Source organism: Schistocerca piceifrons, chromosome 10, assembly GCF_021461385.2.
Source record: "Schistocerca piceifrons isolate TAMUIC-IGC-003096 chromosome 10, iqSchPice1.1, whole genome shotgun sequence".
Taxonomy (NCBI): Eukaryota; Metazoa; Arthropoda; class Insecta; order Orthoptera; family Acrididae; genus Schistocerca; species Schistocerca piceifrons.
In genome coordinates, this window is record NC_060147.1 from 135,154,098 (window position 1) to 135,442,455 (window position 288,358).

A 288,358-nucleotide genomic window follows, 5' to 3' on the forward strand; every position below is an offset into this window, starting at 1 on the left:
TCAAATGTCGTCCAATATTTGATCAAATCTAGGGCCTCGCTGTATATTTGATCAAAGAAACCGCTTGTCATCTGTTCACTACAATGTGACATGTTACCACATGGAGTGCTAGCATCGCTGCAGCATTCTGTCGTCTGTAGTGTTTTTATAAACACTGCGGCTAAATACAATTGGTGTGTTCCGACAACTACAAAATTAATAGAGACGTATGAAGCTGATAGGCGCTTTACAACGTGAAGCACACTGAATACAAAAATAGGTTACGAAGATTGGAGACCGGACCTGACCTAACCTAACCTAAGCTAACCCACTCCCGTACCAAGGAATCGGAGTGTTATAGTGAGCCTGTCTTCTGAAGATGTAGCAGTTCTTAGAATATTGTGCTTTGTGATATGAGGATACACTTCATTGAGCGCATACAGAAATGTATGCTCATCCATTCTTAAGTAATTGATGTACGACTTGACGTCTTCCACTGTAAGCTCACGTAACAAGTTTTGTTGAATGCTTTTATCGTGTCGTCGTAAAACCCACGGCTTCACCCAGATTAGTTTTTTCGTTCCATAGATCCTGATGAGGAGATCCTCGTGGATGTGGAACATGTCAGATTTTTTTAAAGCTGAAATACCAATACTAATAGTATGAATAAATACAATACATCATTTGTTTCTATTAAAAATTTCGCCAATGGAGTAGAAGGAGTTGGCCAGTAGTATGTCTTTCAGGCTCCTTTTAAACTGATCTTTATTTCTAACTAAATTTTTTATGTTTGCTGGCAAATTATTGAAGATGAGTGTTCCTGAGTAGTGGACCCCTTTTTGAACTAAAGTAAGCGCTTTTAAGTCCTTGTGCAGATCATTTTTGTTCCTGGTATTGTATGTATGAACTGAGTTGTTTGTTGGAAAAAGAGATATATTATTTACGACAAATTTCATTAAGAAGTAAATATACTGAGAGGCAGTAGTTAGTATACCCAGTTCTTTGAAGAGGTTTCTGCAGGAGGTCCGTGAATTTACTCCACAAATAATACGTATTACACGCTTTTGGACCTTGCAAACTTTTGTTTGATTTCCAGATTTACCACCAAAATATTATCCCTTATGACATTATGGAATGAAAGTATGCAAGCTTTTTCATTTTTATGTTGCCTATGTCTGCTAGCACTCGAATTGCAAATACAGATTTGTTAAGGCCTTTCTGCAGTTCTGTGGTGTGCTCCTCCCAACTGAATTTATTATCAAGTTGTAATCCCAGGACTTTTAAGGCTGTCAACCTCGTATGTATGGTTCCATTTTCCCCCCCACTTCTTTTCCGCATGTGCACACAATACAATTGGAGTACGTAGAACTGCTGCGGTTAAATAACAAGTTGTTATCAGCCGTCTTGAACTTTGACGAAAAATTTGATGACAGTGTAATACCCCTTGTAGCGCTACGTCAAAGATCTTTGTCAAATATATTGGACGGAATATTGGATCACATCTTTGATCAAATCTTTGACAAAGAAATTTGATAGTGTAATACCGGCCTAATAACCGCCAAGCGTCGGTCGATCATTCCAAAGATATTCCATAGACAAAATGTCAACACATATGGTCGAAGGTCGATATAGAATCAGTTGTCTACTGTCGACGAAAGAATCGTGAAAGTGCGTGCAAAATTTAAATGATTGAAAGATATTTTTGCATACCGTTACGTGATAAGAAAAATATAGTTAAAAACGGGAGATGAACGGCCACTGAGCCTGAAAATGCGTGAGCCGGGAGAGTATGAAAAAAACATACGGAAGATCCCGGGAAATACGGGAGAGTTGGTCACCCTAGTGGAAGGTGCAGTTTTAGCCAATATGTACCTAGAAAAACAAACAAATATGGATTTAAAATATATGCTTTTGTGGATTCTTAAGTATTTTCCCTGTCCAATATGGAAATATACACTGTGTTGCAACCAGGATTGTGCCATCTGAGCAATAAACATTTCGATTATACTGTGTAAACCTATATATCAGTCAGGTTCAAATGTGAAAGCAGACAACGGTTTACTGGCATTGGATTGATAATGGAGTTATGAGGGGAGAATTTTTGTTCTGTTGGCACGATGAAGAAATAAGTGTGATATTTCTCTAGAGTTTGCTGTCAGTAAAGGAAGGGCTTCCTACAGTTCCTTTATTGGCTTCCACAAGACTGAACTCTAGTTTCCTCTGTACCTAAAATGGGGAAGTGTGTGATCCTGGCATCACATTTGTATGAAGATAATTCGATAGCTGCTGACACTGGAGATAAATAGAAGCCATCCATTGGAAATTTCACAATAGCGTCAAGTGTGGTATCTTCACAACGGATTAATTGAATGCTTTGTACTGCGCTGCAAGAAATGTGCGCCGTTGGTCCATGGTTATATTTTTGTAATGATCAGTATGGCTAGAATCTATGCACAATTGATTTATTGTGGCAACAGTAGGGATAGTATCAGAAGAAGGAAAGGGTTCCCGAAGCAGCTATCTTACACATTGTTGTTTTCTTTGCTATATTCTGCAGAACTATTCAAATTTTGTTCAAAGAACTCTAGAGCTACATCATATCTATTTCTGAAAAAAGGATGCTAAATTCACAGTAAGTGAAAAGATTTTCTCCGTAGATTGCAGTTATCTCGTAAACTATTAGCTGCACAAAAAAATGTTATATGGATTTTCGATAGAACTCTTGGTGTTCTGCTCTGAAATGTCCTCAGAACTGTTGTACGAATTTACTTTTTGCGGAAATTGACAAAGAATGTTTTCGATACGAAAATTTTTTCGAGTATTGTTGTTCTCGTCGTTAAATTCTGCAGAACTATTCAAATTTTGTACAAAGAACTCCGGAACTATAGCACATCTGTCAAGAACTATGAAAAAATGTATATTTCTCGGAAAAAGGGGTGCTAACTTCACACGACTAGCGGTCAGATGCAAACGCGGCGCGGCGCCGGCCCGCGGGAACAGGCGAGCGACACATTGCGAAACGGGTCGGTCGTTCTGTCCTACGTGAGCTGCCAGCTGCGCGGCGGATGAGAACAGTCCACGAGATACGTTTTTCCGATTTTCTTGCAGTAAAAAATTCGGTGTGTTACTGAAGCAATGCTACATCAACTTCTAGAGTTAGTTTTTCGGTTGAGATTCTCCTTCCCCTTTAAAAAAAATTAAAAACCGCTTCTTTCGGTTTGGGAAGTTTCCTTCACTATATAATATTTCGCATTCGATTTAATATAATCCATTATGGAGTCGAGGTAGCAGTTGTCGTTATACTGGTTATCACTTTTAGCGCTCAACCGCGATTCCTATACATATATTTTAACAACGCGTTTCAAGAGACAATGCTCTCATCATCAGGTTGTAAAGCCTATGTCATGAAATTAAACGGACTAAAAAGACAAAATACCATCAGAAATAGTTGAGAAGTCCATAGAGTAAAACAATTAAAAGTATATTGGACTGTGGGTCCTCGTCTTACATTGAAGTTGCTGACACAAGCCGATGGCCGTCCCATAGCTAACAAGTATGCTGTCGCACTGTGCCGGCTCGGGAGCTGTTGTTGACTGACGTGCCTAGGTGTTGTGGCGTGGTTACAGCCGTGTGCTTGACGGTAACGCTATGCTATTGGGCGCCTTATTTCCTTATTGCATTGGTCTGCCATCGTTAGCCTCTCGCAACTCCGTCAGTGACATGCTACAAGTTTAAAGTCGCATACCTACCCTAAAATAATTCGAAAAACCCGCTAAAAAATCTCATTTCTTTCAAATTATCTTGTGCATTGAGAATATGTCTTTGTTTCTTTTCATGGATAGCTATCTCGAATTCCTCTAGTAAATAAAGTTTCCTCCCTTTCTTTTCTACATGCTATTTTTTTACGTTATCTTCTATCCTATTAAGGGTATGGCCTGTTTCATACGAGGGGCGTTCAGAAAGTAAGCTCCGATCGGTCGCGAAATGGAAACGACTATGAAAATCCGATAAAGCTTTGCACAGATGTGTTGGGTAGTGTCTCTAGTATAACCCCAGTTAGCATCACGTCGCTCTTCTCATTTCTGAGCTCGCAGTGAGTGCGTAAAGATGTCTAGAAAATAGTGTCTGCCGCCGAGTACGAGGGCCTGGTGAGAAATTTCGCCTGAAGTTATGCAGCTAACATTACATAACTGTCGTGCTGTTTCGTCTTCACGACAATTCTCAGCCGCATTCTGCAGGGGCAATGAAGATGCTCCTGCATCGTTTTCAAATGGAAATGTTAGATTACCCACAATACAGTCCGCAATTGTCTCCCCCTGAGTTTCATCTCTGGTCACATGAACCGCTGTCTTTGAAGACAACATTTTGACACAGACAACGAGGTGTAGGCCAGCGTGGAGAATTGGCGGAAAGCACTGGCGGCTGCCTTCTATGATGAGGCTATTGAAAAGTTGGTACAACGCTATGACAAAAGTCTAAGTCAGAACGGCGACTACGTAGAGAAGTAGCTGAAAGGTGTAGCTAATTGTTACAAGTAAAACATTTCTGATGTTCACTGTGGTTTCAATTTGGCAATCAATCGGAGCTTACTTTCTGAACAGGCCTCGTATATATGGTTCGCAACAGCTGATTTGTCGTAATTTCGTAACCTGAACGCATCTTTATGTTCTTTATACCGGATCGCGAATGATTCGGTATAAAGAACATAAAGATGCGGTATAAAGAACATAAAGATGCGTTCAGGTTAGGAAATTATGACAAATCAGCTGTTGCGAACCATATATATGAAACAGGCCATCCCCTTAATAGGATAGAAGATAACGTTGAAAAATAGCATGTAGAAAAGAAAGGGAGGAAACTTGATTTACTAGAGGAATTCGAGATAGCTATCCATGAAAAGAAACAAAGACATATTCTCAATGCACAAGATAATTTGAAAGAAATGAGATTTTTTAGCGGGTTTTTCGAATTATTTTAGGGTAGGTATGCGACTTTAAACTTGTTGCATGTCACTGACGGAGTTGCGAGAGGCTAACGATGGCAGACCAATGCAATAAGGAAATAAGGCGCCCAATAGCATAGCGTTACCGTCAAGCACACGGCTGTAACCACGCCACAACACCTAGGCACGTCAGTCAACAACAGCTCCCGAGCCGGCACAGTGCGACAGCATACTTGTTAGCTATGGGACGGCCATCGACTTGTCAACAACTTCAATGTAAGACGAGGACCCACAGTCCAATATACTTTTAATTGTTTTACTCTATGGACTTCCCAACTATTTCTGATGGTATTTTGTCTTTTTAGTCAGTTTAATTTCATGACATAGGCTTTACAACCTGATGATGAGAGCATTGTCTCTTGAAACGCGTTGTTAAAATATATGTGTAAGAATCGCGGTTGAACGCTAACAGTGATAACCTTCTCATTCGATTATAAGAAAACTAATTGTTGCAAAGAACTGATTTTTCCGTATCTTACAGTATCATATTGCAGCTTGATATGAAGTGTAAATTTTTTCGATATTTGTCGTAGTCATTGTGATAATCAATTTCTAAGTAAGCTATCGCATCAAATTTGGTGTTTACTGTGGCTACTTTACGTTTGCTTGATTTTAGGTGATATGTTCTTGCGTATTAAATGTAGCTGACCCAACTAAATTGTTGTTAAAGCTGAAGCACAAGCCATCTGTGTCTGCAGAATGGAGAACGGTGCTGAAGCCGTTTTGAGGGCGCAGGTGCCGAGCGCGCCGCCTGCAGCTCAGCCTTGAATAGCTGTGCAAGCAGACGCACCCTTTCAGTACACTGCATTCATTATGGACAGAAGGGATGGAAAACTCGTATCTTAAGTATCAAATACTGAAGAAACATTGTCTACAACAAATGAGTGAAACTAATATGTATTTAGAAAGGCATATTCATGGAGAATTTCACCATTTGTATCAAGAATTGAAATGCCAACATGTGCTGTTCAAGGAGTATGCTCGAATGTTACCTACAATGTTTGATTATATCGTGGACGCTATAAAACCTGTTCTGCCACTGAATTCAACTAATTTTTAGCGACCTATTTCTGTTGCACGGCTGATGGTGACTTTAAGAACACACAAACACATAATAAATCCGCCCTTTTACTTCTTTATTCATATAACTGTATGTACTTAATCTGTTACATTTGTCAAACATTAGTAAGATCTGAATGATCAACTTGTGGCACCTGTGACGTATTTAGCTTCGACAATTCCTTTAATAACAACTCCTGCATTTGTGTTCTAAAATGTAATTTATTTAATGATGGCAACTGTTTCATAAATTTTTTCACGTAAATGATAACATTCAAACAGTTGCAGGATAAAGATTTATTGAGATCCTTGACCACGGTTTCAGTATATCTAAGTATACCTTCATCAGAAGCAAAAATAACTAAAATCACATCCTGCAGTGGAGATGCAAAAACAATCGTGCCAAACACGTCGTCAGCAGTTAAAATATCACCTCCATCTGTACAGCATAATTATGATAAGAGTACGGCATTTCGTAAATGACAATATTGTCTTGAACCACAGGTGCTTTTCATTATTGTTGTCTCCTGGTCCTGAGGCATTATTCTCTCTCTCTCTCTCTCTCTCTCTCTCTCTCTCTCTCTCTCTCTCTGTCTCGTTGCAACCGGTGGATTTATCGAGCCTGAAGGGATGCTTCCATTGCGGGTAGTTTCTGTTGCTTGGGAAATCAGCAGCAATGGCTGCTCTGGCTGTTCAACTACAGAAACCTGAAGTCCACGCTCCTCGTTGTCGTCAACACTGCTGTCATTGAGTCCCATAACTGATACTGACAGTACTTTCAAAGGCATTTCCTGTGCCCCTCACACCCATTTCGTCTTCACAATTAGTAGCACCTGTAGAGTCCAAAAAATCCGAAGACGTTCTCGCTGCTGAGTGTTCTGGCTGAATGTTCCCTTGTGTTTCCCGTTGTCAAAATACCTTTTAAAAATAGCATGGACTCAAAATATGGCCAAGTGCCTCTACATACCTTTTCACTGTCTGCGTCAGCTCCAGAACGAGGCTCTTTTGCAAACGTGTCCCTTATATTTTTCCATTTTTTCTGTGCCGCATCACCTGAAGTAAAAATTTAAAAAGAAAAAGACTTTAAAGCATAACTGTATTAATGTTGTTACCTTGTCTCTTTAATAATTACCGTTTCCGTGGGGAACACTACGAATTGTTGACTTGATTGTTTAGAATTAACGGCGAGCGGTATATTCGCGCTCAGTGAAACTGGAACTTTCCTTACGCCATATGAACTGAGCGAACATTAGGCAAATTTAGTGTCAAACTCTTCATACTACTGATTCATCCTGGTCCATAGAAGCGTAGGAAATTAATGCGATTGTTTAACGACATGACTGATGAGATGGTGCAGACATTTACTCCACAGTTAACCGTGTTCTTCTCGCAAATTTGACCTAAGTGATATATAATTCCTTTTCCACTGAATCGCTCTATGTCATAACAACTGTCTGCTTGTTGGCGATCTATTTCAAAAGTTGTTAAAGGTATATAATGGCAGGATAACACTGAATACTAGAGTGTCTCCCGAGCTCGTTAGCGTGTAAACAGAGACTAGTTCACAATTCTGCTGTCAGCAACTGTGACAGGGACAGGTTATACAAATAAGTATTTGTTAACGTTCGATATATCGCATTACATATGCAAAAAGGAAAAAAATGCTATTGTTTAATTTACAACCTACCCCATTCTTAAACCAATTTAAGAGAGATAAGAAATTAACACAGATTTTTCATAATTCCAGGTTTAGCCACGGGCATATCGTTCCGCCAACTCGCTTTTTCATTCAATTTCTAAATCGGCTGTTTCCACAATCGTTGCAGGGATTTTTAAAGCTATCTGGACAACACTTAATTAAGCATACGCCAGAGCCAACAGAAGATGACTTTAAAAAAATAGCACAATGTTTTTGGGACAGATGGCAATTCCTTGGAAGTATAGATGCGAAACACATTCGTATTTAAGAACCCAGTAAATCTGATTCCATGTATTACTGTTACAAATCCTTCTTTGCCATTGGGTTATTAGCCGTCATCGACGCAAATTGTAGGTTTGTCATGGTGAATGTAGGCTCCTACGGCAAAGGCAATGACGCAGGTGTGTTTGATGAATGCCCCTCCCCACATGCAATAGAAAAGGGAAGATTAAAACTACCTGAAGAATTTTTTCCAGGATCCAGTATCAAGTGTCTGTATGTTTTTCTAAGTGATGCAGCATTTCCACTAAAGGAATATTTGATGAGGCCTTTTCCAGAAAGGACGACGACTGCAGGAGACGGTAAAGAGAAGAGGTATACAACTATCGGTTATCTCGCTCAAGAATGGTGGTAGAATGTTGATTTGGTTCTATATCATCTAAATTTAGAATTTTGTGTAAACCTGTCGAAACTAGTGGGGGAAATGGAGTACATATTGTTAAAGCTACAACTTTATTACACATCATCATCCGTGATCCTGATTCAGTAAATGAGGCAGAAGTGGCATTTTTCCAAGATGTATACCGAAATATACCAAGTACAGCACAAGACAATTTACAAAAAAGATACAATGCATTATCACGAGCAGCTGTGCAAGTGAGGGATAATTTTAAATTGTATTTTGAATAAAATCCTGTACAAAGAATGTAGAATTGTGACGTATAATTTTATATATATATATATATATATATATATTCGGTGCCTACAGTGTCCGTCTTTCAGTGTCACACAAATGTTTATTTTTAAAGGGATCACTTAAGACTGTTTCCATGGGTTCGCCCCTCAAATTTCTCCCTCATGTCACAAAATTGTCGTCTGATGTAAATACTGAAAAAATAAATTCCTTTTAAAGCACAGTTTCGTATACAATTTACATTCAAAACCTTACACCTGTGTCACAGAACAAATCCTACATCGAGATTACTTTACACAACTTTAAGGGAAGAACTGCTTCCGATAATTATTATCATAGTATTTAAAGAACATCAAAATATGAACAGGCTGAAATGAACAAACAGTACAGTACATGAGACTATGTTAATCAATTCAACTGTAAAAAAGCTAAAGAGCAAATTATTAGCAAAATGAGAAATTGCAAAAGTGAAATAATGCCAAAATGAGCACTTCTCAATTGGGAGTAAATCAAAACAACCAGAAAGGCGACCACGTGCTGTGGACTCTTTATACAGGGTGAACATATAGTCCAGGAACACTTTCAGTTATTTATTGCACAAGAACTAAACATACATATTGCATTTTGAAGAGAGACTCTGAAAGTATATTTTTTTTTTTTCCTCCTCTCTCTTCCAAACATTCGATATACGAACCATGATGACCCGACAGGCGTCAATACGGTAATCGAATTCTTCCCATACCCGTCCCAGCATGGCATCGTCGACCGTGGCAGTCGCTTCCCGTATTCTCTCCCAGAGCTCTGCTACATCACGTGGTAGAGGCGGTACTTACACCAGATTTTTAATGTGTCCCCACAGAAAAAAGTCACACGAAGTGAGATCTGGTGATCGGGGAGGCCATTTCGTGAAACAGCTGCCCCTTCTGTAGCACGGCCGATCCATCGATGCGGCAGCTCCGTGTTCACGAACTTCGCGAGGAAAATGGGGTGGAGGCCCAGCCTGCTGAAAGATGAACGGAGAGTCCGACTGCATTTGAGGCCTCAGCCGTGCTGCAACATGCCCAAGTAGGAATATCCAGTGACTGTGCTCTCGGCGAAGAAGAATGGCCCGTACAGTTTTCGACGTGACAAGGCATAAAAAACATTGACCTTTGGGGAATCACGCTCAAATTCAGTGCATTCGTGTGGATGCTTTGTACCCCAGTTTCGACAATATGCCTGTTCACTTTCCCATTAGTGTGAAAAGTGGCTTCGTCGCTAAAAATTAAGCGATCAACAATGTCAACGCCATCCTCATTCAATTGTTGCAGCTGCGAACAAAACTCAAAACGCTTGTCTTCGACGTCGTCATTGAGCGTCTGCACAAGCTGCAATTTGAATGGTTTCCTAGATAGCTGCTGTCGCAGGACTTTCCACACTGTCATTGGACCCATTTAGATTTCACGGGATGCACGACGCACCGATTTCTTTGGACTCCTTACGAATGTCTCTCGTACGCGCTCCACATTCACTTCACTCACACTGGGACGTCTGCTTCTATTTGCCGGGCACAAGCGACCCGTCGTAACGAATTTGTTGTGCCAGTGGTAAATGGCCTTCCTTGTTGGTGGCTTCTTACCGTACGTGATTCTAATCATCCGTTGAACCACTGTAGCACACTTGTTTTTGTCTAACTCCAACACACAGGCGTGCGGTCTAAGGCGTCTTCCCGTGGTCCGCGCGGCTGCCCCCGTCGGAGGTTCGAGTCCTCCCTCGGACATGGGTGTGTGTTTTGTCCTTATTGTAAGTTAGGTTTAGATTAAGTAGTGTGTAAGATTAGGGACTGATGACCTCAGGAGTTTGATCCCGTAATACCTTACCACAAATTTCCAACACGCAGAAAGGTCGCTCCGCACCTGAACTCGCCATGTTTGCGACTAGCGCTATCGGCAAATTACCAAACTATTCTGTGGTGGTATACATGAAGAAGAAAAAAACTTTCAGGGTTTCTCTTCAAAATGACATATGTACAATGTTTGGTTATTGTGCAATAAATAATTGAAAGTGTTCCTGGACTTCATGTACACCCTGTACATTGTTCGTTATACTTCGTTGATATCCGGGGTTCATCATTTCATGAAGCAGTGGAAAACTTGTAGGTCAGACAGTTACTCTATTTGAAGCAGTTGATTGTGTTAGTGAGTTGAAAACTTCGAGGGTCACTCCAAAAGAAATGGACACTTTTTTTTTAATCCATCTTTTATTCTACATGTTTGAAAGTTTTACAGTGTGTAGATACATCCTTTAGGAACAATATTTTCATTTCTCCACATAATTTCCATCCCCCTCAACTGCCTTACCCCATCTTGGAACCAGCGCCTGTATACCCGCACGGTAAAATTCTGGACCAACGTACTGGAGCCACTGTTTGGCAGCGTGCACAAGGGAAATCATCATCTTCAAACCTTGTTCCACGAAGAGAGTCTTTCAGTTTCCCAAAAAGATGATAGTCACATGGAGCCAGGTCAGGACTGTATGGCGGATGTTTCAGTGTTGTCCATCCGAGTTTTGTGATCGCTTCCACGGTTTTTTGACTGACATGTGGCCAAGCATTGTCGTGCAACAGCAAAACATCCAGCTTTTTCCGATGTGGTCGAACACTTCTCAGTCGAACTTGAAGTTTCTTCAGTGTCGTCACATATGCATCAGAATTTATGGTGGTTCCACTTGGCACGATGTCCACAAGCAAGAGTCCTTCGGAATCGAAAAACACTGAGCCATAACTTTTCCAGCAGAAGGTGTGGTTTTGAATTTTTTTCCTTGGGTGAATTTGGATGATGCCACTCCATTGATTGCCTCTTCGTCTGTGGTGAAAAATGATGGAGCCATGTTTCATCACCTGTCACAATTCTCACAAGAAATTCATCTCCACCGTTCTCGTACTGTTCCAAAAGTTCGCTGCATACCGTTTTTCTTGTTTCTTCGTGAGCCACTGTCAACATCCTGGGAACCCACCTGGCACAAACCTTTTTTAACGCCAACGCTTTCAGTATTCTGCAAACACTTCCTTCCCCTATCCCAATGTAGCATGATAATTCGTTCACTGTGATGCATCTGTCAGCAGTCACCAATTCGTTAACTCTCTGCACATTGTCTGGAGTGCGTGCAGTACGAGGTGTGCCGCTGCGACGACAATTCTCAATATTGCCGTGCCCGCTTTTATCACGTAACCTGCTTGCCCACTGACTAACTGCACTGCGATCGACAGCAGCATAGACCTTTTTCAACCTCTTGTGGACGTTTCCCACTGTCTCGTTTTCACAGCACAGGAATTCTATGACAGCACGTTGCTTCTGACGAACGTCAAGTGTAGCAGCCATCTTGAAGACATGCTATGATGGCGCCACTCACGGGAACAGGTTGAACTAAGTTTGAAAACAAGCGGGAAGGATGTATCTACACACTGTAAAACTTTCACACATGCAAAATGAAAACTGTATTTTTTTCAAAAATAGTGTGCATTTCTGTTGGAGTGACCCTCGTAACTTGGAGTCGAAAATTAGAAATTTCATGTTGGAGATGTTAACACAGTTCTTGAGAAGCTTGAAACTGGGGAAGGCCTGCTTCTGGCATTTCTAACAACACTTCGCCATCTCAAATCTTAAAACGGCTCGAGCACGTGTGGGATGCATTGGGGTGACATACTGCATCACGTCTACATAGACCAATGACCACACAGCAGTTGTGGACCACTCTGGTGGAAGAATGCAACGTCCTACCACAAGAACGCCATACCAAACCTTTGGCCAGCATGGGAGAACATAGCAGAGCAAGCACAATCGTCCGTGGTGATCACACACAATACTACGAGCCGTGTCCCACCTACTGTAATGTCCAGGAGACTGCCCTGTATCGCGGTGACTTCAGAGTAATTATTGTCGTTAATAGAAGTGCGATTCCTGTTCGTCTCATTGCGTATTTCATTCAGTTACCTTGTGTACTATACTGTAGTAGTTCTTTCTGTGTGGGGTCCAAATATCATCGAGCTTTGTTACTTGTTCGTCAAACATCAGGTGAAACTCAGTTCCGTCCTTAAGTTTTGGACACCAATATACAACATTTGAAAGGCATTTGTGAGAGGCTTTGTTTTAATGCTACCTATGTACATTTGGAAATTGATATATGTAAAAATCGGTATGCTTATAGCAAAATGTTCTTTGTGAGGGTTGGGTCACGACCCCCAGCCCTATCAATTAGTCTTTAGAGCTGCTTCATTTTCCAGGCGCTAAAACTAAGAAGGGTGTTTGTAGGATGAATAAATTGCAGAAACACAACGTAATAATGATTGTTGTTGTTGTTGTTGTTGTCTTCTTTTATGTTACTGCAAACCGACGCTATGAGGTTTTTCGTAAGCTATTGAGCTCTGTGATTGCCAATTGTTTGTTTAATGAGGCACTCCGTTTCGGAATTCTGTCGAAATAGCTGCTGTGAGATGAGTTTGGCAAATTACACTGTGACAAAGGAAGTACAAACCAGTCACCAAGAGAAATGGGGCCGTTACTCACAAACGGCGATGCTTCTTCGAATGGGGAGGGGTTAACAGCTCACACAAAAACAGATTGCCAGTTCTGTTGGAATGTTGGTGGAATCCCCGTAAGCCATCGTATTTTGAACACTGAGCGACTGGAATGGAAACTTACTAAAGGATTTTATTCCTTCTCTTAATATGAGCAGTATTAAAATAATGACGAGCGTTCCTTCAGGCGGAATGATAGGCACATGCCAGATACTGGTTACTCACCTACGGCTTGCCAAACTTAACAATGTGTGATCGTGAATAAAATAGTTATTGGGAAAAATAAAAATTGATCTGCCGCACAACACAATGGTCAGTGTATTGTCAGCATTATCCTCATGCGCGCGACAGGAATGCACAAGCTTGCCATGTGTGCCTTGTGAGTTGAAGTTTGAAAAACATTGTCATGAAAGTAGATCTGCCTTTGTCAGCAGTACATTCAACAAATTAAATATATCTAATCATAACACTCTTTTAGGATATTCCTACATTCGTAATAATATTGACCATTTCCTTCATTTGTGTAGCCTGTTGTATAATTAGTGTATTAATGCTGATAATGTGCATGCAACAATTGTAATGCTTTTTCTCATCACGGCGAACCAATTAAAACGTTGACATCTCGTGGAAATCGGGTTTTCTGCCGGATATCAGCGTCTTCCAAACACGATATTTTAACGTCATTACTTGACGTCTTCATCAGGTGTGACCTGAGACTGGCTACTTGCTTTTTTTTTTCTTTTTTAACCTTTTCATTCCCACACCTGAGTGGTAGTGGGCGGGCCACTGGAGAGCTTCTTGCTCTATTTGACCTTAGTTTAATGGAATGCTGTTTTGGCTCTGTTAATTTTTGGTTTGGGGTATAAGGGGGGTCTTGTATCTCCCAGTTGGGAATTTATTTGCAGGAACTTTTGGAGACAGCTCCGATATTCACCTTACAGCCTAAGGAAAACCTGCTATACGCGTCTCAATTTGCGCCAAGCTACGTTGTGCAAGGCGCGACAGTTGGCTGCGACTACGACGCTGCCCCTCCCCCTCCCCCCCCCCCTCTTTTCTAACCCTGGCAGACGGCGATAAGGCCGCAACAAGACAGGAGTCGTCGCTGTTCCCCAAGCTCTGGTCGGCGGCGGCGTATTCAAATACATAAGAAAAATAAGAATTCCGATTTTCTTGCTGTAAAAAAATACTGTGTTGGTGGAACAAAGTTACATCGGCTCCCAGAGTTAGTTTTGCGATAGAGATTCTCCTTTTACTTTAAAAAATTGAAAAGCATCTCTTCCGGTTTTGCGTGTTTTTTTTTCACTGTATATTACTTGTCTATCGATTGTGAGGAAAGTAAAAGGCACAAAAAATGTTTGCGTATCTTACAGTTTCACATCACAGCTTGATAATGAGGTGTCTATTTTTCCGATATTCGTCACAGTTATTCCGCTACTTAATTTACAAGTAACCTACTGCATAAAATTTGAATTGTGTACAGTGAAAAATGTGGTCGCTGGCTACTTTGCGTATGGTTCACGTTAGGTCATACATCGTTGCCGATGAAAAGAAGCCAACATATCGAAATTATTTTTAAAGCTGAGATCAGAATGATATCGATCTCCGTTTCCGAGATTTGGGCTCATATATCTCCGGGAGCGTCGCGACCAGCCGTCAGTTCTGTCGACGCGCAACGTGAATCATGTGGTTATCACACGATAGACAATGCATTTTTGTTTTGTTTCGCTGACACATTTGGACCTAATGAAACCATTTTATGTCATATATCTCTCCGGTATGAGTTACTAATATTTCTCCATATGCTCTTGACAATTTCATTTAAAATGCCACGAAATGTAGGTTTGTTAAAAGTAAAGACATGATGCTGCCTTCAATATATTTTCTTCTCATTCTTGGGAAGAGGATAAATTACTCACCTCTTGTATTTTCTTCTGAACCTGGACGAGGATACCCAAGTAGAAGTAGACGTCCTAACAAAACCAACAAATGTTAAAAATTTACGTTTTTCAACAGAGCGAAAAAACGTTCAAATTAGTTTAATATCGACTTGCCATCAATAAAATTTTTTATATGATGTCGTAAGTAAATCATAGCGTCACTGGGTTTGAGTATTACTTCCCGTGAGTATCGCATTGTCGCTTCACAGTACATCATGCGGAAAGTATGGATGGGAGTGCCATCTGTCGCTCAGCTGTATTTGACCTTCACTTGTCAGTAGCGGCGCGTGTTTCCCGAGCTGCGGTCTGTCATTGACGTGATGGAGAGAAGTAGAGCCACATTCGATTTCACTTTAAAGTACTTGGATATTTTACAGCAAGAAGACGACGATGACACAGTTACGTTGTGGCTCCACAACAAAAGGAAAAAGAAGGTTCATTGTCTTCTTGCGACACGTGGCGATGAAGACTGTTACAACATTTTGATTAACAGGCACCTTTTAAATGACGATACGAAATTCAGACGTTATTTCAGATTAAGTGTCAGCGAGTTTGCTCATGCTTTGGAACTTACAGAAAGTGGCATACAGAGAAAATCGTGCAACCGGGTCAAGAAACCTATCAGTGCAGCTGAAAAACTCGCAGTGACGCTAAGGTACGTGTAGTTTTATTATCTTATGTACATTTGCGGCGCTGGGATCAGAACAATTGTTTGTTCATCTGAAACTTTTGATGCAGCTTGTATTTCTTTCGTCTCAGGCTTTTATCAGATTTATTGATATGGATTCAACTTTCATATTGTCTTTGAAATCAGTTCCAGTGATGGAAACCGTATTGTCCATCATTTCATTCAACTGAGAGAGCAAAATATTGCAGACATATCTGGAACAAAGCCTCTCTTGTTATAGCTCGTTAAATGAATCAACAAAAGTTGTAAAGAAATGCATGAGAATGTGTCCTATAATATTTACATTTACGTAAATTCATCAGATTCGGTCATAAACAGTATTCCAGGGAATATGGAAAACAGTACTCTTTTACTTATCACACATGTCATCTATATCATACATGAGACAGATGAATCTACAAGGAGCATCACAACATTTACCTTCGTTCATATGACCTAAGCTAATTTTTATGGTGCACCCAAAACCGACTGAATTGGTATGAATGAAATTATTTCAGCAAACACTGTTATGCTTTTCATTACACATGTACATGGTCATCTTAACAAAAAATTATCAACCACAGGCTTCAATTATTGTCACCAACACCACATTAGCAAAAAACTGGTCCTTTTCCAAGCTTTATTTCTCTTCTATTTCTCCACGCAAGTCCCAAAAATGTTCCGTCTGTTCTTGCATATTTCACTAGTATCCCATGGAAGCTAAGTATATTCAAAATAGTAGCTTAATGGGTTCTCTTATTTTCAGGTTCTTGGCAACAGGCGAATCTTTCGCATCCTTAGCATTCTCCTTCCGAATCTCCACAGGATACATCAGTAGACTAGTGGGAGAAGTACTCCCCACACTTGTCAACAGACTTTCTCCACTTTACCTGCCAGTACATTCAAAAGAGAAACTTTTGGAAAATGCAAGGGAATTTTGTAACAAATCGCAGTTTCCAAACTGTGTCGGTGCTATAGATGCAAGCACATTAGAATGATTTGCCCACCTAATTCTGGATCCCTTTATTACAATCACCATGAAAGTTTGTAACGATAGACGTTGGATCATATGGAAAAGGAGACAGCGGAATCTTCCATAAATCAAACATAGGGACCTTGCTTAGCCGAATGGAGTTTTATCCTCCGGCAACTGCTCTTCCAGATTCTGATACTGTGACACCATACATCATTGTAGGTGATGAAGCATTCCGTCTTGCAAAACACATCATGAAACCACATACAAGAAGTGAAGCATGCCAGGATGAACAAAAGAGAATTTTCAATTACAGATTGTGTCGGACCAGAAGAGTCTTAGAAAACAATTTTGCACTCCTGGCCAAAGTTTTTAGAGTATTCTAGCAACCAATTGCTGTTAAAGTGACTACGTGTGACAAAATAGTTACTGCAGTATGTTGTTTGCATAATCTATTGAGAGATGCCTACCTCGAAAGAAATGGGGGAATCCTACTACACCGAGGATAAAACGCTGCAGCAACCAACGCAAAACTTTGTTGCCATCACACCTCATGGCGGTTTCTCTGAAATGAAAGGTTTCCAGGTTAGAAGGCAGTTTACAGATTATTTCGCAAATGAAGGTTCTGTACCTTGCCGAAACAGATATTGAACCCCAGGCAAGAACAACAAATGATTATTACTGTTATGAAGGACAGCCATATTTTCTATTAATATAGTTAATTTTATAATGTACTTGCCTTTTCAGTTTGTAGTGCCACAAATAAAAAAATAATTTTCAACACTATAAGCAAGTTTATTTTCATGATTGTAACTGATTTAAAATGACAAAAAAATTCGTGAAACTGAATGAAACATGCATTTTAAAACGAACTGTACACTTTTATAAATGAAGCAACATTTTTACAAAAGAGAATATATACAGTACATGTCGCTTACGGTAGAATCGCCTCAGATAGTTTTAGGCTGTTCTGCCGTAGTCTAAAACTCTTCATTTTTAAGTTGCATGTCCATCACTAGAATGCAATTTTTTTGTCTCTGCCAAAGTAGTAGGATGGAATGATTTTGTCAGGCCCATGCTGCGTAAGAACAAATCGACATCATCTTCCTTTGCACTTGTCTCCAGGCATTTTTTTTTATTTCTTCAAATGCCGTTTCCCGCTCACTCTGTCGTTTTTCGAGCAGATCAAATATTCTGTCCTCAGAATTCAACTTCTTCCTTTTACGTAAGTATGTGCCGCTGAAACGAAGTTCTTGATTCAACTGCTTGGAAGTTGTACCTAGATCTACTGTGCATTCCACCTCTGTCATTTCAGACGTTTCTGGCTGAGGAGATTAAACGTCTGTATTCTCCTCGAAATCAGTTATGTCAGAAACTATACTGTCAGACATTTCTTCCGATAGAGAAATATTGGAGATAGATCTGGAACGAAGTATTTTTGGTTGTAGCTCGTTAAATATATTAATATGAGGTAAAAATTATTATTTACAGTAGCACAGAAACGAAACAGATGTGCAGATGAAAGCAGTGTGCTTAAAATCAACAAATGAACGTACTGCCTCTCCGTTGATCTGTCTCCAGGAAAGCCAAGTGATCAAGCAGACCCCATTTTCTTCGTTTTGCTGAGGCATGTGAACCTGTTCCAAGCTTGCTTTCTCGTTTAATTCTCTGATAAGAGTCCCGAATATTCCTCCATCTGTTTTTGCACATTTCACCTAAAATTCCAGTGAAAGATAAGTTTATTAACAATAAGCACACGCTAGCGTCATTGCATTGTATCAAGTCCTTCACAACAAGATAGGGTTACACCTTACACATCTCTAGAATTTTCATTCTGAACGTCTACAGTAAACACTGGCAGAAATGTGGAAGGAATAATGTCCGTGCTTGTTCACAAAATTTCCCCAAATTATACTTGTCAGTTTCTCCCATGCAGAAACTTTTGGAACAAGCTAAGGCAACTTTCATAGCCGACTGACTCTTTATTCACATCCAGATGACCTTCCATGTTCTTATATTCTAACAGCATACATCGTTATGGATGACATGAACATTTAATCTTGCCAAGCTGCACTCAAAAGATGACTCCAGGATTTACAAGTTTTGAGCACCATCTTCTGCCAATGAATTGAAGTGAGTGTGAAATTAGTGATTGCAGCATACTGTTTGCGCAATCTGTTGACAAACGTCTTCCTCAAAAACGAACACCTATTGATTACAGAAAGCTGTACAACAATCTGGTGGTGGTTTTTCGCAACTGGAAGGTATCATCAAGACACCAATCAACCGTGTACTTTCAAAGTGAAGGTATAGTAAAATGTAACTTTTTAGTTGTACTTTAGATTGTTCATTTTACAATGTACTTGCCGTTTTCAATTTTTATCGTCACAAAAAAAGAGTAATGCGAAAATTGACCTGCAAGTTCAATTTCATCATTCTAATTCTACATCTACATGGATTATACTAACTTTCGTAACAGGACTGAATAATTTACATTAATGGGAGAATAATATACATTTCACTCACCTGCCAGTTTCAACTATGCACCAATTTCTTCCCAAATTCTGTCTCTCGACAAAGTGTCACTATATTTAGGGTTCTTCAAATCGTAAAGGCAAGGATGTTGCGAGACCAGCTCACAGAGCATCACATCCTGTGAGTGGCTCATTTCAGTTTTCCTTGACTGGCTCGACATCTTTCTGGCAGCCGTACGTCTTTGTGTCGTCCGACTTCCGTGGCAACACTACTCACTGGTGCAGTGCTGCAGCAGCTGCCGCCACACATCCCAAACTCGAACTGGGCATGCGCCAGCAGGCGACTTGTGACGTCACTTAGCGAGCCGTCGCAGTCGCTAGTGTGCGTCGCGTCTTGGACAACGTATTCCAGCCGTCTTTATTCCAGAGGAATAACACATACATAAATATACATGGCACATTACGTAAATCGGTGTTTTGTACCTCGCCATGTGCACCACAAGAGTGGGGACTTAAAGGGCGAAACACCATGATAAAATATGTATTTATAAAGGAAGAAAACACATGTGAAAGACAAAGAAGAATAAAGACGGTATTGCTCCTCCTGATAGGCCCCAGGAGTCAGGGCAGAAGAATAACCAGCATCCTACCCGACGCCGGCTCGTGCCATCAGCCTGTGCGCCGTCATCCACTCGTAGATGCGGCAACTGGTGCAGCAGCTCTGCAGTACCCTGGTGCTGAGTACCGCCAGTTCTCGGGGACGGAAGCCTAAGTCGAAAAGGTCCCTCGCCGACGCAGGAGACCATGTGCCCCTCCAATTCAGCGTTGCGGTGGACACAGTCACCACCTCGACGTCACGATGCAGGTTGGGGATGGCACGCCGGATGGACGGCGTGTCGTAATAGGTCGCCTTCTGGGAGTGACACCAGTCGAGTCGAAGATGGTCTCCGACTACCTGGGCGTCGATCACGCGGGCGATGCCGTCTTTAACCGCCACCACGTCAGGCCTGCGGATTCCCTCAGGTGTTCGGAGGTGGGGCTCCACTGAGACGTTGAAGCCCCTCTGCACGAGTCCACGAGCGACATAGCGCACGATTGACTCGGGACCCGTGCGTCCTGAAGCAAGCCTGTAGTACATGGTTGACGGTCTCGACGGCTTGCCAGCCCGCGCGACATCTGGTGTCCGCCCCCGACTGCGCCGTGCCCTCGTCGGGAAGGCGTTGATGCGGGCGCGGAGAGCGTCGATGTAGTCACGCCCACATAGCAGCCGACTGGTGTCGGCGACCCATTGATGCTGCCCTCGGACTGCGGCGGAAGACGAAAGCGCCGCACCGTCGATGGCGATGTGCAGGCGCGCAGCCAACACCTCTCCAACCTGCGTTGACGACTTGAGGAGGAGGCCCTCCCCACGTAAGGTGGCGCTCCAGCCTCTCAATTTCACGCTGTACCTCGTCCAGGCATGCACCGTCGAAGGCTGGCCCTATCTTCTTTAGCGCCAGGAGACGGGACTGGCGGAGGGTTGGCCCCATCCAACGGCACGATGGGATGCCGAGGCCCCACTGGGCAACAGGAGCGTGTAAGTAGCCCAGGGGAGTGCCCGCCGGGAGGCGCAACCATCTCCTGACGGCTACCCTGATGGTGACGTCCGCTGACTTCAGGGCACCTACTCGGGTGCGGCTGAGGGCCAGCCTGTGGTACAGGCCAGGGAGAAGCACGTTGGTGAGTGCGTGGAGGCGCTGTTGCGGCTTGAGCGGAGCTCGGGAGATGACGTCGAGTTGCTCCACCAGGTGGCGTCGGGGGTTAAAGACGAAGCGACCCGAGGTAGAAAATTGCAGCCCCAGGTACCGGAAGGTTTCACCGACACACAGGGCAGGCACGGTGGTGTTGCCTGCCTCGAAGGTGACGTCGCCGTCCACCTTCGCCATCTTTTCGCGTCCAGACGCGACCCACGCGAGGGTGAAACACTTCCGGGCGTTGATCTACAGCCCCAGATGTGCGAGGGCTGCGACAGCCCCTCGGGGTCGACACGAGCAGCGGGACGTCATCTGCAAAGGCCGCAGCGTTGACTCTGCGACCGAGTATCCGAGCTCCGATGTGGGAGGGAAGTTGACCTAAAACATAGTCCACCGCAAAGTTGAAGAGGAGGAGGGGGGGGGGGGGGAGGATCGCCCTGACGGACGCCCCATGACGGCTGCACAGACACGCCCACGCCGGCGCCGCCCGCTATCACTGTCGTGCTGCCCTCGTAGCACCGCTCGACGTATTCAATAAAGCAGGCCGTGAGCCCTCAGCACTGGGCGAAAGGCAGCACGATCCACCGAATCAAATGCTTTAGAAACGTCGATCGACGCCACAAAGACAGAGCGGCAGGAGCGGATTGCGTCGGTGAGAGCAGAGTTCAGGATGAAGGTGTTCTCCAACATCCCATCCCGCCGGGGGACGAATGCCCGCTGACGTTCGTCCACAGCACATGCGCGCATCAGGCGCGACGCGAGAACCTTGTGGAAGGTCCGCGCCAGCACCGAGCAGACCGTAATGGGGCGAAAGTCAGCGGGGGATGTTGGTGCAGCTGTTTTGGGGAGAAGGGACGTGCGCGCGCGAAGCAGAGGCTCGGGAAGGGCTCGGGCCAGAAGGAAGAGGTTCATAAGCTTGACGAGTACTTCGTGCGGCAGGCGCCGCAGCTCGGCAGGAGTAAAGGCCTGGCCAGACGGAATGCGGCCTGGCCGTCCGGCCTGTGGCCTTGAGCCGCAGCCGGCATGCCACACTGTAGAATCGCTCGTTACTGTGTGGCGGCAGTCACACAGAGTGCGGCTCTGACGCAACGGTATTCGGCCTGCCGCACCGGCCGACGCCGGGTTGTCACAGATTACAGATTCGCCGCAAGCTGGAGCGGCTGCTTGCCTCTGTTGGAGCATTCAACTGCTCTGCTGTCACACTAGAAGCAGCGGCTTGAGGCGGTTTTTGTCTTGCAGCTCGTAGTGCATGCACACAGAAAGACTTGCACATGAGGTGAGAGAATACAACTTTTTGTATGATACACGCGATCCTGATTTGCAGGTAGAATACATTTATCTTCGATATACTCTTGATAGAAAGCTAAATAATGTTGTCACGGTGACGTCCATAACTTCCAATATCAACTACTGTAAACTCGGTAGTATGGATCAACGATCGCCAGGAGAAGTAGTGGAAAGAACTGTTTATAACAGAACAACTGGGATCCACTATCGTTCGGGCATTTTAACCTGATAGCCTTTCCGTCTATGCTTCCAAGGCAGTTCGGAAACCCCCAGCTCTATAAATCCTCCTTCAGGTTTCTTCCACATTTCTGTTGTAGTAGTAAAATACTTCGGCTGTAGAACAGTCCATATTGCCTGGCACACTTGTTTCACAATATCTGAGACTGTTGAACGTCCTAACCGAAAAGAAAAAGCTATGCTCTGGTGACTGACGCCTGTAGTCAAGTATCTGGAAAAGATTAAAATAAATTATGCCGATAGAGCGAATAGATAAGTTAACGACCGAAGATATGTTTGTTTAAATTCAATGACAATGTTATGAATAAAATGAAACAAAATGATCTATTGCGTAGAAAGTTCTCTCTAGCGGGACATACGGAACTAGATGTTACTATCGTTTGCTACATTCGTAAACACTGCAGATAAATTTATCACTCCACTCGTAACTACGTTGTGGGATAGCACTTTCTTCCGCCGAACCTTTCATATGATGCAGCAAAACTGAAATGGAATAATTTATATGACTTCTATGTCAAGCACAAAGAGGCCACAAACGGTAAAACTTACCTCAAACAAACGGCTTGTCTGTGCCTTGTATCAATTGGCTTTCTCCAGTTCGTTGTGCACTTCTCGGTGCTACCTTTTTATCGGGCGATGCATTTCCTCGAAACATTCTCGCGACATACGAAAATGTTTGAAGAACCTATCTTCGTCAGACTCTAGATCAATACACAGACGATGGTATTCTCCTAAGCTTTCTCTCTTGCTATCAATGGAACGTGCACAAAGATAACGTGTCCCGCGTGAAGATTCCAAATCGTCTAACTCAAGACAATCGCGCTACGCATGCAAGCTTAATAATGGGGTTCGGCCCTTTCCACAGTGTAACAGCTGACGCATCAAGAGTCGCTGCGGCCGGCCGGCCGTTGCCTGTGTGGCGTCCCTGGCCCGTCGAAGCGGCAGGCCGGATTCTGTCTGGCCACGCCTTAAGGCCGTCCGGACCGGCCGCTGATCCCCTGGGCGGCAAGGCGGCCGCGACCTCCTCGTGTGTGACCGGCCACCACAGGCACTCGAGAGCGACAGGCTCCGAGTGCGGCAGGAGGCGGTCACGGATGAAGCCCGCGGTGGAGATGGGCTTCTTCGTGAAGAGGTCCGCCCAGAAGTCCAGCAGACCGGGGATGTCGGGTGGCGGCTGCAACAGGGTGCCATCCGAGAGGCCACGCACGCAACGCGCGCGCGACCTTCGGAAGGCATCCTGCGTCTTCGCGTCTCCCATCGGCGCCGTTTGCGCCTCTGCTGCGGCGGTCCTGCAGGCGGCCGCTTCGGTGGTTGGCGCGGCCTCTGCGCCCTCGTGCTCGACCTCTCCCCTCTGGACCCGACCGACGCGAGGGCATCCGGAAGCATGCCCAGGATGACTTCGGGCGGCGTACCCGGCCCCAGACCGATAACTCGGTCGAGGGCAGAGAAACGCTGAGCGGAAGCGGGCAGCCCCGCCAGATGCTCCCAGATGGCGGCCTCAGTCGGCCCCTCCGGCGGTGTCGGCCGCGAAGTCCTCAGCTGCGTCATCGAGTGGCGCAGCGCCATCGCCCGCGTCAGGCAGCGGCGGGACGCCGGCTCTTCCCCCCGACCGATCTCGAGTGCCTCCATAACTCGCGGACAAGCTGCTTGTCGGCAGCCTTCCGCCGCTGGCACTTGATCGCCTCAAGTGTTCGGTCGGGGAACATCCGAGTCAGTTCTTGATTGACAAAGAAGAACCGTGCGTCCCTCTCGAGAAACAGTTCGGCCTCCGCTTTGGCCAGCGACAGGACCTCTTCTTCTGTCCACCCCGCGCGATGCCTGTCCGTCACGATCTCCGCGTTGGCGGCGGCGGTGGACCCCGAGACCGTTCTCGGTGGTAAAGCTGCGGTGGCACTCACTGCAGGCGTAAATTGCTGCATCCGTTACCACATCTGCGGCACGGCCGGTTGGCCGGGCAGGTGCTTGTACTTTCTTTTGTGCTGCCCCCCCCCCCCCCCCCGAGCCCCTGGTGCGGTCTTCCACTCTGGGAAATCAGCGGGCCCACGTGAAGGGGAGAAGACCGCAGGAGAGGATAGGCTAAGAGGGCTAGGCCCATGTATTGCGCGTCACTCTCCCTACGCTTACACTGCCTGTGATGCGACGCGACGCGAGGCATAATGGCCCAAGCGTTCACACTGCACACGATACAGCGCGCGCCCGCGATCTGGCCAGCAGTTCTTGAGCAGTCTCGGCACGATGTCGTTTTTCCTCGACCCAGTAAATTCTTTTTTATTAGAAAACAGTGCTCTGAGAATTCAACGCAGTCGCGAATGGGTGCACGAAATCAACAAGGGGAGGGGGGCTTTAGGAGAATTTCATTATGTGTACAGTGACTTGAGAAAAATTGAGGATAAATTTTGGAATTATTTCAGAATGAGTACAAAGACATTTGGTTATATAGTGTCGTCTGTTTCAAATAGATTACAGAAGCAAAACACAAATTTCAGAATGGCTATTACCCCTGAAGAGAAAGTTATTGTCACCATCAGGTAACTACACAATATTAAGTTTACAGCAGTCATTTTATTATGAAAAATTTACAAATTGTGATAGGTTCAAACTCTCTTTTAATAAAGTTTGACGTAGTTGACAATGAGAAGTAAAATACATCACAGTTCACTCACTTAAGTATGAAAGTTTTCATAATCGTGGTGGCTTGAAATAACAATGTCATCAGGTTGAATTTCAGATATGACTATTTCATTTTGCGGATTTCCAGCAATTACGATTTCAACTGGGTTTTCAGGTGCATAGGGTGACATCAACGAATGTGCAGTGGAAGTGGTTGATTGTTCCAATTCTTCCAAAACAACCTGCTGAATTTTTATCCTGGCTCTCAGCTGAGCTGCTGATGATAGTTTTCGCATTGCTGGCAGCAAACTCACTACAAAATGATAGCTGTCATCTTGCATTTCTGATTTCGACATTTGTTGCTCAATTAGCTTCAAGTTTTGCTTCTCTATATTTAGCAACTCAGAGTTTGTCCATTTCTTGGATCTCTTGTTTCGGTTTGTGTGTAGGGTGGGTGAGGGAGGAGGCATAGAAACGCTACCCTCTAAACTTACAGTCTTGAAGAGCTGGCTTGGTTGGTTTCATCAGGTGAAACACTCTCTCCCTCTGTAAGAGCTGGGGAGAATGATCCGTCGTCGTGTTGCGATGTTGTTCTTTTACTGTGATGAACATTAGTCTTCGTCTTCCGTGGCGTCTTTGTCAGTCAGGAAGGTCATTAGCTTGTATCACGGCCAATTGGATTGCAAGGGCGGCATGCCACCTTCTTTTCCTGAACGTTCATCACTAGTTTTTTTGAGTTCAGAGGGGAAAATGTCACGTAGGTTCTTCCATTTATTCCTTAGTACCTCGCCTGAAAATATAGACGTGAAAATATGCGTAAATAATTAAGTACACTGTATTCTAATACATTTTTTGTCCTTGGCACATGAAATGCAAATCCTACGAACATCCTTCAATTACGCTCATTTCATTTTTTTTCAGATATTTGTCGGTTGGGATGTCTTTCCATGCATTGTCACAGTTGTTTCGGATGGGTCCAACCGCAGTCGCACAATGTGTGCATGAAACGTGGGCCACAGTATGTGAAATTCTGAGCCCTGTACACCTGCCTTCTCCTACTATACCACTGTTTCAAACCGCTGCAAAATACATGTGTGCCAACTGGAATTGTGTGAGGGCCATTGATGGTAAGAATGTTCGGGTTAAATGTCCCCCTCATTCTGGAACAATGTACTACAATTACAACAAATATTTTTCGCTTGCTTTACTAGCTGTAGCCGATGCTAACTGCAGATCAATAGCAGTTGACATTGGAGGCTATGGCAAGCAATCAGATGGTGGCACATTTAGAGCAAGTAACTAGTACAATAAAATTTTGGACGAAACTGAAAACTGGCCTCCACCGAAAGAACTACCAGGTACTTCAGTAAAAGCCCCATTAGTGTTGGTTGGAGATAAAGCCTTTCCACTAATGGAAAACTTAATGCGCCCTTTCCCTGGACTGTCACTGACTGAGGAAGAGAGGTTATTTAACAGGAGGCTGTCGAGGGCTAGAACGGTGGTGGAACGCACTTTTGGAATTATGGCCAGCAAGTGGCATCTTCTCCGAAAGGAAATTGAAACTTCTGTAGAACATGCAGACATTATTATTCAGTGCATCTGCGTCTTGCACAATATAATAATCGATAAAGATGGGCCTGACATTTCCCTTCAATTGTCTATTGACCAGGACATAACAGAACATAGTGCTTTAGCAGCATGCTTCCAAAATGACAGAGCAAACAGTAGTGCTTCAAGAAGAGCGAGGAGTGTCAGAGAGGCCTTCAAAAACTATCAACATTCATTAATGCAAATATATCTTATGTCGAAATTATCAAATGCTGTAACTATCGTGAACGTCATTTCATTATCAAAATACTGTAATAGTATCTATACACAATTAAAATTAGAAAATAAACGAAGTTGTTTATGTTACTTATTTCTTGGAGTCTTGTAGCTATTTATTTTACTTTTTTGTACTTACTGTCTGTTCCACAATCTTCAGCTATTTCATTCCATGCTTGACGAACAAAATCCCTATTGTGGTAATATTTATTTTTCTGGTCCCACAACACGGGACGTTCACCCACATTGTTAATTAGTCTTTCGACGTCCATCGCAAACAAGCAATCGCTCCAAACACCCGCATCGCACCGCATCACATCGCTCGGCCCAGCCTAGAAAATGTAACAGACCTACTAAGGGGACTGCCTACGCTACGCTTGTCCGTACTCTTTTAGAATACTGCTGTGTGGTGTGAGATCCTTACCAGATAGGACTGTCGAAGTACATCGAAAAAGTTCAAAGAAAGGCAGTTGTTGTTGTTGTTAGTCCTGAGACTGGTTTGATGCAGCTCTCCATGCTACTCTATCCTGTGCAAGGTTCTTCATCTCCCAGTACCTACTGCAACCTACATCCTTCTGAATCTGTTTAGTGTATTCCTCTCTTGGTCTCCCTCTACGATTTTTACCCTCCACGCTGCGCTCCAATGCTAAATTTGTTATCCCTTGATGCCTCAGAACATGTCCTACCAACCGGTCCCTTCTTCTTGTCAAGTTGTGCCCCAATTTTATTCAATACCTCCTCATTAGTTATATGATCTACCCATCTAATCTTCAGCATTCTTCTGTAGCACCATATTTCGAAAGCTTCTATTCTCTTCTTGTCCAGACTATTTATCGTCCACGTTTTACTTCCACACATGGCTACACTCCATACAAATACTTTCAGAAACGACTTCCTGACACTTAAATCTATACTCGATGTTAACAAATTTCTCTTCTTCAGAAACGCTTTCCTTGCCATTGCCAGTCTACATTTTATATCCTGTCTACTTCGACCATCATCAGTTATTTTGCTCCCCAAATAGCAAAACTCCTTTAATACTTTAAGTGTCTCATTTCCTGATCTAATTCCCTCGGTATCACCCAATTTAATTCGACTACATTCCATTATCCTCATTTTGCTTTTATTGATGTTCATCTTATACCCTCCTTTCATGATACTGTCCATTCCGTTCAGCTGCTCTTCAAAGTCCTTTGCTGTCTCTGACAGAAGTACTATGTTATCGGCGAACCTCAGTTTTTATTTCTTGTCCATGGATTTTAATACCTACTCCGAATTTTTCTTTTGTTTCCTTTACTGCTTGCTCAATATAGAGATTGAATAACATCGGGGACAGGCTACAACCCTGTCTCACTCCCTTCCCAACCGCTGCTTCCCTTTCATGCCCCTCGACTCTTATAACTGCCATCTGGTTTCTGTACAAATTGTAAATAGCCTTTCGCTCCCTGTATTTTACCCCTGCCACCTTTAGAATTTGAAAGAGAATATTCCAGTCAACATTGTTAAAAGATTTCTCTAAGTCTACAAATGCTAGAAACGTAGGTTTGCCTTTGCTTAATCTATCTTCTAAGATAAGTCGTAGGGTCAGTATTGCCTCACGTGTTCCAGCATTTCTACGGAATCCAAACTTACCTTCGCCGAGGTCGGCTTCTACAAGTTTTTCCATTCGTTTGTAAAGAATTCACGTTAGTATTTTGCAGCTGTGACTTATTAAACTGATAGTTCGGTAATTTTCACATCTGTCAACACCTGCTTTCTTTGGGATTGGAATTATTATATTCTTCTTGAAGTCTGGGGGTATTTCGCCTGTCTCATACATCTTGCTCACCAGATGGTAGAGTTTTGTCAGGACTGGCTCTCCCAAGGCTGTCAGTAGTTCTAATGGAATGTTGTCTACTCCCGGAGTCTTGTTTCGACTCAGGTCTTTCAGTGCTCTGTCAAACTCTTCACGCAGTATCGTATCTCCCATTTCATCTTCATCTACATCATCTTCCATTTCCATAATATTTTCCTCAAGTACATCGCCCTTGCATATACCCTATATATACTCCTTCCACCTTTCCACTTTCCCTTCTTTGCTTAGAACTGGGTTTCCATCTGAGCTCTTGATATTTATACAAGTGGCTCTCTTTTCTCCAAAGGTCTCTTTCATTTTCCTGCAGGCAGTATCTATCTGACCCCTAGGGAGATAAGCCTCTATGTCCTTACATTTGTCCTCTAGCCATCCCTGCTTAGCCATTTTGCACTTCCTGTCGATCTCATTTTTGAGACGTTTCTATTCCCTTTTGCCTGCTTCATTTACTGCGTTTTTATATATTCTCCTTGCATCAATTAAATTCAATATTTCTTCTGTTACCCAAGGATTTCTACTAGCCCTCGTCTTTTTACCTACTTGATCCTCTGCTGCCTTCACTACTTCCTCCCTCGGAGCTACCCATTCTTCTTCTATTGTATTTCTTTCCCCCATTCCGGTCAATTGTTCCCTTATGCTCTCCCTGAAACTCTGTACAACCTCTAGTTTAGTCAGTTTATCCAGGTCCCATCTCCATAAATTCCCACCTTTTTGCAGTTTCTTCAGTTTTAATCTACAGTTCATAACCAATAGATTGTGGTCAGAGTCCACATCTGACCCTGGAAATGTCTTACAATTTAAAACCTGGTTCCTAAATCTGTCTTACCATTATATAATCTATCTGATACCTTCTAGTATCTCCAGGATTGTTCCATGTATACAACCTTCTTTTATGATTCTTGAACCAAGTGTTAGCTATGATTAAGTTATGCTCTGTGCAAAATTCTACCAGATGGTTTCCTCTTTCATTTCTCTCCCCCAATCCATATTCAGCCACTATGTTTCCTTCTCTCCCTTTTCGTACTCTTGCATTCCAGTCACACATGACTACTAAATTTTCGTCTCCCTTCACTACCTGAATAGTTTCTTTTATCTCATCATACATTTCATCAATTTCTTCATCATCTGCAGAGCTAGCTGACATATAAACTTGTACTACTGTAGTAGGCATGGGCTTCTTGTCTATCTTGGCCACCATAATGCGTTCACTATGCTGTTGGTAGTAGCTTACCTGCACTCCTATTTTTTTATTCATTATTAAACCTACTCCTGCATTACCCCTATTTGATTTTGTATTTATAACCCTGTATTCACCTGACCAAAAGTCTTGTTCCTCCTGCCACCGAAGTTCACTAATTCCCACTACATCTAACTTCAACCTATCCATTTCCCTTTTTAAATTTTCTAACCTACCTGCCGGATTAAGGGATCTGACATTCCGCACTCCGATCCGTAGAACGCCAGTTTTCTTTCTCCTGATAACGACGTCCTCTTGAGTAGTCCCCACCTGGAGATCCGAATGGGGGACTATTTTACCTCCGGAATATTTTACCCAAGAAGATGCCATCATCATTTAACCATACAGTAAAGCTGCATGCCCTCGGGAAAAATTACGGCTGTTGTTTCCCCTCGCTTTCAGCCGTTCGTAGTACCAGCACAGCAAGGCCGTTTTGGTTAGTGTTGCAAGGCCAGATCAGTCAATCATGCAGACTGTTGCCCCTGCAACTACTGAAAAGGCTGCTGCCCCTCTTCAGGAACCACACGTTTGTCTGGCCTCTCAACAGATACCCCTCCGTTGTGGTTGCACCTACGGTACGGCCATCTGTATCGCTGAGGCACGCAAGCTAGAGGTGTACAAATTCCTCTTGCAGCCTGCTTACCCCTAGCCCCTCTGCAACCATTGATGCAGGTCAGCCTGCCGCGACGTAAACACAAGGTGTACTGAGGCATAGTGGGTAATGCGGCCGACTTGGGCTTCCGCAAGTCCGGGCTACCTGGGTTCCCGCAGGCCTGCCAAGCTTCACGGGACCCGTCCAGCTTGCTGCGCCTGACAACAGGTTGCGTTGTCAAGCTACCGTGATTAGAGTTGCCAGGTAGTTAGACCGCAGTTCATTTATCGCAACGGTGGGGGCAGCACAATGAATAGGTCGAACTTTAGTGAGATTCAAAAAAAATTGATAACTGGCGAATACATGCTGATAACGAAACAGAGTACAAGTGCCGCATGGGAAACGTTTTCGTGTGCTTATGAGGCCGCTTCAAATTAATCGGTAGCTGTGTCTCAATGCAAACTATGTAAAAAGGTCTTAAGTACTTAGTCGGGAACGTCGAGTATGTTACGACATGTGTGCAAATTTTGTTTCATAAAAACCTTGTCCTGAGAATTACGAACACAGAAAAAAAACAGCGGAATTGGTCCAGCCGTTCTCGAGTTTTACGTTTATCAACACATTTGGCAATTCATTTTTATTTATATAGATAATAAGCCCGAAATATACGCGAAAAAGAAGAATGTACAAATAAAACCCCATATTTTTTGACCTGAAATTAATAAATATATATAATGTTAGGGTTTGTCTTTTGGTGCTCAGGTAAAATAAAAACTTTTAATAAATGTTCACAATATGACAATGACGCGCGCAGAGTAAACGGCTGCGTAGCACGACTCATCAGTAATATGGGCAGGCAAGCAAGTTTCCCGCAGCCTGCCCGGGTTGGGTTCTGCTTGGCTTGGCTGGGAGTGGAGCAGCCTGCCCGTTCTGTTGACAACGCGCGGCGGCCTGCCCGCTGGCCACCGGGCAAGCATGGGCGGGTTAAAAGCGGAACATGTACACCTCTAACGCAAGCCTCCCCACCAACGGCAAGGTTCATGGGGGTAGGAGGAAGGCAGTACGTTTTGTATTATCACGAAGTATGGGAGAGAGTGTGACTGAAATGATACAGAAGTTGGGATGGACATCATTAAAAGAAGCGCGTTTTCCGTTGCGACGGAATCTTCTCACGAAATTCCAATCACCAACTTTCTACTCCGAATGCGAAAATATTTTGTTGACACCGACCTGCATAGGGAGGAGCGATCACCACGATAAAATGAGGAATATCAGAGCTCGTACAGAAAGATATAGGTGTTCATTCTTCCGCGCGCTATACGAGAGTGGAATAATAGAGAATTGTGAAGCTGGTTCGATGAACCCCTTGCCAGGCACTTGAATATGATTTGCAGAGTATCCATGTAGATGAACAGTTTTTGACGTGACAAGGCACAAAAAACCTTGACCTTTGGGGAATCACGCTCAAATTCAGTGCATTCGTGTGGATGCTTTGTACCCCAGTTTTTACAATCATGCCTGTTCACTTTCCCATTAGTGTGAAAAGTGGCTTCGTCGCTAAAAATTAAGCAATCAACAATGCCATCGCCATCCTCATTCAATTGTTGCAGCTGCGAACTAAACTTAAAACGCTTGTCGTCATTGAGCTTCTGCACTAGCTCCAATTTGAATGGTTTCATAGACAGCTTCTGCCGCAGGACTTTTCAAGTTCACGGGATGCACGACGCACCGATTTCTTTGGACTCCTCACGAATGTCTCTCGTACGCGCTCCACATTCACTTCACTCACACTGGGACGTCCGCTTGTCTTTGCCAGGCACAAGCGACCCGTCGTAACGAATTTATTGTGCCAGTGGTAAATGGCCTTCCTTGTTGGCGGCTTCTTACGGTACGTGGTTCTAAACATCCGTAGAACCTCTGCAGCACAATTGTCGAACTCTCAACACGCAGCTGCGCAGTCTGAGGCGTCTTCCCACGGTCCGCGCGGTCCCACCCCCCCTCCCCCCCGTTCGGAGGTTCGAGTCCTCCCTCGAACGTGGGAGTGTGTTTTGTCCTTATGTTAAGTTAGGTTTAGATTAAGTAGTGCGTAAGCTTAGGGACTGATGACCTCAGCAGTTTGATCCCATAAGACCTTACCAGAAATTTCCAACACACAGAAAGCTCGCTCCGCACCTGAACTGTGCCCGGCGCAGGGTGTCGCGGATTTGCTGTTGCTCTTCCGCCAGGTCGTCCATGTGCAGTTGCCGTCTCCACGCTGATGTGTCGCGTGATGGGGTGCGGCATCGATGATCCACATTCCTTTGGCCGACGGTTCTTCCGGTGAAGATGTGGCACCTGGGGTCGCGGAAGGTGGGGACACTCTCCGTGGATTCTGGCCTAACCCCTAACATTGTTTGCCTACACGACGCGGGCTTGTCCCACCGCAACTGGCGCCCTCGCCTGAATTTGCCATATGCTAACCAATCTACTTCAAGCTATTCCTGAACACACTCTCCCTATTTCGTCCTACGCTCAGCGCACGACAATTTTGCTTTTTATGCGCGTCTAGCGCGCGGATTAATCGTAGCAAGTTTCTGAGAGTAACGCAGTGCTGTCGCTACGGCTCCTTAGCTCGAAGTGGTCGACGCCGGTGGGGGGGGGGGGGGATGGGGGGGGGGAAGGTGGTCTGATGGGTATTGAACCCCTGTGTCCGATGGATCGGATCTGGTGTGATCCCTGCCTTCTTCTTGATTATGGTATCGAAGTAATGTGATGGAAATGGCGTGATTGTGCATATATTTAATGTTGGTGTGTGTTATGGAGTTTGTGTTAGTCGTGTGATGTTTGTCATGGTATGTTAAAGTTTCTGGTAGTGGTCATGATGGAGAATTTTGTTCTGGGCTTGGGTGGATTTAGCCGAGTAGGAATCAGAGGTTTGGTCAAAGTGTTTTATGGATTTCTTTTGAATGATTTCCGGAATTTTAAGTATGTTATGATTTGTGTAGATGTCTCTGTTTGATGGGTACCAGCTAGCATCAGATGCAGTTCTGAAGAATTTGTTTTGTACTCTTTGTACCTCTGCTATATTAGTGTCAGCGGCCATTGACCAAATTTCAGACCCATAGGCGATGGCTGGTTCTATGATGATTTTAAAAATCTCTTTTAGCTCGCATGTTTATTCTGTTGCCTTTTATGATGATGAGGTAGAGTCTGAATATTGTTATGTAACAGTGTTGCAGATGTCAGTGACATGGTCTCGAAATGTCAACCTCTTGTCTAGTTTGATGCCAAGGTACTTGACCATGTCTGACCATGGAAGATTATCACTGGACCTGACGTGAAGGTTAGGAGGTATCCTTTTGTATGTGAAGAGTATGGCCTGCATCTTCTCCGCATTGATGGTTATCTTCCACTGGTTTTCCCAGTGCTGAATGTTCTCAAGGTCTTGTTCTATTTTTCTAGTCATGTATTGCAGATTGGAACTACTGCAGTACACCGAAATGTTATCTGCAAATACAGGGTGGGTCAGAAAAAGTATACAGACTTTGAAGCGCCATAGAAAATTTATTTCCCGTTCTACAATGTTAAATTTTTGGAAATGGAAAGCTTAAAGTCCAATTGGAAAAATAGATGTACTTTGCAAATGTGATTAATGTTCAAACTGGTGGCCTTCAGCATGAATACATTTCTGAGTACGAGTCATCACTGATTCCGTACATCGTACCAAAGTATCCAATGAGATTTCTGTGCACACCACTTGAATCTCATTCCAAAGTGTGTCCAGGTTACGTGGTTTACGATTGTACACTTCTTCTTTTACTGTGCCCCATAAGAAGAAATCCCATCGACATCTTTCAAGTGGTGATCCTCCCCCACTCTGTCCCCACTGCTCTCAGCTGTGGACGGTAAGACACCTTTTACTCGAGTGCCCTTGTTTTACTCCGTTACGCGTCCGTCTACAGCTGTCGCCTGATATATCTTCCATTTTAGCAGATGACACGCGCTCAGCCGATCGCGTTCTCGAGTTTATTAGTGCCAGTGAGATGACGTCAGTCATTTGAAGCTCCTTTTGGGGACAACCAACCCCCTTCTATAGTGGTTTTTTAAGCTTTCCTTCTCTTTTTAGTTTCTCCAATTTTTTGAGTTTCGTTCCCATTTCTGCCTTTTCGTAAGTCACAGACTGGGCGCTAATGACCGTAGCAGTTTTGCGCCCTAAAACCATAACAAAAAGAAGAAGAAATCCAGGGGCGTGAGGTCTGGAGAGCGTGCAGGAAACTCGATTGGTCCCCTGCGTCCTATTCACTGGCCTGGCACATTGTGATCCAGGTATCCTATGATAGAGCGGCGGGGCGCCATCTATTTAGAAATAAAACCCATCATTACCGCATAATGCACGAATGGCAGGGAATATGGAGTCAGCAAGCATTGTTAGGTACGTTTCTCCAGTAACAGTACCTTCAGAGCGGAAAGGCCCAATGAGTCCCCTTGCAGACAAACCACATCGCACATTTACACCAGGTACATTCACAGCCTTTTCAACTGTAATGTGAGGATTATCTTCAGCCCAGTACACACAGTTGTGCCTATTGACAGTTCGATTGAGTTTGAATTGGGCTTCATCCGACCAAATTATGCTACCCATAAATCCCGGTTAATGTCTCACCATCTCCTGAACCCATTCACAAAATTCTAACCTTCGATCTGGATCGTCGTCACTTAGCTGTTGCACCAGCCTTGGAATGTACACACGAAATTTGCCTTTCTTCAGAATGCGTAGCGCACTACTAGCACTTAACATTACTCTCACGTGCCACTTGTGTTGAAGATTTTCGAGGCGAATGCTGAAACAGTTCCAAGACCGCAGTTGTGGAATCATCACTTGTAGCTGCTGTACGAGGTCACCCTGATGCACCTTTATGCACATCACACACTGTTCCATGAATTTCGAATTTGTCGCGTACACGTGTAATTGTTAACCTTGAAGGTGGTTCTGTATCATACTCACTTCTCCACTGTCTTCAAACCGCAGCTACATTCTTAAACTTCCAGTACCAATTAATTATCTGCTTGCGTGCGTCAAAGCTCAAACGCACGTCCGCCATGTTGCAGTTACTTCCTTGCCACAGGTATTCAACCTTGTAGAACGGGAAATAAATTGTCTGACAGTTCAAAGTGTGTGTACATTTTTTTGACGCACCCTGTAGACACAAGTGACCTAGTTGCTTAGGGATATCATTTGTGTAGATCGAATAGCGAATGGGTCCCAAAAACAAGCCTTGTGGGACTCCAGCCTCTATTGATTTAGTATTACTTGTAGCTTCTGTGATATAAACATAGCATGTCCTGTTGCGGAGGAATGAAGCTATAGTATGGATGATGTGATTGGGGCAGTTGTACTGATGCAGCTTGAAGATGAGGCCAAAATGCCACACCCTGTCGAACGCTTTTTCAGCGTCAAGCACGACCGGACCAGCGCTGTGTTTTGTCTTCCTGGCTTGACATACGTGCTCGATGAGTCTGCTCACCTGCTCAATTGTGCTGTGTTTCTCGCGGAATTCGAATTGTTCTGGAATTGCAATTTCGTTGTGCTTGAGAAATTTTTTTCAGTTCGGCTTGTAAAAAAAAATACGAACGAATGAGGGATTAAAATGTTTCATTTAATGGAAAGTTAATCTATATTTCGTATATTTTGACGAGTACGTTCCGACGGATGATACTTGTTATAAAAAAAATCAAAACATTTGTGCTTTTGACACTACGATCAGTGTACGAATGCACATTCATTTTCGTCGCAATCGCATCTGTATATTTTCTCAAGTCCGCAGGAAACGCCACTGCTTTGACGTTAAGGAATACTTTTTACGATGGATCTAGCTTCGCGGCTTGCCAGGCATATCTGTAACAATATTAACTATGAACTTGTAGTATATCTGCAAATCCAAGCAAGCTATCCGAAAATTGAAAATAATGCTTTATTCACGTACATTATCATATTTTTATATATCGAAGCCTGCAGTTGGTCATGTAGCAGCGAATGGATTTTTAACAAGTTCACCCTGGATGTCACTTCTACATTGTGTTGCAATAGGTACCGAGCGTTTGGGAAGTGGCGAATGTAATTCTTTACTTGACGATAAAAATATACATCGCAAGGCTGACAAAACGGTGTACATCGCGGTGGTATCACTGATAGAGCACAAGTGGGTAGGCCATCTTCATCGTTGAATTTCATTTGATCGCGAGTCAACGATGTAGAGGAACTGATTATTTTCCACGTGTGTTTGAATTACTTCATCCAAAAACTCTTCCTACGTTTGTTTATGCAGCTTTCCGGACTTCGTCGATGTGATGTGAACATTGTGGTATTTCTCCGTATATCCGTCGATGTCTTTTAGAACTCGGGGGCCGAAGTTCCAGTCACTTCTTGCAGGCAAACAAACACTTTAGGCAGCAGTTTTCCAGACAATGTGGTTGTATGAGTGGGTCAGTTTAGTTATTTGTTCCCCAGCAATTTCGGTGACTTTTTCACCTTAGTGGGACAAGTGCGCCTGCTGCTTATTTTGTATTCACATCCTGTTTGATCTGTGTTTATGATATAATCAGGGTTGAATCTCGTGATTATATTGCTTGTTTACCGTTGATATTTCGTAGCGATTTGCAGAAGCTCGTCTAAAGTTCTCTTGTCTTTCTCGCTGACATATTTTGTTACGTGTCGCTGTGATATCCGATGCATCGATTTGAAGCGACGAGCCCAAGATTGCGACGCTTTGAAGTTAAAATTTCCGTCCAGAAATTGAAAAGCAGCAGCCATTGCCCACTGTTGGAGCATCCGTGTTACGAGGCCTGCACTCTGGTCTCTCGCCTCGATAAACTTGTCGTAAACATAATAATTGATTACTTCCAGTTTATAATTTCGCGTCCCTCCTATTGCGATTTGGAATCTCGACTTTGACAACTGGGTTTTGCTTTTCAATATTCTCGTTGAATGTTTTTATAACGTTTTCAATGACCACGTTGGATGAAGTTCTGCCATCTGCACGGGCTTGACCTTTCACTGCATATGGGATTCTGGTCCGCTCGTCTCCATCATCATCATCTTCTTCTTTAGAATCCGTAGAAATAGGTGTTATTTCTATTTTTCCGTGCGTCACTTTCGTCGTGGCTTGCTTCGGAAGGACTCACAACCTCTTCATTGTCGGAAAATAACACTTTTTGGTCCGTGAATGTCACGTTTAGAAATCGTTTGAACGTTTCTCTGCCGATTAATGAAGATCGTTCGCTGATGTTTGAGCTCACTGATTCCAGTATAAAGTTGTTTTTGATAAGTAACTGCCGTAGACAATGCATTGCGTCTGTTAACTCCTGCCGTTCTTCATTGTTAGGTGGAGCCCACAAAAGACCTCCTTGGTCTTCCACCAAATGTTCAATATTGTCAAAATTGCACTCACTGACAACTCGTGAACAAGTTGCACTTTGCTCCTTTTTAAAGGATAAAAGTATGCACACCTCAAAGCCAAGCTTTCAACTGACGAGAAACGTTCATTCGGCAGTTACAACCGTCGCTGCTTGCGTCCACAGACAGTGGAGTCCCTTTGTTCGTGGAGCGGCGGGTACAAATAAGGAACGCCAACGGTCACAGATCATAAACAAGATTAGGCTCGACGACTCGTCAACGATCTGACAGGTATAATATTTTCTAGGACCCTGTCCCAACTTTTGTATGACGGGTTTATGACTATATTCGAAGAAATATTTTAACAGCTTCTCTCAATTTTCCGGTAAATAGGCAAATTTATGTATGCCAATGTTTTCATTACGGTTAATTTCCTGTTAAAATAAAAAAAACGCAAAAGATTGAAACAAAATGTGACATTCAATTTGTAATTTTGATTTAAAGAGGCTTGTAATTCTTTTTAATCAATTCCTTGCAAAATTTTCGTGAGTAATTCTAAATTAAAACAAGCATTTGAAAAAAAAAGCAAACAAAAGTAGCGTAGACGGGTCTCGAACCAGGGTCGCCTGGATGGGAGTCTCGCTCGGTTGCCACTCGGCTACTTGCTCACTTGCCTCAATAGGGAAACTTTTCTGTAAATAAAGAGCTGCCCAAACTTTAACAGGCAATATTTCAAAAACGAGGCCGCATTGACGCCTATAATTTTAGGGTGTGATAGCTGCCTACCCACACTATAAGCAGGCGAAGTGGGTGCTCAAAGCTCGATGCACATCCCAGAAGGTCCCCTCGTAAGACTACTTTCTGTTTCCTATCTGTCAGGTATGTCTGAAGCCAGTTAATTGCTACATCACTTATTCCTAGATGGTCTGCCTTCAGTAATAGTATTTGGTGGTTCACGGTGTCAAAGGCTTTAGATAAATCACAAAATAACCTTATTGTCACCATTTTCAAATTTAGAGATTTCAAAACCTTATCTATAAAGGCATATATCGCTTGTTCCGTTGACAGACCTTTCCGGAAACCAAACTAATGTCTGCTAAGAATACTGAATTTATGTAGGTGTTCTAAAATTCTAGAATACATAAGCTGTTTAGTATCTTTGAAAACACGGTTAGGAGAGATATTGGTCTGAAATTTGTAACATCAGTTTTCTCCCCTTTCAGAAAGAGAGGCTTCGCGATTGCATACTTTAGTCTAGCAGGAACAATTCCTTGTTGCAAAGAGGAATTGAAAATATGACACAGTATACCTCGTACAGAAGTATAACATTGTTTTAACAATTTGCTAGAAATATTGTATACTCCATAGGAGTTCTTGGTTTCCACGGAGGCAATTGCTCTCTCAATTTCTGGTAATGTAATAGGTCTAATATGCATTTGAATTATTTTATTAGGGACAGCATTTTGCAAAAAGGTCAAGGCATCATTCACAGAACCCTTGTAGACTATTCGCTCAGACACTGACAGGAAGTGTTTATTAAAGATTTCAGCTGTGATCTCAGGATTTTGCACAACATTCCCTTCGTGTTTGATTTTGAAATTTTCAACGTGTCCCTTTTTATTGTTCCCTGTCGCATTGCTGGCTATTTGCCAGACAGTCTTCATTTTATTATTGTAGTTATCAATTTCTTTTACATAATATAGTGCTTTTGATGTCTGAATAACTTTCTTTAGGATTTTACAACACATTTTATAATGGCTGATTAATTCTCTGTTCCTGGACCTTCTGGTTGCAATATAAAGTTTCCTCTTACATTTACATGACACTCTAATACCCTTTGTAATCCATGGCTTCTTTAAGGGTGAGGAAATACTGTTCGTAACAAACTTTTTAGGAAAAGCTTTTTCAAAGCGGGATAGGAATTCATTTATGAATATGTTAAACTTCGTATCAACGTCATCTGTGCACTGAATTCCCCACAGTTCGCGCATTTTGCTACCTCAGGTGAGGTCCGGCGCATTTGGTGCGTTTTAGTTGTTTGTTGCAGACGTCTGTGGGGTGATCAGCCTAGTAGCAACGAGTGCATTGGGTGGGTTGGGCTTTTGTCGGCCTTGACGGTTCTACTCTATATTCGTTATTCTGTCTCACTGTTTAGAGGCTGAAAACGCGTGAGTGTTTTCAGCTCATTACTAAATGCAAATAAGTAGGAGGCCGAGTTGATAGGAGCTGAAGGAGTCCAGGTTGCAATAATATGCGGTACGGCACACTGTTGGAGAGGAGGATTATTATTCAAGAAACACATAGTACAATGAAATTACTTATCTTCAGTAGTTGGTAGGTCTGCAGCTGCGGCTATAAACTGGCAATCTTGTAACATGGAATACCATGAACTAATACAACATATTCTCAGGGACTACGACTTATGGGCCCTCCTCAGAGAATCAATGCAAACATTACAGAACTGGCTGAGGGCCGATTATGAAAGTGCGTCTGCCTAGGTTGAAATCTAGCTAACAAGGGAACCTCCCCATCGCACCCCCGTCAGATTTAGTTATAAGTTGGCACAGTGGATAGCCTCGAAAAACTGAACAAAGATCAATCGAGAAAACAGGAAGAAGTTGTGTAGAACTATGAAAAAATAAGCAAAATATACAAACTGAGTAGTCCATGGGCAACATAGGCAACATCAAGGTTAATGAGCGCACAGCAGCGCCGTGGTCCCGTGGTTAGCGTGAGCAGCTGTGGAGCGAGAGGTCCTGGGTTCAAGTCTACGATCGAGCAAAAAGTTTACTTCATTTTTGCAAAGTTATGATCTGTCCGTTCGTTCATTGACGTCTCTGTTCACTGTAATAAGTTTAGTGTCTGTGTTTTGCGACCGCACCGAAAAACCGTGCGATTAGTAGACGAAAGGACGTGCCTCTCCAATGGGAACCGGAAACATTTGATCCAGGAAAACACGTCTAATATATTCCATACGACACTGGTGACGGCATGTGCGTCACATGACAGGAATATGTTGTCGACCCACCTAACTTGCACACTTGGCGAATCGGTAAAAAGATTCTTCTACCTTGCCCGATTTAGGTTTTCTTGTGGATGTGATAATCACTCCCAAAAAAGTGATGAAAACATGAGAGTGTGTCACATAAACTGCAACAAATGAATGCAACAGTTTCACAGTCGCGCAGTTTTCTCTGTGCTCTGTCAAAACATATGTTTTTAACGTTTTCAAATTTTTCCGTGTGTAGACAGTCAAATCCTGCATATGTCCAAGCAAATCTGAACATGTCCTGGAATTTTCGAGAGCGAAATTGATTACGTGTGAGTGCCTGAACTCTGATAATTGTCTGAAAATAAAAATTTTAACTTTTTTCTGGAGGGAAGACTTGAACCAAGGACCTCTTGCACCGGAGCTGCCCACGCTAACCACGGGACCACGGCGCTCCTGTGCACTGAGCACCCTTGATGTTGCCTATGAACAACTCAGTTTGTAAATTTTGCTTATTTTTTCATAGTTCCACACAACTTCTTCCTGTTTTCTGGATTGATCTGTGTTCAGTTTTTCAAGGCCTATCCACTGTGCCAAATTATAACTAAATCTGAGGGGGGTGCGATGGGGAGGTTCCCTTGTAAGAAGTGAACGAGGCACACTCCAGTTCCGTCGAGCTGCACAGCCCACTAGAGTGCGCTGTGCTCGGTAGATGACGGGCTGCCAACCTTGTGTTGGCGCGGCGTTGTAGTAGTATCTGTGGCAATGATACTACATACGTAGTAGTTAACTCTGAAGTGGTGGAGTAGATCGTCATGGGCGTATTGATCGTGTGTGAATACTCGGATCATACTTGTGGGCTCGTCGTCACTTCGGCCAATGACACTGGTCGCTTTGATGACTGAGTAGCCTTGGAGTTTCAACTCTTCTGCGACATCGGCGCCAGAGACGACGTCTTCGACATTTTCTATTACAGTTGTTAGGATTGGAGACCTCGGTTCCCTAGGTGGTCTGCGCTGGTTGGGTCTACGTGGTGACAGCAGTCGCATGAGTCCCTGGAACGTGGCTCTAGGTATTCCTTGAAGTCAGTGAGAGTGCCTTTTTTGATTGCCTCGCCTTTTCGCGTCGTGACGTCGGTGAATTCTCCACCCAAAGCTGTCTTTTCCAGCTCGGAAGTTACTTTGGCTTAAGCTGGATGGGAGAGATTTTGTTGGGCTCGGGTTATTTTCTGTCATGCAGCTTTTGTATGTGTCTGCATATTGTTTCTGTTGTGATGGGTTGGAACTGTGTTGCTACAGGGGCCCTTAGGATTCTGGTTATGCTTCGGATGATGCGCTCTTCGTGGTCATCAGCCTCCTGGTCGTCTGCATCGGGGGCTGTGAACTGAAGCCCTAGGGTGTCTGCCATTGCGTCAGCCTTGCTTTGCGGATCGTACACAAGACCATTTAGGCCATGCAGTGGTTGAGTTGGAGCGGATTGGCTTTTTCTACGTATCTCGATCTTTCAGACTTTTTTGGGGTTGATTTCAGTTTCCTGTATGGTGTTCTCCCAGTATGTTGCGATGTTGTTGCAGCTCAGCTCTAACTCGTCTTCCAAGCTGGTCGGCGCGTCTGCGGTCCGCTGGATCCCGGTATGTTTGCCAGCGTCGGCGGTAGTGGTTTTTCTCAGCTATGAGGTTTTGTAATTTATGCGGGAGGGATGAGCGATTGGTATGGTGGGTAATTGTGATGGTGGCCTTTTTGCTGTCTTCGGTGATGAGTTCTGTAAAGGTCTGTTTGGCCTGATTAATTGCTGCTTTAATAGTTAGGTTTGGGAATTCTGAGGGGTGTGACGTGGTACAGGTGTTGAATCGGTCCCAGTTGGTGCGGGAGGACTTGATGGTACGCCATTCTCGCGAAAGGTGACTGGTGTTTCCCAGCGTGAGTAGTACAGTGTTATGGTCTGAATCGAGGTCGTTGATTACAGACAGGTTAGCATTGTGGCGAATATTCTTGAAGAGGAAAATATCGAGGATGTCTGGACGATTTCTAGGATTGTAGTGGAAGTGGGTGGGAGTGTCGGGGGCCGCAACAATTACGTTCCTCTTGGTCCTCGCGTAGTCTTGTAGAATTTTGCCATTTTGGTTGCCTGCTCAGCAATTCCAGGCGTGGTGCTTGGAGTCTGGCGGTGACGTTTTTTCCTTCTCTGTCGGAGAAGGGTGGGCTCTTCTAGGGCGTGCGTTATGCCCTTTATCAGCCATAGGGTATAGTTTTATTCTGTTTTGGCACTATTTATTTTACTCGCTGGGGGTCCATGGGGGGCTTTTTCCCCAATTGGGAATTTATATTTGCAGGAGTATATTGGGGATAGTTTCGGTACTCACCTTAGCGGCCAAGGAAAACCTGCATAACCCGGCCAGAACTGCTTGTGTTTGTCTTCTCTTATTTGCTGTCCTGTCAGCGTTGGCGCTGGCGCTGGCGTTGGCGTTCACGGCGGGCAAGGGTGGCTTAATGCCTTCTCTTGCGGTCCTCCTCTTGCCTTCTTTCTCGCTCTTCTCGTTCTCTTATGAATTGCTCTTCACGGGCTTCCGCCTTTCTTCTTATGAGCTCCCGACTTTACAGGAAGTTCATTTGGTGCTCATCACGCTCCGCCACGTTCGGGATCGCGTCGTCTGGGATCTCGCTGTTTACCAGGCAGTCTCTGTAATTGACGAATTCTTCGGTTTGGGACCTTTGCGTCCATACGCGTTGCCGGCGCTGTGTTGGCTGCTGCCGCGGCCTGCGCGGCTCGGCTTATTGTCATCCTTTTGGGCCAAGCCGTTTGGGTGGCTCGGTCACGACCTGGGTGGGCTTCTTCCGTGGCAGGCCCGTCGTCCTTGCGCTGCTCGCAGGTCTGCACCGCCTGCGTCTCCTGTGTGGATTGCGGCGGAGGGCTTCTCGGAGAGTGAAGGTGCGATTCCGAACACGACCGCAGACTGCACCGACCTGCTGCAGGCGGCACCACCCGTTTCCATTGTTTGCAATGTGAGGCGTGCTGAACGCGGCGGCAGCGTCGTCTGCTTCGGCGGCAGACCCACCGCACATCCGTTCAGGGACCAGTAGTGCCGCTGCCGCCGAACCGCACAGCGACCGGAGACTGCTTCTACTGGCCGAACATGCCCAAATTTGTGCCTGGCAAACATTTTGGTGGGAGTATATTAATCTCCTTTGCGGCTATTTTCTTGCCCAGAGCCGATTTCTGAACTATAGCGTTATCAGGCTCTCTTTCCGTAAGCGCCGACATCAGCGCTAATGAATTTACATTTTGCGTCCACAATAGCCAGCAGAACAATTGAAAAAAAAAATCTTTGTAATTAAGAAACAGAGATCAGCTTTTCTCTGGTGACCTTATGCGAACATGTTTTCCATTTATAGCGCCTACACAATTAGGTATACTGCATTTAATTTTGGTAAACATTTTTGGAAAACAGTGATCAATTAATTATTATATTTTGACTAAAGTTCAGTCTTGATCACACCATTTATGTTTTAATGATATAGGTAACCGGTTTCGGTTCTTTTTACAAAACCATCATCAGACCCATGGCTCCCTTAGGATGGTAGGCGGAGCTCTCCTCGCTGCTACGCAGTCAACTGATCAAATGTTTTTCGTGGACTCCATCTGAACTTCACATGTGATGTACAAGCAGTGTTTGGAGGTAGTACTTGGCTGACACTTGCTGTTGTATGGGGCAATCAAGCAGATTATGGTGGCCTTGCTGTTGTATGGGGCAATCAAGCAGATTATGGTGGCCTTGAAGCATTTCCAGATGCTATAACATTTTGGCTTGGAAGACATGGAGTATAGCTGAGACTACAGGACTCTTGGCTAAACAACCATATGGAACACTTGTTCCAAGCATGCCATTTGTTTTGACAACGAGAAGGAAGAAGAAATTAAATGCAGATGAGTACCTCCAATCAATTGCTGTTTATTAAACTGTCCTGCCAAGTCAATATCAATCGCCTTCAAACTGCGATACACAGGTACACTGCGCCGCCAGCGACGTCGCCATGCAGTTGACTGCGTAGCAGCGAGGAGAGCTCCGCCTACCATCCTAAGGGAGCCATGGGCCTGATGATGGTTTTGTAAAAAGAACCGAAACCGGTTACCTACATCATTAAAACATAAATGGTGTGATCAAGACTGAACTTTAGTGAAAATATAATATTGAATTTTAGCCAAAATTCTTCTTCAATACGTCTGAAATCTGATTCAGTAGAACGTGGCATCAACATGGGCAGCAGCCTTATTCTTAATATCTTCAAAACATTTTTAACAACTCTTGATACGTAAGGTGGTGATATACGATAGGCAAATGATAAAGACCGGTAACTTTCGCCTGTGGCCAAGAATCTGAAACAAACGAAAACATACAGCTAATATAATTTCCATTTACAGGTGATGACTGTCAGAAGTAGTGGAAATTTTTAGGGGACGGTTACCAGAGGTTCAAGAAGAAAAGCAAATTAGGAACGGGCTCTGCTGCCTCGAAAAATTCAAAAACAAAAAGACAGAAACACCTATCGTTCCTTGACAGTGTTGCACAACACAAATCTGGAGGAACAAATATTACATTGACATCATCACAGACAATACAAGAAAGCTAAGAAGGCAGTGGAGATCGAACTCGTCAACTGGGCCTTTCGGCATCACAGGAAGAAGATACGGCAGAAACACATACAATAGGAAATAGTGGTGAAACCTCTGTGGTAACAAACGATGAACGTTCTGTGCCATCACGGAAAAGAAAACGCAGTAAAGTTCGTAGTAATGATGATACAATATTACAAATGTGGAAAGAAAGGGACGAAATTTGGCAAAATTTACTAAAAACGTTTATGGAACACAAAGATGATGATATTGACTTACTTTTCCGTCACATCAGCACAGTTGTAAGGAGTTTATCTCCAGTTTATAAGGCAGAAGCCAAAAGAAAAGAAAAATTGGTACGATCGTTTCTGATTATGAAATAATTGGCTGCACAGTGCAGCACACATCAGCCAAGTGATAACAGCAGCCCTTCAACCTCCACAACTCTCTCACAAAGTCTTGGAACTGCAGCACAATCTAATAATGTATAACATTTTGTGGGCTTACCTCAGCGTCAAATATAATTTTTCTTCTGCACTTATTGCGTTTCTTAGGCACTTTGGCATTATGTCATCTTCAATACAACTGAGCACGAAATTAAACTGTCTTTTATTTAAACGACAGTAGCTCCTGAAGATATTTTCATCACCTAACAAATGTCTTTTTATCAATGCTATGTAACCACCTTCTGCAGTTCTACTTTTATATAAAGGCATTGCTAGCTTTCTTTTCCTGGAATGCAACAATAAAATGTCATCTCTTCCTCTTCCAACAACAGTGCAACAAATGCGGTGGTGTTAACAGACATCTCGCCTCGCGCAGTTGTTCCCGGCAACTGCATAGCACGTGTGTCGCTGCGCTCTGCAACGCACCGACTGCAGGCGGCAGCGTCGCCGTCTGTGTTCAGCAGCCGCGGCCGGTCGCTGTCGCCGTGTTCGGAATCGCACCTTAAAATAGAGGCAGACGGCCTCCGTCTCCGTATGGACAACCATGCGGAATCTGGTTTCCGCCTCCCTGAGGGCTGAGTCGACCTCGGTACCACCTGCCGCCGTCTACTTTAATACTTTTCTTGATAATTGTCTTTAAAGGAATGCCACATTTGCACACATCACTGAGGTTACTAACGGAATTCTGGTTCATATGTGCTGCTAATCAGAACTTGAAAAAGTTTATATATATTACAACACAAGGAAATCATTATAGAAGGACACTTCAATCCCCCACGATTCAGTTGGTTGAAATAGGAAAGCAGTTCTATGGTTTCACACTGCAACAAAATTTCATCCATTGTCTGCAACATTTCTTCACAGCCTGAACACTTTCCACCTTTTTGCAGCTTCTCAAGCACTGTTTTGCTGGTGTAGCTAGCAATACAAACCAAGACTTTCAAGTCTTCATCCATCATGGGAATGTTTGCTAGTTCTTCTAGAGTAGGTTCTAATTTATCTAAATTTTCATACGTTTGGTGTTTTATGCTGTAATTTACTTTTGTTGCAAAATCATTTAATGTAAATTCACCATGTTTAGTAGATCTGAGCTTTAGTAGACTTATTACTTTCAGTTTCCTCTCAGATTCCAAGATTTGCTCAACTGAAACATTATATGTGCAGCCACTTAGCCTTCTATAAGGTCCAAATCTTGCTTCCAAAGCATCAGTTTGTAATTTTGCTGTAAGAATATAGGACCAGTTGCAAGTGTTAAAAATGTATCTGCATAACTGAACTGTTGTTGCAAGTGTGTGAGAGAAAGCAGTATATGTTTCATTGGTTAATTTTCCATGAGTAGGCAATGCATACGAGATATCAAGAAATGTTTTCAAATTTTCAAGAAACACAAGTTTGGAGTCAGTAGGTCCAGTGATTGGGCTAGAATTATCATCTGATGTGTATTTGCCTTTCATGGGATGCTGTACATTAGAAACTGTCCGCCATTTAATGATTAATTTCAAAAGCTGAATAGTGCCATCAGAAATCTCAATCCCCTGACTTTTCAAAATTTCTAGTGCTGCCACATTTTTAGAATCAAAAACACTGAGAGCAAGGGTAACATTCTGTCTCTCAATAGAAGTTGGATATACTGCCTTTCTCACTAGCTTTGGGGCAAGTTTCAACAGTTTATTTTTCTCAGAATGAAACAAGTTCCTCAAATCTGAAAACTTTGCTTCACTGACAGTATATTCACATGCAGCATTCCCTTCATCACTGTGTAGAAAGGTATTGATGAAAGCAAATGTATCCTCAATATTTGGCATTATGAAGGATTCATTTTTTCCATTCAACCAGTTATTTCTGATACACTTAAGCAAGTGCACATTGTCAAACAGAAGAAAGAGAAATTTGGATGGAGTGACTGGATTTGTAATACACGGCTGTAAAGTGTCACCACACATAAGCTGATACATTTTTCTATTAGTGCTGTGGTTATCTGTTACCAGCCATATAACATCATACTGAAGCTCATGTATAACTTTAATACATCAATTGTCATTTTCAGTAGAGTATCAGAATTAACATTTTTTACAGGAAAGAGAGCTATCACTTCTTTATAATCAAAATGTAAAGATGATGCCATGAAAACCTGCATTGTACCTGCTGTTGTAGTATCTGAAGTATTCTCAGCCACACCAAGTATCTTTCCTGCATTATAAGAGAATTTTGAATTAACATAAACATCATCTAGCACCACAGAAATTACCTTGTCACTTCCCTGAAGAAATTCCCCCCCCCCCCCCCCCTCCATCAAAAAAGCTACCTGTGATGGACCAATACAAGGTTTACTTGGACCCATTTTGCATAGAAACTGCCTTAAATAGACAGGATGAGGTAATGTTAACACATTTGTTTTTCTCAAGTGATGGTAGGCACCAGGAAATGAAAAGCAAATGGTTGCTCCCCATATCAAAAGCTCAGGAGAATATCTACTTTGCTTTGTTATTGCGAGTTATAATTGCTCCAAAACAAAATTCTATTTTAGGTGCTATTTCAGCATCAAAATCACTACCAGCTTTTAGAGCTTGTTTGAGAACATTGACTAAAATTATAATCTTGTCAATGGTGCCAATAGAGTTATCTGTGAAACCATTTAGGTGACTCACCAGATTATCAAATTTCGTCCTCTTGTCACATTTCAAGTTCTCTTCCTCCCCAGACTGTAGTATCCATTTCAAGGTCTCCGTAGGCAAACACACATTTTTGTGAAACACTTTTACTTCCAAGGAACTTGATATCTTGAAGCACACTGAAACTAATGGCACATCACTGACTGAATCATCCTTTAATTTAATGAAAGATACGTAATCATCCTTTACTAAAATTGTAAATGGACAAACATTCCTTTTCTGCACTTCGCTTTTAAAATGCTGAAAGTCAGGTATATTATCATTTTCGCACCACTTACTGAAACTACATTTATCACATTCCAGTAGCTGTCGAACACGATCTTCAGGATTCTTCCTTTGCTTAGGAACTGGTACTGTGTGATACGAAGGTTGATTAGGAAAGATGGTTGGAATTGCATCATTTGTTAGTTTTTGGTATTTTTCGTGGCACACGTATTGGTTCACTATTTTCCACAGGAAAAATGTCTTCCCTAACCACAAACTTAGGTTCAAAATGCTTAATGCATACCACAGCTTTATCGTTCACTTCAAAATTATCTATATGAATTAGTATAATCCATTTGTTCCTCAATGCTGTTTCCTTCGGAAACTTAAATGGTGAGGTATCGAATGTTTTGCCGTAGTTGGATTTACATTCTGGTGAACAACAGCTACGACCCATCGCAAGAACAGTTTACACTTTAAATTATGCCGAACTTACTACAGAATCTAGGAAATAAATACTAGCGTAGCACTTTTGACGACATTCACAGCTAGTAATACATGCTTTCGCTTCTCTTGAACGTCACGTATACAATGTTACACACACGCGTTATGGAAACACAATCACGCTGGTTTGTTTCCCCCACGATTGCCGCCAAATTGTCAACTATCGATATCTGTCTTAAGGTCTGATTTATTGTAGGTGGTCTTGCCTCTGCCCTCCCGTTGTTTTTTATTTATTTATTTATTTATTTCTTACACCATGGATCCAACTGTGACAATTTCACATGGATGTAGTGTGTGTCAATTTTTACATTGTCAATGACAAGTACTTGTACACTATGTTTACAGGTAAAGAATATAAAGTTACTTAACCACTACAATGATCCATAACACAATATAATGGAATGAGAATCCTTAGACCTACAGATTACAGGTATAAAACAAAGTAAATTAAACCTGAAAAGGTCATATAACCCAGACTGTTAAATATAAGCAGTTAACACTAAAAGAGTTACATATGTGACAAGAATGTTCAGCTTAATGTTCAATTTATATGATAATACATCTTATTTTAAGGCCGTTTCTCACTGTGTTTCATAAACTCTTCCAAACTGTAAAATGACATGGCTAAAAGAAATTGCCTCAGAAGCTCTTTAAATGTAGATTTGTTGGCAATTTCACATTTGATTTCTGGAGGAAGAGCATTAAATATCTTTATACCAGAGGACTGTACACCCTTCTGCACAATCTTCAAATTTTTACCTTCAGTGTGGAAATCATGTTTCCTCCTTGTGTTATACTGATGGTATTCACTGTTACATTTGTATAAATCAGTGTTTTTACTTATGAAACACATAAGTGAGTATATATATTGAGAAGTAGTTGTAAGAATTCCCAGATTCCGGAATAGGCTTCTGCAGCTGCATCTAGGATCTGCACCAGACATCACTCTTACAACACGCTTCTGAGCAATGAATATTTTCTTTGCAAGAGGTTGATTTCCCCAGAAAATAATTCCATATGCCATCAAAGAATGGAAGTAACCATAGTATGCAGCTTTTTTAATGCTTAAGTTTGCACAGACACAGATGATTCGCATTGCAAAAACTGAAGAGCTGAGTCTCTTGTAAAGATCTAAAATGTGATGGGACCAGTTTACTCTACAGTCAATCTTCACGCCTAGAAACTTTGTTACTTCCACTATTTCTATGACCTGTGTGGCATATTTAACAGTCATTTCTTCCTCAGTTTTGGCAGTTGGGGTGAACTGAATATAATTAGTCTTACTCAGGTTAAGTGAAAGACCATTTGCAGTAAACCATTTCATTAAATCTATAAGAATAGTATTAACAGACTCTTGAACATTTTCACATTTAAGACCATTAACCATTATGTTAGTATCATCTGCAAAGATGGTAAAATTGCACTGAATCATTGAAGAATAAGGTAAATCATTTATAAATAACAGGAACAGTAAAGGACCAAGAATAGAGCCCTGTGGAACTCCACAATTTATGTCTCTCCATTCTGATGAAATCATTCCACCACACAAATTGTCTGACTTATCTAAGACTACTTTCTGTTTCCTCTCTGTCAGGTATGACTGAAGCCAGTTATTTGCTACACCACTTATTCCTAGATGGTCTGCCTTCAGTAACAGTATTTGGTGGTTCACAGTGTCAAAGGCTTTACATAAATCACAAAATAACCCTGTTGTCACCATTTTCTCATTTAGAGATTCCAAAACCTTATCTATAAAAGCATATATTGCTTGTTCAGTTGACAGACCTTTCCGGAAACCAAACTGATGTTTGCTGAGAATATTGAATTTATGTAGGTGTTCTAAAATTCTAGAATACATGAGCTTTTCTAGTACCTTTGAAAACACAGTCAGGAGAGATATTGGTCTGAAATTTTTAACATCAGTTTTCTCCCCTTTCTTAAAGAGAGGCTTCACGATAGCATACTTTAGTCTATCAGGGACAATTCCTTGCTGCAAAGAGGCATTGAAAATATGACACAGTATATTGCTTACAGAAGTACAGCACTGCTTTAACAATTTGCTAGAAATATTGTCTACTCCACAGGAGTTCTTGGTTTTCATGGAGGCAATTGTTCTTTCAATTTCTGATACTGTAACAGGTCTAATATGCATTTGGATGATTTTGTTAGGGAAAGCATTTCGCAAAAAGGTCAGGGCATCATTCACAGAACCCTTGCAGCCTATTTGCTCAGACACTGACAGGAAGTGTTTATTAAAGATTTCAGCTATGATCTCAGGATTTTGCACAAGATTCCCTTCATGTTTGGTTATGAAGTTTTCTACAGCTCTTTTTTTATTGTTCCCTGTCTCCTTGTTAACTATTTGCCAGACAGTCTTCATTTTATTATTGGAGTTATCAATTTCTTTTACGTAATACAGTGCTTTTGATGTCTGAATAACTTTCTTTAGGATTTTACAATACATGTTATAATGGCTGATTAATTCTCTGTCCCTTGACCCTCTGGTTGCAACATAAAGTTCTCTCTTATATTTACATGACACTCGAATACCCTTTGTGATCCATGGCTTCTTTAAGGATGAGGAAATATTGTTCCTAACAAACTTTTTAGGAAAAGCTTCTTCAAAGTGGGATAGGAATTCATTTATGAATATGTTGAACTTTGTATCAACATCATCTACTCTGCGAACTGAATTCCAATCTTCATGCTGCAGCTTATGGTTAAAAAATTCCAGGGTCTCTTTGTTCATAAGTCTGATTGCCTTCCAGGATGGGACTGCTTTCTTGACAGGTCTGTAGTCATGTAGAGTGAGGAGCTGTCCATCATGGTCTGATATGCCATTTACTATTGCAGTGACAGTGAAGTTCTGGTATAAATTTACATCTAAAAATATATTGTCTATCAGAGATTGACAGTCAGGTGTGATCCTAGTAGGAAAGTCAACCACTGATGTAAGATTGTAGGAACTCAGCAAATTCTGGAGCTCTACTTTGTTGTTGCATTCCATTGCGAAGTTGACATTAAAGTCCCCAAGTAAGATAATGTCATTATTTTTAGAAAATAAGGTTGATAGTAACAATTCTAACTGAACCATAAAGACTGTGAAATTGGTTCCTGGTGCCCTGTACACTGTAACTACTATTAATTTGGAACTGTTTAATGTCACTTCTATTGCACACACTTCAAACTGTTGGTCACTGCAATATTTCCTTACATCTACAGATCTAAAAGTTAAATTATTCTTAATGAAAATTACTACTCCACCTTTTCTCATGCTATCTCTACAGTAGTAGGTGGCAAGGCTATAACTGTCTATATGTAACATTTCAATTCCTTCTGTAATATGGTGTTCTGAGAAACATAAGATCTGAGCATTGTTCATAAAGTTTTTGTTATTTATGTTAACTTCTAATTGATCTAGTTTGCTTCTTATTCCCCTTATGTTTTGATGAAAAATGGAGAAGTTGTTTGGATTATTACCTATTTTGGTGGTTTCTTCTTTCTCGTGCCTGTGGTTAAAAAATCCTTCAGATGAGGAGGACACACAACTTTACGTTTACCTCCTGTTCTCTGTGATGATGTCGATTTTTCTTCAGTAGATGCTTCCTTCTTTACTGAAGATGATGAAACTGATGACTTGCTTGTTGATTTACCTTGAGCTGATGCTGTCAATTCCCTTGGAGATGATGAAGCTATTGACTTGCTTGCAGGTGGGGATAAGATTGCTGTTGCTGTAGGCTCCAGGGGTTGTACTGCTGTTGCAGCTGGTGTTTCTGCTGGCAGTGATATTTTTGACGAACTGCATGTAGGCAGGTGCACAAGTGGTGTTGCTGTAGGTTCACAGAGTGGAAATGCTGCCTTTTCTTCTTCTGCAGTACATGTAACCATTGAGTTATCTCTGTTTGCGGCGGCGTGGTGTTGCCATCTTCTCCTTCTTCTACGGCGTCTCGTCTTGCCCTGGGACGCCGTTTTCGGTGCTTTGGCGTGATTTTGGCCACTGAAGGCCTGGCATCCACATCAGTTGGCGACGTGCTCTCCGCCGCGGCGGGCGCAGGTCGGTTGGTCGTCTCTGGTGCTGGCACATTTGCGGCTGTCGTGTTGGCCTCCGCACTTGACGCACCCCGCGGCGTTTCGCCCGTGCTTCGCCACGTGCCCTTCTTCCTGGCGCTTGAAGCATAACTGTGACATGAAATGGCTGGGTCTATACCCATGATGCGTGTGAAGAGCCAGCGTCCTTGAAAAACGCTCTGTCTTTCGAAATGATCCTTGTTGGTGCGGATTAGGGGGTTACGCGGTGTTGGCTGGGGGGTCGGTTTTCCCTTGGGTAGATGTTAGTGGAGGCGGCGGCTATGATGATGTAATTCTATGTTTGCTTCTGAGTACTTATGACTAGCGCTTGAATTGGCGATGTATGGTAGTGACTGGTGCTCTCTGGTCAGGGTTGTCATCCCTTCCCAGAGAGTTGATGAGTTGGTGTGGTGATGCGTTGGATGATTCATAGAATTTTAATGATTTCTATTTTATGAGGTGATAGAGCAATGCTAGGACAGCCCTCATTCTAATCTCCTCATTGCTCGAGAACCACGGAGCATCCGCAACGATTCGGAAGGTTTTGTTTTGAATAATTTCCAACTGTTTGGGGTTGGTGTCTGCTGCCATGCTCCACGCTTCCGATCCATAGAGTATGGCTGTCAGGATGATGGTTTTCCAGATTTTGAGTTTGGCAGGCACTGTAAGTTCCCTGCCTTTTAGGAGTGGATGTAACTGAAAGAGCCGGGCAGAGCCCTTGTTTCTAGCCTCCCTGATGTGATGGGTGAATGTCAGATTTTATCGAGTTTAAGCCCTAGGTAGGTAACGAATTCTTTCCAGGGTAGTACCTGGTCGTTGTGTGTGATGTTCACAATGGGGCGTTTGATTTTGTGACTGAATAGGATAGTCTGGCATTTGTCTGCATTTATGTTTATTTTCCACAGATTGCACCACTTTGTCTAGGTGGCGTTGTAGGCTGTAGGCTAGATAGTTTGTTTCTACCACTGTGGTACAGTGCAGTGTCATCTGCATACAGGACAATGTTATCACCCGTCTCCTTCGGCTGATCGTTGGTGTATAGGAGATATAGGAGGGGGCCAAGCACAGATCCCTGTGGGACACCCGCTTCTATTTGTTTTAGGTCCCTGTTTGCGTTATCTACTGTAGAGTAGAATTTCCTTTCTGCTAGGAACGAGTGGACTAATTTTAGCAGGTGAAGTGGGCAGTTCATCTTCGACAGTTTGTATGCAGGCCGCCATCCCAAACCCAGTCGAACGCTTTTTTAAAGTCCAGGAAAATGGCAGCTGTGCTATTACCCCGGCTCTTCTCTGTGCAGATGTGCTCAACCAGACGAATGACTTGTTGTGTTGTGCTATGCCCAGCACGAAATCCGAATTGTTCAGGGATAAGGATATTGTTGGCAGATAGGAATTGTAGTAGGGAGGTTTGGATGAGTATTTCAAGTAACTTGGACAGGTGATTGAGCAGAGAAATAGGATGGTAGTTTTAAGGGAATATATGGTCTTTATTTGGTTTTGGGATTGTGATTACTTTTGCAACCTTCCAGGTTGAAGGGAAATACTGTGCAGTAAGACAATTATTTAGGATGGCTATGAGAGATTGCTGGTTGGGGGAGGGCCCTAAGGAAGGGTGGTTTGATGTTGTTGGGACCAGGGGCTTTTGCAGTGCCGATTCGCCTTATGATAGCTGCAACTACACGTTCGCTGGTCAGTTCGAAAGTCGTCTCAGACCTGGCGCGAAGTCTGTGATGGAGGTGTCGTTCTACTCGATGTTCCAGGGCATCTGCTTCGTCCTCGTCGTCTTCTATAAGATTTTACTGGAGCTGGAGCTCGAGCATGTTTGACATGGCAATCGCTTTGTCTGCCGGTGTGTATACCAAACCATTCTACCCGTGTAGTGGTCTGTTGGGTTGCCGCCTGGCTTTTATAATCCCCCAGAACTTTTCAGGGTTACTTTCGGCTGCCTGATGACTTTGTTCCCATCTGGAACATCTCAGGAGTTCCAGCCTAGTTCGTGTTCCATGGGCCATTTGGTTCATGCGTCTCCTATTGTGGGGGTCTCGGTAGGTCTGCCATCTTTTGTGTGTGCGATTTTTATATGAAATTAGTTGTGCTAGATCTGGGGAAGGTTGGATCGTCCATTGTTGTGTGTAATTTTGGTGGTGGCAGCCTTTCCACACACTTAAATGATTTTTGTAAATTGCTCTATTGCTTGATCTATTTCCACGTGTGTTGGCATGTCTGGTACATGGTCTGGGATGTGTAATGCGACCAGCTCCTTGTATCTTTCCCAGTCAGTGTATAGCGTTGTGTGTACTCTGTTGTTAGGTACGTCCTGGTCTCCCTCAAATCTGAGTACCACAGGGCTGTGATCGGAATTTGAACTGTAGATCGCTTCTGTAGTGGTTACAAGGTTTATATTTTTTAGGGGAAATATGTCAAGTATGTCTGGTCGACACCTTGAATCGTAAGGGAAATGAGTGGGTTCGTCTGGAGAGACGACCTGTACTGCCGGATGGTTGTCGAGATACCTTAATAGCTGATTTCTACTGGTGTTAAAAGTGCGGCAACCCCATGCCCTGTGCTTGGCGTTCAGGTCCCCTCCTACTATTGTGTTCTGACTGCCGTTCAGAAGACCACCCAGGTTGTGGGGAAAAAGTCTTGTGCTTGGTGGATGGTATACTGCCACCAGGTGTGTGGGACGATTATTGAGATCAACTTCTACTACTGTTGCCTCCGTGTTGATAAGTCTCGGTACAGGTATCTGGCGATGGCATATGAGCCGTCTTATTAGGATACCTGTACCAGCGCCTTGTCTGTTAGGGCAGTCCGTCCTAATAAGCTAATAATTGTGGACCTGAAAGATATCTTCTGGGGGTGAGATGTGTCTCGTTGAGGAGAACTACGTCGATTCCGTGGTCATCTAGGAACATCTCAAGTTCAAATCTATCATGATACATGCCATCTGCATTCCAGATGGCGATGGTAATATGCTGCTTCTCATCTTCATTTGCCATTGGAGAGCAGTGGTAAGATGTTAGTGGCGAGTATCGTGATTTTAGTGAGTAGGTCTGGGGCTGTTGCTATTTTGGAGAATAATTGGGTTATTCATTCGAGGAAGGCAGGTGAAATGAGGGATTTTACGAATGTCCAAATCTTTGAGAGTAACTGGAGTGGCTGTTCCTGTTCGAGTCGAACGGAACTTTCTTGCGCAGTGGTCTGGCCACTGAAGATGTTGGTGGTGGTGTTGTTAGCTGCTGGTGCAGCTGTGGCTTGGGCTGGAATGTCCATTGGTGGATGTACATCTGTGGCCTTTGATGTTGAAGGCAGTGGTATTTTGTCAGCCCTCTCTGTTTTGGGTTGGCGTGGGGAGGGGTGTGGTTTGTGGGGGAGAGACGACCTGTGGGGGAGGAGTTCTTTTTGTGGGCGGAGTTGCCTTGAGGGGCAGTCTTTGGGTCTTTGGTTTAGGGGTATTTGGGGGGGGGGGGTGGGGGAGTGCGCCCAGTTTTGACGACCTCGGCTAATGTTCTGTTGCCAGTAGGACTTTCTTCCTGATGTGATTATTGTTGTTACTGCAGCTGTTGTGGAGTGGGTGGTTGTGTACTCCGCTGGGGTTGGGGGAGAGTTGGGAGGGCTTGTTGTCTCTGCTCCAGTGGTTGTTGGGGGTGGGGGGAAGTTTACTTGTTCCATGGGTGGTGCTGGAGGGGGTTGGAGTTTCTCAGTGGCGCTTTAGGTGATGGTTCCTGCCTTTTGGAAGCTGGTTCTCGCTGACGCTCCCACGCCTGGACGATCTTCAATCGTTCTGGGCAGCCCCTGAAGCAGGCTGGATGGTTGCCCCTGCAGTTGGCACATATGGCCGGTTCTCCCCTCTTCTTTGTGCAGGCGCCAGAGAGGTGTGGTCCTGCACATTTCACCCACCTAGGGGCGAGATCGCATTGTGTTGCCCCATGCCGGAATCTTTGACGTATGTAACACTGTGTGGGCCCATTAGGTTTTTGACATAGTTCTATTGACACCGTCATGTGTAGTAGCCTGTCGACTTTGAAAATCTTTCTTGCCTCCACCGTGTTTAGCATATTCACCTGAAAATTGGGGCCGACACTGTGTTTCCAGAGTCGTCTATTTCTGTTTGCAGCTTCGACATTTGGAACACATCCTGAACCGGAAAGCCCTTCTCGACGAGTGCATTTTAGACGTCCTCTGGGTCCCAGTATGGCGTCGGTCTTTTATCGACGACCTTCAGCGTACTTTTCGTGTCGTCGTTATAAGTGAAGAATTCCAGGTTACGTTTTCTGAATTCCTACTTTAGGTATTGGAAATCCTCCGGGTTTGTGGCCTGATAATGCTATCGCCCTTGTTGGTGGTGCTGAGGGCGTCCGTTAGCTTTCCTTGGATCTGCCCTATCAGGGTCGTGTACCCTTTAGTCTCGAATACAGTGATGGGTGGAACCGTTCGTCCTCTGGTTTGTCTTTGATTTTTGTTTTGTGTGGAGCCGCCTTGCGTCTGGGGAGTGACTAGACTTGCTTTGTCTTGTCCCTCGTTGCCGCTCTCTGTCGTCATTCGGGTGGCATTCGGTGCTACACTGACATCTATTATTGGTTTTTGGGGGCGGTCGGATTTCGGGATTTCCTTTCCCACGCCCCGGTGCTGTTGTGGCAGATCAGGAAGTTCCTTTTCTGTTTCGATGTGAGTTCTTTGTTAAGCCAAGTGGCATCTTCATTTGATTTTCTTCCGCAATTGCGTGTTGCAGGGGCTGCCCAGATTTTCTTGCTTTTGGATCAGCCTCCCGCTTCGCCGCACACGTCCCTCACTCAATGAGGAGATAGAGCTAGTGTCACTATCGGTGGCAATGACAAGGTTGCCAGAGTCAGAACTAGCGGTTGGTGTTGGTGAGAGAGGTGGATGATCCATTGATGGAGAGTGAGATGTCGATGGTGGGTCCACACTGTCGCCGTCTGGGTTACGATCTTGTGGGTGCCCCACAGCAGGGCATCCACGAAATGAAACGATTTAGTGGATTTGCCCTATGTTTCGACAATTTCGGTGCCGATACCACTCGCCCTACACCTAGCAGGCGTGGGATACCACCATAGGCCTCCCAGTCAGGCTGTTTGACTACGTGGCTCGGCGTGTCTCTGGACTGCGGCTGCCCTATCACCTATGGCACTGAAATTGTCGAATAGTAATGGCGATTTATAGCCACCTTCTTGCGGCGCGATGTTCGTCTCCTCTTCTTTCTTCTCTTCTATGCCATCTGTTACAACGAGTGCTCCAGTAATCTAGAGTTCCGTCCCAGGTCGTGCGTGCAACGACGACTTTTGCTTTTCTTGATTTGACAATGTTGCCTTTCTAGATAGCACACACTCGACCGCGTCCGGAAATCCAGAAAACGACGCGGCCCGCTGTCCCTATCGATCTGACAAAGCACGCCGCAACAGCGCGAGCACACGAGGCGGCGGCCAAGCACACGAAATCCAAGCAGCGAGGCGAACTCTAGACAAAGGCGGCGAGAGCGCGCGGTGGGAATTTCCAAGGATAGAATCAGAATAGCGGCGCGGAGCACAGGTAGACGCACGTCCGTCCACTTTGCAGTCCTACCCGGGAATGGCCTGGCCTGGCTCCACAACGGTGACTCGCCTCGCCTCCCTATTTACCTAACGAACCTGCCCTGGTTCGTTGTGGATGCAGGCTAAGCACTTGGTGCTACTCCTGCAGGTACTTTGAATTTGGAATTTTTTTGCCTGATTTGTGATCTGTCTGTGCTGGACGCTTCTGGCGTCCTATGTGTGTGCCTATGTGGTACTCATGCAACAGATCAGGCCAGCGAGTAGTTGGCCTGAGATGTATTTGTTGGCCCAGATCCTTTATGAGCCGGTTATGCGAGGTTTCGGCCTTCACATAGAACAGCCTGGCTGACTGTTTGAACCTGTTTCTGAGGGGCGGAGTGCCTGTTTGCTCATGTAGTTAAGCTGTGAAGTACTGCCTAGGTAGGCGCAGAGAGAGCTTCAGTTCCCTATTCTGCACCCTCTGTAGTGTGCCGATGTGTTCGTCTTCTGCATTTCCCCACACCACCGCCATGTACTCCAGCACTGGTCGTATGAGTACCAGGTAGAGTGTGATGCCATGGTGTGGGGGAAGAGTCGATGTGGGGTTTAACAGAGGTTACAGGACTCTTAGTCGCCCTATAGCTCTGTCCTGGACGTGTGGTCGCCAGGTAAGCCTTTGATCAAGAGTGACCCCGAGGTATTTTCCAGTCTTGCTCCATGGGATGGGGCCTCCCATGATGCTGACCGGTTGGAGATTGGGAGGCAGTGCTCTTTTCGTGAAGATCACTGCCTGGCTCTTTGCGGCATTGTACTTGAGCCGCCACTTTGTCGACCATGCGCCCAGGACGTCACAGCCTAGCTGAAGTTGTCTCCTGGTCTCCGCTGCATTATACTCCGCACGAACAGCGCGGTATCGTCGACGTATAGTGCCATCTTTACTCGCGCTGTCTGCGGGGCGTCCGCAATGTAGGCTGTGTACAATAGGGGGCCTAAAACCGATCCCTGTGGTACTCCTGCTCGGATTTGCCGATGTGTTGACGTTCCGTTGTCTAACCTGACGTGGAAGATCCTTGCGTCTAGGTACGATTTGATAAGCACTCTGTGGGACGTCGGTACCCCGTGTACAAAGAGCTTGTACACGAGTCGAATGCTCTGGTGACATCTAGGAATACCACCCCTAGGTATTTCCTCGTCTCCAGCGCTCGCATGGCTTCCTCGACCAGTCTCATGAGCTGGTGTGTTGTGGAGTGGCCGCTGTGGAAGCCAAATTGCCCATTAGGGATGACTCCTTCCACCGTGAGGTGTTGTAGGAGCCGTTTGGCGTACAGACGCTCAAACACCTTCGAGAGTGACGGAAGTAGACTGGTCGGTCTGTAGGTGGCGGCGTGTCGTGGGTCCTTCTTTGCTTTGGGGAAGGCTACCACTTCTGCGTGTTTCTACTCAGAAGGGTAGTTCCCTGAGCGAAGGACCCAGTTGAATAGCGCCGCTAGTGGCTGGTGAGCCCCTGCAGGTAGGTTCTTAAGTAACAGGTTGTCTACTCCGTCACTGCCTCCTGCTTTTCTGGTGTTGAGCGCCTGTAGTTCCGCCGCCACTTCCTCTTCCGTGATTGGCTCTATTTCATCGCCCTCCTCTCGCCCCGTCAGGAAAGCAGGCAATTGCCCCTCTACTCTGCGGATGTGTTCTACATCGAGGTGGTCTTCTACAGGCGTGAGAGACGCCTCAAAGTGGTCGGCCAGGGTGCTTGCTTTCGCGTCGGGGCTGCAGATGATTTCCTGGCCGACATGTAGCGGGGGGACCCGTTGTCGTCGGCGCAGGAAGGACTTCACCGTGCGCCAAGCGCTGCCGTCCTCTGGGTTTAGTATTTCCACTAGGTCAGCTCAGTTTCGGTATCTATATGGGGGTCTCGGCTGCTGCAGGTGTTGTAGTCGCGTTTGCTACCTGCCGGATTTGTTGCGTTGCCTTGGTTCCCCTGGTGGCGGAGGCAAAGCTGATACCTTGCTGCACCTTTTCCCGTGTTCCGTTTGAAAGCAGGGCAGCCCCTGTAGCTAGCCACGTGGGGCTCGCTGCAGTTGCAGCACTGCGGTTTCTCCTCCAGTGGCTTTTTGCAGTCTCGGCTCTGGTGTGCTCCCGCGCATTTTACGCAGTGGGGCGGCATGGAGCAGATACGAGACACATGGTCCATGCTTTGGCATGAAAAGCATTGCACTCTTGTGCCTTTTGCCCTGAGTGGTTCCACCTGTACCCCCACTCGAGCAACCTCCTTTAGCTGGAAGATTTTTCTTGCCTCGATGTGTTCAGACAGTACAACCAGGAATAGCGGCATGTCTTTCCTGGTCCTAGGTGATTTCATGAGGGTGACTGGCTGAGCACTGTAGCCCAGCGTCTGCAGTTCCTCTTTGAGCTGGTCTGGCTCCATCCTAATAGGAAGGTGCGTGAAAACCACCTTTAGGAGTTTTATGGGTTCTGTGTTATGGGTGTAGCATAATAAACCGTCTTCCTGAATTATGAGCATGGCCTTCCTGTAGTCGGCCATATTCGAGAGCGAGATCCTGTAGAGCTCGTTCCCTTGGCATCTTATTTTTGAGGAGGATATCACCTCTTTGAATTTTTCTAGCAAGGACCTGTAGGTGTCCTTCCAGAGTATGGCGATCGGCAGGGGAACAGGTGACTTCTTGGCTTGTGGTGCTTGCTGCTCCGCTTCCACGGTCTCTTCTTCGGGTGGATCTGAAAGAGAGTTTTGTGTCCCTATTGGCTGCACCGGGTCGAGCTTTTTTGACCGAGCCATGTGCCGCCGTTTTGAGACGACAAATCCCTCTGCATCTTCGTGGGCGGCCTCGTTGTCGTCTGTGGTGCCCTCTGGCGCATGCGGCTTCTTCTTCTGTTGTAGCCTGTTGACAGAAGATGCTCCTGCGTCGTCAACTGCCTCTGCAGGTCTCTTTCGAGACGGTAGCGTGCATTCCATGGCCTCTCCTTCCAGGATCAATTGTTCCAGGTTGGCCTCTGGAATGACCTCACTTGGTTGAGGCGCAGCTGGCAGAACAGCAGCCTCTTGATTGGCCTGTACCGTTGGGGTGGCCAACAGGACATTTGCTGTTTGAGAAGCCAAGCCTGGTGATGCTGCTCCCTTCGGGGCCACCTCCAGCAGTACAGTGTCCTCTTGGGTGGACACGATTGGCGCGGCTCCTGGCGGTACCTCGGCCTCTTCTCTGGCTGTGCCTGGCACTGTGGCGGCTAGTTCATACATCGTGAACCACTGGTAAGCCTTCTCGGCGGCCTCTCGTTCGGACGCCGAGACGGCTTTTGCCATCCAGTTCATGATGGCGAAGAGTTCCACCCCTGTTAGAGGGCTATAGCCCTGGGGGGAGGGGGGGGGGGGCGCGGAGTTATAGACTTTGGTCGTGGCCTGGTTTGCCGCGAGTTGGGGGACGGATGCTGCCGCCGTCAGAGCGCGCTCTGTCGGGACAGTATCCTCCGCGACCATCTGGTCGCTATTTTGTACGTCCATCGGGCAGCTGTGTAGTGACCGCGGACTTGTCCCATGTGAAGGGGGTCCTGGATCACGGCGTGTCCTAACGGTCCCCAGGTGCGGCACAAATCGATTTCTGAATTGATTTGTTTCGCAGCCGATAGCGTGGTGTGCACGACAAAGCACTCGCAAGCGACTAGTCAGCAGTGAAGAATCGCAGCAGCTTCCGTAACACACTCGCTGGTGACCACGTGCCTTGATAAAGGCACGCAGACAAAGACGCGCGGGAACAAAAGCGCCAGCGAGACAAAGCGGAGCGGTGAGCCAGGGCGTCCTCTCGCTACGGCGGCTCAGCGCGGTCTCCCACAACGGTGCCGCAGGTTTTTTTTTTTTTCCAGAGGTGGAAGGACGCGCTGTTTTTGGGCGTGCATTTTGCCCTTTTCGGCCATTGGGTGTAGTTTAATACTGTTGTGACACAATTTATTTTGCTCGCTGGTGGTGCAAAAAGGGGGGGGGGGTTCTCCTAATTGGGAATTTATTTGCAGTAGTATGCTGGGGACAGTTCCGGTATTTACCTTAGCGGCCAAGGAAAACCTGCAAAACTCGGCCAGAACTGTTTGTCTTGTCTTGTCTTCTCTTACTTTATATGCCGTTCTGCCAGCTTTGGCGCTGGCGTACACGGCGGGCGAGAGCGGCTTTGCGCCTTCTGTTGCGGTCCGCCTCTTTGCCTTCTTTCACGTCCTTCTGTTTCTTTTCTGAATTTCTGTTCACGGGCTTCCGCCTCCTATCTTACGAGCTCCCGACTTTGCATGAAATCCATTTGGTGGTCGTCACACTCGGCCACGTTCGGGATCGCGTCGTCCAGGATTTCGCTATTTACCAGGCAATCCTGGAAATTAACGAATTCCGGTGGTTCGGACCTCCGCGTCCTTCCGCAATGCCGGCGCTGTGTCTGTTAGTGCCACGGCCTGCGTGGCTCGGCTTATCGTCATCCTTTTGGGCCAAGCCGTTGGGGTGGCTCGGTCACGACCGGGGTGGGCTGCTTTCGTAGCAAGCCCATTGACCCTGCGCTGGTCACAGGTCTGCACGCCTGCGTGTCCTTGGATGGAATGTGGCGGAGGGATTCTCGGAGTGTGAGGCAGGCGGCCTCCATCTCCGCATGGAAACCAGATTCTGCATGGTTCTCCGCCTCCCTGAGGGCTGAGTCGACGTCAGGACCAGCTGCCGCCCCGCCGTCTGCCCCCACGCTGCGCCGCGCCCCCCCCCCCCCTCCGCCGCCGCCTTTGCCACTGGCAGGCCACATGTGAGCGGAAGCCGTCGTCGTCTCTCCTCCAGGTGCCGCCATTGTTTCCGCGGTGTTGCCTCTCTCTTTTGTGGTCGCCTCTGCCTTCCCGTTGTTTGCAGCGGCGATGGGGTGCTGCCGCCTTCTTCTTCTTCTTCGGCGTCTCCTCTAGTCCTGGGACGCCGTTTTCGGTGCTTTGGCGGGATTTTGGCCATTGAAGGCCTGGGATGCGCGTCAGTTGGGATGTGCTCTCCACCACAGCGGGTGCAGGCCGGTTGGTGGTCTGTGGTGCTGGTACATGTGCGGCTGTCATGTTGACCTCCGCACTTGACGCACCTGGCGGCGTTGCGGCAGTGCTCTGCCACGTGCCCTTCCTCCTGGCACTTGAAGCACTGTGGCTTCGTGTCCAGATGGGGGGGGGGGGGGGGGAGTTTCCGGCTTCACATGAAAGCCTAAGACCTTTCGGACGCCGAATATGTCGCCGCGGTTGTCTGCTGCTGGTGTGGTGGCGATGAACAGCGGAGGTTTCTTCTTATTGCTGTTGTTGTGCAACCTGACGGTTGCATCTACAAACCCTTGGCGGCGCAGCCCTTCTTTGACTGCTTGCTCCGTAAGCCAAGGCAGCAAGGCAGTCCCCTCAGGAGCGCCTTGGTGACTTGTTTGCGACGAATCTTGCGATCCATCGCACTTCTTTACGGGGCGTCCACTAAATGAGCGGCCACAAGGTCCTTCAGGTCCCTGTAGGCGTTCCAGTTCGCGGCCTGGAGCTTCATGGTGGCGACTCAACGACAACCTCCTTTACGCAGCTCTGCCCCATCTCGTCAAAGAATTCCGACCACTCGACCTCCCTGCACTTGATGTGCAGGGTGGGAGCGGGGGAAACTACTCGTACTTCTTCTGCCACCGAGCTGCCGCCTCTCGTGGCATCGCACCCTATACTGCTCATTTTCACCATACCGCGCGCCGGGGTTACGACAATTTGCTCCCTTGCTTTTACGACAGCACGCGAAAATTTGCCACTGCGCGCACAGTGCGGTCTCCACAGTCAACTCTCTCACAGAGGCAAGGCGCCGCGTGCTACGCTGACCCGTGCGCTACGGCTGCCACAACTCGAGTGCAGTAGGGGTCAGCAGCCCACTACTTATAGCCGCCCGTTGAGTCACTGGTGGCGGTTCAGTATTCAGGTGGAGCGCTGCGTAGAGGGAGGGGTGCTGGGGGGGGGGGGGGGGGAGCAGCTATTCAGTGGCAGCACTACTCATAAACTGAGGGGAGTGGAGCGGCGAGTCTGGACGTCCACAGCTCAGAGAGACCGCGACGCTGGCTGGTGAGCATAATCTTCAGGGGTCGGCCATTCACCCCCTGGTTGTGGTAGAGTATCAGCATACGGGGCTGCTCTGTCTCCCCGATACTTCAGTTTGAAATCTTGTGATAGTCTTCTTTCATCTGGTGCCATCTCGGTTGCCCTTTCCAGAAATTTAACTTCTAGGCTGACTGTGTGAGTCAGCTGGTGCGGGCCTTCTGCTGCTGCTGCTGTAGAACACTGGCAACGTCTGCCAGGTGTTGGGGCAGGGTAAGCAGCATAGCTGCTGGTCCTGCGTAGACCTCTGAGTTGTTTTGTTTCCCTAACTCCTTGGATTGCCCTCAGGGAGCGCCTCTGGCTAGGGAGGCGCTCTATGTGGCGTCATCGACTCCGTGGGAGTTTGTCTACTCCCGCAGGAGGTCGGGCCAACGTGTAGTCGGCCTGTGGTGGGCCTGGCGACCCAGCCCGCGAATCAGGCGGCTGCCAGAGTGTTCTGCAGCGTTGTAGAACACTCTGGCGATGTGCCGGAAGCGGTCCCGCGGTAGGGGGACGCCTGCTTCCTCGTGCAGTAGCCTCGTTGGGTAGCGGGGCGGCTTACGGAGGGCAAGGCGCAGCGCCCTGTTTTGGACGCGCTGAAGCACCGCGATGTGAGTTGCGGCGGCGTTGCCCCACGCCACAGCAGCATACTGTAGTATCGTCCGTACCAGGGCCAGATACAGAGTGAGGCCGTGTCGTGGCGGGAGTGTGGAGGAAGGGTTGAGCAGTGGGTACAGCGCACGAAGACGCCCCACTACTCGCCCCCTGACGTCACGGACGTGGGGGGCCACGTCAGGTGCCGATCGAGCGCCACCCCGAGGTATTTGCCTGTTCGCGACCATGGGATGGGGTCTCCCATGATCGTGACTGGCTGTAGGTTCGGAGGCAGCTTTTTCCTGGTAAAGACAATGGCCTGACTCTTTGCGGCGTTAAATTTTAGTCTCCATTTGGTGGACCGTGCACCCAGGACGTCACATCCGAGCTGGAGGCGACGGCGCATCTCGGCCGAGTTCGTGCTGCGGGTGAACAGCGCTGTGTCGTCAGCATAAAGTGCTAACTCCACGCGTGCCACCCGCGGAGCGTCGACTGTGTAGAGGGAGTACAGCAGGGGGCCGAGTACCGACCCCTGTGGCACTCCCGCGCGGACCTGTCTATCTGTGGAGATGCCTCCGTCTGCTCGGACGTGGAACGTTCTTCCCGAGAGATAGGAGCGCAGCAGGACCGGGTGTGACGTCGGTACCCCGTGTGCAAAGAGTTTGTACACGAGGCCGTCGTGCCACACGCAGTCGAAGGCCTTGGAGACGTCGAGAAGCACCGCCCCGAGGTACTCCCGCGTCTCCAGCGCTCGCATCGCCTGTTCCACCAGGCGCAGCAGCTGTTGGCTGGTATAATGGCCGCTCCGAAACCCAAATTGCTCCTCCGGGATGAGTTGCTGCTCGGTGGCGTGGCGGAGCAGCCGCCCCACGTACAGCCGCTCAAATACTTTTGAGAGGGACGGGAGCAAGCTGATCGGCCGGTAGTTCGCTGCCTGGCGGGGTCCTTCCCGCTCTTTGGTATGGCAATCACTTCCGCGTGTTTCCACGCGGAAGGGAAGGTACCAGTGCGGAGAATGCTGTTGAACATGTCCGTCAGTGTATGGTGTACCTCCGGTGGCAGCATCTTCAGCAGACAGTTTGTGACGCCGTCCGAGCCACCCGCCTTCTTGGGATTGAGGCGACGGAGCTGCAGGTCGACTTCCTCCGCCGATATCTCCTCGATCTCGTCGTCGTCGGTCCGCGCGGCGAGGAAGACCGGCACGCGGTCCTCCACCATGCGGACGTGGTCGACGTCGACGACGCCCTCGGCGGGTTTGAAATTTTCTGCGAATGTGTCAGCGAGGACACCCGCCTTTGCATCTGGCTCGCAGACGACGTTTCCACCCACTTGGAGGGGCGGAACGCGCTGGTGTCTCCGAAGGAAGCGCTTGGCGGTCCGCCATGCGCTGCCGTCCGTTGTCGTGAGGGTGGCTACAAGGCCCGCCCAGTCGCGGTTTCTGTGTTCTTCCATGGCTGCCCGAATCTCGCGCCGCGCCCTGTTGAGGCGGCGTTTCGTTTCCGGCAGCCGCGTGAGCTGCCACTCCCGAAAGAGGCGATTCTTGTCAGTGATCGCCTCCAGGATGTGCGGCGGGAGTTGGCGCGACATCTCGCGCGCCCGTCCTGGCCGCCTGGGGGTGGCCACCTCTGCGGCCGCGAGTGTGTGGCGCGTGAAGAAGTTCAGTGCCCCGTGGGCACCTTCCACGTACGGGTCAGGCGCTCCCTCGAGGCGGTCTAAGACTTCCGCTCGGAAGCGCGCCTCGTCGATGCCGCGGAAGTTGCGGCGGGCGGCCGGCAAGGACGCGCCGATGACGTCCATGTCGAAGACTACCGGGAGGTGGTCGGACGACAGGGTGCTACGGACGGTGGCAGATGTGAGGTGCCCAACACCTTTCAGTACCGCGATGTCGAGCACGTCAGACTGGCCTCGGTGGGGAAATACGGTATGATCGTAGGGCCCCAGCACGATCGCGCCATGCCGTTGTGTGGCGCGGAGGAGGCGGTGGCCACTGGTGTTGGTGATGCGGGAGTTCCATTGCGTGTGCTTGGCGTTAAGGTCGCCCACAATGAAAATCTTCCCGCGCAACGCCAGTAGGACATTGAAGTCAGCCTCCTGGAGCAGTCCTCTCGGCGGCCTGTAGGCCGCAACGAAGGTGATGACCCCTGCCGTAGTGGTAACAGCCACCCCAGTGGCTTCCACCGCGGCGAGGGGCGGAAGCTGGACTTCATGGAGTTTTAGGGAGGCCTCGATGTAGATGGCCGTCCCTCCGCCATGGGTCAGCCTGTCGGTGCGGTAGCACCGATAGTTGGCCACCTTTACATGCACCACAGGCTTCAGGAAGGTCTCGTACACGAGGCAAACATCTATTGTCTCGTCGCGCAAGAACTCCCTGAATTCCCCTTGCTGTGGGAGCAAACTGTTCGCGTTAAACGCGCAGACGGTGAGGCCGTGGACGTGGAGATTATCCATGGCGGTGTTGGGGGACTACGCCGACCCAGAGGGCCGTCGTGACCGCGATGACGAGCACCGGGAGTTGCTCTAGCACCTGGCGCAACGACCGCAGAAGCGATCGGAGCTCAGCTACTTCTGGTGCAGTGGAGACGTCGGGGTCCGCTGGGGCGACCTCCGCCACAGGGGCGGCTGACGTGGTGCGACAGTATCCGGCTGCAGCCGTGGCGCTGCGGCACGGGGCGCGCCGGCGACGCCTGCGCGGGCGGGCAACCCGCGCGTCAGGCGGGTCCACGGGGTCTGCCGCCCTCTCGGGCGAAGCCGTGGGCGGCGCAGTCGGCTACTGACTCACTCCGACGTGATGGTCGGAGCGCTGAGGAGGCAGGTAGCCCGCTCTTGGTGGCGGCAGCGAAACTGGTGGTAGGGTCCACCTTTCGAGAAGGAGCACCTTTGCCTCGGTGCTGGTTCCGGCCCCTGTGGAAGGCCGTGCAGCCTCTGTAGCAGGCGACGTGCTGCCCGTCGCAGCTGCAGCAGGACAGTTTGTCCTCGCGGGGGAGGCCGCAAGATCGACTCTCGTGCTGTCCCGCGCACATGACGCAGCGGGGGGGGGGGGGGGGGGGGGGCATGGAGCAGTATCTTGAGACGTGGTCCAGCCGCTGGCATGGGAAACACTGGGCCCTTTTGCCTTTGGCACTGACCGGTTCGACCTCGACCTTGACACGGCCAACCCGCTGTACCTGAAAGATATTCAGATTTTCCAGGTTGTCGACAAGGACAACCTGGTACAACGGCATGTCTCGGTGGGTCCTGGGAGACTTCATCAGGCCCGTGGACCTGACGCCGAAACCCATGTCTTCTAGCTCCTCACGGAGGTAGTCCGCACCAAACTTGAGGGGAAGGTGGCGGAATACCGCCTTCAGGAGCGGCTCAGAGGGGTGAGTGTAGCAATGGAGGCCGTCCTTGCAGATGGCGTCCATAACCGCACGATATTCCTCATGCGTCGCGCCTGTGACCTTGTAGAGGTCGCGGCCGGCAGCCTTGAGGGTGGTTGACGCGGCCACCCAGACGAGCTTTTGCTCGAAATCTTTGTACGCGCCGTCCCATTGGACGACGATAGGCGGTGGGGGCGGCGGCTTCCTCTGTGGCGGCACCAGAGGCGCATCGTCGTCCTCCATCTCGTCAGCGTTCGCCCCTGCGAACGCGTTTGTGGTCGGCAGCGGCTGCGGTGGCTGCAGTGCGGCAGCCTTGGCGGTGTGCCTCCTACGTGGGGCAACAAAGCCGTCCCCATCAGGCTGCCTGGAGGCAGCATCTGTCGCAGTGGGCTGCTGTGTCCTCTTCGGGTGTAGTGCCTTGGCGGCACTCTGTGGAGTACTAGCTCCAGCCCTCCCAACCGCTACAGCGGCAGCGCGGGAGGCTCTGGGTGCCTTCTTCCTCAGCCTTGCGGAGTCAGAGGTCGAGGAGTGCGTGTCCGAGTCGTCTTGTGTCGTAGCCCGGCGCTTCCTGGGCGCGCGGGCGTCGTCATAGTCTGCATCGCGACTCTCTGCCTCGGCGATTGCCTCGGCAAGGTTCGCGTCCGGGAGGTCGATGGCCTCTATCTCGGTAGCCTCGTGTGCTGTCTTTGCGCTCGTCCAGACCGCAGGGGTGTCCCCAGCGCAGGACGGCGCGTCTAGTAGCGAGACAAGGGGTTCTTCTTGTGACATCGGGGCCAGTGGGGCAACCGGGGGAGCATCGACCTCTTGGGTGGTCGAGTCCAGCGGCGCAACTCCCTTCGAGGCCGCCGTCGCCGGGACCGCAAATTCTTGCAGTGCGACCGGCGAGGCTCTCGGTGGCTCGCCCGATTCTTGCTGCCCTGAGCTCGGTAGTGCAGCGGCCTTCCGGATGTTACAGAAGGTCATTATGGCCGCCTCGTCGTCGTCTCGACCGCGGTAAGAGCCCCCGTGAGCGAGCTTGTTCATGAGAATGAACGCTCAGTCACAGTGGTTCGAGTCAGCGGTGGGCAGGTATGCCTGGTCAGCGTCACTGGTCGTTAGTCGGTCCATCGGGCAGCTGTGTGGCACGTAGGGAAGAATGGTCGTCTCTACTCTAGTGACCGCGGACTTGTCCCACGTGAAGGGGCTCCTGGATCACGTCGTGCCCTAACGGTCCCTAGGCGCGGCACAAATCGATTACTGAATCGATTTGATTCGCAGCCTATAACGAGGTGTGCACGACAATTTCGCCGCTGGCGCCCTCGCAAGCGAGTAGTCAGCAGTGGAGGTTCGCGGCAGCTTCCGTAACGCACTCGCCAGTGACTGCGTGCCTTAACAAAGGCGCGCGGACAAAGACGCGCGGGAACAAAAGCGCCGGCGAGACAAAGCGGAGCGGTGAGCCAGAGCTACTCGTACCTCTCGCTACGGCGGCTCAGCGCGGTCTCGCGTGCGTGCGTGCGTGCGTGCTTCGCTTCGCTTCGCTTCGCTTCTTCCTTACGAGCTGTCCTTTGCTCGCGTAGGTGCAGGGTAAAGAATGTTTTGTTGTTCCTGCTATTCCTGTGGTTTTGGTTATGGATCCTGACTTATTGGTTCGGCCTATGGGGATGCAGTTGCATCCTGCCTGCTGAGGGTTGTTAGTCCCTCAGTAGGTCAGGCCAACGTGTGGTTGGCCTGTGGTGTATGTTTTGACCCAGGTCCTGTATGAGCTGGTTTTCTGAATTCTCGGCCTTCCTGTAGAACAGTCGTGCAGACTGACTGAAGCGGTTCCGCAATTGCAGGATGCCGGTCTGTTCATGTAGCAGAGTGGAGGAGTATCTTCTTGGAAGGCGCAGGGCGAGCTTTAGGGCTCTGTTCTGCACCCTCTGCAGCGTGCCTATATGAGTGTCGGCTGCCATGCCCCACACCATGGCTGCATACTCTAGCACTGGTCTGACCAGCGCTAGGTACAGGGTGATGCCGTGCTGGGGGGCCAACGTCGACGTGGGGTTAAGCAGGGGGTACAGGGTGTGAAGTCGCCCTATAGCCCTGCTCCTAACGTCTCCAGGTAAGCCTCTGGTCGAGTGTGACCCCGAGGTATTTGCCGGTTTTACTCCACGGCACGGGGCTTCCCGTGATAGTAACTGGCGGTAAATCAGGAGGCAGAAGTCTTCTAGTGAATACTACTGCCTGGCTCTTTGCGGCGTTCGGCTTGAGCCACCACTTGGTTGACCATGCGCCCAGGGTGTCGCAGCCAATTAGGAGGAGGCGTCGCATTTCCCTCACGTTCATGCTCCGCACGAATAGCGCGGTGTCGTCAGCGTAGAGCGCTAACTTCACTGGCGCCACTCGTGGGGCATCTGCGGTGAAAATGGAGTACAGCAGGGGGCCAAGGACGGACTCCTGTGGTACTCCTGCTCGTATCGGCCTGTGGGTCGAGGTGCCATCATCTAGTCAGACGTGGAAGGTCCGGTCGGCCAGGTAGGAGCGGATGAGGACTCCATGTGATGTCGGTACCCTGTGCACAAAGAGTTTGTACATGAGGCCGTTGTGCCACACAGAGTCGAAGGCTCTGGAGACGTCAAGGAACACCGCCCCAAGGTATTCCCTGGTCTCCAGGGCGCGCATGACTTCTTCCACCAGCCGCAGAAGCTGGTGGGTGGTGGAATGACCACTCCTGAATCCGAACTGTTCATCCGGGATGATACCCTCGACCGTCACATGTCAGAGCAGCCTCTTGGCGTACAGACGCTCGAACGCCTTGGAGAGGGACGGGAGAAGGCTGATTGGCCTGTAGTTTTCAGCCTGCCGGGCGTCCTTATTCGCTTTGGGTATGGGTACCACCTCCGCGTGTTCCACTCGGAGGGGTAGATCCCAGAGCGGAGGACCTGGTTGAAGATGCCTGTAAGGAGCTGGTAGGCCCCTTCCGGCAAATTCTTCAGCAGGTGGTTGTTGACGCCGTCGGCGCCTCCCGCCCTTTTGGCGTTGAGCGTCTGTATCTGTTCTGCCACTTCCTCCTCTGAGATGGGGTCGATCCTGTCCCCTTCTTCTCTCGCTGCTAGGAAGATGGGGAGCTCTTCCTCCACTCTGCCAATGTGGGCCACATCGAGATTGTCATCCACTGGGGTGAACGACGACTCGAAGTGGTCGGCCATCAATCCTGCTTCCCCATCTGGACTGCAGACGACCATCTGCCCAGCCTGCAGCGGTGGGACTCGCTGCCGCCGGCGCAGGAAGGACTTGACGACTCGCCAAGCACTGCCGGCCTGCGTGTTGAGGGTGGCGACTAGGTCGGCCCAGTCGCGGTTTCTATGTTCCTCAGCCGCCGCCTTGATCTCCCTCCTCATCCTGTTTAGGAGGCGTTTGGTGGCAGGTTGTCGCGTGAGTTGCCATTCACGGAACACTCTGTTCTTTTCCCGTATAGTCTCTCGTATGTGCAACGGGAGGCTATGGGCGAAATCCTTTGGCTGGCGCGGGGGAGGAGGTGATGCTTCTTCAGCTGCAAGTAGCAGCTGGCGGGTACCGTAGTACGTTGTCTACCCCCACTTCCGTGGGGTCTGGAACATCCAAAAGAAGTTCCAGGACGTTCTCCTGAAACCTCTCGCTGTCCGTTCGGTGGTAGTTCCTATGGTGGGGTGGGAGGGTGGCCCCCCTTACGTCGATGTCGTAGACCACTGGTAGGTGGTCTGACGACAGTGCACACCGGGTGGTCACAGTCATGTGGTTCCCAATGCCCTTAATAAGGGCGATATCGAGAACATCTGACTGCCCTCGGTGTGGATAGATGGTGTGGTCCTGGGGTCCGAGCGCGATGGCGCCGTTGCTGAGGGCGGCACGGAGGAGTCGACGACCACTGACGTTGGTAAGACGGGAATTCCACTTCGTGTGCTTAGCGTTAAAGTCGCCAGCCAGGAAAACCCGTCCCCCAATCGTCAGTAGCGTGTCAAAGTCTGCCTCCAAGAGATTACCGCGTGGCGGCCTGTAGACAGCCACGAAGGTGATCTGTCCCACCGTGGAGGAGACATTGACCCCTGTGGCTTCAAGGGTTGCCAGGGCTGGGAGATGGACCTGGTGGTGTCGTAGGGAGGTCCTGATACAGATGGCAGTTCCTCCTCCGGCGGTTGGTCTGTCGTGGCGGTAGCAGGCATAGTTCGCTACCTTTACATGGACTCCTGGTTTCAGGTGAGTCTCGCACACTAGACACAGGTCGACTGCCTCGTCGTGTATAAATTGGCGAAACTCACCTGCTGTTTTACCAGTCCGTTTGCGTTGAATACGCATACTGATAGACCATGGATCTATTGTCTATCCTTAGTGAGCTGCTGAGGGAACAGTGATGGCCTGGAGAGCCCCCGTCACTGCCGTGACGAGCACTGGCAGTTGGGTCAGTAGAGTGTTCAGTGAGCGTAGTAGCTCACCCAAACTGATTGCATCGGTACCTGGAGAAGTGGCGGCTGCATGGGCGGGCGCCGAGGCGGCGGCTACGGTTTGCGGCTGCGACGCCGCTACCGGTCGCCGCATGGGGCGTTCCGCACTTTGCAGTGGGTTGCTGGTGGTGGGGGGGCACTTGGGGGTGTCCACACACTGAGTTGTTGGACAAGGGTAAGTCCAGCGTTCCTGAGTCTTCTGTGGCTGTGAGGTTGGTCTCCGCATTTTGGTGTTGGGGTGGAGACTTCTGTGCTTGCTGTCGCGATGGGGTGGCAGTGGTCCCCCTGGCAGCGGCAGCATAGTTTGTGCCTGGCTGTACTTCGCGCGAGGGGGGCTTTTTGCCTTGGGGTCTGCTTGTGTGCTTAAATATGGTGCAGCCCCTGTTGCTCGCCACATGTGGCTCGCCGCAGTTGCAGCACTGCAGGGGTTCTTCCCTCTTTTTTGCGCAGTCCCGGCTTTGGTGTTCTCCCGCGCACTTAACGCAGCGGAATGGCATGCTGCAATAGTATGCGACATGATCCAGGCCCTGGCATGAGTAGCACTGGGCCCTTCTTCGTTTTGCGCGTAGTGGCTCGACCGCCACTGTCACCCGCACTACCCTCTCTACCTGGAATATTTTCCTGTTGTCCAGGTTGTCAGGGAGGATAGCCAGGAACAACGGCATGTCGCGCTTGGTCCGCGGTGACTTCATCAGTCACTGAGCTGACTGGGTAGCCCATTGCTACTAGTTCTTCTTTGAGGTGATCTGTCGCCATCTTCATTGGCAGATGGCGAAGGACCACCTTTAGTTGTTTCTGGGGGTCGGCATTGTGGGTAAAGCATTTCAGCTTCTCCTGCTCGACGACTTTCATGGCTTGACGGTAGTCGTCTATCGAGCGGACAGTTATTTTCAACAGATCACGTCCCTGGGTCTTAACTGCTACTGAGGGGACGTCTTTAAACAGCTGTAGAAAGGAGTTGTAGTCCTCCTCCCACTGGATAGTGATCGGAGGCGGTGCAGGCGCACGTTTTATGGGCGCCTGCCCCGTCTCCATGTCCTCGTTGTTGTCTTGGACGGCAGCGAAGGAGTTAGTCGTCTGCAGCGGCGCCACGGTTTCGAGCATCTTTGCCCGAGCCGTGTGCCTCCGCTTGGGGACGACAAACTCCCCCTCTTCTTCTTGGGCGGCCTCCTCACCTGTGGCGCCCTCTGGCGCGTGTTGTTTCTTCTTCTGGGACAGCCTGTGGAGAGAAGAAGGCGCGCTAGCTGGTGGTTCGTCCTCGTCTGTCGTCGCTGGCCTCTTGCGAGACGGCAGCGCGACGTCCATTGCTTCTTCATGTAGAAGAAGCTGTTCCAGGTTCGCTTCTGGAATTGTTGTACCCTTTTGTGCTGCAGACGGCAGGTCAGCAGCCTCTTGATTGGTCTGGACCTGAGGGGCGGCCAGCAGAACATTGGTTGCTTGGGAAACCAAGCCTGGTGGCACTGCTCCCTTCAGGGCCGCCTCCGGCAGGGCAGTGTCCACTTGTTTGGACACGCCTGGCGGGGCTCCTGTCGGTACACAGACCTCTTCTCTAGGCTGCGCCTGGCGAAGCAGCGGCAAGTTCGAATTTTAGGAACAGTTCGTAAGCCTTCTCTGCAGCCTCCCTTTCAGAGGCTGTGGTGGCTTTGGCCATACGGTTCATTATGGCAAACAGTTGTAACCCGGTTAACGGGATATATCCTGGAGGCGCAACGGAGGGCACGACTGTGGTTGTGGCCTCGGTTGCCACAAGTGGTGGTGCGGGTGCTGCCGCCGCCTGAGTGTGCTCAGACAGGGCGGCAGCCGGCGCGTCAGTTGTTTCTGTTTCCATGATGAGGAAGGCAGAAGAGGAAGAGACAGAGTCTAGACGAGTGACCGCAGACTGGTCCCACATGAAGGGGGTCCTGGCTCACAGCGTGCCCTATCGGTCCCTAAGCGCAATACAAATTGATGCTGATCAATTTGTATCGCAGCTGAAATAACGTAGAACACGTCAATATTGCTGCTAGCGCACTCGCGAGCGAGTCGTTAGCTGTAGCAGTTCGCTGATGCTTCCGTCATGTGGCCGCCGTCGACCAGCGTGCCTTCACAAAGGCGCACGAGACAATGCGCAGCGGCGAGCCCGAGCGATCTGACGCTACGGCGGCTCAGCGCAGACTCGTGCGTGCGTGCCGTACCGTGTGACTCACATGCAATTCCCTGCACGATTTAAAGCAGGTTAAGCAGGTCAACTGCTGTTCCTGCGTCTTGGATTCTCTAGATAGATGTGGTCCTTACTTTGTTGTAGGTCTTCTCGTATTCACAAATGTTGGTCGTCCCCTCTGGCTGCATGGAATTATTCCAGCAACCGGTCCGGCCATCTGGTCGCTGGACGCCAGTGGCGTTGGTTTCCCAGTCCACTGACCAGCGGGTTCCTGGACGTCCTCGCCGACTCGTAGAAGTTCCGTGCGAGCGCGCGGAAGCGGCGCTTCAGCATCGGAACTCCCGCGATGTCGTGAAGCATACGGGTGTCGTAGTCCCTTGGTAGGTGGAGCGCCAGCCGAAGGGCTTTGTTCTGCACCCGTTGCAGCGTCTGGATGTGTGTGTCGGCGGCATTTCCCCACACCACGGTCGCGTACTCCAGCACTGGCCTGATTAGTGCTAGGTAGAGCGTGAGGCCGCAGTGGGGGGCCAGTGTCGTCGTGGGGTTGAGGAGGGGGTAGAGCGAGCGCATCCGTCCAAGCGCCCGGCCCCTCAGCTCCATGATGTGTGGACCCCAGGTCAGGCGTCGATCCAAAGTGACGCCGAGGTACTTTCCAGTACGCGACCATGGGATGGGGCCTCCCATGATCCGTACTTGCGGCAGCGCGTCGGGTATGCGGCGCCGCGTAAACACCACCGCCTGGCTCTTCCCGGCGTTGAATTTGAGCCGCCATTTGGTGGCCCAGGCTCCAATCTCGTTGCAGGCGAGCTGCAGGCGGCGGCGCATCAGCTGCGCGCTCATGCTGCGCGTGTACAGCGCGGTGTCATCGGCGTAGAGCGCCAGATGAACCCTCGGCGTCGTCTTCGGGACGTCGGTGGTGAAGATAGAGTACAGCAGGGGGCCAAGGACGGACCCCTGCGGCACTCCAGCACGTATGTGGCGCGCCGTTGACACACCACCGTCTGCAGGCACATGGAACGTGCGCCCTCGCAGGTAGGACTGGAGAAGGCAGACGTGCGACACGGACGCCCCCTGTACCAGCAGCTTATACAGGAGGCCGTCGTGCCACACGCTATCGAAGGCCTTGGAGACGACGAGGAGTACCGCCCCAAGGTACTCGCGACGCTCCGGGGCCCCCATCGCCTGCTCCACCAGTCGCAGTAGTTGGTGCTGCGTTGAATGTCCACTGCGAAAGCCAAACTGCTCGTCAGGAAGCAGGCCTCCTTCTCTGACATGGCGCTGTAGCCGTTTGGCGAGTATCCTCTCGAAGGTCTTCGAGAGGGAGGGCAGTAGGCTTATTGGGCGATAGTTCTGCGCCAGCCTGGGGTCCTTGCCAGCCTTCGGAATGGCGACCACCTCAGCGTGTTTCCACCCATCGGGGTAGGCGCGTGTGCGAAGGATGGCGTTGAAGATTGCTGTGACGATACGCACTGCTTCCGGTGGCAGCTTCTTCAGCAGTGCGTTGTCGATCTTGTCGCAACCCCCTGCCTTCCTGGGCTGTGGGAAGTCGAGGTGGTGTTGCACTTCCTCTGCAGTGGTTGGTTCGATGACGTCGTCCGCCTGCTGATGGGTCAGGTACAGCGGAAGACGCTCTTGCACCTCCTGGATGGTCTCTTCGTCGACCACATCGTCCACAGTGGAGAAGTTCTCGGCGAAGATGTCCGCGAGCACGCTGGCCTTCGTGTCCGGCTCTGCGGCGACTTCGCGGCCAAGTTGAAGCGGCGGGATGCGCTGCCCCTTGCGCAGAAAGCTCCTGGTCGTTGCCCAGGCGCTTCCGTCATCGATCCTGAGCGTGGATATTTTGCCAGCCCAGTCCCGATTACGGTGGTGGCCGACGGCCGCCGAAATCTCCCGGCGCAGGCGGTTTAGCAGCCGCTTGGTGGCGGGGTTTCTCGTGATCTGCCACTCACGAAAAACCCGGTCCTCCTCTCTGATCAGCGCCAAGATGTCCGGCGGAAGCTGTTTGGAGTTGTCCTTCGGCTTCCGCGGTCCTCGCGGCGCTGCTGCATCTGCCGCCGCAAGTGTGTAGTGGGTGAATGCTGCTAGTGCTGCATCCACCCCCTCCTCGTCAGGGTCAGGTGTGGTTGCGACCGTCTCCGCCAGGTGCTGCTGGAAGTGCGCCCAGTCGGTGTTGAGGCGGGCGCTGCGGTGCTCAGGAGGCGCCGTACCGTCTGTGTCCAGGTCGAAGATCACTGGCAGGTGATCGGAGGATAGCGCACAGCGAGTGCTCGCTATCGCGTTGTGTGCTGCCCCTTTCACAATCGCGATGTCGAGCACGTCGGGACGGCCGCGCGTCGGGTAGTGCGTCGGGTCGAAGGGACCCAGCACCACGGCGTCATGGTCGTTAACGACCCTGAGAAGCCGTCTGCCGCTGATGGTGGTGACCCTGGAGTTCCACTCCGGGTGTTTAGCATTGAGATCGCCGCCGATGAACAGGTTCCCGCGCATCGACAGCAGCGTCTCGATGTCCCCGGAGTGGAGGTGTCCTGACGACTTCCGGTAGGCCGCCACGAATGTTACGTGGCTCACGGAGGTGGTGCGTGCGTGCCGCTGCAGCATCTTAATCGAGGTTCTTGGGCACCTCGGTGTTTGAGAAGTGTTTGTATTGCTGCATTTCCTTCTGACATTGTTGCTGGGTTGAGAGATTCAGTGGTAGTGTGGTCGATTTTGGTGTATTTGCTGCTGCTTTTATATCTACATTTACTGCAAGTGGCAGCGGTCTGTTTGGAATCATTGATTGCTGAAGTGCGTTTTTTTTAATTTTTTTTATTAATATATAAAGATGGAGCAGTCGGAGTATATTTGATAGATAGATTGGGATAGTTAGAGATATGCATACATTTATATGTAGTTATATTAGGTGTGAGCTATTGGGATGAAACTTAAGAGCCAGTGATGATGATGACGCTTGTCCTAACGACAATTTTGCGCTGTGGAAGGCTGGTGGACACAGACAGCCTGGTGTTGATGGGGATGAGTTATCGATATGTTGATGGTGCATGACAACTTACATACTATGGTGCTATGGGAGTGTTCTTAATTCTAGTGATGATGGGGAGGAGTGGTGCCCTTTACAATTTTGCTTCTGAGACAGACGTGTGGGCGTTCGACCGTCCGGTTTGTGGGGCCTGGATTTTACTATTTGCATGTGCGTTCTTATTTACTAAGTTGGTATGGGTGCGTCCTTAAATCTAGGGATGTGATTTTGGGGGGGGGGGGGGGGGTGGTTGCTTAGATGCTAGTCTGTGGGGCCTGGGTCTTATCGCTAGTGGAGGGAACTGGGTTGGTGGCTTGTTACACTGGGGGGTGAGCAGCTATGTTGATCGGCTGCATGGTAGCTAATCCTAAGGGAGGGGTGTTGTTGGTATCTGACGTGATTCCAGGGCTTATGAGTTGGTGGAGGAATTTGTGGTGTGATCGGATGCGTTTGTGGGTGGGCAGCCGGTTGGCTGGCTGCTTAGTATTTAATTCTAAAGGGGGGTTGGTTGTTTGGACAGGGTTGAGCTAGTTGAGTCTGGGTTATCTGTATTACCACATTCATACACTCATTCATACGGTGACTTGATGCCTCGTTTTTCATTCACGCAGGAGGTCCGGCCATCTGGTTGTGGCCAGTCTGTGGACCCGCTGTCCTAGTTGCTGGATGAGCGGGTGTGGCCTCCGTTCCTGGGTCTGGGACCGTACTTAGTCTCTTCCAGGGTCTCTCGGTATGTTTGCCAGTTAATCCCGCTGATGTTTATACCCCTGTGCTGCTTTTCTGTTCCGTGCAGGTCAATGTCAAACACGACAGGAACATGGTCGGAGGACAGTGCGCAGAGTGGAGTGGTTGATGCATCTAACTGTAGACCCTTCACTACAGCGAAGTCTAAGACGTCTGGTTGCCCTCTGTTTCTTGGGTAGATAGTGGGCTCAAAGGGGGCGATCACGTTGGCGTTGTTTCGGATCACAGTTCTGTGGAGTCTTCTTCCACTCACGTTTGTTAGGCGACTGTTCCAGCTGACGTGCTTCGCGGTAAAATCTCCCGCGAGGAACACATTTCCCGGGATCGTGAGGAGCTCGTCGAAGTCCTGCGGGTCAAGGTTTCCTGTGGGTGGTCTATATAGCGATATAAAGTTTATTGTCCCTCGAGTTGTCTTGACAGCTACTCCGGTGGCTTCTGTTGTTGTCAGTTGCGGAAGGTTGATGGGGTGTTGTTGTAGTGATGTTCTCACGTACACTGCAGTTCCCCCTCCAGCAGTCTGCCTGTCGGTGCGATAGCAATTGAAGTTTGCCGCCCTAACGTTGATTCCAGGTTTCAGGCTGGTTTCCTTCACTAGGCAGATGTTCACTCTCTCCTCGTGCAGGAATTGCCTGAATTCCCCCTGCTGGTCAAACAGCTTGCGCCCAGCATTCCAGGCGACGACGGTTAGTCCTTGACGTTGTGCAGCCATTATATTCTGCTGGGAGCATTGGTCATTGCCCCTAGGGCGGCTTGAACTGCGGTGTTCACCTGGCTGGCTATGTTCCTGGTCATAACCTCCATGGCGGATGCAACTGCGGCTGCGACTGCTTCTTTGAGCATGCGCATGGTGACTGGGCTGTTGTCTTTTGACGGTGTCGGTTGAACTGTTGTCTGCATTTGGGTTGGCTTAGTTGTCGTCAGGGGAGGTGGCGCAGGTCGGTGCGGGATGTTTCGTTGCCGGGTGTCTCTCGTTGCTGCGTTGGCGTATGTGACTCCTGGTCGCCGGTTTGCTGGTGGGCGCCGTTGCCTGGCAATGTGAGCCTTTACGACTTCACACCCCATGTAGTTTGCGGGGTGTTGCTTGTGACAGCGGGCACATGTGGGCGGCGCGTCTTTTTCCTTTTGGCATTCTGTGGCTGGGTGGTTTCCTGCACACTTGGGGCATTTTACCTGCATTGTGCAGTGCCTGGCTATATGGTCCAGGCCTTGGCATCTGTAGCACCTGCGCGGACCCTTCCGTCTTCTTGGTTTCTCCATGGTGACGCCAGTATTGGCAAGAGAGGTGAGGTTTCGTAGACGTCTGTTGTCAGGAGTGTCACCTGCCACAATCTCCAGTAGTGGCGTATCTTCCCCAGTCTTGGGTGACTTGACTCGCGTGATGGAGCGAGTAGTGATCTGAATCTTCTCCAGTTCTGCTTTAACCTTAGCGATAGATGTTCGGACTGGTAGGCCCCCCATGACAAGGTTTATGGGGCTGTCTTTGACTGTGGAATACGTGTAGTAGCCCCAGTTCCTTTTCTTCAGTTCTTTGGTCGTCTTTTCGAAGTCTTCGAGTGTCTGGATGTGTAGTCGGTATACGTCCTTCCCAGCTGTTTTAAACTGGAAGGGCGATGTTGCGACTGCTCTGATGGCTTCTAACAGTTCATCATACATCTCTTCGCATTGTATGATGATTGGAGGGAGTTTCGTGCTTGGCCTCGGGGCTGGGACCGGTTGGTCTCTTCCGTCGACGGTTTCTAGTGCCTGGAATGCATTTGCTGTGGCTGCCGGTGCGGCGGTTTGCAGGTGTCTAGGTGGCACTGTGCGGGTGGCCCTTATGAAGCCGTCTTCATCTGTGGTGCCTCTTGCACGTTTGTCCCTAGTTGTGGGGGCGGTGGAGGTGGAGGCGGTTGGAGAGTCGGCCTTCATCCTCTTCCTTGACTCCTCCTCGAAGTCCATCTGCTGCTGGGGTTCTGGATCTTCGGGCGCTGATGCTGCATCGGTTGTCCTTGCGGTAGCAGGCGCTGCTGCAGGCGTGAGGTCGGCTGCTGTGGTTTAGCGGCATGTCTCTTGGTCTGCCGCGGCTGGTAGACCTCCTGCTTGCTGTTGTGGATGCTGCGTCTCTCGGCGCCACCTGGAATTCCGCCTGGTCTTCCAGGTAGTCGCGGGAAGAAGGTGGCGGTGGCCCTTGGCGGGAATTTGGCGTTGGTGTTCGTGTGTCCCTACTCATTTTCGGGGCGTGTCAGGAGAAAGATGACAGATTGCTAAACGAGTAAGCGCGGACTTGTCCCACACGAAGGGGGCCCTGACTCACGAAATGGCCTAGCGGTCCCTAGGCGCAATAGCGATTGATTCTGATCAATCCCTATTGCAGGCCGGAAGAGAGTTTGTGTGCAGGCACACAGGAGCTGCGAGTCTGTTGACTCTTGTACGACAATTTTGCTTTTTCGTCTCCGCTGTAGCGGGTAGACGGTGTCTTCTGTTCGCCTGCTCTCGAAGTTCTCGGCGATCTTCGAGTCTTCTGGCGGCGAGCGTCTCGAAGTCGACCTTCGAGTATCCCGGCGGGAGATTCTTCTGCCTGCTAGGCCTGGAAGCTGCTAGTGAGCAGCAGTCACCGAAGTGACCGCTACCGCTGCTGGCTTGCTTCTGGTTTGCAGCAGCAGCACACTCTAATTTCTGCCTCTGTCTTTAGAGGTTGTTTTCTGCGAAGGTTTTTGTCCCATTGGGACATTTCCTTCAATTTTTTGGTGAGTTTTTGGATGTGCTTGTCTTTCGATTTTTCTATTCTTTAGAGTATCGTGTGTTTCTTTTCTGTCACTTCAGTAGTGACGGTTTTTTTACGCGACGAGTAATGCTTTTGGTCTTTTGTATCGGTCTGGTACGTTGTTGTACCGACCAAGTGAGTTTATTAGATCGTTTGGCGATCTTTCCGCGTTGGCGTAAAACTGCTCCGCCAGGGTACGGAATCGCGTGTTTAATTTTACAATGTCTGCCGCTATGTGGAGGTCTTCCGTCGGGAAGCGCGGCGGTGTGTGTAGGGCTCTTCTGAGCGCTCTGTTTTGAATTTTTTGTAGCCGTTCTACCGTCGATCTAGCAGCGTAACCCCAGCGCCTGGCGGCGGGGTACTTACACCCGCGTCTCGGCGCAGCGTCGGCGGCGGGGCGATGAGTGCCTCAGTGGTGGGGGGCGCGGCAGCCAATCAGCGCGCGGCGCTGGACCCCTACTGCGGCGTGGTGCGGAGCGTCGGCGCTTCGGATGCTGCGACTGGCGGTCGGCAGCGGAGACGTCCTCTCAGCACAACACCGTCGTGTGTCGTCGTCGTCGTGTGCGTGCGTGCTTTTTATTTTTTTTTTTAACTTTTCATTCCCACACCTGAGAGGTAGTGGGCGGGCTACTGCAGAGCTTCTAGCTCTATTTAGCCTTAGTCTATGTAATTCTGTTTTGGCTCAATTTATTTTATTTTTGATCTAGGGTATAAGGGGGGGCTTGTATCTCCCAGTTGGGAATTTATTTGCAGGAACTTTTGGGGACAGCTCCGGTATTCACCTTACAGCCTAAGGAAAACCTGCAAAACCCGGCTGGAGCTGCTGGTTGTTTGCAACCTTCTGCCTTGATTTGGTTGAACCTATCTAGGCTTCCATTGCTTGATATACTCGTACTCCCTCGAATATGGAGGTCGTCTCAGTGGCACGGCCGGCGTTGTACTGGGGCCGCGTTCTTGTGCGTCGCCTAGTATTCGTCGTATTCCGAGGTCTTCTACCTCTGGAGAGGGAGACCTCGGAATGAGAGGTTTGCTGCTCGTTGTGATCTTATGCATCTTCCATGGAGACCTAGTGGGCTCCATAGCTGCCATTTCGGTTTGCGTGCCGATGGACTCCGCATCCGCCGTCTCGGTTTGGGTGCCTCGATGGCGCTTGTACCGCTTGGACGACGTCTGGGTGCCCTCTTCGACACGCACGCAGGCTTCCGTGGGGATGGTTGGTGCGCCGTCTGTGGTCTGGCTGGCGCGGTTGATCACCATCCTCCTCTTCTTCTTCTTGGTGTTGTCCTCCTTTTGCGTGGCCGCGGACGCGCTGCTATGTGCCGTCGGCACGTCACATTGCGTGCGGAGAGCCCATGCTTCCCTTAGCAGGAGGCAGGCAGCTTCCATCTCCGCGTGGAGGGCCATCCTGCAGCGTGACTCGGCTTCCTCCATCCACGCGTCGATGTTGCTCTCTCCGCTGCTACGTGCGGATAGGCGTCCCTCCTGCTCGCGCGAGCCCCCCCCCCCCCCCCCCACCACCTCTGCCACTGGCGGGTGGAGGGGCCGGCCGCGCGTTGTGGCGGGGCGGGGCGCTGCTGCTTTGTTCGCCTGCACTGGGGCTTCAGCGCTGGCGCGCTTCCACCTCCTCCTCCCCCTCCTTTCCTTCGTGGCCGTCAGCTTCTCGTTGCGGCAGTCTTCTGTGTGGGCGGTAAATGCCCGGCATCCTCGCCAGCTGGCAACACGGTCGCCGCCACAGCGTGCACATGTTGGCTTGTCGTCTCCACACAAAGTGCACTCGCGGGTGTCGTGACCGCCACCGCATTTGGCGCACTTTGCTTCGAAGCGGCAGTGCTTTGCCACGTGACCCTCCCTCTGACACTTGAAACACTGAGGTTTCGTGTCGAGGTCAGGCGGAAGTGGCTCGATCGAAACCTGCCAGGGTTGTTAACCCGCAGATTCCGACGTCTTTGCTGCCTTCTTGGCTGGAGTCAACTTGAGGCGACTCGACAGCCAGGATGAACAGTGGCGGCCTCTTCTTGTTCGTCCTGTTGTGCAGCTTAACTATGGCATCATAGTTATGGTGCAACAGGGCTTTGCGCACCGCGTCGGTCGTCATGACCCATGGTAGCCCCCTTAGTAGGACTTTCAGCAGCGGTTTCTTCTTGTAAGTAGTGGGTGGCTCCGTCAGGTACGGTTTCAGTCTATCGCAGAGAATCTTTCGATCCTCGTGCGAGCGTGGCTGGATGGACAGTGCTGCTTCATTGTCCAACATCTGCACTTTTGGTTGGTAGCGCAGATCCATTGTCACCTCGTCGTATGTCTCCACCCAGTCTCGACCCGTGTAGCGTATGCACACAGGGAGAACTTGGGCGGTGGGTCGACAAGATGATGGTGCTACCAACTCCTCTTCTGCGCGGGTAGACGGTGCTACGGAGCAGCTGCGTCGGTCTGAAGAGACGCTGCGCTCGCTGCCGTCCGACCGGAGAAAGTCTGCGCGAGTTAGCATCTTAGCGGGTGAGTTGCGTTTCCCTTTGCCCATCGCGAGTGCGGCGTCTCTTCACGACAATTTGCTTTGGAGCAACACGACAATATTGCCGAGACGCGCGCACTCACCACGGAACCGCCCTCTCTTACTCTTCACGCGGCAGTTGCAGAGCGCCCGACAACACACACCCGCTCGCCACCGCTGACTAACTCGGAATGCTTGCGTGCGACGACGACGCACATGATGGAGGGCTGAACCCTCAGCTGGGAACGAAGTTCTAGCGCTTTTAATGCGCTTCTCCTTCTTAATTGGTGTGGTGAGAATGTGGGTGGGACATGACGGGTGTTGTTGTCCTTGACTGTTGTGCTGTTTTTTTTTTTTTTTAAATAACAGAAAGATTAAAGGATAGTGAGAGGGACAGTGAGAGAAATGGAAAACGAACGGCCTAAGTGACTGGCCGGTGGTAATAGTAATAGTAAAAGTGTCTGCTACGCCTGGTAATTGCCTAGCGTGTGTTCATTACTGAACTTGGCCCTGTAATTGCCCTTTCTGTCTAAGTTCTTCTCTGGCAAATATTTCATCGGGAAGCTTCTTCCTTCTCCTACCCGACCGGAACTCTTCCCACACCCACGATTCTGTAACGTCGACCAGGTTGTCCCATTGGGAGGGCGTGAATATAGGGTAAGAGTTGATGATGGCTAACTCTTTGTCCGTGGCTGCTTCTGCTAATATGGTACGCCATCTATATGTCCGTAGGTCGAGCAGTTGATGGGCGAGGGGAGGCTTTGGCTGGCCGGGTGGGGTGAAGGGGTATGGGAGATCTGAATGGGGGTAGGACCCATTCTTCAGTGTCGCTGCGATGTTCTTCACGACGTCCTGTACGTTGCTCACGTTTGGGAATGGTAAGCTAAGTCTCCTCTGCTTCGTTGGCTTCTCGGCTTGCGAGGAGTCAGGAGGCGCCTTAGCGCCCTTGCTTGCGGCTGCCACCTTGGAGGGGGGCAGCCCAGGCGCCACATCCTTCGTTTCCATGGGCGCCACTTCTTGCATTGCTGCAAGGGGCGGAGCGGCAGTTGTTTGCGTGGTGGCGTCGACCCCCATCGGACGACTCACGGCGGGGGCGGCGGGAACTGGCGGCTTCTTCTTGATTGCCCACAGCTCGCCGCACAGCCGTTGGAGCTGGCGATGCACCGCAGCGAGCTCCTTCTTCAGTGCGGCCCTTTCGGCCGCGAAGGCGGCGTGTAAGCCGGCCAGAGCTTCATCGGTGGAGGCTTCAAGACGGCGCGGCTCGCACCCCTCGCCGGAGCGGGGGGGCGGGGCGGCCGTCGTGGCGCTTGATGCCGTCGCAGGACGTGGTGCGACGGGCAGCCGGCGGAACTCCCGAAGGTAGCCGCAGCGACGCGAGTTTGCGGCGTGTGACCCGCCACAGTTCGCGCATCTGCTGGCCATACCACGGGGCTTCGTACAACTGCGGGTGTCGTGAGCCGCCGCGCACTTCAAGCACGCGACGGCGTTCGTGCACTCCCGCGCAGCATGCCCCAGCTGCTGGCAATTGTAGCACTGGAGGCCCTTCCTGTTCTGCTGCGTTCGCCTGCGCTTATGCTGACGTTGGTGGCAGCCGGTGAACCCCATCGCACGGAAGAGAGCTTCTAGTGCGGCGGCAAACTGCTTCACAGTCATGGCGTTACGTGCGCGCTGACAGTAGCAAGTGCGTCGCAGCGAGTCGAGCAGCGGAAGGGGGGGGGGGGGGGATGCGTGCGTGCGTGGTGCGGGCCCCTTAACTACTCCGGGCGCGGACGGCGCAGGGAGCGGCCTACCCTCCGGCGGCCGCCTGGGCAGCAGCCGACGCGGCCAGGGTTGTCAGCAGGGCCTCAGGTACTCTCTGCCGGGTGTGACACCTGACTGAACACTGCAGGGAACGAGGTAGTGACTGCAGTCAGGTCGCTGTTGTCTGCAACGGGTGCTGCACGTTGGCTGGGTCCAGCACATGTTCCCACTCCTTCCGCTGTCTACAGTGTCGTCTTCGTCTGCCCGGTGCACCTTCCCTCCTGGCGGGTCGGCAAGCTGCTTTTCTGGAGTGCCCTCTAGGGCACATTCGGTGTCGCTGATGTGCCGCCTATGTTTGTGATGTCACACGCGTTGCAAGTTCCCAACGACTGGTATTTAGATCGTAAATGTCGTTAATTCTCCCTGTCTGTGGCAGGCTGAGAAGGGAGTTTGCTTAATTATATCAGCAGGGATTACTTTTATTCATTTTTATATAAGCCTGCTGTGGGAAAGGATCTTATGCACACTTTTTCTCTCTCGGCAGCGCAACCTTCCCTGACCATTCTGCCCGCTTTAGAATTGATGTTTAGGCCCACCAAAGATCAGAGTACAATCTTATCGATTGAATTTGAGGTCGCAACGGATAACGCAATTGTAATGTTGGGGGTGGTCAGAGAAAACTACGTCCTGCACGAATGTAGTCTTGTGCCAATAATTTTAGTAAAGGGGCCGCGTGATTAATATGATTCTCTTTCCTTAGGTATGGTTTAAATGAGCAAGCCGAGAAATGACTTCGAAAAACAAGGTTAATTTTATTTTAACCAACATTAGACAAAAATTTACGAAGTTACTTCTTAACAATTCTTCGAATACACATTTCTCTAATTCTGCTTTGAGTTTTCATTTAACTGTGGACAAAGATTATTTAACTATGCACCTAGATCACTTCTCCTTTGAATTACAAGCCGTGTTGCCTTCGATTTGCATCATCCTGTGGGGGAAGGAAAATCTTGGGGAGCACGTGGTCACTACACTACTATGCTGATACATGCACATGCACTAATTTATCACTGAAATGCAAATATCGTAACTATTTCTCTACGCAGATTTTCTATGTACAATGGCTGGCATCGAGCAGGACTCGTGGCTGGTATCTCCAGCGCGAAGTGCTTGAATACGAAACGATTCATCTTAGAAAAGCCACACGCGTCACTAAATTTTCAATAAGTTGTTAAACATCGACACACGCTAGCATAAATGTTCAGCAATCGCAAAAACTGGCTACAACTCCCTCTATTAGCTTTCTCGGCGGTTGTAGTTTGAAACTATGCACCACGTGGCGGGTCGTAAGGGATATCCCAAACGGAGATGATTATTCTTTTATCGGATAAATTGAACAAAAATCAATAAATGGTTCTTAATTAATCAATCGCGAAAAAGCCTCTGATAATTAAATTGTCAACATTAAACATATTTAAACATTCAAATACCTTTGTCCTGATATCGACGCAACGTCCTGAAGGAACGTCTGGTCGCTTACCTGTCTTCCAAAAAACTCCCCGTAACCGTTGCGCGGCTCTTTCTCCCGAGCAGCGCGAGGTAGTGGGGGAAGCCCATGACCAACCTCTGCGAAGAAAACTTTTTTAAGACTTTCGCACCTCTGGTCGAACCCTCCTGTTCCTGCTCTTAGCCTTCCACTGACTTTGTTAAAGTTGGTAGAAGATTCTGAGACCTACTGCATCTCCTGTTCCTCTGCTACTACACTCAAAACATTCACATCTGACCACGTACTTTAAGGAGAGGTGGGGAAATGTAAATAGGGACACAGGACGTGCATATTGTAATGAGAATGAAAGACTTTGATCCATAATTGTGTGTGATTTGGGGCTGAGATTATTTCATTGTTCATTACTTACGTAACGTTATTGAATTTACGCCGATAATGTCTATCAGCTAATAGCAACATATTATAACACTGATTTCAACTATGTAACGAAACCTATTGTGACGTTACAACGTCATTGCTCAGTGTCTGAGGGGGGAGTTTGGTAAATGCTGTGGAGTAGTCATCTTTTTGTTCTATAGAGTCTTTCGGCGTGGCTATTCACCAGACTGGCCAGGGTCCGACTGCATATTCCAGGACTGGCCTGACGAAGGTCTTGTATGTATGCAGGTCCATCTCCAGGCGGCAGCTATGGAAGCATCCCTGCACCTGTCGTATCAGTCCTTGTTTTTTCCGTGTTCTGTCAAGGTGGAAGGTGATGTGTGTGTGCCAATTCAGGCGCTTGTATAGGAACACGCCTAGGTACCTAGCAGAGTCTGTCAGTGGCGTGTTCCATAGGGACAGTTGTACGTCTACAATGTTTTGGTTTTTGTTCGTGGTCTGGTGTCTGTGCGGGAAAAGTATGGTTTTGTGTTTTGGTTGGGTTGGGTCTAATTCGCCATTTTGTTTTCCAGGTCTTTAGGTTATGGAGGTAGGCTGTCTTGTTCCATTGTACGGGCCTGGTATTCGGTGCAGTGCACCAATACACAGTCTAGTCCGCGTATAGTGCAACTGTGTCCTCAAGTGTCATCGCGGTAGGGCGTCTGCCGTGCAAAGTGCATACGGTGTTGGCAATAGGATGCCTCCTTATGGGACGCCCGCCTGGTGTGTGAATGATTCGGAGTGTTGGTACCCTATGTCGATCCTACATGTTCTACCGCCTGAATGAGTTTGACGAACCAAGTCGGCAGAGTTTTAGGAGTAGTCCCTGGTGCCACATCTTGTCAAATGCACACTCTGTCTAGAAATACTACGAGCATGCACCGTCTGTTGTTAAGGCCTTTTTTGATACTACGGTGAGTTTAAAGAGGGGGTCGTTTGTCGAGTGGTTGGGTCTGAATCCTATTTGGATCGTGGGAGGCAGTCCCTTTTCTTCTGTGAATTTTCGAAGTCGGTTCACTATTATACGTCCAGCAGAGAGATTGGTCTGTATGAATGGGGGTCTGTCGTAGGTTTGTCCGGATTCAGTATCATTATTGTTTTGCTGATCTCCCAGACTGTCTGTAGGGTTTCAAAGGTGAGGTAGTAACTGAATATTATGGATAGGATGGGGATGAGGATGTGTGTGTGTGTGTGTGTGTTGGGGGGGGGGGGGGTCTTTCTGAAGGTGTAGACGTCGGATTTCGTTTTGTCCAGGAGCAGAGTTTCGTCCTGAGGGGATGGCTTCGATTATTTCAGTGGAGCTTATTTCTTTGGTCAGGGAGTGTTCGTCCTCAGTGTCTACTGTTGCTGTTGTTAGTAGTCGCATCAGTTGTAGTTTCACAGTTCGTCTATGGACTTCGTCGAAGAAGTTGTCACTTGGAAAGGAACAGACTTCCTGCAGGACCTGTTTGAAGATACTGGTCTGCTCACGTTCGTCTGTTGTCGGTTCGTTATTGGTCATTAAGGTGAGTTTGGTTGTTCGTCGTTGTCCTGTTAGCCTCCTGTATTTTTTCCAGAATTTGCCTCTGCTCCTGTAGTCCAGTTGTCTACAGGTGTCGTCCCACTGTGTATGCAGAGATTATTTTTTTAACCCTGTTGCTTAGTCTGTTGCACACTCGTCTTAGCTCTGGGTTGTTTGTGCGTCTCATCTCTCTGCATAGTCGTTTTTTCTGTTGGATTAGTTGTAGGGCTTCCCAGGGGATAGTTGGCTCCCAGTTGGTTATAGTCTTCATCGGTATCGCCTCATTGGTGGCTTGTGTGATTGCTACTTTGAGGTGTCTGGTCACTAATAGCTCATTGTTGTCTGTGATGCTGTCTGGGAAGTTCAGCTGTTCCACAAGGACGTTGCTGTACTTTCAGTCTGCATTAGAGTAGTAACGGATGTTACGTCTAGTAGGTGGTGGTTTGGGAATGTTGAGTGCGTCTGTGGAGAAGGTGACTGGTAGGTGGTCACTTGCAATCGGGCTACCAACCATTGGGGAGAGGATAGTCTGTTAGTGAGGGGCCATACAAGATGTAGTCAGGGACTGACTGTCCATGTTGTCCAATGAAGGTATATTCATAGATAGGAAGGTGGTCTATCAGTTGTGTCGTTAGATCAAAGAGTCTGTCGCTGAGCAAAGAGTGCCTGGCGTTAAGGTCCGCTAGGAGGATGAATCTGTCTATGGTCTGAAGGTGTTGTAAGAATTGGAGTGGGAGCAGGCTGTCGGGAGGGTTGTATAGGCATGCTGTTGTAAGCGTCCGTCCGTCCGTCCGTTTCTTCCCCTGATGTTTACCATTAATGCCTCAATAGTCAGAAACTCTGGAGGGAGGGGGACTTCAGTGCCAGGTGAAGTGTTTAGGATGTAGATGGCTACACCTCCCCATCCGTCAGCCCTGTATTTCCGAAAGCAATTGTACTTCAGGATATTACAGTCCTGCCCCTCCTTCAGCCAGGTTTCGGCAACTCCAGCTTGCGTATGTTGTCTTTTAGTAGTGAGTGCGTATGTAGGGTTTGTCTGTTTTTAATCCCCTTCGCATTGATGAAGAGGAGATTAGTGTGTCGGAGTGTTGTCTGTGCTATGGGCTTGGGTGTGTCGCTGTGCTATTGCTCTTACCCTGTGGTGGGTGTGTATGGGTGGTGTGTTGTCAAGGGTATCGTTTTGGGTGTCATTGAGTGTTCCATTGTGTAGGGAATTATTTAGTCTATATTTTGACTAAAATCCAGTCTTGATCACACCATTTATGTTTCAATGATATAGGTAACCGGTTTCGGTTATTTTTACATAACCATCATCAGACCCATGGCTCCCTTAGAATGGTAGGCGGAGCTCTCCTCAGCTGCTACGAACTTAACTGAGTAGCAGCTGAGGAGAGCTCCGCCTACCATCCTAAGGGAGCCATGGGTCTGATGATGGTTATGTAAAAATAACCGAAACCGGTTACCTATATCATTGAAACATAAATGGTGTGATCAAGACTGAACTTTAGTCAAAATATAATAATCTATTGATCACTGTATTCCAAAAATGTTTACCAAAATTATTTAGTCTAGTTTGGGGATGCCACTGATCTTTTATTGTGACGTACAGCCTGCACCATCTTTGTGTCGTCTTAATGGTTTTCTCGAGAGTTTGGTAAGCGACGTAGTTGATCGTCCTTACAATTTCTTCCTTGCTGTCCTGGAACAGATTAATGAAGGTGCTGGCCGGCACCCTCACTGCCAGCGGCACTTTGTTATGGACACGACAGTTTTGCCTATTCCCACCTCTTGTCACAAGCAGGTGGGAGAGACACGACACTGTTTCTTTAGTCTCTCGTTGGACTTTTGTGGTGTTCCTTATATCTTTATCTTCATTTTAAGCTGAGAAGTCTTAAAAATAATAAAAACTTGTATTTAAAAAAAATTCTTTTCTAAAGTATCCATAAAAACTGCAATTTTTTTACTGTAGTTAAATTTATACCACAGTTCTCTAAAAGGTATTCATATTTCCTCAGTTTAAATCAACTACTAACAAATAAGGAACAATTCAAAAAATCATGTTGATAACATTAATAGTAGCCAAGAAAAATGTCCCTAACGATTGAAAAACACGGATGTCGGGGAAACGCAAATAAAGATAAACAATGATTTTATTCTTTCTTTAGTACAGTCCAGCTTCATACGAAGGTCAATGTGGATCTTCTAGTTCTTCAAACTGGTCCTCAATCTTTCTTGTTGCTTACTGTGTGGCCTGGCGACACTTTTCCTAAATTTCTGTGACAGCTTTATCCGCTTTTTTAATCCGCAGTTCGTCGACCTTTTTCAAAAACTTGACACAGTTCTTGCCTGGAGATATGCCTAGATGACTCAAATTTTTACACTTAGCTAAATTTTCTTCGTTGACACTTGTAATAGCTTCGTACACTCCCATCTGAAATGTAGTCATCAAAATAAAAGATGCTTTAGGTAGCCGCGACCATACAACATTGTTGAACGACTCTGACGGATTTTGCGTTCCACCATGTAGGCACTTAGGCAAGATGTCAGGATGAGCCAAGTCTCTAAATATGGGTTTTATTTGTTCCGTGACAGCGAAAGGAAGATGAGTGTGGTCATAAGGCTCATTTTTCTCTTGGGCTTTTCGGAATTTGCACCAGCTTGTCTCACCTTTGGGGCATAGTCCGCGTCCAGATTTGTCTTCGTTGGTAGCCGTCAAATGGAAAAATTCTGCCCAGACTGCTGCCTTCATGTCCTTCAGAGTTTTTGTAGCATTCCTTCTTATAGTTAGGGCTTAATATAGTTGTATTTGATTTATAGCATCACCAGTAAGGCGGCCACGACCCCCGATGGTTATTGCCGTCGGAAAGTTTTGTTTTCCCTAGTTTCTGTTTAAATTTCCTGAGGCGACTACCCATCCGCTTCTGGACGTGACCGCAACATGCCAATTTCTCAGTTGAGAAGTCGGGACCATATGGTTTGGCCTCACAAACCGTAGGGAAAGAAGCACTGTCCCCGTCTCCTAAATAATACTTGTACCGCACTCCGTATTTCGGCAGCGATTCTTGGAACAATTCCACAACTCCTTTTACCTCCATTCCTCCACTTACTCCAGAGTAGTTAGCTAGGCAATCAGCATCATAATTGTTGGTCATTCTATTTTCGCATCTGCAATACTTGGATAAAATTTTAACATCAGTTACCTTGCCTGTGTTTTCTGCTATTGCAGTTACAATTCCGTTGAGTGAAGTGTGGCCCCTACGTTGCTACGACCCGTCAAATATCGCTGTCAAGTATCTATTACCATCATTTTCACCGACACTTTCTTCAACAGCAGCCTTCATACTCTCTTCACAGACATCTTTTGCAGCATCTCGAAGCATCTTATTGTAATATTTGAAAGCTGACTGAGTCTGCAAGTTCATTACACAGCAGAAAGTTTTCGCCGCGTCTTCACCTTTTCCAATACATCGGAATGCGTAGGCTAATCGAACATTCACTTCTGATTGATTAGAGTCTGGTAAGCGTGGATAATTAGTAGTGGACACTTCAAAAGAACAGTCGCTGCACTTTATTACTATCGGTACTTGTAAGCCTAGCCTGGTTCCAGTAGAGACGGTAAGGGATCCTTTACATTTTACGCACACCGCACTTTGGCTAACTAGGCTACCTAAACTGTTGATATTAACAATGTCATAGCAACCTTCTTCTTTTCCATATACCTTATATTTAGCCAAGTTACGGGTGAGCTTCTTAGAAGAAGAGCTTGTTTTAGAAGCACAAGCCGCTTCAGTACTGGAACTAATCCTAGGCTCACCATCACAATAAACTTCCACTTCAGATTCACCACGATGCAAAAACTGTTTTTGGTTACATCTACCCCCACTGAACTCGCGTTTTCTTTTCTTGTTTTGTATTCGCGGCATTTTTACATAATATAAATATTAAAATTATGAACAGCCGACCAGTTGCAATGGATAAAGAAGTTATTTACCTAGGTTTCGGCAAATATAAATTTGTCTACTTCAGAAGGTAACCTAAGGACAATGAACATCATAGCTTACATTAGAAACGTATGAAACTTCTAAGCCAAGAATAAATTTTAAGACAAATTAGAGAACTCTTGCATTACAGAAGTATGATAACAACTGGTACTTACAATTTTACATTGGTAAGGACTAATGTACCATCGTCGTTTTTACAATTGTCGGCATGGATCCATATGTCAAAAATAAAATATAGCCCTAGAATTGGGGTTTGTCACGTTAATGTAAAATAGCTCATGATTCTTGCAGAACTCACAACCAACAAAAAAAAGAAATACATAATATAAACTTATATGCTGAGATCTAAACACTGAAATACGAATATCGTAAACAAACTTCACTTTCAATCACCAAAACAAAGAACTGAAAACAACAAAGTAAACTGGCAGCTGTTTTCATCATCGTTGCCATCAGTATTTCATCAGTGTTACCAACTGAGCTTTCAAACAGCTGTACTATAACAAGTATTCCCTACCGAGTAAAAAGGTTGAGTTCATGAAAAGTGTGGGTTGCGGGCTTTTACCAAAACTCTTGTAAAACGGAAACCATTCAACATAAATTAATACATTTGGTATCAATTTAAACCCAAATGTATGCGTAACAAAAAGTGCAAAAAATAAAAATCAAAAATTTTGAACCAAATTACCATCTGACTCCCCTTAAATACTTCATTCCTTCCCCTGATGAGAGAAGGCGGGCACGTGGAGAACCTAATGTTCTTTGGCGGCTTAGCTTAGCTTATATATTGCTGTTGGGGCATAATTTATTATTTCGGTTGGGATTTTTCCTGTTATTCCTGTTTGATCTTATATTTTCTTCACTTGCGAGAGTATATTAAGACCCTGGCATTCGCCCGAGTGCTGGAGGGGGTCATTGTGTAGTTGTTTGTTGTTGTGCTTCTGCCTTTGTTTAGTTTTAGTGTTCGTCTTCTGTCAGATGCTTTAGAATTTCTGTTGCGACGTTTTATAGGGAGTAGTCTTCGATTGCCATGCACTCTTTGATGACTTTTGGTGGGAATGGATGCTTGTGTTGTGGGAAACTGAACTCTGTGGGGGTATAATTTAGAATATCTGTTGTCGGTTGTTCTGTTTTTGCCTACTTTCGCTGTTAGTTTGATCTATCTCCGTTTTATGGGGGGACTTTCGTGTTTTGGTATTCTATTTCGTTTCGTGTTTTGGTACTCTATTTCGTTTCGTGTTTTTCTGTCGAGTCGTGCTGCTATTCTTAGGATTTTCCTCTCTAGTGCCATCAATTTCTGCGTGTTGTTTTTACTAGCTATCCAGACTGGGGCGGCATGTTCTAGCACCGGTCGCACGAAGGCTTGTGGCGTCCATGCCATTGTTTTATCTATTGTTACACCGAGGTGGGTAGCCGTATTTTTTGGTTGTATTGTTTCTTCCCAAAGTCGGATGTCCGTTTATGGTAGAGCCCGATTTCTTATTTGTGAGAAGTGCTTGTGGTTGCAGATAATTAGCTGAGTTTTCTGTGCATTTAGTTTTACTCCACTTTAGCAGCCAGAGCTAAAGCTTGCTGATGTAGCTGTTTGTTTTCCTGTTGATTTCGCTTATGTCGTGCGCATGACGCCAATAGGCCGTGTTGTTGGCGTTCCAGCTTGTAGGACGCAGGATGTCGGAGGTGTAGAGGCCGTACATGGTGTAAATTTTAAGTTGACACACCAGAATAACTCGAAAAATAAGCTTCACATGAAAATATGTGTAGAATCCAAAGTTGATTATTTTCGAGGGGTACATCAGCTGATGCTAAAATTAGCCCGGCACCCCAGCCCCTGGGGATGGGGTGGGAGGCAACTTTAAAATTTCAAGTCGGAACTCCCATTTTTTATTGCAGAATCAGATTCTACATAAAAAACTACGTACATTTTGTCTTAAACATTTGTTTTGATTCTTGGTAGTTGTCGCTGTAAATCAAGAAAATGTATGTTCTCATTTTTGCGTGGAAAAATGGTTACGGATAAATAAAAAATACTTATTTACTCCGTAAATTTTGATCCGCTGAAACTAAAATTCCCGCTCTCTCCCCATAGGGTGGGGTTTGAGAGAGAGGAATTAGTTTTACAAATGTTGACCCAAATATTGATTTTTTCCGCAGATTCGGGTAAGTTTTGTTTGTTTCGTGGTCATGAGGCCACACAACTTTTAATTATCAAACAAATCATCTGACTAGCTAAGTAACCAACCAAACGTCCTACTTCAGTAACGAGTGAACTCATTAGCTAACAGAGTAAACAAAGTAAAAGACTAACTCGCTAACTAAAGATGAACGTATTCCCATTTAAGATCTGATGGTCCTGAGAAGGAACGATTGGTTTAGTTTTATTGTTATTTGCAAATACTTGCAATTAAATGAATTTCGGGGTGTTTGTTTCCAGTGAGTCCCCTCGCCTCTGACGTTCGGCCTGCTTGTTGTCCTTAAATCCCTTTCATCTCTCCGTTTTATCAAATCCAATGTTCAAAGTGATGACCACCAACTTCGATGCATTTATTGACTCGTGCTGTAAATCCCTGCACACATCTTGATAACATGTCTGGTGTAATTGCAGCGCAAGCATCTCTTATTCTTTGCACCATGTTTTCGCGAGTGGTAGGCGTTTCCCAATAAACGATATCTTTTAGATAACCCCATAAGAAAAAATCTGGTGAGGTAAGGTCAGGCGATCTGGCTGGCCAATTCACAGGACGTGCCCTGCCGATCCAGCGACCATGGTAAAGTCGATGTAATACATTGCGCGCTACTAATGAATAATGCGCTGGACAGCCATCATGTTGAAACCACATGTTTTGTCGAAGATGCTCAGGTTTTCAAGTAGATCTGGCAGTTCATTTTCAAGTAGGTTACGACATTCGTTGCCATTCAAATTACCGCCGATAAAATATGGACCGATCAGTTTATCGCCAATTATACCACACCAAACATTAACGGACCAAGATCGTTGATGGTTGACTTCTCGAATCCATTGTGGGTTCTGTTTATTCCAGTAATACATGTTATGGCGATTAACTTCGCCGTGGTTTGTGAATGTTGCCTCATCGAAGAAAGTATTGTGGCAAATAAGTTTTGGTTTGATTGCATCCGCTGAACTGCCCTTTGACGAAACGTTAGACGGTTTTGGAAGTCATCGCCATGCAGTTTCTGATGCATGTATACATGGTACGGATGAAATTCATGGAGCTTCTGGATTTTCCAAACACGCATGTATGAAATTCCTGATTGCCTTGATATTTCTCTTGGGCTGGCATGTGGATTATGCGCCACAGCAGCTAGGACTGCCACTTAATTGTTTTCTCCACAAACAGTAGCTGCACGGGTTCATTTCTTCTGGTTCACACTAACTTACGCAGAAAATTGTTTAATAACTCGAACAAAAGAAGACCGTGATCGTACTTGGCCAGGAAAACGCTGCGCATAACGCGCGACTGCATCGACAAAATTTCTCCCACTTTTTCCATAAATGTACACCATCTCAGTTTTTTCTTCCACAGAAAGGTAATTCATAATGACATATGCCACCTATTAATCTGAAGAGAGGAAAGATGAGGGGCGTCGAGAAAGCCAGGGTTGGAATTTGTATGAGCGAGAAGCGGCCCTCTCGGCGTAATTCCGCCTAGCAATACTAATCCAGCGTCAAATGCGACTAGTGGCGAGCAAAAGCCACGAACGCAGTCACACAAGGTAATAAATCAATCAAATCAAATTTAATTGTCGTTAAACAACTTAGTGTTGTAATAAACGGCGTCAAAAAATACAAGGAAAGGTACCAAAACACAATACAATACAGATAGGTTTTTTAAAGGTATCAATTAGTTTCTAAAAAGTATACAGAAAAGAAAAGTATTTACCGTTATACATCTCCTTGGATCAAATTTGTCACAGAATATGATACCGCCTATATTTTCACTACATGCTATAATCATCATTCATTTTGGAGGCGTCTCAAGTTTTCTTCGAATTCCAGAATGTTGTAGGTTGTATTCAGAATCTGCCAATTTTTTTAGTTTCTTCCCTCGCTGCTGTACTGGCATTTCCCTCAGTGTTAGAGGCAGTTTGTTGAATAGATTAATCCCCATGTAGTTACGGCAGTTCTGGGTTTTCTTTAGCCTTACCTGGGGCGTGTCAATGTAATGTTTATTTCTTGTGTTGTGTGAATGTACATCCCCCCTTACTGTGAAGTTATTCTGGTTTTCTTTTATGTCTTATCAGACAGTGGTATATGAATATTGCAGAGGGAGTCATTATTTTCAGCTCCCTGAATACTGGTCTCCATGATTCATTGTCGGGTAAGCCGTTTATGCCCCTAACTGCCCTCTTCTGCCACTTAAAAACTTCCTGAGCCTCTGAAGAGTTTCCCCAAAGTATTATGCCATAGACCAGGTGCGAGTGGAAAAAGGCATAGCATGCCTCTAACATTTGCCTCTTACTGACACAAGTCCTAAGTTTGCGGAATGAAAAACATTACTCTGGACAGTTTCTTGCATAGTTGTTGTGCATGTTCGCCCCAGTTCAAATTCGGGTCTAAATAAATTACTAGCAGTTTGACGGATGTCTTTACCGTCCCTTCTGGTTTCAACTTACTCAAATGAAAATATATTGTCTCTGTTTTATTGTCATTTAAGACCAGTTTATTGCTTTGCAACCATGTGGTGTTTTCTACCATGTCTGTATTTGTCCTGTAAAGTTTCCAGATTTCCGTCTAATGTTATTAAGGTGATGTCGTCAGCATATAGAATTGGTTTGTCTGGCAAGTTATGTGGGGGGGGGTCATTGACATACACTAGAAAGAGAAATAGGCCAATTACTGATCCTCGAATAACACCGGTTTCAATGTTGAGTACGTCTGATAGTTGGTTCTCAATTATGACCATTTGTTGTCTGTTATCAAGGTAGGATTCTTATTAGCGATAACTGTGAGCCCTTTATACCGTATAGTTCTGACTTAGAAAATAAGATCTCATGGGAAATAGTGTCGAAAGCCTTACTGAGGTCTAAGAGTGTAATACAAGTAATTAAATGTAGCTCGAAAATGGTAACAATCTCGTTGATGATATTGTCTACGGCTTTAATGGTTGATTTACCTGTCCTAAATCCAAACTGTTAAATAAATTGTTCTTTTCAAAGTACTTCAATAGTTGTATATTCATGCAATATTCAATGATTTTTGATAAAATAGGGACAATCGAAACTGGTCTTTTGTTATTTGGACAGTCCCTGTCCCCTTTCATGTGGATTGGAACCGTGATAGGCATTTTTAAACAATGTGGAAAGATTCCCTCCTCAAGGATGCAATTTATGAGATACGTTAAAGTTAACAATATTGTGTCTGAGATTTGTTTAAATATCGCATTAGAGAAACCGTAATAATCCTCAGTTTTGGAGTTACTCACTTCTGCAGTTATTTTAGACACTTACCTAGGGGTGACTTGTTTCCAACTAAAATTTAATCCCCTAGTTCTATCTGCAATATAATTGCTCACTCTGTTGGTTAACTCGAGATTTTTTTTCATTTTGTTCATTGTTGATCGTTGTGTTCGGTCGTTGCGGACGTCGCAAGACATCCTGTTCAAGTTCGGTGGTTGATCCTTCCACTCCGATTTTTATTACAGAGGCCAACCGGCTCTCTGGCCGAACACGCTGAGCTACCGTGCCGGCAGATCTCATTTTGTTCACTTTCGTTCGTTGCATCTGCTCGCGGCGGACGTCGTATGACGCCCGTTTAAGTGCGTCATTGATCGGTTAACTCAGTTTTTTTTATTACAGAAGGCAGCTAACCTTCTGACCGAACACGCTGAGTTACCGTGCCGGCGAGATTGTCAGTGGGAGTAATACTTTTAACACTATTTACAAAGAACTCATTACGTATGTTGGGTGCAATAGGCACTGATTCATTTTTTACTTTTCTTCCTAATTCTTTATTTATAACTGCCCAGGCAGCATTACACTTATTTTTAGAATTATTGATAAAATTTTAATTGGCTCTTATCTTGGCTGCTCTTATTTCCCTTCTATAGACTTGTTTTGCCCTCGTATACCTATCTTTATCAGCCTGGTTTCCCTGTTTGGCTTTTTTATGAAGGATGATTGTAACTTTCCTAAGGGCTGCAAGTTCTGGAGTGAACCATTTGCAGCTCTGTTTCCTTTTCAAGTTATTTTGGTTATTTAGTACCTTTGTTATCTTTGGACAGTATTTATTAATATTAAAAGCTAAGTGTTGACAAAAAGTTTGTAAGGGCCTCATTTACATTCTTACAGTTTAAAACTTTATTCTCCCAGTCCATCTCCCGTAAATGAATATCAGTTTTCCTATGTTCCTTTCCCCTAACATTCTGAACGTTTTCTGTTCCCTTTTATAATGCTTGGTTCTTGCCATTGGAAATTTAATCCAGATCTCACTGCGCTCAGAGATGAGTGGACCTTCAACTCCATGTTGGTGAGAATATTATCTAGGCAAGACTTCTTTCTTGTTGGTTGGTCATTAATCAGATAGACATTGTATGATCTTAAAATATTACATAATTGGGTCTTAGCATTTGACTGGGTTAAGACATCAATATTAATGTCCCCTTCTTCTTCTGTAGTGGTCAACCCAAGGATTGGTTTGCAACAGCTACAATGGCAGCTTGTCTCCATTCTGTGCGTCTTTCAGCTTTTCTCTTCATATCTTTATAGGTGTTACATCCCACATCTTTCACGATTTGATCCATGTACCTCAGTCGTGGTCTTCCTCTTGGTCTTTTTCCCTCGACATATCCCTCTATGATTGTGTTCAGGAGTTCTTTATGTCTTAATAAATGGCCTGTAAATTGCACTCTTCTTTTAACAATGAAACTCCAGAAACTTCTCTTCTCACCTGCTCTTTCCAGAACTACTTCGTTTGTGACCTTGTCGATACATTTTATTTTGAGCATGCATCTATAGCACCACATTTCAAAAGAATTTAGCTTCTGGTCTTCATCTGTCCCGAGAGTCCATGTTTTACACCCATAGCATGCCATACTCCACACATATGATTTCAAAAATCTTTTCCTGATTTCAAGGCTGATGCTCGTAGATGTTAATATGTTTTTCTTCTTGTTAAAAGCAGCCTTTGCTTGAGCTATTCTACTTCTCACTTCTGCCTTGCTCCTTCCATCCCTGGTAATATTACTGTCCAGATAAGTAAATTTATCAACTTATTCAAGCAGTTCATTGCCTACATGAACTTGGACTTTCACTTGATCTTCTTTGTCGCATGCCATTACTTTTATTTTTGCTTTATTAATTCTCATATTATATTCTTCACCCATAACTTTATCCATTCTATTCAGTAGGACTACAAGATCTTCTTCACTTTCAGCCAGGACAGCTATATCATCGGTGTATCTTATCATATCTATTCGTTGGCCATGAATTACTACACCTGTCTGTGAATTTTCCCTTCAAATGGTTCAAATGGCTCTGAGCACTATGGGACTTAACTACTGAGGTCATCAGTCCCCTAGAACTTAGAACTACTTAAACCTAACTAACCTAAGGACATCACACACATCCATGCCCGAGGCAGGATTCGAACCTGCGACCGTAGCGGTCACGCGGTTCCAAACTGACGCGCTTAGAACCGTACGGCCACACCGGCCGGCAGCGCCTCTTCAATGTATACGTTAAAGATAACAGGGGATAGTGCGCAACCTTGTCGGACACCTTTACGTATCTGCACCTCTTCTTGTTTTGTCCGTCCACGGATAACTGCTGTCTCGTTTTTGTACAGGTTCCATATCATTTTTCTATCTTTATGGTCTAATCCTACTTTTTGGAGTACCTCAAACATCTTATCCCATTTAACATTATCAAAGGCTTTCTCTACATTTACGAAAGCTATGTATGTTTTCAGGTTCTTATGTAGTCGTTCCTCTATTATTAGTTTTAGAGCAAATATTGCTTCTCTGGTACCTCTATCTTTCCGGAATCCAAACTGGACTTCGGAGAGTGTAGCTTCGACTTTTTGTTCTATGCGTTTTAGGATAATTGAGTTTAATATTTTAGAGGCGTGCGTAACTAGGCTGAGCGTCCTATAATTTTCACATCTTGTAGCATTTTCCTTCTTTGGAATGGGGATCATAATGTTTTTCTCGAAGTCTGTAGGAATTTTACCCTGCTCGTATGTGTTGAAAACAAGATTATACAACTCCTGATTCAGTTTTGCTCCTCCAGATTTCAGAAGTTCGGCTGGGATATTGGCTATACCAGGCGATTTGTTGTTTTTCAGTTTTTTCAGAGATAGTTCAAACTCTTCCTTTAGTATAGGTTCACCTATGTTGTGTGCATCTACTTCTGTTTCTTCTTCCATGATGTTTTCAGACAGGTCTAGTCCGCTGTACAGTTTTTCTATATATTGTTTCCATCTTCTTGCAACTTCATCATCGTCATCCAACATATTGCCATTTTCCTCCATCACAGCCCTACTCTTGTTTCTTCTGTCTCCAAAGCAATGTCTCACACATTTATAGGCCTTGTCGATGTTTCCCTTGCTCATGTTGTCCTCAACTGAAATACAGAGATCATCAAGGTATTTTTCTCTTGCTTGTTTTGCCTCTCTGTTGATTCTGTTTTTCAAACTCTTGTATTTCTCTTGGTCTTCCTTCTTCACAGAATTTTTTAATTTCCTTCTTTCTTCCATCATATTTAGTAGGTCATTAGTGTACCATTCCTTCCTTTTCTCTGTCCTTTATTTTTCTATTACTTCTTCTGCTGCTTCTAAAATACCAGTTTTTATTTTTTCCCAGCTGCTTTGGATATCATTACAGCCCTGTGTATTTGTTTTCTTGTCTGCTTCTGGTTGATAGTGCTTCAGTGTATTTTCGTTTTTCAGGTTTGTCAAATCCCATTTACATGTACTTCTTTTTTTAATGTCCCTGAATTTTAGTTCAGTCGCCATCATAACGAGTATGTGGTCGCTTTCCACATCACAGCCTGGATATGATCTGCTGTCCTTAACTTGGTTTTTAAATCTTTGCTTCACTAATATGAAGTCAGTTTGATATCTGTTAATGTCACCAGGCATTTTCCAAGTATATCTTCTTCTTGGATGATGATTAAAGAAGGTATTTGTAATGCAAAGTTTATTTCTTTGGCACAATTCTATAAGTTTATCCCCTCTTTCATTTCTTAATCCTAATCCAAAATTCCCTGCCACACCCTCTTCTTTACCTTCCCCAACAACGGCATTAATATCTCCCATGATGACAAGGTTTTCAGCTCCTTTCATTCTGCCAATTACTTCTTCAAGGTGGTTATACATCATGTCGATTTCATCATCCTCGTGCCTCGTAGTTGGCATGTATACTTGGATTATGATTGTGTCTCTTGGTTTAGTTTCCAGTCGGACATAAAGTATCCTCTCACTATGTTGAACAAATCCTTTTACTCTTAACCCCATCTCTTTACTGAGGATAATTCCCACTCCTGCAATCCCAGGATTGTCTTATGCTGTTCCAGTGTGTATGATTCTGTAATCCCCTAACCAAAAGTCGCCAGCGTTTGGCCATCTCATTTCTGAGACTCCCAGTACATCAATATCCATTCGTTTCATTTCCATTTTCAAGTTTACCACATTTAAGAAGTGAGTTGACGTTCCATTTTCTATCCTTCTTACATTAATGCTTTTGCATTTTGGTATCTCTTTAGTTGTCTCCGCCCAGAGATCCGAATGGGGGACTATTTTACCTCCGGAGGATTTAACCAAAGAGCTTTTCATCATAAGCTGTTGATATTTGGGATACCCGCCCGGGTCTTTAATGGAGTGTCCCCTAGATAAATTATATTGAAATTCTTATATTTCTGTAGATGCTGTGTCAGTTGTTCCCAGTGGGCTATAAATATATTTATGTCCACGTCTGGGGTTCAGTAGAGAGAAAAGGACACCTGCTACTTCAAATGACTGTTATAAGCAGAAAGTTCCTAGATTCAATAACTGATGGTGTAGATGATTATTACTACTAAGAAAAATTGAGACACCTCCATGACCAAGTCTCTGTCTGTAAAAACCTGTTTTTAATTCAAACCCAGATGGAACATAGAGAGGTCCTTCAACATCTGAGAGCCAGTGCTCATTAATACATAGAATATCACATGGAAAATCTTCCAGAAAATTCTCTAGCTGATGTATTTTGTTTCTCAGACACTGTACATTGATATGAAAAACACTTAAAATAGCCTTCTCAATAGAAAAGTTCCCTAATTTCTGCTTGTATTCCTGAGTATTTGTGCTAGGGGCCTTGTTTTACAATCACTTTGTAAGGCATTCTCAGTGCAGTTGTTATGGGTACATATTTCTAATCTAAAAAAGTATTGCTTTCCTGACTGACTGAGCTTGAATAATATTCTAATGGCAACATATTACTAATACCCTTATGCTTAGGTGATACAATTTTACAAATTCCATCACTCAATAGCCGGCCGTGGTGACCGAGCGGTTCTAGGCGCTACAGTCTGGAACCGCGCGACCGCTATGGTCGCAGGTTCGAATCCTGCCTCGGGCATGGATGTGTGTGACGTCCTTAGGTTAGTTAGGTTTAAGTAGTTCTATGGGACTAATGAGCCAGAAGTTGAGTCCCATAGTGCTCAGAGCCATTTGAACCATCACTCAATAATCTTTTTCCTGGCTGATTTAAATGAAGTCTCTGTCTGGTGTGCATTCCTCTTTCATGATTAGAAATATCTACAACTTGAACATTTTTGAAGTGCTTTCTGGCCTTTAATATATTAGAGTTTGTTGTTTTCACTGCTGAATTTACGCAAGAATTTTCCATCAAGTCGTGGCGATGTGGTATATTAACGACAATGACATTAGTGTGAGTGAGTGATGACAATGAATCCTTCAATGAGTTTTTCACTTTTTCCCCTTCGTTTCTATAAGCGTCATTTGCATCACCGATAATAATCACAAAATCGTTTGATGATAGTTGTGCAAACTCACGTTTCAAGTCCTTAGTAACTTCGGCTCTATGGGCGCCTGGCTTGACCATCGATGAAACTTCTATTTCCGAGTTCCTGCTGTGAACCTCTGCCGTTACCCTTCGTCCACGACTGTCTGCATAAATAAGCGCCTCCCCTAGCTTGAACTACTTTCTCCTTTTTTCACTAACTGCCTTATGTTGCATGGGTGTGTAGTAGTCTACAGTTTCTACGTTTTCCTCGAGAACTTTGAAGGAATTTCGGAATTTTCGCTGTTACGTCTCTCACTGCTACTTCAAGCCTAGTTTTTCGCTTACTGGCACCTTTCACAACACTTGCCCAAGATATTTCTCCTCCTATTTCTTGTTGTTCCCTCAATTTCTTATTCTCTTCCGTCAGCTTAGTTATGTCCTCGTTTAGCAGTCTTAATATTTCGTATTTAGAGTCTGTTTCCTTCTTGAAGTAATCGTAGTCGTTGCTTGTAGGCACATGTGGCTCAGCGCAACATCATTTCCAAGTTTCTTCTGGAATATCATGTTCACTTACATTGGAGCATTTCAGGAAGTGATACCATTCGTCACAATAATCGCACATTATTCAGTTTTTCACTACTCTAGAACATTTTCCGCACTTTACATCGATCAGAACGTTTGAAAATCGGGAGCTCGACTACTTGTAACCGGTCTGACACCATGTGCAATTACTGCAAACGGCCCACGGAACAGAATTCTTATTATTTCTCTCTCTCTCTCTCTCTCTCTCTCTCTCTAAATATAAACAATTGGATTTCCACAGTCTAATCTACCTCAAACACAGGGTTTTTCAAGGTCCTGTACAAATCTAGTAATTTATTTATTTATTTGTTTATTCATCCGTGGAACAATAAATATTGTATGGATGTCGTCAGATTACAACACATGAGCACACATTTACATTTAAACAGGTTTCTCATATTTTGTGTAGTTTTTATAACTAGTCATACACACATTTATAATTACATAATATTTTGGTGATAATGTCATATGTTGCTAATAATCTACATCTATGTTAAATATTCTTTTACAGTATAAAAACTTTTACGTACTAAAAAGGTTTTTAAGCTTTTGTCTGAAAGTGAGGGGCTCATTTATTTCTTTAATTTCTTGTGGTAATTTGTTGTACAGTTTTATCCCATTGTAAAATATACTTTTTTGGGTCTTTGCCTTGTTCTTTCTATCTAGATGGAGGTGGTGACAAGCTCTTGTTTCATGGTCATGTATTAGGCTGTTTGTGTTGTACATGTTTAGATTTTTCTTAATGAACATTATGTTCTGAAAGATATGCTCACAAGAAACAGTTAGAATTCCTAGCTTTCTAAATAATTCTAGACAGTGGGCCCTGTTGTTGCTATTTGTTATTATCCTTATGGCTCTTTTTTGTACTTTGAACACAGTTTGTATGTTACTGGCACTTGTTCCCCAAAACATGATCCCATAGCTGAGGACTGAGTGTAGATATCCGTAATATGTTATTTTAAGACAGGTATTATTGCAAGGATTCTAAGATCATAGCATGCTGTGGATAATTTCTTTGCCAAAATGTTGACATGGTTTGTCCATTTCAGTTGGCTGTCTACATTCATCCCTAAGAATTTGGTACTTGTTACACATTCTAATTCATTATTATTAACTTTTATTCTAGTGACATTGTGTTTTTTGTTCAATTGGAAGTTAATATAGTTAGTTTTCTTTACATTTAGGGTTACTTTATTTTTTAATGGCCAGTTGTGGACATCATTGAGAGCCTCGTTTGCTCTTTTTGACAGTTGTGGTGGATTTTCACCTGTTATTACTATGTTGCTGTCATCAGCAAAAAGTATTTTTTCGCCATGTCTGATACTTTGGGGGAAGTCGTTAATGTATATAAGAAACAATATTGGGCCTAATACACTTCCCTGTGGGACGCCTATATTCACATTTTCTGGGTCAGACAGGTGTTTTATAAGGGAATTGTTTGAAACTTGTGATATCTCAACTCATTGAACTCTGTTTTCCAAGTATGATTTGAACCACTTCTTTGTCACACCTCTTATTCCTATTTGCCCTAATTTATGAAGTAAGATTTTGTGGTCAACTGTATCAAAGGCCTTGGACAAGTCTAAAAAGATACCACTTACATTTTCACCTTTGTCCAGTGCTTCTAAAATTACTTTAGTGAACTGTGCTATAGCATATTGTGTGCCTTTTCCGGACCTAAAACCAAATTGGTCATTGGAAAGATGATTATATTTATTCAGGTAATTTAGCAGTCTCTTTTTGATTAGTATTTCTATTATTTTAGAAATGATACAGTATAGAGATCAGCCTGTAGTTCTCTACATTTTTCCACGTCTCCGTTTTTAAGGATAGGTATAACTTTTGCTTGTTTTAGGTACTCCGGAAAGTATCCAGATTAGAAAGATTCATTAATTATGTCTGTTAATGGACCCTTTATGGAGTCTATACAATCTTTAATTACGCAGACTGGGATTTCATCAAGTCCTACTGAAGTTTTATTTTTTAGTTGGTGTACTACTAGTGCCACTTCCCTTTCTGTAGTTGGCAAGAGCACCATTGAGTTTGTTGGCTGGTTCTGAGTAGGTAAATCATACGTATCTGGAAATTTCTGCTGTAATTTTTTGCAATACTACTGAAATATGAGTTTACAAAATCAGCTAATTTTTTAGGGTTACCTACTGGTACATCTTTGTTTTTAATATGTGAATTGAGGTCCTTTTTAGCAGAGTTAGATGTTTCCTGTTTGACGATGTTCCAGGCTGCTTTGCTCTTGTTTTCAGCTTCAAGTAATATTTTGTTGTTTGAAAGTTTTTTTGCAGCTAGCAACACCTTTCTGTAAATTTTCCTGTACTTTTTGTAGGATTGCAGAACTTCTGGGTTAGATTGATTATTTTTTATGGAGTTGAGATATCTAAGAGTTTCTGAGGATTTTTTGATACCTGTAGTCACCCACTGATTTCTCTCTGTAGTTTTAATTTGATAAAGAGTTTTGGGAAACATCTCTTCAAATCTGAGTTTAAAAATTGACATGAACTTGATAAATCTCTGATTTGCGTTGGTTTCTGCATAGACTTCCCTCCAATCTTCATATTCTATCTGGGATTTAAACTGATGCAGGGCTGATTTGGAAAACATTCTTTTGTATGTACAAAGTTTAGGAGGAGTTTCTACATGAATGTTAGTTCTTAAGATCTGGCAGAGGTGGTCTGCTAGGCCCAGGTTTTGGACAACAATATGACATTTTTTACTATCAATATCTGTAGCTACATGATCTATAGATGAGGAGGATTCTTTCGTTATTCTAGTTGGACAATTAACAAGGGAGGATATTCCACAACAGCTTAGAATATTCACACATATATTGCTAGACTTATCAGGCTTCATCATATTAATGTTTAAGTCACCACAGATAATTACATTTGCTTTTGGTCCCGAAACCTTGTCTAAGCTTTGATTCAGTTTTGAGAAGAATATATCAATGTCTCCACTGGGAGAGCGGTACACACAAAATATGACTAATTTTTTTGCTATGCCAGGTCCTATTATTTCAACAGCGGAAAGTTCGAAATGTTTGTCCTCACCTAGATCTAAAAGATCATATCTTACTTTAAATGACATACCTTTTTTTACATAGATACCTGAACCTCCACCATTCATTGAGATTCTACTATAGTAACATGCAAGGTCAAATGAGGCTAATGCAATGTGTTCAATTTGCTTCCCTTTGCACCAGTGTTCAGTGATACACAAAATTTGGCTATCAAATTTTTCCAATTCTACTTCTAGCTGTTGTGCTTTGTTCTTTATGGCTTGAATGTTTTGGTGAAACACTGTTAGGCATTTGTTTTCACTTATCTTGGTGGCGCCTTTCCCTTTAGACCTGATGCTAAAAAATCCTTTAAATGAGCTGGTGGCATGGTTATTCTTCTGTTGATGACAGTGGAGGTGAGTCTGTTGCCGGTTTGACTTGGAAGTTGGTGTATCTGAGGGTATCTGCCTTATGTTAGTCTTGTAACCGAGGCCGGGTACCAAAAATCCTGCAGAGTTGAAAGTTTCCTGGTTCTTGTGCTTCTTCTGTTTGCTTCTGTTACTGCTGATGATGGTGAAGCTGGTGAAAAGTCTTTCACTGTTGAAGACTGAGGAGCGGCCAATACTGATGAAAGGTCATTGGCTGTTGGCACATCAGGCGTTTTTTTCTTGTTAATGATGCAGTTGCGTAGTATGTAGCTGCTTCTGCTGAAGCTGCTTTGGAAACTTCTGTCCTAGTTGAATCATTTATCTCAGCTGTTTTTGAAGAAAGTGGAGATTCTAGTGCTGGACCTGTTGTCAGTGATTCAGTTTCATTTTCTTGTTGGAAATTTTCAGTTGCTGTGTTTGGTGGTGGAAGTGGTATGGTCGTGCTATTCTTGTCCTTAACTGCCTTCACTGCATTAAGGATTTCTCGACTAATGAATGATTTTCCGAGTTTATTTCTGTGACGCCCATGCCTTGTAAAATGACTTCTCCCTGCGGATGGTACGTCCACATATGTGGCATTTGGGAGGCTTCGGCAGATTTTCTCAAATTTCGTATTAGTAACTGTGATTTCTTTGTTGACACAGGATTCTTCTATAAGAACATGTCTTTGTGGGATACTGGCAATGATGAAGTTAACATCTGTAATTTTCTGTAATGTACTTCTTAGAGCTCTTGTGGCGAGTTTGCCCTCGTTCCTATAAACATCATTAGCACCTCCTATTATTAGACAGTTGCTTCCCAGCCTCAAAGAATGTTCAGTCTTTTAAAACTTCACGCAAAGGGGCACCCGGTTACGTTATTCCACTAACCTTGAATATAGTTTGCATGTTACACAAAATGTCGGCTAAGCCCTTTCCATGACTGTCTGAAAGTATGAAAATATCTTCTTTTTTCTTCTTACGTGTATTGGTAGATATCTTGTTTGCACGATAAGTATGTTCCATGTATTTTCTGGTATTTCCTTTCTTGTTATTACAGGACTTCGTAGGCCTACTGAAATGATTTGTGGTCGCTGCATTTGATGAAAGTATTTCCTTTCTTTGGCTCTTTTCACATATTTCATATTCATCACACGTTAAAAATTCAAATTTATTTGCTTGTGGGAGACGAAAGTTGTTTTCGTTACGATTAACACGACAAAATGCATTCCACTTTTTCTCATCGTTATGCTTGGCACACGAAAATGTCGTCTATGAGCAATACTCTGTTTTAAACCATAAGGTGTTATAAGTGAATCGGTCAGTGGAGTAAGGAACTTTGTCACTTTTTGGCGATTTTAACTTTTTTACACAAACATATGAGACAGACCAAGATGCACCTCACTGTCATGAAACGAGTCGCCCAAAAGAGAATCTTTATAAACGATGTATTTCTGTCTGAATGCTAGATGGGTAAAAGATACAGTGCGTTTGTTACATTAATACTTCAGCAGGCCGGCTAGCGTGACCAGGTAGGCCGAGACTGAAGTTTAGATTTCGTCGAATGCAAACGACGTGTCAGATATAAATACGCAATCACTTTGTTTTTTGTAGATTTGGTCCCTATAAATAACACAGTAAGCTAGAAAAGCTAATTTCTCGCAGTATTACGCCGACTTTGTCGGAATTACACATTTTATTCTCGTTTACTTGCAACGGTGAACTTTTCAATAACTCACGTGTGCTTCATAGCAGTATGTTGTGACGTTTCTTACTCGAGATTTGGAGATACAAGTTCAGCAAACAATTTTGTGAGGTTCCTACTAACATTATTTGCAGACTTGCAATTGTTTCAGTCTGTTATTTGAAATGTATTATCATGTTCCTCCTATATAAATGACAAACTAAGATTAAAGTGTCTGACAGCTGCAGAATATCTTTGACACCTTTATATATGACGGTGGCATAATAATAATAATAATAATAATAATAATTTTAACGAACTTTTTTGTGTATTGTTCATTAGTATGTTAGATTTTTTTTTTTTAAATCACAGGTCACACACAATCTATTTAAATACTTTCACACATCTTTCTGAGTCAGAATGACCTGGGGACCTTGCTGTAGGATTTGCATAAGATGCATGACTGAAATTTATCAGTGCTAGTTTATTTCATAGTGGCCACCCCCTCCTTGCCAGTACTAATCAGAGCATTTAAGGACTGAGGTTATGGGTAAGTAAGCAGTTTCATAATTTTGTGTCAAAAGTTATGTAATGTTTTTAATTTTCTATTAACTCCCTACTTCTTGGAACGTATTAAATGATCATTTTGGAGTTTGGTATAATTGTTTACAATATGTTACACATAATGGAAACCAGCTTTCTGTAGATATCAGTAAGTGGCCTTCCACAGAGACGTGAATCTGTTACAAATATTTGCAGAGAAACATGTGATTCAACTTCTTGGCCAACCAGATTGAGTAGTAACTGCTTTTGATTTTGACAAGTGAGGAATTTTGTTTCATACTCTTCAGATATTAGAAGCTGCATAACTGTATATATAAAAGTGCCAATTTCCACAACAATATCTGATGGCACAGTCAATCCACTTCGGACAAGGTTAGCAAAATATTTATCTGTGGTGTGTGTGCCTGAAACAAAATCAGTGCATGTTGTACAACTGAGCAATTGTGTTGTTTTTGTGTGCTGCATCATAACCAAAAACATACAGAAGCACAGATTGGTGTACATCAATATTTTCATTGCCTATGGTGTTCAAAACACTTACAAATGGACTCACTTCAACATCCGTAGACATTACATCTGAGATGCTTACGTCATTCATATTTCTGGAGAATACTTTGCTGGGCCATATTTTGCAGACTTTATTCTCAAAACACTCTTTATACGCAACTTCTTTTCAGATTCAAATACCTGGGTTACAGAAACATTGTAGTTTCCACCCGATAATTGACGCTACCTACTAAACCGTGATTCCAAATTATCAGTTTGTAGTTTTCCTGTCAGAAGATACTGCACACCCACACCACTGAAAGAATATTCAACAACTTCTGAAATAACGGAAGTACTCTGATACAGTGCCTGGTGTGTGTCTGTGGTCAGACAACTGGTAGTGTCCACAGCCTTCCATCTCTCTAACCAAGCCAAAAAATTGTCAGGAAATTCAAGTCTGTCATCAAAAGCACTAATGGAAGGCAGACACAATTCATTTTGTTTGTGAATTCCCTTTGTGCAGTTCTTAACATTAATAATATTCTACCAACGGAGAATGATTTCAACAAAGTGTAAAGTTCCTGAATTTTCACCATATTCAGATTTTAAGCCTCCAAGTGTTGTCTCATTAAAAATATTGCAGACAAGATTGACTTTTGTCTTTCTAAGCTACTGGGATACACTGATTTGTGAGTCAACCGAGGAGCTAATTTCAAAAGCTGGTTGAGTTCCTTTTTGTATAGGTTCTCAATATCTGAGAATTTTGCCATTAGCAGATCATTGGATGTTGAGTCAAAATTATTCCATTTTTCACTACTCTGGAACATTTTCCGCACTTTACATCGATCAGAAAGTTTGAAAACCGGGAGCTCGACTAACGTACATATAACCGCTCTGACACCATGTGCAATTACTGCAAACGACCCACAGAACAGAATTCTTATTATTTCTCTCTCTCTCTCTAAATATAAACAATTTGATTTCCACAGTCTAATCTACCTCAAACACAGGGTTTTTCAAGGTCTTGTACAAATCTAGTAATGTTGTATACTACTTTTTCTCATCCTTATTCTTGGTACACGAAAATGTCTTCTATGAGAAATACTCTGTTTTAAACTATAAGGTGTTATAATTGAATCGGTCAGCGGAGTAAGGAACTTTGTGTAAAAAAGTTAAAATCGCCAAAAAGTGACAAAGATATGAGACAGACCAAGATGCACCTCACTGTCGTGAAATGAGTCGCCCAAAAGACAATCTCTATAAACGATGTATTGCTGTCTGAATGCTAGATGGGTAAAAGATAAAGTGCGTTTGTTACATTAATACTTATAATTTCTAAAGCTTAGTCTTACAACGAGAAAAGGCGAATTTCTCGTCCTGCTCTATCGACGGCACTCCGAAATATTACGCCGCTCATCAGCTAGGGCTGGATAAGACCATCGATTATCGATCAGGGCTGAGGAGGATATAGATTATCGTACATAATTCTAGAAGTGTAAACGATGCAACAGCCGCGGTACTCCGAAATAAAATAAAGGTGTGAACAATGTGATTTAAGTCAATAAGTTTATTAATGCAACTACGTTTTTCCACCCGAAACTCAAAGATTCAAGTTAAGCAAGCACCCCAGTTGCGAGACTTCTCTACAAACATGAGTGATTACTCCGAATCTAATAGAAATTAGCTTCGTGAGTCAGTTTTTTAGTTAATGAGTTGACTCGTTAGTAAGTATGATTTTTGGTTAGCTAGTCAGATGATCTGTTTGATAATTAAAAGCTGTGTGGTCTCATGAGCACGGAACAAAACTTGCCCGAATCTGCGGAAAAAATTAATATCTGGGTCAGCATTTGTAAAACTAATTCCTCTCTCTCAAGCCCTACTGTATGGGGAGAGAGGGAGATTTTAGTTTTAGCGAACAAAATTTGCGAAGTAAATAAGTATTTTTTATTTATCCGTTACCATTTTCCACCCAAAAATGAGAACATGGATTTTCTTGAATTACAGCACCAACTACCAAGAATAAAAAAAAAAAAAAAAATTTAAGACAAAAATGTACGTAGTTTTTTATGTAGAATCTGATACTACAAAAAAAAAGGACCAATTGAAATTTTAAAGTTGCCTCCCGCCCCATCCCCCAGGGGGCTGGGATGGCGGGCTAATTTTAGCACCAGCAGATGCCCCCTCTCGAAAATAATCAGCTTTGGATTCTACACACTTTTTCTTGTGAGGCTTATTTTTCGAGTTATTCTGGTTTGTCAAATTAAAATTTACACCCTGTATAGTAGAGGCGAGGCAATCTCTTCCTGTGGTACGCCTGATTCAGGGTGGAAGGCTTCTGATCGGCTTCCGTTGATGTAGACCCTGGACGGTTGGTTGTCTAGCGTGTTTGACAGGAGTGTGGTCAGTTAGGTCCTTATCCCTAGCTCGTGGAGTTCGTAGTACAGCCCTTTGTGCCACTCTGTCAAACGCCCCTTCCATATCGAGAAAGAGGGCTGTGGCCTGGGTGGCTATTCTGTATCTTTCCGCCATTGTGCCGATCGTTTCGGTACTCAAGACCACCGAACGGTCTAGTACTCGAAATAGAGCCCCTGCGTTATTCAGTACGCATTTCGGAAGTGATACCGTTCGGGTCTAGAGAACCGAAGCGCTGTTGTCGGTTCGCGTCGCGCAAGCCAATCAAAAGCAAGCGGCCACAGATCCGCGCATGCCACGAACACAAAGCGGGTAGCAGACGACACAGGCGGGCTATTCTTCCAAGTACAGAAAAGATAGCGTATTTGACTGCATTCTGCAGATTGTCGTAAATGTCGCATTATGTCATCTTATTCTTATCCACACTGACATCGTGTTTTGGATTTTACGCTTCGGAAAATGAGTTAGGAATAGTGTGTAGTACCACATTGTACTAGTATATCTATAAAAACACCTGAAAAATTGATTATGAGAGTTTTAACGAATAAGAAGATAAACAGAATGTGGTTCCAGCTCTCTCAAAGAGATCCAAAAGATTAAGTGGCCCACTTCCCTATATGATACGTCAACGATTTGGGTATTAAAAACAAAATAGAAAAAACGCATTTTCGAGAGCTCCTGCAGTTCGTCGAAGTTTATAACGTGCATCTCATGAATGAAAATGTTTCGTATATAGTGCTACAGTCTAAAAATATTACGGCAGAGATCTTTCATCTCTGTCTACTGTTGTTGAGGATTCGATCGCAGAGAAGTACCTGTGACAAGCAAGATTATGAAGGTGACCGCTGCTAGTTACATTCCCAGCAATTCATGTTGTGCTCTTAGATTCCTGTCTAACCGCATACTCGGAAATCGCTACATATTCGGAAAAAATCGTGAATTATTTCTGACAAAAAAAAGGTCACTGTCGGTTATTTCACTCACAGCAATTTCATATTTCGATTTTTAAACACAGAGAAATCACGAAATCGTTACTGATGAAGTGCGCTCTTACACGTAAGTAATAACAAATATTGCAGAAAAATCTTCACTTGCACGAATAACATGGTCTTAGAACGTGTTGCACATATAAAGAGGAAAAATAAATTTTGTACCCCATCCATGCGCGAACCCGTGTCTTTTCGTATCGCATACACGCGCGCTAACCACTTTGCCACGCCAAACAACAGTAGCACAGAGCTCAATTCTTGTACTATTGCGGAGAGGAACGTAGGCTGACTTCGTTGCCAAGCGGTGCTGCGTAAGTCATAAATGCGTGATGGTTAGGAAGGTTTCCAATATCAGGCTTCACATAATTGCTTTCCATTGTTACTTGAAAGTTGTAAACACGTTTCGATAATTACTAACTAAACCATTTCTGGGGAAAAGTACACTCACTAGTAACGTCAGTTCACATTCATGTAATATATGTAAGCAGAGCCAATGTCGTGGTATTTAATGATCTTGAAACTCTTATTTGCATAAAAGATAACACGTATTTTGAGAGAATATTGACCGAAAACTTTTTTTTTTTTTTTTTTTTTTTTTTTTTTTTTTTTTTTTGTGTAATGTAATCATTCACAGTAACAACCTAACCATATTTCTAACAAAGGAAAATAGTCTAACTCACTTTCCAACACGATGCATCTTCTGGTGATTCTCTAGTAACACAATCACTAAATCCAACCCTAAACCGCTAAATATGTTTAAAATAACAAATTATAGGTGTACATAAACCACAGCTCACCGATCGACAGGGCCATACCGAAACCCAAAACATCTCGGTACAATGGTCATAAAATCGGTGGGAGGACCGTTCGGTAACAGGTCTCAGAAGCTTACTGAATAGGATATTTCGATGTTGTTTGTTGTTGTTGTTGTGGTCTTAAGTCCAGAGACTGGTTTGATGCAGCTCTCTATGCTACTCTATCTTGTGCAAGCTTCATCATCTCCCAGTACTTACTGCAACCTTCATCCTTCTGTCTCTGTTTAGTGTATTCATCTCTTGGTCTCCCTCTACGATTTTTACCCTCAACGCTGCCCTCCAGTACTAAATTGGTGATCCCTTGATGCCTCAGAACATATCCTACCAACCGGTCCCTTCTTCTTGTAAACTTGTGCCACAAACTCCTCTTCTCCCCAATTCTGTTCAATACCTCCTCATTAGTTATGTGATCAACCCCTCTAATCTTCAGCATTCTTCTGTAGCACCACATTTCGAAAGCTTCTATTCTCTTCTTGTCCAAACTATTTATCGTCCTTGTTTCTCTTCCATACATGGCTACATCCCATAAAAATACTTTGAGAAACGACTTCCTGGCACTTAAATCTATACTCGATGTTAACGAATTTCTCTTCTTCACAAACGCGTTTCCTTGCCATTGCCAGTCTACATTTTATATCCTCCCTACTTCGACCATCATCAGTTATTTTGCTCCCCAAATAGCAAAACTCCTTTACTACTTTAAGCGTCTCATTTCCTTATCTAATTCCCGCAGCAACACCCGATTTAATTCGACTACATTCCATTATCCTCGTTTTGCTTTTGTTGATGTTCATCTTATATCTTCCTTTCAAGACACTGTCCATTCCGTTCAGCTGTTCTTCCAGGTCCTTTGCTGTCTCTGACAGAATTACAATGTCATCGGCAAACCTCAAAGTTTTTATTTCTTCTCCATGGATTTTAACCCCTACTCCGAATTGTTCTTTTGTTTCCTATACTGCTTGCTCAGTATACAGATTGAATAACATCGGGGATAGGCTACAACCCTGTCTCACTCCCTTCCCAACCAGGCAAAGGATCCATCTGAGGACTTTGTTCTGCACCACCTGAAGTGACTGGAGTTGGGTTTTGGATGCTGTTCCCCACGCCGAACTGCCATGGAGTAGGGACCGTCGCCTTGTAGAGCCGGAACTTGATGTACTAGTTGAGGTCGCTGCTGATGAAGAATGGTGGAAGAGCCTTCGCCATCTGCATGCACTCGTTCATGTTTCCTTGTATGTGGGTGTGGAAGAACAATCTAGCGTCGAGTTCGACTCCCAGGAAATGGACTGATGGCGACCACGTGATCCAGCGGCCAAGGATGCTCACCATATCACTTCTTGGTTGTTTCTTGCAGAAGTAGACCAGTGTGGTTTTTTCTGCGTTTAGAACCACTTTGTTTATCCCACACCAGGCAGTCTGTTGACATTTGCGAAATGTTGACGAGCGCATGTAAATAGCACTGTGTCATCCGCAAATTGGGCCAAGTTGACGTTGTCTTCCAGAGGGAGGTCATTGATATATACGTTGAACAGGGACAGCGAGAGGGCTGACCCTTGGGGGATGCCGGCTGCTCGTAGTTTGAGGCTGAACTTCTTCCCTTCCATTGCGACCGTAATTCGGCGATCCTTGAGGTAGTCAGCTATCTGGTGCACGTAGCAGTCTGGTATTGATGTTTGTATGGCCAGATTTTGAATGAGCTTTCATGCCAAACTCTATTGTACGCCTTGTCCCAGTCCAAGAAGGCCGCAGCGGTGGAGTCCGCTGTGTTGAACTTCTTGGTGATATGCTCGACTACTCTCCCGACCTGCATTTCTGCTGACAGTTTTCGCTGGAAACCGAATTGCTCCGGTCGGATCGTCCCGTCTGCAGTTAGCGGTTGTTGTATCCGTTTGAGCACCACCCTTTCGAGGATTTTGCTGAGGGTGCTAAGCAAACTTATCGGTCTGTAGCTAGTTGGCAATTGCAGATCCTTTCCCGGCTTTGGGATTGGGATAATCTTAGCTGTCTTCCACTGCTGCGGAAAGTGGTTCAGTTGGAGGCAGCTATTGAAGATTCGTGTAAGCAGCACGAGTGGTTTCCTCGGAAGTTCCTTTAGTTGAGCGTTCGAAATTCTGTCCAATCTAGGCGCTGAGGTTCCTTTCCTGTTCCTGACTTCCATTGGCGTAGGGAGGAGCGGTTAGTCTGTTATTTGTCAGCGGGAGAATTTTTCGATGAACTCCGTTGTTGCGGTTTCATTGCGAGTTTCTTCTTCGTCGAGTTCGTAGTTACGGAGTTGTTCATAAGCCTCCGCGAATGCTTCAGCCATTTCTAACGACTCGTAGCTCAGCCCTCTGTCTGTGCGGATGGCACGTTTTTGGTTTCTTTAGGGCAGCGGATGGCCTTCACCAGCTTCCACTCTCCTTTTTGTTGTAGGTGGAATAGGTCCATTTTATCCTCCCACTGTTCTCTCCTCCAGTCCATAAGGCGAGCGCGAAGTTCTCGTTGGAGGCAGTTCATGGTTTGTCTTTCTCGGGCGTTCGTGAACTCTTGCCAACGGTGGCGGTGCCGGTTTTTCTGGTGGCACAGCTATCGAAGTAGCGGCGGGAGTTCCGTTGTGTGAGGCGTTTGGTTGATTGTCGTTGTGGTTGCTCTTCGGGCCGCCACCTGGATTTTCTCTGTCAGGTGGTCCACGGCTGTAGCCACTTCCTCCTCCATTCTCAGAGTCAGTATGGGGCGGACTGTGTTGTTCAGCACTCGACGGTATGCGTCGCAGTCGATGTCCCTCGTCGTCCACGGCTGGTCCGATAGTGAGATGTGCCGCGGCTGAATGAGGACTAGCAGGTGGTCAGAGGCGAGGTCATTTATTGTAGTCAACTCGACGTCCACCAGTGTGTCTTCGGTTAGTACGATGTACGGGATGTCGGGGTGGTTCTGCGTGAATACTGGAATGTAGGTTTGCTCTTCTGGTCCGTGGATGTCGATGTTAACTCCTCCGCTATCTCGAAGACTCGGTTCCCATTCCTGTTGTTTCTTCGTGAGTTCCACGACCGGCGTTTCGCGTTTAGGTCGCCGCCAGTTAGCGTTGCTGGTGAGAGTCCGGTGAAAGCTACTGTATCTTGTCTGTTGAGGACTGCTAGTGGCGGCAGGTATGTTGCCACAAATGTGATATTCCCTCAATTGTTGTTGATAATTATTCCGGGTTATATGGCCGTGGTCCATGGGATTCTTCTATTCCTAACGTTTCGTCCAATACTACGTTGGACATCTTCAGAGGTATGGCTGGTCCTGCTGAGTCCCGCCGACTGACGAGTCGGGCGTCGGAGAGCGGCCTAAATACCGAGGAAAGTGGGCGTGGTCTAGCTCGCACATAGTAGCTGTTCAGGCACTGCCTCACGTGTAGCCAGTTTCAGTGGGATGAGGTGGTCTGGCCACCGCAGCGTGGCGCGCCAGTGAGGTGGTCGGCCGAGGTCACGCACCGTGGGGTTGCGCGACTCGTCAACCTTCTTGCAGAATTCTTCTGCAGCGTGTCGGTAACGCTGCCTAAGGAAAGGTACTCCCGCGAGGGCGTGTAATTCCACAGTGTTGAAATCCCGTGGGAGATGAAGCACCGTCCGGAGGGCCCCGTTTTGGACAGCTTGTAGGCGGCGGATGTTGGTCTCGGCTGCATTGCCCCACGCCACTGCTGCGTAGTCGAACAGCTAACCGATGGTCTCTCGCTGCGAGGTACCGGGGAAGGCGGTCCTCTAAGAGTTGAATGTGCGCTGCGTCGACTGGGTCTGCCATCGGTGTGAAATTGGCGGCGAACGTCACGGCCTGACGTTTTTATAATTTTTTTATTTTTTTCTATCCTATTCATTTCCGCTCCTGAAGGGAGGTTGGATGGGCCGCTGGAGAGCTTATTGCTCTAATGGGGCCGTAGATAAGGGTATTTCTTTTGCTTTTCTTTATTTAGGTTGAACGTATTGCTAACTTACAAACTAATTACAATGTTTCTTAAGTTGCTTTTGTATTGTTTTTAGTGATACATGATTGTTTTTCTAACTTAGAAACTAATTACAATTTTTCTTCGGCAGCTTTTTTTTTGTTTTGATGATACATGATTGCTTTGCTAACTTATAAAATAACTACTGTTTTTACTAAGTATTTTCGCTTTTGTTTGACTTTACACTAACTTATAAACTAGTAACATTTTACTTAAAATGGAAATTTGGAATTTCGATAGTACATTGTTGAGTTACTTTGTACCAGTGGCATCAGTGGGGATGGGAGTGGGTTAACAATTGTGTGACCATGTGGACTGCTTAGATATGGCTTTACAATTATTTAATTTATATTTGGCCTCGGGCCACTGTACGTGATGCGTAATGAGTTTTGTTGTGTTGTTGCTAGGGTGACAGTGGTAGCGGAGTTGTTTTGGTAACAATCGATTTGGGCGGGTTTATGGTGGTGGGCGGTCAGGGTTCAGCGCCTGCAGGTGGGGAGGGGTGAGAGTGTGTTGTTCTGTATGTGCAGTTGTCTTGAGTGCTCGAGTTGATGTATTTTGTCAGGGAATGTGTGGAGGGTGTTGTTTGATTGTTCTGGGTGGGTAGGTGTATTTGTGTTTGAGTTTGTTTCTGTGGGTGTATATTGTGTGTAGGTCCGGTCGGGAGGTGAGGGTGGTTTTCCCATAACGGCCTCTAAGGATGGCTAGTCTTGATTGTATAGGTGTTAGTTTGGCTTCCTCAAAGACCTCGTGTCTCGGGGTGGAGGGGGGGGGGGGAGTCGAAGGATGCTGCGTAAGATTCGTCTCTCTGTGCGGTAGAGTCTTTTGGCTTAGGTTTTGGGGATACAGGCAAGGGGCGCTGCAGCATATTCGAATAGTGGGCAGACGAACGTTTTGTAAGTGTTTACAGTAGTCTTGTCGTTACAGCCTATAAATTTGCCTTGTATTTGCCTTATGAGGGATTGGCGTTGTCGGACTGTGTTCGAGATCTCCTTTACGTGGTTGCTCAGGTTCAGATATTTGTCTAGATGTACGCCTAGGTATTTGGCATGGGAGGAGGGGATTAGTTGGGTCCCCCACAGCGTGAGGGGGATGTAGTCAGGGTTTTGGTTGGTTTTGTTGTGGATGTTACGGTGTTTGAAAAGGATGAGTTGGGTTTTGGAGGCGTTGGGTTTAATGCGCCACTGACGCATCCAGTCTTCTAGTTTGGTAAGGTAGGTCGCTGTCTGGTTGTTGATAGTGTTTGTCGATGGTCCTGAGTTCCAATAGGCTGTGTTGTCTGCGTATAGTCGGAGTTGTTCTGTTGGTCTTGTCAGGGTGAGGATGTCGATGGTGTACACCTGTTTCGGGGGAGGAGGAGGATGAGGTGGTATGGTTGATGTGAATTTGGCAGCGTCTGTCATGTAAGAGGGTTTGGATTAGTCGTACTGTCTGAGTTGGGAAGCCTATCTTTAGCAGTTTGTATAAAAGTCCATTGTGCCGGATTTTGTCAAATGCCTGCTCGATGTCCAGGAAGACAGCGAGCGTGCACTGTCCAAGGTTCTGGTGTCTTGTGATGTCTGAAGTGAGTCAGAAAAGGGGATAATTGGTGGAGTGGAGTTTGCGGAAGCCGGACTGGAGGTGAGGGATGAGTTGGAGTTTCTCAGAGTAGTGTGTGAGTCGGTCTGTAATTATTCTCTCAAAGGTCTTACGGAGGACATGAAGGAGGGATATGGGGTGGTAGGATTTGGGATCTGATTTGGCTTTACCTGGTTTGGGGATCATGATGACTTTAGCGGATTTCCACGCTGTGGGGATGGTGTTATGGGAAAGACAGAATTGAAAAGAAGGGTGAGGTGGGGATAATGGTGTTGAGGGGGCAGTTGTGTAGCTATAGACACTGTACTCAGTTTTCGCCAGGGGCTGAATTCCTGCCTGAGAAGATGGCCTTTTCTACTTCTCTCTCGGTAACTGCGTTCTGAAGTTTAGTGTCTTCTTCTGAAGGGGCCGTGGGGGAGACGAGTAGAAGAGGGAGTTCTGTGGCGACTGTGTGATGGAATGGTTTGTTGAAGAGGGTGTCCTGTGGAAATCTGTGGGTATTTTCTAAGACAGTTTTGAAGGCTTCTGCTATTTGGATAGGGTCAGAGATGGGGGGTTGTCTATGCTTAGTTTGAAGGCCCTGTTGGTGTTTCGTCCTGTGAATGTCTTGAACTTGTTCCAGAATTTACGCCCTTGTCTGTAGTCAAGTTCGGCACAGGTTTCGTCCCATTCTTTTTGTCGGTGTTCGGAGGTGAGGCGTTTAATTTCGTTGTTCAATCTGTTCCAAATTGTTTTATGGTCAGGGTTTCTGTCTTTGTTGTTTTCGCGGTAGAGCTTTTTTTTTTCTCGGATCAGTCAGGATTTCGGGGGAGAGGTGCAGTTTGAAGAAGGGGATGGTTTTGGTGGGGATGGCTATGGCAATGTTGATGGCTGTCTTGATGGTGTCTATTATTTTGCCATTGATGTGATTGAGGTCAGTGTCGGTGATGGCTGGGGGGGGGGGGTTAGCAGGTTGTTATTGATGGTCTCCTTGTACTTTGCCCAGTTAGTTTTGCTGTACAGTTTTATCGTTTGGGAAGTGGGAGCTGGGGGAGGGGGATTGATGGCAGTGGTGCTGAAGAGGATGGGTAGGTGGGGGCTGGTGAGGGTGTCACCTACTGAATACTGGGTGATGGTGTCGGAGAGGGAGGGGCTGTATAGGATGTGATCAGGGAGGGAGCTGTCGTTATGCCCTATGAAGGTGAAGGTATTGATAAGAATTCGTGTTGCGTTTTCTGTGGTGAGGAAGTCAAGTAGGTCAGTTCCATTGTGACTGTGTGTGGTGTCTCCAAGTAGTTTGTGTCTTGCATTAAGGTCGGTTAGGAGGAAGTCTTCTTTAAAAGTTGTTAGGTAATGGAGGAAGGATCTTGGAAGTGCTGTGTTTGGTCAGTTGTATAGGCAGGTTATAATGAGGCGTCTGTGTCTGGGGCGGGGTATGGATATCATGACTGCCTCTAGGTGTTGATATTGAGGTGGAAGTGGGACCTCTTGGGTAGCCAGGGTTGTCTTAGTGTATATCGAAACGCCGCTTCTGCCGTCAGGTCGGTGTTTGGCATGATGGTCATAGTCGCGATTTAGTCTCATGTCAGTAGGTTTGGTCCAGGTCTCTGCTAGTCCCAGGATGTCTGTCATTTCTGTAGAGGCAGTCGTTGAGTAGGGCTCTGCGGCCGTGGAGGCCTTCTATGTTAACAAATGAAACGTTGGTGAGTCTTCTATTGGGGTGTACTGCCATGAATGGGGATAAGTAGGGATGATGGGGGTGTTGGCATTTGTTACTTGGCTCCTCTGGGCTTGTGAGTATGCTGTTTTGGTTACCATCGTCGTGACATTGTTGCCTGCTTGGTTGTACTTTAGGTCCTTGTGGAAGAATTTTTGGGCCACCTGTCGAAGAGTAGATATGATCCCTTGATGTCGGCCTTGGAAGAGGGAGGCAAGTGTAAAGGTGATGGTTTTTAGGAAGTCATCAATGAGAAGGTGGGGTCCTTGGGTAGCAGGGGTGTCAGCGAGGTGGAGGGGGCTTGAAGGTGGTCGTTTTCTGCTTGTTGGGGGGCGGTTTTTGCATCTGAAGGAGCGGGAGGAGTATGGGCCACCGCAGTTGGCGCAGGTGGGGGTAACGGAGGGGTCTAGTTCACAGGATGAGAGGGGTCGGTCCTTGCCACAGCGGCTGCATTTGTGTGTTGTTGTGCAGTGTTCTGTTCTGTGATTGAACTGTTGGCATCTTTGACATTGGATAGGAAGGGGATTAGATGCGTTAGATGGTTTCACCCTGTGGCGTGATAGGAATATGTGGACTCAATGTTCTAGCATGAAATCAATGTCCTTTTTATTGTTTGAGATGACTCGAATCATGGGGCCAAAGTTGACTGTCTTTCTTGATTTGCTTCTCCAGGCATTCAGGACAGGGATCCCCTGGCATTGGAGCTCGGCTTTGACATAATCAGGAAGAATGTCAAAGCCGACATCTTTGATTACTACACTGACTGTGGGGAGTTTCGATGGGTGAGGGGGGGGCCCGCAGTTTCCCCTGAAGGTTTTCCTCTCCTCTGTCACTCTAGAGTTGAGGAGTTCCCTGAGCTCTTGTTGTAGCTGGTTCGGGTCGATGTCTTTGTAAGAGGTTAATTTGGCCGTCCTGCCATCTCTGAATACATTGAGGGAACTGTTGAAGTTTCGGAAAGAGGGAAGGTGTTCCCTGAGGGTCAGGGGTAGGGTTTTGTTTGTGGAGTTGTCCGCGAGGTTCTTGAGGAAGTACATGGAGGGAGCAGAGGATTTGGTGGGTTTCTGGTTTGGGGAGTTGGTGGGGGATGATGATGTGTTGAGGAGATGGTAGGGGCGGGGGGCTATAGGAGAGGGGATGGGAGAGGGGTTGGGGAGGCTGTTACATCGAAGCCTGGGATCTTCCGGCTTGGTGTCATTGTTGGGGGTGGGGGGGGGGGGGGGAAGGGGTGAGGGATATGATTTCCAGTGAGGTGTGCTTTCTGGAGAACTTCTTCTTTTGTTGTTTTGTTTGCCATCCTTTCTCTTCTAGTTCTTGGCTTTCCTGGGTGGAGTCAGACTCTAACTGCAGAGCAGTGTCAAGGTCTAGGGCGAAGGATAGACTTTGAGTTTTTGAAGATGTGGTAGGAGTGGGGTAGGTTGAGGCTGCTGATGGTGCATTGCTTGGAACGTCCATGTTAGTGGTTAGGGGGTCGCCTTTGTCCTTGGGTTGACGAGATTGGTATTTCGCCATCCTGGGAGGGAGGGGGAAGACTGGACTGGTGTGGAAGTGTGGTCGCACTAGAGTGGGATGGACCTTCGTCCGCTTTGTTAACACCTCCTGTGATCCGTGAGGGATCGAGGATCTCCACGGGAGAGAGGGTCTCCTACGCTTGCTCCACATACGCGGGAGATGGCCACCTCGACTCTATTTAGCTCGAGGTGGCAAGCCACCGGGCCCTGGCACGGTAATTACCCTAGCTGTATTAAGGGGGGGTGCGACACTTGTGTGCTGTGGCTGAGACAGAACTCAGTGGTCCAGGAGTAGAGTGTGTGTTCACTCGGCGGTGGCGACTCAGTCGACGCGTCCTGTCATGGAGCGTTGATGACTGTGGCACCCTGGGTGTGGACACGACATTGCTTTTTTGTGAATCGACAATTTTGCTTCACCAGGTGTGCCACCATCGTTTCAGAAAATTGTGAGGGGTACCAGCTTGCCTGGAGGTGGAGAGCCGTTCCGCGCTATAGCGACCGCGTCGATGTTGATTGATGCGACTGAGAAAGCGGCCTCGTCTGGCTGCCGGTGCTGCTAAACGACTGCCGAAGTTGTACTATCGGCACGCTGCTCGGCGGTGTCTGAGCTGCGCGCGCTACGGCCGCTAACCCGCGACTGAAGGCCCTGCGCCGCGTGCGTCACTCTGCCATGTGGTGAGGGCAGCGCGATGGAGCAGGTCCGCACGCTACAGCCGCTGCCAGCCGACTGCGTGCGCTGCACATTTTTTCTCTCTCTCTTTTTTTTCCCATTCCCTTCTCTGAGGGAGAAGGGCGGGCTGTTCTAGGGCGTGCGTTAGCCCTTTTCGGCCATAGGGTATAGTTTTATTCTGTTTTGGCACAATTTATTTTGCTCGCTGGGGGTGCATGGGGGGGGGGGGGGGTGGGGGGGGGGGCGGGTATTCTCCCAAGTTGACTATAAGGAGGTAACATCTGGGGATGTCTGTGTCTTGTTCTAGTTTCACCAACAGATTGTCCCGCCAAACCTTGTCATATGCTTTTTCAACATCGAGCATCAGGGCTGCGGTGTACTTGGTTAAATTCATTGAGTTCATGACGCCCTCCGTGATTCTTAGCAGCTCCGTCGACAGTGTTTCTTGGTATGCGAACTGTTCCCTCCTGATCACATTTCCGTCCAGTAGTGGTTGTCTGATGCGTGGGGTCAGGACTATTTCGAGTATTTTGGACATAGTGTTGAGGAGACTGATCGGACGGTGGTTTGCCGCTCTTTTGTGGTCTTTGCCTGCTTTTGGTATTGGTACTATCTTGCTTATCTTCCACGCTGTTTGGAAGTAGCAGAGGAGCACGCAGGCTGTCTGCCACGCTTCTGGACGTCAGCAGGGGCGGCAGGACGCTGCTCAACCGACTTGGCGGGTGCCTTATCAGTGGCAGCGGAAGCTTAGATCCTCCCGGTTCGTACCAGCGCGGTATACGCCGGCACGCCGGATGTTTCTCCCCACAATGGCAGCATGTGGGCGCATCCGTCCTCGGAATCTTGCGTTCCCGACTGGGATGGTCCCCCGCGCATTTGACACAGCGGGGGGGCATCTTGCAGTACTTCGCCACGTGGTCCAGGCCTTGGCAATTGAAGCACTGCGGCGGGCCGCGTCTCCTGCGCAGCTTTTCCACAGTGACGCCGACATCGGCCACGTGGGTCAGCTGGAAGATTTAGCGGTTCTCGGCGGTGTCATCGAGAACCGCCATAAACAGTGGCATATCGAAGAAGTCCCTGGGTGACTTCATACGCGCCGTGGCACGTATCGGGAAGCCCAGGTCCTCGAGCAGCTCCCGCAAGTATCCAGGGTCCATACTGAACGGGAGCTTGCAGTAGTCTACTTTAAGAGTCTTCACCGGCTCAGAGGAGTGGGTGAAGCTGTGCAGTCCCTCCCTCTCGGCGAGGTCCATGACCCCACAGTAGTCCTCTGCAGTCTTCGTGATGACGCGATGCAAGTCACATTCCTTTTTACTGCTGCTTTGATCTTCTCTCTGAATTCACGGAAGCCGCCGGTCCACTTGATGACCGCGGGGGGTGGTGGGGGCGACTTCTTCTTCTGCTGCTGCTGGCTTTCCATGGGCTCGCTGGCATCGAGGCCAGAGAACCGGTTGCCGGTGTTGACCGCCGACTGTTGCGCAAGCACCACAGCCCTGGCTGTGTGCTTAAGAGAGGGCTGCATGAGACCCTCGTCGTCTACGGTCGGGGGAAGGGTCCTGCATCCCTTCCGCGACGCCTTCCGCTGTGTGAGGAGCGTGGGCGCTCTACTAGATGTCCTAGTGGCGGACCTCTTAGTCAGTTTGCGCGCTCGCGTCAGCTGCGCTAGTGCTGCTCCACTTCCATTGATTCGGAAGACGGTTCGGCGCCTGGGATGGGGCCCATCGGGAAGACGAGCTGCCTCTCCGCTTCCGGCATGTGGGCTGGGTCACTTGCAGGTGCTGCCTCCATTGAAGTGGTATCCTCAGGTGCAGGAGCCGAGTCTGTTACGAGTCGCGTCTGCGGAACGGCAGAGTGTGGCGCGCGCGAGGCCGAGGGTACGGCCGGCGGGCCACCAACATCGAGCACACGCGGGCAACGGCGTGCAGGGGCGTGCCCCCATCCGCCGAAAGTGCGCGCCTGCCTTTCTGTGTAACGCCAGTCCTTCTGGACCGGTCACTCGTAGGTGGGCGGCGGTTTGTGGCTGCCGACGGGGCGAGCCCCGCCGTGCCACTCGCTGCCTCAGCCGAGACTGAGGTCGCATAACGACTGCGCTGGTCCGTACTGCTCTCCATCTCGTCGTCCAGGGGCTACTGTCGGGTTGTTGCCGTTGGGTCCGCCGACAGAGCAGGCTCTGCCGGACGGCGATCCGCCACACCCTTCGCTTCTTCACTGCGGTCCGCTCGGAACGGCATCATGGCTCGGAATGCCTCGTTGTTGCCTTTTTTTTTTTTTTTACTTGTGTGGTGTCGTTGTCGATGTGCTACCGCCTTTGGCGGCTGGACTTCCAAGGTTGAAAGGTGGGTTTTGTACATCTTTATTGTAACCGTTTGTAGGACTTTGGGCTCACAGGGGTCCTTTGTGCCCTACATACCTCAGCTTCACTTTTTACTGCGTTGTGAGGGCCCTAGGAACCTTGACTTTATGCCAGGGTTCAGGTTGAATGGTTGCGACTCCTTCGAGTTGCCTCGTCGATGGCCTTAAGTCGTCTATTTTGGTGATGAGACGCTGTACATGCATTTGAATTACTTGATCTATCGGTGAAACCTGCAGTTCGTCATGTAAGGAAATAATCCTGGACCACCTGGGCGCTTTGAGTATGATTCGTAGACACCGGTTTTGTAAGCGTTGCAGTTTGCGGACATTGGTGGTGGAGGTGATTCCCCACGTGGCGCAGCTATATAACGTCGTGGGGAGGATTGTCGCGCGGTAGATGCGAAGCTTCGTTGCTACATTCAGCTCTGTGCTTGCTAAAAAGGGGTAGAGTCCATGGATGGCGCGAATGATTTTGAGACTTTTGTCGTTAATGCGGGCTGAAAACGTAAGTTTATGGTCCAGGGTGACCCCCAAGTACTTCGTTGTGGTGGACCAATCGATGGCATGGTCATTGATCTGGAGGCGGCGGTGAAGAAGCGGTCTCCGGCGAGTGAAGAGTATGGCCTTCGTTTTGAGTGCATTGATCGCGATTTTGTTGTCAGTCGCCCACAAGAGGAGGATATCGACCTGGTGCTGCAAGCGGGTAATGGCCGTATCTAATGAACGGCTACTGGTAAGAAGAGCCGTATCATCAGCAAATTGTGCTAGCGCAATGTTCGGCAGTTTGGGCATGTCATTCACGTAGATGGTGAATAAGATGGGAGAGAGTACCGATCCTCGCGGTATGCCGTCTGACAGAGGTTTCGCGTCTGAGTGTTGATCGGCCTGTTGGACGTAAAAACGGCGGTCGGTCAAGAAGCTGTCAATGATCTTGATGTAACAGTTGGGGATGTCGGTGGTCTTCCGTAATTTACTTAAGAGCTACTCTCGCCACACCTTGTCAAATGCTTGTTGTACATCGAGGAAAATGGCTGCTGTATAGTGGTTTAGGTTGATTTGGCTTGTAAGGTGTTCTGAAATCCGCAGCAGCTGGATTTCAGCGGAAAGTTTCGGTTGAAATGCAAATTGGTCAGGTCGAATGATGTCGTTTTCCAAGAGGGGCGGCTTGATACGGGCCAGGATGATACGTTCAAACGTTTTGCCCATCGTAGAAAGGAGACTGATTGGTCGGTGGTGCTCAGGCTGGAGTAGGTCCTTACCCGGTTTTGGGATGGGTATAATCTTGGCCAGTTTCCATTGTGGGGGGAAATGTTCCTTCAGCAGGCATTCATTGAACATTCGCGTGAGTAGCACTAGCGGTTTCCGAGGTAGGTGTTTTAGATGGTCATTCGAAACTCCATCAGGCCCGGGAGCAGATGTGGAGTGTAAGTTCCTGAGAATGCGACGAACTTCCCTCGGCGACGTCAGTTCCGGCCAGTCTCCGCTGGGGTGTTGTCTTATGCGGTGCGCCTGTGCCCGAGTGCGCGCGTCCTCTTCTTCATCGTTGTCAAAGTCCGCAAAATTCAGGCGTGATTGCGTCTCATAAGTATCCGCAAGTAGTTCGGCCTTTTGGAGGTTGTCAAAGATGAGATTTGTGGCATCCGTGAGTGACGTTTTTGGCGGCCTGGGTTTTTTGATGTTACGGATAAATGCCCATTCATCACGCGAGAGGTGTTGGATTTGTGCCATCCGGTCCTCCCACAGTTCAGCGCACCATTCCTTGCAACACCACGTGAGTTCTCTGGAGAGCTGGTGCATTTCGCGTTTATATGCCGGGTGGCGAGTTATTTGCCATTTTTTACGGGCTCGATTCTTCAAATATTTCGAGTCCTGCAGTGCTGGTGGCAGTGGTTCGCGATATGGTGTGGAGAAGAGTAGCTTCGTTGAGGCCTGGTGGGCGGCTTTCTTGATTTTAGAAGTCAGACGAGTGATGGCGTCGTCGAGTTGCTCCGGGGTTGCTAATGGCTCCGTGGGGCGCACATTGTTGTTCAGCCACCTGGCGAAGGATATCCAATCTGTGGAGATTTTCGTTTTCGGTGACAATGTTGGAAGAGCTCCAGACAGTGTTCCAAGAACAGGTTGGTGATCAGAAGTTAAGTCATTGATCGTTTGGAGAGAGAGATCGGGATTCACATTTTTTACGATGGCCACATCTAGTACATCTGGCTGATGGCGTTGAACAGTAGGCAGGTAAGTCGGTTCTTCCGGACCTTGGGTGAATGCTTGGAGCCGAATTTCAAGATCGTACAGACGGGTTCCTTTGGCGTTTGTCTGCCGCGAGTTCCAAGCTACATGTTTCGCATTAAGATCCCCGCAAAGGAGGATTCTGTCGTATCTATCAAAGATAGAGAAGTAGTCTTCATCCGTGAAGGCCGCACCAGGGCTCAAGTAGGTGGCGACGGACGTAAGCTTCCCGTGTGTGGTGGTGATCGTGACTGCAGTGGCTTCGAGACTCGGAGGTAGATTGCTGTGCCTCCGCCTCGCCGATAGTGGCGGTCAGTGCGATAGCCCACCATACTGCGAATGTTGAAGGTTTGGCTGGGTCGCAGATGCGTTTCTGTCAGTGGGAGGACGTCAATTTTGTGTCGTTCGACGAAGTCGGTAAGTTCTACTTTCTTGGGAGGGACGCCGTTGGCGTTAAAAAAGCAGAATGTGAGGTTTCTGTGTCGATGGCGCTCTTGATCCATATTAGTCGGTGAAAAAGGCCATGATTCCTTCAAGTAGAGTGAGTAATTTGGATAATAGATCCGGTGCGTCGTTGAATTTGCGAGCTGTATCTGCTATGATGGCAAAGACGTTTTTGGTTTTTAGTAAATTGATTATTGACCCAATGTTGGAAAGTGCGGCGATAATATCGGACAGACCGAGGGCGTTCTCCATGGATCGTTGCTGCTGTTGTCGCTGGCGAAGATGTTGCAGACGTTGGCGCGCCGTGTTTTTCTGGCGAGTTGGTTGTTGGGGGGATGGTGCTTGAAATAGGGACGATGCAGCCGTCCAGGGGGTCGGAGAGATGGGAAATCCTTCGGTGTCGCCGCAAACGACGGCTGTGGTGGTTGTTGTGGCTCCTTGGATGGTGGAGGTCGCAGTTGGTAGGCGTGTATCGCCTTCTGAAATTCAGGGCAACCACGCCAAGTGGCAGGATGGCCTTCTTGGCGACAGTTGGAGCAGATGGGTGCCTCTGTGCGTGGCTTGGAACAGTCCTTTGCGTGGTGGTGGCCGCCACAGCGTACACACCTGACCGGCATCTGACAGTACCGGCCAGTGTGGTTGAATTTGAGGCATTTCTTGCACTGGGCAGGCCCGTCAAGTGGCTTGTAGTCTTCAACCTTTACTCTGGTGTGGAAGAGATATTGTATATCGTAGATGGAGCGGCTTTTCTGTCAGTGTGGTAGAGTAACGCAGTAAACCGACTGTGGGATCAGTTTCTTGGAGGCTAGGTCGCGTTTCTTGAACTGGTGGACGTTTGTGACCGTGAACTGCATGTGGGGACGTTCGGCGGCGAGTTCGTCTTCGGTAATTTCCTCAGGGATGTTGTTGAGGACCACTTGGAGTTCTCTGTCTTCTGCTGCTTGGTGGGTGAAATATGGCATGTTGATGGAATGGAGGTAATCAAGCGCTGCTCGTTGGTCCGCCAGCGTTTCAAAGTAGTACTTAATCTGATAGTTCTTGTAGATCGCTTTGAGTGGTCCGTTTATCTTCTTTTTTAACTGAGTGTTGAGTTCCAGATATTTTCCGGTGTAGTTGATAGTGACAGGTGGTATTCTCGACTTCGGCAGCGCTGGAGCTGGGGTGTCCTGAGTAGTGGTGTTGTTAGGCTGAGGCTGGTGTTGGTCTTCCTGTGCTGCATCTGGTTGCTGTAATGGTTCATAGTAGTTGGTGGTAGGTACAGTTCGTGATTCTGTCTGCAGGGGTGTGGTTTCTTCGGCTTTCCTGCGTTTGGTGCCTTTCCGGCGGCGTCTGACTTCTTGGAATGGTGCATCAGAGTCTCTGGATTCATCCTGATAGTCCATGGCTTGATGTTGATCAGTCGGAATTCTACTCGTTGTCCTGTATTCGTCAGAAGTTGAGTTGTCACTGGTGGATGGGCCGTCTTGATCCCGTCTTCTTGCGAGTTCCTTTGCTCGTGCGTCGCGGTCGCGGCGGAGTTGTTCAAGTTTCTCTTGGATCATTGCAGTGCGTAAGTCTTCAGGTGTGGGGGCCGGTGGGGGCGGGGTGTCGCGGTCGAGCGCCCTGAGTGGTCCTACTCGCGAGTTCTACCTCGGCCCTGAGCGCCTGTTCTGGTCCAGAGGGACGCGGGCTTGCCACCCGCGGGTGGGGCCCTGGCTCCTCGTCGTCCCCTACTCTATCCATCCTACAAGTGCGGCTAGTCCGCACTATCTAGCCTGTTCCCTATGTCGGCCCTATAACACGACAAATTGCTTTGTACTCGCTAAAAAGCAAGTGAATCGCGGAGTTTTCGTAGCTCTCGATAGCGGCGAGTCGCACAAGGCTTCCACACACACACACTACGATCGCTAAGGGACTCCAACCCTTCCTTGTCGTTGTTGCCTGCCGCCTCGTCTGTTTTCCGCCTGGGCGCGGACGGCCGAGGGAGCGTCTGCCAGTCTTCTGTGCTTGCTGCCCGCACTGGCGAGCAACCACGGCTTTCAATACTTTGCAGCCACGATAGCTCGCCACGTGCGGGCTGCCGCAGTTCGTTGACTTCGGTGCGTGCGACCTTGGAAGTGGGCAGAGCCTACTTGCGTGGGCGCCGGCGCACTTCACACGTGCCTCGGGAAAGGAACGGTGGCGTGCCGCGTGTCCCATCCCCTGGCAGCGGAAGCACTGGACCAGTCCTCTTTTCTGTTTTAGGCTTTCCGTGGTGACCACTACTTGGTGGACCGACAATACATAATGTGTTTAACTTCTTATTTGGTACATATGTATTTTTACCTTCAAATTCTTGCCATTGATACAATCCTTTCTTATTAATCCAAGATACAAGATTTGTTAAAAATTTCGTAGCCTCGTCAGTATCATCTTCACATTGAAATAATAAAATTTTATTTAGCCAAAAAAGGGAATCTTGTAGAATATAATAATATTCCCAAACATTTGTTGAATGAGAATAAAAATATTATCTTCAGAACCAGAACACAATAAATTTTCTATACCATGTAAATCCAATTCATGTATTGTTTTTTTATACAATTCTAAGCCCATATCGAAAAATCGTTTGAATTTAGGGTCAATCAAATTAATAAAATATGGATGAGCAGATGGTATTACATTGACTATATTTTCCGGAGGGATACAATTATAACTTAATAAAAGGGATAGTACCTTTTTCGCTGTTTTTTCAGCATTGCACCCTTTCCCTGTAACGATTGGCTGGCGCTTGCTATGAGGCCATTTACATGCTGCATCACTGGCGAGTTCGCTTCCACATTGATTAACATTTCCAGTGTCTTGCCCCCTCCAATACTGTGAGGCATTGCTCGACGAAACTGCTCCATTGTATAATTTCAAGCTCACCAGGCAATCGAACTTGTCCCCTACTTGGCCGTTTTTGCAAGTAGAGATATAAAAGAACATTGAGCCAGTCGATGTCTGACATGGCTGCGATTGCTCTAGTGCGTCTTGTTGTTTTCTTAATTCGACTGGCAATAAATCCGTCAGTTCGAAACCTACAGCGGCATCGTCTTGATGAGTAGATACAGTCGTGTATGAGGTGGATGTGGTCCCCATCATGTTTCCACATGATAATCTGGCCAGGGTAGGTTTGTGCAATGATATTAATTCGTCTACAGAATTCATCAACGTCGTCCTCTCCTCTGAGGACAATAACGTCAGTGTAATACCATCTTTCAGAGATCTCACATATTCGGAGAAGCTCTGGAAACCAAAGGACGAGACTAATGAAGAACTTTCGAATTGCGTCAAATAGTTCAAAATGGTAAAGATGTATTTGCCTAAGAGTCCATATCCCTGTGCCAGCTTGCAATTCAATCTCGTCATTAAGTATATCATCGCCTTCAAGGACGGTGTTGGTATTTCTGCTTCCGAAAGAGTGAAGATGGTCTGCACGGCTTCCAAGAGATTCTCCATTACAACTCTGCAAGAAAGATATCAGCCAAATCAGGATAGTCTTCCTCTGAATCAGATACACTGCTTAACGAGCCACCACAACGTACACTTCTGAACAATGGAGTATTTGCACAAAACATGCACCAATGGCTATATTGTTTAATATGTGGCCGACAAGTTACACCATATGAAAATGATGGTGCCTTGGTTACCAAATTAATTCTCATTCCAGTTAGAAGTGGTTGTAGTAGCGGGTTTCGCCATGAATCGGATAATTTGTATAAACAATTCTCACAAATAGTATATACGAAATGTTTGTATGTAACTTCGTAAAAAAATACTTTAATTTTAAATCTACTTTGCCAGAATGTAGTAATATCAAAAAAAGATATTGTAATCAAACCGAGTGTTTCCCATGGAACTGGAATTCCCGCTCTTATTTTTGCACAAGCTTCTACTGCATCATTTACTATTTCATTAATCATGGGAACATTTTCACTTTTATCAAATATATAACATTCTGGCAGTCTATACGAATTTAACATGAAATTAAATTTTGAATAACGAAATTCCAATAAAATATCTTCCCGTATAGTTTGTGGTAACTCCAATTGATAAACATCCAAGGCATTTTGGAGTCTTCCACAAACGGCAATTCGTGCAAGTTTGTACAAAGTGTCCATTATACAGAAATGTACTTACTATTTCTGGCAGCTCGTCAGAGACAATAGACGTTCTCGCAGTGGATTCAGAGGACATACTGTGAAGACAACAATTTCATGCCCCTTATATACTGGATTGGTTGCTAAGCAATTTCAGTTATCAATACTCACATGTCTGTCACTCCAAAAAGACAACTTTTACACGCGCGAACATTTTGCTGGCGTGGGTGCTTGCTCAGATAATTGTCCTAAAAGGACAAATTATCTCAGCGGGACATGGACCGCCGCCACCGCGACCTTGGGACCCCGCGGGGCCCCTTTTTTTTTTTTTTTTTTTTTTTTTTTTGTCAGTTGCTCACTCTCATGAATCGAAACATGACTGCGTCGCGTCGTTTCATGATTCGAGGGTCAGCAACTTAGGACTTTGTTCTGAACTAATTGCAAGGATTTTAATTGAGTCTTGGAGGCTATCCCCATGCAGTGCTACCATAAATAAGGGCTGGGAGAACTGTTGCCTTGTATAAACGGATTTTTGTTTCTTGATTTAACTCTTCACTGATGAAGAAAGATATTAGTGCCTTCCCAATTTGTGATGGAGGTGGCTGTGCCACTCTGTCAGTCGTGTGTAGCACTTGGAACATGTTGTTGATGGGGGTTGCTGTTGCTGCAGCGGTTCTCAGTTGTCTGGTTGCGACGGTGTGGGTGGCTTTTCGTCTGTGGTGCCCTTTGTCCGCTTTCTTCCCGGTTTGCTGGAGGTGGGGGCGGTTGGCGAGTCCTCCTCCTTCCTTTTTCTGGATTCCTCCTCATATTCCATCTCCTGGTGGCCGGCGGTGGCTCCTTGTGACCTATCCTAGTTTGCCCCGTATGCAGCCTGGGCAGCTTGGGGCGTGGTGTCGGCCTTGGGAGGCGCCCCAGATGGACCGTCGTTCTTGAATGGCGGCCTGGGTGGGCCGTCACTCCTGGATGGCCACCTGAAAGAGCTGTTGCTCCTGTTGGACGACGTGCTCGTCGACCTGGTGGCTGCATCCCTCAGCGGGATCTGCAGTTCTTCTGTGTCTTCCAGGTAGTCCTTGGGGATGGGAGGTGGCACTGCCTGATAAGGGGTGTGTGCGTGTTCCTATCCATCTTTGGGGCGTGTGGAAGTGGGTGAAAGAGGATAGAAAGCTAATCTAGTCACCGCGGACTGGTCCCACGTAAAGGTGGCCCTGGATAACGGCGATCTCTAGCGTCCATAGGCGCAATAGCAATTGATATTGATCAATTCCTGTGTGCAGCTGGAAGAAAAGTTTCGTGTGCCTGGCACACTGGGAGCTGTGAGGCAAGGACTCTTCACGACAGTGTTGCTCTTAATTTTCGCTTTGCCTAAAGGTGGCAAGTGGATTTTCCTGCAAACAGGAATTTTCTTCACTGGAGCCCAGATGTTCAGCTTCCACATGCCTGAGGAGCTGCTTTGCGTATAGCCGCTCGAAGACCTTATACAGTGTGGGGAGAAGGCTAACAGGACGGTAGGGTGCTGATGTTTTCCTGCAGTCAGGAAATCTTCAGTTTTTCGATGGTGCAGCAAGTCTTCAGTAGATTGCCTCAAGGTGCCGATCTTGGAGCATAGCTCGATGAGATCGTCTTCTGCCTCATGTAGTGGAGTCTCGGCGTCTTCTTTCCCTTGTGCAGCTCAACCTTCCTCCTTGGCTAGCTCTATGCGTGATGCAAGCTTCCTCTGGGGAGTGACCCCTGGAGAAAGGTGAGAAGGGTGGTGAGATGGCTTCAGCCACCGAAGTGGCTGCTGCGGCTTCCCGCTGTCTTCTGGCGCTGGTCACTCACTCACTTTTCCTTACTAGCAGTCCTTGGCTCGTGGTATGGCAGGGTGAGCGTCTAGCGCTATTCCTGCAGATCATGGCATTTGAGGGAACTGACTTATTCGGATCGGCCCGTCGGATGCATTGCATCCCTTGACTGTTAAGAGTTTTTTTTTTTTAGGCTCGCAACAGGTCAGGCCAACGTGTAATCGGCCTGTGGTGGATATTGTGGCCCAGTGCCTGTATGAGCCTGTTCTGTGACCGATCGGTCTCTTGGTAAAACAGTCTTGCCGACTGACGGAAACGGTCCTTGAGCAACGGGGTTCCAAGTCTGCTCGTGTCGGTTGGGTAGCGCCACGGCAGCTGGACGGCGAGTCGGAGTGCCCGGTTCTGCACCATCTGGAGCTGGGCAATATGTGTCTTGGCTGCATTGCCCCACACCACGGCTGCATACTCCAGCACTGGACGGACCAGTGCCAGGTATAGGGTTGCTTTAGGACTGCTGGTTGCTGTATGCTGGTTCTTTTAATTTATATTGAACCTGTGTGACCATCTCTTCCCGTTACCTTAGAAAATTTTTCTCGACTTTGTGTCCTGGCTGCTAATATACCAGGCCCATAAGAAATGGGATCTATATTTTGACCCGTATTTGATTAATTTGGTAAACAAATTAATTATTTTAGAAATGCGCGCAATGGGAACTGGTGCGAGTTTGTCTAAGATAACACGTTCTGGGGTGGTTGTTCTTAAAGCCGTCACTATAGCAGCTGGTAGCCTATCTAAATTCACATTGCAGATTATTTCTGTCTTTCACTAACTTTAGAAAATCGAACTGAATAAGATACATCCTACCCATTTCATATGTCAGGTGTCTGGGGGAATATTTCTTAACTGAAATGCTGACTCTCATTTAATAGATTTATTTTCTACTTTGATGAAAACTTAAGAAGCCGACACATTACAATTTTTCTTTACTTACAAAACGAAAACACTACACGAATAATTTCGTATATGACACAAAATTTCATAATAACACAAAAATATGTGACACATAATTTCACAATAACACAAAAAATACATAAGTGGGCCACACCGTCTTTAGCGGGAAAATCGTCATTCATTCTTTAAGACTCACTTATCGTCATGCATGAATTACGCCACTAGAAATTTAAGGTAGGCCACTGCTGAAGGCAGATAACCTCTATCAGAGAAAAGATTCTGGGTAAAAATGATGTACTATTGGCGCCAAAATGAAGTGCGAACTGAACTCACAAAGAAAGTACCAAAAATAATTAAATTTCGCGACAGAAATTTCTCGATCTACCATGCGATACGCAATTTGCACTCGTTGAGCTAAAAGTGAAGCTTATAACTCGGGAAATAACTACATGAACTGATGGTTCCTGTTGCATGCTCACTGCCACAAAGCAAAATTTCACAAACACATTTCAGAGAAAACTATTGCAAATAAATTAAAACCGTAACCTATACCGAAGAAGGTATGTTGAATGCGTGCTATGAGCATACCCTGTCGTGAATTTTTAGCCATATTACCTTATTTCTATCTCGCCAAATCTGCGAGCTGCTGTGCTCCCGCGTCCGGTCCGTCTCATGGCTGGCCCCACAGTGCCCTCCACGCGCCAAAATCCGACCAACGTTCCTCTTCAAACGCGGTGGTGGGGAGACTCACCTCACCCCCGCACCAACTTTGTAACCTACCCTCATGCCTGTTTTCATCTTTGCCTGCTGCTCTGGCCTACCTGTCCTTACTCTTGTAATGACTGCTATTCCCTTAAACTGTTCCCTTTGGTCCATGCTCCCGCTACATTTGACTTCCATTCATGCCCATGCACACTCATACAGGGTGGAACAAGGAGTATACATATAAACGGCGTGTGACCTCTTTGTGAAATGATGAAAAGAATGAAACAAATGTGTCAAATATTCCTTTCACCCAGCGAAGTATTGAAGCTGTTAGCAATGAAAGAAAAACTTATATCTCAATATAGAAAACATAACTACTTCCTATTGTAACCTGAGGCAAAACGAAAGTAACGCCTAAGGTGATGCCGTGGCGAGGGGGAAGCGTCGGGGTTGGATTGAGTAGAGGGTATAGGGCCCGTAGACGTCCTATAACTCTACCCTTTATCTCCTGAACGTGGGGACGCCACGTCAGCTTCTGATCGAGGGTAACCCCGAGGTACTTAGCAGTCTTGCACCATGGGACGGGGCCTCCCGGCGATCGTGACCGGCTGTAGAACAGGTGGAAGCAGTCGTTTTGTAAATATGACCACTTGGCTCTTTGCGGCGTTGAATTTGAGCCGCCATTTAGTGGACCATATTCCTAGCGCTTCGCAACCAAGCTGGAGACGACGTCGCATTTCGAGAATGTTCATGCTACGGACGAGTAGCGCTGTATCGTCGGCATATAGCGTCAGCGACACTTCGCCACCCGCGGAGCGTCTGCAGTGTAGAGGGAGTACAGCAGGGGTCCGTACTCGGAGCCCTGGGGCACTCCAGCCTGAATTGGGCGTTGTGTAGACACTCCCTCGTCCAGGCGCACGTGGAAAGTGCGGTTTCCTAGATACGATTTCAGTAGCACCGCGTGTGGCGTCGGAGCCCCATGCACAAAACGTTTGTACACGTGGCCATCATGCCACACCGAGTAGAATGCCCTGGAAACTTCCAGGAACACTGCCCCTAGGTGTTCCCGGGTTTCCAGGGCTCGCATGGCCTCTTGCACGAGTCGCAATAGCTGGTGCACGGTGGAGTGGCCCTTGCGAAAACCGAACTGTTCGTCTGGAAGGAGATGTTCAGCTTCCACGTGCCTGAGGAGCCGCTTTGCGTATAGCCGCTCAAAGACCTTAGACAGCGTGGGGAGAAGGCTAACAGGACGGTGGCCACCTGTCTGGGGTCCTTGTTTGCCTTTGGGATCGCTACCACTTCCGCATGTTTCTACGCGGAAGGGTAGATCCCCCTACGCAGGATCGTGTTAAAGATGTCTGTCAAGTTCTGGTGGGCCCCTGCTGGAAGTTCGCGCAAGAGGATGCCGACGATCCCGTCGTCCCCTCCCGCCTTTTTGGGGCTGAGTGTCCGCAGCTGCACGGCCACTACTTCCACCGAGATCTGCTCAATTTCATCTCCCTCTTTCCTGGCGCGCCAGGAAGGTGGGCAGTTGTGTTTGAACTAGGCGGATGTGTTCCACATCTACAACGTCTTCCATAGGGGTGAAAGATGCTGCGAAGTGGTCAGCCAACATGTTCGCCTTTTCATCCGGGTGGCTGACAACATCTTGTCCTACCTGGATGGGTGGGACACGCCACTGACGTCTCAGAAACGACTTCGCAACGCGCCATGCATTGCCGTCTGCAGGGTCTAGTGTTGCCACCAGCTCTGCCCATTCTCTGTTGCAATAGGCCTCAACCGCTGCCTTGATATCACGGCGCACGTGCTTTAGGCGGGCTTTGGTGTGAGGCTGACGTGTCATTTGCCATTTTCTCCCTTGGTGCAGATGCTGCAGCCTTTTATACCCTTGGCTGCCATGTGACGGTGGCGCGCGTAGCAGTGGGCAGCTGAACTACAGCGAGGGTGGCGCAGCAGGTGCGGATGTCTCAGGGAGCGTCCCAATGGCATTGAGCTGGAGAAGTCGGCCAATCCAAAGACTGGTCGAAGTACACGTCCTCACTGTGTGGGATCTCCACTCCAAAAGACGGCGACCGATGACGGTGCGGGTCTGGCGACTCCAACTCTGAGACTGTCATGCTTTCCTGAGGCACGTGTGAGGGCAATATAAGTGACTGAGTGCTGAGCATGTAGAACCTGAAACAGAAGTGAAAAAGACATCATATTTATTTGTGGGGTCCTCGCTGTTGATATGGGGTGTGTCCTGGTGCTGTTGGGAAGTGGATTATTCCCACAACAGGTCCGCCCAACGGGTAGTTGGTCGGTGTTCTGGCTGATGGCCCAAGCCCTGTATGAGCCGGTTGCGTGATTGACCCACCTTTTCGTAGAACTGGCGTCCGATGACTCAAAAGCGGTCATGGACAAAGGTGGAGGGATAGAATGAGGGAAGGTGCAGCGCAAGTTTGAGCACCTTGTTTTGTACTCGTTGGAGGGAGCATATTGAGGAGTCGGTGGCATTTCCCCACACCACGGCTGCGTACTCTAGCACTGGACGTACCAGTGTCAGATAAAGCGTGATGCCGTGGCCCGAGGGCAATGTCAACTCAGGGTTTATTAAGGGATAGAGTGCGCAAAGCCGCCCTGTAGCCTTATTTCCGATCCACTGAATATGTGGAGCCCAGGTGAGCCGCTGGTCCAATCTCACACCGAGATAAGTTGCTGTTTTCGACCACGAGATGGGGCATCCCGCGATCTGTTATGGTTCCAGATTTGGTGGCACTTTCCCCTGGCTCTTACCAGCATTGAATTTAAGACATCACTTGGTGGCCCACGCACCAAGTGCATCACAGCCTTGCTGGAGGCGAAGCCCCATGGTGTGCGCGTTCATGCTGCAAGTGAACAGAGCAGTGTCGTCCGCATAGAGGGCCAACACTACTCTGACCACTCGTGGTGCGTCAGCAGTAAAAAGAGAGTAGAGTAATGGGCCAAGTACTGACTCCTGCGGTACGCCGGCACGGATAGGCCTGTTAGTGGACGTTCCTTCGTCTGCCCGGATGTGGAAGGTCCTGCGAGCGAGGTAAGACCTGAGAAGGACTCTGTGTGACATCAGTACCCCGACTACAAACAATTTGTAAACGAGGCTGTCATGCAACATGGAGTCGAAGGCAGGGGTGACGTCCAGAAATACCGCCCCAAGGTATTCCCTCGTCTCCAGCACCCTCATCGCAGGTTCCACGAGATGGATCAGTTGGTGGGTTGTGGAGTGACATCCACGAAAACCAAAGTGCTTGTCTGGCAGTAGTTGTTCCTGGTCCACGTGCTGTGGAAGTCGCCTCACGTAAAGTCTCTTGAAAACCTTTGAGAGGCATGGAAGGAGGCTTATGGGCCTGTAGCTGGACAGCAGTCGGGGGTCCTTATCCTGCTTCGGGATGGCCACTACCTTAGCATGTTTTATCACCCGGGGATAAACACCAGAGACAAAGATTTGATTGAACATTGGTGGCCAGGTACGGCTGGTACTCATGAGGGAGGTTTTGAAAAAGTAAGTTTGGAATGCGATCGTTACCGCCTGCCCTCCGGGCGTTAAGTGAGCGGAGTTGCAGTGCGACTTCTTCGGTGGTGATGGGATCTATGTCGTTCTCCTCCTCTCGTGCATCAAGGAAGGCTGGAAGACGTTCTTCCACGACCCGGATGTGGGCCTCACCGATGTTTTCTACTACAGGCCGGAAGTTAGTCTCGAAAGTGTCGGCCAGGACACTTGCCTTGGTGTCTGGCTCGCTGACGTGATCCTGGCCGAGCTGCAGAGGGGGAATGCGCTGCCTGCGGTGCAGGATGCCTCTCACGACGTGCCATCCACTGCCGTCGTCCGGGTCAAGGGACTCGACTAGGTTGGCCCATGCTTTGTTGCTGTGTCCACGGACGACCACAGTGATGGCACAACGCATGCGGTTCACGCGGCGTTTCGTTGCTGGCTGTCTTGTCATTTGCCACTCACGGAATAGATAGTTCATCTTTATGAGGTCAGGCATTTTTTGCGGGAGGCGACTTGACCTAGAGGACGGACGACCATCTCGCACCACCGCGCCGACGTAATCTGTGTCAAAGATCACTGGCAAGTGATTGGATGACAAAGCCATCCTCGTCTCGGCAGTCGTAAACCCATCGACTCCCCTCAGTATGGCAATGTCGAGCACGTCACGTTGTCCACGTGCTGGGAGGCAGGTAGGGTCAAAAGGCCCTAGGATGATGGCGCCATGTCTGAGGGTGGCACGTTCAAGTTGACGCCCACTGTCATTGGTGAGGGAGGAGTTCCAGCGGGCGGACTTTGCGTTGGAGTCCCCTGTGATGAACAGCCCCCCCTCCCCCATGGCCAGTAGGGAGTCGAAGTCAGCTTCTTGCAGAACACCCTGCGGCTGCCGGTACATCGCCATGAAGGTTATTTTGCCGATAGATGGTACACCAGTGACGACTACACCAGTGGCTTTGAGGGTCTCGAGCTGCGGCAATTGCACGGGATAGTGCCACAGGGACGACATGACACGTGCCGCCGTACCATCGCTGTGGGTTGGTGGATGGTTCCAGGTTGCGGTGGGTTGGCGATGATCATCACAGGAAGGGGAGCCGCTGTTCGGCAGTTTGCCTCCCGGCAACAGACGCAAAACTAACGCCAGCCTGCACTTTCTTAGCAGACTTGTGACAGTTACGTGCCTTGAACGTGCTGCAGCCCCTGTAGCTGGCAACGAGCGCTTCACTGCAGTTGCAGCATTGTGGCTGCTCTTCGCACTTTCTCGCGCAGTTGCTGCTTTGGTGCGGGCCTGCACACTTTACACACCGCGCAGGCATGGTACAATTGTACGCCACATGGTCGAGGCCCTGGCAGTAGTAGTATTGTGCTCTCTTGCCCTTGACCCGAAGCGATTCGACTGTGACGTCGACGTCCGCGATATTTTCCAGCTGGAAAATTTTTCAGTTGTCCTCATTGTCCACAAGGACAACGAGGAACAGCGGCATTTTCTTATTGGTCCAGGGGTACATCATAAGTTCCACTGTGCTGGTAATGTAGCCCTGTTTGGCAAGTTCTTGTTTTATGTGGTTAGGATCCATCTTAAGGGGGAGATGGTGTATGACCACTTTCAGGAGCTTTAGGGACTCTGTATTGTGCGTGTTGCAGTGGAGTCCGTGGGCTCTAACGAACTCCATGAGTTTTTTGTGCTCCTCTGTGGTGGCTGGGAAGACCTTGTAAAGGCCATTCCATGTGACCTTGAATGACTCGAGCTCGGCAACTTCCTTAATTTTGTTCTGGAAGTTCGTGAAGTCTTCGTCCCACTTCATGACGACCGGTGGGGGTCGAGTCTGTTTCCGAGCTGGGGCTGCTGGTTCTGATTCCATAACTTCTTCGGGTGCCTCAGCATAACGATTTGACATGGTTGGGGGTGAGGGTAGCACATGTTCAAGTCTTTTGGGCTTGGCAGTGTGCCGCCGGTTGGGTGCAGTGAAACCGTCGGCGGCGGCGGCGGCGGCTGCTTGAGGCGCCGTGGGGGCATCTGTCGTTGCAGCCTCCTTCTTGTTTTAGCGCCTGTCAGGCACAGTGCTTGCAGTCTGATCGTCACTGTCGGAGGTGGTGGCCGGCCGTTTTCGTGACGTCTGTCGCACTTCCATTGGTGTTTCTGCCGATAGAAGTGTCTCCAGGTTAGCTTCTGGTATTTCCCGTGGATCTGGAGTGGTGGTAGGCCATGTAGGGGGGTGGTCGCAGTCAATCAGTCCTTGCGCGGTGTTGCTACACACTAGTGAAATCAAGGACACAGTAAAACTTCTGCTCACACACACCTTTATTCTCACACGTCCATTTTACAGTTATCGTAGAAATATATCCGCTGCAGAGGGCAGCACAATGTACAGACTTTACAGAACACCAACAGATGGCGTAGGAGTCTTCATTCCCCGACATCCTCCCCACCCTGGTCCATCTCGAGGGGGATGACCAGCTGGACCGGTCGACAGATCTTCATACCATCTGGCTGGCGGAGGATGATGCACCGTATTTTAGTGTCTCTGCCATGCCGCACTTCTTCTACCACAGCCCTCTTCCACAAGTGCCGTGGTTTGCTGTCTTCTTGGAGCAGAACAACCTCTCCAATTCTCGGTTTCCTTTGCGAAGGATATCCCTTCACCTCATGATATTGTCTTAGCAGCAGGAGGTATTCTGTCTTCCACCTGCGCCAGATGTCGTCATTGACCTTTTGTCTGAGTCGGAACTCCTTGGCAAGATCCTTTCTAGTTGCTGGCTCTGGCCCACATGGAATTGTTACTAATTTCCCACCATTCAGAAAGTGAGCTGGCGTCAATGCAGTGTCGCTCTCTCCTTGACTGATGGGTCGTGAGTTTATTGCGGCTTCTATGCTGATCAAGGTGGTGTTTAAGCTCTCTTCATCCACCTGGGAGCGACCAAGGACTTTCCTCAGGCAGCGCTTGACTGAGCCTATCATGCGTTCCCACCAGCCTCCCCACCAAGCCGCACGTGGTGGTATGAATTTCCAAGTGATTCCATGGTGGGCACAGTAGAGCTGTACGTCAGTATGCTGCATGGTTTTGAAAAGCTCTGCCAGTTCTGAGTTGGCTGCATGGAATGTTGTAGCATTGTCTGAGTAGACAGTGACTGGTAGGCTCCTACGTCCTGCAAAGCGTTGCATGGCCATCAAAAATCTGTCAGTGGACATGTCAGTTGCAAGTTCAATATGAATGGCCCGTGTTGTTGCACATGTGAATAGGACCATGTAGGACCTTTTTGTTTGATGTCCAGATTTGACATATAATGGTCCGGCAAAATCAATGCCTGTTACTGCAAATGGTCTTGAAGGCTGAACCCTGTCCAGTGGTAGTGGGGCCTCCATCTCTTCATACCGGCGACTGTGTATTATCTTGCATGGCAGGCAAGAGTGAAGAACTCTCCGAACAGCTTGTCGTCCTCGCAGAATCCAAAATTCTTCTCGCAGTTCCCCTAACACAATCCGCACACCGAGATGATGCAGTCTTACATGTGTGTGTCTGATGAGAAGCTCAGTGAAATGGTGACGTCCATCCAATATAACTGGATGCTTCTCTGAGTGTGACAGTGCAGCACATTGCAGCTTACCACCAAGACGAAGGATGCCATCCGATATAAAGGGATTGTATCGAGCAATCTTTGATTCCATGGGCAATTGTTCTCCCTTACGCAATGCAGACAGTTCACTAGTGAATAGTTCCTCTTGAACTCTTCTGATCCAGTAGGTCCGGGCATTTTGTAATTCCAAAGCACTAAAACTGCCGGAGATTCTATTTTTGTTTCTTGTTGTGCTGATAAATCGAAATACAAAGGCAGTTATATGCAGTACTCGCCAATATGAACTAAACCTTGCAATGTCCAGTAGTGGTTCAGTGATGGTGATCAGAGTGACATTTGCTCTCGTTTTGGCTTCTGGCATTGATGGAGGTGGGGCTGAGATTTCCAGTGGCCAGAACTGCTTGTCTTCTGAAAGCCATGGTGGGCCACCCCACCAGATATCAAGAGTGGCTAGCAGATTTGCTTCTAGTCCCCGCGTGAGGTGATCTGCAGGATTTTGGCTTCCCGGACAATGCCTCCATTGGCTGGGTGTGGTGTGTGTCAATATCTCTGTCACACGATTACAGATAAATGCTTTCCATTTGTTTGGATCACTCCGTACCCATTCCAAAGTGACTGTTGAGTCGCTCCACAAGGTAGCTCTGTTGGCATCAAACCCTGTTTCCTGGCAAAAGTAATGAAGGAGCCGTGATCCGACCAATGCAGCAAGTAACTCCAACCTGGGTAGAGTTACATTCTTGATAGGAGCCAGTCTGTTCTTGCTACAGACAAGGTGCACAGTGTATCCAGTTTCAGTAGATGTCCTTATGTACAAAACAGCGCCGTAGGCTCTTTCAGATGCATCACAGAATACATGCACCTCTGTAGAGCCACCTGTGCCCAGCGCCCCTATCCATCTAGGAATATGTAGTGATGACAAATGATGAAGCTTTGAGACCCATGAGTGCCAACGACATGCAAGATCTGTGGGCAAAACTTCCTCCCATGTAAGACCCCTCAGCCATGTGTCTTGGAAAATTATCTTTGAAACGATCCCAACAGGAGTGAACACACCCAGTTGGGGCGACCAGTGGTGCACTGGCTTCTTGAATAGCCAGGTCTGGTGGCGCAACACCATTCGTGGCTACCTCCGCCGGAGTATCAACATCTTGAGTTTTTGCGCCCGGCGGGACTCCCAGCAGAACAATCTCCTCTTCTGTGGCCGAGTGCGGCAGTTCACGCGGCAACATGGAAATATCACTTGGCAGCTGTTGTACCTTGAAGGCGGCTAGTTCGTAGCGCATGAACATTTCATACGCCTTCTCTGCGGCCTCTCGTTCTATGACTGGTAGCTTTGGCCATGTGACTCATTATTACGAACAATTCAACCCCAGTAAGAGGGCGATAGCCAGCAGGGGCAGCAGGAACATTGACCAAGGACGTGGACTCGTTTGCCATGGGTTGTGGAGCGGATGTAGCCGCCGCCAGAGTGTGCACTGTCGGGGCAGAATCCTCCATGGCGGTTAGGTCGCAGTTATTTGGGTCCATAGGATAGCTGAAAAAGAGATGGAATGGATGGAATTTCCTAACTCTAGTGATCGCGGACTGGTCCCACACGAAGGGGGTCCTGGATCACGGCGTGCCCCAACGTTCCCTAGGTGTGGCGCAAATCTATCTGTGCTGCATTATGGTGTGTTAAAATTATGGTATATGCTTACGAATTTCAAAGCTGTCCTGCACTGGGCTATGTCGATAGGTTTGCTTCACAGGCGCGGCAGGTCCGGCCATCGTAATGACGCCCGCCAGTGTGGTCGGCTGCTGAGTCCTCTGACCAGCTGGTTGGTTGACTGCTCGGCTTTTTCATAGAACGTTGTCGCTGCATCCTTAAACCTCTGACGTAGAAGCTTGACGGCAGCGATGTGGTGGAGCTCCTCGATGGGGAAGTCCTTGGGCAGGTGTAGTGCCAGTCGTAGTGCCCTGTTTTGTGTCGTCTGCAGGCGCTTGAGATTTGTATCGGCCGTGTTTCCCCACATGACCGCGGCGTATTCCAGTAGCGGCCACATGGCGGCCTTCTACAGCATAAGACCGACGTCTTCTGGCAGCGTTGATGCGGAGTTGAGCCCTGGTTAGAGCAGCCTCGATCTACCCTTTGCCTTGCCCCTGATTTTTTCCACGTGTTGCCGCCATGTGAGCTGCCAGTCTAATGTGACGCCGAAGTACTTCGCTGTGTCGTTCCACTCGACTGGCACTCCACACACAGAGACTGTGGGCGCGTCGTGGCAGAAGGGGCGATTTGCTATTATGATCGCCTGACTCTTCTCGCCATTGTAGGCGAGGTGCCACTTCTTTGCCCACTCCGTGAGTTCGTCGGTGACTGCCTGTAGACACCGCTGCAAGACGTCAACGCTCCAGCTGCTGTACATCATTGTGTCGTCTGTGTAAAGTGCCGTCTGGACGCAGTTTGTGCATGGCAGGTCAGCGGTGTAGAGGGAGTAAAGCGCCAGACCGATGACCGAGCCTTGAGATACACCTGCAACTATTCGGCGCTCCGTGGAAATTCCACTGGCTCTGCACGGAGCCTCACATGTGACACAGGTACCCCCAGCACAAGTAGCTTGTACAGGAGGCCGTCATGCCACACAGAGTCAAAGGCATAAGAGACACTTCCAACAAAAGAGCACCGAAATACTTATGTCGGTCAACAGCTCCGAATGCTTCCTGTGTCAGGCGCAGCAGCTGGTGTGTCGTTGAGTGTTCCCGTCGAAACCCGAACTGCTTTTCAGGGAGGAGTCCTTCAGCGTTTACGTGGGCCAGCAGGCGGACCAGGTAGAGCCTTTCGAAGACTTTTGATGTTGCTGGCTGGAGGCAGATGGGGCGGTAGTTTTTACCCAAGCAAGTGTCCTTCCCTGGCTTGGGAGGTGCAACTACCTGCGCATGCTTCCAACAGGCTGGGTACACGGTGGTGCGCAGTATCCCGTTGAAGATCGTCGCAAGATGGTGCGCTGCAGTGTCGGGAAGCTGCTTCAGCAACATGTTGGTGATGTTATCTGGTCCGCCTGCTTTCTTGCGTTGCAGGTGTTGAAGCTGAACCTCTTCCACCGAGAAGGACTTGATCTCGTCGTCCGCCGCACGTTTGCGGAGAAATGCAGGGAGGCGATCAGCTACTGGGCGAACGCGTTGTTCGCCAATGGGATCGTTGATTAATGTGAAATTTGCAGCGAATGCGTCCTCCAGTGTGTTTGCCTTGGCGTCCAGTCTGCTGACAAATCCGTTGCCCACTTGAAGAGGTGGGATGGGCTGAGTGCGGCAGAGGAAGCTTTTCATTGTCTTCTACCCCGTCCCATCCTCGATGCTGAGTTCTACAACTTTGGAGGACCACTCGGTGTTCCGGTGCGCGTCCACTAGGCCTTTATGTGGCGACGCATCCTGTTTAGCTGCCTTTTTGTGCCTGGGTCCTTGGTCAGCTGCCATTCCCGTTGCAACCTGTTTTTGACAGCTATTTGGTCTCGAATGTGTTGTGGGAGAATGCACGGTGTGTGTTCGTCTGCTGCCTGGCGCCTCGCGTGTGTTGCGGCCCTTGCTGCCTCCATCATGGCTCGTGTCAGGTGTTGTAGTGCGACTATTGCGTCTTCAGCATCGATGTCAGGTATCGTCTCCAGCGCTTCTGCGACGTTTTCGCAGTACTCTTCCCAATTGATGCCCCTGAGGTCGAGTCCGTGTCATCGCATCGGCATTATTTCCGCGTCGAGCGTAAAGATCACTGGCAGGTGTTCGGAGGAAAGTGCCGTCCGGGTGCTGGCTGCCACATGTTGCCTCGATTTCTTTGAGGATGATGAAATCCTGCATGTCTTCACGCTCTCTTGCTGGGTGGATGGTCAGTTCGTGTGGCCCCACAGCAATCGCGTCGTGTCATTGGACCACGCGTTGTAACCGGCGACCGCTGGTGTCGGTGATGCGACTGTTCCATGCAGCATGTTCTGCGTTCCAGTCGCCTCCCAGTATGATGTTGCCTGGGAGGGACAGGAGCTTGTTTGCGTCCTCTGCGTCCAGTGCACTGCGTGGTGGCCTGTAGACAGCGCAGAAAGTGATTCTTCCATGCACGGTGTCGACTGCAACGGCGGCTGCTTCCAGCATGGAAACACGGTGGTGTCGTATGGAGTGTCGGATGTAAACAGCCGTGCCGCCCCCTGCGGTCCTTTTGCTGCTGGGGCGGTGTTCTGCTGATGCCTGTGGGGCCGCTGCAACTCTTTGTTACGGGTGTTGGAGTTCCCCTCCTGCTGGCCGGGGTTGACGTCCGCTCTGGAATGCGTTCTTCCGGATGCGCGGCCTCCTCTCCTCTTTGTCTGGCTGTTGGCGGGCACTGGGGTTCCACGTGGGTGAGAGTTTCCCGTCGGAACTCTGCACTGCTATGTGTCGTTTCCGCAGACGTGGGCCGCGAGTACTTTGTTTTGTGCATCCTCTATAATTGGTGCAATGTTCTTCGCCACAGCAAGACCAACCAACCACAGGATCATTCAGTGACGCAATCAAGCAGATCACGTCTCTGGTGTCGTCCTTCTTCAAACCAGACACGTTGACTAAAATAAAGAAGACCGCCGAAGACATCAAAAACGCCAACGACCCACTCTCAAAGATACTCGCGCTGGCCGAAGGAGTAATCTCGCTGTTTGAATAGCATGACAAACGGACCAACACGAGAAATCAACGCGGCCACATGGAACGCAAATGGCCTAAAAGGCAAGGAAATAGAACTGAAACAGCTTATAACAGCCCACAATATCGACATCCTACTCGTAAATGAAACGCACCTGAGAGATAATGATCCATACAAACTACGCTACAAGATACCAACGAGCTACATAGAGTAGACAGATTAGTCAAAAACCCTGCCAAAGCATCATATCTAACAAATAGACAACATAGAAGGTCGGCTAAGGGCTCCAGAAGCCCAGGGAAGCCTGTCCCTTCAAAAGTAATTTCATTGTTTGTAAATAAAAAATGTAAAAAAATAACCTGTCTCCTGTACACGGCGAGGCGCATAAGCGCCGGGCCTGCATCACACAAATCGACAAAAAAAAAAAAACACACCAGACCCGCACCACTCGAGTTAGCGATGCCGAGAGATACGGACGCACGCGCCGGGCGCTCCGCTCCCCTCCAGAGGCCGCCAGTGCGCTTCCGACTGCTCCAGCGGACAGGGCCGCGTCCCTGCACGCTAACAGGGTCGAGTCCAGTACGTCAGAGGCGCTACCCAGCGTCTCTGATAGTACTCCTCCCCCTACGAGCGTCGACGGTAATAGTATGAACCGTGCTCACGCTTATCGCGTCACCCGCGAAAATGAAACAGCACGATCTCTCGCGAGTGTTGTGCGTCGCTGCAGCAGCCGATGGAGACGGCAGTGGACGTCACCACCGTGCAGCAGGACAGCGACGAAGCACTCCGGCTTCTAGTGAGACTCATGCCGCACGCAGCCGCTGCACCCCTCGGAGACGACACAGAAGACGTGGAAGAGGAAGAGGAGATGCAGACGGAGCAGACACCGGCGAGCTCCCAAGCAACATCGTCACGTGCTTCGAGGAAGAGGCAGAAACCTGACGGCGACGCCTCAGCCCCGGACGTGCGCAAATTCCGCAAGGAAAACGCGCAAAACAGCACGAAAATCGGGACAAAAATTCGCCGCCGCGCGCGGGATCCTAAAGTGGACAATGACGGCTTCGAAACTGCTACGAAGACCGCAAAAGCAACAGGTCAGCCGACAGCAGCACCAGTAGGCACTAGCAACAGCTTCCAAGCACTCAGTGACTCGGAAGACGAGGAGCTGACACTGTCACCACCGAAACAGCGACACCCGCCGCCGCCGCGATTAAATTCGTAGACCACTTTCGCGAGTTCCAAAACATGCTAATAGGCAAAGAAAATTACAGTGTTAACGTGTCAGGTGAAGACCTACACAAAGTGAAAGTGAAAACCACTGAACACTACATAAAAGTGAGCAAAGAGTGCACCAAACACGGCTGGAATTTCTACACTTTCAGCGCCAATAGGAAGAAGCCAATTAAGGTAGTCTTCCGCAAAATACCACGTAGCATGAAACCTGAAGAGGTTGAAGAACTTGAGCAGATGGGTTACTGTGTCGATGAGGTAATAAAAATGAAACCTCAACGCACCAAAGGGCGAAACCCTCTATTCTTTGTGATTGCGGCCAATAACGCAGAAGACAGGAAGCTTTTTCAACTTAAACGCATAGGCAACATCGAAGTGATTGCAGAAGTGCTTCGAAACAAAGTGGCATACACTCAGTGTTTCCGCTGCCTTGAACTTGGGCACTCCACGAAATATGGTGGAATGCTCGAATTTTGCGTCAAGTGCGGTGAACAGCACGCCACTGAAGGGTGTGAAAAATGGCAGTGCCACACACAGACTGGCGTTTTTGATGTCTTCGGCGGTCTTCTTTATTTTAGTCAACGTGTCTGGTTTGAAGAAGGACGACACCAGAGACGTGATCTGCTTGATTGCGTCACTGAATGATCCTGTGGTTGGTTGGTCTTGCTGTGTTTGATTTTGGTCTTGGTTTGGTTGGCGGCCCCAAGCTGCAGTTCGGGTCGCCTGTCGCTGTCTGAGAGGAGGGAAGTTGGTTGCCGTGTTTGCTGGCGTTGGTGGTGGTGGTGGCGGCGGTCCTGCTGTTGTTGGTGGGCGGCTTGGTTATGTTCCTCTGAGGTTTATTCTCGGTCTGAAAGGTTTTAGTGCTTTCTGGGACTCTGGGCAACCTCTGAAATTTGCTGGATGGCCTTTTGCACCGCATAGAACGCATGTGCATGGTTCCGCCTGTGGCAGTGTGCAGGCTGCTGAGGGATGCGGGCCGGCGCACTTCACGCACCTTGGCGGGAGCTTACAGTACTTGGCTGTATGTCGCAGGCGTTGGCAATTTTTCCACTGGGGTGGACCATCGCGCGGCTCGTAATTTTCAATTCGTACTTTCGTGTCGAGCATTACTTTTTCGTTGTATATTTTTTCTGATTTCCTCTCCTTTGGCAGCGAAACCACGTAGACCGGGATGGGTTCCAGTTTCTTGGTTTCCTCGTTCCTCTGCTTGTATTGGTGTATATCTTTTACTTCGTATCCTCTGTCTAGGAGCACGTTGACGAGAATTTGCGGTGGCACCGTTTCTGGTATGCCCTTGATGACGACCTTCAGGCTTCTGTCCTCCGGCATCTGATGGGTGAAGTAATGCATGTGATTTTGCTCTAGGAAGGTGTTGGCCTTCTTGTAGTCTTCGATCGAGGTGAAATGGTACCTTATATGGTCTCCCTTGTATATGGCGCGGAGCTCGCCTTCTATATGCTTCTTAATCTCCGCGTTCAAGCGGAGGTAGTCATTTATGGTACACCACCAAGGGGGGCGGTCTTCCTGCTGCCGTTGGTGGTGGCTGGCTCTGCTGGGCGTCTGGTTGGTCGTTGGTCTGGTCCGCGAGTGCGGTGAACGCGTTGCTGACTGGTACCGCAAACGCGGGTGGTTCGGTCTTTGCGCGCTTCGGGTCGTCGTCGTCTTCGTTTGCGGTCGCAGACTGGCTGGGTTTCTTCCGTCGCCTCTTGTTAGTGACCAGCTGAAAGCCGGCTTCATCAGCCTGCTCACAGGTTGACGTGTCGCTCGGTGTGTCGCAGACCATGTCCGCGCTGTTGTCGTCGTATTCGGCCTCCGATAGCTCGGCTGCCGAGTGGTCCGATTCTTCCGAAGAGTCTGGTGTTTTTTTTTCGAGTTGTCCTCGGAGTCGCTGTCGTGTCGTCCGGGTGTCTTCGGCTTCTTCGCGGTGTTAGCCCTCCATTCTGCCCTGACCAGGGCATCGCGCAGCATCTGCCTTTCTTCCATTGTCAGGTGGTTGAGAACCTCGGTCGAGTAGTACCGCGGTTCGATGGTTTTTTCTGTTTGGTCCATCGCTGCCGGCACTCCTTTATAGGTGCTGCTAGCGCGTGTAGTGGCCGGCAGCGAAACTACAGCGGTGGCGGTGCACAGATGGCGTGGGCGCGGATGTCGGAGGGAGCGTCCAAACGACGGACGTAGAGGCAGTACCGGCCAATCCTAGCACTGGTCAGAGAGGAACTTCTTCACAGTTCACAGTTCGGAGCGTCGGCAGCGACAGCAGTGGTCTGACCAGGTGGCCTCGGCTGTACCTGCTCCGGCTATGCAAGAAAAAAAAAAAGTGCTTCCCCAAAGCTCCTGAGCACTTCTCGTGTCATTTCAAAACTTACAACTCTGTATTCTGCTCTGCTTATTACCTTGTCGTGAATTACTGAAGATCAGCAATGCCATCCGCGTCGTCAGTATGTAAACAACTCTCTCATTTTGTTCCCATCACGAAAATATGCAAATTGATTATACTGAATTTATGCAAGCATTTGTTAAAAAAACCAACATCTTGCAATATAAACAATTTGCATGGAAATCGATTGCAGTGTATGGAATAGGCAAATAGCTGCGGCACTTTTCGTAAAGAATACTGCCATGAAATAGCCACCACACGTAATTACACCGTCACAGACCGTGCAAAACACATCTCGTGATCGCCAGGCTGCGCCACGCGCAGCAGTCGGAGCCAGCCGAGAGGCATACACTGGAATACCGTTAAGAGCACATCTCCCGTTATTGGCGCGCTGACCTTACAGGCTGTCAAGCGATATTGAAGTTACGGAACGCGTACGGAGTGCCCAATGAGCTGCTCTGCTCGCGAAAGCAGGCGCTAGCTACATTTCTTGAGGCTATCTGGATGCCACGTCACCCTGCAGCTGCAGTCCACTCTGTTCGCGGCAGCGTACCTTGCCGAGGCATTCCCACCTCGAGTGGCTATTCCGGTTGTAGCTCCTGCACCTCAGACCAGCAGACTGAGCTGTTCCAGAATACTGTGGTCCTAATGGCTTAAATATGACAGTCGGGAAACCACACTAATACATCTTTTGTTGTGAACAAAGTAGCAGATACCTGGTAGATCCCCAGTAGTGGATGTCTTGGAAATATTCCATTTGTGCTCTATCAAATTAACTCACAAATTAATTAAATTGATACCCTCTGTTTGGGACAGTTTCTCCCTGCTTCCCATTGATTGTAACTAGGACTGGCATATTTGGCGGGTAATTGTGGGGACGTCAGGATTAGATTCCATAACCGCCCAGTTTCCAAACCCTACTCTCCCCTTTCTGGATTTTCCTTTGCTCCTATTGCTGTATACTGGCATAGTTAGGTCGTTTGGAGGGAAATCCATTACGCTGTAGGTAGCCGAAAATGGTAGTGAGAATTTCAAATTTCACCCCAATTGCGCTGTGTCCTCAAACAATTCGCAGGAGACACGGCAGCGGTTGGACTGGAGTGTGCTCGCAATTAATCAGGAATTTGACACGGTTGGAAGTGGCGCTGTATAAAGTTACAGCTGTAATTTCAAACTTCGGTGGGAATTTATGCCATCATTGTTGCGAGATTCCTGACCGCCTGCGGGTCTGCTAAGTGTGCCGTAGAATTCCCACGTTTATTCTCTTGCTACACCAGGAAGGAGGAGGAAAAGGGGCCTACCGTTTGATAGGATTGTAACAACAAATGTTTTCAACAATTTTACACCAACTACAATTTTGTATGGAAAGACAGGAAACGTGAAACATGGAGAGCCAAATAACACTTTGAGGCACTTCGTGGTGGTCTTCTTCTTGCGCATTCTGCATTGCAGTTGTATTTTCTTCTTTGTTTTGCAATGTTCTTTCCCATCAGAGCATGATTCAGTTTTATTTACTATGGAAGGATGTCCTCTGCTTTGGACAATCCTCTTATTTCCGTCAAGTTTGGCAGTGGCAATACGGCGCCTAAATGTCAGATGATCAATTGGCTCCTCATTATGCCGGTACGGATTCCAAGCATTTTGTTCAGCAACATCGAATAGATATGCTATTATGCGAAAATACTACTTTTTTACCTCTTATGGATGTTCTGTATGAGGATATATTTTGATCTGCACGATCTATTCCACCCATATGAGGTAGAGGCACTGACACTTTCTGTCTCTTCTCCCTGGAAGATCGGCCTACCTGTCTCAGTGACAGAGCCTGGTCGTAATGGGTATCCAAAGTAATGACGCTGTTATCATCATACATAATTGATATTCCTGAAACTAATGAAAGTTAATTAACATCTTGGTTTATTTCAGAGCATAACTCGTTAATGTATACGTTTATACTTTTACCAGAATATTTATCTGAATAGGACTTCTGTGTTCCTCTTTTCCGCTTCTTGAATTTTCCTGGTGGAGACAAAATCCAACTTTCAGGTATTCTGTTCTGGTGGATTGTCCCAGTAGCTTCAATGCCTCTTTTCTTGAGATCGTGCAGAAGATGAACGCTGGCAAACAGGTTGCCAAAGAAAAATCAAAATCGGTGTGGAATATTTTGCAGCAGCTTTTCAGCATGTAACTCCATACCCCAGACCCTTGCCCTCATACTTTCCGTTGCAAGTTCCAGCTCCCTGATAAGGTTCGAGCCATATTACATATCCATTGCTGGTACCTCCACACCAGAATTTATATCCATATTGAGTTGGTTTTCCTGAAACATATACCATTATGAAAACACTTGGAATTATTCGGACGTAATGTAATTTTTTAAAACGAATTATTTACCTTCGATGAACTGTTTACACCCACGTCGTCCAAAATATGGCACCATCGACTCAACTGAATGATGGCGCACATGTTGTGGCAGTACTATAAATCTCTCATTGAGCGTGGATAACAATCTACTGATTTTTTGCAAATCTATCATTTGGAACCAGTTCATCATTGTTGCAAACATGAAGATCGTTCATAATAAAATCGAATCGGTCCCTTGATATGGCATTGGAGTCAAGTTCATTATGGCTGTCAGTTTTTCCTTGCCAGTAAATCTTTCTCCTCGGGACCACAACATACGCACTAAGGAGAACAGCAGCTATAAAAACCTGCATTTCATTTTCAGTGCAGTCGCTCAATCTGTTTCTTTTCACTGCATTCTGATTAGTGTATGTAACCTTCAGGCTAATAACCTCTTCATCAAAAAAAGTTTCGTAGTATTCTAAAGGACTCGTACCGTTTTTGTTAGGTTCATTTTTCATTAGAGGCCATTCTACAGTCGATTCAGAAATGCCGTCCTTTGTCCAGTTAAAACTTTTTTCTTTCATATAATTGCATTTTGAAACAAATCCTGTTTATATTTTTTTGAGGAAGAATGCGTAGCTGACTTAGATATCTGATGATTATTACCAGTATCATTTCTGTTGTTGCTAGACACTGAAGATGTACCAGGTATTTGTTATTTCTGGAAAGAATTTGTTTCCATTGGTGAATCTAGAGTCAGTCGAATACTGTATGTGGGTAAGTAATCAAATCATTTGCATCTATCTGACTCTCAGGTAAGTTATCTATACAAGGATTATCCTGTGCACCTGAATGTTTGTCAGTAATTCCACCTGTGGCATTCAGAGGAGGAGTTAGGGCCACATCTACACCATTATTTGGTAGATCATCAATGCTGTATAGAATTTCGTATGGTTCATTTAGTGTAATCCTTTTCCTGCAAGTAAACAGGACAGATGTCACATAATCCTACCATCCTTCTGGAAGGATATTTAGAACTAAGACCCTAAAATACTACCTATGAATGTATTTAGGTCACATTTTTACCACTGTATGTAAAATTAAACATTTAATATGTTGCTGTTGCTGCTGTTGTCATCTTCAGTACAAAGATTGGTTCGATGCAACTCGCCATGCTACTCTGTCCTGTGCAACCTTCTGAATCTGTTTAGTGTAGTCATCTCTTGGTATCCCTTTAGATTTTTTCCCTCCTCACTACTCTCCAATATAAACTGGTGATCCCTTGAAGCCTCAGAACATGTCCTACCAACCGATCTTCTAGTCAAGGTGTGCCACAAATTCCTCTTCTCCCCAGTTCTGTTCAGTACTTCCTCATTCGTTATGTGAGTTACCCATCTAATCTTCAGCATTCTTCTGTAGCGCCACATTTAGAAAGCTTCTATTCTCTTCTTGTCCAAACTATTTATCGTCCACATTTCACTTCCATACATGGCCACACTCAATATAAATACTTTCAGAAACGACTTCCTGACACTTGAATCTATACCAAAAGTTAACAAATTTCTCTTCTTCAGAAATGCTTTCCTTGCCATAGCCAGTCTACATTTTATATCCTCTCTCCTTCGACCATCGTCAGTTATTTTGTTCCGCAAATAGCAAAACTACTTTAAGTGTCTCATTTCCCGATCTAATTTCCCTCAGCATCACCTGATTTAATTGTTGACGTTCGTCTTATATCCTCCTTTCAAGACACTGTCCATTCCGTTCAACTGCTCTTCCAAGTCCTTTGCTGTCTCTGACAGAATTACAGTGTCATCGGCGAACCTAAGTCTTTATTTCTTCTCCATGGATTTTAATTCCTCCTCCATATTTTTCTTTTGTTTCCTTTACTGCTTGCTCCGTATACAGATTGAATAACATCGGGGAGAGGCTACTACCCCACGCTCAACGAAACAAAGGCAATAATAAAGTCTTTTCAGTAACAGAAAAGAATTAAAATTAATCTAACGCACGCAGAAAGAAGTTGAGACACACTGAGTGAAACGTACCTGCTTGTCATTTCCTTAAGATTTGCTTCTTGCTTCTTGCTTCTGTCTACAGTGCAGGTCATAACAAATGTGGCTTTTCCATCCCAAAACCACGATGCTTTCTCTGTGACTTTGTAGATACCATGGTTAAACAATGTATAACAACAATGTATCTTAAAAGCACAGCCTTCTATATTACTTCATTTCTTTATTTCAAACATTTTAAAATTGTATGTAGACTTTAGGTGACCTGTCCACCGTAGGTGCTCTTACCTGACATGTGAAAAATCTGAAGTGCTCCAAGTTGTGTGAGGGTGATTTTATCAGGATTTATGTCCTGACCTACATCGTCAGATGATATGCCAGTATTTGCACCACCAAATGCAGCGGGTTCACGGAAATCAGCGTGGGCAGAAGCTACTGAAAGAGATGCGTTGGCTGTTGCTCATCGAACTTTGCGAGCTCAACCTCCGCAAATAACTGTGCCAGTTGCACTTTAAGCTTGGCTTGTGATCTAACTGTAAGACGTTTGTAATTTTTTTTTTTGCATAGCTTAAAAATAAATGATCAGCTTCGACATGCTTATCCTTGTACTGATGTTTCTTTTGTGAGTAACTAATTATACACTCAACATCAGGACTTGGCCCCTGCTTTTTTTTTTTTTTTTTTTTTTTTTTTTTTTTTTTTTAACAACGGTTGGCTTCTTTCGTGCTGAAGATTTTTCCAAAACCTCTGTGCACTGCTCCTGCGATTCTCCTTCATACTCACGTGTTAGCAACTCTGGCTCAGAAAAATTATGGAGTCTGGTGAGTGTTCACGTGACTGCGAGTGTCTTTCGCTGTCACTTGTGACTGCCTCTCTTGAGCACGGAATATTTGATGTTGTTGGTCGTGCTTCCAGAGCACAGTCCATGAACCTCATGTGTTCACTCCACGGCCGTGATCTGTACCGTTTCAAGCTCTGGCCAGTGGTACTTTTTACCGTCGTCTTGTGTTTGACGTAGGCATCTCTCAAGTTACTCCACTTCGTTTTCAAGGTCTCGGCTGCAAATGAACAAGTGTACCGGTAATGTATTCTTGTAGAACGTGTAAAGAAAATAATGATTGAATGTGATTGTTTCCACTTCAGGCATCTGCCACAAAGAGATCTCTAATGTTAATATCATATGAAAATGCCTCTTATGATATGCTACTATTCCCATTCATATATGAAATTCTCTTTCCGTATATGGCCCTCTAGTATTGAGTATTCGTCTTGTGACGGTTTTCAATTATTCTAGGCAGTAATTATTTTCTTTGTCATCAATTTTTTTTTTCACATACTTGGCAAGTTGATAAAACCAGAACGGTAGAATTTACACCTGAAGTAGAACATTCTACCATTTCATGGCAGTAAAGCAATGGGTATTAAAATATCAAACTATATAAGTATTTGTATGATCCATGTGAACCCTTAACAAGCTGAGCCTGTCGTAGCCATTGAGACATACACTGTAATATCTCATAACGTAATTCATTGCAGAGCAAGACATGTCGCATTCTCAATAAAGGGCAGTTTCGTTGTTACTACAATATCACATTTGAGTAACAGAATAACCAAATGACACCTCTGTGAAGATACATACAATATCCTATTTGTGTGTTACTCATACAGAACTCAGACAGTAAATTCTTTTGTGACTGTAAATGTTAAGCAAACAACAATGTGTTGGATCATTGGCAAAATTATGTGAAATATATTTCTCATAATATCGGAAATATTACTTTATTTTGTATTTTGAAAGAGTTGCGTGGAATAACATCTTCTGTTGTTAGTGTTAAAAACAAACATGGGAATAACACACAACCTCAAAATATACGGCGTGGGGAGAGACAATGAATTATCGTTTAAATGGAACACAATTACCATACATCAAGACAGATTTTAACAAAGGTGACTTCTTTTCTCTTTCCACTTTCTATGTGTAGTTTTCCATTTTAATTGGCATTCTTGCTTACATACTTCCAGATGCTTTAAGTTGTAATATACACAAGATGAATTCCTGTACTTAATAATGTACTTTACTGCATTTTTGCTTCTGTGGAACTTAAAATTTTGCCAATATATTTACCATTTTGATCCAGTTTAGCAGCTATATCCCTCGAAGCTTCAGCCTTCTTCAGAATGTTCTTATAATCTGGATTGCGTGTATCATACGAAAAGTTGTATTATCTCACCTCCTCTATAAGTCTTTCTGTGTCCACAATGTGTGCACTACGAGCTGCAAGACAAAAACTGCCTGACACCGCTGCTTCCAGCGTGACAACAGAGCAGTTGAATCCACCAAGAGGCAAGCAGTCACTCCGGGTTGTGGCGAATCTGTAATCTGTGACAACCCGGCGGTAGCCAGTGCAGCAGGCCGGTTGCCCTTGCGTCAGAGCCGCACTCTGAGTGACGGCCGCCATACAGTAACTAGCGATTCAACAGTGCGGCCTGCCGGCTGCGGTTCAAGGCCACAGGCCGGACGGCCAGGCCACAGTCTGTCTGGCCAGGCCTTAAGAAATGCCCTGTGTGTGTGTGTGTGTGTGTGTGTGTGTGTGTGTGTGTGTGTGTGTAAATTTATACATCGTGTAAAGAGCTCAAAACTGATTACAATTTTATAAACATAGAAAAAGAAAATAATTTCAAAACAATTTCATATTCCTCTAGGACCTAGGTTTTGTTTTACATCATATTGAGCAGTTTGCATTTGGAGTAAATTTTAATCATATAAATGTTACCTTTGTTTTCAGAACAGTCCACGTGTCTTAGGTGTGGAGCAGTGTAGTTATTCACTTCAGAAATTTTGTAGCATCTGTTAAATGAACTCGAGAATTTTTCAGAAAGGAAACGTCAGCAGCTTGAATTTTGTAAGAATTCGTACAACATATGTAAGTTTTGTTATGTTTTGTTTTGTTTTTTAAAAGGTAAGATGTACCCCCAATTTAATACACATCAAAGTCCTTAAAATTTTGTATTTATGGGGATTCACAGCCTCCAGATTCTTAATGAATGTAAACATGGTCCGTAGTAAGCTGTAACACAATGTTTATTTAGCCCTACGATTAGCTAATTTCAAATAAGTGTAACGTCTATATATATTTTATGTCATTCTCAAATCACTTTTAATTACAAGTAAAAAGTAGTTATATTCCATTATTTTATAAAAGGATCCACAGTACAACAACACCTTTTAAGATTGTATTCTAAACTTTGCTCTGTGTACAACAACATGGTAACTGACAGCAGCTGGTAATTTGTTGTCAATAAACATTGCATTACAGCCTACTAAGGCCCAATGTTTACATTTAATAACTGCCTCAAACTATTCAATTCAATTTATTAGCCTCCTATGTCATCAAAATGACATAGGACTTGTCAATAAATGTTACAATTTAAAATACATGTACATGAAAATTTATAATTGAATTTACTTGTCACTTAGACATTACAATTTTATTAGAACTATAAGAACATTAACATAAAAATATACAAGTAGGATAACAACATACAAAAAAAAGCTAGTGATTCTCTCATCAAAGATTATTTCCATTCTTACAGTAACATTGTTTCACACTTTCATGGAAACAGCAAGTATTTAAATGTGAGCAGTTACATATATATATTATGTCAGGGAAATATTAACTGCACTTTTATTGTCAATGATTCATAAACTCTTTAATACTGTAAAAACTATAGCTCAATAACATGTTTTTTAATTCTCTTTTAAATATGTGCAATTTTGGTATTATTTTTAGTTCTTTAGGGAGAGCACTCATCAAACCATACTCCCGACTAGGCCTCAAAGTGTTTATTAGAGTGTAAACAAGGGGTTTTCAGACTCTGTCATGGCTTCAACAGCTGTCCCTTTATGGGCTTTGTAGGGGTTTCATAAAAATTTTCTATTAGGTAAGATGTACCTCCAACTTAATATCCTTTGGAAGACACTGTTTCTTCTTTCGTTCTGGAGTCTCTGCTCATTGACAGAGAATCTCGCTCCAGTTTTGCTTCAGAGAAGAAAAATAAGCCACATCCAAAAGCTGCTGGAAATGAGTAGTGTTGTGTGGCAAACAAATAAAGTTAACATTGTTTTTCTCGCACAGCTCAAAAGTTTTCATTGAGATGTAAGAAGAGAGGTTATCACCAATAATTGCTTCCTTCCTTCTTTCTTTAAGCCGGAGTGAGTTTAAATCCAATCAGTAAAAATATCCAATCCATCTGTACACTGACATGTGTTCCAGGAGGTGAATTGTAAATTCACGAAATCCATTTTTGCTCATCTTTAAAAATAAGATGTGGGGGAAGGAATTGTGCTGCATGCCCATAGAACGTGACAGTGAAACACGATTTTGAGGTGTTCTCATTTTTTTTCAGGCTGGTGGTATGTTCAAGGAAATGAGCTTTCCTTTTGCTGCTATGTCATAACACCCTGTTTTATCAAAATTGAAAACATTGTTAGCGGGAATGCCTTCAAGCTTGTATTTGCATTTCTCAAAAGAAGTATTGATTACATCCTCATTTACAGCAGTACATTTACTTGAAATGTTGACAGACTTGCGAGAAAGTTCAAACCTGGTCTCCCTAAATACGCCTTTCCCCAGTAAAACAACATACCCTTCTTCTACAGGTATCAAAATATTATTTAACTATGCACCTCAAGTCAAAGCCCGACATCGAAAGGCCCATGTCACTGACAGTGATGTACAAAAGCTCTCTCTTCACTCTCAGGCAACACGGTGAGCCTTCCTACTTTACAGCTGTTCTTGTTTGTCAGTTTGTTCAGTGGTTTGTTTCAAAATGTCATATTTCCTTGCAGCTTGCCTCTGACCGGTTTCTCCAGTTGTAATTTCCTGCAATATCTGCTTCAGGGTTTAATTAGAATAACTGGTTTTTGTGCCACATTTCTGAGTACCTGGTTTGAAAGATTTGTGCCATTCAATGGCCTGTAGAAGAAAAACACAGTAAGCATTCAGTACTGTCTAACTTAATGGCTAAATGGATGTGTAGAATGAATATTCAAGTATATTTCTAATGGAATCTACAAGAATTTTAGAAAAATTTGGAACTGATTGACATCATCAGTTGTCTGCCACAAATTTCATTGTTGGGATTTGAATTAGCGAATTTGTGCTCAGGTAATTGGTTGACTCACCTGTCGTGATCAGGTAATTCATACTAGAGCAAGTAATTTTCTCAGTTCTAATGTCATAGAATCTTGATTTATTACTCTAGTTTCAATTTGGTAAACATTATAGTAGGACCCTGGTAACTTTTTGCTGTTAAAATGTTAACCTATAATGAGTACAAATATGCACTAGCTGTGTCATAATGATTATGTCTATACAGTAAAAAATAATTTCAAATTGAATTTAATCACTGAAACTTGGAGAATTATTTAACTGTTTTAAACATTACAAATAAGGTAATTAGGTGCACTTGCAATCACAAATTGGAGTGGCTGTTGTCAGAAGCTCTCATCACAGCCAACACAATTGAAGAATGACCACAAGTCAAAGAGCTTGTAGTAAGGTGTATAGAAAATTGAAATATGAACTGGAAATAACTATTAGTATTAAATATTGCCAGTAGGTGGAACATCAGACATTTGCAATGGAAGTAGTAAGTGGTACAAAAATACCCTGCTTGGTAAAAAGTTACCCTCATTAACTGCACCAGAACATGCAGTTAACAAATGGCATGCTCCATTTTGAATTGTTGTGTGTATTTTATACACACATCATTGCCGTGCACATTTTAAGAAAACAAGAACAATATTACACAAATAACTTTCGCTCTGATCCATTTTACCTCACTCAGTGTGCAAAGTTTGTATTTACAAAAGTGAGAAATCAGGAAGTATGCATGTCGCGAAGTGTTTGTGCTGCACAAAAACTTAACAGTACGTTCCTTATACATATTTAATTACATTTTTATGGGTCAACAAACTGAACTTTATCAAATGCAGTGATGTACGTGATCATGGTGCAAGAACAAAATTAAAAATGAAATATCGAAGCCCGTACATAGTGCTGTCCCAGATCAACCTAATCTAACAAGGAAAACACTAAAACTTTTGGAAGGAACATCTTGTCTGCATTGTCTCCTTTCAACTAAATACTTTTCCCAGTGATGTTCAATAGCGTTGGTACTCTGTTTGTAATAAGAACTGCAATGTTTTTCTGGGCAGGCCGTATGACCTCTATTAAACTCCACCACTTAATATTTTACTGTTGTCAGTGAAGGAGCAGACTCCTCCAGAGTAGAATCTTGCTCAGATTTAATATTAGTTTGACTAAGACCTTTCAAATGAAAGTATTGTATGACATAAAGATGGCCACATTTACAGATTTGCTGAGATATTGATGGCTACCAAACAATGTAGCATCATCAAACTTACGCTTTGTGAGGTTGATACTTTGTACCATAGTCACTTCTTTTAAAACTACAACCACCATCTATATGTCAGGTCTGATATGTCTGGAACAGCCCTTTTATCATTGGTTTGATTTTGTTGACCAAATATCAGACTTCCTAAGAACATGCAAGGGAAATGATTTTGACAGAAACTTAAATCTTTTCTAACAGGGAAAATGATTGTATCCATTTCGTGAATTTTAAGACACTGCTTGTAATGTGAGCCAGTAGTTTATCAGCTGTAATGAAAGTATGAATTAGATATAAAATGCGACACTTGTTTTTTGTAACATATTTTGTTAGTGTAGTAATTGTAATACTCATACAAATGTAAATAAATGTATTATTCATTTAATATGCATTTATGAAATAAGTTACAGGTGCTAGCGATTAATGTGAAATCGGCGAGTTTATTCTCAATTAAAATTTTGTATTACTCAAAGGTAATAACTTTGCACTGGTCGCTTTAGTTTTTGTTCCGGAATTCCCAGTTTCTTTACTTGTTTTAAGTATTTTTCTTTTAAAATTATTTGCATTGGTGTTCATTCATACCTTTCAAAATAATTAATGAAATCAAAATTTATGGTCTGTGTAAAGCATTTCTATTGGTTATTTAAAAGTTGTTTCCCCCCCTTGGGATCCATTTGTTTGATTTTTATTCTGGATTAGAGATTGTTTTTTCTTGGAAAAAGCTGTATAAAAAGTTTGTATGTTCACAAATGTACCATACCTTTTATTTGTGTTGTTAGCTTTGATTGTCATTAAATGTTGCTCTCATAAAACTCATTACATTACTTTACATATTTTCTAGTTTCTTCCATAGTCGGTGTGAAAATGTTAACATAGCAATTGCTAACTCCCATGTTTAGCACAGTTGTGTTGCAAATATATTTGTTTTTTACAGTTGGAATGTGTTAAAACTAGTAACTATGGTTGCATGTTTCCTTTACTTTTAGAAAACTATTTTGTATTAGTATGTTATGTCATGGAGTAACTGCTTGAAATTGTTGTTAAGTTTCCATCTTGCAGTGTCTGGGTACAGAAAATATTTATATTTGGCATTGTTGTTCAGTTTGAGTATTTTTGTTTCTTGTTACCAGACAGCTCATCCAATGTAGTTACTCAACTGAATTTTGTTTTATACAAAATGAGCGCCAATTTGGCTGTGTGTGTCAATTAAGTGTTCACCAAAATGTCAGAAGGAGTGCTGTGGCTATTTAACATGTTTTATACAAATTGAGTTTGTTGGATATGCATTGAACAGTTTATAATCAAGTAATGTTGCTTGTATTATTAAAACTATAATTTAGATCAAGGAAATACTCCTAATGAAAAACAGCCTGCTTGTGTTACGTTGTAACATGTAAGCTTTGATACGTAAATGGATATTGAATATGGTGCATAACGTGTAGGAAGTTCCTGTGCTTTGAGGACATATTACTTAAAAATTGATGGCACTGTTATCCAGTAAATGTAGTTTTAAGTGAAAACACATTTCCTTACTGTACACTGATTTAGACTGTTACATATTATTCCTTTGTACAAGCATCTTCCAGTGGGTTGACTAATTTTTTTAGTTTGATCACTGTTGACTTCCATTAAATCCAAAGGAAATAGTTGCAGTAAGACAACACAGTATTGTGTGAATGTGTTAGCAGAGCATAATCATGTAACAACTACAGTAGGAGTAGTAATAAAATCTAATCATTTATACAATGTTCTTTTCTTGTCAAATGTGCTTTGATATGGAAGATTCCGTGGTATTAAATACATAATTATTATCAGTTTGAATACGTCTCAATGCTACATATTCTTTATCTTATACATGTTTCTCTGTTAGTCACTAAGTTCACAAATTGACATTCAATTACACTGTTCCACATACTGTTGCACCAAAGTTATATCATAAGCTGACAAGAATCAGCTGAAGGCACTCAATTGACAAACTGGCCATCAATAAACAAAGATGTGTTGGAGCAGCGTCAAATGGTTTCTCTAAGTAGTTTGAAACTGTGTGGCCCCGTTCATGGGAAATATATCTATAAGGATATGAATGCAACACCTTTGAATCATTTATGCATGACCAGAAATTTTTACCACCATAAAGAATTTGTCTTTTAAATGTATGGTTCAAAGATTCTGTGATGAACATTGGAGCCATCTATCTGTATATTGTACAAGTTGTTTCATTGTTAATCTCACTGAACAAAATTGATGTTAAATATTGTCAATATTTCCATACAAGTTCATTATGTACATTAATTCTCAATAACTGTGAGTCAGTTACTTTCTAACACATTACTTAAGACTGTGACCACATTTTCTATTCTGTTTATTATTTAACATGCTGTGTGTTCTTTTTGATACTGATCATTTTCTGTGATCCACTATGATGTAATGTTTTGCTGATACAAAAGTGGAAGAATTTCGGGGGAAGTAGTTTATACTTTTGTATTGTTATTACTAGTATCCCACGGTGATATTTTGTAATTACACAGTGTACCTCCAGGCAGTTTCATCGGTGCTTGTGTATGGAATGGGGTATCCAGCAGACAAGGAAATTCAGCACTATTAAATTTGTGTATTCTGTTATCCTGAAGATTCTGTACTGATTATCTATGTTGCAGATACTGCAATTTACTTTGTGCACAGATAGCAGTGCTCTTGCCATGTAATCAAAATAACTCTGGTCTTCAGTGAGCCACATTACTTGCAGTTGGAGTCGACATATCTCTGAATCAGAAGTGTACAGGGCAGGATGGAAGAATTAGAAGTAAACTACAGAAGACTTCCACATAAGGAAGCATCCAAACTGTCAGGAGGTGTCTACAAGCTTTTGCCACCAGGGATGTAATGGTGATACTGGAAATGTGTGGCCCCAAGTTACTGCCAGTACTACAGGGACAGTCCTGCAGAGGAACACATCACTGAAGCAACTGTGGAGGCTGACACAGCCAATTGCTAGTCATTGACAGCAAGTGATACAAAGTTCTCACACATATATGGGACCTGACAGTTCCCGTTTCACAGCTTCCAACACCCCAGTGCGCCGGACTGAAGACACCTACTGGACATCGAGGTCATTTTGTTGGTGTTGAATATGAATTGAGAATGGACAGAATGCTGTTGTGCAGCAATGATCAAAGGTATGTGAGGTACCAGCATGGTCCAGCCCAAAAGAGAAGCATCATGTTCAAACTATGCTAGGTATGCCATCTCAAACACATGCACCAGTCGTCATTTGCATGTTGTGGCTATTACTGGGGGAACTGCGGTTATTGTCACTATAGGAGGCAGTACTGGTCCCCTGCTAGCAGGAGACTGACATCGGACCCAGCAGCTTGGCCACACTACTCAAGAATCTTCATCTTGACAAGGAGTGAGATCTAACAAGGAGGCAAAGATAATACCACAACTGTGTGCTGTGTGGCATAACTGTCACCTAGGAAGCCACAAGAGAAACACTACACGGTAACCAGTATATTTCTTCCTGTCGCCTTCTGCAAGATGTTCATCAGCCGTGTTAGACCGAGAATGACCAGATACAAAGAGCAGTTCCCTAGTGAGACCTGCAAGCCCCCAGCACGCTTCTGCATTGTAATTGCTCAGAGGACTGTGGCATCCCAGTGAGTTGTCAGCTGAATCCAATCTAAGTATCCACAGACTATTACTTTTTGTCTGTTCCAGAAGCAGTTAGCTTACAAGAGGTACAGTGGAAGATGGCCACCTGAAACCAGCACTGTAAATGTGAAAGCCCCCTTCCTGACATTTCCGGAGCATGTCAGTGTCATGTGAATAATTTGTCTGTGTGTGTATATTGTGTAATAAGCTTCATAAACTGCAACATCTAATGGCATCGAGCTGTTCCTCAGTCAGTGTTTCTCTGGACCAACATCTTGTGGCGGACTGGATCATGAGAGCAGACACGCAACACGAGAAACAACTGCCCACCTTGCTCGCTCACTCCTAGGGCCAGGTGTCAAGTGCATTGTTGTCTGTGCACCTGAACACTCCGACAAAGATTTCTATGCTGATCAGTCTGTAAGGGAATACAAAGAAACGCATTGTCACGCATTTTCATCAGGAGCGGTATTTCATAGGTACATGCTCTCATTCCCTGTATTAACTACAATCAGCCACAGTGATCACTGATGCAGTGGTATGTGCTGGAACATCAAAAGACAATGCGAGTCGAAAAAATACATTTTTAGGTATTCTTGGCACCTCTGTGTTATTTTATATTTAACGTCAGCTACATTTCTACAATTTTTTGTGCATTTTGGATGTACTTTGTAATATGTTTAACTGAATAATGTAATATAATGTAATTTACATAGGTAATTTCTGCTCTGAATAGCATGCCTTGCCTCTGTTTTGTGACAATACTACTGTGAAGAATCCTTGCAGAACCAACTCATAGCTGGTGCACTGAGCTCTGTTTGCTCAAACACAATGTTTCTGGTTTATTATGTGGACAATGTAGTTACCTTGCAAGTGGATTCTTTCATGTAACTAATGTGTGTATTGAAATGAATGCTTTGTGTAAATAGTAATATTAATTAACAAAAATGAGAAATAATTATATTTTGTTGCCAATGAAAGGGCAAAGCAGAGAGTGTGTGTGTGTGTGTGTGTGTGTGTGTGTGTGTGTGTGTGTGTGTGTGTGTCAAAATATACCATGACCACTCATTGGTACTAGCATTTTTTATTTCATTAGTAGTAATATGTTGATTGCTGTCTCATTTGACATACCTTCAGTGCTGATACATAAATTAAATACACACATTAATTCTTTTGTTTTCCATTGACATATTTCTGAGCCCAACTGTCTATTCGATGCATGATATAGAATGAGTGCAATAATGGTAGCTCTTTAACATGGTAATTTGTGAAAGGTGATATGATTGTGGGGTGCCAAGGTAATGTTGACAGTGTTCTCACAGTGCAAGTTAGCATTACCTAAGTCTTCTTTTACGCTCGGTTTTTATATTGTAGAAATTATGTACTGTTTAACTTCATTGCAATATTGCAAATAGTAAGTACATTCACAGTAAGATTTATTGTTGATCACATCATAAATTCATTAACAAGTTAACATCAAAATGGAATTTCAAAGTGTGTAACAGGGCAGATATTTGATGTAAAAGTTAAGACTGAATAGTACATACACATAAGTATGCATTAAGAATGGTAAAAACTGTCAACAAATGTGGAAATTGTGTAATATTACTGTAAGTTAACCTTACTCGTATGTACTGTTACTGTAAAATTTGTGAAGGAATTTATTTATTTATTCTCGTTGGACAAATATAAGGATTTGTTTTCAATAGATTACATATTGATCATTTCCCCCTTATAAAATTATGGGAAGTAATTATATACAATAAGCTTACAGATTTTTTTTTTTTTTTTTTTTTTTTTACATGTAAGTACTGTTTATATAAATGAAAGTATTCTTCTCCTCTGAGAGGAATTCCTTAATGCTATAAAAACACTTACTGCTGAGGAACTCCTTCAAGGCAATTTCAAAGCAGCTTCCACTTAAGCTTTTTAATTTTTTTGGAAGTTTGTTATAAAATTTGATCACCATGTAATAGGGATTCTCGTCTGCTCTTTTTATATTATTTCTTTCCAGGTGATAATCACTGTCCCTTCTAGTATTGTACACGTGCACTTCTCTATTTAGATGATTGTACTGCTTGTATTTTAGCATCAGCTAAACAGTTTTATAAACATAATGACGGGAGTGTTAGTAGTTTTTTTTAAGTTTGAAAATTGATTTGCAGGACTCATATCTATGCTTACACACGACCCTAACTGCCTTTTTTTGAAGGATGAATACCCTATTTACATGCTTGGCAGCAGCACATCCCCATAGTTCAATTCCATATGTGAGGTATGGATACACAAAGCATAGTAGATTACTCATTTTCTCATATTTAAGAAATTGTGACATTGCCCACATTGCATAGATTGATTTTCTTGGTTTTTTGCATAAGAAATCGATATGATGCTCCCAAGAGAGATGTTGGTCTAACATTACACCAAGGAAGGAAGTTTTATCTTTCAATTTTATTTCTGAACCATCATCAGACACAACACTCCATTGCATTTCACCTTGTTTGTGGTGTATTTGGAATTCTATTAGATTTGTTTTATTGATGTTTAAGCTTAAGTGATTGTTTTGGAAGTAATTCTTCAATCCAAATGACACCAGAACAATTTTGGGCCTAATCGTTCTCGTTGGTTCCCCAGTTAACAACAGTTGTGTCATCCATGTAGTTAAGTATCTTGCTGTTGTGTTCTGTGGGCAGATCATTAACATAGAGTATGAACAATAAAGGACCCAGAACTGACCCTTGGGGCTCACCATACTTTACTATAGTTGTACTAGAGCTGTACTTCTTAATAATGTTGCCCACTTTTTGTGTGACCTGATATGTCTTGTAGGTATGACTGTATGAGACTTTTGGCTGTTCCCCTGATGCCATAAGTTTCCAGCTTTTCAAGTAGCAGCTCATGAGATAGTGTGTCAAATGCACATGATGAATCTAGGAACAAACATGCCACCCTTTCTTTTTATCTAATTTCATAAGTGTCATATGTGCTACATCACATATGGCAGATGATGTAGAATAGCCTTTCCTAAAACCATCATGGGTAGAGGTCTGTGCGGGTAAGAAAAGTGCAATCCGCACCGCATTCGCAAGGTCCTAATCTGCTATCGCATCCACAGCAATTAATCCGCTTCCGCAAGTTCCTTATGCGCATCCGCATATATTTAAGGTTTGAATGAGTAATTAATAGTAATATACAGTAGTACTTAGAATTGTGGTATGTAATGACATAGTTATTGTTAGGGTGCCATATCTGCGACAGCTTAACTACTTTTGACTTCTTAAATCACAGGAAATGCTCTATATCTACTCTAAAGCAGACCATTCCAAACAGGAAAGCATTGGCGCACCGGAGCACACACAGTAGCGGCTCGGATCTCGTGAGATTGGAAACGCTATTTAAAAAAATAAAATTCAATGTAATAGTATTAAATGATGAAAATACGTGTATAGAAACAATTATCTTTCGCTGCTCTTGTGCCAAGGCCGCGATGGCCAAGCGGTTCTAAGCGTTTCAGTCCGGAAACGCGCGGCTGCTACAGGCATGGATGTGTGTGATGTCCTTAGGTTAGTTAGGTTTAAGAAGTTCCAAGTTCTAGGGGACTGATGACCTCAGTGTTAAATCTCATAGTGCTCAGAGCCATTTGAACCAAGCCATTCTTGTGCCAAGGCAGCTGAAAATCACGATGGTTTTAAACTGTTACCAGCATATTGCATCATTTACCGACAGTTTTTTTTGCACCTTGTCACTCGTTCACTACAAAGCGCTAACTGAAGACAGCGGAAAATTGCAACAGTCACCTGTCTGGTAGACAGTGGGCACGTTTGCCACCCAGAGAGCACTTCACAGGCCACACAAAAGACACGGTCGCGGAAACGGATTAGGCGCAGGTCTCTTGGGTACAGCTACGTCGGTCGCTCTACCCGGGCCCTGCAAGATTCCAAGAATGTAAACAGACTTGAAGTTTTCAACTAACATTGCAACATACGTACTGGGCAGATGCCTTGCTCATTATCCGCAGATATCCGCGCCAGTCGCAATTTTATCCGCCAAGTAACAAATACTGCGGATATATCTGCGGATATCCGCACCCGCGCAGACCTCTAATGATGGGTTTCTTGTAGCACTTTTTCTTTGACAACAAAGTTTTCTAACCGTAGTGAAATAATCTTTTCTATTACTTTGCTTAGGATTGGACTTCAGCTAATGGGTTGGTAGTTTTTGACTTTATCGATACTACCTTTTTTGTGCAATGGCTTGACTATCGTATATTTTAATTCAGATGGAAACATCTTTATTCAAACTTTCATTGAAGAGGCGGACCAGAACAGGTATGAGTTAATGTTTGCATAGTTTTAATATAATAGGAGGAGATTTCATCCCACCCCACCCCATAGAGAATTTGTTTTGCATTTTATTTATGATTCCCTCTACTTCAGTTGTATCTGTTTCATACATAAACACTGATTTTTGTACCTGGTAAGGAATTCTGTGGTCATCAGTGTCAGAGTATATTTCTTTTTGAAAGTAACTGGACATGTTACATTGAAATGGACAAAGTTATGTCAGCTCTGCAGTTATCTAAGTTCGTGTAAAAATGATCTATACAGCTAGAGGGGTCTTTAGTTAGTCTAGTTGGCCCATTAACTCTGACAAATTATAGCTACACAGAATATAATTTACTTTTTCGTAATCTTTAGTATACTGTAAGGTATGTATATTAAAATCACCAACTGTAACAATACCTATGTTCTTATACTTATTACATACAATTTGTATCATTTTCCATCTTTTGTAAGAAATTGTCCACAATACTAATAGATCTGTACAGACCTACAACAATCAGGGGCACTTAGTTTACCAACAGCTTTATTGCTGAAATTTGAAATGTAATTTCCACACTAAGTTCTGCGATAAAATCCAGTTTGGGACATGTAGATGGTCTTTACAATATGTGACAACTCCCCCACTTTTATGTTCTGTTCAACAGAAATTATTACTCAGTGTACAGCTGTTGAATTTAGTCATTGTAATTAAAGTATTAGACAATCCATGTTCTGTAAGAATGACTACATTTGCATTTTCCTCACTTAGTGCTAGCCGTAATTGTATGCACATTTTACTTAGCTACTGAATGTTTTGAAAGTTCTCAAGAAAAGTTTATTTGCCCATTTAGTCAGATCATTAAGGATATTTCATTATTCAACACTGTAATAAGTCTAATTTCTAGATCTTGGAGGATGTTAAATTGTGTTTCCCAAGGGTGGCTTTTATACTCTTACAATGTTGTCCCCCATATATATGTATTTGTATATTGAAATTCTGTTAGATACTTAATTTTCTGGTGCATATAGGTTGTCTATTTGAGCCATACATACAACAGACCTCATACTATTTAATAATTCTGTTCATTGTTATGTACACGTCAGTGATGGAATTTCTTATAAATAATTTTGTAGTAAAAACCATGCGACAAGTGCAATTTTCTGTATATATTTATCTAAAGCCATTAATATTACTGCATCTTCAGTAGTGATATATGTTTACATTACTCTCGATGTGGGCTGTACTATCCCATTTGTCTTTCATATCTGTATATCCGTTGTCTGCCCACTCTCCATACAAGTGTTTAAGTAGTAATAAATGAATCATGGATTGCATAGAGTACTACTACTCTTTTAATGGATTAAGTGTTTTTCATAGAATTACAAGAATGGATATATGTAACTGCCAATTATTTCTTAATTGAGGATAGTGTAAGAAGTTGTATACTGCACCATAATGTAATAAAATATTGTCCAAGTCCACAATTGTTTTTTAATGTGACCTTACTAACACATTTCATTGGATTAAGATTGCCCATTACAAAACCCAAGCTTTAAACACTGTTCCATTTGAGTCTTCCATCTCTACTACCGTATACAGCAAGAGATGGGAGTCAGATCTACATACATATGACAAACTTACCTTTTCACCCCTTCAGAACATTTATGGAGCACATGCATAGGTTACTCACATACTGCTATGAAATACAAGACAACAAGTTCTTGAATTTTCTACATTCATTTTCCCCTTGTAATCACCCAGTATGGTTGAGTTTTTCCTATGGACTCAGCAAACAGATCTGCATTGCAGTGCTCTTGCAATCAAAGGTAAGTAGAATGGTACTTCTACATCATGTTGAGTGCCAGGCTAAGGCAGAGCCCTGCTGTGGGAACTTGGGGTGTATACAATCTCGTGCACTGTATGGCATTAACCACTGTATATTAGTATTATAGAGAACATTGACAGCCGGCCGCGGTGGTCTCGCGGTTCTAGGCGCGCAGTCCGGAACCGCGCTATTGCTACGGTCGCAGGTTCGAATCCTGCCTCGGGCATGGATGTGTGTGATGTCCTTAGGTTAGTTAGGTTTAAGTAGTTCTAAGTTCTAGGGGACTGATGACCACAGCTGTAAAGTCCCATAGTGCTCAGAGCCATTTGAACCATAGAACATTGACACAAATACTGGGCATTGCATTGCCAGACAGTGGGGGGCTTAATGTTGGTGATGTACTGTTTGTCACAGCAGTGTAAAATAAAATTAATGTGTGTGTACTCTGTAAATTAAATTTCCTGAAGCTTGAGCATGTACTTCTAAACACAGTAATCTCTCTAGATTTGGCACAATTAATTAGTTGCCAGTAGGAATCCTGGCTCACTTCACCATAGAGAGAGATGCATATTGTGCACTTTAACACACAACTTCCACAAGCCTGTGAGTACACAGAATAGTGAAGTGACTGGATTCAGCAGGTATTCAATAAATTGCTATTTCCAGTTTTGTGCTGTGGATGGTACTTATTTTGTTTCTGATATGCAGTAGACTTAATTTGCAAGAACTTTGCCATAATTAGAAGTGCTGCAGAAAAGTTCTCAGAAGCACCACGAGAGGTCAGTGCTAGCACAAGAAGTTGTCCACGTAATATTCATTGGACTGTTGCCTGTAAACAAGTGTTACCTCAGTGTTCTCAGAAGAGAGCTGTGGTGGTGACGTGGCTCTGTTGTTCCCATTTAGTGATTTGTGAAGATGGAGAGAGGAGAAGAAAATGAAAAAAAAATTTTTTTTTTAAATCACTATTCGAGCAGTGATCAAGTATTTCGTACAGAAAGGTATGGAAGCAGAGGACATTCATGCAGATTTCCAGAATACACTGGGGGACTCTGCTCCTTCATATTCAACTGTTGCCAAGTGGACAAATGAATTTAAATTTGGTCGTGAGAGCTCACATGATCCGTGCCATGGTCAGCCAAGATGTGTTGGTACTCCAGAAATCATTGCAAAAGTGCACCAAATGGTCAAGGGGATAAGCAATTGAAAGTGCATGAGGTTACTCACGCTTTCCAGATGTCATTTTAGAGGGTATGTCACATTCTAACTGAAGAATTAGAAATGAAAAAATTATCTGCAAGATGGGTGTTGCAACTCGTGATGATGCACATCCGCATGTGTGTGCTATCGCCCTGGCAAAATTACGTGAACTAAGGTATGAATTGTTGCCACATTCACCTTATATGCCTCTGTCAGACTTCCATCTCTTCCCAAACCTTAAAATTTTTCATGGTGGAAAAAGATTCACTTCGAATGGAGAATTGATAGCCGGAGTTAACTGTTTTGCAGGACTGGAGGAAACTCATTTTCCAGATGGGTTCGAGGCACTGGAACATTGTTGGACCAAGTTCATTAACGTACAAGGAGACTACATTGAAAAATGAAAACGGGTTTCAGTGCTGTAAGTACTTTTTTCTACTCCGTTCTGAGAACTATTCAAACCACCCTCTTATTTGAGTTGAGATGATATGTACTATATGAAGAAAGAGGAAAGCTTAGGGTCAGTACAAAGAATTTAAATAATTAATACAAGAAAAAATGTCAGCCATTGCATTTCACTTCCCCAAAGTAGTGCGACTCTAGTTGAGAACAGAATAGGAATGGACTGGAAGGAACAATTACAGTTCATTTCTCCACTTGTCAAGCATTTTATGTTATTAAATAAATCAAACCTGAGGCGGTGTGCAGAGATTGAAGTAATTATGGTAGATGGCCACTGGCACTCCATCTGTTTGATGGAAAGAATGAATTGTTAGAATTGTGTGTGTTATGAGTAAAGCTTTGACAGTTGTGTCTTGGTATGGGCTGAATAATTAATTTGCTCATGTTATTATAACTATGAAAATGCCTGTACAGAACAATTTGCTGTGACACTGCAATTAACCCAAGTGGTTGGAAACTAAATGGCATGTAAACTATCAGCTGGCAGATACTGCTGATTAGAATAACCTTTTCTTATACACCAATCTGCAGCCACCATAAATGTCTTGAATGAAAACATTTTAATTCCTAATAGAAATGTAAGTTTTTGATCATGCCACGTGCATTTCCAATTCGATAGCTATGCTGACAGGTTAATGTGTTATGTATGCTGATATGCTGACAAAACCTGTGTGGGCTGCACTTTTTTCATTCTGCATTTGCAGTTTCACGTACGTAATAGTTGCGCTCGTATCTACCATGGTTGTGATGCGTTCTTTTTGGGGATGCTATCACATATTTATCCATATTGCTCTGTGGATCCTGAAAAACCAAGTACATCGTAATTTTTGGTGTGATGTACAGGGTTTGGACAAAACTGTGGGAACACTACGAGAAATGCATGTTCGAACATAAATGCAGACGCCAGCCAAGCCTGCAGCCTGTGCTGCTGTATTTACAACTAACAGCTCCTGTATTAAATCCTCAATATGTTCTGATTGTCAGTTATGGTCAGAACAGTGTTCTTTGTAGCTGGGAATGCATTATGCTGGAGCTAATTGAAATGTAATGTGGGCAAATTGTTAGTTCTCACATTGTGGGTGCTTCCATAAGCCGAGGTAGCCTGATGCAGTTCCTCTAGAAACACAAACTTCAGAGAAGTATCCTGCAACATGGCTACCCAAATCACCACCAAACTTCTGCCATGCTTCACTCTCGGAATGTAACTGGGCCAGAAATTGGAAACGGTATGAAATAAGACCCATCCGACCAAATGACTTTTCCATTGGTCAATAGACTTTGTTTTATGGCTGGGTGTGATGTTTTACTCTTGTAGGCATTTGGGTCACTGATGAGTGTTTTTGGAATTTCACCTCACTCTGCAATTTTCTGCTTAGAAACCCCCTCAATTTCGTTGCGGTGCTGACAAGGTTCGAGAGTATGACATTCAGTTCTGCAGTGCCTTTATTAGCTATCGTCTTATTTTTCCATCACAATCCCCTCAAACGACAGTGTCACCATCAGTCGACACACACTGTTGTCCACTGTGGGATTTAGGGGATTATATATTTTTTGCTTTCCGTGCATGTGGTATATATCTCAGATACAGTGCCTCCCAAAATACCAAATGCCTTGACTACCTCAGTTACAGAAGCATCCACCATTCGAGCACCAACGAGTTGCACTGAGCTCTGAGGTTATGCACTCTGAGTTACACAGAATACCGTTCATACCGTGACTGACACAACATAGCGAGGACAATGCACAGGTATTGTTTGTGATCAAATACAACAGTGCAACCTGTGCATTTCTTGTGGGGCTTCTGTACTTGTGCCTAACACCTGTGAGGCTACCCAGGCTGATGCTAGCCAATCAGTTCAGCGTTGGGTGGGCTCTGCTGAACCTGTAGCCTCGTGACAGGATACCAGTGTTCTGCATGTTGATAAACAATTAAGAATCATACTGGCAGAAGTGGCCTATGAGGAAAAGTTCATACTGCCATCATCAGGCTGGAGATAACATTGTGATTAGTGTCCGAGGTACATAACAGCAAGTGGGCATCATCATCTGTGTTACTCTACTAACAGTAAGTTCAAATGCTTGGCACAACATCCTTGTAGTGTCACAGGAAAAGACACCAGTAAATAGGTAAGATTTCTGACCTACTCTAAATACAATAATGAATAAGAGAAGACCAGTGATATGAAGCACACGTTCAATGACTGCTGCTAAGGAATGAAATACCGAAGTTTCAGTCTAATGTGTAACATAAACAGCAGGTGCCTTGTTTCAGAGCAAAGCAAATAACACAGTACCACATGCTATTGGTGAAGAAAGTAGGTCAAATAGTCAAAATTCTACATTAAAATCTATTCTTGCCCTTATCCACATCACCGAGAGATCTAGTGTTCATCTCAACTTATTCTACATGTGCACAAGACTCAGTGACTACAGACAAACAGAGCAGTGTGCACTGCACATTTTATTACTTTCAAATAACAATACATTTCATAACTTTGGTTACAACAGCAGTCACAACTGGTGTTAGTAGGTAGGTAGTTTCATAGATCATATTCACTTCCAACATTACAATGTGGATGTGCCGACTTTGGATCCATTGAACATTAATGTAGATCACTTTTCTAGTACTTATGAATATCTCTATTATTCTCAAACTCAGATGGATAGTTGTTGATAAATTTCATAAGTGAACAAATATCCTGTGATGCTGTGGTCAATAATCTCAGCTGCTTAAAAAGATACCTGCGAGATGTATAAATGAGCCTCATACACAGTTCTAATTATTTTCTTTTGTACAGTGAACATCTATGGCTTAAGCCTCAAGTTACCCCATAAGACATCAGTAAATCAAAATATGCATAACATGTTAACTTACTGTCTAGTGTATCCTAAAAGTTTGCAATTCTGCTTAAGGCAAAAGCACCTGGACCTAAATATTTTAACAATTCTACTAGATAGTTTTTTCCATTTAAGTTTTCATCACTATGCATATTTAAGAGTTACTATTTCCTTCCTGTTTTTTTGTTTGTTGTTATGCTACATTAAGAAGGGCATTTTTGACACAATAAAACTGGACAAGCTGCATTTTTTCAATGTTTGAATGTAGCACTTTGGAGGGGGGGGGGGGGGGGGCAAACAACTTTCACAAGAATATCTTTACTATTTTCTCTGTTGATGTTTTTTTGCTCAGCTTCACAACAGTGCTTGTATCATCGACATACAGGACTAATTCTGCCTCCTGATGCTAAGGTGGTGATTTCTGGTCTGATCTCTTAATTTGAAACTGGTAACTCTCTGAAGAGATTCACTTGGCACCTTTCAGTGTTTCCAAATGCGACAGTCATGAAATGTTTTTTTTAACTACTGCTGCAGTGTTCTTAGCCAGAATACTCATTACCCTCACTGCAATCCGAGCAAATTAGGGTGCCTGCCTGCGCTACTGTAAACTCGAGAAGACCCGACTGACTGACTTCCAGTTTGCTCCACAGAGGGTGTGCACTTCTCGTACCACAAATCTTTCACTACTCACCTAAACTGTTGTCGGCACTGGGGAGGATAGACTGTCACATTCTGTCTGGCCCTGACATCCTGTCAGTACAGGCTAACTAGTGTAGTTAAAACTACAAAGCCTACTCCCCGTCTGATACTGTGACAGTTTGCAACTACTTTTGGAAGCTTTCACAAAGTTATTATGTGTGTCAAATGTTCTCTGCACTTGAAACCATTTTTTGCGTTCAGAAATAAGTGTTTTAGTTAGATGGTACCATTGATGGAATTAAGTTAACATTTGATACCACTTTGCCTACTTGCACTACCAACCTCCAACCTTACCTACACCTTGGGCTATGCTAAAAGACCAATATGTCACCACATGTAAAATTTCATACTCACATTCATTGGCTTCATCCACTCATAACCAAATTGTCACCATCTGGCCTAGCTTAGACATCAGGCTACACCACAACCTACATTCCCAACTTCAATACAGATGTAAAAGAAACGGTGTGTTTCTTGATGTTTTCCCAGCAGATAGGATATTCTATTGTCCATCCGGCATGCATCAGGTACAAAATTTCTTCTGATATTTTGGCTAATAACTGGACTGCCATCTTGCGTAAAATGGTTTTAGCCACCAACTCACCTTGAAGATGGTTGTATGATTACGAGCTAAAATACTAGAAGAAGAAACAGTTTTGTCCCAGGTGTACAACCAAGAGATGAGGAGCAAAAGAAATATTGTCAGTGTTTATTTAACTTGAACCTGTCAGTAGATGGTCTGATAATTGCAATGGGCCATTCCACCAAAAGTGACGCCATGGTGCTGCTGCTGATGATGATGATGATGTTGATGATGCTCAATCACTGTAGGTCAGTTTGTTGCAGTACTATGTGCGAGGTTTGGGCACATCATCTGTACCATTATCACTAATGTCCAGAGAGGACGACTCTGCCCAAAGGCTTAGAATTTTGAAACACTTACTGTATTCCCAGAAGCCATGGGACAGATGCCCACCTGGCAACAGCTCCTCCGCCACCACCAGCTAGCGTAATGCGACAGGTGCAGCAAGCACCCCTGAGGGTGCTGTTATTGGTAACCAGCTGCACTAAGATTTAGAGACTGTTTTAGACGTTTGTTCCATTCTGTCTGCCCAGGCAGTTTATTTGAGAATGCTACATCTCTTTTACCATGTCTTGCCTCTGTCATTGAGGCATCTTTTTTATCTTGGGGCTAGGGCAATGATGACATTCCTCAGACAACAGCTTAGGTTGCTCGGGTCCACTACTCCTTTACATTACAGCATTGGATTTGTTCTCAAGGCACGTGACAAATGCTCGAAAGAGATGGAAATCGCTCCGTGTGAGGTCTAGGGATTTATGGACAGTTACAATTTGAACACAATTAAAGAAATGTACGAGAAGAAGCTAAAAATGAAACAATCAGTAAGAAATGATATCGATGTAGCTAGAAAAATAAAGAAAGAAAATTAAAAATATGCTGTCATTCCATACATCAGAATGATTTCAGATAAAGTAACATGCATGTTTCGAAAAATAAACATTCATATTTATTCCCATACCAATAACGTCATGCACCATAAAACACACTAAGTGCTGCTTTGCAACGAATCCGACATTTATAAAATAAATTGTGGAGACTGAAGTTTTCTATTGGCCAAACAGAGAGAGAATAAATCCACATTCAACATACATCTCAGAGTAAACAGCCACTCTGAATCATATATTAACACAAAATTAAAAGTGTTTCATGGAGCTAATAAGGGAAAACTCTGAACAACTTGGAGGAAATAGAAATATACAAGCATATTAAAAAGCAGCTGTTATGAATATTAAATGAACAGACAGACTTGCAAAACAGTAGGTTTTTGGGGAATTTAAAATATGATTAAAGTTCCGTATTATGATGCCGTCCCCAGCCTCCCCTCCATCAATTGACTTAACAAACCTTGAGGGACTACTACATACCACGATGACATTTGACAAAACAACAGCCCACAGGCAATGAATTTGATTCAAACATTGTCAATAAAAAATTGGAGGAGGCAGCGAGATCCCTACAGTATCCGTAAACAATGTAGATAGACTGAAAATGAAGTTCAACTAAGGTAAGCAAGGCAAAGGGTTCTCTGTGTTGTTCTGCATCCCACAGACAGTAAGCAGATGCTCAATTCAGAAGGTAAACTGGCCACCATGAAAAGTCGGCTTTGTAAGATCGTCTGCTGTGAGTGTCAGTCTTGATGTACCGACCAAACTTTGCATGTGAATCTACTAGTCAGAGAACACTGTGGGAGCTGGAGATCAAAAGAATCCAGATTCCTCCTTTGCTGAAACTGCTTAAAGAAAAACCACAAATACACAATAGTTGTAAATAATAACAGGCACCTAGTGCATGCAGTACTGTGGTCAGATGACTGTAGTTTCTATGCTGGTATACACTGCTCTGCAAAATTTAAAGAGAATATAGATAAAGTACCGTGACATATTATACAATAGAATCCTAAGGAATGTAATTAAAAAATCCAAGAGCATGTTTATTAAATCTGAAATTGAAAGGTATATACTTTATCAGCTGTAATATGAGGAGAAGGTAATAAGCCAAATGAAAAATAAAAATTCCACTGGTGTTGATAATATATCTGTGAAGGTAGTGCAACACTACTGCAAATTTGTTGTTAAAGCTCTCTGGTCACATATTTAATAAGTCTATAAATTGTGATACTGTCCCTAAAAGACTAAAATATGCAGTTGATAAACCACTGTTCAACCAAACACCATTTTCTTCTCCATCAACCAACTCCTCGAATCCATGAACAGTAAAATTCACTAAACGGAATATCTTGCGATCTGCTAAAGCAAATGACTGAGTAGATCACAAAATTCTACTTACGAAGGCTGAACACCATGGCTTGTATGGTAAAGTATGGATGTGGCTCAAGTCATATCTAGACAACAGAAGGCATAAGGTAGTATTGAATAATTCTGCAATGCCATCTGCCTGCTCTGACTGGGACACACTGAAATATGAAGTACCATAGGGCTCAGTGCTCAGTCCCTTACTTTTCCAAATCTTTATCTACGATCTGTCATGGTGAACAACAAAAAAAAGTACACTTGATCCTGTTTGCAGATGACAACAATTAGAATAGAGGAAGTACCAAGCTGTGGCCTAGAAAAAACTGTGGCACTATATTCAGAGAAGATCTAGATTGGTTCACTCCAAATGGTCTGGCTCTCAGTGTTAACAAGACTCAAATTCACTCAGTTTCAAACAGCAAACAAAAACCTGAACATATTGAAATAAAGTGTGGTGACAAAGACATATTGAGAGTTCAGTCTTTTGAATTCCTGGGAGTACATATTAACAGCTATCTAAACTGGTCAGTTCACATCAACAACCTTTGTAAAGACTGAATTCGGCAGAATTTGCCATTTGCTCAGTTTCCTATGTTTATGACGTGGAAACGATCAAAGCTGCATACTTTAGATATTTCGATTCATTTATGACATGTTCTGATGAAACTGGTCATGGGAAAATGAAATCTTTATTGCACAAGAGTGTCATCAGAATTATAGGCAGAGTGCATCCTAGATGCTTGTGTGGAAATTTATTCAAACAGCCAGGGATCCTCACCATGCTATGCCAGCACATTTTTTTCCAAAAACGTCCTTTGTGAACAGTAATCACAGAATTTACAGAACAGTGAATGTCATGATCATGATCTTGATAGAAGAAGTAGACATGATCTTCACAAAGATATAAAAAATCTCCGCACAATGCAGAAAGAAGTACATTACGTCAAGCATAAAATTATAGCATAAACTTCCAGTTCATGTTAAATCAATCTTTGATGATAAGACAAAATTCAAGAAACAGTTGAAACTATGTCTCTTGAATAGTTCTTCCTATGCTTTAAACGATTTTTTTGACAATGTAATAGCGAAATGTGTTTAATTCTAAGCATTCCTGTAAGAACTGACTATGCAGCACTGGTATGTCAATTGTCGACGGACTTCTTTTGATATGAATTTGAATATAAGCCTTATAATTTATTTGTGCAACCATTATTAGTACAATAATCTGTGTTATTATTTTAACTCTTTAGCCCCATACATCTGCTTACATATGTTGTGGGTTGTAAGCCTCATGACCATTCCCATATGGTTATTACGGTAATAATCTGACATTCTATATCCTAATGATATGCTCTCGGCACGGAAACATGCAACTCAAAATAAAAAAAATAAGTAAGAACTGTCATAAATTGCAGTTACTTCAGTGTAATTATTGCCTTTGAATAATAATATTTCTGTTTGATTCATTACATGTTTCTTTCAGTTACATTTTGTGCCATGCAGTAGCAGTTCTTTCTGTGTGCAATCCACTTTTAATTGAGCAAGTTACTTGGCACTGATATGCGAAAATTACTTTCATAAGTTTTGCACACCAGCATACATTGACACACTGAAACATGTCAAGATCTGAACACATACCTTGAGCATTGCCTTTTCCCGTATTTTTTAAAGACTGTGTGCATGTCAATGGATGTGAAAATTTATGTTGCTCTGCTAAAAACATTGGCAAGGACTTAGATTTATATGAAAGCTGTAATGACATTAAATTAATGGTTTAACTTTTACTTTGTTGGTGGTGTTATTAGAGGCATCTGAAGATGGCCAGTCAAACTAGCTAGTAATGTAACTCGGTACAGGACGCAATAAAGATCATGTTGTATAAAGAATCTGACAGCCTCCAGTGGACATTTAAAATGGTTTTAGCACTCAGAAATTATGTCAGGCTGTGGACCTATACCTCAAAAAACTAACGCTGTGTACACGTTCTTGGTCTGCGCTGTTGTGATATTGTCTGATAATTATTGGTAGAATCTTTAATTGTAGTTGTTTGTCTCTATAACTACATTTTAAAAAATCTGATGTGAAATATGTAAAACATTCTGAATATATATAATATTTCTACTACTACAATTTACCAAAATATAAATACCAATTAGGTACTATGTTCAAAGCAAAAAGGAACAGGCAGCTCTCGTGCAGCTTTGGTATCATATACATAATACTATACCATTTGCATATACGCTTGTTACCAAGTTACAAATTGTAATCCATCCTTGTCTTTTCCACTAGGCAAAAAGAGAGAACTCTCAAAGTATGTTAGTAAACTTCTCATTCTTGGCCACACAATTTCTAGATTATGTATGTTGACATAGTATGGCACTTGTACTCAGTTTGATGTCGAGTCTCTGACAAAGTATAGAAACTAATTTTTTTTTCTTTAATCAGAACAGTCTCTACTACTCACGACATAGTAACTATTTGTTAGTCACGTGTGTGGATTAGTGCCCAAAAAACTATGGAAAGAATCTGAATAGCATTACAGATTGTATAAAACTGCAGCACATTTCTTTATCCTCGAGTCGAAAGACAAAGAGAAAATGAAAGCACACTGAGGAGCATTTTTTATTTCACTAGTACTTGTTCATAATTTAGCTACCTTCCTAATGTACCGCTGATGTTGTGATTTCTCGATTTGTGCTTCTACTGTTAACGAGGAGTTGTTACACGTGTTACTGCTCCTGTTATTTGAGATTGAACTGGAACCAATATTCAGCATTTACATGAAACAATCCTTTGATTTAATTAAATAAGCTGTCGGTAGAAACTGCAAAACTTTTTCTTGAAAGTGGCGGGAAAGTACAAATCAGATTTCAGAGTTCATCACAAGAAATACAAGTAGGGAACCTTGCACTGTTAAATTACGAAGAGAGAATGGCTTGCCAGCACTTACCTCCAGGTGGTGAAACTGCAGTACTACTGACAGACAGATGCTAATCCTGGACTACACAACTATTCATTCCTGTGTCAAGGATGAAAGAGCTAGGAAAGAGCGTCAGGTCACTCAGACCCGAGCACTGTGGGGAAACATGTTGTGAGGGCTAGGGGAGACAGATTATTGTATTATATTTGTTGATTAGCATTTCAACCATCTTTAAGCATACTAATGGAATATTGGTCAAATTATAAACAACGTAAGAGAATAGTACAAAACTTAACAACACTGCTTTGATACAGAAGAGTGTATAGACTGTCTTGTAAAAATTATCTGTACACCTGTTAGTGTACATTAATACAGAACACTGGCACCCTTCACCTTTACGGTGGCTCGAACCTCGCTAGGCCAGTTTAAATGAGGTTTCCGAATGGCAGTCCATTGTTATTCAAGAGCCGAAAGCAGACGAGTTGGTGATTTAGGGTCCTGACAACTCATCTCAAAGGTGTCCCATTGCATTCAGGTCAGGACTCTGTCCACAAACCGTCGCCTCGCAGGTGCTCCAGTATCGCAGGATGCACTATCGTGCCGATACAATCATTTTCTCCAAACTGTTCCTGTGGTGTCCATAGTGCTGTAAAATGTTTTCACATTCTTTTGCATTTAGTATTTTTCCAAGTGCACTAAGAGACCACACCCTACCCAAGAAAAAAATCCCTATATCTTACCACCATTTTCACTGTTAGTGCTACACATGACGGCAGGTATCATTTGCCAGGCATTTTCCAAACCCAGACCCTTCCGTCGCACTGTTACAGCGTATAGCGTGATTCGCCACTCCAAATCACTCATTTGCAGTCACCCCCATGTCTTGTGGCAGCACTCTCTATGCCACCTCTAGTGTGACGGCACTGGCTGCAGAACTGTGTGGCTTGCGTGGAAGCTGCTCACTCATTGTACCGTATTCTTTTTAACAGTGTCCACAGCTGTTGTGCTGGTTGGACTACTGGAACTCTCACATTTCCTCCTCACTTCAGGTGATTTCTTTGATGCAGTGCCACAAAAAGGAGTCACATGTGTTCAGGTCCAGAGAATATGGCAGCCGACTGATGCCCGTGCCAGTGGCCTCTGGGTACCCCACAAGCAGAAAGCGACCCCCAAAGTGCTCCCTCCAGGACATCGAACACACTCCTGCTTCGATGGGGTCGAGCTCCGTCTTGCATGAACCACATATTGTCCAAATAAGTGTCACTTTCGATAATGGGGATGAAATAATCTTCCAGAATCTTCGAGTACTGTTCGGTACTCACAGTCCCGTCGAGGAATATCACGCTGATTATTCCTTGACAGGATATGTCACACCACAGAGTCTCCCATTGAGGGTGAAGAGACATCTCAATTGTGAAATGCGGATTCTCAGTCCCCAAATGCACCAATTTTGCTTACTGACGAACCTATCCAAATGAAATAGGGCTTCGAACCGAACCGTGCACATGCATATTAATTCCCGTCGTGCCTCGTGGCGTTATAACAGTTTTATTTCATACAGTTCAATAACTGTCACCCCCTTTATACTGGCAGGCCTGCCTCAGTTCCATGTTACATAGTGGTGCCTGGATGCCTCTGATCAGATAGCGTAAGTTGACCTTGAAGGATGTGCCAGTTTAAAAACATGGGTATTACAAAAAAAACCTGCTTACTAGGAATGGGACTTCCTTTTAGTTGTAGAGTTATTTCTACTACATTGCATATAGTAAGTATGTAATATGAACATTGCAAAATTAATACAGACCTTAGGAATAACATTGTTCCTTGGGTACTTTTTTTGTTTGAATATACACCTACTGAATATTTGAATCAGTTTATCACACAACTGATTTAAGAAACTAATCACTGGTTGAAAATAATTAAGTTTGGAATAATATCATCCATAATAAAAGCTAAAATTCGTATCATCCATAATAAAAGCTAAAATTCGTATCATCCATAATAAAAGCTAAAATTCGTATCATCCATAATAAAAGCTAAAATTCATATCATCCATAATAAAAGCTAAAATTCATATCATCCATAATAAAAGCTAAAATTCATATCATCCATAATAAAAGCTAAAATTCATATCATCCATAATAAAAGCTAAAATTCATATCATGTGATAGTGAATTACACAGCACTTGTAGTCAAGTGAAATGTCAGAGGAGTCCATTTGTAGCAAACATATTCTTGCTGTTAATAGAATAAGGAAATATGATATTTATCACAAGCCAACTGTTAAAGGTGTAAGCGTACAGAATGGGTTCACAAGTATGCGAGTGGCTTAAAGATTTCTTAAGTAACAGAAACCAGTATGTTACCATCATGAGTGAGTGTAGACAAGGGTATCGTCAGGAGTGTCCCAGGGAATTGTGATAAGACTGCTATTATTTTCTGTACACACGAAAGATTTGGCATACAAGTTGAGCAGCAGTCTGTGGACTGTTTCTAATAATGTTGTGATGTATGGGAAGGTGTCATCGTCGAGTGACTGTACACACTACGACAGGTCAAAGAAAGACATTGTAGCAATTCAGAGGTGAGCTGCTAGATATATTATTGGTAGGGACAAACGACACAGAAGTAGTACAGAGATGCTTCGGAAACTCAAATGGTAATCACTGAAGGGAAGAGGACACTTTTTCAAGAAGCACTATTGAGAAAATTTGGAGAACCTGCACTTTAAGTTGACTGCAGTAGATTCTACTGCCACCAATGTATATTTCACAGAAGGACAATAAAGATAAGATTAAAGCAATTTGGGCTCATGTGGAGGCAAATACACTATTTTTTTCTCCTTGCTCCATTAGCGAGTGTTACAGGAAAGGAAATTACTAGCAGTGTTACAGGGTACCCTCCATGACACACTGTGCAGTGGCTTGCTGAGTATGTATGTAGATGTAGATATACACACACATTTTCTCATTCTGAATGACATAGATTCCTTGTACATAGTTTGGCATCCCTTCACAACCTTAGATGTGAGTATGATGTCTGTCTGTTTCTTCCACAACTGATAATGCAGATTCTGTTATAAGTATAACTATTTAACATATCCTGAAACTTTTTATAATTAACACTCAAATATTATTTAAAAATCTTTACCTTCAAGAAAATTTAAAGACAACAAATAATGAGAGCCAAAACATTATCAATGTAAAAAATGACATGGAAGTGTTGTAGTCAATGAATAAAATCGTGTGTGCAGTTTTAGGCATATACACAAATTGGCAAGTTAATAATGAATCGAGCTCAATGAACAAATGCTGTATCAGGATGTCTATGTAAATAAGTACCATGATGTCATGGATTTTATCCAGTTTTTAATAATAATTTAAAAAATCTCTATTATATGTACACGAGTAACTTACAGGTTATCGACGGAAATCATCAACAATTTTTCTTACAAGAGAAGAATGCTGCTGTGATAATATCCTGTGTGGAGGATCTACTCTCGTGTTGGTCTCTATAAAATACCTGTATGAACTGTTAATATAAAGTAGTAAAACATTACCTTTATTACAATGTTAATACCTGAGTCAACAACACGTTTGCATTTCTGTATTGTAACATATTTTAGATATTCTCCATACAAACTATTGTCTCAATAAAGGTTCTCAAAAGAACTCTGAGTTGTGTCATGGAAGGTAAGCTACAGCCTCTGCATTTAAACTGCAAAAATACATACTATACCTGATAAATAGAGCTGATCACTAACCATTTACTTCCATATTACCTACTCAGCATTTTATCGTGTCTCTGTGGCAAAAAACCATTGTTTAAGTAAGTGATTTTTCTCATACTCAGCTCGTCTATAAAAAGTTATTTTGGGGTTGAGGAAAAGACAGGAACAGTGAACACCTGAAACTTGCTCACACATGCTCTAATATCAGTTTATATTTTGCTGTACAAAGATGGTACAAAGTCCCTCAATACTAAAACACCCTCAAATAAGAAACAAGCCATAAAAGTTGGCATGATGTCATACACTTTCATGTTTGGTGCTTCAATTTACAGTGAACAGATGGTTTAATGCTAGTTCCCAGTTGCTGTTCCTTTCATTTCAGTCTGATGATGTTCCTAGCTAGGCACATGTGACAAGGCCTGGAACATTATGTTATTTTATATTTATTTATTTTATGACTTAATCATAGCTGCTCTAAATTCGGACCATTGCTTTCTTGCAATGTAATTTTACAGTTTATCAAATTTTATTCTGATGACACCCTTAGTAGGTGTCAAAACGTAGGTCTGTGTACCCAACAGTAATTTGCAACTGGTTGGCTGTATAATCCTATGTTGAAACTTTCATATGGTTGCCGAGTAACAGCCATGCTTAAAATTATCACTGCCAAGACCCAGTTTCAGGTAATCTATAAAGCAAAAAAATAAATTTACTGTGTGGTGGTAGCAGTAGCAATAATCCTAACAACAATAATGTCATGAAAAATGATACTTTATTAGTAATAATCACTAAAACAAGGAATTGCAACTGAACTGACTGTCATTAATTAATATCAACAATCATATATTGACTATAAAAAGGTGCCATAATTTTATCACACTGTCAAAAGTTATGAATGTTAGAAACACACAGCAACTATGTTGTAAACATTCAGAAAGCAATTACAGTTACGCAGAAAGCTCACAGCTGAGTTGACAATTGTAACTGCCACCTTAAAAAATAGGTTACACAGTTTTTTTTGTTTTAACTATGGTGGTTGTTGATTATTGGTGTCTTTTTGCTCTGCAATTGAGTTGTCGATTCCATTTTACACACTCACCATATTCAGATGCTGCGAGCAGTGTTGTGATGCTTAGATTTACGTATTTTTTTCTTTGTGTTGAATTAATTCGAGTTCCCACTAATAAAGTGGATTCCCAAATCCACAACTCCCTTGGATATACTTTTCTTGTTCTTGTTTACAATCTGGTGTTGCAAGTCCATGGCTTCATATGTATGTTTGAGGTGGTCTTTTCTCTTTGTAAATGACAAACAGTAACTATGTATAATCTTGGTTTGCTATTGTTCTGTTAACAAATGACAACATGAGACTGATGCACTCAATGACTGAAGTATCCTGCTGCCTCAGTGAGCCAGTGTTGCCACCTTATCTGTAGATTTAAAAATACATTGCCATCGTGGAAAACATATGCCCATCTGTCATCTGTTGAAATGTCTGGCAAGAGTCTCACCACAGCAAACACCTCCTACGAGTGCTGCTGTCAAAAACCAGCCTCTTCTGCTCAGGCTGTGGATTTTATTGTAGTGGTTAGTGGCATCAGGAATGCTCTACGTCAGAATTATGATGTATCTAGTGATTCAAATTAAGTAATGAGTAAATTTAAATTGTGTTCATGGCCACTTATCCTCACATTTCAGTGCATTCTTTTAATACTGAAAGTTCCTCACAGATTACTGGTTCTAGCTGTATGCAGAACTGTGATCACAACAACTTCATTGAACCAGGTTGCAAGTTGTTAGAATGGCAGAAAAAACAAGAACAACAGTGTCTAGAAAAATACCAAAATAAAAATCAAACACAATGCTTGAAAATCTCATTCTCTCTGGAGAGGAGTGTGCGCTGATATGAAACTTCCTGGCAGATTAAAACTGTGTATCGGACCAATACTAACTCGGGACCTTTGTCCGAGTTCGAGTCTCGGTTCGGCACACAGTTTTAATCTGCCAGTAAGTTTCAAACGGAATGCTATTGTCATGCAAATCAAGTGATTCCATTCGATAAGAGGATTGCCAAACAAATGGATTTTGGCTATGGAAACTATTATGAAAGTCATGTAAGTTATTTGTGTGTCTTTATCGATGTTTAATTATTTATGATAATTAGAACGTTTTTGAGTTATTTTGACCTCTTTCTTTGAGTGCTTTTTTAAATAAGTGTCAAAACTAAGATGAGCAGTGCTCTCATACCAAGGTCTGCAGTATTAGTTGATGGCAGCTATCCCCACAAATTCTGTGAATAAGACGTCATTCTGACTTGCAGTTCATGTTGTTAAGCTGGTGATCACTGTCTATACAGAATTTGCAACTGACTTAGCTCCCATTTCAACAGTAGTATACTTTCAGTAGCCAGCCAGCACAAAAACTATTCCCAGTGTTTTTAGGTTAGATGATAGTCTGAGGTGCTCTGATGAACAATAGTCAGATGACACAAATAATGACATCAGAGTACATTCAGTGTCACAATACTCTGACAATTTACTTATAAAATTTCGACAGCTTAAGTATTCATAATAAATTTTTTAAAATACAGGTGTTAAAACTATTAAAATGATACTGAATGAAATGTCCAATGGTTCGCTGTAGCTGTGTTTATTCAGGTCCCTTACAAACGCGCACAATCAGTTTTGCAGCTTTTGAGTTGAATCTTCTGGTGCAAATATAAATGCTACACCATACATTAAAGAATGCCACAATGTAACAATTGGAATGGATGGGTACACTGTGGCGTTCTGTAACCTGTGACATAGCATTCATATTTGCACCAGGAGATGTGACTCACAAGTTGTGAAACTGGTTGTGCGGGTTTGTAAGTGATTTGAGTAAATACAACTACATTTCATTCAGTTTCATTTTAACAGTTTTAACAGCTATATTTCAAAAAAAATTGTTCACTGTACAAAGTGTCAAACAGTCGTGTTATTTTAGCTGTAGTTGCCCCAATTTTAAAATTATCTGTATTTGTAACAAAGTTCCAAATTTACTGCCCTCCAGGAAATCTCCGACTCAAATTATTCTAAGAACCAAAAGCTGGCTGAAACCTGATGCAGATATCTCAGATATTTGCAATTCATGGAACAAACACTGAAAAGATAGATTAGACACCATAGGAGGGAGGGTGTTTGTTGCAGTTGGCAAAAATATTGTTTCTATCGAGGTTGAATTTGAGTCTGGCAGTGAAGTTATCTGGTCACATTTAACACATCTAGCCGAAACCAGGTTCATTGTTGGATGCTTTTACCAGCCACCCGATTCTGCTCCGACAGTTCTAGAGTCATTCAAAGGAACTCTACAGTCTGTAGTTAGAAAATATCCAGATTGTATAGTATTAGTTGGAGGCAACTTTAACCTATCGAGTATAGACTGAGGTGTCTATGGATTCATTGCAGGGGGTACAGGCAGACAGTCATATGAAGTACTTCTGAAGACTTTTCTGAAAATTGTCTCTAGCAGCTAGTTCAAAGCGCACACACACAGTGGAAATATTTTAAACATTGTAGATACTAACAGGCCTTACCTTATCAATGCGATCAGCATAGAGAGGCATTAGTGACCATGATGTCATCACAGTGCCGATCACTACTAAATTTAATAAATCAATCAAGAAAGCTTAGAGTATTTCTGCTAGAGAGAACAGATAAGCAGTTGTCAGTATTCCCCTATAAACAATGAACTGACAGCATTTAGTTCCAGTATGATTGACATAGAGGAATTATAGGCAAAATCTGAATGGATTGTAAATCCCATACTGGAGAGGTGGATTGAGGGGGGGGGGGGTTAACCCACCACAGTTTAACCATGAAATTCAGGAAATGCTTAGGGAGCTGTTGTACTCTCAGTTCAAAAGAGAATGTGGAAATGTGCTGAGAGCACCCGCTTACCAACAGCGCTCGGCAGACCGGATGGTGACCCATCCCAGTGCTAACCCAGCCCGACAGTGCTTAACTTCGGCAATCTGACGGAAACTGCTGTTACCGCTCCAGCAAGGGCATTGGCACTTTCTCTACACATTTACCAATTTATTGGGAACAAGTTATCGGACATCCTATGAACTGGACGTCTGCAGGGACTTCATACCCAACTTCCTGGCTGAAATGTGGCAGATAGCGGGGTACGGTGGGTGACTGTTTGGCATACCTATTCGGGAAGTGCAATATTTGCATCCCAGACAATGGCCAGATAATGGTACAAACCGTTAGCCAGAAGAAAACAAAAAAGATGCGTTTGGAGGCAAACATATGGCATAGTAGTTCTGGGTAGATGTGTGATAAAGTTTAGAGAGAAACCTTGCGTTTCTGTCACTACAATTGCATATTACAAGTCTACGCTAGCAACGTAGAATAATAAAGTTTACTTTATTATCATATGCTTTTTTTTTTTATATGTTTTGTATTACCTTGATTATTTGCTCAGGCAACTATTAATCATATTGCAAGTTTCAGGAATCACTTTCAGGGTTGTTACTCAAACTTGGGAGAAGAATTCCCTGAGAATTGGAGGCGGAAGGAGGAACATAGTGTCAATGGAAATTAATAGTTGGGGGGGGGGGGGGAAGAGAGAACAGAAGCTTAAAACAATAATTACTTCTGAAACTTCCTGGCAGATTAAAACTGTGTGCCCGACCGAGACTCGAACTCGGGACCTTTGCCTTTCGCGGGCAAGTGCTCTACCAACTGAGCTACCGAAGCACGACTCACGCCCGGTACTCACAGCTTTACTTCTGCCAGTATCTCGTCTCCTACCTTCCAAACTTTACAGAAGCTCTCCTGCGAACCATGCAGAACTAGCACTCTCATTTGAGATTGTATACCATCCATAGGCAGTAGTTTCATCGCAGTTTCTTTAAGCACCGATAATTATGGAATAATATTCATGTAATTAACACACTTAGAAACACTATATTTTAAAATTTGTCATTTATAAACCTCAACGAAATTCAGTTTCAATGCTAGGTCAGAAATGCTGAATTCTCCAAGATTTCATGAAATTCCTGATGTTTTCCTGATTTTTTCAGGTAAAACTAAATTCCCTGAAAATTCCTGGTTTTTACGAAGCATCACCACTCTTCTTGTGGACAATAATTGTGGAGATACAACAGCACTGAATTTGAGATCCTTTTAAGTTCTTTCAGTGGCTAGAAAATGTAATGCAGCTGCTATGCGCACAGACTTCAGTCAACACTTGGCACAGTGGCCAACGCCAAGTGTCCACTGGATGCGTACACCTGCGACAAAGCGTCGCACAATTTTGGATGACAATGCTGGAGTAAGAAATACGTGCACATGGATGGGGACTGTACTACTGCGAGCGAACCGGTCGTCCGTTGTGTGTTGCCACACGACCAAGCACAAACTTCGAATCAGTTAGAATTTTCTCAACCAGTCATGCGACAGAGTTAAAGGCTGCAAGATGTTCATCAGCCTGACGCAAACACGAAGATGCATGTTGGATTAAAAGATGCTTCAGTATCACATGAGGAGTGTTGCTTCCATGTTGTGGAATGCTGTAGCCATGAAATTAGAAACCACGGGCAATTTCCTTTTCTATCGTGTGTTTAGTGACCAATGCAGATAACATTGTAATTGTTTTCCCTAGTTCGCCCCAAATTCTTAAAACTGTTTCGTATTATAAATTGGCTGACAAAAAATGTGAAGCAGCCAGAAGGGAAGGAGGAAACTGAACTAAAGCTCACAGGTTGAGGCGGTGTGATCTGTTATCTCAGTTATGCACAAAGAACTTGGCAATATGAGTCATTAATATGACGATGCACTGTCCTTAGGCAGGACTGATGGCTGTCAGAAAGCTGCTGCTATCATCTCCCGAGACAAACGGTCCCACATCAGTCGCAAATGGGCTGGATACTGGTACAAGAGTTTACGTTTGAGCTGGTTCCACCCATGTTTGGAGATTATGCTGGCCACGAGTGTCCCCAATATCATGTCGATTGGAGACAGTTCGAGAGGCACGTGCCGTGTGAGGATCGGCGTTGTCCCGTCAAAAAATGGCACCGCGGTAGTGTTAGGGTGAGAGGTAACAAACACATGAGGACGCAGGATGTCCCTTTCGTAACGGCGTCCTGCCGGAGTAACACTGCTGTGTAAGAATGAGATGTCTCGCCAGGTCGCTGCCATTGTTCGTGACGATGGTCATCCGGGTCAAGTGCAGGACTGCAATTCATACCTGAACACAATGTGTCACCATTCATCACCTCTCCATACACGTCCGTTTGCGTTGTGGTGTTCAGGGCAGCCTACACATGGGACTGTAATTCCCTAATCTAGCTATTTCTACTCATCGACCAATGGTGAAGAAGTCCATTACTTTATCTCAGATTACAGGCACGAATACAAAGGAGTTACAATGTGCTTGATCCACAATAGGGCGATCTTCCCTCGTGATGTTTAGTTGTGGTGGACTAGAACCTCTTGACGAGTACGTCCTCACATTCCCTTCCAGTCCAATATCAGGCCACTGCCACATCCGGATGCCCCACAAATCAGGGTGACGCTCTATTCGACGAGCCGGCCAAATGGAGACTCACGGTGAAGCCCCTTTCAAACTCTTGTCAGGTGCTGATAACGGTCTCACATGGGTACGTGTCATCTCTGTGACACTGTCAGTGATCAGTCCTGGTAACACTACACACGAACAGCACTAGTACATTCTTGTGGATTTTTGTACCTGTCAATGGAGTTAAAAAAGCGTTTCAGTAACTTTTCTCTCTGATGTTAGGGGCCAGATGTAGTCTGATGAGTGGTCCTCCTCTTTCCTGCAGACTATCCTAATTAAGAACTGATGCAGGAGGTGGGATGTGCTAGTCTAGTATGACAGACCTTAATACGAGTGTGAGAGCTGAGCATTCTCAGTTACATTCTTATACCGTTTCTGTAGGACTTGATAAGTTTATGTTATATCTCATTAGTTTCTAGGTTGTAAGACACCAGAGGAACTTTTCAATGACATACACGAGTAACTAGAAGCTATGTTACATAAGTGTTCTACTTTTGTAATTCTATTTAATGAGGGAATTAATAGTATTGTAAAACCATTGTTAATGCCTTCTGGAGTGGGTCATCGCAGTATTTTGTTTCATGTAATTATTTCATTGCATAAGATATTACTTTCACCCACTCCTTTACTTACGTCTTACTTTTTCATCTAGAAAGCCCTAGTGTTTCCAGAGCATATATAAAAAGTAAAATGTAGAAAGACACGACAACCTCATTAGGCAAAAGGCCAACTGCATCAATACAGGTCAGACGGTGTCGCAAGCAAAAGACGCAGTGTTGCTGTGACGTATGACATCGTGCGACGGTTTGTCGCATATTTACACATCCAGTGGATACGCAGCCTGGGGGGAGCAACTGTAGAGGCATTTCTCATTTACAGTGACGGCCTCTCCGCGCAGCTTACAGTCCCTCTCATGACCACTCCTCTTCATTAAGAATGGGCTCATTGTTCAGCAGCTCCGAAAAGCACGTTTCATCCCTTCTTAGATAATTACGAAAATCATCGGGCTCCCATCTACTTAAGTAACAACACAGCGATGGCGCCTTTATTTTGTGGGTACACTGCGTCGCTGGCGGTCGACCGGGACAACACACACACACACACACACACACACACACACACACACACACAGGTAGTCCGTCTTGCGACTGTTGAGTTCGGGTGCTTCTGAAGTGTACGCCCCTTTTGTTAATGAAAGTGTGCTATATTGCATCTATGCTTATGGTTATTCATAGTCATCACCACCTAAATCCCGTAGCCAATTATCTGGCTGTACCCCTCTACTTTTCTTGGCCTAGTTCTGTCTGTTACAACCAAGGAAAATCCCACATTTTTTTCTACGTAAAACCAATCGGCATCTAATCGAACATAACCGCAGTTTACTACTGGTATGAACAACTAGCAATAGGAACAGGGTGGCGCTGCAGTCACTGAATGCAGTTCTGGACGTGCGTAGGGTGACCCGAAAGTGGTTACTTGGTCAGACGATAAATAGGTCCCTCATCCACTTAAGTATCCTAATTGTATTCAAGCCTTGGTGTTCCCTCTACAATTCTAAACCGTAACCTCTCTTTATTACTATTTCTTGATGTCTGGCGACGAGTCTTAATCGGTCCGTTCTGTGCAATTGCTTCTTTTCTTTCTGATCCAATTCACTTTCTCTCTGTGGTTATCCGACCAACTCGTTCCATCAGCAGAATCATTCGTTAACATGAACTTTCTATTATCTTCTTATCTGCTCGTCAGCCACGTTTCACTTTCGTAAAATGCTACACTCCAGACCAAAAAATATATAAATTTACATTTCTTGTCAACATATTTCTCCTTTTCGCAAAACCTTTTCTAACTATTGCCAATCTGCATTTTACATACTTTTTACTGCTACCGCCGATAACCCCAGCATCACCTGATTCGACACTTCATTTTTGTTTTATTTTGTTCATACCAATAACCTGTTTTCCAGGCAATTTCAAGGAGTATCATAGGCAGTACGGTAAAAAAGCTTCTCTAAAGCTACACTAAACAAAAATTTGCTCTTTTAAACGTCACATTTTCTTTGTCAGGCTGAAGAACTGTCTGGAAGTCCTTAGTGTAAGTCAACTTGGCTGATCATCTGTGTGTGGACGAGTGATGCCCAGCTGGATACGACGAGGTCTGGATCTGCTTTGAGCGTGTTCAGTCAGCAGCTTGCCTGCAGGCTCAGCTGACGTACTACCTGACTCTCACTTTATTTCTTAATAGCAGTCCGGAACCGTATAGCACTATGTTTCATACGACGTCTGGATTCGTTGGAGTATGGTTACATAAAATTTTGAGACACCAGTTCCTGGAAGAGGGGTTTCGGTACAGGTGACAAAGGGCTTATTTTCGTATGACGGTAGAGGTTAGAGCAGCGTATACTTAATTTTTCATTGGAGGAACAAAAATGTTACTTTCTGATTGGAAATTACTGCCCAAGACGCCGGAAACGTCGGCAGAACTGAGACGATCTGAATTTGTAACTATACTTCGGATTCTGCTCTGAGAAAAGCGACTTCAGCCTCTGCTTGGAGTGGACGGCTCAGCCTCTGTCTCCAGCAGATTCACTTCGCGTCTCACATTCGATGCTCACACTTCGAGTTGCACGAACAGCTGGGAAGATCTTTGTTCATGGCCCTCACACTTCTGGATCAGACCTCGTCCAAGGACAATGCAGTGGCGACACGCACACGGGAGCGCATGGCGAGCCATCGGCACCACCCAAAACCGTCACATTCGTACTCCAGCGATTGTGAGATTTATGGACAGAAATGAATTTAATAATCTGTAATAATTTCAAGGTTAGGTTCTACTTGGCCACCGGGACTGGCACAGTAGCACAACAGCTTCACTTATATTCTAAGGAATCAATGTTGTCGAATTGTGGATCTGATTCAGTTAAAATATAATGTGTTGCCCGCGAGCTGAACTTACCATCACATGCTTCCCTTCCTGAAATTTACCAACTGTACATTGAGATGGAAAAAGTCGTGGGATGTATCCTAATATCGTTTCACACCACCTTTTGCCTGGCATGGTGCAACGACTATTTCATCATGCTACCTCTATAACCGTCCATAATTCTGAAGACTTTGCCAGTGCAGGATTTCGTACACGAATTGGCCTCTCAATTGTGTCCCATAAAAATTCGATGGGATTCGTGTCGGGCGATCTAGATGGCCAAATCATTCGCTCCAACTGCCCAAACCAATCGCGAACCACTGTGGCCCAGTGACATGGCGCATTGCTATGGGAACATGGAGTCTGTGACTGGCTGCGAATGGTCTTCAAGCAGCCGAACATAGGCAGTTCCAGTCAATGATCGGTTCAGTTGGACCAGAGGACCCATCTCATTCTATGTAAACCCAAGCCAAATGACTTCGAGGATTCTCCGCCACACTAGCACTACCGCCAGTTCTTACCAACTGAAATCTAAACTACTCTGAGCAGGCAATGGTTTTCTAACTGTCGGAAGGCCAACCCATACGGTGACGAACCCAGGTGAGGCGATGTCACGCTGTTAGCGAAGGCACTCGCGTCGGTCGTCTGCTGCCTAAGCCCATTAACGAAAAATTTCGCCCAGACTGTGCTAACTGATAACGTTCGTCGTACGTCCCACATTGATTTCTGCAGTTATTTCACGCAGTGTTGCTCGTCTGTTAGCACTGACAACTCTACCCAAACGCCGCAGTCTTCGGCCGTTAAGTAAAGGCCGTTGGCCACTGCGTTGTCCGTGGTGAGAGGTGATGGCTGGAATTTAGTATTCTCGGCACACAATTGACACTGTGTATTCCGGGACACTGAATTCGCTAACGACTTCCGACATGGAATGCCCCTTACCTCTGTCTTCAACTACCATTCCGTGTTCAAAGTCCGTCAACACACGTTGTGCGGCCAGAATCACCTGTGTGCCGCAGGGGACTGTTGTAGGACCGTTGCTATTCACAATATACATAAATGACCTTGTGGATGACATCGGAAGTTCACTGAGGCTTCTTGCAGATGATGCTGTGGTATATCGAGAGGTTTTAACAATGGAAAATTGTACTGAAATGCAGGAGGATCTGCAGCGAATTGACACATGGTGCAGGGAATGGCAATTGTATCTCAATGTAGACAAGTGTAATGTGCTGCGAATACATAGAAAGACAGTTCCCATATCATTTAGCTACAATATAGCAGGTCAGCAACTGGAAGCAGTTAATCCCATAAATTATCTGGGAGTACGCATTAGGAGCGATTTAAAATGGAATGATCATATAAAGTTGATCGTCGGTAAAGCAGATGCCAGACAGATTCATTGGAAGAGTCCTAAGGAAATGCAATCCGAAAACGAAGTAGGTTACAGTACACTTGTTCGCCCAGTGCTTGAATACTGCTCGCCAGTGTGGGATCCGTAACAGATAGGGCTGATTGAAGAGAGAGAGAAGATCCAACGGAGAGCAGCGCGCTTCGTTACAGGATCATTTAGTAATCGCGAAAGCGTTACGGAGATGACAGATAAACTCCAGTGGAAGACTCTGCAGGAGAGACGCTCAGTAGCTGGGTACAGGTTTTTATTGAAGTTTCGAGAACATACCTTCACCGAGGAGTCAAGCAATGTATTGCTCCCTCCTACGTACGTATATCTCGCGAAGAGACCGTGAGGATAAAATCAGTGAGATTAGAGCCCACACAGAGGCATATCGACAATCCTCCTTTCCACGAACAATACGATCTCAGTGACGACATTCAGTTTTATCTTGTGTTTATCGTTATTGTTACATTTAGAGTACTTTTATCGAATTACCTGCCAATGCTTTCAACGAAATACTCGTGTGCTAATAAACTCAAGAATTTATTTTACCCTGTATTTCATTTCATTGCTACTGATCCTGTCCATAATTAAGGGAACTGTGTGATTACCCCCATCCACTGATCCATCGCTGAGCCGAAAATGAGCGTTTATTAACTCCGTTGTTTACACTTTAATTAGCGTGATTCCTTTGGGGACAGATCTAGAAAGGTAACTAGCATAATATTTCACTCTCTTTGAGACAGACAGGGAGGGAGGGAGGCAGGGAGGGAGGCAGGGAGGCAGGGAGGGAGGGAGGGAGGGAGGGAGGGAGAGATTTTGCACTATTACTGAGCATATCGGCTCCCCCGTTTATCCGCCAGAAGTGAATGTAGTCCGATGTCAACAGCAATCCGGACAACGCTGCAGCCTTGGACAAACAAAGCTGATTACCGCGCCCAGTTTGTTAACAGACTTAACCTGGCTCTCAGGTAGCGGGGGGTAAATATTACGTTTTTGCAACCACGTCGCTTTAATCTTTCAATTTTAACTTCTTTCATCTGGACTGTCACTAATTTCTCTCAAAAAAATGGTTCAAATGGCTCTGAGCACTATGGGACTCAACTGCTGAAGTCATTAGTCCCCTAGAACTTAGAACTAGTTAAACCTAACTAACCTAAGGACATCACAAACATCCATGCCCGAGGCAGGATTCGAACCTGCGACCGTAGCGATCTTGCGGTTCCAGACTGCAGCGCCTTTAACCGCACGGCCGGCCGGCTAATTTCTCTCCAAAACACAACAACGTAACTAAGACACTAAACTACAGGAGGAAGACAAAGGCAAGAAGTGAAGTTCCTTTTTGTGTGGATTTGTTAGAACAAGATAAAGCTCAAAATTCAGTTCAACAACGTTAACAAAACAGAAAAACGTGGGATTGAAATTTTAATTTAGGAAAAAGGAAAACTAACCGAATGAACAATAAATTCGAACTGTTACTTTCAACACAAAACGAATGACAAAATCTTGACAGCAGTCTTACAGTGTCGCTATTGCAGATATTTGAAGATTAACAGATTATATGATTTTAAATTCAAGTCTAGCTGATCCTCGTCCATTGATTATAGTAAGGAGGAGGAGAATTTAAACTTACTTTATCCAGTCAATGGTTACAGAGAAGCGGTAAAAGGAACACAGTGAAAAATTAACTTTCCTCACAGGATTTACACAGCAGCGTCTAACAGCTGTCTCGTTCCAGACACAAATAGTACTTCAATTCCGTATTAAAACTCCCCAACACGCTCACATTCACGGACAAAACATTTTTATTCCGTGCATCGAGAATATAGCGCTTCAATTTAAAGTAAATGAAGGCCGTAAGTAATTTGTCGCATTTATGTTTTGATACAAGTATGATCCTATCGGAAAATACTGATATTTTTAAAAAATAATTTGACTTTCTTGTTTGCTGTCATTTAGGTAACTGACAAAATTAGTGACTGTAATGTTACTCAACGTTATAAATGATATTACGTGTAGTTTTATGATAAAATCGTCACATATTGGTCATGTTAAAGTCATGGAAACAATGAGGGTGATAGATAATAGACATCGGCAGCGTGCGGCTTCCGTGAAACGGACGTCGCGTAGAAATCTGTATATATCTACAGCTACATCTACACCCACATTCCGCGAAGCACTGAAGTGGGTGGCAGAGGGTACTTCCCACTGTACCGGTTGTTAGGGCGTACTCCAGAGCGTGGGCGGAATTATCACTTAAATGCTACTGTGCGTGCTGTACTTAATCTATGGGAGTGATGTGTATCGTTGTAGTATACTCTTAGAATAATTATTTAAAGCCAGTTCTTGAAACGTTGTAAAGACGCAACTCGTCTGCGCGTATGGTATGCTGTTTGGAAGGCCAATAAAGTAGCAGTTGCCGTTATATACCGCTGGAATTGGGGTTTTGTCGTCTGGAATATCAGAATTCTAACACTTTACACTATTCTGTGATCCAGGTTCCAAATCTATTGCTTGACAGGTAGTTTGTGTGGGTGCTCCGAGCCTAAGAATTTGCAGCACTTGTGTGCATGACAATCAGTAACACAAGTTAGTTTAGAGGAAGTTGGAACTTTAAGCGGAGACTTCGATGGCGCGCGGGCAGCAGCGTCAGCAGTACAGGTGATAATTATGGTTTGTGGGGCGCATAGCTGCGCGTTCATCAGAGCCCGTACATCATCCCAAATTTTACACAGTCTGATTTTTTTCACAATCCAATCCAGCCACCTTGAATGATGGTGGTGATTATGACGAGGACAACACAAACACCCAGCCCCTGAGCAGCGAAAGTCCCCAACCTGTCCGGGAATCGGGAGCCCGTGATCCAGAGGCAGCAACGCTAGCCGCAAGTACACGAGCTGCGGACGGAGTTTCCAATGATTTAGTAATCGTCTAATGTGTGTTGTAGAGATAATGGCAGTGGGTCACTTAGTCCAAAATCTGTGCGTGGTAGTGTTGGCAAAGAGAGCATTAGTGGGGCAGATAGTCCGAAATCAGAAGGGAGATGTAGTTTTGGATGATTCAGCGCCATGGTTGAGGGAAATTCTGACAAATCTGAGCTCTAAAATGGGGTATTGGTTTCAGAGAGAGGTTCGATAAAAACAAAGAGAGGTTCAGTAGAGGAGCCAAGCAGCATCAGTAATAGCTGACATGAAGCGATTCAAAATTAGAAGCTATAAGGGCAGATATAGGCAAAATTTCTGAGGAGGTTGGACTGGTTAACCCCAGAGTCGAACTGTAGAAAAAGATTTAGAGGACAAATTGGAAAATATACAGGACAAGCTAGGTGGTGATGTTAAGAACTGTGCGCTGAGGCAAAATGCACTTGAGGAAGTGATCACTAAGTCTTGACACTTTATCTGGTAGAGTGATAGACTGTAAGAAAGAGGCGTTGAAAAATAGGCAGCAGTTGGAAGCAGAGGTCAATACTGAGGCTTTGCAGTGGGAACAACGGACTAAAAATGTACAGACAGAGTGAAGTTCTTTACCTGCGAATCAGGCTACTACTGGAATGTGTGGTCCATTGGTCAATTCAGGAACGACAATATTTTGCAAATGGTGGAGAATACCATCCAGTTGATTTTCTTGCAGTGTGTAGAGGTGGTATTGTGCGAGGAATGTCGGCAGGGGCAAAAATTAAATTCACCAAAAGACATATTGAGGCCAAAGCACAGTCATGGGGAAATTTAATGAGTGCTTCATATACTACATATGAAGTGTTCGAGAGCTGTTTCCTAAACAAATTCTAATGAAGTTAAGCAAACGCGACTTTAGAGTGAGTTCCTAAACGGATGAAGTTTCAAATACGGCGGCGGGAAGATACGGGATTTTTGTGTGCCTGAACTGGCTAAGTTGACGCATATAAACCGTCCTGTGAGTATTGACGGGGATTACGATGTTGAAGAGATGCTTACCGAAACATTTACTGTGGAATCTTGTACATAGTTCGACAATTTCAATTGACGAGTTTTTAGATTTCAGTGAGAAACTTGAACAGGTGTTGAAAATCAAGCCACATAATGAGAGCAGTACCAGAACGGGAACAACAGTAATATCCAAAATAATTATAATGATCATAAGAAATAATTATTAATTATCGCTGTAGTAATAATTTTCAATGGGAGAATCGAAATGGGAATTCTCACAACGAAATCAAAACCGTGAGCGAAGTTCTGAGGGCAGGAACCTTACTACACCTGAAGCTCCAAAGAAACTGGTATAGGCATGCGTATTAAAATGCAAGGATATGTAAACAGACAGAACATGGCGCTGCGATCGGCAACGCCTATATGAGACAAGTGTCTGGCGCAGTTGGTAGATCGGCTACTGCTGCTACAATGGCAGGTTATCAAGATTCAACCTAGTTTGAACGTAGTGTTATAGTCCGCACACGAGCGATGGTACTCAGCGCCACCGAGGTAGCAATGAAGTGCGGATTTTCCCGTACGATCACTTCACGAACGTACCGTGAATATCAGGAATCCGGTAAAACATCAAATCTCCGACATCGCTGTGGCCGGAAAAAGACCTGCAAGAATGCGACCAACGACGACTGAAGAGAATCATTCAAGGTGACAGAAGTGTAACCCTTCCGCAGATTGCTGCAGATTTCAATGCTGGACCATCATCAAGTGTCAACATGCGAACCGTTCAACGAAACATCGATATGTGCTTTCGGAGCCGAAGGCCCGCTCGTGTACCCTTGATGACTGATCGACACAAAGATTTATGCCTCGCCTGGGCCCGTCAACACCGACATTGGACTGCTGATGACTGGAAACATACTGCCTGGTTGAACGAGCCTCATTTCAAGTTGTATGGAGCAGATGGACGTGTACGTGTATGGAGACAACCTTATGAATCCATGGACCCTGCATGTCGGTAGGGGACTGTTTAAGCAGGTGGGGGCTCTGTAATGGTGTGGGGCGTGTGCAGTTCGACTGATACGTCCAGATACGAATGACAGGTGACCCGTATGTAAGCATCCTGTCCGATCACCTGCATTCATTCATGTCTCATGTGCATTCCGACGGACTTTAGCAATTCCAGAAGGACAATGCGACACTCTATACGTCCAGAATTGCTACAGAGTGGCTCCAGGAACACTGTTCCGAGTTTAAACACTTCCGCTGGCCACCAAACTCCCTAGATATGAACATTGAGCATGTCTGGGATGCCTTCCAACGTGCTGTTCAGAAGAGATCTCCACCCCTCTTACTCTTAGGGATTTATGGTCAGTCCTGCAAGATTCATGGTGTCAGTTACCTCCAGCACTACTTTAGACATTAGTTGAGTCGTCCTGTGTGCTCGTGGGGGCCCTACACAGTATTACGTAGGTGTACCAGATTCTTTGGCTCTTCAGTGTAAATCAACGCCACAATACGAAGTCGGAAAATTAGAGATCGCCATATCTCAGGTCCGGAGGCGGAGAAACAAAGCAGCGTTGAAACTGACTCATTTTAAAAATTCTGTGGGTGTCGACAATTCCGCAAAGAAGCCACAAATGACGAAGATGAAAGTTAAATGATTAATGGAAAATCTCATAAAGATGTGAAACAAATACTAACAAAGAGATAGAGGCATGCCTGCATCCTTGCTACCCTCCCTGTTTTCCTTTCCCTGTTGCTTCATAACCTGGGTTGTGAGTAACTGAATCTTCATAACCTGGGTTGTGAGTAACTGAATCTACTTTCCCTTCTTCCCTTTCTTTCCCCTCTCTCCTCCCTGATGAAGGAACATTTGTTCCGAAAGCTACAAACGTAAATTTTGGTTCTGTTTTTTGTGTATCTATCGGCTGTACTGAGCTGAGGTAAGTACTGGCCAGCCCCTCTATCTCTTTGTTAGAAGATGAAAGTTACAACAATTAAGAATAAAAAATGCGAAAAATTTTAAGCAGCGCAACCGTAAAGTTGGTGCAAGAAAAGTTGTAAAATTTGTAGATATATTTGATTATAATGATATGGGGCTGAAGAATTTATTTTGTGAAAAGGAAGTGAATAACGGAATTAATGTACGCTTGGCGGGAATTTCTATGCTCAGAAGAGAGGCCAACGTGGACCTGAATTTGGTGAATGTGGACTGTGTGACGAATTCTGATGACGCACTTGTCAGGGGCAACAATTATAGTAATGTAGGTCAAAGTTATCATTTTGTATCGGAGAAATTAGGTGAAGCTGGAAATGAATTTTGTGATATATCGACGAAAGTACGTGAAGATGTTTGCAAGGCAACGTAGTAAGTCTCGTCAGCTGGTGATGAATTGTATTATGCATCGACGGAAGTGGGTGACATACTGTTAAAGGTAATCAGAGGTGATGTTTTAGAATGATGTTGCTAGGTTTGAAGGTAGGGTTGATTTGGATATCTCTAGGGAAAGAATTTGTGCATTTATTTCCATCGATTGAAATGAACTGATTGTTCTTGGTGAAAAATATGAATTTTGAGTGTACTGTTGAAGGATGAACGTGAAAATGTGTAAGTTAAATCATAAATGTCGGAGGTGTCACAGGACAGAAGATGTGAAGGAGGAAGGGTTAACTACGAGTTTAGCGGAATGCAGTTCTAATGTGGACTGAAGCAGTAGTGGCAATTTATGATGTATCAGCGGAGGAGTTGGTGTTGGTGATTTCCGTCATGTATCGAAGGATGTAATAGATGTCTTAATTAATGAAGGTGAGAAATTATCAGTGGACGTTAAGGGAGTTAACTGCGATAAAGTTTGTAGTGATTCGGCAGAAACAAAGGAGACGAAGTTTTGTGGTTCTTTGTGAGAATGTTGAGACTTCTGATATTACTTGAGAAGATGGGAACAGTATTTTCTATGCTTAAGAGGATGATGAAATGAAGTATTTTGAGGGCTATTTAATGCCTACAGATGATTTAGAGGTGGATCGGGAGTATATAGAAGTGGATAATTGGGAGGGTATTTATTTAGGAGATTTTGGTACTGAATGGTACTGCAAGGAAGAAAGTGACTTCTCTATAAATGATTCGAATTGGTATAGAGAGAGTATGAAATCGTTACTACCTGATTAGTAGGCATGGGAGAAATATAAAGCAGCAAGAGGTCTTTAAGAGAGGAAAGACAAAGCCGGGGTGAAGGATGTCTCCAATGAACTACGAACTTCCAGCATGCTGAAGTAGCTCGGGTCAGCAACTTAAGTTAATAGGACGAGAAATCAGTCCAAGTTGCAAATTTTTACTTTTTATTCATTCGATGACTATTTCGGGCCGATGCCCATTTTCAAACCATCCTACAGGGCAGAAAACCAAATTTGCACTCGTGCATAATAAAGCATATGCCACAGATACAAAACATATCGTTTTAAACTTACGTAACAAAGTCGAAAATAGCATTTTCGAAGAGGTTAGAAATCTGCAGTGAACGTTTACAGTGCATACAGATAACTCTTCTATACCTCTGTTTTCTTTTAATACTGTTGTTGCTGTTCACATTTAATGACTTTTACGTGCCTACAGGGCATACAACTTTGTAATACGTGCCGTAGGTGGTGCTGTTTTGTTTTACTGTTCAGTGGTTTTAACCCTTCCTGACCGTATGATTCCATTTGGAATGACCAAATAATCTGGCTTGTGGAGCCCATATTACGCAGCAAATGTTCCCAGATGGAATCATTAGATGTAGTTCTGTTTTCTGCCAATAGATTGTAGCACCTTGTTGGTCGATAATAATCGACTGTTAGGTCTCAATCTTCCGTTTGTTGGGGTGCACATGGCGTTCCTGTTTCAGTAAGCAATAGTAACTTTGTAAAATAATAACAGGCATGTATTACATTTATAAATATTAGCTTTTATCGCTTTCTGTTGCTTTAGAATTAGAGAATAATGTGCTTATATTCAATTTTAGAATGTGTTTCCGAAATAAGAATTTTCACAATAAGAAAACAATGATTCCATTTGGAATCTGTAGGTTTTGTCATGCATATGATGCTGTCGATTACTCGGATATTTAGTTTCTGCTATCCACTTTTATCACTTCTAAATATGTTATAAACACAAATATTACATATAATCTGAAGAAGATACTGCTAACTGTTATTTTTCTTGATATTAGATTACAATTTGTAGGCTATAAGTTACAATATAATTACTAATTTTATATGCTGTATTTGTAGGTATGTCACGGTCACTGACAGATGCAGATATTTTCGCAATTTTGGAAGGTGATATCTGATTTTGAAGATGCTGACGTTGAAGATCAGGACTCTAATTTGGAAGCTGCAGTTCGAGTAGGAGATTTTGGTGATGATCTTGCTGACAATTGTAAATATAGACTGTTTAGATATTCCTATGGAAATTTACGCACTGAATGACAATGAAGAGGAAGAGCTAGATGAGACCCCTCATTGTACGTCTTGAAGCACATAACCCCAGTGATCTACCTGTGTCAGGTAAGAAGCAGAGGTTGGCTACACATAAATAGGGAACCAGTAGATGTGACCTATCATTACATATTTTCTGATCCGCCAAATGAGGAATTAACCCCACTGAAATATTTTGAAAAATTTGTTGATAGCACCATCACTCAGAACCTAGTAGATCAAACAAATCTATATTCTACACAAAAAAGAGGGAAGTCCATCGACACATGTTCAATTGAGGTAAAACAGTTTCTTGAAATCCACATTTTAGCTGGAGTTGTTCCAATGCCAAAGTATAGGATGTACTGGGCTGCTTCTACCTGTTACGGGCCTATAGCAGGAACTATGTCACGAGATTGATTTTGTAAGTTGATGACTTATTTACACGTAAACAACAGTGATAACATGTTATCAAGAGGACACAGACTATGACAAATTATTCAAAATTAGACCTTTTGTGGACCCTCTAAGAAATAATTTTTTGAAAATTGAGCCAGAGGTGTACAATTCAGATGAGATGTTTCCGCTCAAGTCTCATACATCTACGTTGCAATATATAAAGAGCAAGCCACACCAATGGGGAGTGAAAGTATTTGCATAGCTGGAGTAAGTGGCTTTGTGTTTAATTGCAATATATGTGGGTAAAGGGACAAAAGTGAAAGATGGCCCCTTAGGTATGAGTGGTAATGTCGTCAGAGGCTTGTAGATAAATCAAAACCACAAATTATTTGTTGACATTGGTTTGCTTCCTGTTATTTGGCTGTGAAACTAAAGAAGCTGGGAATCTACATGGTGGGAACTCTAAGAATCGATGGCAGGGCGCTCTTTGCAGACAGATGGTTCTTTGAAACAAACTGGTCAAGGGTCTTATGATTACAGAGTAGAGACAAATGAGAACATCATGGTGCTAAAATCGTTTGACAATAAGGGAATCCACTTTCTTCATATAAAAGTCAAGAGCCCCTTGAAGATGTAAGACGATGGTCAGTTGCTGCTAACCAATAAGTGAGTGTCCCTAGACCTGCCATAGTAAAAGAGTATAACACTTTTATGGGGGGTGTTGACCTGCATGACATGCTAGTACAACTCTGTAGAACAAATATCAAAGGACATCGGTTCTACCTCAGAATAATAATTCATCTCGTCAGCATGGCATGTGTTAACACGTGGCTGTTGTACAGAAGACATTGTGGGCAATAAATTGTAAAGTACAGACCACTATTTGATTTTGTCTGCGATATTGCAGAAGGTCTTTTGAAGAAGGTACAGTAGAACCAAAAAAAGAGTGCATCCAGCCAGTTCACTAAGGCCAAAACCAACGAAGAAGAGAACAGGAAAAGCAAATCGTCCAGTTGCTGATGTACACTATGATGGTATAGGCCACTGGCCAGAACACCTCCCTGACAAAGCAAGACGTAAATTGTGTATAACAACCTATTCTAGGGTGAAGTGTATGAAATGCAATGTCTTACTTTGTCTTAACACGGACAAAAACTGTTTCAGGGATTTTCATGTAATATGTTGAGGTGTTGCCATGTATTAACTAAAAATATATGTTGCTGTAACAAAAAACCAAATTTCCATAATTTAATGCGTGTTTTGTAAAATGTACATAGTTTTGCTTAAATAAAACATGAACTGTCAAAAGGAAAATTGTTTATTCTTTGCTCTCCCATGTCCCAAAGATTCCAACTGGAGTCCTTTAAAAAATCATACACCAAAACATTTTTCAAAAATATGATTAAAATTCTTGCTCACTGTGACCATAAGACCACATAAATTGAAAGAAAAAATTTTTTTCAGTGGTAGAAAATAGTTGATTGTTTTGGTAATGAATTAAGAATTAAAAAGTAATAAAAGTAATAATTCTTGACTTGCATGGTTTCACATTTTATGATTTGTATGTGCTAACATGGCATACAATTTTGTAATGTGGGCTGGATGTGGCGCTGCTGTGTATAACGATCAGTAATTTTAACTATTTGACTTTTTGGTAAAAATTTAAAAAATATTAATTTTATTGTACACTTGGGTTATCGTATGAACTGCGGCATTCTGATTGTTGGAGAACATTTTAATAAATAGAAAAGGCTTCCTACATCCTGATAGGGCGCCTGCTTCCCGAGGTTTCCTTATGACAGCGGAGGGAGTGAACTGCCAGTTATATGTATGCACTCTAAATGTTCACTGCACGTTTATTACATCCTCGAAAATGACACAACTTATGTAAGCGTAAAACGATGTGTTTTGTATGTTTGACATATGCTCAAGAATTTGGTAATGACTTTTATACATGGTATTATTGTCCTGCAGGTTGATTTTAAAATGAGTCTCACCTGAAACTAGTCATCGAACGAATGAAAAGTAAAAATTTGCCACTTGGGCTGATTTCTCGCTCTATTGCCTGATGAATTATTTGATGGTGATACTGGGGTAGGGTTGGTCTGATGTTGCAATGTGTACAATAGATACGGAGAAAGGAAGGGACATTGAAACTTATTTGAAGGCACAGTGTTTAAAGAGGGGTGAAATTAAAGATGTGCAGCCTGCATGTGAAATGAACGATATTAATGATGAAAGGAAGTGTGCGTCTGCTCGTACCAGAAAATGATGTTCCACATTTTATCTCTAAACATAGTAGTCCACCGATGAACGAGGAAAGAGGCCTCAACTTTGAGCAATTCGAAACACACAAAAAGGTGGAATTTAGAAGCTACTCACACTGGCCAGAAAAATGTTATAAGCGACAACGGAGGCAGAGTTGATCTTGTAAACGAAAAATTTGGCTTGTATTAATAGTAGTTTATATATAAATTTATATCTAGTGCAGTTTAAGACTTTTGAGCTTTTACTCTTCATGTAAAGGGTAAATTTGTTGAATTTAAGATGTATGTAATTAAGTATGGACGCACAATTCAGTGCAAGAAGGGAGCAAATGATGTGCGTGGAGGTGAGCATACAGTATGGTAATTAGTTGTGTAAGGAAGGAATATAATTTGTGCTGTACGTAAGATTTCAAGAGATTATTAATGTATGTGTTACTTTTAGTATTTTGGGTGGGTTTCTTGTGTAATATGTGTAGCTTATTAGCAATTATCGTTCACACAATTTGGTGTGTAAAGGTCATGAGATCTCATAACAATTTTAATTGTTCTTGTGAATGAAAGATGTAGTTACGTGCAAAGAATGATCTAAGTTTTTTGGGGGGAAATTTCGTTGTTTTAATGCTGTAATCGTCATTTTGGAAGGGTCTGGAAGATTTATATGAGTAAATATTAGGGATAACGTTTTATATAAAGTTCTTGAGAATAATTCTAGGGATAATTGCTTTACTATGCTAGTAATATATTGATGAATTATGATCTATTTATGCGTTAAAATGAGAGATAAATGTGCGATTTCTGCACAGGGTGCATTAGTTTTTTTTGTTTTTTTTTTAAGTTCCTAATTTGGTGCGGTAACTCTGTAGAGAAATGATAAAATATTGGTTGATTTGGGGTGTCAAATTTCATAGCACGGAAAACAAGTTTTCTTTTGGGAATGGACAGAATGTTTGAAATTTAGATCTGAATCAAATGTTTCGCTTATATTATCAGTCAATTTTTGCTAGCTATTATCTTTGTGAAAGTATCGAATCTACTGGTGAGGGCGTTCAGTGACTGGTGTATGGCGACTCGCGGAGTTTTAAGAATAATAGTAACTACTACACAGTCGTATTTCGATAGCTATCGTTCTTTAGTACTGGAAATGCCTGCGCATAGACGAATGTTTTGGCGCAGTACATGGCCAAGGGGGTGAATGACATTCTGCAGAGGCAGCTGAACTGCGAACGATCTACACTTCGTCGCCAGAATATCGATCGTGTGCTGTCTGTGTGATAGGTGACGTGTTACGATGTGCCAAAAAAAAGTGCTATCAAATTAGCGCAAGAGCGCTTTTCAAAAAATGAGGCTGACTCGAAAGTTACTTTAGAGTTATGTTTATTTGGGCATCCGATTAGTATGCCACAATTTTTATAATTTGTGTTAGATTTAGTAAATTTATGCTGATAATTATTATGGCATCCTAGAAGCTTCATGCTGTTTCATACATTACTATAGAAATACTTACACTATTGTTCCGATGAGCAAGTAGAGTGTTACGTATGTATTTATGATGTCATGTAAGTATATCAAATTTGGTGAGACTTGTGTACCCAAACACCTAGATAACGCGCCAAATTAAATGGAAGTGTGTAACGTTATGCGTACGTAGGCTATCTAATCGACTGTCGAGAATTTCTTGTATGGCTGAGCGCTAGCGCGTCCCGGCAGGTGCCCAGTACGGGCGAGTCCTGATATCAAGAAGAGCAGCGTCGCCGAAAATTGGTAAATCCCTAAGCTGGGAATTTGGACGACTGTTTCTCGCATGTTCTATGTACACGAGATGCACCAAAAATGGCGGAGTGTCAGACAAGCTGAGTTCTTAAAGCTCCTCAAGAATCTGAGAATTCACAGTCAAGTATTAAAGCAAATTTGAGTAACATGCCATCACAGAAAAATGAGGCATCCAAACAACAACAACAACGTTTTCAGTATCTTTAAAACTATAGATTTTAACATTTCAGAGAGACTAAACATTTTCACAATTAACCTCTCAATTAACTTTTAATGCTTCATGCGATTGCAATAAACAATATCTTAGATGACAGCATTGCATGATAGCCATCATCCTACAAAGTCACTCATCTGTGTATTTTAATTTGTGATTTGTGGCGTCTTTTTGTGTGTCCCTAACACTACCCAGGTGGCGTGTAGAAGTGGGGACGAAAGACAACAGACCCTACTCCTAGTGACCGCGGGCTGGTCCCACGTGAAGGGGGCCCTGGATCACAGCAGTCCCTAACCGGTCCTATGCGTCCAACAGATTATCCCTGGAGAATCTGTTGTCCGCCAGAAGAGAGTTGCAGCAAGCTGCGGGAACTGCGAGTCCTTTGGACTCTTGAAACCACGACAAATTTTGCTTTCTTTTCCACACAGTGTGCGGCAGAGAGTGAAGAATACTCGTGGAATTTCTTGAAACTTTTCTCGTTGCTACTTGAAGATCCTCAGCTCTTCTTCTACAATCTTCTGTCTACTTCTGCTCCTTGCTCGACGAGGCGGTGGCTGCCTCTGGGTAGGAGCAGCTCGTCCGAGACTGCGGCCGGCCAGGGTCGAGAGGGAGTGTCCACCACGTAAGTGGATGCTGCGACCGCTCACTGGCTTCTGGTTCTGGCTCGGAGGGCCGCTGGAATTTAAGTCTGCAACAGCGGCATACTAATTCAGTTTTTTGTACGTGAGTGGCGCTGTCAATTTATCACAGTACTAGTACAGTAACATGGCGTTGTCCAGATATTTATTTACAACTGTTCGGCCACGCCCGTACTACGCAGCATGTGCCCTTGTGCTTAAGGTGGGACGGGGGCATTCGAAGTGCCTGAAAATTAATTAAAAGCGTGACGCGGCCTCCCGGCCGCGCCCACGTTTGAAGCAGCACTTCAATACCAGCTCAATGAACAACGATTCTGTGCATTACTTTCAACAACACGTGTGCGGGATACATCTAGAAGGCCGTGATACATACTCTTTGGTTTTATAGATCATCTTTGACTGTTCCGTGTGTTATAAACAAACTAGCGACATCGTTTATGACGAAGCAATTCTTTTTTTGCCTTGTGATACTGACAGATTTATACAAGTGTTCGACTCTTTCTTCATTCAGTTATGCCACGATCACACAGAGTGTACAAAAAAACTGGAGAAACTGCGTTTGAATAAGTTAGTGAATGGAAGGCGTGAGTAACAACGACAAACCAGCAATGAGGCCACGACCGAAGTAAGAACATCTGCTGAAAATGTGAACTCATCTCCTAACAGCTCCAAGCGAAAAATTGGTGAGGTGAATGGTGCATACTACAGTGATGAATCTCGGTACACTGGATTTAGATTAACTGATCTTTAATAATTGACTGCAGCAGTGAAATTTTCTTGTTTTTGTAAGACATGTGGTAGTGATAACATTCAGATTATAGATGATGGTAAGGGAGTAGGCTTGGCAGCCAGTCTGCATATTGTGTACAAAAAATGCGATGCTGGTAACTCATTCAAAACTTCTAAATGTAAAAACTAGTACTATGAAGCTAATATGAGGTTTACCTATGGATTGAGGTGCATTGGAGTTGGGAGAGAAGGGGGAAAATATTTTGTGGAATTATGAATATACCAGCGCGATGTCTGAGATTTACACAAATGAACTGTGTAGTGGAAAACAACTTCTGGCGTGTGTGAGGGCAGTATGGTAGCAGCTACAGTAGAAGCTATTGCAGACAATGATCCGTTAGATGAGAAAGATTTTGGTCATGTTAGAACAGATCTTTTTGTGTCATTTGATGGTACATTCATGAAAAGAGGGCATACGTCTTTATATGGTGTGTCAAGTATCATAAGTATTGACACAGGGAAGGTACTAGATTTTCAAGTTATGAGCAAATTCTGCCATAACTGTGTACTTAGTGGAGAATGTGAAGGAGATATAAAAGGACATAACTGCAGCAAAACATTTTCTGGTTCTGTTGGTGGAATGAAAGGAGCTAGTACTGAAATTATTTTTAAGAGATCTGTCATGGAACGTGGTGTCAGATATGTGAAATATCTTGGGGATTGTGGCTCCAGTGCATTCAAGTCTGTGAATGGGAGGAAACCTTATGGAGAACTTTCAATTGAGAAACTTGAATGCATAGGTCACACCCAGAAGAGAATGGGCTCAAGACTGAGGAAACTTGTCAGTGACATGAAGGGCAAAAAGTTGGAAGATGGAAAGGGCATTGGTAGACACAACAAACTCAATAAGATGATGATAGACTCTTCAAGTGTATTATGGCAAGGCTATCAGACAGAACCTGTCCAGTGTAAATGACATGAAAAGTGCAGTATGGGCTACGTATTTCCACATGTCAACAGATGCACAACCTATTCATAAGCTGTGCCACATTAGCTGGTGTAAATATCTACCAGCTCAGAGGGATGACAACCCCTACATTCACAAGGAGAGGCTTCCAACTTTTATCCTGGATCTGGCCGATCCTGCACGTCTCAAGAAGTGTGTTCATGGCAAAACCCAAAATCCAAATGAGTCTCTAAATTCACTCATATGGAAACGATGCCTAAAACACATTTGCATCTGCTACAGTTGTCAGAGTTGCAACTTATCATGCAGTTATTGTATTTAACGATGTGAACGTCGGGAGGATGAAGGTATTTGAAAGAATGGGCTTCAAGATAGGAAATTTTACTCAAGGCATCCTGAGAAAAGTAGATTTATAGCGCATCTCTGTAGCTGAAAAGTCAGCTGAAGACCTGGTGAAGGAAAGAAAGACAACAAGAAATCAGAAGAGAAGCCTCGAAAGGAAAGACGACCCAGAGTACAAATGTGGTGCCTTCTGAAGAAGTGACAAAGGAAAAAGTTACGTTCAACTTCAAGTTGCATTTCCTGAAAACTTTAAAAAACAAAGTTTATGTACCTTTTCCTCATTCTATGAATTCTAGAATTGAGAAATTTTGTACACACATTTCTGTAAACCTAATAAACGTTGTCTGAAGAGCAAATTTTGAAATTCTGATTGCAAGCTGAGATATGGGGCACAGTGCTTAGAATTTTCCATGAATTTAAAATTGTATTTGTGGAATTATAATTTTAAAAATTATGTAAATTCTCCTATTTGACCTATTCCAAAAACCTCATGAGAGAAGCTTACAACATATAAAGAGATGAAACAGAATTTTTTGTAGAAATCTCTTTAATACTTTCTGAGAAAAAGGAACATACATTATTTTTTGAAAATAAAACTTCAAATTTCAATAAAGTTAAATATATATAATCAAAGGATTTTGTATGTAAATGTGTTACTTTCATGTAAAGCGTGGTACAAAATTTCATTGCCATATCTCCAAAACTGTGGATTTGGTGCATTTTTTGAAATAATGTGTTTTTCATTAACGTTCCCCCTTAATGTTTACGACGTAAGCGATAAACTTTCGTCACTTTAAGGTTTGTTGGCGCGAAAAAGTTTTGTATAGGTTTGAAATTATGTGTAAAGTTTGTTGCAAGTCGCTAAGTGCTCTCTTCCTCAAATGTTGGATGAAAAAAGTCTGGGAATTCACGCGTCGCGGCTACACTTCTTTTTCACCCCTACGGGGGTGGCTATAAGTCAGTTAACAACTAACAGTCCTTAACAACTACCAATCCTTAGCCTTTGTTTTGCCTAGTGTAGTGGCAGTCAATTGTGAACTCGACTAGTGCACAGTATCCAAGTCAGCAGTTTGATACGCTGCTATCTGAACAGTTAAGTACTAGTACAGAGCAGCGTGTATTTGTTTTGCGGACGTGGTGGAACATGACCACAATCGCAGTGATGTTTATGACTTGTTTGTGAAACGTTTTGCAGTAAGGTATTGGCAACAGTGGCGACTCTTGAGTATACGTTTTGGTTGTTCACAAACTTTTAGATTCAGATAAATTTCAGAGTGTGAAACTAATAGCATCTGCTATATAACAATTATGTTTATCAACAAGTTTATACAGCTACAGCCACTCCCAATAATAACAGTAATAATAATGATAATAATATGCAGAACTTTATCTGACGAAAGAAGGAATTGTTTTTGCGGAATTTTGTTGTTTTGTACATAATTAAGAACAGTTTAGGGCAGTAACAAAATAAAGTGCAAGCTTTCGCAACTCTCCATTTCGTACTTTCGTGTACACGGGATTAATCGCTCTTTTCCATTTTTTTCGGGAAAAGTGTACAAGATCCCTAACAGATGTTTTAGTTGACGAATTTACTTCCCGGCTGAAAATCAGATATTCTTACCCTGCACCCACACCACAATTTGTGCTAACTGTACACTTCCTTATTAAATGTTCGCTTGTAGTTTCGCTTATTTGATTTCGTAACTGTCGATCGAAGGATCTGTTCTCTGAGGACCTAGTTCCTTGGCGGCTAACTTTTCCTGATATTTTACTTTTCTGTTCCCAGAATGAGATTTTTCACTCTGCAGTAGAGTGAGCGCTAATATGAAACCACTTGGCAGATTAAAGCTGTGTGCTGGACCGAGACTCGAACTCATGACCTTTGCCTTTCGCAAGTAATGTAGCGACTGTGCTACCTACGCACGACTCACGACCCGTCCTCACAGCTTCGTTTTTCTGTTGGCATTTAAAGTAGATTCAACATAGTTCATGTTTACAGTGCACACGAAAGCCAATTTCCACAAAGTAAACAACTCCAAACACAAAACGCCATTTGTGGAAATAATTAAACGCAAGCAGTAATGTCTACCACATGGTTATTTTAATACAAATGAGGCGCTGAGATCCATAAGAACTAAAGCATACCGCCGTTGATGTCACATTTAAGTGCATGTCAGTGAAACCAATGATACAGCTTTTAGTCAATCTTCATGTATACCATGTGGATCTACAGCATGGATAAACCTGACACATCACTTCAAAGATTTCAGAAGCATGAATACATGCTACACTCTCACAATCGACAGTGATGTGGTTTAGGCCCTTGCAATTCTCAGCGCCTCAAATGGATGATAAAATTCATAAACTAATATACTATAACTCATTCAGAAACCCACAAAATATAGTTACTGTCAGTACAACTTTAACATACGCTGACGTCCGATCTAATTTTACTACAGTACATAGTGAGTGAATTAGCATATCTGAGGAATATGTTAATAGCAGGATTTTTGCCGAGCGAACAGGGGGGGGGGGGGGGGGGGGGGGGGGAGTGTGCTACCAACTGGTGGCATTGGCGTAAACTTCTAGTTGAGACGCAAGGGCTAGCTGTACACGTCTTGAACCGCGTACGTTGTTTGCCAAATTCGTAAGTATTTGGCCCGTAAGGCAATTACATTGCCTGAGTTGCGCATGCAAAAAGGTTCCTTCAAACGTGCACAACTGAAGGTATGCTGGCGACCCTGATGCCGAGTTGCACCGAGTCCAGCGGAGCAGCACTGCGGTAGATTTAAGTGTCGTGTCTTTCAGGTTGCAGTGTGTGTTGCGTTTAAGACCATTCAAAGAAAAATAACCAATAAATCTGCAAGGTGTCGAAAGTCAGGATGTTAACGTGCTCTTATACAGCATCTACCACTGATTGGTAAATTAAATTTAAGATTTGAAGAGCTTCGACCCTTAGCTTCCTCATTCATGTAGACCAAAGTGACAAGATCTGTCACTACAGAAGATGCACTCAATATTGCCAGCGACTAAACCTAAAAGAAAAGCGCCCATAGAGTGTGGAATAGCAAGAACAGTCCCACAAGGTATACAGAAAAAGCTAAAAAAACTGAGCTCATACAGGTCTTATAAGACCTAAACGAAGATAATCCTCATTGTATTTCTGCGATTTGTACACAATCCGACAAGAAACCGATACCAAATTTTGCAAAAGCTTTATTTGGACTGACGAAACTACTTTTAAGCTTAATGGTAGAGAACACACACAACTGGGGTTCTATGAATCCCCACGTCGCAGTGGAGACGAATTTATACTCTTCTGGAGTGAGTGTATCCTGAGTGATTTTCAGCGATGAGCCAATTTTTTTAACGGTACTGTCGGTTCTCTAAATTATCTACATGTGCTTAAAGAAGTATTCTTATAACTGGAAAGCAGTCCACTTTTCAAACATCTACAGCCGGTTAAGGAAAAGTTACTACGGCAACAAGACAGAACGGCTTCAATATGGAGTTACTGAGAGAGACTTTAACTGAAAACTTCGATTATGGGGTGCTATTCAGTGGCCTCCACAACACCAGATATCCCCATTGATTTCTCAGTCTGGGGTATAGTAGAAAAAACTGTTTATTCTGTCAAGACCCAATGTTCAACATGTGAAAAAACGAATGCGTACAGACTTTGAAAACTTACAGTCCCAGAGTATTTTCGGCAAAATTTTCAGAATCAGTGTTAACAAGAGGTAATGTTTGTTTCGGACAGTATGGAAATCCCTGAGCGACAGCAACGCCAGACATTATGTTGCAGACTCTCAGAAACCCAGTACGTATGACATTGAAAACAAACACTTTAGCAGAGAGTAAACAAACGAAAAGCGCCAGTCAGGTTGATTCGGTTTGGTTGGTAAGTGACTATGTCATAATATAAACTAGTAATCCAAGTGTTCATTTGCATTTGTTTGGTTACTGTTGTAGGCATGACATAAGGGTCTGTTTTGTCCTCTGAACGACAGGCATTAAAGAGAAACGACTAGTACACAAAGACCGCGGCCACTTTTAGGGCTATTGCTTTCACCGTGCACAAGTGAACAGCGAGGTACCGTACATCCACACTGGGGTCACTGAGTCCACGTTTGCTTTAAGGGGCTGCCTGCATTCAACATTTGACAATAGCAGTTTGTCAAAAGTTCAAAATACTGTAGCGACTCACCATCAACAAGTCAGCAGGAAACTTGATTTTACAAGGTTAAAATGTTCAGTACACAAAAGCAAGCGAGTACCGCAGTTATGTAAGTTCTAGCCGCTAACCATCGAAAACAACGAAAAAAAGGCCTTTGGTCCGAGAATGGCTGAGAGAATGGAGAGTCGTGTATGTTAATTTCCTCACTAAAGTAACAAACATGGACCTGAAAAACTTCATAACATTTTCGGATGATTCCTGTATTCTAAGACAAATTATTAATGTTGATATGACAAAATAGAGGAACAAAATACTTTAATGGGTGAGGCAACAACAGTCTACGAGAGATTTGGTGTAACTATGATTTGTGGCGAGAGGCAGGTCATTCGATGCTTCAAGTTTAGAGCTGTAGTATCAGCAAACGCAATTAGCGAAATATCTATTGATACCTGTGAAGTAATTATATCTGTCTAACAATGACATTTTAAGGTAATTAATGCAAGAGATTTTTTACGTCTTCTGATAATGTAGTGAGACTCATACTTCGCTTCATTTTTCGCCTCTTCTAGCACCATTTTCCTCTTTTTCGTTGTTTTTATTGCACGTGTTCAATGTACTTTTCCAAGTACAAGCATTTTATTATATGGCTGAGTAATTCAACAAGCTAATAGGCTTGCCACGTTTTCAAATTAATAAAGAAAGCAATGCCATATTGTATCTTCCATCGATCCCTTAAGTGGTAAATGCAATGAATACGCCTGCTATAATCCTATTAAACCGGTTCTGTATTAAAAGCTTTCTTCAGAAATATAATCTGGGGAATGATATGCACAGATACGACCTGAAGACAAACAGTGCGCAATAACGCCGTTTGGTTGGTTCATGAAAAGGGGTGCCGTATCTAGCTGGGACCTTCTCGGGAACAATGAGATGTGTGTGTAGAAATGAAGTAAAAAAATTTGATATAATTACTTATTTAAAGCGGAATTACATGGAACTTATTGCGGCAGAAGTAGTTTGTACATCATATTTGTTCGAAAGATTTCACTTTTTCAGCAAGGCTTTTTCCTTGTTGCGCATTTACAAAACTCCGCGCAGGTCAGACCGCAGTTAAACTGGCACTGGAAGACTAATTCCACAGTCCCTTGGTAGCAGTCTATTTCTTTCATCAGCCCACTGGGCCCTCATAAACGAAAATACTCTTTCCACAGTGGCATTGTGAGCGGGATTAGAAAACAAACACTCGCATAAATTTAGCAGTTAGGATTTGCGTACAGGATTTTCGGTTCCTTAGAGTAAATCCACCTTTATTCCACGGAGTGTTTAGACTTCCATTATTCAGAGTCACGCTTAGTTTCTAAAACGCTCTTCAGATACATTTCTGATAGTATTTTCAATTATCACTCAATCGGAGTTTCAGACAGCATCAAACTCACTCTGACCTACTGACCGCCCTGTCATCCTCAGCCGATAGGCAGCTCCAGATGCGGATATGGAGGGGCATGTGGTCAGCATACTGCTCTCCCGGCCGTTACGTCTTCGCGACCGGAGCCGCTACTTTTCAATCGAGTAGCTCCGCAGTTTGCCCCAGTGCAGCCCGCTTACCTGCAGCGGTCGGCAGACCCGGACGGTCACCCATTCAACTGCTAGCCAAGCCCGACAGCGCTTAACTTTGGTGATCCGGCGAGAACCGGTGTTACCACTGCGGCATTGCCATTGACCGTCATCCAATCAAGTACTTGACATTTATTAAAATTAACAGCCCAATTCTCAACGTAATTAAATGCTATATTATAGAAAGCCATTGCCTCTACCTTAAATTTCGAAATCAAATTATTTCTTGGTTAGGATTCTCATTACTTAGCTTGTTCAAATTTGTCTTGGTTTGCATGTCAATAAAATTGGCAGTATTCCTTTCATTCAGATATCTTTGGATGTCTATTAATATATTTCTTATTTGAATTAGAGAGACTTCACTCTTCTCTATGCTTTTTTTCAAAACCCAAGTTTCACTGCAGAAACATAGTAAATTTCACTGATCAGACTATTGAAAAAAATCTGAAATTTTAGGTAGTCTGTCTTCGGCGTGAAAAGATTGTTTTACTGGATTCCAAAGTTTAAGAATTCATTCAATTGCGGGCATTAACGACAGCTATCTTGTTTTTTAGTAAGACAGAAGAACACCAACGTATAAGCAGAACTCTTTCAGCTTCTCTGTAAATACCGTGTATATTGAAAATAGTTAAATATTTTCGTAACGATTATTTCAATGTAGACAGTTAAGACTCCAGTAGTGCCTGATTAGTGTTTTGCAGAATATGGGCAGGGCATCCAATTGCTTCTACAATTTTCTAATTCTTTAATTTGGTGAAACACATTCTGCTAGCCGCGTCGTTAAAGCCTTCCGAAGTTTGTATTGGTACTGTCTCCACAAAAATCGATCGATTTATCTAATTGAATCTGTAATTGTCTTAAAGTGTCTAGACAAAACTTTGCAGTTGTTTCCGATGTTTCGTAATTCAGCGAGTCAAACCAGCATCTTCTGTTGGATTCAGCCAGATTTAGTAAAGTATTGAACAACTAAAGGAAATATATTTTCATCCTTGTGGCTCGGTGCGTCGGTGCCTTTGCCGTAGAATGAGGCTTCTTACAATTGTTTTATGCATTCAGACACTGAGTGTGATGCGAGAATATTTTTAACGATCGCTGTAATTTTGGTCCTGGCCGTGGACTGCTTTGCGGCGACTTAGAAGTCAGGATACATTGCGGTATTCAGTTTTGACGGTACCCTCAAGAGAACTAAAGGACTGATGACTGACAACGTTTAAAGTTTTTAATTACGCAGCAGCAACGAGGAATTTTTCCTACGTATCTTCTTTAATCATGACTGCAGAAATACGCTTTGATGTCGATGCTACGGCGAATCGATTTCTATGATCCTTCGTAGAAGTGTGATGCCACACAATTGCCTTACCTCCGTGAGTTAATGACATGAAACACCTACAAATCTCTCTGAACTGTTGCTGATCCGTACGTGCTTTCTTGACCAAAGACCTCTCTTGTGTAATCATCCGAAAAGTGACGCTTTATCTTTCTATCAGGCATTTTTGTAAGCTACGGTAATTTTATTAGACTGTGAAAAGTCGACAAATAACACTTTAGTCATCTAAGTACATGTCGCTGTACACTTCATGCCTTCTATAGCCGCAGAAAACACTTTGGACATTACTAACTTGCTCTCGTATTAAATTAAGAAAGAATCGCATTATGAGATCGATATTCAAATGGAAACTGGTCGAGTCTTCACTGCTTAAATAGTTCCAGCCCAGTACTACTGGAAAAGTCTGGCGTCTTCTTGGACGACGGCGTCAGATCTAGGAGGCGCTTCCGTCGACCCACACAGGGCACGCAACATGCAAGGCTGTCTGAGGCGACTTAACAAACTTGTGACGCAAATAAAACAGACTGCATTTACATGTTGCGCTAACTGATGGCATTACTTCAGTTGTTGAGCCAAGGTCGTAACAGTATTTTGCAAAGTTAGGTCTTGTCGGGATGTCAGGACAAGAAGGTCCGTAACAGTGACGGTCCCGATGTATCTGGCAACCCCAGTAATGAAGCACCGTCAACATCTGTATGGCTAACATTGTCAGACCGTCAATTCCAGACCTCACACGCTCAGTAAATATTGAGAATACATATGGAAGCATCAATGCTGCTCGTCAATATTTCTAGTACCGACAACAGGTCCATACTACTACACAGACGGTCAATATAATGACGGATTCGACAATACTGTTGAACGTTGGCATCCTCAAAGTACACTTTGGCCATTAAAATTGCTACACCACGAAGATGACGAGCTACAGACGCGAAATTTAACCGACAGGAAGAAGATTCTGTGATATGCAAATGATTAGCTTTTCAGAGCATTCACACAAGGTTGGCGCCGGTGGCGACACCTACAACGTGCTGACATGAGGAAAGTTTCCAACCGATTTCTCATACACAAACAGCAGTTGACCGGCGTTGACAGGTGAAATGTTGTTGTGATGCCTCGTGTAAGGAGGAGAAATGCGTACCATCACGTTTCCGACTTTGATAAAGGTCGAATTGTAGCCCATCGCGACATTGCTGCTCGCATTGGTCGAGATACAATGTCTGTTAGCAGAATATGGAATCGGTGGGTTCAGGAGGGTAATACGGAACGCCGTGCTGGATCCCAACGGCCTCGTATCACTAGCAGTCGACATGACAGGCATCTTATCCGCATGGCTGTAACGGACCGTGCAGCCACGTCTCGATCCCTCAGTCAACAGATAGGGACGTTTGCAAGACGACAACCATCTGCACGAACAGTTCGACGACGTTTGCAGCAGCATGCACTATCAGCTCGGAGACCATGGCTGCAGTTACCCTTGACGCTGCATCACAGACAGGAGCGCCTGCAATGGTGAACTCAGCGACGGACCTGGTCAATGGTGGCCGAGCAACTGGCTCGTCACAATACGCCAGTCACTACTCTTGACGAACTGTGGTATCGTGTTGAAGCTGCACGGGCAGCTCTGACTCAATGCCCAGGCGCATAGAGGCCAAAGGTGGTTGCTCCCTAAATAGAAAAACTCATCACTACTTTAAGTGTCTCATTTCCTCATCTAATTCCCTCAGCATCACCCCACTTAATTCGACTACATTCCATTATCCTCGTTTTGCTGTTGTTGTTCATCTTATACCCTCCCTTCAAGACACTGTCCATTCCGTTGATCTGCTCTTCCAAATCCTTTGCTGTCTGATAGAATTACAATGTCATCGGCGAACCTCAAAGTTTTTATTTCTTCTCCATTGCTTTTAATTCCTACTCCGAATTTTTCTTTTGTTTCCTTTACTGCTTGCTCAATATACAGATTGAATAACATCGGGGAGAGGCTACAACCCTGTCTCACTCCCTTCCCAACCACTGCTTCCCTTTCATGCCCCTCGACTCATAACTGCCATCTGGTTTCTGTACAAATTGTAAATAGCCTTTTGCTCCCTGTATTTTACCCCTGTCACCTTCAGAATTTGAAAGAGTATTCCAGTCAACATTGTCAAAAGCTTACTCAGTCTACAAATGCTAGAAACATAGGTTTGCCTGTCCTTAATCTTTCTTCTAAGATAAGTCGTAGGGTCAGTATCGCCTCACGTGTTCTAGTATTTCTACAGAATCCAAACTGATCTTCCGTGAGGTCGGCTTCTACCAGTTTTCCCATTCGTCTGTAAAGAATTCGCGTTAGTATTTTGCAGCCGTGGCTTATTAAACTGATAGTTCGGTAGTTTCACATCTGTCAACACCTGCTTTCTTTGGGATTGGAATTATTATATTCTTATTGAAGTCTGAGGGTATTTCGCCTGTCTCATACATCTTGCTCACCAGATGGTAGATTTCTGTCAGGGCTGGCTCTCCCGAGGCTGTCAGTAGTTCTAATGGAATGTCGTTTACTCCCACGGCCTTATTTCGACTCTTCACGCAGTATCGTATCTCCCATTTCATCATCTACAGCCTCTTCCATTTCAGTAATATATTGTCCTCAAGAACAACGCCCTTGTATAGACCCTCTGTATACTCGTTCCACCTTTCTGCTTCCCCTTCTTTGCTTAGAACTGGGTTTCCCTCTGAGCTCTTGATATTCATACGCTACGGCCCGGCAGTACACCCATGGACTGTTCGAGTACATCTGTGCTAATTCCTCTGCACAGAAAAGGATCAGTTAGGGATTGCTCCAACTATAGCATTAATATCACATTCTAGTGAAGTCCTCCTACATATAATAATCAACGCCTAAAAAATTTTCTGCAGTCTCAGATTTCCACAGAACAAGCGTGTTTCGTGTCAGGTAAAAGTACTCGAGAGGCAGTCTTGAATTTACGGCAGATAACTGAAAAGTGTAATGAGTTCTGTATCCCTGCCTACATCTGCTTCCTAGATTATAAAAAGGTATAGAACTGTGTCACGTGGGACACGCTGTGGCATGTGCTCAACGAGTCTGGGGTTCCGAAACACCCGGTATCCTTACTAAAAGGTCTTTATAAGAGCAATACTGCAATCATTAAAGTAGATGTTCGAATACTCTGAATTTTTCGATGTGACAAATGGCGTCAGACAAGGTTGCGTACTGTCACCTCAGCTCTACAATATCTATGCAGAGAGTGTAATCAGGAGAGCGCTGCATGGCTGGGACGGTGTGATTTCAATGGGCGGCAGGAAAATCAACAATTTACGCTTCGCAGATGATAATACACTCGTAGCAGGAAGTGAGGAATAACTTGGTAATCTGTTCTCAAGAATGAAATATTAGTCTAAACTTTGGGCTAGGGATAAACATGAAATAAAAACCAAACTTATGGTTATAAATCACCGAGGCATCGATCAAAACCATCTTACAGGATGCTTAAGGAATCTGGAGACAGTGAGTATGTATATTTAGGCTCTCTGATGAATTGCACAGGAAAGTGTGATAAAGAGATAAGACGAATCATTCTTCGCCGAGCCGCAATGGTCAAACTCACTAAGATATGGCAGACTCGGGCAATTCCCAAGACAACGAAGATGTGCTTGGTGGAACTATTGGTGTTTCTTGTATTCTTATACGGATGCGAGACCTGGACCATGAAAGGTAGTGATAAGAGCCGCATTGATGTCTTGAAGATGTAGTGTTGGCGGGGGAACTTAAAATCACAATAAGGTTATCTTCTCGTGTCAGCCACAGATACCTTCATTTCCTTGGGCATATCTTGAGGAGGAAAGGGGATAATTCAGAGAAGACCATCGTGCAGGGAAGGCAGAAGACCACGAGGGAGAGCAGCAAACAGATGGTTGGATCAAGTGAAGAAGATTACCAGACGGCCTCTTCACATATTAAGAAAGGCCGAAGATCGCTGTGGATGGAGACATCTGTCTGAAGTTTCAACTACGTAAGAATGAATGAGGAAATGCGGTCACGACACTCAATAATGAGTATAACGACTGATGAGATGTCCGATTTGTTAGTGTGAAGAATATTGGCGCCCTTGAGACATTCGAAGCTGACACAAACGTTAAAACAAGAAACGAAGTCAGTCACTCCCGAAACTTACATTTTAAACTCTATAACAGTGGTTCTTGAAGTGTGCGCCCTGTAACATTTACGGGTGCGCCCCGTAATATTTTAGGAAAACGTAAATCCAAATATAAAGGAACATATAGCTACTCAATTTCATCCATTTCACGACAGGTATAATACGGAACGAATCCTTAAGTTTTGTTGAATATCTCGGTTTAAGGAAATAAGGTTCTTATTCTCTTTGTAGTGTCGACAGTATCTGGAATGTTTTCTCTCACCCATTGCTGCTTATCTTAACTATCCTAGCTGGGGAACTGGGCAAAAGTATCTCAAAATGTGTGTTGATAAAGCCATCGAGGTAATCTCTTACACCGCCGAAAAGTGTAAGGAATTCTACGGAAATTCAGTGGGGGAGGGGGGGAGGGGGAGAAAAACAATTACTCGGATGGCAGAATGCTGCGGTCTGGAGAAACAGGATGGTCAGTTAATTGTCACATTGCTTCAAACATAATATGCAGTGGTAGGAGTGATTAATTCCATTTAATAATGAATGTAGCTGTATTTATAAATGCAACACTTTATCCATGGTAAAGTTTGGTGTGGCCAACATAGTAACGTATTTAATATCCTGTAAAAAAAAAAACTTAGTCCAAGACTGCAACAATGTACTGCATGTTTCTTACAACATAATACTTCGTGGTTATTCGTAATTAATAAATGCCTCAAACGCCACTTTCTTCAACTTTTTGCACTGGAACTGCATTGCAACAGCCTTACCTTAATTTTCTCAATTTTTGATAGAAATAATGCGCTTTTAGCAAACCCTTCTTACTTTTGTGAGTAAAATATAATAACCGCTGGTCGGTACAAGGCGCACAGGCATCCGTAGATGACTAGCACTGGTCGTGAAATTTTGATAACTATCCCCCTCTCACCACCCTTCCCCCTGTAGGTGCCGTGCGAATTATTTTCGCACGCCTCGTTCCGTGCCTTCTTTCTGTAACCAAACGGTACGACACTTGTGTCGCTCTTTAAGTTTGTAAGTAGCATTGAGTTAATCCACAGTGTTGTCAAGCGCTAATGCATTTCTGGTCAGATCCAAACGTTCACGATCAGGAGAAACACAAAAAAAAAAATATTTCACGACTGACATTTTTCCTACGGAAAACTCTTACCGATATTATATGATCGCGTCGTGCTTTTGTTTCGCATTTGATTTGCCTATAGACGTTTGTCTTTTATGATGGTTGCCATGCTGAAAGTGAGCCTTGTGCGCTGTGCATGTGATCACAACTTGTCCATAGGATTCGGAAGGTTTCGTGTCGTTCCCAATGATTGCGAACATATTCTGTTTAACTCCGAGTGGCGCTGCAACAGCACTTAGGAAGTGAATTGCGAATTATTATATTATATTCCTTTCTCAGACGTTATGTCTGGTTAAAAACGGAAGGTGACACGGACCTTGATCAAGCGTGACTTCCTTTTAACTGTGTGGTGTATCAAGATTTTAAACATGGCTGCAACAGCAACTGTTGTAATTCTTCACGATAAAGGATGACAGCCAAAACAGTTGCAGGATAAAAATTTATTAAAATTCTTGACCAAGGTTTCGGTATATATAAATATACCTTCATCAGAAGTAAAAAATCTAAAATTACATCATGCAATGGAGATTAATAAAACAATTGTGCCAAAGGCGTCGTCAATAATTAAGACATCTCCATTTGTACAACATGACTATGGGCACAGGGTCAATGCGAACAGTTTAGCACCAATACTTCGCCTATGGACTATCGGGACAAGAGTGTGAAAGCACTAGGAGTGACTATTGTAAAATATTCACTCAGAGATGTGTATAGTGCGCCCACAATTGTTTGCGGTCTTTTAAATGCGTCCGAAGCTCAAAGTTTGAGAATCACTGATCTATATAGCTAAATGTTGCAAGACTGCTTACCGAGACGCAAAGATTTTGACTATCGAATTTAACTGTTCGTTACTTGTCCATCACTGAATTTGAATTTTAGTAAGAAATCTGACAGACTTTTAGTCAACTAATTTACAAATATTTTTGTTTTAAATTCCAATTTAGTCATGTGGTCAGTACAAACCATTAACGAGCAATTCTGTATCAGTTTTTCAATACTACCAATTTGTAAATGCTACAGTGCACTGATTGTACATCTTAGAAGTTTTAAGATCAAGTGCATGGTTCGGAATCATTCCGTAGCAGTAGTACTTTCGAAAAGAATAAACTGATTAGACCGATATTACACTATCATATTTCTTTGTCAAAGTTGATATGTCATATCTATGTCAAAGAAATTTGATGGTGTAATAGGGAACTTTGTCAACTCTCGCCTTTCGTCGAATAAATTATATGATCAGATCTAAGAGTCGTTCGTCTTTTGTCCACTGCAATGTGAAACTTTACCGCTTCGCGTGCTATTTGACGTCTCTGTAGCGTTTATAAACAAGGTTTCAGAGTTGGTTTGCTCCTTCGACTTTTTTTAATAACCTTACTTCGGCTAGGGTGGGGGATGAACAAGGGGGCACAGTGCATGCTATTAATTGTGTGTTGATGGGCAGGTGGAATATGTTGCAGACGACTTTGTCCACAATCACAGCTCCAGCCATCCAACTACATCTGGATACATCCAGGCAGCTTATCCAGCAAGGCGAAATTTAGCATGTGGTCACACTTTAAAACAAAATTCTTTCTTAGCTTTCCATTCTACTTTGTTTTTGAACTCTGGACGCCACAAGTTAAAAAGCGCTTCATCTGTTAAGTACTTTTTATTACTTTCGTAGTTGTTAGAACACTAGTTCCATTAAGTAAATTATTAAAAATACTTATTGCCCATATAGTGTCCTAAACATTTATTTACCTTCACATATTCCCTTTAGTGCTTTATAAATCGCTTTACATGTTCCTGGAATTACTTTGGGTAATGTGCAATATGATATTCGAGTTGTGTTGAAAACTAGAATAGTTCTCTCCCGTATCAAGAAATCCCAGTGTCACAGTTTGCCTGTCTTCCGCAGTTACATCATTTCTCAAAACAGTATTCTGTTTAACATGAGAAGTCACTTTATTGAGGAACTACTGAAAAACTCTCATTCATTTTGACGACACCTAGCGCGGCGGATCCAAATAACAAAAATGGTGACTGGCCGATCCATAAATGATCAACACACGCTCTCGCAGACCTGGTTAGCAGGTCTTGAGTACTGTACAAATTACAAGTGTCTCAAGATTAGGGCAGCAAATTCTGAAAGAGCGCTTTGCCAGCAAACTCTCCCTATATTCGATATCACCACCTCCGCTCATTTTGTAAGTCACTTACGAAGTAGCAAAATACAAACCTGGTCAGAGAGTTTATCCGTTGATAAAAAATCATTTTTTGAATAACTGGTTGTCATGTTATAAGTGCATGCACAGACAGATGAAGAGACGTTGGCTTTTATAATGTGTAAGGAAGTTCATTTTATTAGGTACGTATTAATGCACTTTGAATTTGGTGGTGGATGTTAACCAGAATGAAATTTAACGCGTACGCTCAAAATACTGGTTAAAATATAAAATAATCGCAATATGTGAAACGGATTTTCAGTTTATAATAGAACTCGGGTGCGTATTCCCAAACAGTCTTAGTTTCTCACAGAAAACACGAATACTGAAAGCCCAAATATGTCTCGTCAATGAACTGTTTTGCGCTCCCCTGAATTACAAGTACGTGGACAACAAAGCTTGTTCTAGTTAATTTTTCAATTTGTACGGAAATTTTGTTTTAGTAGACACCAGGCCTTGGACCAGTCTAATCGGGTATTGGATGTGAAAAAGTGGCTTTATTCCTGCTCTTTAACGTACTTTAAACATTAAGAAGGAAATATGTCTTGTGATCTAACTAGCATCATGCCAGAAGATCAATTACTTCCGCAACTCGCTGATTACCTGCTAGAAAATTATACTGATGAAAATGCGTCTTTCTTACCTTACGTTTGGGCAGAGAGCTTTGCGCTTTGGAGAATGACAAAGCCATGGGATAGCTTTGATTCTCGTTTTAACTTTGAATCCACTCACCTTAATATTTACATTTTTGTATCTTGATAAGGGTATAGAAAGTTTTACATTCAACTAAATACTAAAAACGAACAAGAGGACCAGACAAATATTCATGCAGGAAAAAACGTGCAATCGCAAAACGGTGAGCTTGAGAATTTGCACCTCAGCGTGTTGCATACAAAATTTAAATGTTTTCTTCAGCTTCAAAATATTTACCGAACAAAAGTATCTTCAATGAATCCCGTTATTGTATACTTCGTTCTGTCTTCTTTCATTGTTTCGAAATTTGGGAGAATGTTTTACTGTTTTGTACATTTTGTAGTGAAATGTAATAAAATTGCTACACTTCTTGTGGCTCACTGATGGCCAACAGGAAACGAGTTCGCTGATTAAGTTGCGGGGCTTATGTGTGAGCCAGAAGCAGTGGCTCGTCTTCTGCACAGAACACAAGCGGCTGCGCCCCATTCGAACGACCGACACATGCGCAAAAAGCGATTACAGACTGCCTCGGGGATCTGCGGACCACAAATGTTCCAGAGTGGTCGAAATTTTCCACAGTGCCTTCTATAACGTATTGGACATAAGTGGCCACCGAATCAAATACTACCCAGACATCCCGTTAGACCATGGAATGCAATTTCTTTATCTACCTATTATTTTCAATGTTATGTAAGACCATTTCATAAAAGCTAAAGAATACTAATACGTGCTTGCACGAAAATAGGACCAACAAATGAAATGAGAAGTGAAATATTTGTTTTGTAAAAAACTACCTTTCCTTGCTGCATTATAGAAATGAAATATTCCGTCGGTATAATACGCATAAGACATTATGCATCTTATGAGCACGGCTAGAAACAAGTTAACATTGCTCAAATGACATTTTTAGAAATTGTTCTGAACGCAACATGTTTAAACTTTGCACAAAACCAAAATTCAGAGAAGCATTTTTTGCCAGATACAACCACATCGTATGTTTGTAGTCTTCTGTTTGGTATAGTTCGATTACTTTCTCTACAAAATACATATGTCTGATTACGAACGAGTCTACACATTACGATATTTAAAACATCAGTCTCTAAGAACACAGGCGAGTATTAGGAGCCACAGCTGTTTAAAATCTTAACATAACGTCAGTTTTAACAGGCAGAATAAAATACATCTAAAGTTCTATGTCGAAAAGGACGTAGGCTTACATGCTGCAAATTCTCGAAAACTGATCTTGTATTATCCAATACATACCAATTCTGCAATAAATTTTTGCTCCATGCTAAAATCTACGAATGTAAAATACTTTCAACATATTTCATAAAATACAACAGGTATTTAATACCGTCACGTTATAATAAAGCCACTTCATAGATGCTATGTGGTGGAGTGCATAATACTAACGGAGGCTAACCGATAAACAGTGAATAATAGTCTTCTGAATTCATCCACTCGCACAATTCGAACTTCATATAATCAGAGAGTCGTCGCCTAACCTAAAATTCGAGACCCCATCCTACAGAAATAACGATTTACTCAACAGGCATGAAAGCATAAATAATCATGTTACTGCAGTTACTATCGCAAGTGAGCTCTGTGACGGATAAGTGTTTGTCGTTACGTAGGCTTACCCTATGACGGAAGAAGTCTTCGAAGACGAAATAATGGCTACAGTGGAAATGGAAGCGTAGAACACGAAACCGAACGCACAGAACAGCAAATTCGAACCGCACCTTGCGATCAGGGGTTGTTGACTGCGACACTTCAAACTTGTCATTCGCTGACGTGACGTCACAGCTCCAGACCGACCAATAGCTTTTAAGGCCGCTACACACACACGAATTTATTGGCCGACCGACCGACCAACTTTTTGCCGACCTACCCACGTCCCGATCGACTGCACACTGCGCCTCCCGGTAGTGGTCATTAAGTTTATGATGTAGGAGATCCCGCTCGATTTTACATTTCGGGTGTTTGCTTTGCCTGTTTTAGACGCAAAAAGAAAAAGAAAAAAGAAACGAGAGAAACCTGTGGGCAAAGTGGTGGCTAGTGGAGGGAAAGAAAATTACCGACGTTCCTTTACTTAATCAGCTGGGATCCAATGATTTTCGTAATTATCTGAATGCATAAATTTTGCGTTTCGGAGCTGCTGGAGATCATAAGACCATTCAGAACACAGTCATGAGAGAGGCTGTCAGCTGTGCGGAGAGGCTGTTGGCTACATTACGATTTCTAGCCGCTGGCAGAAGTTAAAAGGACCTCAAATTCAGTGGTGTTGTGTCCTCAGAATAATTATCTAAAATGATTCCCGAAACCGCAACGTGATTAATAGCTGAATGAGGAAATTCATCGTGGTAAAGCAAAATAAATAAAACACTAGACGTTAGTGTAGATATAATTTATTTATCTGTGTAGCTTAAAAGACGACTAGTTAGTTTAGCGAGTGAGGTGGCGCAATGGCTAGCACACTGGTCTCGCATCCGGTAGGACTTCGGTTTAAACCCGTGTCCGGCCGTCCTGATTTAGGTTTTCCGTGGTTCCCCTAATCGCTTCAGGCAATTGTCGGGATGGTTCCTGTGAAAGGGCACAGCCGACTTCCTTCCCTAATCCGATGGGGCCGATGACCTTGCTGTTTGATTCCCTACCCCGAATCAGCCAACCTGTTAGTTTAAGAAACTCATTTCAGAGTCCAAGAAAAAAGAATGCTCATGGTGGTGGCACACATCATCGAATAAGTACAATAAGAGATACTTAAGAAATCAGGCCCTTGGCAACTGTTATAATTGTAAAAAAAAAGTCACATTATGGTCTTTACAGTAGATGGCTTGTGTAAAGGCTGACCTTTTTTAACACTTATAACGGTAAAGCAAGTACAGGAAGTCCGTAATTAAAGTACCAGTTTGAAAACGCTGTAGAAAGAGAACCACCGCACAGAATGACGTCAAATTTCAACAGCATATTACTGACGCATGGAGAAATGTCACGGAAAAAACGAAAATTTTCCCGGTAGATGACACTGTACGGGTAGTAACGTAAATGAGGTCGGCTACAAATGAATGACGAATGTCAGTAGGACGGCTATAGCTTGTGTTGTACATTACGCCATTCGTACTGTTCAGTGTGCATGACTGCACAAGTTCGGCAGTCAGTTAATAGTTGTGGCAATGTTAGTTAGGTATTTTATTTATTTAGCCGCTCTGTCTGGGGCGCCTTGCCACGGTTCGCGCGGCTCCCCATCGGAAGTTGAGTCCTCCATCCATCACGGCTGCTAGCTGGTGCCAAATCGTTTTTCATTGCCCTGAGGCCTAAAACCGCATAAAAAGCAAAACAGTATCGGTTTTTAATTGGCCTGGAGCCAAAAACCGCTAAAAAACAAAATGACATCGTTTTTTAATTGTCCTGAGGTCAAAATCCGCAGAATAAGTAAAACGACATGGGTTTCCTAATTGTCGTGAGATTGCCGCAAGACATGTTGTGACATTACAGCCTTTATCACTGCGATTTTTAACATGTAAAAGTTTTTTTTGTATTCGCGTCAGTATGTGCGAACTTTTAACATATACCAATGAATGTTGTAACCAGATATCTTTGCCGCGCTCCTGAAAAGCGCAGAATATCACGATAGCTATAAACTGTTATACGCTGCTATCGATCAGTGAAAAAAAAAAAACGATGCACCTATGTTTCTAAATAACAATTGCCAATTTTTACTTCTTCAGGGAGCCGCGCCGCTCTCTAGCTGTTCTTCTGTGAATGTGTTGCGAGTCGGATGCAAAAGTATTGTGCTCCATACTGATATAATAATTTTATTGTAAATTTAAGAGTTTAAGTGATTGAAAAATATATGTAGCCACAAACAAGAGAGAATGTGTATCACGAAAATTCGCTCCACCGCCACAATGGGTGGCCATGTTAATGTAAGTTTCCGTTTCATAATGTAATACTTGAAGCCTTGAAGTTTATTTAATTTCAAAGAAAATCTCTCAACCTTATTTTCATTAATTATACTTGTGATAATCTTTTCTGTTTGAAAGATTTATGCAGCTTATGATCCAGCGTGTGTTCTGTCGGAACAGGAGGCTGTCGTGACGACATCGTTATAGTATTTATTCCAAGTGCTTTCAGTTCCGTTTATATGTTCGTACAAATCCAATTAGTTGGTCCCTTAGGTTTCTTTCATGTAACTTCCGTCTGTTTTCTCCGCGCGATCTTCCTCCGAAAAAAAAATTTCTGTTCATTTTTTAGTAATTTTCGATATCGCGAATGAGAAAAGACAGCCGCCTCCTGCTCCGAACGGAACACCACGACTTTTCTAACGTCGGAGAGTACCGGACGAATTTTCCGCTAAAAGGTAATAGAATTTCTTAAAGCTGGATCAATTAGGCATGTTGCTGCTGTTCTCCGACAAATCTGGTGTGATTAATAGTAATTTATTCTGTCACGACAAAAAGAAACAATTTTATTTTTACCAAAGCAACAAAGCTTTCAATTAAATTACTAAAAATCATACCAGATCTGGCGCCCGAACAGGGACTTGACTAAAATATTGAAAGTGTCACGGTACTAATATATGATTCTTATTTCATGTATCGCTCTTTGGAACCCAATGCTGCATAAAATTACGGATGAGCAATAAATATACGCAGTCTTGAAGGACGCGGTATTTACACAAATATCATGGGATTTAATAAGACGCAGATTTGCAGTTTTGAAGACAACGCCGAGTGAGTACCAAATTTTCGTTTGCCATAGTTCTGTCTAAAGAGTAGCTCATTGACCTTCAAATTCGACCTCACTCTATCCTTTCTGTAGCTTAACGTAAAAAAAAACTACTATTTTTTACGTAAATATTTGAACATTTTCTGTAACCTTTTGCTTGGCCTATTTGTTTTATACTGTAGTTAGTATTCTTGTGTAAGTTCAAGATGGATGCCATTTCAGTCTTTTCTGTGTAACAGCGTTAGCAATCAATTGTTTCAACGGCGTTGACTCCATCTTGTCTTTTTGCTACAGACGTGTGTCAGTTATTACCCACGTAACATTAGACATTTGACGAACGCGCCGCGACTTTAACTTGCGCGGCAAGAATAATTGACAATCAGAATTTCAGTTGGCAGTGCCCATTTTAAGTTGGCAATAGTTGAATTTCATTATGGCGGACGGACAATCGAGCGCGAACTCTGCAGACGAAAGCGACGGCACTGTTAACAAACATACCGACTCCGCTCACGCGAAACGACGGCCAGGACAGACGACAGACAAGAGGTAGTTAACGTGGACGGCACTCAGCAGGAAACACCCACCTCCCCGATAACGGTATCAATTAGCATTGTCAAAATGTTACAGGAATTGATACTAGACAGACAGGAGAGGGAACAACGTGAGAAAGACAGAGACAAGTTTTTATCAGAGTTTAAAACGAATATGACAACACAGATTGACTCAGGAATGACGTAAATACCACCATTGATGCGAAAGTAGGCTCTCTCACAGCGAAAGTAGGTACCCTCACTACGCAAGTAGGCTCTCTCACAGCACAGATAGATTCGGTTAAGGGTGACGTCACGGCACAGATAGATTCGGTTAAGGGTGACGTCACGGCGCAAGTAACCACTTTGACAACACAGATAAGCACTCTGAATAACAAAATTGATAACATTGGTCAGAATCTCACAACTCAAATCGAAGCGTGTCGCAAAGAAACCGATTCGGTAAAACTTGCATATAAAACAGTTGCACGACAGGTAGACGAGTTAGCGACAGCGGTAGCCACTGTAGAATCAAAAGTAAGTGCAATGGCGAATGACACTTCGGACCGAACTATTGAGGAAAGAGTTAACAGTAGTGTTGCTTCGCACACTAAAGCACTTACCGAACATTACAAAGAATGGATTGATGTACAAGAGAAGCTTGTTGAGGAGAAGGTTACACGTGACTTGAAAGATGTTGTTAAATCCGCAACCTTAGACATATTATCTGCACCCGGCAGTTCAGGAGACACTGTTTGTACTGAACTAGGCCAAATTAGACGAGTGTTTACCCGGGATTTGCCGGAATGGCGGAAGCAAGTAACAGATGAGATATCCGACCTGAAACAGCAAATTCAAACACTACAGTATGATAACCAGAGTGACGGGAAACACTCACTACCTTCTGAGCCAGATGAACATCAATACCAGACAACACAACACACCACAGTACATTCCGCGACTGAAAAATGAATTTAACGATTCACACAACAACAACACTGAACAATTGACACTCACAACCCTCATGAAAGAGGTGAGTGTATTGAAACACAGAGTTTTTCAACCATTCCAACCGGAAAAGCGAAATATTCATCCAGTCGTTTTCCTAAAGAACTTTTCAGGAGTCTTTCCAGCTGCCTGGAATGACAAACAGAGAATACAATTCATTACCGGATACATACAAGGAGAAAGTGCTATATGGGGAACCGAGATGGTTGATAAGTGCAAAACATTTAGCGAGTTTGAGAAAAACTTTTTAAGCAAATTTTGGAGCGCAGGTGTTCAGCAACGCCTACGCAAAGAGGTCTATAACGCCGAACCTTTCCATTCGAACAGTGGCGGACTTCGCCGGTACTTTGAAAAGTACTTGAGAAAGATACAATATTGGGGCACTCCCATAACAACAAAAGATGTTATTATGATCCTTAAGTCAAAACTACCCATTTCCATACGCGAAAAATTAGTGAACGTGTCAGAGGAAGATCAGGACGCATTTTTATCCGTCCTTGATTCGCTCGATCTTATACACGAAGACGCGCGTGCGAATGCTAACCGTAAGAACAACAACGCAGGCACGTATTCGAATGGAAACGGTAGTAATGGAAATGGTTCACACGAAACACAATACGGAAACAAACAGTACAATAACCGCAATAGAGGCCGAAACAATGGTTACCGTAATGGTAAACACAAAAACAAGCATTACGGCAACCAACGGTACAATCCAATATACAACACGCAACAACAGTATTACGGGAATGCCCCATACCAATCAAACAATAACGGTAGTAACTTCTACGGGAATGGGAACAAACACAAGGGTAAACGTTGCAACAATCAAAATTGCGGAGGTCAGCTACCTCCACCACAACCCGATGGGCAGCCACACCAGCAACAACAGCAATACACGCCTCAGCAACAATCATTCATGCAACAACAACAGTACACGCCACCACAACAGGACTTTAGATACAATAACAATAAACCAAGGAAACAATACAATCCACCGGTATATTTTACGCAGGCAAGTAATGTACCGATTTTTCAGCCTGGTAATCAAGTGCATTACCAACAAGGGTTTGATACAAATCAACAAACACAATGGGTAAAAAACCAGCGAGAATGGTCAAGTGATGTGACAGAAGAATCAAATCAGTCGCATCACAAGAAAGCGGAAAACTAAAGGCAGCACCTTTTCGCCTCCTTGGGGATGCTGCGGGACATAATGGGGGCAAACTAGACCTTGAACGACTTAACGTAATACGTTATGATCGCGACACTGACTTGAGAGACGATTTGTTGCAGGAAAATATTGAGACAGACTTGAATGACGTATGGGAAGACGAAGTACAAGCAATGACTAAAATTTACATAGCCAATACGCCAATAGATGCTATTATTGATACTGGTGCAAACGTAAATGCTTTATCACTATGTATGTTTAAGAAAGTTTCTGCAGGGATGAAAATTTTAACGTTACCAGTACAAGGTTGTTCAGTAACAGGAGCGGTAGGATCTTTACCACAGCGAGTCAATTTGCAAGCTCAGGTACCGATAAGGATTAATTCTACTTCTTTCATGTGTGTATTTCTAGTAGTTAAGAATTTGTCAGTGTCATGCTTATTAGGAATGGAGTTCCTGAGGAAGAATAAGGCAGTGATTGATATAGAAAAGGGTATCTGTACAATCCGAGTAGGTGAACAGGAGGTAACGCTGCAATTGTTGCGCGCCAAGGTCAAAAGAATCAACACTGAGCAAAAAGTTAAGGTACGCAGACTGGTACAGCGAATGTTTTTGAACCAAGCACACATGAGAAGACAGGGTAACAGTTGGACGGATTTTGATACTGATGACGGACTTCCGACTAGAGAGGAGATTTTGAATAAAGTAAGCGAATCAAGTGAACTTGATTACATACAAAGGCAAGATTTACTGCACTTACTTATGAGGTATCTTCATGTCTTTTCTTCGAAACCTGGAGTAATACGTGACTACGAATATGACATGAAGGTCGCTCCCCATTCTACTTTTTGCAAGACAACGTACTCTGTCCCGTATGCAAGGCGCGAGGCTGTGAAAAATGAAATACGTAAAATGCTTAAGTGGGAGATCATTGAACCGTCGGACTCACCTTACAGTAGTCCGTTATTGCCAGTTTTGAAGCAGGATGGTAGTGTACGTATAGTTTTGGATGCAAGAAACATAAATAAAATAATTATTCCAATAAGAACTCGACCTGAGGCTATGGATGAACAATTACAAAGGTTTCATGGAGTAAAATTCCTCACATCGGTAGACTTGAGATCGAGCTACTGGCAGGTCAAGATGACATCACAGTCTCGAAAATATACAGCGTTTATATTTGCAGGTAGATCATACCAATTCAAAGTAGTTCCATTTGGTTTGAATGTGAGTTCAGGCGTATTCATAGCTGCACTTGATCATGTATTAGGACCTGAACGGTTGGATCGAGTAACAGTGTATGTTGATGACTTACTGATTGCTACGAAATCTTGGGAAGAACATTTAGACATAATAAGCAAAGTTTTCCAGAGGTTTGTTGACTATGGAGTCACAGCTAATCTACATAAGTCTAAATTTGGTAAAAGCGAGATTAAATTTTTAGGACATCTTGTATCATCACAGGGAATTACCCCAGATCCAGACAAACTAGCAGCTATTAAGAACTTTCCTGTGCCCTCTTCTAAACGCCAGTTGAAAGGCTTCCTCGGAATGACTTCCTTTTTCAGAAAGTTTATTTCGGACCAGTCGATGAACAGTCAAGCATTGCATGAGCTTCTAAAGAAAAATACTCACTGACATTGGACGCCAGAGTGTCAGGCAGATTTTGATCGCATTAAACAAGCACTTCTTAACAGCAATATTTTGTTCCATCCAGACATGGATAAAGAATTCTGTATTTCGTCAGATGCTTCATTTCAGGGGCTTGGTTCTTGTTTGTTTCAAATAGAAGTAATTGATGGAAAAGAAGAGATAAGAGTTATCAGCTTTGCAAGTAGGGTTCTCACAGAATGTGAGCGGTCATACTCGGTGACAGAGTTGGAGGCTCTGGCCGTTGTATGGTCCTTTAAAAGGTTCAATTACTACATCCATGGTCGGAAAATTAAGGTCTTTTCTGATCACCAAGCTCTTAGTTTCTTGCTCTCGTGTAAACTTCTTCATCCTCGTCTTACACGATGGAGTCTCTTCTTGCAAGAGTATGATTTCGAAATAGTATACATCAAGGGTAAAAACAACATTATCGCGGATGCTTTGTCACGCATGCCGCAAGGACTTCCCGAGTCCAGTGAACTTATCGAGCAGATGTCTAACTACCGAATTCTTCTAATGAAAGACGCACTACATAGAAAGTATTTCCTTCAGCTCTGCAAGCAGATGCGCATACTCCAAGAAACAGATCCCAAATGGCGTAAGATCAAACAACTTCTTCTAAAAAAAACCGATCACCACTTGTCCAAATTTTATAAACTACACAACGATGTTTTATTCCATCGAACTTCTCTCCTCTCTGGTAGATGGTGTGTGTGTATACCACACGCATACGTTGAACACCTTATCTGGTACATACATCTCTCCTGGGGTCATTATGGACCTGAAAAATGCAAACGAAAGATTTCTGCCTATTGCTATGTACCAAACTTGCACCATCGAATCCACAAGTTGTTAAGTACATGTCTTATCTGCCAGAAGGCAAAACCCTTCAACCATTCGAACCTAATTCCTCTGAATCCAATTATTACTGAGAGACCAAATCAAGTTCTGGCCCTTGATCTCGCCGGCCCCCTGCCGCAAGGGAGGGGAGGGGTGAAATACCTAGTCGCATTGATGGATCTTTTCACAAAACATGTGAGACTTTATGCAGTGAAATCATCCAGTGCACTTCCGATCATCCGTCGAATCGAACAAGACTATTTTCCTCGATTTGGCAAGCCGGAGGCCATTCTATCAGATAATGCATCGAATTTCACTGGCAGACAATGGCGCAAATTTCTTGCCAGACATGGCATCAAACAAATACTTATATCTCGTTTCAGACCGCAATCTAATCCCACCGAACGTATCTTCAAAGAGTTCAATAGATTCTTTCGAACCTACACACCTAATAGACAAACCCGTTGGATTGACTTTGTATCTTCATTCGAGCAGATTGTCAACAATCTTCCACATTTCTCAACTGGATTTACACCTGCGGAATTAATGACGAGTCATCGGGAAAGAAATGAATGGTTAGATCCCATACCTAAAATTGTAGAACCAGAATTAGATTTAGATGCAAAACTTAGGCAAGCATTGGTATCCTTAGCTGTACAGGCGAATCTACGCAAGAAGTCTTATGACAAGAAAGTATCTAAGGCTCTTACATATGATATTAATGAAAAGGTGCTTTTACGGACACATTTTAAGCCATCTAAGTTGTTGAAAAAAATCGGAAATGGAGGCTATTGTACGACGGACCATTTGTAGTAATTAGAAAACCACATACAGGATGTTATCTAATAGCGGATCCAGCATCTGGTAGAATTAAAGGGTTGTATCACCACCAGGATCTCAAGAAGTATAACGAGGCAAAGTAACAAGCAAAGGAACATTAGCCTAAGGTTTAACCTGCGAAACACTTCGGTATTCAAACACACCAATACGAGTACTCACACTTTGGCGAAAAAACTATGGAGGTAATTGAAGATTTGATTTATTATGGCGTACGAAAAAGAAAGCACATTCCATTTGAGAGGACAGATTCTCAGTTAGTTTTAAGTTAGTCATAGGTGTAAGCAGTCCAAGTTGGCTGTTGGCATTGAGGAATTGCCGTTATTGGTGAAAGGAGATACGGAAGGAAGTAGCAGATTGCCACCTTCCAACTCCAATGAATATATATGTATGTGAAATATTAGGTTAAGCAATTTCTTTTTCAGCCCTCAAGATGGAATGTTAGTCTTTAAGTGTACAGAGTACAGCCTATTCCGTGTAAACTGTGCGTTATTGTAACACCGCCATGAACTATACCTTTTGTTAGCGCGATCTTTAGAATTAAACAGATTTGTGTAGCCAAGTGTTTGAACTGTCAAAAGCAGTAAATAACAGAGAGAGTATCACGTAGTATTTGATAGTTTTCAGAAGATTCAATCTCAGATTCAAAGTATCATCTATGAACAGTAAACCTCATAAAGATTTAATAGCTAAGCAACACAGCATTTCCTTTATTCTGTTTTACAACAGCTGTTAGGTCATGTAGTCGAGAGTGCCACTACATGGAAACCTATACGTCGTACTGACAAGTCTGAAGTATTCCTGATGGTAAACGTTTCTTCTTTAAACATGTAAGATGCACAAAAGTAATTAGTTATTTCACAGCCAAGCCCGACAAGCGCCCAGAAGGAAGCGTGATAAACTAGAAAGCTGTCACCAGATATGACTCACATTATAATAATAAAACTAAGATCTGATATTAGATTAAAGAATAGCCACTTGAAGGCACACGTGACGCATGTCATGCATCTAAGGTCACAAAAAAAAAAAAAAAATCCTAGTGTAGTTGTGCTAGAATTTGTATATGTATATAGTGTATTTATGTTCATATTTGATCCTCTCCTCTTCCACTTCCCCATCCTATCCCATTAAAAAAAAGTGAGGATTAGAATTTGACAGGCTCATCTGAGTGCTCTTTAGACGGTTGAAGTGGAAACGAAATTTGTGGGAGAGATCCGTTAGCGAAAGTTTTGTTCTAATCGCGTATCGCGAGTAGCAATGTTGAGAGATTATAATACATTCCGCGAGTAGTACTTGCAGCCAGTAACTTTATGAAGCATGAATCTTCCGGAGAGAAATGCATGAGTATGCTCGACCAGTAGAGACAGAATTTGTTCAATTCGTGCTCTACATAAACAGTGGCACTAAATTTTGAAGAGAAACGAAATAACAAGCTGCTTAAAAGATTTGTTTTAAAAAAAAATTTTACCTTTGTAAAAGGGAGAGAGAATAACCGAAATAATCGTGCCTTGATGCACAAGTAGTGGTATTCAATACGCTAATCCGGCGTGGCGTGACTGAAAAGATTAACAGAATTTTGTGACTGTAAGCAAACTTAAGAAATGTATGTATGTATGTATGTAATTTATGGGCATTGTTTAATCTTGTAATGTATTTACCTGTGAGTAACTTGGACTGTGAACTTTGAAATCGCAATGTGAGATGGGAGATGTGAATTTGCAGACACTAAGACGTTCTAAACAAAATGCGAGTGATAAAGTGTACAAAATGCGTGTGCAGTGACATGTGTACACGCAAGTGCAGGTAGTGACAGCGATCACAGCAAAATTATTTTGCAAACTATATGTAAAACGTTGGCTTCACTGACCTGTGTGTAAGCAGCATGGCAGGTCGCAGGGACTGTCGTGTGAAATCCTCGATACAGACGGTGGTATTTTCTACCCAAGTTTTCGATACGCCGATCGACGATGGAGAAAGGACACTAGACGTGTGTTTTCCGCGTGTTCTCATTTTAGCAGAGCGCGAGTGACACACGTTAAACTTCATACGAGCATACACGAGCGCGTGTTGCACTGGACTAGTAACCGGCAACAGCGCGGAGCTGCTTGCAGTTGGACTCAACAATTAACATTTGAAACACAACCGACGCGCGCGCTGTGGAGGCGTGTCATTGACCTTAGAATGTTTTCCGCCTCACAACTACGCAAGAGACATTGCTAAAGCTATCACAGTGAAACTTAATTATGAACTTTATTTATTCTGTAAAAAGAGAAGTCTTAGCTTCAAATTAATTTCCATTTAATCAGTCACGTCGGATATTTTGCGATAGATAGTTAAATAAAGACAAGGCATTACTGAGCACTGAAACGTTAACTGGAAGGGAAGGTTATCAATCCTGTCCAGAATCCTATAAAACCTTTACCTGTAAGTCTACATTATAGCATGAACCTGACACAGGTTTCTTTCTGTTTATTTGCATGTAAACGACATGACGCTTGATGCGAGACACTGGAGAGGCAACACGAGCGAACACAAAAAAGACGCTACCCAGGGTCGTGACCTCTCGGACGACGCCGCTCACCGAACGAGAATAGACGTTGCAGACTCCGGTTAAGTGAGCGTGTGACAAATAAAAGTGCACAGTGTAGTGTCAAGTGAAACGTCCTGATTAACAACGACATTCTAAAAGAATCTAATGAAACGGATAAAAAAAAAAACATTACGAGACCAAACAGGTCACAGACAATTTTAGAGGACTGTTTAAGTAATTATTTCAATGTATCTGTGTATGTTTGTCTACTGACATGTTTTGTTTCCTATATAGAGTATTTTTCATTTATCTTTGTGTGTGTTAGACTTAAGATTGTTTTTTTGTCATATTTTGTTTCGCAGTAACAGCAATTAAGATAACAGTGCAAGGACACCTTACAATGAACTGAGAGAAGTGCCAAAGTGCACAAAAGACACTGAAAGACTATTTGTTTTCATAACTGTACTGGAAGCATAAAATAACTAGATGACAAACTCATTCCAATTTTATGTTAGAACGAAAGTAAACAGATGATAAAACACAGTAATGTCTTGAAACTACATGTGAGTCCTGATGATCCTTCCGGAATCATCATGCCTCGCATGGGAGGCATTGTGACATTACAGCCTTTATCACTGCGATTTTTAACATGTAAAAGTTTTTTTTGTATTCGCGTCAGTATGTGCGAACTTTTAACATATACCAATGAATGTTGTAACCAGATATCTTTGCCGCGCTCCTGAAAAGCGCAGAATATCACGATAGCTATAAACTGTTATACGCTGCTATCGATCAGTGAAAAAAAAAAAAAAAAACGATGCACCTACGTTTCTAAATAACAATTGCCAATTTTTACTTCTTCAGGGAGCCGCGCCGCTCTCTAGCTGTTCTTCTGTGAATGTGTTGCGAGTCGGATGCAAAAGTATTGTGCTCCATACTGATATAATAATTTTATTGTAAATTTAAGAGTTTAAGTGATTGAAAAATATATGTAGCCACAAACAAGAGAGAATGTGTATCACGAAAATTCGCTCCACCGCCACAATGGGTGGCCATGTTAATGTAAGTTTCCGTTTCATAATGTAATACTTGAAGCCTTGAAGTTTATTTAATTTCAAAGAAAATCTCTCAACCTTATTTTCATTAATTATACTTGTGATAATCTTTTCTGTTTGAAAGATTTATGCAGCTTATGATCCAGCGTGTGTTCTGTCGGAACAGGAGGCTGTCGTGACGACATCGTTATAGTATTTATTCCAAGTGCTTTCAGTTCCGTTTATATGTTCGTACAAATCCAATTAGTTGGTCCCTTAGGTTTCTTTCATGTAACTTCCGTCTGTTTTCTCCGCGCGATCTTCCTCCGAAAAAAAAATTTCTGTTCATTTTTTAGTAATTTTCGATATCGCGAATGAGAAAAGACAGCCGCCTCCTGCTCCGAACGGAACACCACGACTTTTCTAACGTCGGAGAGTACCGGACGAATTTTCCGCTAAAAGGTAATAGAATTTCTTAAAGCTGGATCAATTACGCATGTTGCTGCTGTTCTCCGACAAATCTGGTGTGATTAATAGTAATTTATTCTGTCACGACAAAAAGAAACAATTTTATTTTTACCAAAGCAACAAAGCTTTCAATTAAATTACTAAAAATCATACCAGAATGTTCAGTATGCTGTCCACCGTTTTCTGCCAAAATTGACATCCAGAAACGTCATGTTCCACAACAGATCGGAGTGTCTGAAGGTTCGGTCACGTTGCTCAACTCGTGCCTTCAGCTACGTTCGTAATAGCAGCACAAAACACAACGTCTCACAAGCTGCGACACTGTCGATCTGTTTATAAAAACAAAAGTCCTAATGTACTGTAGCCATAGTGGCATCGTCAAATGTTAAATGCAAAATTGGCACCAGCCTCGTCAAATATGTATAAATAACAGCATATGCACGAGTCATGTTGTCAGTAGCACCTCTGTTCAAAACAAGCCGCGAAGTTTTGCTACGGAAAATTAACTGCTATGCTCAGCAGTAGTGGCAGCTGATCTGCGTAAGTCATCAAATACTCTTACAGATGTAAGAAAAAAAATGGAGCTGACATTTACTCTAAATTGTTTTCGAACGCTTTTTTACATCTCCATTTACATCTTTTGGGGCTTCTTTCCGTTCCATTCATGAATGGAGGACGGGAAAATGACTGCTTAAACACATCTCTACACACTGCCGTCGCGATCCCTACTGTCCTGAGAAAGCCTACTTACAAATTTTCAAGATCCTTCTTTAAATGAGCAGTATAGGAATATACAAGAATGGGTCACACAACTGCACTACCCGCGGTCTCCTACAAACGCAGGTCGTAGCTTAATGATATGCACATGTACTGATGGCCGCACACGAGCTATACAAGTGCAGTGTATTGGCGGAGTACTCATTTGTACTCAGGTGATTCACGGGGAACCGCTTCCGACGTGATTAGCCTCACGACGAGAACTAACAGATTTTGAACGCGGAAAGACAGTTCGAGCTAGACGCACGGGACATTCCTTTTCGTTAATCGCTAAGAAATTCAATATTCCGAGATCCACAGTGTCAAGAGTGTACACAATAGCAAATTTCAGGCATTACCTTTCACCACGGATTACGGAGTGGTTGGCAGCCTTCACTTAACGACTGAGAGCTGTGGCGTTTGTGTAGAGTAGTCAGTGCTAACAGACAAGCAACACTGCACGTAACAACAGCAGAAATCAACGTGGGACGTACGGCGAACGTATACGTTAGGACAGTGCGGCGAAATCTGGTGTTAATGGGCCACGGCAGCTGACGACCGATGCAAGAGCCTTTACAGGACGACATTGTCTGATGTACCTGTCCTAGACCTGTGACCATATTCATATGGGTTGGGCCCTAGACGACTGGAAAACCGTGGGCTGAACAGTCTCGATTTCAATTGGTATAATTGATGGTAGATTTCGATTATGCCACAGACCCCTGAAGCTGTGAACCAAAGTTGTCAATAAGGCACTGTGGAAACTGGCAAACCGGCGGTGGTGTACGATCGTGTTGGCTGTGTCTTCTGGTCCAACTGAACCGATTATTGATTATAAATGGTTATGTTCTTCTACCTGGAGTCATTTATGGACTTCACGTTCCCAAACAACGATGGATTTTTTATGGATGACTACGTGTCGTGTCTCTGGGCCACAACTACTTGTGACTGTTTTGAAGAACATTCTGGACAATGCGAGCAAATGATTTTGCCACCCAGATCACCCGCCACGAATCCCATAGAACATTTATGGGACATGTCAGTTCGTGCACAAACTTGCGCACCAGCAACACTTCTGCAGTTACGGATGGCTGTGGAGACAGTTTGGTTTAATATTTCTGCCGGGACTTCCATCGACTTGACGAGTCCGTGCGATGTCGAGCTGCTGCACTACACCAGGCGAAAGGAGGTCTGACACGGTATTAGGAGGTATCCTGAGACATGCTTTACTAGAACTGTCCCAATAAACCAAAGTCTACCATTCACCTTCACTAATACCGACCTGACGTGCTCCCGCCATATCATCTCACATACGCTTTGATATTTAACAGCACACCACCAAGCATTATAGGAGTGCTTTTCATACTCACCTGCATTCTTCTGCAACTAGAGCAATCTGCCATTCATCACACCAAATAGAAACTGTATGTAAACTGTCCCACAGCCAAGTACAGTCACTGTCAGTGAACTGTCTCAGACTGCTGCTGGCTCTGCCCGTCAGATAATTTGTGTGTACAGAGAAAAGAGCAGTCGTTTCAAACTTCCCTGTGGCACTCCTGACAATACCACTGTCTCTGACGAACACTCACCATCGAGGACATTGTAGTGGTTTCTATTGAGAAGTCTTCGAACCACTTACGTATCTGAGAACCTATTCCGTACGCTCGGATCTTCCCTAACAGCCTGCGGTAGAGTACTGTGCCAGAAACCTGCAATAAAACTAGGAGTATGGAATCTGCCTGTTGCTCTTCATCCTCGGTTTGTAGCATATTGTGCGAGAAAAGGGCAAGCCGAGTATCACACGAGCGATACTTTCTAGGAGCGTGCTGATTTGTGGACAGAAGCTATTCTGACCTGTAATTTTGCGAGGCCATTATTTTATTCTTCTGATATACAAGAGTCGCCTGCACTTTTCGACTTCTTCAGCTGCTTCTCAGTGGCACAGGTGCCTATTGCTATGCCCTCCAAATGAAATTTCACAGTCACATCAAAAGAGTGCAGAGGCGAGACGTGTCCTAGGTGTGCCGGCCCACTAGCACAACAGGGAGGTAGGTCAGTCACATTTTGGGCTGATACCGTGTATATGCATCGCTACTGAGAATACGAGTGCTGCGTAGTACTGGGGCAGGACACTCCAACTTATTGTTTGCCCTCAGACTAAAAATATCAGCTAAGCATTCATCCTTTGAGATGATAATGCACAAACACACCAGTAGGAATCGGCCAAATGTACCGTATCTGCTGACACGAAACCGACGAGGATTCTCGAGAGCGATGGAAACTTGAAGTGCTCCTATGCTCGATCCCTCCTCGCACACTGGATGGTCTCAGAGTGGCCACTGTCCGAGAATGGTACAGGCTCGGGGAGAAGTGTCTCGACTGTCGTGTGGTCAGTAAGCTGAGGAGAGTCTGAGGATGAAATCAGAGTACGGGGTGGAGCGACACAGTCTCAAATGTTACACAGCAGCAGATTTCAATTTCATAGATATGCGTACAAATGAAAGACTGAGAACTAAATCCTCGGATTAAAATGGGTGGAACGAATTCTCTCATCGCTACTGTTCAGTCTATACATTGAAGAAGCAGTAATGGAATCAAAACGGAATTGCCGACCATTAACATTAACAATGGTCTGCTGTGAATTCTCGAACATATTCTCAGTTCAAATATAATAAATTTCCTCGAGACTGAAAAGCTTCGGTCCACGTATCAGCACAGTTTTAGAAAGCACCGCCTATGCAAAATGCAGGTTGTTTTTTTCTTGCACGATATATTACGGGCCACGGATGAAGGCAACAGGCAGATACCATATTTCTAGATTTCTGGAAAACATTTGACACGGTGCCCCACTGTAGACTGTTAATGAAGATACAATCGTAGAGACCAACTTTCCAGATACACGAGTGGCTCGAACACTTCTTAAGTAACTGAACCCAGTACTTTGACTTCAATGGCGAGTGTTCAGCAGAAATGAGGGTATCGTTAAGAGCGTCCCAAAGAAGTGTAGTAATACTGCTGTTATTTCCTGTATACACACAGAGTAAACAGCAGCCTGTGGCTGTTCGCTGATGGTGCTGTCCACTGTGACATCCAACTGAAGTGTTACATGCCATTTAGGCAAATGACATTTCACACTCCTCGTGAAGTACAAGGAAAGATGATTGGGACAGAGTAATACGAGGGTGAGTCAAATGAAAACCTTAAATATTTATTGTGCAGAAATGGTACAAAGCTGTATCACTTTTCAACATAATCTCCCCCACGTGCATTGCAAGTGCTCCAGCGCTTACACAGTGCATAAATTCCTTTAGAAAAAATTGTTTTGGTAGTCCACACCGCGTGGCCTACCTCTTCATCAGAACAGAACTTCTTTCCTCCCATTGTGTCTTGGAGTGGTCCAAACGTATGGAAATCACTTGGGGCAAGGTCTGGTAAGTATGGTGGATGAGGAAGACACTCAAAATGCAGGTCTGTGATTGTTGCAACTGTTATGCGGGCAGTGTGGGGCCTTGCATTGTCATGTTGCAAAAGAACACCTGCTGACAGCAATCCACGTCGCTTTGATTTGTCTGCAGGCTGCAGATAATTTTTAGGAGATCTTTGTATGATGCACTGGCAACAGTGGTCCCTCTAGGCATGTAATGCTCCAAAATGACGCCTCTTTCGTCCCAAAAGAGAGTCAGCATAACCTTCCCAGCTGATGGTTCTGTTGGAAACTTCTTTGGTTTTGATGATGAGGAATGGTGCCATTCCTTGCTCGCTCTCTTCGTTTCCAGTTGGTGGAAGGGAACCCAGGTTTTGTCCCCAGTAACGATTCTTGCAAGGAAGCCATCATCTGCTCGTTCAAAGCGCCGAAGAAGTTCTTCACGAGCATTGACAAGTCGTTCTCTCATTTCCGGAGTGAGCTGCCGTGGCATCCATCTTGCAGACACTTTGTGAAACTGGATCATATCATTCACAATGTGGTGTGCTGACACAACTAATCTGTAAACATGCTGCAATGTCATTGAGTGTCATTCGGCGGTTTTCCTTCACTATGGCTTCAACTGCTGCAGTGTTCGGTGGAGTCACAACTCGTGCCTGACCTGGACGAGGAGCATCTTCCACTGAAGTCACACCATTTGCGAACTTCCTACTCCATTTGTAGACTTGCTGCTGTGACAAACACGCAAATCACCGTACTGAACCTTCATTCGTCGATGAATTTCAATAGGTTTCACACCTTCACTACGCAAAAACCGAATAACAGAACGCTGTTCTTCCCTGGTGCAAGCCGCAAGTGGGGCGGCCATCTTTATACTGATACTGCGACGGTATGTGTGCATCTGCACTATGCTGCCACCTACAGGCCATTCTGCACGTTGTTTGTAGCACGCTCACCAACTTACAGGATGATGGTGCGAAATTTCGTTTTGTTATTACAAATTTAAGGTTTTCATTTGACTCAACCTCTTATTAAGTAGGGAGTAAGTCGCTGAAAGTGTACTGTGAGCGGATGTTTATTTCTGTACGTGAAGAATTAAATGGGAGGTGTGGAGTACAAGAGAACGGCAAGAGGTGGTGACAACTAAACGGCTCGAGCTGCTGTGTGTGGAGCCTTTCCCATTTTGGCATCACAGCTTAGCAGTGCCTTCACTGTCAAAGAGCAACCACACTCTCCGAGAAGGAAAACAAAACACAAGATGGTTTTGTCACAAATGAAATATATTGTCATCTTGAATGTCATGTTCATGAATCACTCTAATGATATGTACACCCATTTGAGGAAGTATATGTTTGTAAAAGGAAAGAAGTGAAAGCGTTCTTTCACAGTATGAGTAGAAGTTATCTTCTTTTGCTCCAATAACAGCTGCAAAACGTGAAGAAGTCAAGCCTTTCCTCTCCTACTCAAAGGATTTCAGAGGCACAGATTAGCATGACCTCACTTCAAGAGAATTGGCCGAATTAGAATAAAAAGGTAAATACGCCCAATGTTACGTCGGATAACAGATCTTATGGAGTATTCTGACTCAGCTTCAGTTACGAGGAACAAGCCAGCAGCTACATAAAACACTAAACCGACAAGAACAACACTTCACAACATCGTGATATAAAATTTTACTTTATCACGTAAGTACCATTTATTTAATTTGCACCCTGTATGGATCAAATGAAATAAATTGAAGAGAGCCTAATCACAACACAGGTCTCGATTTTTTTGAATCAAAGTGCATCTTTTTACCACCTATTGCTTTCTTACGTAAGTAATCAGAATATTGTCACTCTCGAGTAACCTCCACAATTCTCTCACCACGTCGTACAGCCCTGCTCTACGAGCCCACTATTGATGAGTGATGGTTTCCCAAAATGACCTTTTCAACCTACTCATTTTTGCGCTTTCAGAAGACAGCTGGCTCCAAAAGCACAGAGTGCTCTTGCTCACGATATACAGGGTGTTACAAAAAGGTACGGCCAAACTTTCAGGAAACATTCCTCACACACAAAGAAAGAAAATATGTTATGTGGACATGTGTCCGGAAACGCTTACTTTCCATGTTAGAGCTCATTTTATTACTTCTCTTCAAATCACATTAATCATGGAATGGAAACACACAGCTACAGAACGTACCAGCGTGACTTCAAACACTTTGTTACAGGAAATGTTCAAAATGTCCTCCGTTAGCGAGGATACATGCATCCACCCTCCGTCGCATGGAATCCCTGATGCGCTGATGCAGCCCTGGAGAATGGCGTATTGTATCACAGCCGTCCACAATATGAGCACGAAGAGTCTCTACATTTGGTACCGGGGTTGCGTAGACAAGAGCTTCCAAATGCCCCCATAAATGAAAGTCAAGAGAGTTGAGGTCAGGAGAGCGTGGAGGCCATGGAATTGGTCCGCCTCTACCAATCCATCGGTCACCGAATCTGTTGTTGAGAAGCGTACGAACACTTCGACTGAAATGTGCAGGAGCTCCATCGTGCATGAACCACATGTTGTGTCGTACTTGTAAAGGCACATGTTCTAGCAGCACAGGTAGACTATCCCGTATGCAATCATGATAACGTGCTCCATTGAGCGTAGGTGGAAGAACATGGGGCCCAATCAAGACATCACCAACAATGCCTGCCCAAACGTTCACAGAAAATCTGTTTTTATGACGTGATTGCACAATTGCGTGCGGATTCTCGTCAGCCCACACATGTTGATTGCGAAAATTTACAATTTGATGAAGCCTCATCCGTAAAGAGAACATTTGCATTGCAATGAGGATTGACACATTGTTGGATGAACTATTCGCAGAAGTGTACCCGTGGAGTCCAATCAGCTGCTGATAGTGCTGGCACACGCTGTACATGGTACGGAAACAACTGGTTCTCCCGTAGCACTCTCCATACAGCGACGTGGTCAACGTTACCTTGTGCAGCAGCAACTTCTCCGACGCTGACATTAGGGTTATCGTCAACTGCACGAAGAATTGCCTCGTCCATTGCAGGTGTCCTCGTCGTTCTAGGTCTTCCCCAGTCGCGAGTCATAGGTTGGAATGTTCCGTGCTCCCTAAGACGCCGATCAATTGCTTCGAACGTCTTCCTGTCGGGACACCTTCGTTCTGGAAATCTGTCTCGATACAAACATACCGCGCCACGGCTATTGCCCCGTGCTAATCCATACATCAAACGGGCATCTACCAACTCCGCATTTGTAAACATTGCGCTGACTGCAAAACCACATTCGTGATGAACACTAACCTGTTGATGCTACGTACTGATATGCTTGATGCTAGTACTGTAGAGCAATGAGTCGCATGTCAACACAAGCACCGAAGTCAGCATTACCTTCCTTCAATTGGGCCAACTGGCGGTGAATCGAGGAAGTAGGTACATACTGACGAAACTAAAATGAGCTCTAACATGGAAATTAAGCGTTTCCGGACACATGTCCACATAACATCTTTTCTTTATTTGTGTGTGAGGAATGTTTCCTGAAAGTTTGGCCGTACCTTTTTGTAACACCCTGTATTGCCAATACACTGGAGCTCGGCCCACAGTGTGCTTCTGACTGCGAGGTAGGCCTAGTGACTCACCATTTTTCTAGTGTTCAGATCATGTGCAAATGAGGCCCCTCCTACATGCACTCGCCTTAATATGGCGTATCACATCACTGACTTAATGACTGTCAATCACTATAAAAATGAGCCCAAAACATGGTATCTCCATTACTCACATGAATAAGGGAAATGAATGTTTTCATTAGGAAACAATTTATGTCGGTTACACAGTCAGAACAGAACCATCATTTACACTACTGGTCATTAAAATCGCTACACCACGAAGATGACGTGCTACAGAAGCGAAATTTAACTGACAGGAAGAAGATGCGGTGATATGCAAATGATTAGCTTTTCAGAGCATTCACACAAGGTTGGCGCCGGTGGCGACACCTACAACGTGCTGACAAGAGGAAAGTTTCCAACCGATTTCTCATACACAAACAGCAGTTGACCCGCGTTGCCTGGTGAAACGTTGTTGTGGTGCCTCATGTAAGGAGGATAAATGCGTACCATCACATTTCCGACTTTGATAAAGGTCGGATTGTAGCCTATCGCGATTGCGGTTTATCGTATCGCGACATTGCTGCTCGCATTGGTCGAGATCTGATGACTGTTAGCAGAATATGACGCTGCATCACATACAGTAGCGCCTACGATGGTGTACTCAACGACGAACCTGGGTGCACGAATGGCAAAACGTCATTTTTTCGGATGAATCCAGGTTCTGTTTACAGCATCGTGACGGTCACATCCGTGTTTGGCGACATCACGGTGAATGCACATTGGAGGCGTCTATTCGTCATCGCCATACTGGCATATCGCCCGGCGTGATGGTATGGGATGCCATTCGTTACACGTCTCGGTCACCTCTTGTAGGCATTGACGGCACTTTGAACAGTGGACGTTACATTTCTGATGTGTTACGACCCGTGGCTCTACCTTTCATTCGATTCCTGCGAAACCCTACATTTCAGCAGGATGATGCACGACTGCATGCTGCAAGTCCTGTAAGGGGCTTTCTGGATACAGAAAATGTTCAACTGCTGCCCTGGCCAGCGCATTGTTCAGATCTCTCACCAATTGAATACGTCTGGTCAATGGTGGCCGAGCAACTGGCTCGTCACAATATGCCAGTCACTACTCTTGATGAACTGTGGTATCGTGTTGAAGCTGCATGGGCAGCTGTACCTGTACACACCATCCAAGCTCTGTTTGACTCAATGCCCAAGCGTATCAAGGCCATTATTACGGCCAGAGGTGGTTGTTCTGGGTACTGATTTCTCAGGATCTATGCACCCAGATTGCATGAAAATGTAATCACATGTCAATTCTAGTATAATATATTTGTCCAATGAATACCCGTTTATCATCTGCATTTCTTCTTGGTGTAGCAATTTGAATGGCCAGCAGAGTAAAATAAAATACAGTTTACGTGTAAGTGCGGTGGCTCCTTAAAATCGTACATGAAGCAGAGAGCATTTCCCCAATGACACCTGTGTCTGGTACCTGATCTAAATTATACTGAGCATATACCTTCCCAGGTACATTTCCTTTAACACTGTCCAGTTGGCATTGGCTCTTTGTAACTTTCAGCATCCAGAGATAAGTTCAGTTGCTGGTCACTCTAATCTCAGATCTGTCACATGGGTCTTACTCACTAATTCACAACTTGCAAAATCTCATAAAATATCAGAGGACTTGTACAGCTACAATATTAAATGCTACGAGGTGGCCATTGGTAGTTTATATATTATTGTAAAGAAGATGCAGCAATGAAGTGCTAGTGCACCAAATACTTACCAGTACTTGAGAAGTGAGTCAAGCTGCACGGCCATCTCTAACACCGGTGGATAGGATTACATTAGGTGCTGGAATTCTTTAACAACGTTGGAGCTGCTCTCGGCATAATAACAGGTGCGGCAGTAGAACGGGCAATTTTTGAACCTCCACCATACAATGTGATCTGATATGTCGAGTTGCAGTGCATCCTCATGTGCAGAACACCTGGGACTTTGGTTGAAGGCAGTATAACAGCTTCTGTGCAACTCTTGGACCTTCGTCAACATTTTTCTGTCCGGCACTCCGACACGGAGACTTTTGTCAAGTGCCCGATTGTGACGCCTTCTCAAAATACCAGAAGACACCCCTACTTAGGCTCTTTTGAATGATCGGGAGCCATTACTATGAACTGATTTTTGTCTCAAAATACCTTAACTAAAGTTCATTTGTGCACTTTGCCATTTCTTCTGTTCTCCAACTCTTACACAGTGCTTGAAAAGTAAAAAAATTCTGCACAATAGTTTGCATCTTCCAGCCATCTGAGTTAATGCGCAGTCCCAAATTTGCAGTAAAGGAGTACCCATGCAGAGACTCTGCCACAATCTAAAGGGCACTGCAAATGATTGAACAATTTCAAACTTCACTATTATTGTCAAATTATTTGGCAGTATGCAGCTTTGTCTGACGTGTTTTCTGATGACAATGATGACAATGATGATGATGATGATGATGTTCGGTTTGTAGGGCCTCAATGATGCAATTATCAGCACCTGCACAAATTCCCAATCATTACACAGTCCGGCCTCACCATTTTCCTGAATGATGAGGAAATGATGAGGACAAGACAAACACCCAGTCCCTGGGCAGAGAAAATCCTCGACCTGGCTGGGAATTGAACCTAGGTCCCCATGAATCAGAGGCAGCAACACTAACCACTAGACGATGAGCTACAGACTCCAGTGTGTTTGTCAAACTTATTGTGCTTGACCGTTTGAGGGATGGAAGTTGTCGGTGTTCATGTTTCGCTGCAGACATTTAACGAGAAGGAGTTTCTGCCACAGAATTGTGAGTTTCTGTGATTGTGGAAGTTATGGTCGAAAGCGTACCGGTATATAGAAAAAAACAAAAGAGCACTGGCAGTTAGCAAACTGGTAGAGTTATTGCATCTTTCACAGCCATATATTATGCAGGAAGATATAAGAAGATAATCAATATTCTATGCACGCTATACAAGTGGGAGTGCTATAAAATAAAGAAATCGAAGCTCTCTGGTTCTTCCATGGGTGATGTATATATTTTTCTGCTGTGGTGTTTTAACAAACTTTCATTAGAGTTTCCTGGATACAATTATCTCTCAGTTTCAAAAATTCCCTCGACCAGCATCTTGTTTTCATTTTCTTCTTTATACACCGTGCTACAGTGAAAGCAAGAAATGCTTAGCCTACATTACCAGCCCTTCCCACTAATGTCAAAACACTGTGCAACATGATACATATAGTTTGATGGCTCTTTCAACAGTGAGATTAAATTTTACAGACCTTGTTGATACGCGTATGTGCTTGTTTGACAAACCAGTGATCAGAAAACAGTGAATCCGATGAACACGTTTGACTGTTACTATACCGTGGGTGTTAAGAATTCCACAGAGGTAACGATGTGTCAATGTTCTAAGAGCTTCTTGACATGGAACTCGCTGTAACCAGTACCCCCTGTGGCACCAGCTAGAAATCTTGCCATCTGTATCTCTCCAGCAAGACTTGCAGTAAAGGTGCCCATATTGACTCTTACTGCTCACACACACTCCTTTTGTGCTTAATTCAAGCTCACAGTAGCTCATAATATCAATTACTTAAACAGAATTATGCAATAAATATTTTCTCCTACATCATTCTTCATTGTCTTAACCAGTATTCCTAATCAGATTAATTACGCAATATCTATCGTGAAGGTGGAATGAGGGCGGCACGGAGTGTGGATTTCAACTCAGCGTCACCCTAAAAGCTGATGATGAACTTTGATAGGAGCTTCATTATGTATGTTAAAAAATTTCATCTTAGCCTTAGTTTACACGCCACAGTAGCCATTTTAAGTTACTGAAATATGTCAGTTGTCATTTCATCATGGTGGTGTTCGTGCTGGTGATACATGTAGGGCATTCAGTGGTTAGGCCATCAGCACCTGTACTAAACCAGTTGTAATTCTTAGCCATCTTTATTATTCACTATTATCTTCGTCTCAAAATGGTTGTCTCAGATTCGATTTTTCTTTGTACCATTGAAAAGAGCTCATTTTGTCTGATCAGGAAAAGCTTGTTTCATTTTTGAGACAAACCAGTTAAAAGTAATAAAGAAGTTAAAAAACATGTTTTGACTGCTATTACCAGTGAAGAATATGTGGACTTTTTGAATATGCATATTTGAGAATGATGTAAAATCTGTTGGAACTGTTATTAGTTGTCTTTCTTTTTCTTAAAATAAAAATTAAATTGTGTAGCCTTTGACATTTAGAAATGTTCATCTGTTCATTTATGTTGTTTCTCGCTGTATGGGAATTTGTCACAACACTTTTCACAATCTATAAACATACAATTATTTTCTGGTGAAAATGTCTGGTGAGTTGTGTGCAAAGTCAAGTGGAAGTAAGAACCATTCCTCATTTACATAAACGACTTCCCACAGAGCATCAAGCATGGACAAACAATATTGTTTGCAGATGACTCAAATGTTCTAATCAGTGACAAATCACCAGATGCACTAAAAGAAAAAGCCGAACAAACACTAAACAGTGTACGTGAGTGGGCATCCAATAATAAACTAACACTAAATCTTAAAAAAACAAATGCTGTTAACTTCTATGTCTGCAAAAAACCACACTTTAACAACTTTAAGTTAAACAATGAAACTATAGAATGTGTAGACTACACAAAATTTCTTGGTATGCATGTTGACAGTCAGTTAAAGTGGGAAGAACATATTAAAATACTTAGTAACAGAATCGCTACAGCATGCTATGCTCTGAGAATTCTGACTGCAGTTTGTGATACTACATGTGTCAGATCTGTATATTTTTCTTATATCCACTCTGTTATTACCTATGGAATAATATTTTGGGGAGTCAACAGTAAAAATATTAAAATAGTTTTCAAATTACAAAAAAGAGCAATTCGTATAATAACCAAGAGTGGCAGTAGGGCTCACTGCCTTGAACATTTCCAAAAGCTGGAAATCCTAACTGTCCCCTGTGAATACATTTTTCAAAGTGTTATGTATGTAAAAAAAAATATTGACTGCTATATGAAAAATTCATTAGTACACAGCTATGAAACTAGAAACCAATTCAATCTGCATCTAGAGAGGAAAAATAAAGTTAAAACTCAGCAGAGCTTGTTCTACAATGCTGTTACTAAAATTTTTTTTACTAAATAAAAGTTATTACGCACTAACGGACTATCTGAATTAAAACATGTAGTGTAATTAAAGTAGCCTGCATTGTAATACATGAGGAAATAATTTTGATATGTAATCAAAAATTGTACAGTACTATAAGAAAATTACAAATTACACAAGGATATAAAACTAATTTAAGATACCTCAAAAATGTGTGTAAATACTAATTTTATGTGTATAATTGTAGGTATATTGTATTGTATATGATTTTGCTGACGAAATCCACACAATGTAAATTGTTACATGGATTAATAAAGAAATCAATCAATCAAACTGTACCTTGATGAATGTTCAAGCCAACATTCCAATGCAGTGTGGCATTGGTTTTTCAAACAGTTCTGCGAGTCATCTGACAACAGTTTACCATTCTTTCTGAGCCACCAAATCCTGCGTCATTCTTTTATAGTCCAACTTCTGAGGTGAAGCATCTTTGCTACAAGTGTACAAAACAACCTCACCAATCACTTTGCTAACACTGAAAGACCTGCTCCTTAGCGAATGGGCAAAATCTAAAATGTATTCTGATAAATAATAAGCAAAAGTCTGCTATGCCAGTCCCAAACCCGACCTGGAGCCTCATTGTGCAAGTGATGAGGAATTAGGAGGGGGGGGGGGGGGGGGGGGAGTAACAATCTCGTAAAAAAACCAGGGCTCACCTGGCCTGAGAGATAGCACCCTGTGAGCACTCCACACTAGGATTACAGTGATGACTTTAATGGTAGTAAAGACAGAAAGAATGATTTCGGAATGGCAGAACTAGCAAAAAAAGCAATACGAGGAAAAAAAATCCACAATTCACCAGAGGTGCAGCTGGAAACATATTCCTAGAGCTAACAACCCTGAGTAATATTTTTGTTCCCCTAACTCAACACACAATCGTCAACGGAGATGCATTTTGTAACAGATTTTACCCCAGGGAGCTCCCAGTCTCCCATTTCCAACCAAACGAAAATTAGACATTTGGGTTCTGGGGGCCTGTGACATCATACAAAGAATAAGTCAGAGGATTCTGAAACCTGCTTTAAACAACAAACCCACACAATCAAACAAACAGAATTTAAACCAATTAATGAAAGACTTTCCAAGTAACATTTAAAACATCAAACAAAGTTTACATTATTTTAAGTACACATACACTAACAACTGAGAAATGCTTAACACAGAAGAACAAACAGAAAATTTTTGGCAAACTGTGTCAAACACCGCAGACCACATTCCATTGAAAAACACAGTATTACACTACTTGGAGACTTTAATGCAGAAACTGGCATAGAATGTCAGCATAGATCAGTAGTAGGAAAATTACCTGCACATAGAAGAACCAACATTTAGCAGAGATACTGAGTGGCAGATAGGCACAACAAAAAGACTTTCACACTTAACACTTAAAGCTTTTGGCCAATGGCCTTTGTCAGCAACACACACACACACACACACACACACACACACACACACACACACACACACACACACACATGCAAACACAACTCACACACGAGTCGTGGGCGGGTGGGCAGGTGGGTGGGCACACGCGCACGCACATGCGTATGTGTGTCTATAGCTGACGAAGGACACTGGCCGAAAGCTTTAAGTGTTAAGTGTGAAAGTCTGTTTGTTGTGCCTATCTGCGACTCAGCATCTCCGTTATATGATGAGTAGCAACTTTCCTTCTCTTAATACTGTTATATCCCATCCCGGATTTTTTATTGTTTGAAAGATCAACACAAATGGAGAAAGACTGTTAAACCTATGTAGGCAGCATAACATAGTACTAAAATCTACATTCTTCAAAAAACTTCCTAGAAAACAAATTGCATGGGTATCATCAAATCCAATTTGTGGTGAAAAACAACTCGATCACACTGCTATAAGCAGGTATTCTGCAATGGAGTCACTAAATATAAAAGTTGCCAATTTAGATTCAAACCCCTATCTATCTATCATTTAGTTCAAAGTTAGACCAATATTTACAAATAAGAACCAATAAAACTCAGGAAGTTTGACATTCAGAAGTTATCTAGAAAAAATGATTACAAAATGCAGTTTACAAAAAAGTTCCTAAATATTGGGAACAACTTCAAAAAGAAATTATTGAGACTGCAGATGAAACTAGTCTTCATAAAAAGAAATAGAAACATGCCTGCTGGAATCATGACTGTGATGAGTTAATTGTAAAGAGACAAGGAACTTGGGCTATCTGGAATGCAAATAAAAATGATAAGAACTGGAAAAATTTTGTAGAAGCAAGGAAACATGCATCAAAAGGTCTCAAAAAGATCAAAGTATGGCATATATCAGATCAACTAACATCAACTGAGAAAGACTTCAAGTAGAACAACACAAGTAACTTCTATAAAACATTCAAAAATAGTTTAAAGAAGTATACACCACCAAGCTTACAGTTTATAGATCCAAAAACACAGAAGACTGCATATTATAACATGGAGAACTGAGGAATATTTGATGGCAACTTCAAGGAACTACACAATTGTAATACACCAAAAAAATTTCATTTTGATAATGTAATCCAATTACAATCAGACTCAAAGCCGCTAACAACAGAGGAAGTCAAAGAAATCTTAAATTAACTTAAACATAGCAAAGCGTCAGGAGAAGATAACATAGTTGCTGAATAATGGAAACACTCTAGTGACAGCGTTATTATATGTTTAACAGACGATTAGCCTTCCTACCACGACCCTCACACACTTGTTCCATTTCGTATCACTTTGCAACACTATGTCCAGATATTTAAATAATGTGACTGAGTCAAACAGTGCACTATTAATGCTGTTTCCAAACATTATGGGTTTGTTTGACTCTCTTAGAGACCTCATCACGTGCAAAATATGCAACATGCTAAAAACTGATGCAGAACTGATTTTCACATTTCCCACTTTCAATTGAATTTGATACACAGGTCATCAAGCACTTCTGTTGCCGTTTCTGCTTCTTAACAGACAGACAGTGCATCACTCAGTCCTTTGCCAGTCATCTCGTTCGGCCGCACCGGAGGCACCTCTGCCTGTTTCTGTACTCTAGCTCGCCAAATGATGACTCCAAAACTAGCAAGTTTTCATTCTTTTGTGCGTGCCTATTGACAAAACGTGAATTGTGCAACTCTATTTTTCAATGTGATACTTACAACTTTATGACTACCCACTTGTTCCAATCCTTTCATTTTCTTCCGTCATCTATCTGCAGGCAACTGTTTACAGACAGGAAGGAAGACTAGGGACTGACACCTATCTGCCACTGCAGTTGATTGTGGCACTTCAGCTGATTCTGAACGTATATACTGAGGTGGAAAAAGTAATGGGATACATCCGAATATTGTGTCAGATCATCTTTTGCCTGGCATTGTGTACCAGCGTGGTACGGAAGACTCAACAAATCTGCAAAAATACTGAGCACTGCTGCCTCTACAGCCACCTATAATTGTGGAGGTGTTGCCAGTGCACAAACTGACATCTCAGTTATGTCCCACAAACGTTCGACGGGATCCGTGTGGGGTGATACGGTTGGCCAAATCGTCCACTTGAACTGTCCAGAGTGTTCTTCAAACTGATCACAAACAATTGTGGCCCGGTGAGGTGGCGCAATGTCATCCGTCACCGTTTGTAAACGTAAAGTCCACGAATGGCTGCAAACGGTCTCCGAGTAGCCGACATAACTGTTTACAGGCAATGGTTGATTTGGTTGGACCAGTGGATCCAGTCCACTACAGGCAAACACAGCCCACACCATTACGGAGTTACCACCAGCTCGCACAGTGCCTCGTTGAAAACTTGGGACCGTGGCTTCACGGGACCGACACCGCAACTGAACCCCACTATCGGCTCTTACCGACTGAAATCCAGACTCGTCTGACCGGACCACAGTTTTACAGTCATCTAGAGTCCAATCGATATGGTCATGAGCCCAGAAAAATCACTGCAGGTTATTTCATTCTGTCAGCAACGGCACTCGCATCAGCTGTCTGCTGCCGTAGCCTACTGACGCCAAATTTCACCACACTGTCCTAATGGATACATTTATTATATTTCCCACACTCATTTCTGTGGTTATATCATGTATTGTCACTCGTCTGTTACCACTGACAACTCGGCACAAACATCACTGCTCTCAGTCGTCGAGTCGAGGCCGTCGGCCACTGTGTTGTCTGTGCTGAAAGGTAATGCCTGAAATTAGGTATTCTCTCTGCCCTTTTGACACTGTGGACTGTGGAATACTCAATTTCCTACCAATTTCTGAAATGGAGTCTCCCATGAATCTAGCTCAAACTACCATTTCGTGTTCAAAATCTATTAATTCCTGTCGTGAGCCGTAATTATGTTGGAAGTCTTCTCACGTGGATCACACGAGTACAAATGAAGCTCCACCAGTGCATTGTTCTTTTACACCTGCCTGTCTCGGCTTTGCTCATCCCTTCCGAGAAGTACTCAGTACATTGCGACATTTTCTAGGCTGGCACAACTCTCTTCAGTTTGTCAGAATTGTGGTGTCAGCGCTGTTTACCTTCCACTATTTGTTCGTGGTGTGACGGACGTTCACAGAGGCACTCTAGAGATATATCGTCACGAGCTTTTAAAAATGGTTGGGGGATGACAGAAGAGAGGGATGATATTATATGGTCATGTAAATGACAGATACTGCAAATTTGCTACGAAATGATACGAAAATAGTATACACGAGCCATTTAAAGGTTTAGTTGAGAATAAAAGAGCAAAAAATTACAATGACCGACAGATGGAATTGGTCATTCAGTAGGTCGAGAATCACTCTGTACTAAATTTGCCAAGATGCAGCATGTGAAGACATTGGTGGTACAAATAGTAAATTTTCTGGAATTGCATGCATTATTACACTGTCAGTTGCAACAGCTTTGTATGGAACTGAACAAAGAGTGTAGAGACTTTACATATTACTGCAAAACATCTTGGTTAGTCCAAGCGCATGCTGGAACAATTTTTTGATTTGAAACTCACTATTGTTCAATTTATGAAGGAAAAAAGGAGTGCAGGAACGAAAATTAGAAGATTCAGAATTGATTGCAAGCCTCACATTTTAAGTGCACTTTACTCACACTGCCCACAGTAAGACTTGCAAGGTGAGAAACAACTTTATTTGATGGGGTTGCATTTAAGAAGAAAATCACTTTATGGAACACATTCTGACAAACACAGTCAGTTTCCTAAGCTCACTGTCATTAAAGGAAATGCAAAATTTGAAGAAACAATTTTGGCCTCAATAGAATTACAAGGACATTTTCCGAAATGTTTCCAGGACACTACTATTCTTACATTTGTTTTCAAATTGTTTTTAAGATTGTTTGCCATTCAGTTGAAAGCGCCCTGTGAATGTACACATGTAACTGGCTGTCCTCCAAGATGATTCCCATTTTAATCAGAAATCCTTTTCTGTTAAAACTATCCAGGACACCTTCATTGCTTTCTTCAGGTAGAGTTTCCATGTCACCACAATGAGGTTACAAAAGTGCCACAATATTTTGACTAACATTCTTGTGAAGACAACCTTTTTTTTTATTATAATACTAAATAAGACATCATTAAATGGCAACTTCAGTGGGAACATCTGTGAAATTGTCTGCATCTGTCCATATACCGGCAGTTTGTACCAGGTAAAAACTATATTACTGAAAATTTGTTTTTTTATGATCCACGTCCCCCCCATGAACTGTGGACCTTGCCGTCAGTGGGGAGGCCTGCGTGCCTCAGCGATACAGATAGCCGTACCGTAGGTGCAACAACAACGGAGGGGTATCTGTTGAGAGGCCAGACAAACATGTGGTTCCTGAAGAGGGGCAGCAGCGTTTTCAGTAGTTGCAGGGGCAACAGTCTGGATGATAGACTGATCTGGCCTTGTAACATTAACCAAAACGGCCTTGCTGTGCTGGTACTGCGAACGGCTGAAAGTGAGGGGAAACTACAATAATAATTTTTCCCGAGGGCATGCAGCTTTGCTGTATGGTTAAATGATGATGGTGCTCTCTTGGGTAAAATATACCAGAGGTAAAATAGTCCCCCATTCGGATCTCCGGGCGGGGACTACTTGGGAGGATGGCGTTATCAGGAGAAAGAAAACTGGCGTTCTACGGATTGGAGTGTGGAAAGTCAGATCCCTTAATCAGGTAGGTAGATAAGAAAATTTAAAAAGGGGAATGGATAGGTTAAAGTTAGATATAGTGAGAATTAGTGAAGTTTGGTGGCAGGAGGAACAAGACTCCAGGTCAGGTGAATACAGGGTTATAAGTAAAAAATCAAATAGACATAATGAAGGAGGAGGTTTAATAATAAATAAAAAAATAGGAGTGCCAGTAAGCTACTACAAACAGCATAGCGAACACATTATTGTTGCCAAGATAGACATGAAGCCCTCACCTACCACAGTAGCACAAGTTTATATGCCAACTAGCTCCGCAGATGATGAAGAAATTGATGAAATGTATGATGAGATAAAAGAAATTATTCAGATAGTGAAGGGAGATGAAAATTTAATAGCCATGGGTGACTGGAATTTGACAGTAGGAAAAGGAAGAGAAGGAAACATAGTAGGTGAATATGGAATGGGGGAAAGGAATGAAAAAGGAAGCCACCTGGTAGAATTTTGCACAGAGCATAACTTAATCATAGCTGACACTTGGTTCAAGAATCATAAAAGAAGGCTGTATACATGGGATAGGCCTGGAGATACTGGAAGGTTTCAGATAGATTATATAATGGTAAGACAGAGATTTAGGAAACAGATTTTAAATTGTAAGACATTTCCAGGGGCAGATGTGGACTCTGACCACAATCTATTGGTTATGATCTGTAGATTAAAACTAAAGAAACTGCAAAAAGGTGGGAATTTAAGGAGATGGGACCTGGATAAACCAACAGAACCAAAGGTTGTAGAGAGTTTCAGGGAGAGCATTAGGGAATGATTGACATGAATGGGGGAAAAAAATACAGTAGAAGAAGAATGGGTAGCTTTGAGGGATGAAACAGTGAAGGCAGAAGAGGGTCAATCAGTTAAAAATACGAGGGCTAGTAGAAATGTTTGGGTAACAGAAGATATATTGAATTTAATTGATGAAAGGAGAAAATATAAAAATGCAGTAAATGAAGCAGGCAAAAAGGAAAACAAAAGTCTTAAAAATGAGATCGACAGGAAGTGCAAAACGGCTAAGCAGGGGTGGCTAGAGGACAAATGTAAGGATATAGAGGCATATATCACTAGGGGTAAGATAGATACTGCCTACTGGAAAATTAAAGACACCTTTGTAGGAAAGAGAACTACTTGTATGAATATCAAGAGCTCAGATGGAAACCCAGTTCGAAGGAAAGAAGGGAAAGCAGAAAGGTGGAAGGGGTATATAGAGGGTCTATACAAGGGGGTTGTACTTGAGGACAATATTATGGAAATGGAAGAGAATGTAGATGAAGATGAAATGGGAGATATGATACTGCGTGAAGAGTTTGACAGAGCACTGAAAGACCTGAGTCTAAACAAGGCCCCGGGAGTAGCAACATTCCATTAGAATTATTGATAGCCTTGGGAGAGCCAGCCCTAACAAAACTCTACCATCTAGTGAGCAAGATGTATGACACAGACAAAATACCCTCAGACTTCAAGAAGAATATAATAATTCCAATCTCAAAGAATGCAGGTGTTGACAGATGTGAAAATTACCGAACTATCAGTTTAATAAGCCACGGCTGCAAAATACTTACACGAATACTTTACAGACGAATGGAAAAACTGGTAGAAACTGACCTCAGGGAAGATTAGTTTGGATTCAACAGAAATGTTGGAACACATGAGGCAATACCGACCCTATGACCCTACGACTTATCTTAGAAGATAGATTAAGCAAAGGCAAACCTACGTTTCTAGCATTTGTAGACTTAGAGAAAGTTTTGACAATGTTGACTGGAATACTCTTTTTCAAATTCTAAAGGTGGCAGGGGTAAAATACAGAGAGCAAAAGGCTATTTACAATTTGTACAGAAACCAGATGGCAGTTATTAGAGTTGAAGGGCATGAAAGAGAAGCAGTGGTTGGGAAGGAAGTGAGAGAGGGTTGTAGCCTATCCCCGATGTTATTCAATCTGTATATTGAGCAAGCAGTAAAGGAAACAAAAGAAAAATTTGAAGTAGGAATTAAAATCAATGGAGAAGAAATAAAAACTTTGAGGTTTGCCGATGACATTGTAATTCTGTCAGACAGCAAAGGACCTGGAAGAGCAGTTGATCGGAATGGACAGTGTCTTGAAAGGACGATATAAGCTGAACATCAACAAAAGCAAAATGAGGATAATGGAATGTATTCGAATTAAATTGGGTAACGCTGAGGGAATTAGATTAGGAGATGAGACACTTAAAGTAGTATATAAGTTTTGCTATTTGGGGAGCAAAATAACTGATGATGGTCGAAGTACAGAGGATATAAGATGTATACTGGCAATGGCAAGGAAAGCGTTTCTGAAGAAGCGGAATTTGTTATCATCAAGTATAGATTTAAGTGTCAGGAAGTCGTTTCTGAAAGTACTTGTATGGAGTGTACCCATCTATGGAAGTGAAACTTGGATGATAAATAGTTTAGACAAGAAGAGAATAGAAGCTTTCGAAATGTGGTGCTACAGAAGAATGCTGAAGATTCGATGGGTAGATCACGTAACTAATGAGGAGGTACTGAACAGAATTAGGGAGAAGAGGAATTTGTGGCACAACTTGACTAGAAGAAGGGATTGATTGGTAGGACACGTTCTCAGAATCCAAGGGATCACTAATTTAATATCATCTAGGTTGGAGGGTAAAAATCGTAGAGGGAGACCAAGAGATAAATACACTAAGCAGATTCAGAAGGATGTAGGTTAGAGTAGTTACTGGGAGATGAAAAAGCTTGCACAGGACAGAGTAGTATGTAGAGCTGCATCAAACCTGAAGACCACAACAACAACAACAACATGATCCACATTGTTGAGAAATATGAAATACAAAACCAAGTTTGTGCTGCCATTTAAACGTGGTTCAATGTTTTCTCCTCACCCCTCACTGACATTGAGGTTTGGTGGTGGCTTTTCTTTTTTTAATTTTTTTCTGCAGGCATTCATGCTGCTTCTTTGGACTACCACATTTACTTCACCCTTCATATTCTCCTGAAATGGCCTCCAGTGATTGCATCTCTTTGACTGGATGAAACTGGGTCATCAGAAGCATTTTGACAATGATGCTACCATTTTTAAGTGGACTGTTACTGAACAGTCAAAACAAAGATTTCTGCTGAGTGGTTATAATTAACTGATAATGTTCCAAGTGCTGCAGTGTGGGCTGTATAGATCACAGGTTGTGGGCTGTACACAGTACAGGATGCTGAAATGTCATAGGTAAGTTCATTAATAAATGCGCCCGTGGAGATGCTGAAAAAAAAGAAAAAAAAAACAGTTCCACTTTTTGACACCAGGTGAAAATAGGGTGCTGTAACCAGCCAGAATCTGGTGTGGGTGCAGGAAAATGCAAGGAATGATCAAACACACGATAACCATTGTTTTGACACACTTATTAGGATACAGTCACATGTTATAACACGTGTTCTATACTGCCTCCCAACTCAGTGAGACATTGTATTTGTTACATGGCACAGTTGACAGTTGCTCGCAGTGTATCCAGTGTAATAATCACAATATCTCATCCTATGCTATCTTTCTGACTGGGATGAGATCAGATGTGTCCCATACAGCAGACAGAATCTCTTAGATATCCTTACAACCAGAATCACACGGGTTTAGGTTGGGGAATCTGGAAGGCCACACATCTTGAAATTGCCTAGAGATGCTACAGTTGTTACCATAGGTTTCTGTAAGGAAATCTTTTGCCTGACAAGCAGCATGTGCTGTTGCCCCATCTTGCATGAAAATAGTGGTGAGGACACAGTTGCTTTTTTTCTTTGATGCGGTCAGCCACGAATTCCTCTCCTGTGCCAACCTCTTCATCTCAGAGTAGCACTTGCAACCTACGTCCTCAATTATTTGCTTGACGTATTCCAATCTCTGTCTTCCTCTACAGTTTTTGCCCTCTACAGCTCCCTCTAGTACCATGGAAGTTTTTTCCTCATGTCTTAACACATGTCCTATCATCCTGTCCCTTCTCCTTTCCTCTCTGATTCTGTACAGAACCTCCTCATTCGTTACCTTATCAGTCCACTCAATTTTCAACATTTGTCTGTAGCACCACATCTCAAATGTTTTGATTCTCTTCTGTTCTGGTTTTCCCACGGTCCATATTTCACTACCATACAATGCTGTACTCCAGACGTACATCCTCAGAAATTTCTTTCTCAAATTAAGGCCGGTATTTGATATTAGTAGACGTCTCTTGGCCAGAAATGCCTTTTTTGCCATAGCGAGTCTGCTTTTCATGTCCTCCTTGCTCCGTCCGTCATTGGTTATTTTACTGCCTAGGTAGCAGAATTCCTTAACTTCATTGACTTCGTGACCATCAATCCTGATGTTAAGTTTCTTGCTGTTCTCATTTCTACTACTTCTCATTACCTTCGTCTTTCTCCGATTTACTCTCAAACCATACTGTATACTCATAAGACTGTTCATTCCATTCAGCACATCATTTAATTCTTCTTCACTTTCACTCAGGATAGCAATGTCATCAGTGAATCGTATCATTGATATCCTTTCACCTTGTATTTTAATTCCACTCCTGAACATTTCTTTTATTTCCATCATTGCTTCCTCGATGTACAGATTGAAGAGTAGGGGCGAAAGGCTACAGCCTTGTCTTACACCCTTCTTAATACGAGCACTTCGTTCTTGATCGTCCACTCTTATTATTCCCTCTTGGTTGTTGTACATATTGTATATGACCCGTCTCTCCCTATAGCTTACCCCTACTTTTTTCAGAATCTTGAACAGCTTGCACCATTTTATATTGTCGAACGCTTTTTCCAGGTCGACAAATCCTATGAAAGTGTCTTGATCTTTCTTTAGCCTTGCTTCCATTATTAGCCGTAACGTCAGAATTGCCTCTCTCGTCCCTTTACTTTTCCTAAAGCCAAACTGATCATCACCTAGCGCATTCTCAATTTTCTGTTCCATTCTTCTGTATATTATTCTTGTAAGCAGCTTCGATGCATGAGCTGTTAAGCTGATTGTGCGATAATTCTCGCACTTGTCAGCTCTTGCCGTCTTCGGAATTGTGTGGATGATGCTTCTCCGAAAGTCAGATGGTATATCGCCAGACTCATATATTCTACACACCAACGTGAATAGTCGTTTTGTTGCCACTTCCCCCAATGATTTTAGAAATTCTGATGGAATGTTATCTATCCCTTCTGCCTTATTTGACCGTAAGTCCTCCAAAGCTCTTTTAAATTCCGATTCTAATACTGGATCCCCTATCTCTTCTAAATCGACTCCTGTTTCTTCTTCTATCGTCACCCTCATAGAGGCTTTCAATGTATTCTTTCCACCTATCTGCTCTCTCCTCTGCATTTAACAGTGGAATTCCTGTTGCACTCTTAATGTTACCACCGTTGCTTTTAATGTCACCAAAGGTTGTTTTGACTTTCCTGTATGCCTGGGTCTGTCCTTCCGACAATCATATCTTTTTCGATGTCTTCACATTTTTCCTGCAGCCATTTCGTCTTAGCTTCCCTGCACTTCCTATTTATTTCATTCCTCAGCGACTTGTATTTCTGTATTCCTGATTTTCCCGGAACATGTTTGTACTTCCTCCTTTCATCAATCAACTGAAGTATTTCTTCTGTTACCCATGGTTTCTTCGCAGCTACCTTCTTTGTACCTATGTTTTCCTTCCCAACTTCTGTGATGGCCCTTTTTAGAGATGTCCATTCCTCTTCAACTGTACTGCCTACTGCACTATTCCTTATTGCTGTATCTATAGCGTTAGAGAACTTCAAACGTATCTCGCCATTCCTTAGTACTTCCGTGTCCCACTTCTTTGCGTATTGATTCTTCCTGACTAACGTCTTAAACTTCAGCCTTAAACTTCATCACTACTATGTTGAGATCTGAGTCTATATCTGCTTCTGGGTATGCCTTACTATCTAGTATCTGATTTCGGAATCTCTGCCTGACCATGATGTAATTTAACTGAAATCTTCCCGTATTACCCGGCCTTTTCCAAGTATACCACCTCCTCCTGTGATTCCTGAACAGAGTATTTGCTGTTACTAGCTGAAGTTTATTGCAGAACTCAATTAATCTTCCTCCTCTCTCATTCCTTGTCCCAAGCCCATATTCTCCTGTAACCTTTTCTTCTACTCCTTCACCTACAACTGCATTCCAGTCCTCCAGGAGTATTATATTTTCATCTCCCATTATCCACTGTATTACCCTTTCAATATCCTCGTACCTTTTCTCTGTCTCTTCATCTTCAGCTTGCAATGTCGACATATACAGGTATACCTGAACTATCGTTGTCGGTGTTGGTCTGCTGTCGATTCTGATTAGAACAACCCGGTCACTGAACTGTTCACAGTAACACACCCTCTGCCCTACCTTCCAATTCACAACGAATCCTACACCTGTTATACCATTTTCTGCTGCTGTTGATATTACCCGATTCTCACCTGACCAGAAATCCTTGTCTTCCTTCCACTTCACTTCACTGACCCCTACTATATCTAGATTGAGCCTTTGCATTTCCCTTTTCAGATTTTCTAGTTTCCCTACCACGTTCAAGCTTCTGACATTCCACGCCCCGACTCGTAGAACGTTATCCTTTCGTTGATTATTCAATCTTTTTGTCATGGTAACCTCCCCCTTGGCAGTCCCCTCCCGGAGATCCGAATGGGGGACTATTTCGGAATCTTTTGCCAATGGAGAGATCATCATGACACTTCTTCAGTTACAGGCCACATGTCCTGATTAGAACAACCTGGTCACTGAACTGTTCACAGTAACACACCCTCTGCCCTACCTTCCTATTCATAATGTGTCTTTAATGCAGTGGTTTCCATTGCCTTCTGCATCCTCATGTCGTTGATCATTGCTGATTCTTCCGCCTTTAGGGGCAATTTCCCACCCCTAGGACAAGAGAGTGCCCTGAAACTCTATCCGCTCCTCTGCCCTCTTTGACAAGGCCGTTGGCAGAATGAGGCTGACTTCTTATGCCGGAAGTCTCCGGCCGCCAATGCTGATTATTTATCAAAATTTAGGCAGTGGCGGGGATCAAACCCGGGACCGAAGACGTTTTGATTATACCCCTAGACCACGGGTACCCTCCCTCATCCCTCATCCCTCATCCAAACAATATTCTCCAGCTACATGTCACCTATTTCTGTGTGTGCCAAAAATGAAGGGCAAAGCCACAGTGACATAGTCTAATTTGGGACTTCATTCGGTGCACATTTTGAGTCTCGAAGGGACACTTGCGTGAAACGTGTCACAAAATCATTTGAACTATTGACCGTGCCATAGGCAGTTCCTGTGACACAGCACAGGCACTGTCTGCAGAATCTGAGGCACGTGCTGCACAGTCGGCTAAAGCTACACCAACTTTATCGACAACTGGCAAGGCTATGTGCCACCTCCCTCTCCCTGGTCCACCACCTAATTCACCTGTTTCTTAAAATTTTGTGATCATATTCTTTAGCCCATTTATTGATATTAGGCCTCTACACAGCTGTTTCTGTCAGTGCAGCTCTGCAATTGCTGCCATTCTGGTAAAACAATTTTACCAGGCATGCACGGTCTTTCTTCTCAATAGCCATTCCATTTTGCGTTTTGGAAGAAAACTTGAAGTCACTTACAGCACCTTATTTTCACCTGGTGGCAAGGAGTGAAACTATTATTTTTTCAGCACATTTCATGAACATATTGATTAATGAACATACCCATGATATTTCAGAATCCTGTGATGTACACAGCCCACACAGCAGCACTCAGAATGCTGTCAGTTTAGTGATAACAATCGAAGTCTCCACCGAGTCATCCACTATCGAGAAAAATGTGCGGCACCGTAAGACGAATACGGAGAGAATGTCTATCGCCATCACCGAGCTTCACGATCGCAGCTTAATTTTTTTTGAGGTGGTAATTAAAACACTGTTAGACTGCCTTGCCACAATAGTAACACCGGTTCCTGCCATTTCCCGAGTTAACTGCTGTCGGGCTCGGCTAGCTCTCGAACAGATAGCTGTCCGGTCTGCCGAACACTGTCTGCAGTTGGGGTGCACTCGTCCCCCGCGAGGCAAATCGAGGACTACTCGACTGAGAAGTAGTGACTCCAATCTCGTAAACTGACAGAGTCCGTATTCACATCCAGTGACACCTACGGGCCGAGGACGACGTGGCGGTCAGTCGGTACTGTTGGGCCATCCGGTGCCCGTTCGGATGGACTTCAGTTTTTTATTAAAAATTTGACTAACCCTCGCAAGTGCGGTTTGAGAAGGGGTAGGAAAGAGATTCGGAAGTAGGCAGCTCTGAGTGTCAGTGGAAAAATTCTGACTAATTATTGTAATGGCCTGAAAATAGAGGTCAGAATGACAGGAGGAGAAAGAAGAGGAGTACAATATAAGAACAGTGCAGAAAGAAGGAAAGAGTGAGGCGTATGGGGGTACAGTTGAGGAATGAAATGACAGTCGACCCTTCACAGTTCAAAGGGGAGAGGCCCAAAGTGCACAAAAGCAGACGTTATTGTGGTGTTTCACAACTGGGAAATCAAATTGGCAGTTACACACAGTTTTGTGGTGGCCTTACACATACACGGCTGTCAATCTGCTACTTGCACGTAAAATATTATACTAAGCAGTGGAAAGTTCAGGTTGGAATATCAACAATTTTAAATAAATGATAGATTACTACTTACTGTAAAGATGACACTTTAAGTTGCAACAAAAAGATACTTACACATTAGCCTTCATCATAAAAAGAAACACACAAGCAAGCACACCTTACACACATGGCCATCATCTGCCTGTCCAAGCAGCTGGAGAAGACGGTGTGTGTGAGGTGTGCTTGCTTGTGTAAATGAATGTGTGTGTGTGTGTGTGTGTGTGTGTGTGTGTGTGTGTGTGTGTTGTTCCTTTTCTGATAAAGGCTTTGGACAAAGGCTAATGTGTAAGTGTATTTTTGTTGTGTCCATCTGCAACTTAACGCGTCATCTTCACAATTTGTAGCAGTCTATTTTTTCCTTATATTGTTAATACAATACTGTAATTACATCAGAGTTGGTGTACAGTTTCCCTCCTAAGTGTCATCAGGCTCATTATCCCTGGTATTTCAGCAGATATTTGCAATTTCATTTCTGCAATGATTAGCTGGACTCAGCCTAAAAAAATACTGTTCATCACATTTTTCACATGATGCTCGGTAATAATGGAAAGTTTCAGTTTGTTTCCCATTACAGCTCTGCCCTGGATCGTGCTGACCGCTGCTGCCGTGTACCGACACTGCTCGGTTATCACTGGAGCACTGAGTATTGTTCGAGTTTTACTGTTCCTGATAGTACGTACTGATAAAACAGATATTGTTTATCTTTTACTGTTCCCGATAGTACATACTGATAAAACAGACATTGTGCTACATTAATTAGGAACTGTACTCTCAAATGGGCATGTAAAATTCTGCTTTAAATATCATTTTGATTACAATGGGAAACAAATTGATGCTCTCCATTGATAATGATGTGAGGTGAAAGATGTGAGGAGCAGTATTTGTCTGGACTGACTTCAGCTGCTTGTGACACATCCTTCTATCGGATAAGAAATTCCTGTGTCTGGACTGCAGAAGCAGGTGGTGTGTGGACAGAACGGACCCACGACGTGCGAGATTGGGAGCGAGGACCGCAGAAGGATAAACTCGGATAATGTACAATTTGGCTCAGTTACAGAATACCACTTTACAGTATGAGGACGGCACTTTGAATGGAATATCTGTTATCTCAGGGTACAATGAAAAGTTAGTCATAAAAGTAAGTATGTAGTCTGTTTCTTCCCGATACCTGTCTTTATGTCAAAACAATTCTATCTGGCATGTTTTTTTTTTTTTTTTTTAAAAAAAAAAGTTTATATTGTATATCATCTGATGAATGACTGGCTGTAACGAATTTGCTTCTGTAGGTGACTAACAAAGTCATTAATAAAATTTCTGAAATAGATCCATTCACACAACATAAGAATGACATGTTCGTACTTATTAAATAACTATTTTCTTTTTCATGCTTGAGCAGGTGAAAAATTAAATACATCAAGTCATACGTGAAATAAATTAATGTTATCCAATATTTTTTTTACAGAAATTAATCACCGTGTATTACTGTTACCAAGATATATTTACCAAAAAATTTTCAATTTTCCAAATATAATAGCAATCATTATAAAAGTTGAGTCGGCACTCTTAAATAATTTTCAGCACGTGTACGGAACCGACAATGTTGCTGCGTGCTTCTTAAGGAATTCTTTGACTTTCTTTACTGACAGCAGTCTCGCCATACAGTTGTGGAGAGTTATAACCTACAAATAATCAAATATTCCAATATGAAAAATACCTTTACTTCAAAAACATTGAAGCATTTTATAGTTAAAGGTTACATTTTAATGAAAGTATATTGTTTGCAAAAGTAATTACAATTACGAGGTTCAAGGTTTTCTCCCCCCGTCCACCCCACCCCCACCCCTTCTTTTTTTTTAAGTCTCCCATTGTCCATAGTAAGAGTATGTTATAAACAATAAAGCTCAATATACCCTGCCAGAATAAAAAAGTAGTACTCCCTTTTAGAGGTTTCCAGTTCACTCAAGATTTATTGTTGCAACAGTGCATACAAAGTACTCGAAATATTTACATTTAGAGATGAAGAGCATAAGCAGTTCTGAGGTCTGGGCACTGAAACACCCATATTAATATGTGGTGTAACCTCCACAGCTGGCAATGCAGGCACTGACTCTGCATCCAGTGTATCATACAGATGGCAAATACTGTGCCAGGATACGTTACACCACATCTGCTCAACCTGTTCACGTAGTTCCGTAAGAGCTTTCAGTTGACGAGTCGCACGAATAACTTCTCGTCTCGTCGTATCCCACACGTGCTCAATTGAAGACGAGTCCAGAGATTGTGCAGGCTAGGGAAGTTGCTGTACATCTTGCACAGCACGGTGAGCTCGTCGGCATTTTACGGGCCAGTGTTATCCTGTCGGAATGACCTGTCACTTTCTTGTTGCGAGAATGGCAAAAGAATGGGTCTGACAATGTTTTGCAAGTACAGAGTCCCAGTTAGTGTCCCCGTCAGAAACATCAAAGGTGAACAAAGTTGGAGCTTATTGCACCCCAGATTGTGAGGCCTGGGGTGGGGCCAGTATGTCTCAGATGAATGCACTCCACGAGACAGCACTCGCCAGGTCTACGTCGTACGCACAAACGACAGTCACTCGCATGCAGGCAGAATCTGCTTTCATTGCCGAAGACCGCGGCACACCGTTCCATCTTCCGAGTGATCATCTGACGGCACCGGTCGAGCTGCACGTGTCGGTGCTGTGGTTTGAGTGGAAAATGAGCTAGATGTGTGTTTGCCTGTAGTCTTACTGCAAATAATGTTTGCAACATCTGTGCTGTGGTAGCTGTACAATCTGCCACTGCTGCCCTTACAATAAGAAGATTCTGTCTGGCATCTGTGCTTTGTGGACGTCTGTAACCTCGTCTACGGGTGTGAGAATGTTGACGTGACCACCGGTACCAGAATCGTCGCCCTACTGATGCAGCACGTCCAACCCGTGTGGCAGTTCTCCGAAAGGACCGTCCCGCCACTCGTAAGGCCACAATTTGATCCTTCTGAAACTCGCTCAGTTGGCTGTAGGAAGCAAGAGTGCATCTCTGTGGTGTGCTTGCCTGGTTGTGTCACACATTTACACCACACTGGGCTTTCTGTTTGTGATCATTCCCTATTAAAGGGTAGACACGGGTGGCACTCTCGTAGCTGTGCCATTAGGCTATCTGATGGCGGATGATGTCGAAACTGTTATTAGTACATCTCCTATCCCCCACGTCGCATATGCCACATCAGATCAAAATCAGTGTCATCTTTCCAAGTGTACTAATTTTATTTCTGGCAGCGTATTTCTTGACAAGTCCAAAACAACAGACACCACATGGAATCAGCAGCAGTGAAACAAATTATGCAAATTGACGGAGGAGGGGGGAGAAAGGAACGGAAAGGGAAGGGATTACTGAAATCAGCTGAATCAGGAATTTGTGCAGCATCAGTGGCAATGAGTGAAATGGCAATGAGTGAAAATGTGTGCCAGACTGGGATTCGAACCCAATATCTCCTGCTTACCGGGCAGTTGTGTCACTCGGACACAGTGTTTATTGCAACTGTGCAGACTGTTTGCGAATGCCTCTCACTCAACCCACAGTCTCACTGAGTGCTACCTATCTGCAGTCCCCATCTGTGTTCTCCGTTTTGCTGTTCTGAGAGTTTCCTGCAGGAGGTCAGACGTAACTGTGTATCTGCACGGAATGTAGTAGATTTGATTGTGGCGAATCAGTTATATGAATGTGTGGTGTCTGTCCTTTCAGATATGTGGGTCAGCTGAGACGCTTGCCGAGATAGTCTGCACAGTTGTAATAAACACTGGGTTCAGGTGGCACAGTGGTTAATGCAACTGCCTAGTAAGCAGGATGTACCCAATTCGAATCCCTCCGGCACACATTTTCACTCGTAGCTGCACGAAGTGCTGATGCAGCTGATATCGATAGTCCATTCCCTTTCCTTTCACCCCCTCTTTCAGCTTGTACAGTTTAACTTTTCCCTAATGGATAACAAGTTAATCAAATTATGAGGGCTGCCTTTCCGTGTCACTAGGGTGTAGAAAGCTGATAATAAGATGAGTTGAAGTGGCCTGTCAGGAAAAGTGTCCTTTAAACATTTTTTTTCGCTTCCTGCCAAGAAGTGGTGACACTAGTGCTAGTACACTCGTACATCAGTAAGTTTGACAGAGAGAGCTGGTCCTATTATTTTTTAATAAGAACTTTTTTGATTTTCAGTCATATGATGTAATGTAAGTCATTTATGTTATTCTTGTTACTTCACTTAAATGGAAAGTAATAATTTTTTACAATACCAATGTGTAAAACAACATCTTTTGGTTAACATATGTAGTTCCTTATTGTTTCTTTCAGTCTGTGAAATGTGGCACAAAATCGGGAAACTTGCCCACACAATCCGTCAGTTCAAAAATGGTTCAAATGGCTCTGAGCACTATGCGACTTAACCTCTGAGGTCATCAGTCACCTAGAATGTAGGACTACTTAAACCTAACTAACCTAAGGACATCACACACATCCATGCCCGAGGCAGGATTCAAACCTGCGACCGTAGCAGTCGCTCGGCTCCAGACTGTAGCGCCTAGAACCGCACGGCCACTCCGGCCGGCAATCCGTCAGTAAAAGTGGGCATCCTGAACAGTTTATTTTTAATTTATTTACCCCAGTGAAAGTTGTTACACACTGATAAGCCAAAACATTATGATCATGTGATTAATATCTTGTTTGTCCATCTTTGGAGTGAAATAATCACTGATACTGCATATCAGGAATCCAACAGTTTTAAGCAAGTTTCTGGAGGTATGTGGCATTAGAAGTTTATGCACAGATCACGTAATTCACACAAATAACAAGCTGCCAATTTGCATACGCAGTGACGGTGGCCGATAGTGAACGAGACGGTCTCCGTAGGATTTACGTGAGGCAAATTTGGTCACCGAGACATCGAAGTGACTTCATACAATGATCCTCGAACCGATGTAGCACAGTTCTGGCTCCGAGACACGGACAATTATACTGCTGAAAGACGACATCGCCATCGAGGAAGACGATGAGCGTGGAAGAACGCAGGTGATTTCAACTGTGTCTCCGATTACTACCGTAGGTCCCGTGTGAGTGCAGGAGAATGTCTCCCACAGCATAATACTGCTCCCACCGACCTGTGTCTGTGGCGCACTGCACATTTTGAACCGTCATTTCCCTCAATGGTGGCATTCGTGTTGACAACCGTCGAACTAGTGTAGCAAAAATGTGAATCGTGTGAAGAGCTGACGCGTTTCCATTAATCCCGACGGTCTCATGCCTGTCACAGTCGTAATTGATGATGTCGTCAGGTTAATGTGTCAATGTGTGGGGGATGATCTGCCACAGAGCTCCACATTCGACAGTGTATGACGAACTGTGTGCTCTGAAACACTTGCAGATGCACCGGCATTGTGCTCTTTTGGCAGAGATGCCGCAGATCCACAGAGCAGACAAATCTCCAAACCCCACATTCTGTGAAGAGATGTGGATGTCCAACCATTTAGCACCTAGTGGTAGTTTCACTGTCATTCTACCTCTTTCCGAAGATGCTCACAGCAGTAGCATGTGAACATTTGGCCAGCTTCACTGTTTCTGAGATACTCGTTCACGGGCTCTGTGTAATAATAATCACCCTGTTGTCAAAGTCACTTATCTCAATGGATTTCCCCATCTGTAGCACATATCTTCACTAGGGTAGTTCCCCGTCTGTGTCTGCTCTGCTTACATACTTTTGTTTCCACATCACCTGCCCGCAAGGCCACCAGGCAGCATCCGACATCGCTGTGGGCACTGGTCATAATGATTTGGCTGATCGGCAAATATAATTTATACACTGACATGAAAAAAGTCACAGGATACCTCCTAAACAACTCAACAAGTTGCTGGAAGAAATATTGAGACTTGCTGCCTCTATACCTGTCCATAACTGCAAAAGTGTTGCCAGTGCAGAATTTTATGTCCCATAAATTTTGGATGGGATCCAGGTCAAATGATGTGGGTGGCCAAATTGTTTGCTCAAATTGTGCAGAATGTTCTTCCAATCAGTTGACAACAATTGCGACTTGGTGACACTGGCACTGTCATCCGTAAAAATTCCATCGTTGTTTGGAAACGTGATGTCCATTAATGGCAGCAAATGGTCTCCAAGTAGCTGACATCCAGGGGACTCAGTCCATTCCATATAAACACAGCCCACACCATTAAGGAGCCACCATCAGCTTACACAGTGATTTGTTGACAACTCGAGTCCACAGCTTCACGGGGTCTGCACCACACGCAAACACCACTGTCAGCTCTTACTGACTACAATAGGGACTCATCTGATTAGGCCACTGTTTTCCAGTCATATAGGGTCCGAGCAATACGGTCACAAGCCCAGGAGATGCACTGCAGGCAATGTTGTGCAGTCAGCAAGGTAATTTCATCAGTCATCTTCTGCCAAAGCCTGTGCCAAATTTCACTGCACTGTCCTAACTGACACATTTGTTGTGTGTCCTACAGTGATTTCTGTGATTATTTCACCAGTGTCACTCGTCTGTTAGCACTGACAACTCTATGCAAACGCGGCTGCTCTCAGTTGTCAGGTGAGGACCTTTGTCCACTGCATTGTCTGTGGTGAGAGGTAATGACTGAAATCGGGCATTCTCTACCCAGCTTGACACTGTGGATCTCAGAATATTGAATTCCGTAACGATGTTATTTTCATCGTGCAGCCACAATCACAGTGGAAACCTTTCCACGTGAAACACCTGAGCACAAATGACAGCTCCACCAATACAGTGCTCTTTTATGCCTCGTATACACGATACCACTGCCATCTGTATATGTGCATATTGCTATCCCATGACTTTTGTCACCTCAGTGTAATATTACAAGTTGACTTCTAAACCCTTTCACATACAAAGCTGTCATGTGTAATTCCATTTCTTTGTGGCAATTCTGAATTAATTAATTAGATTTAAAATCATCTCTGTTTTGTTTGGGGTAGATACAAAAACTTGATTGAAAACAGTCTACTGCAGCTGTTCAGTACTAGTTTAGATATGAGGGCATCTAAATGTCATTAAAAAATGCAATTCACATGATGAAGAGTGATAATGTGGCTTTTTTTACAGCAGCAAAGCAATTTAATGTTCCGTGCAACACGTTGAGAAGCAGAGTTATAGGGAAAAAACTGATATACAGTAAGTGGTAAAAATGTTATGTAAAACTTAAAGAGGGTGTCCAAAGAAGAACAAGAATGCAAAGTCCTTAATAATATTTTTGAAATCGAAAATAGATTTTATGGATTTACAGTAAATAACCAATGGAAATCAGTATTTCAGTTGGCAGAGCAGAACAAAATACCATATTGTTTCTGTACTAATATCCTGTCTCAAAAAGTCGTAAGGCACTGCCCAGGTTGCTCGCTTAGGTAGGGAAAAAGACTTCAGAAAAATGCATATAGTTCCTTTCCACTTTAAAATATCTTGTGCAATACCTTATACTGTGTAGATTCAAAATGTGTAAGCGGCAAGCTCCCGTGAATAATGATGGTTTGGTGAAAATTCATCCTTAAGAGTGGCTGCTTTCCCCTACACTTAACAATTCAGATATGATCAAGTTTTTATTCAGTCCGAGCAGTCTGGCAAACTGGACAGTTTGCACGATGGTAAAAGCCCCAGTGTTAAGCACTCAGATCTTCCAGTAAGGGCATAAGACTGACCTGCTCAGAAATTGGGACAAAAGTAGGCACTACTCACATGTGGCTCATGAGTTACTCTTTACCCGTAAGTAAATACAAGGGTGATTCAAATGAAAACCTAAAAAGTGCTGTAATATTTTTAGTTGTAACAATGAACAAAAATCTTACAGTCTCCCTGATACTGAATGCACATATTCCACCATTTTGGAACTGTACAGATTCCACGACGAAAGAATTCTTACGGTCATGTGTGTAGGCAGTCATACATCACAGTTTTCACCTCTTTGTCACTTCTGGAAATGTCTGCTTCCCGTTGCTTCTTTGAATGCACTGAGCAGATGAAAGTCACTAGGAGTCACTAGTCTGGTGAATAAGTAAGACGTACCAGCCATTCAAATTTAATTCCTCGAATAATCTCACCGTCTTACGGGCTGTATGCAGTCGGATGTTGTCATGCAGTAGCAATACTAAGAAGTCAGAAGTCCTCACAATTTACTCCTGATTGCAGGGCAAAGTAGATTTTTCACCATGTCTCAATAAGAAGTACGGATTACTGTCACTCCCCTATCCACTAAATGCTCCAAAATTACTCTATTTGCATCCCAGAAGAGAATAAGTGCAACTTTTCCACCACACAGTCGATGCGGAATTTCTTAGGTTTCGGTGATGAGCTGTGGCACCTTTCCTCGCTTGACCTTTTCATTTCTGTTTGGTGATAGTGGACTAGAGTCTCATTACCCGGAACAATTTCTTCCAGAAATGCATCACCTTCGATGTGGAAATGGTGCAAAAGTTCCTCACAGGCACTGATACTACGGTCTTTCAATTCAGCAGTCGACTGATGTGGCACTCATTTTGTATGCACCTTACTGAAGTGCAGTACATTGTGAACAATATTATGTGCTGATCCAGTACTAATCTTCAAACTTGTAGTCATTTGGTTCAGAGTTACACAACTGTTCTGCTTTACAAACACCTCCACTAACACAATATTCTCGTCCGTCACTATGTGGTGAGCCTGACCTGGTCTTGGAGCATCCTCCACAAAAGTTACACTGTTTTTAAACTTCCTACACCACTCACACACTTGCTGCAATCATAAACGTAAATCACCATACTGCACTGTCATTCACAATGAATTTTGATTGGTCTGACACCATCACTGCACAAAAATGCATCACAGATCGTCGCTCGACTGCAGTGCACGCTGACAGTGGGACGGCCATCTTGTTGTGGATGCTGCTGCCTTCTGGTGTGTTGTAGCACCAGTCTGCCACCTCTTGATCACTTTCTTAACCTCAAGGAACACTACTGCTGCCTACCAACTCCATCACACAAATTTTTGAAAAGAAATGGAACTTTTGAGGTTTTTATTTGAATCACCTTCGTATTTTAGGAATGTACGGCTGCTGCGTTTGTACGGCTATCCCGAATACGTGCATCTCACTTCTGAGGCACAGGTGAATGTGCCACAAAGTGAGCAGATGAGAAAAAGAATTTCAAAGAGCCAGTTAGTCCAGTGAGACCATGTTCTTGTCAAGTGACTACTAGTGCCCAGGGTGCACTTTTTTCCCTCGACAAATGCTAGTCAGTTCAAAGGTCCTCATTTAATTTCTGAACAGAGTGGGGTCCCAGAGTTTAGATTCTCCACAACATAAATTTATCTGCCAAGGCTACCACCAAATACGGAGAGGCATTTCCACTGTTTTCGAGAGCAGAGTGTTGGTGAATGTCAAAGGTATCACTCTGGTACAGATTCCAGTGCACCGGCAATGTATTTTGTCTAATTTGACGAGTGCGAACTCGATGACACTGCAGTAGAAGATCAGACCGTAATCTAATGACATTGTACCAGTGACTTACACAGGGTGCACATTGTCACAGAGTTGTACCCACTAAGTACGGGCTAGCACAGGAAAATATGACTGCTCATTTTATAGCTTGAATAAAATAACTGTGATTGACAGCTTGCAGTGGTGGTGGCGGCGGTGGTGGTGGTGGTGGTGGTGGTGGTGGTGAAGGGGGGGGGGCACTGTTGCCACATTGACAAGGTCTTGCATGTACCTATGAGACAGGCATTGCAGTGAACATGTGATGTTCAAGAAAGCTATGAGATTTGCCATAACATACCCTTTAATTTACTGGCATGTCAGTGGTAAAGTTATTTGAATCAAAGTATAGCCACAGAAGCAGATACAGGAAATGAATTTGCAGTTGCAAATATGGACAACCATCAGCTCTATAACAAAATGGCGACAATGAAAATTTGTGCCGGACTGAGACTCGAACCCGGATTTCCCACGTATCGCAACTGGCTGCCTTACCGTTTGGCTGTCCGGGCACATTTCACAGCCGAACCCAAACTTCTGTAAGTCATCAGCCACGTGTCTACAATCTGCACTTGTACATCGAGTATATATAATCTCATACAGGAAAGACATTTTAATTGACAATTGCTTCCCTGGTGTCAGTGGCATAAACAGTACAATATGTGTGCATGTTTGAATGAACATTGCATTGTACTTTTGAAGAACACAGGCACTGCAATATCATGAAACTTCCTGGCAGATTAAAACTGTGTGCTGGACCGAGACTCGAACTCATGACCTTTTCCTTTCGCGGGCAAGTGCCCTACCGAGGTAGAAAGGCAAAAGGTCCCAAGTTCGAGTCTCGGTCCGGCACAAAGTTTTAATCTGCCAGGAAGTTTCATATCAGTGCACACTCCGCTGCAGAGTGAAAATCTCATTCCGGAAACATTCCCCAGGCTGTGGCTAAGCCACGTCTCCGAAATATCCTTTCTTTCGGGAGTGCCAGTTCTGCAAGGCTCGCAGGAAATCTTCTGCAAAGTTTGGAAGGTAGGAGACGAGGTACTGGCAGAAGTAAAGCTGTGAGGACGGGGCGTGAGTCGTGCTCGGGTAGCTCAGACAGTAGAGCACTTGCCCGCGAAAGGCAAAGGTCCCGAGTTCGAGTCTCGGTCCGGCACACAGTTTTAATCTTCCAGGAAGTTTCATATCAGTGCACACTCCACTGCAGAGTGAAAATCTCATACTGCAATATCATATTTATCTCCCCTGTACGGGACTGCTGTCAGATGATCGGCAGCTGCTACGAATAGGTGTGTCGGAAGAGCTCCCGAGAGTTGTGTACCTCTGATACTGGCACCAGAAATACCCTCTCCCACTCGAGTGTGAGTGCCCTGTCAGTGGTAGATCCAGACATCCGGTACAGGGACCAGTGAGGACTCGGGGTGTTGTACCGATCACCCTAACTGACGAGTTTGAGGTACTGTCTTTTGCTGAAACTGGAGGAGCCAGTGGGACTCACTTCACCTGTTTTGTGGAGGAGGCAAACGCAAAAGGTCCGGAGTCTATTAATCATCAGCAGTTCAGACGTACAGCGAATTACGGTACCCCTCAGAAAAATGGCAACGAGGGACGGGGAAGGACACCAGATGTGCTCAGTGTGTATGCCGGGGGTCGATCTAATTCGACATGTCGGAGAGGCTCTTACAGCAGCCACTGATGGAACAGGTTGCAATCGACTGCAGATTCTGGCACTTGTCGGAACATATGATGCCTGTCGTACGAGCTCCACAGTCATTCTCGGGTCATTCCAGAGACCGGCAGAGGAGGCTGAAAAGACCAGTCTCGCGCACGGACTCACCGGAGCTCTGAATTTGCAGCACTGTCGCCAAAACTAATCGTGGCCCTGTGGCTCTGAGTCAAGTGGAACAGCTGAACCAGAGACTCTGAAGGTTCTGTGATGAGCTAGGCTGTGACTTCCTGGTCTTGCACCATAGGGTCGTTCTAAATGGGTCAGAGGCTGCTACTCAGCTGACTGTGTATGGGGTGCAAACAAGGAATTTTTAGATTAGGCAACTCTCCATACAGTCCAGATAATGATAGCTGTAGGAAACCCAGAAGTAGCAGTACGAGATCAAAAGAAATTCCTCCCACACGTGAAAGTATTAAAATCCTAATGGTAAACTGCCAAATCATTCGCAACAAAGTGCCAGAGTTTGAAGTAACTTTGTGTGTGCCCCAGAGAAGTGTGTTGGGACCCTTGCTGTTCATATTATATACGAATGATCTTGCAGACAATATTAATTACAAAATCAGACTTTTTTGCAAGTAATGCGGTTATCTACGACGTATGTCCGCAAAATAAGTTCCGTTTGGTTATATAAAACAAACGTGTACAGATACAGAAAAATTGTACAAAAATCTACAGCTGTTACACTACTTTTCTACGTAGCTTCTGAAATTTTGTAGGCACTTGACATAGTGTGGCACAAGTTTTTGTATGCCTTCTTCATAGAAGTGTATTCAACCGTGTGGTAACATGTTCTTTCAGCTCGTCATCACCGTTGAGGTGTTAGGTGTAAGAAGAGATGAAAGTCGCTAGGAGTGAGGTCCGGGCTGTACGGAGGATGATCGAACACGTCCCGGTGAAATTCCCGTGAGAGTAATTCGGTCACATTCGCCGTGTGAGGTCGGACATTATCGTGGAAAAAAACGACACCTTTTAGCAGTAATCCTCGGTGCTTGTTCTATATTGTGCAGTGCAATTTCTTAATGGTCTCACAGTAACTGTGTGCACTGATTGTTTGGCCTCGTGGTAAGGAATGGATCATCAAAATGGCTTTTCTGTCCCAAAAAACGGTGCACGTGACTTTTTGAGGTGTCAGGATCCGCTTAGGCTTAACCTTCACTGGGGATGAAGTATGCCTCTATTCCATTGATTGCTGTTTTGTTTCAGGGGTGTCATACGATACCAGAGTTTCATTGCCCGTGACTATCCCAGAAAGAAAACCGTCGCGTTCTTCATTGTGGCACGTCAGAAACTGAAGTGCACTGCCCAACCGTTGATTTTTGTATTGTTCAGTAAGAATTTTGGGTACCCAAGGTGAGCAAAGTTTTCGAATTTACACTTTTTCAGTAAAAATTTCGTGAATTAGTGATTGTGAGATTTGCGGAACTTCCATAGTGAGGGCACTAAGTGTAAACTTACAGTTGTGCTGAACCTTCTCTTCAATTGTGTGAACCAGTTCATCAGTAACCACAGACGGGCATCCACTTCGTTCTTAATCGTGCACTCAATCATGTCCTTCATCGAACAGTCTGACCCATTTTCTAACCATCGAATCACTCATATCATTTTGTCCGTAAACCCCGCAGATTTACCGACAAATTTCCTTAGGCTTAACTTTCTTTGCATTTAGAAAATGAATCACAGATCTGATTTCACATGCGGTGGCATTTTCAATTATGGCTGACATTATATAGAAGCACTACAAAGAACACATCGGCGGTAGCGATCTGAAAATGGCGTACACGTCTTCTTGAGTCACAGTAACTGCCACGCGTGCTGGGAACTGCGATCGTAGCACTGCCGCAGATAGAAATAGAAATGGAACTTATTCTGTGGACGACCCTCATATAATTAAGTACTATCGGAAAGAAGCTGCATAAATATTTAGTCACATCTTGATAAGATCTCAAAGAGGTGCAGAGATTGGTAAATTGCCTTAAATGTTGAGAAATGTAAAATTTTGCACTTTACAAAACGAAAAAAATGTAGTATCCTATGACTATAACATCAATGAGGCAGTGCTGGAATCAGCCAACTCATACAATTATGTGGGTGTAACACATAGTAGGGATATGAAATGGAGTGATCATATTGTTTCAGTTATGCGTAAAAAAGGTGATAGACTTTAGTTTATTGGCAGAATACTGGGGGAGTACAATCAATCTACAAAGGAGATTTCTTCCAAATCAATTGTGCAACCAGTTCTAGAACACTTGCTCAAGTGTGTGGAACCTGTACCAGATAGGACTAACAGGGGATACTGAGAGGGGCAGCACGAATGGTCACAGGTTTGTATAATCCGTGGGAGGGTGTCACAGAGATACTGAAGGAACTGAACTGGAAGACTGTTCAAGATAGATGTGAACCGTCCTGAGAAAGTCTGTTAACATAGTTTCAAGAACCAGCCTTAAATGATTACTCTAGGAATATACTACAATCCCCTATGTATGCTCACATTTGGTCACAAGATAAGATTAGAATAATTACTGCACACACAGAGGCATATTCTTTCTGCACTCCTTATGTGAATGTAACGGGAGGAAACCCTAATAACTGCTACAGTGGGATGCACCCACTGCCATGTGCCTGACAGTGGCTTGCAGAGTATAGATATAGATGTAGATGCAAATGTAGGTGTTGAAATATACGTAACGGATGTACAAATTCATGTTGTAGACACACAGCTGATGACATGGGGAAGTCTGGGCCTGGCCGTAGTGATGCTCGTGCAGCCTAATTGTGAGGAGACTACTTACAATAAGAGGGAAATCCTGGTTTGAGTTTTGGTCTGCCACAAATTTTCATTGTTGTCACTCCATTTTACAGCTGGTGGTGGTCCATATTCTCAACTGCGAATATATTTCACGTACTTCGTAACGGCTGTACAGTCACTGCAGTGCCCGTCCCTTCGGACGTGCGTACGTGTCCAAAAGAAGATTCCGTCATACTTCCGAATGACAAAGGCAATGGAATATTGTAACTTCGTAAGCAGATGTCTGATGTGGGCACACCTCGTCTGTCATAGTTTAGTCACAGTGGCTGTACTGTTGAGGTTACTGTTATTGTACAGTCCACCAATTTCAACTACAGAGCAAGATGCTGCACACATTCGGGTGTAAATAACACTGATTGTTTACAGAATGAAAGGAAAGTAGGAGATGAAGTACCAGTGGAAGTAAAGCTGTGAGGTCAGGCCGTGAGTCGCGGTCGGATAGGTCAGTCGGTAGAGGACTCGCCTGTGAAAGGCAAACGTCTCAGGTTCGAGCCCCAGTCTGTCATTCAGTTTGCCAGGAAGTTTCACCACTAATTGTGATTTGTTAGGTGATGTCACTAGCCCATTTTTTACCAGCACAGTCTACAGCAGCACAATCTAAATTAAGTCATGTATCATGGAGAGCTGTTGTCAATTAGTAGAGGCATATATTGTCTGTATATTTCAATAGCTTAAGAATCATTGGGAGAGAAGTTTCAGTATCAGCAGTATTTACGGAATATAATATCGGGCTGCGGAATGACCCTCGAGGTACACCTCGTGATTGCGATATTCAGTGTGGGCTGACTGTCTCGTTGCTTATCCGAATGTAAGGGCAATGGGTGTGGAGTATGTTGCAGCTAAAATCTGTGAAGATATCTGGCATTCTAAGGGCACAAAGCTGATGTATTAGAATAGGAACTTACACAACATGTACGAGAGTCATTCAGTAAGTAATGAAACACGCATTTTTTTCTCAGCCAGTTTCGGCTGAAAAAATGCGGAATATATTGTGGGACATCACGGAATACTTCCACTTTAGCCTCTATTATTTCACAAAGTTCCAATACGTGGTGGCAATACAGTAGCCTTCAAAATGTTATACGTAACGGAGGTGCATTCCGAGCAGAGAACTGTCACCGAGTTCCTTTTGGCGGAAAACCACAGTGTTACAGATATTTTTAAGTGCTTGCAGAACGTCTACAGTGACCCGGCAGCGAACAACGGCACAATCAGTCACCGAGTGAGGCACCTGTCGTCGCTGCAGCAATCCGTTGAGTGGCGCCACTCCGTCTCTCTCGAGAAGTAAAAGTCCAAAGCCGCTCCTGCTGCCGGTAAAGTCACGGTGTCGATCTTCTGCATATCTGAAGTGGTTATTTTGTTCAGTGTCCTCTCTCGTGGTGCAGTGGTCAACTCACAGGTGTATTGTGCTACCACCAGGAAATTTAAATCTCTGTCACTACAAAAATGCAAACGAACTTCCCCTTCTCTGTGACAAAGCGAGGCCTCACGTAAGACGGCATACCCGAGAAGGGCTCACTAAACTTCATTGGACTGTTCTACCTCATCCACCCTACAGCCCAGTGAC